The sequence below is a fragment of the Micromys minutus genome, assembly GCF_963924665.1.
Source record: "Micromys minutus genome assembly, chromosome: 32".
Lineage (NCBI taxonomy): Eukaryota > Metazoa > Chordata > Mammalia > Rodentia > Muridae > Micromys > Micromys minutus.
The window spans coordinates 19,332,326-19,571,529 of record NC_137967.1 but is presented as its reverse complement, the minus strand read 5'-3'; the positions used below and the strand labels follow the sequence as shown (position 1 = coordinate 19,571,529).

General features: G+C 51.6%; 14 protein-coding genes across 19 annotated transcripts; 1 reads left to right on the top strand and 13 right to left on the bottom strand.

The window, feature by feature from the left end:
• Nucleotides 1–5,528: 5,528 nt before the first annotated feature.
• On the bottom strand, nt 5,529–27,400 carry PPP1R37 (protein phosphatase 1 regulatory subunit 37). Its single transcript, XM_080908544.1, has 13 exons — nt 26,962–27,400; nt 12,515–12,612; nt 10,982–11,027; nt 10,767–10,867; nt 10,250–10,369; nt 9,866–10,016; nt 9,629–9,784; nt 9,287–9,399; nt 8,424–8,565; nt 8,154–8,320; nt 7,324–8,053; nt 7,002–7,088; nt 5,529–6,032 (listed from the first exon to the last, which is right to left on the bottom strand). The coding sequence occupies exons 1-12, from the start codon at nt 27,173–27,175 to the stop codon at nt 7,006–7,008; spliced, it is 2,121 nt and encodes a 706-aa protein (XP_080764670.1). The 5' UTR covers nt 27,176–27,400; the 3' UTR covers nt 5,529–6,032; nt 7,002–7,005.
• Nucleotides 27,401–30,138: 2,738 nt separating this feature from the next.
• On the bottom strand, nt 30,139–38,619 carry GEMIN7 (gem nuclear organelle associated protein 7). The gene is made up of 2 exons (XM_080908571.1): nt 38,529–38,619; nt 30,139–30,847 (listed from the first exon to the last, which is right to left on the bottom strand). Exon 2 carries the CDS (start codon nt 30,835–30,837, stop codon nt 30,448–30,450), a length of 390 nt encoding a protein of 129 aa, XP_080764697.1. The 5' UTR covers nt 30,838–30,847; nt 38,529–38,619; the 3' UTR covers nt 30,139–30,447.
• A 4,112-nt stretch (nt 38,620–42,731) lies between these two features.
• On the top strand, nt 42,732–45,844 carry ZNF296 (zinc finger protein 296; the record flags this gene model as incomplete). The annotated part of the gene is made up of 3 exons (XM_080909277.1): nt 42,732–42,987; nt 43,168–43,311; nt 44,850–45,844. The coding sequence occupies 3 exons, from the start codon at nt 42,732–42,734 to the stop codon at nt 45,842–45,844; spliced, it is 1,395 nt and encodes a 464-aa protein (XP_080765403.1).
• Nucleotides 45,845–46,314: 470 nt separating this feature from the next.
• On the bottom strand, nt 46,315–67,682 carry CLASRP (CLK4 associating serine/arginine rich protein). Of its 3 annotated transcripts, XM_080908755.1 has the most exons (21): nt 67,643–67,682; nt 66,518–66,633; nt 59,291–59,388; nt 58,793–58,894; nt 58,606–58,685; nt 56,269–56,353; nt 55,338–55,486; nt 54,497–54,593; nt 52,913–52,991; nt 52,757–52,830; nt 52,002–52,043; nt 51,154–51,369; nt 50,791–51,060; nt 49,617–49,874; nt 49,309–49,348; nt 48,995–49,055; nt 48,814–48,872; nt 48,688–48,734; nt 47,149–47,231; nt 46,584–46,608; nt 46,315–46,416 (listed from the first exon to the last, which is right to left on the bottom strand). In XM_080908755.1, the coding sequence occupies exons 2-21, from the start codon at nt 66,614–66,616 to the stop codon at nt 46,374–46,376; spliced, it is 2,007 nt and encodes a 668-aa protein (XP_080764881.1). In that variant the 5' UTR covers nt 66,617–66,633; nt 67,643–67,682; the 3' UTR covers nt 46,315–46,373. The 3 variants fall into 3 exon arrangements, 1 of the variants encoding a protein (XP_080764881.1); XR_013974849.1 differs by lacking the exons at nt 46,315–46,416; nt 46,584–46,608 and having other exon boundaries at nt 47,159–47,231; nt 49,305–49,348; XR_013974850.1 differs by lacking the exons at nt 46,315–46,416; nt 46,584–46,608 and having other exon boundaries at nt 47,159–47,231; nt 49,332–49,348.
• Nucleotides 67,683–69,134: 1,452 nt separating this feature from the next.
• Nucleotides 69,135–92,650, bottom strand: RELB (RELB proto-oncogene, NF-kB subunit). The gene is made up of 11 exons (XM_080908187.1): nt 92,505–92,650; nt 91,396–91,443; nt 82,788–83,146; nt 80,771–80,928; nt 79,287–79,378; nt 78,285–78,416; nt 76,557–76,661; nt 75,775–75,990; nt 75,141–75,209; nt 74,947–75,024; nt 69,135–69,744 (listed from the first exon to the last, which is right to left on the bottom strand). Exons 1-11 carry the CDS (start codon nt 92,554–92,556, stop codon nt 69,356–69,358), a joined length of 1,698 nt encoding a protein of 565 aa, XP_080764313.1. The 5' UTR covers nt 92,557–92,650; the 3' UTR covers nt 69,135–69,355.
• Nucleotides 92,651–96,382: 3,732 nt separating this feature from the next.
• Nucleotides 96,383–125,900, bottom strand: CLPTM1 (CLPTM1 regulator of GABA type A receptor forward trafficking). The gene is made up of 14 exons (XM_080908371.1): nt 125,789–125,900; nt 118,181–118,293; nt 108,228–108,351; nt 107,416–107,574; nt 105,294–105,411; nt 101,806–101,891; nt 101,141–101,261; nt 100,535–100,779; nt 100,113–100,206; nt 98,717–98,907; nt 98,365–98,460; nt 97,929–98,064; nt 97,196–97,363; nt 96,383–97,103 (listed from the first exon to the last, which is right to left on the bottom strand). Exons 1-14 carry the CDS (start codon nt 125,858–125,860, stop codon nt 96,832–96,834), a joined length of 1,995 nt encoding a protein of 664 aa, XP_080764497.1. The 5' UTR covers nt 125,861–125,900; the 3' UTR covers nt 96,383–96,831.
• A 6,508-nt stretch (nt 125,901–132,408) lies between these two features.
• On the bottom strand, nt 132,409–133,365 carry APOC2 (apolipoprotein C2; the record flags this gene model as incomplete). The annotated part of the gene is made up of 3 exons (XM_080908576.1): nt 132,409–132,496; nt 133,020–133,170; nt 133,311–133,365. 3 exons carry the CDS (start codon nt 133,363–133,365, stop codon nt 132,409–132,411), a joined length of 294 nt encoding a protein of 97 aa, XP_080764702.1.
• A 3,612-nt stretch (nt 133,366–136,977) lies between these two features.
• APOC4 (apolipoprotein C4) lies at nt 136,978–141,734 on the bottom strand (the record flags this gene model as incomplete). The annotated part of the gene is made up of 3 exons (XM_080909031.1): nt 136,978–137,143; nt 137,559–137,691; nt 141,659–141,734. The coding sequence occupies 3 exons, from the start codon at nt 141,732–141,734 to the stop codon at nt 136,978–136,980; spliced, it is 375 nt and encodes a 124-aa protein (XP_080765157.1).
• A 7,780-nt stretch (nt 141,735–149,514) lies between these two features.
• On the bottom strand, nt 149,515–152,860 carry APOC1 (apolipoprotein C1; the record flags this gene model as incomplete). Its single annotated transcript, XM_080908813.1, has 3 exons — nt 149,515–149,651; nt 152,309–152,456; nt 152,803–152,860. The coding sequence occupies 3 exons, from the start codon at nt 152,858–152,860 to the stop codon at nt 149,591–149,593; spliced, it is 267 nt and encodes an 88-aa protein (XP_080764939.1). The 3' UTR covers nt 149,515–149,590.
• A 3,373-nt stretch (nt 152,861–156,233) lies between these two features.
• APOE (apolipoprotein E) lies at nt 156,234–159,068 on the bottom strand. 2 transcript variants are annotated; one of them, XM_080908280.1, is made up of 4 exons: nt 158,978–159,068; nt 158,187–158,252; nt 157,475–157,643; nt 156,234–157,079 (listed from the first exon to the last, which is right to left on the bottom strand). In XM_080908280.1, the coding sequence occupies exons 2-4, from the start codon at nt 158,227–158,229 to the stop codon at nt 156,356–156,358; spliced, it is 936 nt and encodes a 311-aa protein (XP_080764406.1). In that variant the 5' UTR covers nt 158,230–158,252; nt 158,978–159,068; the 3' UTR covers nt 156,234–156,355. The 2 variants fall into 2 exon arrangements, with proteins under 2 accessions (XP_080764406.1, XP_080764407.1); XM_080908281.1 differs by lacking the exon at nt 158,978–159,068 and adding an exon at nt 158,827–158,911.
• Nucleotides 159,069–160,864: 1,796 nt separating this feature from the next.
• On the bottom strand, nt 160,865–173,419 carry TOMM40 (translocase of outer mitochondrial membrane 40). 2 transcript variants are annotated; one of them, XM_080908728.1, is made up of 11 exons: nt 173,329–173,419; nt 172,951–173,229; nt 172,217–172,284; nt 171,633–171,725; nt 169,467–169,568; nt 169,284–169,389; nt 163,015–163,137; nt 162,813–162,889; nt 162,598–162,700; nt 162,300–162,373; nt 161,334–161,469 (listed from the first exon to the last, which is right to left on the bottom strand). In XM_080908728.1, the coding sequence occupies exons 2-10, from the start codon at nt 173,222–173,224 to the stop codon at nt 162,315–162,317; spliced, it is 1,005 nt and encodes a 334-aa protein (XP_080764854.1). In that variant the 5' UTR covers nt 173,225–173,229; nt 173,329–173,419; the 3' UTR covers nt 161,334–161,469; nt 162,300–162,314. The 2 variants fall into 2 exon arrangements, with proteins under 2 accessions (XP_080764853.1, XP_080764854.1); XM_080908727.1 differs by lacking the exon at nt 162,300–162,373 and having other exon boundaries at nt 160,865–161,469.
• A 1,279-nt stretch (nt 173,420–174,698) lies between these two features.
• NECTIN2 (nectin cell adhesion molecule 2) lies at nt 174,699–206,831 on the bottom strand. Of its 2 annotated transcripts, XM_080909155.1 has the most exons (9): nt 206,538–206,831; nt 195,961–196,323; nt 191,170–191,466; nt 188,915–189,032; nt 188,616–188,764; nt 179,732–179,885; nt 177,605–177,668; nt 177,388–177,474; nt 174,699–175,718 (listed from the first exon to the last, which is right to left on the bottom strand). In XM_080909155.1, the coding sequence occupies exons 1-9, from the start codon at nt 206,623–206,625 to the stop codon at nt 175,446–175,448; spliced, it is 1,593 nt and encodes a 530-aa protein (XP_080765281.1). In that variant the 5' UTR covers nt 206,626–206,831; the 3' UTR covers nt 174,699–175,445. The 2 variants fall into 2 exon arrangements, with proteins under 2 accessions (XP_080765281.1, XP_080765282.1); XM_080909156.1 differs by lacking the exons at nt 174,699–175,718; nt 177,388–177,474; nt 177,605–177,668; nt 179,732–179,885 and adding an exon at nt 182,334–182,993.
• Nucleotides 206,832–214,435: 7,604 nt separating this feature from the next.
• On the bottom strand, nt 214,436–228,390 carry BCAM (basal cell adhesion molecule (Lutheran blood group)). The gene is made up of 15 exons (XM_080908175.1): nt 228,264–228,390; nt 226,318–226,439; nt 224,656–224,884; nt 224,509–224,579; nt 223,404–223,500; nt 223,116–223,298; nt 222,237–222,373; nt 221,291–221,447; nt 217,995–218,113; nt 217,754–217,895; nt 216,753–216,889; nt 216,452–216,596; nt 216,219–216,363; nt 214,998–215,115; nt 214,436–214,904 (listed from the first exon to the last, which is right to left on the bottom strand). The coding sequence occupies exons 1-15, from the start codon at nt 228,325–228,327 to the stop codon at nt 214,899–214,901; spliced, it is 1,872 nt and encodes a 623-aa protein (XP_080764301.1). The 5' UTR covers nt 228,328–228,390; the 3' UTR covers nt 214,436–214,898.
• Nucleotides 228,391–235,224: 6,834 nt separating this feature from the next.
• Nucleotides 235,225–235,689, bottom strand: LOC308413820 (jupiter microtubule associated homolog 1-like; the record flags this gene model as incomplete). Its single annotated transcript, XM_080908920.1, has 1 exon — nt 235,225–235,689. One exon carries the CDS (start codon nt 235,687–235,689, stop codon nt 235,225–235,227), a length of 465 nt encoding a protein of 154 aa, XP_080765046.1.
• Between the last annotated feature and the right edge of the window lie 3,515 nt (nt 235,690–239,204).

Here is a 239,204-nt window from a genome sequence, read left to right as displayed (position 1 = left end):
GAAAAGCCAGGGCTGTCTTTCATGTCCTGGATTTCTGGCTAGGTGAGGATGCCATCTGCCCCATTACTTCCTCCTCGGGGAGCCAGACCTCTGGACTGCATCCTGGCAACTGAAGTTGGCATCCCAGGTGGTAGGAGGCTTGCGGGGGTGGTGGGTGAGGCTGCGGGGGCAGGGATGATGAAGGGCAGACGCTGCCAAGTTGACTCAGACAAAGGGGAGCACCCAGGCCTCAGGGGATCCCGGGCCTTTGTCCCCACACCCTAGCCTGCCCTCTGTGGGCAGGGCAGGAAATGGCACTTCCCAGGGCGGTGCCTGTGACCTCACCAGGTGGCTCCAGCCCTCAGCAAGTGCGTTAGGCCTCAGCCAAGTGGGTCGGAGCAGCCCTGCTTTCCCCAGATAGGCAGGTCCAAGAGGCACTGGTGAGGCACTTGTTTTACAAGTCACTCCTGGGGCACCGGCTGGGCCTGGTTACCGACCATGAAGCCACATCGCCAGCAGAAGTTGAGGAACAGGGCTTGGGAAACGGGGGGAATGTAGTGTCAGAGCAAAGCCAGGCAGGAGAGCATCAAGTGTATGTGGCTTCCCTGCTAATGTGGTCAGAGATCAGCACGAGTGTCCCTTCTGTGGGTGCTCCTGAGTCCGCGGTGGTGAAATATGCAGCTGCACACTCAGGCTGGGGTTTCTCGTCCAGTGTGGTGGGGAAGGAGCATCAGAACTAACTAAGCACTGAATTAGAGATCTGAGGTCCACACGTGGCCAAGTCTTGCGCCTTCTGTCCTAGTACTCTAGAGAGAGGCAGAGGCAGGCAGATCTCTGTGTTTCAACAAGTCAGCCTGGTCTACTGGGTTCTAAAGTAGCCAGCGCTGGATAGTGAGACGCTATCTCAGTCAGCCAATAAAGGCTTTTACTGCCAAGCCTGACAACCAGAATTAGACCACTAGGACCCACAGGGTGGAAAGGGAATCAGTTCCCACAAGTTGTCCTCTGATTTCCACAGATGGACACACACACACACAAAAAGAAAATGTGCCCCGTGGGGTGGTCGATGGTGGTGGTTAAGAACACAAAGACCCGGGCTGGTGAGATGGCTCAGTGGTTAAGAGACCTGTCTTCTTTTCCAGAGGTCCTGAGTTCAATTCCCAGCAACCACATGGTGGCTCACAACCATCTGTAATGAGATCACATGCCCTCTTCTGGTGTGTCTGAGGACAGCTACAGTGTACTCATATACATAGAATAAATACATTAAAAAAAAAAAAAAGAACACAAAGACCCGTCCTCGGATCCCAAAGTCCATGTCAGGAGGTCCTGACTGCCTCCACCTTTAATTTCAGCTCCGGAGAATTCTATGTCCTCTTTCGGTTCCTCTGGTCAATGTTCTCACATGCACCACCCCCCACATATATACACACCTATAAAATAAACATTTAATAAGACGACGTGCACACAAACAAAAGAATAGTGGGTTCTCCATACCCCATTAAACTTCCATATTTGGTGTGGGAGTGGCTAGACTCAACTGTCTGAAATCTGTCTCAGCACTCACCCTCCAGGAACCAAGTCCTCCACCCATAACTGAAAGACGGCATCAGGGCTAGGGTCAAACCCTCTGAGGTGTGTTGGAGACACAGTCTGGCAGTTAAGAGCATTTGCTGCTTTTGCAGAGAACCTGACCCAACACAGTTCCAGGGGATCTGACAACCTCTCCTGGCATCTGTGGGCTCCTGCACATGCATGGTGGAGACACACACACACACACACACACACACACACACAGGCAAACACTCATACACAGAAAGCAACAAATCTTTAAGAGGCAGAAGCAGGATCCCTGTGAGTTCAAGGTCAGTCTGTTCTACACAATGGGGTTCAGAATAACCAGGACTTCAAAGAGAGGCCCTGTGACAGACAAATCCCCAAACCCCAGCCTCACCCCCCGGCAGCAGTATTGTGCAGTTGTCACTGTGTTTCTGAGAAGCATGTTGTATGGGGGAAGTCTTCCGAGTCGCCAGGCAGCAGAAACAGGTAGCTGTGCCCCCGACCTCAGGCTGACAGCCTTGCCTGCACCTTAGAGATCTTGAAAAGCTCCAGTCTACCCAGGATGACAAGCTCTGCCCACAGCTCGAGGTCCTGAGCACACACTCAGCCAACGGGTGCATTTCACCATGGCTAGGAGAGCCATGATGAGCTCCCTGCAGGTCAAACGACCTTCATGGGGGGGACATTTTGTAGTGCTAGTCAAAAACCCAGCCTGGGCTTCAACCAGTCCTCTATACTGTTTCCCTCCCAGAGTCCCACAGTCCAGCAAGATGGCTCAGTGTGTCCGTGGCCAAGCCTGGCAAGCAGGTGTGGTCCTAAACCAGGGGAAACCGACTCCAGCAAGCTGCCACCCAATTGTCACATTTGTGATGCCACACAAAAATCATAAATATAATTTAAAAATCTAAGTAGGTAATTTTACCCTCCCACAAAGAGAGAGAGAGAGAGAGAGAGAGAGAGAGAGAGAGAGAGAGAGAGAGAGAGAGAGAGAGTCAGGTAGACTGACTGCTCAGTGGTCAGACAGGTGCTGCAAAGCCTGACACCCAAGAGCACCACACGAATAGAGAACCGATGTCCATAAGCTGTCCTTTTAATCTACATCACCCCCTCTCGGTAAGTATGCCAGCAGCTGAGTCCCAGGTCAGCCAGGGCCATGCAGAGAGAAAGACGGGGGGGGGGGTGGGGGGGGGAGGAAGGGAGGGAGGAAAGGGGAGGGGGAGAACCCCATCTCAAAAACAAACAACAAAAACAAAACCAAGGGCTGGAGAGATGGCTCCGTGGTTAGAGCACCGACTGCTCTTCCAGAGGTTCTGAGTTCAAATCCCAGCAACCACATAGTGGCTCACAGCCATCTGTAATGGGATCTGGTGCCCTCTTCTGGTGTGTCTGAGGACAGTGACAGTACATTCACCTACATAAAATAAGAGTCTAAGGCAATAATATTTTTAAGAAATGAAAGCAAGAATAATAAAAGTATCCGCAGTTGGGCTGTGGAGGGCCCACTCAGCACCCAGGAGGGAGAGGCAGGTGGATCTCTGAGTTGGAGGCCAGCCTAGTCTACAAAGTGAGTTCCATGACAGCCAGGGCTACACAGAGAAACCCTGTGTCAAAAAACCAAGACAATAACAAAATGTTTACAGCAAGGCAGGTCACACTGCTGAAGGGTGGGGAGGCTCTAGTCAGATCCAGTCCGTGTGGCATCGCGGGGTCTGATGTCTCTCTGCCCCTCTGCCAGGTTCAGCATACTTAAGTTGAGGCTGGAATAGGTGTATCCGAGCAGGATGTTAAAGACTTTGTCCCCATATACCACATGGCTTTTGTGGGAACTCACACTGGCCAAGGAGCTGTCACCAACCAGAAGGAAGTCCAGTGCTGTATCTTTCCTGCTGCTGCAATGGGTTGAGTAGACAAGACCCGTCTGCCCCAGGACGAGGGGTGACAGCTAGCACATGCTTGCAATGGTGGTGTCCATGAGTCACACGGTGAAGAGTGGCTGCCTCTATGCTGAGCCCCAGAAGCATGGGTAGGGACATTTCTTGGGTCAGAGTGTCCAGGTAACTAGGACCCACTACAGCTTCAAACCCAAGTCGTGGCAGCACAAAACCTTTACTCCCAACCCTGGGGAGGCAGAGGCAGGTGGATCTGAGTTTGAGACCAGCCTGATCTACAGAGTTCCAGGACGGCCAGGGCTGCGCAGAGAAAGTGTCTCCAAACAAAAAGCTAGATGAACAGCTGAGTTTCCAGAGGGAAGATGTGGCCAAATGACAGCCTCTACCTCCAGCCTGCATCCCAGGGCCCTGGAAACCAGAGCGCTCTGCCGGGTGGACACATCTGCTCTGAAAGTGACAGGCCATGAACGGCTGAGGCTGTTGCCTGACGTTGTCTCCAGCGTATGAAGGTGACTTTGCCTGGAACTTCTGGGCTCCAGTGAACCTTGTTCCATCCTCCTGAGTAACTGGGTCTACAGGTGACGCGTGTGTCTGTTACATGTATTTTTTGGATGTGCTAAAGGTAGAACTGGGGCATGTTTGTTAATACTAAACCACTGAACCTCGCCCTCTGGCCCTCAATTGCCCCTTTATATACTGTCACACTGTTCTGGAGTCATCCTGAGGGATTCATGGTCATTATGGTGAGGAATACTTCCTGACAGAGTCACAAGTTGAGCTCCCAGAACTTAGGAACTCAGCATTCCTTTGAGGTAAACACCTGACCCTGTAGTAGTTGGGAAAGACTGATTTTACATGTCATTCTAAGAGCTGCTGCAAACAGAGCCAGCCAGGTCCAAGAAGAGTCCAGTCCAGGCTCACAGGTGGTGTATCTCCTGGGCCAGAGCTGCTGAGACTTAATACAGGGACCACATCCCTGGTTGGGGACTGTAGGATCATGACTTCCATCAGGGAGGTTTTCCCCAGAATGCAGGATACCTCAGCCCTCCCCAGCCTTGCCCAGAAGGAGTTGATAGCAGTATGGCCTGGTGGGGCTCCTCCCAATCCCCTCCCACATGCCCCCCATGACCCCAAAAAGGATGCACCTTGGAGCTCACACAGGATGGCTGATGGCATACTGGTTGTTTCCTGGGTACTTAAGAGATGGTGTGTGACAGATAGTGACTTGGCTGGCAGTGTTACTATGTGGCTCCCCCAAACCCCACTCCCAAACAAGGACCCAGCATGGCCTGAGGGGGACAGCTCAGTGAATTAAAAAAGCTTGCTGTACAAGCCTGAAGACCCAAGTTCAAACCCCAGCTTCCATGTAAAAGCCAGCCAGCACAGCATGGGTGCCTGTGACCCCAGTGTTCCTATGCAGACACAGGAGACTCTCCACGTTCACAGGCAATAGAAATACCGAGTCTCCCACGAGTGTGCCACGGCAGGCATACTGATTGTATACCTGTACCTACGTGCCTAAAATTAGGGGAAAAAACCCAAACAAGCAGATGCTACTGACAGATACAGTAGTGAGGTGCAGAGGACTCCCAGGTTATGACACCATAGGACATGGGCACCATGAGGTGGCAGCCTGCATCCAGAGGAAGGCGGTAAGCACCCCACTAGCACCAGGCACATGCTAGTGACAGAGTAGGCAGTCACAGGCCTTGTGCACACTCTTCCTTCAACAAATGGGGTAACGAGAGGACAGGCTGGACCGGCTGTCTCAGCCCCGACAGCCTTCACCCTGCGCCGCGGGAACCTCCAGGCTGGCTGCCCTGGGGCAGGACAGCAGCAGCTGTGGTGTGCTTCCTGAGGTGGGGGTTGAGAGGGGGAAACAAGGTGTGTCCAGCCTCCTGGGTTTCTTTTGGGGATCCCTGGCAACAAACCAACAGGGGTACTGTGACCACCCCTGGAGTACCTGGGTCCGGTAGGAAACAGAGGCAGATGGTGAACCCAGCTCCATTTATTAGAAAAGGCGTGAGAGCTGCTCCAACGAGAGCTGCTCCAACAGGAGTGGCCCAGCCCAGCCCACCCTCACCATCCACCCACCCACTGCCCACGGTCGTAGTGCCTGCCAGGGCGCAGAACCACACTGCTGCGTGCCCAGCTCCCTGATAGATTTTATTGCACTTTAGAAAAAAAAGCTCTGTTCCTTCTCAATGGCCCCACCCCACAGGGGCTGGCAAACTACCACCATGCTCACCAGCCAGGTCCTGAGGGGTCAGGAGCCATCGAAACCCACCCCGACTCCTACTCCTCCCAGGACAGGCTGGTCACCGGGCCCTCCAGGACCAGGGCAGCCTGTGGCTGGCATCCCCGAGCCTGGAGAGCTCCTTGGATCCTCTTCCTCCTGTCTGCCCCAGCCCCAGCCTGGGGAGCGGCAGACATAAATCCGTGCTCAAGTCCAGGCAGCTGCTCCCAGCCCTGTGCCCCTTGTGGCTGTAGTGTTGCTGCAGTGAGGCCTGGAGGCTCCACCTGGTTTCCTGGGGGACTAGGCGGGGAGTCAGCAGATCCTTGGGGATGGCTTCAGCTCATCACAGACTGTCCGGAACAAAGGAACTAGGAGAAAAGAGGGGGAGGACAGTGAGAAGGGGGGACAGTGAGAATAGAGGGGGAGGACAGTGAGAACAGGGGGGACAGTGAGAATAGAGGGGGAGGACAGTGAGAACAGGGGGGACAGTGAGAATAGAGGGGGAGGACAGTGAGAATGAGAACAGGGAGAGGACAGTGAGAACGGGGGGGAGACAGTGGGAAAAGGGGGAGGACAGTGAGAACAGGGGAAGGACAGTGAGAATGGGGTGGGGGGAGGACAGTGAGAAGTGGGGGAAGGACAGTGAGAACCGGGGGGAGGACAGTGAGAACAGAGGGGGAGGACATTGAGAAGTGGGGGGAGGACAGTGAGAATAGAGGGGGAGGACAGTGAGAATGGGGGAGGACAGTGAGAATAGAGGGGGAGGACAGTGAGAATGGGGTGGGGGAGGACAGTGAGAATGGGGGGGACAGTGAGAATGGGGGGGACAGTGAGAACAGAGGGGGAGGACAGTGAGAACAGAGGGGGAGGACAGTGAGAACAGGGGGAGGACAGTGAGAACAGGGGGAGGACAGTGAGAACAGAGGGGGAGGACAGTGAGAATGGGGTGGGGGGAGGACAGTGAGAATGGGGGGGACAGTGAGAACAGGGGGAGGACAGTGAGAACAGGGGGAGGACAGTGAGAACAGAGGGGGAGGACAGTGAGAATGGGGTGGGGGAGGACAGTGAGAATGGGGGGGACAGTGAGAATGGGGGGGACAGTGAGAACAGAGGGGGAGGACAGTGAGAACAGAGGGGGAGGACAGTGAGAACAGGGGGAGGACAGTGAGAACAGGGGGAGGACAGTGAGAACAGAGGGGGAGGACAGTGAGAACAGGGTGGGGGAGAGGATGGTGAGAATAGAGGGGAGAAGAACAGTGAGAACGGAGGGGCGGGGAGGCAGCGAGAACAGGGCTCACAGCTCGTTTCTCCAGTCCTCACAGCCAGGATCTACTCACAGTGTCACAGTGTGTCCCGCGGGGCCTCCTGACTGGCCTCTAGAAGCAGTTCCTCCAGCTTGCTGACACCCTGGGAGCTGTGCAGTGCTGCAGGCAGGAGGTGGCAGCTTTTTAGAGGCAGATGGGGACTTGGCTTTGTCCCTCCAGACCACACAGTCCCCACCCAGTGGGAAATCTGGGGCCCAGGGTGGGAACCCAAAACCAAACCCTTTTCCTTATGCCTTTATGGGCCATTATGCAGAGCAGGAGGCTGAAGCCCTCTGAAGCCCACCTACAGGCAGATGCTTCCTTGATAGCCTTCCCCCTGCCTCTCACTCCTTACCGTGCTCCAGGCTGCAGCTGCCTCCCTTAGCCTCCAGTCCTGGGGGTGGTTCTGGGGGAAGCGCAAGGGCAAATTCAGGCTTCAGGCCATTGGGCAGTAGCTGCCCTGCCTGAGAAGGCTCCGGCTGGGGCTGAGCCTCAGATGACTCTGGGTCCTGGATGTCCATGGTCTGAGATGGTGGAGAGGCAGGCGGGGAGGGAGGAGAGGGTGGAGGAGAAGAGACAAAGGTGGGAGGAACAGGGGGCTCTGGCCTCTCAGGTGGACTCTCCACCCGGGTCACCACAAATACCTTGTGGCCTCGGCCTGGGCTAGAGACAGAAATACGCTGCTCAGTGGGGGAGGAGGGGCTCCCTGGAGGGCTCTTGTCACCAGGGCCTAGGGAGTCCGTGGAGGGTATGAGGGCAGGGCAGGGGGCTGAGGAACTCTGGTCAGCACCCCCCTCATCCCTCTGCTGGTCTGGTTGGTCCTCTTCCTCTTCCTCCCTGTCAGAGTCTGAGTCTGAGTCTGAGTCAGGGCCAGGCCCAGGGGTAGGGGTCCCATTCTGAGCCCCCATGGCTGGCAGGTCCCCAGACTCTTCCAGGGGCTGGGGTGCGGTGATGGTGATCTCAGGCATAGAGGCTGACAGCTGCAGCTGCTTCTCCTCGCGCTCTCGGACCAGCACAAAGTTGCGCTTGCAGCCATTCTGGATCTCAGCCAGTAGTGCCTTCTGCGTCTCAATGAAGCTCTTCACCTGTGGGACCAGCCTCGCTAGGGCTCTGTGTGACCCTGGCCCACACCCCTCCCATCTGCCCCTGCCCACGACAGCACTGGTACACAGCCAGCACCCTCACCGGCTCCTTCTTGGGCTCTCGGTCCAGGTCCAGGCGAAGCAGAGAGTGGTTCACCTTGAGGGCCAAGGACAGCGCCATGAGCCCGCCTGTCTTGATCTCGTTCTCCCGGAGGTCCAGTCTCAGGAGGCGGGGGCTCTCGGCGATGAACTCTGCCACGGCCACCGCGCCTGGGAGGGGGACCGCAGGGGCTGGCCAAGGGCCCCATGCCTGGCCACTGGCCGGCCGCCCTGTGAGCCCCGCTGGCCCCAGCGCGCCTGGCCCCCATCCTACCCTCGCATGTGAGCTTGGTTGAGGCCAGGCCGAGGCGCAGCACACTGCGGTTGCTGATGAGCCCGTTCTTCAGGTTTCGTACACCCTCATTCCCAACGGGATTGTGGCCCAGGTTCAGTGTCTCCAGACTCTGTGTGTGTGGCTGGACGGCACGGGGACGGTGAGGAAGACAGCCATGGGTGGAGGAAAGGCCAAAAAGGTATGTCAGGAAGGGAGCTGGGAAAAGGAGCCAAGGCACACACACTCTTTCTCTTGACGGGCTTCTCAGCACAATCCTACTACTACAGACCCGGGAAACAAATCCCTCCTATGCTGACCCCCAGCCTGTTTGTTAATGGTTATCAGGACCCTGAAGACGGCCTTTTTGTGGGAGGGGACCTGGGCAGTAGCACACAAGTGCCCCGTCCCCTGAAAGTGTTTGTCTCTGCTGGAATTGCTTTATGTTATATGATGTTAAAAAGACTAAACACTTACTGCTTTCAGAAATATTAACTTTTTAAGCCAACATATTCAGTTTGTACAGAAGCACTGTCCTACATAGTCCGTTACAAAAACACTCAATTACAGAAACGGCCTAGACAGGCAGTGGTGGCTCAGGCCTTTAATCCTGGCACTTGGGAGATGTTTGGGTCAAGACAAGCCTGGTCTACATAGCAAGTCCAGGACAGTCAGGGCTACACAGAGAAACCCTGTCTTGAAGCCCTGCCCTCCAAAAAAGGCAAACATGTGCGCGCGCGTGTGCGCGCGCACACACACACACACACACACACACACACACACACACACTGTAATAAAAGATTTAAGATTAATCATGCGTAGGGGCCAGGCCAAATGAGGCCAATGAACAAGGCCTCTGGACTCACCAGCGCCATGCCCAAGAAGGCCATGCCTGTGTGTGTGAGCTGGTTGTTCCACAGCACCAGGGTCACCAGCCCCTTCCTCTGTTCCTTGAGGCCCTCGCAGATGTAGGCCAGACCTAGGGGAGGCAGGTGGTCAGTGCCTGGTCGTCCCTGAGAGTACCTCTGCTCGAGCTGCATCAGAGAGATCTAGGGCTCGGCCTGGCTGTGGGAGCTCTCACGGCCAGCACACCCTGCCCTCTGTAAACTGAGGACAGCACTGAGAGAGCTCATGCTTGGACTCGCCATCTCCCACCTTAGCACAGAAGGTGCTGGCTAACAGCGGGGACACGGTAGGAGGCAGCGCACCTGAGTCAAGCACGTGGTTGTTCCGAAGGTCCAGAATTTGCAGGGAGCAGTTGAACTTGAGCAAGTTGCCCAGCTGGGCTGAGTCCTGCAGGCCATTGAGCTTGTTGTCCGCCAAGTACAGTTCTCGCAGGTTCATGTTCATCTTCAGAGCTGTGGCTGAAGAGTGGGTGGCAGTGACTGGCCAGCTCAAGTCCTGGCTCACCTGCCCAGCAGCAGGCCTCCCGGGCACAGACTTACCCAGCAGCATGAGGGGCCGCCCGGAGAGGCTGGCATTTTCTAGATGCAGCACTGCCAGACTGCTGCGGATGCGTAGGGCACGGGCCACGAAGGGTGCTGAGTGGTCCAGCAGGGGTGTGTTGCGGGCATCTAGGTACTGTAGGCAACTTGTCTAGTAGGGACAAGGCAGGGGATAGGTCATTCAGGAGGCCCAGCTGGCATCTGGGTTCCTCCCTGCCCCAGCCTCGCACTGTTGAGTAAGCCAGGGCTGCGACAGGGCCACTTCCCAAGGTCATACTAAGGAGGGGAAAGGAAGGATGGTGTATTACCCTGTAGGAGGACTGAAGAGATGGGCCTGGGGTAGGTGCGTCCTTACATTTTTCCTACCACCTATGAGGTACCCACCTTGCGCATCATGTGGGCAGCAGCCTGCCAGCCCCGAGTGCCAATGTGCTTGTTGAAAGAGATGTTGAGGTGGGTGGCCGACTCGTAGTACTCAATCATGTCAAAGAGGGCTGAGGCACCCTGGAGGCAGGTACATGTGGGCTTGGCCTCAGGTCAGGTAGCCAAGGGAAACACATGGGCTGTACCACAGGAGGGGTGCCGGGCAGAAAGCAGCCTCAGGATGACAGGTATGCTCTGTGTGACCCGGGAGGGTAGAGCTCTTCTCCAAGCTACACTCAAGAACACAGCCCTCAGGGGTTGTGATTCCCAGATACCCATCAGCCCCTTAGTGTGAAAGCCAGGATAGCTCTTGGTGGCCACCCTCCCCCTCCCCCTGCTTCCCAAGCCTCACCTTCAGGGCCTCAGGCCCACCCCTGTCATATCAAATACCTGCTTCTGGTCTTCACAGGCCCTGCCTTTGCCCTCTCCCCATCCAAGTCTCAAGAGGCCCAGGAGCCTGGTGGCAGTGGGTACTCACATCTTCATCCAAGTTGGTTTGCTCCAGATCCACGACCTTGAACTGCAGCCTCTTAAAGACCTCCTCCAGAGCCTCACAGGTCTTGTAGTCAAGCTTCTCCCCTGGGAAGGGGCAGGCATCTTTACGTGGACAGTCCATACAACTACCACCAGTCTCTGACTCCTGCAGAAACCACTGCACCCTGGGCCACCCCTGCTATCCTTGGGAACACATACCTTTTAGGTCCAAGCAGTTGATGCGTTGCTCGAGGTCCGTGAACTCCTAAGAAAGCGGGATGAAGCTGGTCAAGGCAGGTAAGACACCCCAAAAGTGGGATGTACTGACAGTGGGGGAGCCAAGGCTCAATGGGCCCTGCAGTACGATGGCAGCTGGATGAGGGCCCGGAGGACAATCAGAACTAGCTGTGAGCACCTAGGGCATGAGAGGAATCTGCCTCCAAACAGGCAGCCACAGACGCGTCACTCCAGCTGATGGAGTGAGGTTGAGACCATCCACCATGTCCAGACTGAGAGCCACCCTGTGGTACTTAGCAGACAAAGCAAAGACACTGGCTTGGGTTTTTCCCAGACTCTCCCTGTAGGTCAGGTCCCTCTCTGGGCTTCACTGTCACCCACTGAGCACCATGATAAAGCCCCAGAACAGAGAGGCTTGGGCTGGCTTGGCAACCTACTTGTCTGGTTAGGTTCAGGTCTATTCGGCCCTCATCCTTGCCTCTGATGCCACGCTGAGTGGCTGTCTTTCCCTGGAAGTGGCAAGGAAGACCTCACTTTCCCAACTCTGCAGGATACACATGGCCCTGGAACCCAGCGAGGACAATGTCCCAGGCACTGCAAGGGCCCCATGTGGAGATAGGGCAAGGGCTGACCATAGGAAAGCAGGGAGGCAGTGGGCAGAGTGTGCCTGCGTTCACACTAGCTCCACTAGCTTGGCCAGCTCTCGGTGCCTGCACTCCCGAGCAGCAGCCCCGCTTGTACAAATCTCCCCACAGGCTGAGCCCAGGGGCCCTCCTGGGGTATGCAGGAGAAATGAGAAATCAATTTTACTTTCCATGGCTATATTTAAACCATTTTTCCACACGCACACACGTGTGTGCCCCACACATATCACTGTGCTCATGTAAAAGTGTAGCCCTCTGTTTCTAGCTGGCATGTGAGTCCTGGCTAAGCAGTCTCAGGTGGTCAGGCTGGACACAGACTTCTACCTCTCAGCCATCTGGCCAGCTTGGTTTGAGACAGGATCTCACGTAACTCAGTCTGACCTCCAAACTCATTGTGTAGCCGATAATGACCTTGAGCTCCATCCTCCTGCTTCTGCCCTGGGATGTGTGCTGCTGGATGACAGGCAGTGCCAGTTTGTTTTACCTTCCTAAACGTCAGGGTGCATATAACCACCTTTGAAGCACACACTTAGGTTTTTGCTACTTTGTTCTTGTTTGTTGAATCCGGCCTTGGAGCCCAGGCTGATCCTGGGTTTATAACTTAGGAATGAATTTTGAAGTTTAGACTAAATTGACAAGATTAAGGCGTTTCTTTGAGGACAGGACTTCTTTAGGGCTGAAAGACTTGGTAATTATCATTTTATGTAATTCTGGACTGTTGCTAATGTCACAGCTGAACTAGGTATTTCTGCAGCTGTCCTTCCACAGGCCCTGGGTGGGGGGCAAGCTGGGCAGGTTCCAGGGCTGTGCTATGTACATGTGCACACACCCACTCACTACCCCCGCCCCCCAGTGTCCACAGCCCCCATACCTGCAGCTGTCTGAGGAGCTTGGGGATCTGTCGGCAGTTCAGCTTCTGGCACGCCTGCCTGTAGGCACTGATCACCTCATCCACCGTCACATTCTGGGCTGCGGGCAAAGGAGTGGGTTCAGAGCCACAGTCCTCACTGTGCTGCCTGACCCGGCCTCCTCCTCTTCCTCCCAACAGCAGCATGACAGAGCTCCAGGCCATAGGCATCACACAAGGAGCTGGCACAGCCCTCAGGCAACCACAGAAACACACACAACTGAAAGGCTTTTGATTACAAGTTCGTTCCCTGACTACACAGGAGCCCTAGCTGGTCCGCAGCAATGCCGGCCAGCACAGACCAGACTTAGGGCAAGCACTCAGCACAGCAGGTGCTCTAATTTCCCTTCCGTAATGAAAGCACCATAGAGGAGGGTGTGGCTTTAGCTACAGGCTATGTTCAGTCCCTCACTGCAGCAAGGCCACACAGGCAGGAGCGTGAGACAAACCAGTCACACCCCATCGGCACCTCCTACACTGGCAGCCAGGGGCAGAGAGAGGTGATGTACCTGTGCTGCCAACTAGCTCGCTCCCCACAGATCGAGGCGCAGCCCATAAGCCGTGTTCTATCTCAGGTGACAACCAAGGAAGTACCCGCATGTATCCACAGCCCCACTTGATCCAGGTAACCCCTCATTAAAACTCCTCATTCATTTAAATTAACCCCATGCTGGTTAGTTTGACATCAAGCCTGAGTTAGATCCCTGGACCCACAGTGGAACAAGAGCCTACTCGACCAAACTATCTTCTAACTCCACTTAAGCCCTGGGAGAAGTGCTGCCCCCTCAAAAACAATATAAATAATGTAATTTTAAATTAAAGTTTCATTTGAAACAGGGTCTCATTTTGTAGCCCTGGCTGTCCTTGAACCCCGAGATTTGCCTGCCTCTGCCTCCCCAGTGTTGGGATTGAAGGCATGCACCTACCATGGCTGACCATCCTGCCTCAGCCTCTGGAATGGAATGCTGGACTTACAGATCTATGTGCCACTGCATTCTGCTCACTTTAATCTGACAGAAGAATGAAAGCTGACAATCAAGGTGACAACTTAGATTAAAAGCCACATTCTGATCTTTGTTCTGCCAAGAACCTCTCTGAAAGGGCACCCAGTCTCAGGGGCTAGTGACATGAGGTGACAGAAAGCAGCTGGAGACTGAGTGGGACTCTCTCACTTGTGGTTTTGTTTGTCCTGAGTTGAGGGCCCACCTGGGCTTTCTAAGGAGGAAAAGCCCCTGGCCTCTCAAGCTCTGAGATTCTTTGCGTGGCTAAGGACTTTCCACAGGTGACTTCATTTAGCCAGGTCTTGGACAGATCCCTGAAATAGGCACACTTCCATCTGCTACAAGGAAGCCTTGCCACGGGGCCAGACATCTGCCCAGTCACAGAGACAGAAGCAGGGCTCAGAAACAAGAAGCCAGCTCTGTCTTCTTACTGCTTCAGCAATGGAGTTAGGTGGGTGGGAATATAGAACCTGTCATTCAAGGAAGGGCCACCAGGGACATCTGAGTTTCTTAAGAGGACCCTGTGGCATGGCTGGCAAGCAGAGCCTCAGCAGTGGGGCCCATGTCTCTCCAGGGACAGGCTGCTGTGGCTCTCACAGAAACAGTGAGGAATGTGATACTAAGCATCAGGTGACTGGTGGCCTGGAGACATGGCCTCACATGTGCACACAGGTGCAAGGGTGGAGATGGAAAACAGGGTCATCCAGGCACGGGGGGTGGGGGGAGAAGGTGCAGTGTCAAGTCATCCCCAGCAGCTGGGAACTGGTAGGAAATGGGCTTCTTGTAGGGGTTCTCACAGGGAACAACAATGGGACGATGGGGGTAGAGTGTACATAGAGGCAGAGCTGCTCACTAACCCACACCCTAACTCCATGCTGTCCTTATTGGGAATGATCTCCCTGATCCCTGGTGCCCACTATGGGACAGGGGGACCTGGAGGGCCAGGCTCAGAGAGCACTGTTTCACCTGGGAGGTCCCAGCTAGGGCCTGACTGGATGTTAATGAGGCCCTAGGTGATCTGTGGGCACCATCCTGAGAGCCCCCACACTTGGCAACACTTAGTTGCTATTATGGAACAAAGAAGCGGGCAGCTGGCAATGGCGAGGGGGTGGCTCCCCAGGCTCCCGCCACAGGGCTCCTTCATTCAGCAGGCACACTGTGTTGGCAGCAAGCACCACCCCCAGCCCTGTGGGAGCCTCAGGGTGGGGACACAGAGGACAGCACAGCAGCTGTCATCTGTCCTTAGAATAGTGTGGCAGGAGTGGGTGGTGGGGCAGACCACTACAGAGGGAAGTAACACTGAAGGCCCTGGTGCAGAGAGGCCACTGAGAAGGGGAACTGCTCAAGACTGTCATCTGTGGGACAGGAGAGGTGACCCAACTTCGTCCCCCATGACAAGCTATTGGGCCTGGCAACAGAAGCATCCAGTGAAGCATGCTCTGAGGTGGATGGATACCATCTCACGTGATCCAAGGTTTTGGACGGGCCTGAGGCATGGCTGGGAAGCAGGCATGGCTGACCGCATCAGAGAGCCTGGTGGCTCCAAGAGGCCATTTTGCAGAGCAGAGGCTCTGAGCAGAATGCAGGGCACAGATGGAATGTCAGGCCGTGCCGATGGCAGAGGCCAGGCTGCTGACATGACAACTGTGGCTGTAACAGGTGAACAACACACACTGATGAACCCATGCCAGGCTGTCTCCAGAGCTTCCTCTGCCAACTTGGGTCAACTCCTCAAGTGAGAATCTCACTTGCACTTCAGAGGAAAACAAGAGGCAAAAGGGTCTTATGCTCAGATGCTGAGCTCCTTCTTTCTAGGAGGAAGAGCTGGACACGCTCGCTGAAGGGTATCACAGAAAAGACTGTTTACTTTCCAGGACACTTTACAGTGTCTCATTATAGTGTCAGGTCCCAAACTTGGAGTGCATATCACTCCATACCTGAACCCCTATCCTAAAACTTTCCAGCTCAAGAACTGGACTTCCCTTCCTCCAGGTTCAGATTCCTATATAATTCAGCCATTTTGGCCACACACTATCTGGGCTCGTGGTCCTCTCTCTGCCTGCTTTTCCTCCCCTGTGGTGGGACTAACAACTTCACATTAAAAGTGGTAAAAACAGAAAAACTAAACTTCTATGCCCAGCTGAGAGCTGCTGCCCTAAAGAGATCAGGTTCTTGGCAGTGCTTGAGAGCGCCTGTGATACAGAAAGGGGAGGAGCATGGTCGGGTTCAGGGGTGGGTGGGGGTGCAGTGGGGCACCATGCTCAGTGAGGTCCAGGTTCCTTAGCAAGCCTTCAGGCTAGGACTGCACTCTGCCAAGTCCTCACACTGCCTCTCTCAGGGACACCTGTATACTGTCCCACAGTGGGTCTGCAGTGGGTGTCACAGATCCCAGGCCTCACACCTCAAGCCTAAAGAACAGAACAGAATGGGAGCTGTCTGGTTTCTAAGCTGGAATCCTAAATGTCCAGCATCACACCCAGCACTTAATCTGGCTGGTGAATGTCTGAACAACTATGAGAGTACATGTAGCCTGGTGCTGAGGAGAGACTGAGTTCACCACAGGATTGTCCCTGACTAGAGCTTTCTACTGAAAGCTTTCTGCTGTGTTGCATATGGGCTTCAGGACATGTGCATCTGAAGACACTGGTGACATTCTGCCTCGGGACATGAATGCACCTTCACAAAAGAGGATACAGTAACCTAGTGAGAACATTCAGTTGGGAGTCAGGCATTGGCTCCTTAGAAGCTCCCTGTGCCAGGGACCTGAACTACTGTGATGGCCAGGCTTGTGTCACCTAAGACACAGCAGCAGACAGAAGGTTCTAGAGACAGAAAGAGTGAAATGTGGTCCAATAGCAAGGTACTGACCGCTCTCTCATTTGCCTCCTCTCCTTGATGGCCCTGTATCTTCTCTAATGTTTGGGTCTCCACATCCAGAAAGCCACCAAGGACACACATACACACAGACTTCTAGAAGCAGTAAGTGAGCCAACGCAGTAAGAGTGGGAGCAAAGGGCCAGTGCTTTGTAAACAGCAGCCGTCGTCATAAGTCCAAGGCCAGACACCTTGGTGACCAGGTGGTGGAGAGCAGAGCAAACAGCTGTCCCTGCAGAGAGGGGGAGGTGCGCACCTGTCCCAGCCCAGCTGCATCTCGCAAACAGTAGTTGCACACCCACTGTTTACCCTCAAATATTTACCCAGGGCTGGGGAGCTAAGAGTACACAAGGGAAGACCTGGGGATAGGCAAGGCAGTGAGCACCAGAGGAAGACAAAAGAATACCCCAAGGAAGCCAGTGTGGGTCGTGAAAGGAAAGGCTGCAGCCTAAGCAGGCGGCTTGTCCACTTAGACCTGGCACTGGGCGGGGCTGAGGAACTATCTCTCAGTTTGTCCACGAGCAAAACAGTTGCACTGCCCTGAGGAGGAAAAGCTCTGGACTCAGGCTCTGAAGGGCTCAGCTGCTCAGAGGCAGAGCAAACTGGACTGGGTCTTCCGGATCCAATGCCATTTTCTGGTCTTTTGCCACATAGTATATGTGCACACTTACATGCATACATAGAAAACACACACATGTGCTACATAAAATATGAAAACCCAAAGTGCTGGGTATGGTAGCATGCCTTTGTAATCCCAGTGCTGAGGAGGCAGAGACAAGCAGACCTGTGTAGGGCTCAGCGGCCACCTAACTTAGCCTACCTGTCGAGTTCTAGGCTAATCCAAGACCCTGTCTCAAAAAAAGAAGGTGGCCAGGCCCTGGGACTGAAGTCTGACCCGAGCTCCAATCCCCGCCACTATTCATCTACACGCCTATGGCAGGCCCCTGGTAACCCTAAATGCTCAGACAAAATTCCATGCGTTGTTGCTGGCCCTGTCCACCCTCTGTAAGGGGGTGCAAAGCAATGTGTCATCCCTCTTCAAAATAGCTGGGCCAGTCCTTGAGTGTCTGTGGCCTGGGGCCTCTCACTTCTCTAGGTAGCAGCCCTTGACCATCTTCTGGACTGACATCAGGGCCTTATCTGCTGCCTCTGTCAGATGCACAGGCATTACACGGGTTCAGATCTTTAGGGAATGACTGAGCTTGAGGCTAATGTGTTTTCTGAACCAGATTCAACTCCAATGAGAACAGGGCACTGAAACCCACTTCTTCCTCTTAATCCCATACCTTACCAGGAAACCTGCGGTGCCCTATAGGGTGATGCTGCCACCAGTATCCATATGACAACCTGTCAATCAGTGGTGGGCCTCACTGCAGCCTGGGAAAGTACCTAACACGGTTTAGGGTTAAGGAAGGACAGGTCACCTGAGAGCAGATCTTAAGTCTTTCTGAAGAAAAGTCAGGTGGGCTTGAGGACACAGCACAGAAAGTGACAAGTGCTGGAAGAGACAGGAGCCCCTCATGCTGGAGCCTGAGTGGTGTCACTTGCCAGCTGAGAGTTAAGAATTCCAGCACAGGGCTGGAGAGATCGCTCAGTGGTTAAAAGCACTGACTGCTCTTCCAGAGGTCCTGAGTTCAAATCCCAGCAACCACATGGTGGCTCACAGCCATCTGTAATGAAGTCTGATGTCTTCTTCTGGTGTGTCTGAAAACAGCTACAGTGTACTCATATGAAATAAATACATAAATAAATCTTTAAAAAAATAATTAAAAAAAAAAAAAAAAAGAATTCCAGCACAACACATGGTGGCACATGCCAAGAAGTTGGCTCAAAGGGTAAAGGTGCTTCCTGACAAGCCTGACAATTGGTGTTCGATCCCCAGAACCTGCATAAAGATGGAATGAAAAAGTATGGACTCCATAAAGCTGTCCTCTGATCTTTACATGTGTACCATGGCATGTTTCGCCCACATCAAAATTATACCAGTGCCACTGTAAACATCAGAAAGAAAACAATTCACACCTGCCTATGCAGAGCTAACATTTCTTTACATGGTGATATTTGAAATATAAATATCAATTTGCTAAAGCAGCAATGAACCGAGGCCTGGGTGTATGACCTTCGTTTGCCCTAACTCCTTTCTCAGCTAAAGCCCGCGTTTCAGGACTTCCTTACAGTAGCAGCAGGCCTCACTCCACTGTGCAGCTTCCATGATCTTGGCTTTACCTTAGCAGCCCATGAGCCCACCCCTTGCACTACCTCAGGAGCAATGTACTATCTCACCACCAAAAAGGAAGAGAAAGGGAGTGCCCTTTAGACATCCTTTCCCTGTGTAGCCCTGGCTGTCCTCAAACTCAGAGATCCACCTGCCTCTGCCTCCCATTTTTCCCATGACAAAGACATGAACAAATCCCAGCTTCAGATGAACATGTCGAGTCCCAGAACTCAGGAGGCTAAGCTCTTGAGTCCCAGTCCAGCTTGGGCTACACAGATTCTTAAAAACAATAATACAAGGGCCAAGTATGGTGATAAAAGCCTGCAATTCCATCGCTTGAGAGGTAGAGGCAAAAGGATTGGGAGTTCAGGATCATCTTCAAATTAAAGTTTGAGGCCACCCAGGACTGTATGAGACTTTACCTTAAAAACAAATATACACATGGAAGGGCCAAGAGTGATCATACATCTACAATCCCAGCACAGATGAGGCAGGAAGATGCTGAAAATGAGGCCAGCCTGGGATACAGTGAGACCCAGTCTGAAAAACACATACATAAATGGGAGATAGGGAGAGAGAGGGAGACAAGGAGAAAGGGAGGGCTGATCATCTCCTCCCAACCCTGTTCACATCTTAAGTGCTCCAAGGTCCCCACAGACACACACTGTCACAAGCCCTTCAGTTTTCCCAAGGGCTGAGGCCTGTGCCTGCTCCCAGAAGGCAACTGAGCAGGACGGTTCGCCCCTGCAGCTCAGGCCTAGTGGAGACATAGCCAAAATGACAATGTGAGGACGGCAGCACTGTGTGTGGGGACTCGGGAATTCGTGTCATTTGAGCCAAATGGGAGAATGAACAGGACCAAGAAGGCAGGAATCAGCAGGGGCACCTCAGTCTAAGGGTACATTGGGCAAGGGGCGGGGCACCGGTGTGGGCTTTACCCTGGAACTCTGAAGACACCCCAGGGGAAAGCAAAGTGTTAAAATCTTCCTGAAGAGACCCTAGGTGGCTCTGGCACTCCAGTGGGCCCATACCCTGCTTCCTGCTACTGTGAAGATGACCTAAATCAGTAACACAGTCAAGACCTGGTAAGGGTTGAGTGCAAGAGAGTATCCTCCTGCTCCCAATACCGCCGGCACTGCCTTCTACCATCACCACGCTACCACAGCAAAGCCAAAGCCGGAAAAGCCAACCTCTGCTGTGAAGGCTTTCCTTCATCTTCTGGCAGCACCTCCTTTCCCAGCTCCTCCCTTCTCTCTGGGGAATCAGTCCCAGTGGCCCTCTGCACAGACAGGGCCCTGAGACTGAAAGGAAGAAGGGAGGGATGTGTGTAAAATGATCATAAGTCTGAGCCCCTGTGTCTCAAGCTGCAGCTTTCAAGTGGGGTCACCCATCCAAACCAAGGGAGGTGATGCCCACTTGGAATCGCCAGCCTGTAGGCTCCTGCTGGGAAGGAAGAGGGTGTGTGCCAGTCACATGAGCTCAGGAGCAGTGGCAGCAGACACTTCCCAACTGCCACCCCCAAGCTTCAGGCAGCTTATTCTTACAGCTGCCTGGAGGAAGGGAAGAGAAGACAACATGTGAGGCTGACTGTGCACCATCATCACTGCCCAGCCTGCCCACGATGGAGGCTGGGTACTATGAAGGGCTAGCATCTCCAAGGAACCTGGCCTTCAAGGAGCTTTCCCAATGTGGGGACACAGCCAAGCCCTGTGGATCTATCTAAGGACTCTGGCACCCAGCCTTGGAGCTCCTTCCTAAAATTGGGGTCTCTTCACATCATTGCCCACACCAACCAGAGACAGAAGCCACCTATGCAGATGCAGCCCTCAGAGAGGACAGGCCTGGACCTATAGTGGCATCCAAAGGCACCATGGGCCATTCTACAGAAGGGCTGCCACAGCACTGGTGTGCCGTGCACTGCTGCATGCTTCTCTTTACCAGCTTCCGGCTTCTCCCTCCTCCAAATCTAAACAATTTGATTGGAAACTTCAAGGTATTAACAACAAGGGAAACAGAGGCACAGGACTACCCATCCACCCAAGGTCATGCATTCTGGGTAGAGGAGCTGATGTCACCCTCAGGCAAACTGCTCCTGGCCACAAGTCACCTGCTTTCTTCACAGCAAAAGGAGGGAGGGAGGTCACATCACTGAGAAAAGGAGCCACACTTAGTCTGCACCGCATGCCTGTTTGTTCTAGTCTAGATCAAAGTCACCCTCACCTACAGACAGACTGCCTGCTGAGGTAAAGAAGCCAACAAGCCACAGCCTCGGTGCAGAGATGGTCACTGGGTCCCACACTACCTCTGGTGCAAGTGATGCAGAAGGAAGCCCACCTCACTCGACCTCCACACTTTCCTACCAGAACTGCTCTAGAATAAGAAACTTTCTGGATTTAACAAATGACAAGGTATCAATGTTACACAGAATTCTAAGAACTTGAGGGGTCTGTGGAGTTACAAGAAGTCACATGGTAGTCTCCAAAAGTTAAAAAAAAAAAAAAAAAAACAAAAAACAAACAAACCCTCACAAGCTTGGGTGGGCTATACTGCAGATCAAGACTGACCTAACAGGAGATGGGGAGATGGGAAGGCCACAAAGAGCCTAGGGGAGGATGGAGGTGGTACACACTAGGCACCTCACAGGTATGACAAGTAACTAGTAATGGCTCAGACCAAAGCCAATTACTGTTGGCCAAGGAGGCAGCTTGTAAGAGGAGCACGACTCTAGCATGAAGGAGACACTGGGTTCAATTAAAAACTATCAACTACCAAGCATAGTGGCTCCTGCACACAATCCTGGAGGGTGAGGCAGAATTTTCCAGTATTTCATACTTTTAGTCTCAGCACTGGACAGAGAGAAACAGAAGGAGCTCTGAGGCCTGACTCGTCTATACAGAGCTGCCAGCCAAAGCTACAGAGAAATCTCTTTAAAATAATGGCTTATGCTGAGCAGTGGAGGTGCACACCTTTAATCCTAGCACCTAAGAGGCAGAAGCAGAGGCAGAAGCAGGTGGATCTCCGAGTTCAAGGCCATCCTGGTCTACATAGTGAGTTCCAGGACAGCCAGGGGTACACTGGTCACTCTAGGATCTCCTGCCATCTTCTCCCCTCAACTAGTCCCTAAATGGACTGCCACCGAGTTACCTATGAAGCAAGAATGCACAGCAGCACTACAAAAGTGTATCTTAAGGGCAGAGGGTGTGGGTAAGCAGCTCACCAAGAGGAGAGGAACGGAGCCGCCCAGCCCTCTTAGGACTTTGAAGCCATCTAGGAGCCAGTTTCCTCCTGAGTGTCCAAAGTCAAAGCCCTTTACTGTCTTCTTCTTCCCGTTACTGCCCTACAAGACCACACATCACCTGAGTGAAACAGCTTGCCTTTAGTCCTGCACAAGTACAGGCTCCAGGAGCAGGCCACCTGGGTCTCAGTCCCAGCCAAACCCCTCCCAGGCAGTGTGACAAAGGCAGGAGAGTCACTTCACTTCTGCCCCTAATCCTCACTGCCAAAGTGATAGCTGTCCATGGGGGGTGGCCATGAGACTCAAGTAAGGTTAGCACCTGCAGGAACTTGGTCATGGTGAGCACTAAGGTCAGCCTGGCCCTGTGCTCTACTGCAGAAGACAACTGCCATCGACTGAGTTCTTGCGGTCACCTGTGTCAGCATGTCAGCACTCCCCTCACTGAGCACTTGGAGGCCAGCCAAGGTCACCCTGTAGCCTGCAGTCTGCTCAGAAGGGCCCGAGCACAGGAGAGACAGTTAGGAAGGGCTGTGCCAAACCAAGCCTCTGAGGCCTGCAGTGGGTCCAGCCCAGGCCTGTGGCTCCCAGATCTTAATCCGTTTGGAGCAATGCCCCGGAGGCACTATCAGCTCAGGGACTGTGCTCAGTGCCAGCTCTGAGTGCCTCAGCGGGGCTCAGGAGTATTGCCAACACCTGCCTGGTACCTTGAGGGAAGAGCCCTGCCTGTCCTGGCACAAACCAGACTGACTGCCCCAGAACTTCCTTCAAACGCCATCACAGGTCATCAGACCTAAAAAACCTCATCCCTTCCCACATTTGTACTCAGAACCAGACTGGAGTCAGAGCAATGACTGGTTTCTCCTCTGAAGTGGGGCTAGCCCAGACACACAAACCGAGAACTAAAAGGGTAAAGAGACTGGGGGCCACCCAGGTCCATGGGCAGTCACTCGTGAACAGGCCAGCCATGCCCCACGGGAGCCTGCTGCCTTGACAGCCTGTCATGTTGGTGCCCCATCATGCTCTCAGCAACATGCCCTCAAACAAGGCTGGGCCTGGAGGGTTAGACCTGTCCGCAGAGTATGGCCCTCATCTCGAGGAGCAAGCCTGAGAGAAAGTGGGGGGGTCGATGGCAAGCGCTGGGGGAAGTGAAGAGTGTAAGGCTGGGAGACAAGGAACAGCAGCTGATGCACTGTGGCTCCTAAGCTGCGCTCCACACTGCACCCCACTATCCTACAGCTGCACTGTACCAGGTCACCACCATGCCCTACTCCCCAGCTGTTGTCACAGCGCTCCCAGAACTAAGAGAGTTGTGCTTTTACCTGACAAACCAGTTCCAGGAGTACAGGGAGAACAAACAGTATGGCTGTCCCCCGCATGGCCACAGCCCTCACCACCTCTTTCCTTACTGCAGGTGGCCAGGAATGGTCACATGTTGGAACGTCACAAGAGATCTCCGGGTGGGCAGCCCAGGACCGAGTGAGAGCTGGCCTCATGCCACTAGCAGGCTGCAGGGTGGGGACAACAGGGAGGGCAGGCAGGGTCATCGGTGTCATGTGCTTAGATCACAAGTCTCTCTCACAAGCCTGCCTTGCAAAGCCCAGGATCTAGCAGCGCCTGGCAGGGCACTTTTTGTGGTCTGGTCTGAAAGGGTTCCTGGCTCCTGGAAAGAACTAGGGCCCTGCCTCTCATCCACTCACAACTTCCACCACCTCCCTAGTCCCCAAGTCTCTCTTCCTGCCCACACACCTGCCTCCTGCTCCCCAGCCATAGCATCCTCGTCTCACAGACCCTGGCCACCACAGAGCGGAGCCCATTGACCCTGCTTTATAGACACACAGCCAGCCCCCCACCCCAAACTTTCCTCTCACTTGTCACACAGCTACAAAACCCAGGTGGGGCTGAGAAAGTCAGCTCCCATTCCTGCTGGGGACACCAAAGAGAAAACAGGTAACAGAACACCAATGGCCCTAGTCTTATAAGGAAACGGATGGGTTCCTAGATCAGTTCACTTCAAGGCCTGAGCGGGCTCTGGCCCTCAGATAGACAACTAAAGTGCCAGATACCCCAGCCAGCACTCATACCCAGAATGAGGCTGAGGGGGATCTGGTACTAGCAGACTCCTTCAGAATTGCCCCCTACCCCAGGCTCCCTTTACTTCCCAACACCCCCCAGACCCAGTCAGCCCTTCCATCTGTCTAGGAATGAATCTGAAACAACCAAGTCCTCAATTCAAACTCTCCAAAGCCTGACACTAGGGACACTGTTTGGGGTCATCATGCTTCCATGAGTACCATGGCTTAAACTATATGTCCCTATGCTATAGAAGGGCCCACACACCAACTGTGACACACCACCTGCCATCCCTGATCTAGGCTGGATCATCCGCAGAGACCTGTCTCTCAACTAGGCTCTCACCAACCTTTTGAGCCCAACCAGCTTCCCATCCTCAACAGCTCCTAGGCCATAAACAACCCAGCTATCCCCTGGGTACCTGCCCTTAGATGCTGATGGCTCTGCAAATCTCTGTCCAAGCTGGCCAAATTCTCACTCCCTCCCCTGTGGAGACCAAGTCTTTAAGCTCATTCCCAGCCAGAAGTCATGGCTGCCTCTCTTCTCTTCCAAAGGGTGAATGTGCTAAGCAGTCTCTGCGGTCACTTTGGAAAGCTGGGGAAAGACAGTCAGTCTCCCTGGCCAGGGAGTCACCACCACCTGTACCTGTCACCCTTAACAGCAGCAATCCAGCTAGTTGCTTTACAGGATAGGAATTTACAAGAGCAGACTTGCTTAAAGCTTACAACTAAGAAATTAGCACCTCCATTTGCAGACAAAGAAAACTGGAGGTAGGAAGGGAAAAAAATAGCTTTCTCAGCAGACAAACCTTGCAGGCATGGTGGGTCATGCCTGTCATCCTAGAGCTTGGAGACAGAGGCTAAGGCAGGAGGACTGTCATGCATTTGAGAACAGCCTGGACTACATAATCGTCTCCAGATCAGCCTGGACTACTCAATTCAGGCCTGTCTCAAAAAAAAAAAAAAATCTATGAGGCCACAAGTGTGGCTCCATGGAGCTTGTCTAGCAGTACAGAAGCCCTAACTCCATCCCCTGTCCTGCATAAAATGAGTGTAATCCAATCCTTCAGGACAGCAAGGCAGGGAGGTGAGAAATTCACTCACCCTTAACTACATACAATCTATACTACATGAGACAATCTTAAAAAAAAAAAAAAAAAAAAAACAAGACAAAAACAAAAACTTAAAAATAATTAAAAACTTAATAAAAGGCTTGGCCTTTTCAGAAAAACTGTGGGCGAGAAACTTTGCCCAGAACTATTCTCAACTCTCCAGGCCCCACCACCATCGTGGGTGTAGGAGGCTCACCCTCACCAGGCTCCGTTCATGTGTGATGACACTCAGTCTCTGGCAGACCCTGGACCACCGCTCCTGTCAGTCACTCTGGGGAAGGGGGCTCTGAGGCTCAGGGGAGGCAGGCAACTCCTCAGCAGTTGCAAGACAGCAAGTGAGAAAGTCAGAATTTGATCCAGCTAGCTGCCTTTCTTTTTCCCCCTTTCTTTCTTTTTATAATGAAACAGGGCTTCACCATGCGGTTTGAGCCCTCCCCCACCCCCCAATGCCTACTCTATGGTCCAGCCTTAGCCTCTGTCTTAGTCAGGGTTTCCATTCCTGCACAAAACATAATGACCAAAAAGCAAGTTGGGAAGAAAAGGGTTTATATCACCAAAGGAAGTCAGGACTGGAACTCACGCAGGTCAGGAAGCAGGAGCTGATGCAGAGGCCATGGAGGGATGTCACTTACTGGCTTGCCTCCCCTGGCTTGCTCAACTTGCTTTCTTATAGAACCCAGGTCTACCAGCCCAGGGACGGCATCACCCACAATGGGTCCTCCCACCCTTGATCACTACTTGAGAAAATGCTTTACAACTGGATCTCATGGAGGCATTTCCTCAAGGGAGGCTCCTTTCTCTGTGATAACTCCAGCTTCTGTCAAGTTGACACACAAAACCAGCCAGTAGCCTCTAAGTGCTGGGTTCACAGCTGCATACAGCCACACTAGGTTTCTTTAACCACTTCTGAATGGCCACACCACTCCACCTTTCCTATTCCTGCTGTGATCTCACCACAGTGGACACCAGGCTTCTGTCAGGGCCCATTGGACTCTTCCTGTCCTCAGCACCAGTTCCAAGAAGTTCAGAATCTAAAACAAACCACCCAGCCCTGGCATGCTCCCCAAGACAAGTCTAAATTAACCTTGGTCTCTTTGATAATTACTAGCCAAACTGGCATTTATGGCGGGCTCACAGTGTATCATTTCCTGCAACCAAGTCCCCCACCCCCACATACATCAAAGCTACTAGCTGCCCACTCTGCTGCCCACAGCCTGGCAATAGTGTCTGTCTGTTCTCAAGCAGGTTAGCTTCTATAGAACACGGCCAGTGGGCACAGGCTCCACCCAAGCCAAACACAATTCCGCTCAGAAATAGGATTAGCCTGTGTCCATCTCCCAACATATAAGCCACCTTCTGTTGACCAGAAACACCTGAGTAGGTAGCATTCCCGAGTCCTTTCCCAGGAAGATCCTGGTAAAAGCGGACTCCACGTTCTGCAGCTGAACCTCACTGAGACTGACAAATTTCTCTCACGCAAGCAAACTGACCACCTCGCCCTCTGCTTTTCTGCCTGCTGCCTCTGAGCCGCCTTACCCAGTCGGAGGGTATATTTCCCGTCCTCGTTCCAGCCAGAAGAGCAATGGCCATAGCCTGCTACCTTTTGCCTCCTAGTTTACAGACCAGCTGCTCCGCTCTAACCACCCCGTAGACTCTGACGCTTACCTTTCCCCCAATACTATGGACAGGCTCTCTTCATCTATCCCTGGGTGCACCACGAACTCAAAGGCTGGATGCCAGCCTCCCAAATACTCCCTGTGACAACCCCTCTGCTTCCAGCTCTAACCTAGGCACCGCTGAAATCACCATAAGTGCCATTTACCGCGGGCCACCTCCGTAGGGGTCGGTGCTGTGGCGGACCCACCCACCCCTATGCTCTCCCCCCACAACCCTCGCCATAGCTACCGTGTCTCCAGGGGTCTTTGGGCTCCACCGCTCCGGACACGATGTCCTCGTCCGACGGGAACGTGACACGCTTGGCCGCAGCCTTAAGGCGCCCATCGGCTAGGGGAGAGGCCTCGCTGGGAGACCCAGCTTCGGCGGGGGCCTCCTCGGCCTCCGCGTCCGCGTCGGCGTCCGCGCCGGGGCCGGGCGGAGCCTCCTGCGGCGGGATCTCCATCGCCGCCGCCGCCTCCTCCTCCTCACGGGGGCCCCGGGGACATGCCCCGGGCCCCGGACTCGTCTCTCCGGGTCCTCCCGCCGTTCCGGGGCATGGGCTTCGCCGCTGCCTCAAGCACCGCCTCCGTCAGCTCCGTTCGTCGTCGTCGTCGTCTCTGGGAGCCCCAACGCGCCTCCGCTGAGCTCCGCGAGTACCTGCTCTTCCGCAGCCACACTTTCGCTACAAGCCGAGGCGCCCGCTGCGTACAGAGAAAAGCATAACACCGACTCAAGCTTTATTCTGAAAAAAAATATATCGTTTCGAGTGCGACACGAAGACGGGAACAAAAAGCAGTAAGCTCCACGAGAAAGGGAAACGTGAGCGGCGAATCTGCAGAGCCAGAACTGCAGAACACAGAGGCGGGGCTTAAGAACGCTGTCTCCCGGAGCGTCGCGCATGCGCGAGTTTCAGCCCCCACTTTACCCACCCCCCGCGCGCGCCCTCAGCCCAGCTGTCAACACTTAGACTCCCGCACATTCGTCACAAGCCGAAGTAATTTGGGAAAGAATTCAGTAGAAATCTTTGCACCGCGGCCTGCGAAAGGACTGTCAACGGTTAAAACCGTCTGAGTTCAATACCAGAGACTCACGTGAAAAAATCGCCGCCACAAAATTGTCCTCTGATTTCTACACATACTCCCACAAGAAATAATGAATAACTTAAGATATAAAATAAGGATCAAAGACATTAATTAAAAACCACCTGCTGGACATGGTAGTGACACGCCTGTGACCTTAGCCTTGGAGAGGCTGAAGGTTACAAATTCCAGGTCAGGCTGGATTACATAGGGAGTTTCAGACAAGCAGGTACTACAGAGTGAGACCCTGGTGAGGCTAACCCAAGTGCTGGGGGCCGGGTAAAGTGATGGAGGCGCTGAAAAGCCGTGAGAGACAAGCTGAATATAGGAGGAGTACGTGCAAGTGACAGAAACAACAGAACAGACTTTAGCTTCGCTGTCTCGTCAAAGTTGCGTCAAGTGTAAATGACAATATTAGATGAGTCTGCTGAGTATTCGTGAATCTGATTAAAAAAAATAAACTGCAGAGCAGAATTCCAAAGGCTCCAGATGAAGTCGGACGACCAAACCAGTGAGCCTAGGCCACACCTCCAAGGATCGATTCTATGGCTTAGGATTCATCTGAGCATTTTCGCTGCTTTCCCTTCTCATTAAGGACTAACTCATTGGCACGAGGGACTGAAACCATAGAACGGGACTTGAGGAAGGTTGACGACAGAGCTAGGATGGGACTGGAGGGAGGCGGCAGTGTGAACTGGTAGCAGCTGAGGCTACTCCTAAGGATAACTGCTTCCCTCTTCACAGTTGTGGGTTAGCACACTTTGGAGACTGGGAAGTACCAAAAGCCCCCTATAATTAATGCAAGCTTTCACTTACATTCTCAACTTCAACTAAAAGGCATTAACTAGGTTTTCTTGTCTGTTTGTTTTGGTTTGGTCTTACTGGTTCTCACATAACTCAGGCTGCCCTCTGACTTGCTATGTTGCTCCTCCTGCCTCTACACCCCCTCCCCCACCCCAAGTGCTGGGATTACGGTTTATGCCACTGTGCTCAGCTAGGAACTCCTTTTGGATATCATCTACTGAAAGACAAGGGACTGAAACAGGTGACACAGACTGCCTTTCTAGGAGGCTGGAGCAAACCGAGGAAGGGTAAAACGCCAACACTAACCACCAATCTGCAGAATTTGCTTCCAGGCATTGTCACACAAGTGTGAACACCACCAGTGGACCACATCACCAGAGGGAACCTTGTAACCTGGTGTAAACCAAGGCCATTTCTAGTAAAAGGCCACCCTTGCCCACTTCAAAATAGATTTAAGGGTCAATTTCTTGTCTGGAGAATGATGTCACACATTTGGGGAGGACACGAGGGGCAATACAAGCCCCACACTTGGATCTGCACTCCTCACCACCATGGCTTAGCCCCATGAGTTTTAGCATGAGCTAACTATACTACTAACGTTTAAATACTACTCCAGGGGTGGGAAGACAGCTCAGCAGTCAAGAATACTTGCTACTCCGTTCCAGAGGGCCTGAATTCTCTCAGTCCCCACATCTCACAAGCACCTTAACCCTAGCTCCTGCCAAATGCATATCTTCTGATCTGCATGAGCACCCATTCTCATGTGGCACACAGGTGTAACACCTGCATTTAAAAATTTTAAAACAACAAAAAACAATTAAGCATAGGATACAACTAAAACGATAAGCGGGGGTGGGGGTGGGGGGTGGTGTGTGGGAGGGGTGGCTGGAGATGGCTCAGTGGTTAGAGCACTGACTGTTCTTCCAGAGGTCCTGAGTTCAATTCCCAGCAAACACATGGTGGCTCCCAACCACCTGTAATGGGATCTGATGCCCTCTTCTGGTGTGTCTGAAGACAGCTACAGTGAGTTCATATAAATATAATAAATTAATTAAAAAAAAAAATGAGCAGATATGGTGGCCTGACCTGTGAATTCCAAGCCAGCCTGGACTACACAGCCAGGTCCTGTCTTTTAAAAAAGGGTGGGGTGGAGAGATGGCTCAGCCGTTAAGTGCACTGTCTGCTCTTGCAGTGGACCCACAAATGATTCCCAGTGCCCACATGGTGGCTCACAACTATCTCTCACTAGTTTCAATGGACCTGGTGCCCTCTTCTGGCCTCAGCCATCACTGCATGCATGCGGAACAGACATCCAGTGAGCAAACCACCCACACATAAAACAATAAAACTTTTAAAGGTTAAGGCAGAGCCAGATGATGATTTCTTTGGCAGGAGGTGAGATGGAGAAACAGCTTGAGAGGCTCAACTTTACAAGCTCTTCGGTGCTCTTTGCGCACGCACGCATACAACACACACACACAAAAGCACACACGAGAAGAGTTACACACTCCTCAGCCTGCGAGGACTAGCCTCAGGAGTTTATTTCTGTAAAGTTCAGTTGTGTGAGGCAGAATATCCCCTTGAACAAGAGAGCTCTAGAATGTCTGTGGCTGCAGTCTCTCACTGTGGCACCGCCTGGTCTTGGATATATGATGTTCCCACCTCAGCCTCTTGAGAACCAGGGTTATCAGCATGCAGCATCAGGTGGTGTCTGGTTTGGAGTTCCTGAGTTCAAAGCCAGAGTTTGCTGAAGCTTTGGAAGTCCAGGAAGGTGCGGAGAACTCTATGGCCCAGGACTAGCCAGAGCCCTGGCTACTGTGGCAATGCCCACAAGAGAAACAGCAGACAGTCTTTACAGCTTGAAGGAATAGGAAATTATGTCACTACATCGCAGCAGGGCCTCGGCCTGCACGCCTATGGGAGTCTGCAGTTGGGAAACATAGAAGTTGGCTACATCCAGGTCTGTGGCACCGAACTGGGCGGTCACATGCACACCTTCGTGCAGCATGAAACTCACAGGGTGTCCCACCATGGCTAGGAGGCTGCGGAGATAGCGCTCCCGCAGAGCCGCTCGGGCCCGCTGCTCCTGTGACTCTGGGGGATACTGAACAGAACCTTCTCCGACTTCTGGTCTCAGGATGGTCCTACGTCCATCAGGGGCAAAGCCTCGGCTGAAGCCATCGGGGCCCCGAGGGAGGCGCAGCACTGGCACCGGCATAGGAATGGTCAGTGGACTCTGCATGGCCCAGGCTCTGGGAAGAAGGTGAAAAAGTTAAAGCCACACAGCTCCAGGACAGAATAAGCCTGCCCTTTGCTGTTACCTCCAGACCACAGCTGTACTGTCTAGAACCTTTGTCAATCTCCCCAGCTCCACTCCAGGTAGGGAATTTTGTCTGTTGTTACATGGTTTTGGAGACAGGGCCTTGCTATGTAGCTCAGGCTGACCCCGAACATACAGGCACCCTAAATGCTGTATAGGTATTTAACACCATATGGGGCTCTTTTACCTTTTGTTGTTTTGTAAGAGAGTCCCTAGCCCAGATGAATTTCTTGCGGCTCGCTCCTCGACCAGCGAGGAAAGACGACCACTACCAGAGGATTCTTCTCAGATCACGCTTTATTGTGGGAGCCTCTTGGTTGAAGGGGAGAGCAGGAAGCAAGGGGCCCCGAACTACCCTAGCTGTCCGCTTATATAGGGAGAAGCGCATACGGGCTTGCCATGATTGGTTGTCACCAGTCTGCTGACGCCAGAGGCCTCGGATTGGCCTGAGATAGGTTATATACTACGCATGCGCAGGGTGCAGCGCCTTAGCTGACAGGAACATTACTATATATGGAGTTGGTTACCTCAAACCGTGAGGGAGCCAGCACCATCTTGTAATGGCGTCCGCATTCGGCTCCCCACAATTTCTGACCCTCCTACCAGGTGCCAGGATTACAGGTTTGCTTCTGGTTTTGGGGTGCTGGGGATGGAAGCCAAGGCCTCCTGCATGGTAGGCAAGCTCTACACTAACTGCATCCCTAGCCCCCTTTTTGTCTACTTTGATCATAGCTTTTTTATGGCTCGGGGGTGACTGTCAGAAAAATATTCACAGCCCCTCTCAAACACAGCCTCTTCTCACTCAGTCAGCCAGAGTCCTGACAGCTAGATCCAGAATGATCCAGTGACTGTCAGATAATGCAACTACTGAGTGGAAACAGCCTATGCTTAAGGAGAGCCTGTCAGGAGACTTTAAGAATTTGCAGTATCTTTGCTTTTTGTTCTCAAATGCATTTATTTGTGTGTGTGTGTCACAGTACACATGTAGAGTCAAAGGTCAGAGGACAGCTTGCAGGAACCAGTTCTCTCCTCCCACTACATTACTAGGGATAGGACCACATGAAGGCTGTCAGCTTGGTGGTGATGGCCGTGAGACCTTACTCACTGGGGAGGGGTGGAGAAGGGCACAGGACATCACTGACATGGAAGCTTCCATCTAGTCGGCCTCAGCCTTCCTAAGTCCTGTGATCTCAGGCCATCTGCACTGTTTCAAGGTCCCTCCTAAGTGTGGTGACGCAGTCTCATAATCCTAGCACTAGGGATGCCAAGGCAGGAGGATTGACTTCAAGGCCAACCAGACCTAGATAGGGCATCAGCATCCCAAACCCACCGGAGTTACCATTCTGCTTTGTCCCTTCTTGCGTTCAGCATCACATGCCTGGACTGTCTCAGTGACCTCCCCACTGGGCTCCTAACTCCACCCTCCCTATGGTGTATTCTTTTTAAATTTTTCTTTTCTCTCCACCTCCTCCCTTTCTCTGAAACAGAGTCTCACCGTGTGGCCCTGGAACTCACTGTTTAGATGAGGCTGACCTTAGTGTGCCTGCTGCTGCCTCCCTGGGATTGGGATTAAAGGTGTAGACTGTCAAGCTTGGCTGATTTGTTTGTGTGTAGGGATGTACATGTGTGAGCTGCTGTACCCATTCCTGGGCATAGAAGCCAGAGGACTCGGGTATCCTACTCCAGCCCAGAGTTTTCCTCAGTCTGTAAACTGGGTCCTGCTACAGTAAAGGACTCAGCAGGTCTCGAAACCTGCTGCCAAGCCTGGCTGCCTGATTTCAATCCTTAGAACCCACAGAGTCCAAAACCTGTCCTCCCTCCAGATGCACTGTGACATGCACCCACACATACACATGTATACTGGTTAAAAACAAACAAACATTAACTTTTACAACTAAATCCCAGAGTGACCTCTGTTTAGGGCCATTCCCTGGGATCCTCCCTCAACTGGAGTCCTCACAGTGCAAGTTCTAACCTTGCCACCCCATGACCTCATCTCCTGTCCCCTCTCTACCTTTGCACCAGCTAGTACTCCTGAGGTAGAGCAAATACAAGGTCCCTACCACAGGACCTTTGCACTCATTGCTTTTCCCTGGGGACATGGGGGTGCTAAGCTCACTTTCCCCCTTCACCTCACTGATCCACCATTTCTTTTCGCAGTTTCAAACCACTATTTCTGAGAAGGGGTCTCAGATAGCCCACACTGACTGCAAACTCATTGTGCAGCCGAGGCTAGTCTTGAATTTCTGACCCTCCTGCTACCTCCCGAGTCCTGGAACATCAAGCTGTTTTATATAGTACTAAAATTAAACCCAAGATTCCACACACCCACGCCAGGCCAGCAGCTGACCAAAGCCGGATGTGGTGCTGCAGGACTTTAATCCTAGTACTCTAGAGCTGAGACAGGAAGATCCTTGAGTTTGAGGTCAGCCTGGTCTACAGAGTGAGTTCCTGTCTTGAAAAACAAACAAACAAACAATGCAGAGGGAACGCTATACTGTTCACTCTATACTGTCAAACCACACACCCCCATGAAATGTTGTCACATTGCTTGGGCTGGGGGCTGGTCTTGAACTCCTGGGTTCAGGTGATTCTTGTGCTTCAGGCTTCCATCCTGTAGCAACACTTTATTTACCCCATCTGTCCTTTAGAGTAGTGTGCTCCTGATAGGAGGCTCCCTCCAGGAAACGCAGGTTTTCCTTCACCAGTGTGAAGGAAACCAGTACCTCGACAAGGCTGGCCTGAGACTGTACTTCTGAACCTTACTTAGGCTTAATGCTGGGGCTGTGGGCATGGCTAACTTTGGTTTCTACTGGCCTCTTGGTACAATCAAAGAGTCAGCAGTGAGGGGGCTAGAGATGTGGCTCAGTCATTAAGGGCACTTGGGAAAGCAGGTTCAATTCCCAGCACCTACATGATGGCTTACAGCCATCTGTAATTCTAGCTTCTGGGATCCATTTTGTGCTCTTCTGGACTCCTTGGCACCAGGCACTCCCATGGTACACAGACATACGTGCATGCAAAACATCCATTCCCATTTAAAATGCTGCAAGAGAAAAGTGAAGGCTCAGCAATAGGATTGGAATGTAGCTCACCTACATCTGGTAGATGCTCTCTTAACATGTAGGAGGCCCTGGGTTTGAACACCAGCACTTCCTAAAACTGACTGTTAGGGCACACACCTGTAAGCGCAGGCTGGAGGATCAGAAGTTCAAGGTTATCCTTGGCCACATAAACAGCCTGAGGCCAGCCTGAGCTATGTGAGGGAAAGGAGATGACTCAGAGGGTAAGAGTGCAGTCCGACTGGCAGGCTGAGTTAGGTAGCTAAAACCCTGTGGGGGAGGAGAGACTTCCTCAAAACTTCCTTTTTTTTTATTTGTTTATTTTATGTACATTGGTGTTTTGAGCCACCATGTGGTTGCTGGGATTTGAACTAAGAACCTCTGGAAGAGCAGTCAGTGCCTCTTGACCACTGAGCCATCTCTCCAGCCTGAAACCTGTGTTCCTTAATATCACACAAATAAATAAATGTAATCAAAATCTGAGGCCCAGGCCTGCCTGGTCTACAGAGCGTCCAGGGCTACACAATAAGCCCTGGGGGAGGGGAGATGAGGAGGATCAGCATTTTTGAGATAGATATGATTACAGCGCGTTGCCTTGAAGCCTAGGCTGGTTTCTACTTGGTGATCCTCCTTGGAGAGAAAGAGGCCAGTCTTGGAGGAGGGAGGAGTAACATAGAACAGTTTCCAGAAGGGCTTGGGAACAGTTTCCGGTCAGTCACACCACAGTGCAGTCCTGGATCAAATAAGAAACTGAGCCATGGCAGAGAAAACACCTACAGTACAGCACAGGGAGGGCTAGGCAGAAAGAATAGAGCTTGAGGCTAGCCTGGGCATACTTTGAGGTATGGCAGCGGGTTGGAGCGAGGAGGTTGAGCATAGAGCCTTGTCACCCATACCTGCGTTATGTCCACTCTGAGAGTGGGCACCCACATACTGCTCTGAGCAAGGAGGAACATGAGCTACCCCTTCCCAGGAACCCTGTGCTCACTGTCTAGAGCATAAGCTTGTGGAAATGAGGAAGGACAGGGAATCCAGGACAAAGGCCCTTGTGAGAGGAACTGCTGATCAGTGCTACTTGGGGCATGCAAAGCACTCAGCAAGCTGTGCAGGTCAAATAAGTCTTCCAGGCAGGTTCCAAGGCCCTGCGACGGATGGGGAAGATTAAGCCTAAAGGGATTAAAGGCTGTGTGTGAGTGTGGGACAGGGACAATCCAGAGCCTCTAGCAGGCTCGGTAAGGCTATCACAGAACCACACCCTCAGGCCCTCACAGGTGGATTTTAGGCAAGTACTCTATATCCTGAAGCCTTTTTATTTATCTATGAGACAGTGTCTCATGTGACCCCAAGTGGCCTAAAATGTCTGATCCTTCACTGGCAATGGTGGCCCACACACCTTTAACCTCAGCATTGGGGAGGCAGAGGCAGGCTGATCTCTGTGGCTAGGCAGGTCTACAGAGGGAGTTCCAGGACACAGCCAGAGCTATAGATAAAAACCCTAACTCAAAGAAAGAAAGAAAGAATGAAAGAAAACAAACAAGTCTAATCCTCCTGTCTCCATCTCCCCTATCCTAGGATTACAGGCCTGTGACCCCATGGCCCTGTTTATCGGGTATTGGGATTAAATAAATATTCCCCAACTGAGCTACACTCCTGCCTCCCAGACTGCTTTTAAGTCAGAATCTCACTAAGTGCCCAGGCTGACCTTAAACTCACCCTGTAGCTGAACCAAGCTGTTGTTGTTGTATGTGTACGTGTGTGTGTGTGTGTGTGTGTGTGTGTGTGTGTGTACACACTGCATGCTCCACATGGCACAGTGGGGGGGGGAGGTCACACACACACATAAGGGGGGTCAGAGGACATGTTACAGGAAAGAGTCTGTTTTCTCCTTCCTCTGTTCTCTCCTTCCACTAACTGGGTTGCTAGGATCAAACTGACATCTCCTCAGTCCATGTGGCAGATTTTTGATCCTCCTGTCCCAGACTGAGGACCTGGGACTGTGAGACAGCATCACCCAGCCCAGCTACCTGCATTTAAAAAGTATATCTGCTCACTGTCATTCCAACTCAGTCAGGGGCCAATGCCCCAAATCTGCCTTCCACCGCAGGCTAATACTTGAACATTTTAAGAAAAGGATCTTATGGAGGGATGGCTCAGGAGTTAAGAGCACTGACTGCTCTTCCAGAGGTCCCGAGCTCAACTCCCAGCATCTACATGGTAGCTCAGAATCATCTATAAGGAGATCTGGTGCCCTCTTCTGGCCTGCAGGTGTATGTGCAGGCAGAATACTGTATTATACATAATTAATTATTTTTTTAAGAGAGAAAAATCGTCCTAATAGCAAGGGCTATTACTTATACAAGGGATGGAAACCAAGCCAGAATCAAAGATCTTTCTTAGAATTAGATAGGGGAACAGTGAAGAGCCGTGTTTGCCACAATAGAGGAAAAAAAAACATGAATGGGGTGTGATGGTACAGACCTAGGATCCTGGAAGTCTATAGAGATTGAGGCTCAAGAATTTCAAATTTTAGGGTAGCCTAAGCCATATAATGAGACTCTAACTAATCAAGATTTGATCATATCCAGAACCTCCATTTGCTGGGATGGACCTGAGGCTAGATATCCCTTTGCTGGGTCCAGGCTGGCAGTTATCAGCAAAGGCAGCTAACTGTGGCTGCTGGAGTAGGCGTTCTTCCCCGGCTTTTCGGGCTAACACAACGGCACCCTGACCGTTCTGGAGATAAGGTGGGAAGATTTAAGTAAACAAAAACTGGTTTATGCTGGTTGTGGTGATACAGGCCTTTAATCCCAGTGCTTAGGGGACAGAGGCAGGTTGGGGGTGTGTCTCTTTGAGTTCATGAGTTCGAAGCTAGCCTAGTCTACAAAGTGAGTTTTAGGACAGCCAGGGCTATAGAGAAACCCTGTTGAGGGAAAAAAAAAAAAAAACCAACTAAGATTTGAGAAAAGTCAGGCAGAACATGTACTAGTGTCCTAGCTAAATTGACCCTCTTCCTGGTGATCCTGACCTTGGCGTCTCTGATCCAGAGAAGATGGATTTCCTGCCCAGAGGTTACATTCCAAACCCATACATCCCAATCCCTGGCTAAGTAGTCCGTTAGCCCGAGCAGGTGACAGACTTTTGGTCAGTGAACAGGTAGCTGTTCACAGGCCATCACTGGTGCCTCAGGGAGAGTGGAGAGAGGCAACAACAGAAAAAAAAAAATCAGACCCAGGCCAGTCTTTGAAGGGAGGCCAGCCAGTTTGTTGAGAGCAACTCTGGCAGGCCTGGCCCTTCTCCCCCATTCCCTCTGCCTTGATAAAAAAGTGTTAGATTTCATTCCTAAAGTCAGCCACCAAAGTCTAGTCCCTAATTTGGGTACTTCCTTCTCCTGAGGCTGAATACCAAGGTACACCTATCAAAGTATTGAAGTCCAGCAATCAAAAAAAAAAAAAAAAAAAAAAAAAAAAGAAAGAAAGAAAGAAAGAAAGAAAAAAGAAAAGAAAACAAACCTTTGGCTCACCTAATTAACAGGCCTATTTAAAATCAAACACCTCATCCTAACACAGGATTTCTCCTTGTGTCTTTATAAACTGTCATTTGTCTATGGGCCATGTCTGTCTCCTCTGTGCAGAGGCAGGCCTTTGTTCCTCTGGGACAAATACCTCCTCCCTCTCCCATGATCCCTTCCCCATCTCCCTCATCCTCTATCTCCTGTCTCTGTCTCTTATTCTATGTCCTCTGTTTTTCTGGGGCAAATAAATCTCCTTTGTGTTGAAAACTTGGTCACTAAAGTTCTGAGCAGATACTTTTCTTTCAGTCTTAGCTACACTAAGAGTTTTCCAGCAGCCTCAATTACACAGGGAGAGAGAGGTGTGGGCTTAATAGGGGTGGGAGAGCCGAAGATGTAGCTCAATTGATAGACTATTTGTACAGAAAGCATGAAAAGTGCTTCTTTCACCAGCTTAACCTAAACCGTGTGTGGTAGTTCGTACAGGACTGTAATCTCAGCCCTTGACAGATGAAGGCGGGAGGTAAAATTCAGTTACCCAGAGACACACAGTGAGTTCAGTCTGGGGCTATTCAGTTCTGCCTTGTAGTCTCAGGGGAAAACAAAACAAGAGGAAGGTTAGAGAGGAATGGGTCAGTTTGGAGGTCATTAGGTCTACTTTGAGTTAACAGGACAGGAAACTAACTGAGTTTCCAGGCTAACAGACAAGGCCTACCGTAATTAACCAGCTACCTATTTCTCCCTACACACTGTAAGGTAAATGTCCGCGGTCCTCCCGACCTCCTATGCAAATTCGCCACAGGGGGCCACGAGTGAGAGAGTGAGCAGCCCCAGGGCAGGATCTGCTCCCTTCCCGGCTCTCAAGGGCGGGTCAATTTCCTTTTAATTCCTCCCAGCCGCCCAGCGTCCTCCTTTTCAAATTCTAAGAATGTCCACCCGCTTCAGGGCAGCCACCTCCCACCCCGTCCGCCCCGCCCGGCGTCAGAGCCCAGCCCTTCTTCAGGTCGTCCCTTCCCCGCAGCTCCACGGCCACGCGTACTCACCGAGGCCTGTCGCTTCAGGCGCTGCTCTAGTGCCCGCGCCGCCGCCGCACAGGTCCCGGCAGGCGCGGAGCCCCCACGGCCTAGGTTCCGCCCGCGCAACCGCCGCAGAGGTCCGGGTGGGCACCGAGTCCTAAGCGCCTGGGTTCCGCCCGCGACTCCACTTTCCCCACATGTTCATCGGCCGCTCCTGGGTCACCCGACCGGGGCTGGTCACTGCCAACCAGTGGGTTAGGGACATTTAAGATGCCCACCATGGGGAGCACGAAACAGAGGTTCAAAAAGTTGGGCTTGGTGGCTCCCAGGCTGGGAATCCTGGGTGCCCTCGGGAAGTAGGCAGGGTTGTCAAAGTTTGAACGAGGCCTGACCACCTGGACTACATACAGATAAGGCCTCGTCCGAAAAGGGGAATTGGGGGTGGGGTGGGGAGTAAAGAAGAAACGAGTAGTAGCTCACACTTGTAATCTCTGTACTTGGCAGCCAGAGGCAAGAAGATCAGGATCAGTTACAGATAGAATGAAAGAGGAACAGGTCGCAAAGAAAGGAGGGAAAGACAGGCAGAAAGAGGAGAAGGAAGAAGCATCAGCTGCTGATGCTGCTCAGAGAATAGAAATTTCCTATCAGCTGCTTGGGAGGTACCCCTCCATCCATCCCTCCCCATCTCTGCCTGTAGGTACCAGGGATGTGCCGCTAGGATGGACAGAGGTCATTCATTTTGTCCTTCAATCCTCTCTGCAACCCTCGTTTACAAAGGGAAAAACCGAGGTCCTGCATAGGGGCATGTGAAACCCCAATGATCTCAGCCGAGCAGAATTGATTGCATTCCCACAGAGTTCACGTAGGCAGGAAGAGGACTGCAGCTTCCCCTACTGCCTGGCACACAGGCGCGTTGCAAATATCCGTGGAAGAGTGTCCCCCTCCAATATAGGTGTTGATTGAATCATGAAAGCATGGGTGCTGGGGGGGGCCTGCCTGCTCTAGCCAACGGGGAGGCCAAGGACTTTCTAACCAGATTTAGAAGAAAGTCCCATCTTACTCAAAGAGTAGGGGCTCTTTAGGAACGGGACATCCCATAGATGCTCTCTTAAGAGGTTCATTCTCTTTCGAGTTGGGGGAACAGAACAAAATAAGCTACAACTTAGTAAATAAATAAGCCAGGATCCCTGAGAGGGACTGGGGACATGACTCAGTTTGGCTTGCTTAGCATGATAAAACCCTAGTTCCATCCCCAGCACGAGAAAAAATGGCTAAATGTGTACCTAATACTTGGTGAAGCTGGAGCAAGAGGCTCTCAGGTTGAAGACTAGCCTACGCTAGGAGCTAGCCTGTGCTACAAGGTTTGGCCTGTCACCAAAGATAAAGGGTAAAGGATGGGGCTGGACGGATCACTCAGTAATAGAACACTTGGCTGAGATGTGCAAGGCTCTATGTTACGCTCCTCTGCACCCCCAAAAGAAGGGACAATGAGCACAGTGGGTATAATGACAGCAAGGCTTAAAATTCAGTGATTAAATCAGGTGTGTGCAGAGGGAGGACAACTCCTGTAAATTTGGAGACAGCCTAGGAGATAGGAAATGAGGGAAAGAAGGGAGGGAAAATACCAGGCAAGAGGCAGAGGCAGATGGATCTCTACATAGTCCCAGGACAGCCATGGCTACATAGACAGACCCTGTCTCAAACAAACAAGCAAACAACCCTAACTCCTATGGGCAGGCACACACACACACATGAAGAAAAGGGGAAAAAAATAAAAGAGAGACTGGTGGGTTAAAGAGCTTGCTGCCAAACCTAAGGACATGAGTTCACTCCCTAGACCCCCATGGTAGGAGAGACATACCTCCTGATTATTGTCCCCTGACCTCTGCTTGCACGCTGTGGTAATACGTAAACACACTAAGTAAATAGCAAAACATTTTAAAGTAGATTCATAAGTGGGATTAATTTACTGATTTTAAAAAGAACATTTAAAAAGCCTCCTTTGTGTCAGGCATGGTGGCACACGCCTTTAATTCCGGCAGAGGCAGGCAGATCTCTCAAGTTTGAGACCAGCACAGCCAGGGCTATTCAGAGAAAGCCTGTCTCAAAAACAAAGGTCACCTTTGGGGGTGCTCTGGGTCCAGCCTCTACTGAGGCTTTCAAGGCTTCGAGGGAATTGGGAACAGATGGAGGTCTTAGGGAGTAATTTGCAAGGCCTTCAGCAGGGTGTGGCTAATTTAGATATGCTGGCCAGGGAGGCCCTGGGCCCTCAGGAGGACAATTGAATCCCTGCCTGAATAACAATATGAGGAACTTCGGAGCCTGGCCTTGGAATTCACTCCACTGCCTGAGGACACCTGGGGCTGGACACACCAGGGCCTTAAATTTATGGGAATTTACCGGAGGGAGCTCGTGGTGGGTGGGTAGGTGGGTGGGGGAGGACAGTCAGCAAACAGCTCTACTGTGAAGTGGTGGATGGTAGGAAGAAAAGAGAAATCAGAAAGGACTGAGGGTGTGGTAGGGTGCTGTAGCCACTTCAGACTGAGCACCTGAAAGAATTCTTATCTGAGGAAGTTCGGGTCCCCAGAGGGAGGCAGAGAGGACAGCTGACCCTTTGGTTGGTTTCAACTCTTAGCCTGGTATTAGGAAGAAAAAAACTTGTTTTGTCTCAAACCTCCCCAGACCCCAGTACCAAGAAAACCAATTAACCTCAGAGTAGCCAAAAGACCCTCTGGATGTGACCCTGCCCCAAGTTCCTGCCCCCCATCTTGTTAGTTCAGAATGCATAGGCTTCTTCCTGGCTTTTCTTGGCTCCCTCAAAAAACTCAGGTCTTCATATTTATTTATTTATTGAGACAAGATTTCCCTAGATAATACCATGAATGGTTGGCCTGGAACTCATAATGTAGACCAGGCTGTTCATTAACTCTTGGGCAATCCTCCTGCCTCTGATTCCATAGAATATTGAATCTATGGATACTGGGATTACAACGTGTATCACCGAAACCAAAGAGGGGGGTGTTTTTAAAAAAAACTGTTTCAGGGTCTCATGTACCCAACCAAACTGGTCTCAAAGTTCCTATGTCGCTGACGGAAACTGGCTTCCACAACCTCCATTACAGATAGGCATGGCCACCCGGCCTTCAAAGGTGTCCAATCTGTCCTGCTTGCTAAATCCTGGTACAGGGCAGAAAACTGAAGCCCTCTTATGGGGTACCCCTGCCTGCTTCCTAGCTTGACTGGGCCACATGACACCTGTCTGAACAAAGGGTACACTATGTACTATAAAACAGCCCCATCAGGCCTTGAATTTTGAATTTGTGATTCTCAAGCACATGAGATTACCAGGAAGCACTGGGGTAGTGGTAAAGCTGGGGGGTCCTTTTATTTTATTTATTTATTTATTTTTGGCTTTTTGAGACTGTGTTTTTCTGTGTAGCCCCGGGATGTCTTGAAACTTAATTTGCAGAACAAGCTGGGTTCGAATTCAGAGAATCTGCCAGCCTCTGCCTCCTGAGCACTAGGATTAAAGGCGTGCGGTTTACAGACATTTTATGTGGTGGTCACTACCTCTCACTGCCTCCATCCATCCCCACATCATACGGGTTATGGAATGGTAGGTACTAGAGAAATAGGGTGCGGAACCATGGGATGCAGCCCAGTGGGTGGAGAGTGCTTGCCTAGCGTGCAGGAGGTCCTGAGTTCCACGCCCAGCACCACATAATACAGGTATAGTGATGCACCCCTGTAAAACCACCGTGGGAGATGTGGAAGAAGATCAAAAGGACGAAGCCATCATCCGTTACATAGCTAGTTTGGGCTTAAAAGACAAAAAAGAAAGGTTTGAAGTGAAATTTTCTTAGTATACTTCCCCTCTAGTGAGAGATGTCCACCTCTTCTCGCTTGGGCGAGGCGTGGCATCTCGAGCCTCAGGTATCACCTGAGCCAGGGGATGGGGGCGAGGAGGGAGGCATTGAGAATAGCTTTTGTCATCCTCCTGGGTGAAATAGAGCCCAAGGGAGGAGGGCACAATTTGCGAACTAGCCCCGGGGCAGCGGGCTGGGCGGGGAAGATTGAATGTGAGTGGCCCCGAAAAGACCCCGCCCTAGTGGGGCGGAGACAAGGCAGGACCAGCACGTGTTAAAAAGTTCGGCGCGGGTAGCTAGGAGCCAGTCACTCACCTGGGCGCCTGGTTTCCGAGCGCACTGCCCCGACCTGCGTCCTCGCCCCATGTCCCGCCGCAAGGCCGGCCGCGTGCCTCGCCGCATAGACCCAGAGCCCCACGACGACATGGAAATGCCCGATCTCATCATTGGTGTGAAGCGGACACGCAGCCTGGAGTCCTTGGCGAAGGAGCTCTGGTCCGCGAGGGACATACCCAGGCCGGAGCTCTTGGATGTAAAGCATCCCCTCCAAACCACCTCGCGCCCACTCTGCGCGCCCAGCACGTGTGCCCCGTGGACGCCTCTGGGTTCTAACCCTTCCGGTGAGTCCCAAGCCCTCGCCCATGCTTGCATTGGAACTTGGGGATGGCCCTGGTACCGGCCTGTCCTCCCCAGCCTTGGCCTCTGACCTCCGGGTTTCCCCTCTCCCTCCACCTTGGAGCCCTCACCCGGAGCCGGGCTCCACCCCACCCCACAGCTTACCACCCGCTTCCTCCCTGCAGACCGCCAGCCCTGGACCGACAAACACACAGATCTGTTGACCTGCGGCCGCTGCGGAAAGATCTTCCCATTAGAGGCCATCATTGCTTTCGTGGATCACAAAAAACAAGGCTGTCAGCTCCTCAAAGCCACCGGCCCCGCCTCAGGTAAGTAATTCAGGGTGCAGTGCACTCCTGCTCCAGAGATGGGCTTCCTGCCCTGCCGAAAAGCTAAGGTGGACAGATGGGACACCAATCATTACTTCCCCTTTCTCCTTGCTCCCCTTAGGGTAGAACCTAGGCGTGGCTTCGTCTTGCCTGTCCTAGGGCAGGGACTAGAGGTGGGGCGGGGTCTGGGCAGCGGAGGAAGGCCACCCCACAAGGTGTGGCCAGCCCCAGAAGACTGGCCCGGGGTTTTGCCATACACCCCTAATTTAGTTTCACTTCTCCTTTCCCGTGGACAGAAATAACTGACCAGGTGGCTGGACCAGGGTTGGCAGTAGGGACCTAGCAGAGGATGGGACAGTGGTCTGGGGAGCCGAATGAACCTACTGTGTTTTTATCCTTCTCATTGAGATTCAGTCAGTTCCTAACCAGGGAATCCGATTTGTTCCCCTTGCTGGGATCTCCCCAGCTGAGTGTTGGGAAGCCCCTGGTCTGGGTGCTGCATACTTGAGTTGTATATGGGGGAGGAATTAAAACTGTGTGGTCCTTAGTCGGTCGAGTGAGCTCTTGTTGGTTATGAGAGTTTTAAGACTTGATCCGAACTTGAATTTCCAGCCCCCGGCTCATGTGGTGCCCAGGTGGAGCTTGGGAAATGTAATTATATTTGGGGCTGGGCCAGGAAGGGTCTGTACTCCAATCAGCTTTGGTTAAGGGAGGGGCCAAGATGGCTTCATCTGAATAACTATTCCAGCAATGGCCTGTGGGCACTTGGTGTGGGTCGATGAAGAGTTTAACGTTTTAGACAGGGTCTCATCCTAGCTGGGCAGTTGGTATTACTGTTATAGGCCTGGATAGCTGTGGGCTATTTGTTTTTTTGGGAAGGGCTTTCTCAGGCTGGCCTCAAACTCAACAAAGATCTGTCTCTGCCTCCCCAGTGCTGGGATTAAAGGCGTGTACCACCACCTCTGGCTTACGCTATGTTTTGATATCTGAGGCTCAGCTCATAGTAACCAAAGCTCTCAGCTGCTCCCTATTTGAGGTCACAACCCTGGAAGGGGCCCCTCATATTCCCATACTCTAGCAGGAGACAGGTGGAGAGGATGGGTCTAGCCCCAGAGTACACAGGTAGGAAGGAAAGAAAGCCTTAGGTTTGACAAGTCTCTGCTTAGCTTTGGCATGTGGTATCATAAAGAAAGGCCCCCATCTGGGACTGTCTGGGATTGGGCAATCTAAAGTCAAGTAGATGTGGGGAGTGTTCTGAGACAGCATGGGCCTAGAAAAACATCAAATTTGTAATCCAGATACCAGCTCACGTCCCCCAAGCAAGTGGTGTTTCTGGGCCAGGCCCCAGCTCTAAGATCTGCTTTTTGAGCTTCTGTTCCTGCTTCCCCAGTGCCATGGTGGCCCCCCTCTACTATGAACAGCAAAACCTGTTTACACTTCAGGAGGTTTCCTGAGGGCAGCATCTGTTTCATGCAGAATCCCATTGGGGTGGCACCGTTGGCCCAGCAGTAATTCCTTGTCCCTTCTTCTCCTTCCAGAACCCAACGAGCTGAAGGCTCTGAGCTGCCTCCACTGTGGCAGGCAGTACACCAGTGCTTGGAAGCTGCTCTGGCACGCCCAGTGGGACCACGGGCTATCTATCTACCAGGCACAAAAATTGGAGACCCCAGAGGATCCTCTGCTGGGCCTGGCTGAGGTGGCTGCAACCATGTCAGCCGTGGCAGTGGTGGAGCCGGTTGAGAGAAAGCCCCGTCCAGCGGACAATACTGCCCGGCGGACCTGCACCGTGTGTATGAAGACGCTCAGCTCCTTCAGCAACCTCAAGGTCCATATGAGGTCCCACACTGGTGAGCGACCCTACTCCTGTGACCAGTGTTCCTATTCCTGCAGTCAGAGCAGCAAGCTAAACAGACACAAGAAGACCCATCGGCAGCCCACACCTGGGAGCCCCTCCACTTCTGCCAGTAGCCAGGAACCTGGAACCCCAGCAGCCCCTCCTGAACCGGCTGCCATTGCAGCTGCTCCAGCCAGCACACTCCCTGGCCAGAATGTGGAGAAGGCTGGGGCTGGTGGGGCTGGTGGGGCTGGGGCCGGGGCTGGGGCTGCAGCCACAGCAGGAGTCCAGGAACCTGGGGCCCCTGGCAATGGAGCTCAAGGGGGTCCAGGTTCTGTTGGCAAGGGAGCCGCTGTCAAAGCAGGGAGGACTGTTCCCAGAAAGGCTGAGAAGACAACACCTGGGAAGAATAAAAAGTCAGGTCCCAAGTCCAGGGGCCAGTGCGAGTTCTGCGGGAAGTCCTTCACCAACAGCAGCAACCTGACTGTACACCGGCGATCACATACTGGAGAGCGGCCCTATGTCTGTGACCAGTGCCCCTATGCTTGTACCCAGAGTAGCAAGCTCAACCGCCACCGCCGCACCCATGGTCTGGGCACTGGTAAGACTGTCTACAAGTGCCCGCACTGCCTTGTGCCCTTTGGCCTGCAGGCCACACTGGACAAACACCTGTGGCAGAAGCACCCGGAGATGGCCTAAGAAATGTTCTGTACAGGTGTCCCTTCCTCAAATGGGACTTAAGCACTTAAGATTGGGGGAATAAACCATCCATCTCCCCCTCATTTGTGTGCCTGGCTTTCTTGGGGTGTCTGAGGTGGGATGCTCCCCCTCTGTAGTGTGGACAGCTGGACAGACCGGTTTAGAGTGGGGGGTGAGTGCCCTGGGTAATGGAGGACTGGCACAGAAAGCCGTGCTCCCGGTTCTTGGTGTGGGTGAGGCCAGGGGCAGGGAGAGGCCTGGACCTGTCACCAGAGGCTCCTGGGCGCAGTCCAGTCCTAGCCCGTCATCCACTGGCCCTGTCCACACATGTCCCATGTCTGGGCCCTTCCTCCTGCCCCTGCAGGCCTCACCACACCCTGCAGGCTACAGCACCTGCAGCAGCCTCCAGCTGCATCTAGCCTGGAAGTTTTAAATTAGAGGCCAGCACGTGGAGAAATCCATTAAATAATGTTAGCTTTTATTTCACTACAGCAATCCAGCAGCATAACAGCCCCCATCAGTCTTCTGCCTAATGTCTGTAATGGGGGCTTCGGGATCTGGACCTCGAGCGCCTGCAGAGAAGGGGAAGACTGTGAGGGTGGGATGCACCAACATGCCCGGAGTGTGGAGGGAGGAGTGCCTTCCCTAGGGAGCAAGTACAGCCCCACCAAATAAAGGGAGGGACTTCTAGACACGGGTGGAGGGTCCGTCACAGTGGTGGTTGGGCCAGCAGCCTCACCTGCGGGAAGAACTGTACTCTCGACCTAAAGAGAAAAGAGGGTGATGTGATGTCAGCCAGCCTCTGATGGGCTATCTCAGTGCCTGTGCTGGGCTCACTCTTGCCAGGCCATGCCTGCCAGGATCAAGCCCCTCCCCCCACATTCTTAGCATTAAAGGGATGGATGCAGACTGTGCTTCAGTGTCTTACTGTTTTTTGTTTTGTTTTGAGACCAGGGTCTTGCTATGTAGACCAGACTAGCCTCAAAGTCAGAGATCCTCCTGTCTCTGCCTTCCTAGGGGATTCACTGTAACACCTGGCTGTTTAGGACTTAAGATGGAGTCTCCCTGTGTAATCTAGGCTGCTCCCAAACACCAAATCAAGTCACTCTCCTACCTCAGGCTCTATAGGGCTGGCCTCTTGCTGGGGTGTGGGGGGGGTTGCTTTGTAGTCAAGGCTGACCCCTGAGGTTTGGTGACGATTCTTCTACCCCAGTTGCCTGACTGAACTTTTTATTTGAAGCAGGATTTCTCCATGTTCTACTGTAAGCTCACTACAACACCCTGGCACTGCAGGAAGTACTCACTGTAGCGTGGGGAGGGCGAGCGGCTCTGGCGGCTGTACTGGCGCTCCCACTCTTCTCTCTCCTTCTCTCGTCTCTCTCGCTCCCTGCAAGGGGAGAGGGGAGGCAACCAGAGGGAGGGGTGAGCACCGGCTGGGAGTACAGCACCTCCGCCTGGACAGCCAGACCTAGCATGTCTCCCCACAGCCAGGACTGGGAAACCTGGCAGCCCTGTCTGTGCCCCATTCTTCTGGGGGTTGGGGGGCTTCTGTGAGAAAAACCCTGATCCTAGAGCAAAAAAAGCAAGACTCAGACAAGGACCATGCAGACAGGTGGTGAGGTAAAGCGGCCGAAAGCACCAGAAGCCAACATGGCCAACGAACAGAAGCCAGCTTAAGTCCCCAGTGAAGGTTCTAGGGTTCTGTCTTTGAGAAAGTTGTCTGTGTAGCTAGGATTGATTCTGTGGAATTGTACAGACATGAAACACATTTGTCCTCTTCCTCCACCTGACAGTGATGTCTGACACTCAATAAAAAGCGTGCAACACACAATGACGTACGATAGGACAGCTCAGAGTAAGCACTGCCACAAGCACGAAAACCAGTTCTCTCCTCAAGTTCCCGCTATCCACACGCTATCCCACCACCACGCACATGCATGTTACTGGTCGGCTCACACTCCCTCCACTCTTCCCCCACTCACACCAACACAGACCTGGTCTTCCATGTCTGTAATCCCAGCACTTGGGAAGGGAAGATGAGGCAGGATTGATATGAATTCCAAGGTAATCTGAGCTACAGAGTGAGTCACGGGCTACCTAGGCCTACACTGTCACACACTTATCTCAAAAAAGCAGACAAAAATGCACAGTATGTATATTGTAAGGAAATGAAAAAGCAGCACTGGGCACTGGGTAGCAGGCCCTCCCTCCCACAGCAGTTGGTTGGCATGGCTTACCACAGAGATGGGACCACCCCTACCACTGTTTCACAGAGGAAGACAACTGAGCTCAAGAAAGCAAAATGTTTGTTCCTCCACTATAACACAAAGCAGAAAGAACTGGCTCCGCCAAAGAGCCTGGGCCAACTGAGGTCTTCGGGTAGTAAGTAATCCTAGCTGCCTAGTTTGGTGGGCACTGAGGGGACAACCCACTTGAGGGTCCAAAAGGATAGGTACCCACCCCAGAGCCACTTGATCAGAGACTTAAGACAGCGGAAACTAAACCCCAAGCCTATGATCTGGGCCCGGGCTCTGACAACTGCCCAACACAGAGTGGAAGAAGAGAAAGAGAAGAAAGAAAAGCTCTTGGGCCAAGGGACGCGCCACAGTCAGCTTCACCTCACCACTTATTAGGCATCAAACACAAGGACACAGTTGCCAGGCACCCACCCAAAGGCCGGGGAGTTTTAGGATAATTTTCAGACATGAGGTCAGAAGGTGAAAGGCCTAGGGCATCTGGAGAACAGGCTGCCAGGGGAAGAGGACTGCAATGGCTTCGGGACCAGAGAAAGGAGCCAGAGGGCTCCAATAGGAGGCTGGGGAAACCACAGGTCGGGGCCTTACTTCATTCGGATCTTTCGGGCCATGGCTCGCAGTTCATCCTCCCGCTCCTGCAGCAGAAACAGCAGTGAGGGGTGGTCCAGCCCCCCACTCCACCTCTGTGCCCTGCCCATCTGCGCACAGCCCGACCTGCCGTTCGTGCTCCTGCTGGATCATCTTCTCCTGAGCTGCCTTCTTATCCGCCTTGACTGTGGAGGGGGAGGGGGAAAGCTAGGCTCACAGTCCCTTCCAGCCTGACCTACTCAGGCAGGCTCAAGTGAGGTCAGCCCACTCCTCCCACAGCACCAGCTGGACCAGAGGTAGGACTTACACTGGCGGTTCAGAGCCTTCTGCATCCGCAGCTTCAGCCTCTCCTGTGGGGTCAGCTTGGGCTGCGGGAGAAGGGGCGGGATAGGCGTGGGTGCCCAGAGCTCACCCAGCCCACCTCAGCCAAGAGTCTGGGACTTGGGGGCCAGCTGGAGCCCCATAGGAGGCAGGGATGGGACTTAATTTGCCTGGGTAGCCCTTCCCCAGTCCCTGGGCTGGCTCTCCCCTCCCCCCGGGCCCCCTGCAGGCCCACCGGGCCCAGCTCTGGACACTGCTGCTGACGGGAATTAGACGGGCGAGTTCCAAATTCTTACTGACTTTGGCAGCTCCTGTCTCTTTACCAGCGGCAGGTTCGGTCCTGGGTTTTGAGAAAAAAATGGTAATGCGATTCTTATCATAGGCCTTTGGCATCAGCCATGGGCTCCAGACTCCTCAAGACATGTTCCTGAGCCCCAAGAACCTAGGTAGGACCTCATCCCTCTCTGACAGCCTACTCAAGTCAAGGCCATGATGGCACTGACCCCACACTAAGTGCACACACCTCCCAGAATTGCCAGGGTACTGTCACATCCCCTCAAAATAAACTGAGTGGGGGCCCCTCAGCTCCAGCCAGGCCCTCAACTCACTTTTTCAGCTTCTCGCCCACAGCAGGGGACGCTGCCGGCCTGGTCAGCTTCTCCCTCGGGGGCGATGGCGAGTGGCTCTGGCTCTGGCTGTGGCTATGGCTGCGGCTTCTGCTCCGGCTCTGGCTGCGGCTTCCACTACGGGTCAGACTGCGGCTTCGGGAAGGGCTGAGGGACCAGCTGCTGCGGCTATGACTGCTGCTATGGTGCCTGGGGCCCCGGGCCACCCGCTTATGGCGGTCACCTGAACGGGAGCGGCTCCTAGGTGTAACAGAGGAGGGCTGTGAGGCTTCAGGGACCTACCGGAAGTCACTCCGATGTCCAAATCCACAGGCCTCCTGCAGGGGAGAGACGTCTCCCACATACTTCCCTTAGAAAGCCCCTGGACACGTTCTGGAACAGTGTTCACCCCACACCGTGACTATGTCGGACACTAGATACTTAGGTGCTAACATCCTGGGGAAGCGCAGGGCACTGGGTGCCTCCCTTTTGCTGCACACCTCTGGTGCACCCTACCCCACACCAATCTACAAGTTCTGCACAGGCTGAACGGCCCAGGGTTTCCCGGCTCGGAGTTCCAGTAGTATTCTCAAGAAAGTAGTCACCACAGGCTGGCATCCAATTTGTGATAAACCCCATTCCCCCCACCCCTGCCTTTGCCCTGTAGTCATGCTACAGGGAAGACCCAGAAACCAGTTTCCAAGCCCATAATGAATCTCCCTGGGCTGACTAGTACTCGTCCTCAGTACCGTGTATACTCAGCCTTCTTAGAGCAACAGAAAAATTGAGGGCTCTTCTGGCAGTTAATGAACGACTGATGACTCCTGGAGCTATGGATGTTCTAGCTCTGTCCCAGCTCTGTCACTAAGCCTGGCCCTATCCAAACTCTCCAGCACTGCTTCCCCAACCAAATTTAAAAAGAGCCACAGCCCACGCTCCTGTCCCCTGGGAACCCACCCGGCTGTTTGGTTGGCCCTGGAGGTTTCCAAGTCCTACAGACTGAGAAGTCCAGGTGAAAGCCAAGGAGATACTTCCATGCCCCGCCCCATACTTTAGGTACCAACTTAGTCCGGCTTCCAATCAGGTGCTTCCTAAGAGAAGAGGGGCTGTCCTGGGCTATCCCAGGCCCGCCTCCCCAGTACCTGCTCTAGCCCTAACGCCAGGCCAGATCACAGACCTGCTCCTTCGGCGGGGCGCATACCCGCTGCGCCGGGCTGGCGAGCGTGAGTAGCGGTGTCCGTCGCGGGAACCGCCGTCTGAGTGCCGCCGTCCGCGGCTGCGGGAGCGCGAGTAGCGCCGGGAGCGGGAGCGCGAGCGGGACCAGGAGCGGGAGCGAGAACGCGCATGGCGGCCAGAGCGGTAATAGCCACGGCGGGAGCGCGAGCTGGAGCGCGAACTGGATCGGGAGCTGGAGGTCCTGGAGGCGGAGGACGAAGAGGAGCGGCGGCTGCGGGAGCACGGGGTTTTGTCAGCGACACTGTTCTAGAGGGCCCGTCCCTCCTCCCGGCGGTCAGCTAGGGCGGGCACGAGCGTTACCGACCGGGCGCTGGCATTACGGCCTGGAGCGGGGCCACCCAGTTGGGGAGGCGCGGGGGGCTTCCCTGAGGCAGCCCCGGATGCGGCGGCTGCAGCAGCTGCAGCAGCTGCTTCCTCATCGCTGCCTCCAAAACTGGTGATGAAAGTGATTTTTTCCTCGCGGCCTGGACTCGGGGATCGAGAGCGGGAGCGGGATTCGGAACTCGATTCTGAAGGTGACCTGCAGCCAGAGGGCGAGCAAAAGGGAGGCAGCACTCAGAACCCCAGCTGCACCTGAGCCCTAGTGGCATGTTTCAAGGCCAGCCTGGTATACATCCACTGCGAGGTCAAGAGCTACAAAGAGAGAGAGGGACCCCTTGTCTCAAAAAAATAAATAAGTCTGTGGCTGGTTCGGGATGGCTCAGAAGGCAAAGGCTCTTGCCCGAAAGCCTGACAAGCTAATTCCATCCCATGAAACACTGGGCTTAGTTGGAACTCCCTCTAGGGAAAGGCAAGCTAACACAAAAGGCCCCTGGCCCACCAGACCCCACCCCCTGGCCATAGGAGAGAAGGAGGTATGTGTTAGGACGGACTGCCCTCTACAACTGGAGCCCCGGGACAGCACGCTGGAGCCCCTGGGAACCGTGTGTGAAAGACACCCAATCTCCATTCCTTTATATCATTAGATTCTATCACAAGCCTGTGCATTAACATCGGAAGAAAAAAGGAGATTCTGAATTTTTAAAAGTTTTTGGAAAATCAAAACTAATGTAGACCCAACCCCTACCCACAGACCACAGAATGCCATCTGCCACAGGCATGACCCAGAAGGTCAGCAACAATGACAGCCTCTTCCAGGGCACTGACACTTACCGCTTATAGGGGTCGTAGGTGGGGCTGTCTCGGCGGGCGTAACTATGGACAGAACAGGGAAGGACAGGAGAGCTGAGACCAGGCTGCCTGGTGTAAACCTGGGCCTATCGACCCTGAACCCCAGTGCTGCAGACTGTGCACCCCATCTCAAAGTGGGGGTCCCACATGTCTCCTTATTTCCAGTGCCACACTGGAAGCCATGATGATCAGTCCCAGACAATGCTGCCTAACCTAACTCAGTGAGTTACCTCAAATCAGAGGGTTTGTTCTTCATGGAACAGTCCAAGTGAGGGCAAGTGACTTCCTAGGGCGGCGCTCGTGAGTGCAGAAGCCTGAGGCCTGAGCTAACCTCCCACCACTGCCACTCCAATCCTTCCTTTACCAGACATTTGCTCTGGGTGCCCAGGGCTCCCAGGCCCAGCTTCTTCTCTGCCCAATCCTCTCAAGAGGGCCTAGGCCTCTGTCCACTTGCAATGGAGGAACTGGAGCCCCTTATCTAGACCCTGGAGACCTGACACTGACCAGCACAGGTGGAGTGTCATTGGGCCGAGTTCTGGTCACAATTCCCCCAGGCATCCCCAGGAGCCTCCTGTCCAGCAGGGTGACTGGGAGGTGAGAGCAGGTGGCCAAGTAGAGCATTCACATTAATGTCATCCCAGGGGCATCATTACAACTCTCTGCTGAAGCCAAGGCCAGGCTCCACTCCTGAGTCCCTGGCAGGTGAGGAGGGCTGTCGCCCAGGGGAGAAGTCCTACCTGGGAGGGCTGATCTTTCGGCCCCTTAGCCGCTTCTCCCGGAACTCTCTTCGCTGTCGCCTGGAGCGACGGCCCTAGATGGGGAGTACCAAGATGGTGAGGGGTGTGCCCTCACTGGAGATATACTTTTGCCCCCGAACTCTACCCAGACCTCACCGAGTACATGGCTTTCTCCTCCTCCAGGGCCTTGGCATGTTTGATGGCCTCTGCTTCCTCCTTGTCTTTCCGTAGCATCCTGCAGAGGAAGTTAGAATTGGCATGAAGGGTATAGGTCAGAGTGGGCAGTGCCCAGGAAAAGACAGCAGAGACAGCAGGGACCTGATGTTACTCCGTGATCCCTGGATAACTCTGTCCTTTCTCCAAGTCAGGGCTTTGCTTGTTACAGGCTAGCTGGTCTTGAACTCACCATGTAATCCTAGTAGCCAAGGGATGTGTAGGCAATGCACTGCCCTGTCCTGTCCCTTCCTGCCCGTCCCTTTGATGGGGTCTTGTTCTATCAGGCTAGCTTTGAATTCATGACCTTCTTGCTTCAGCAAGACTGCAGAATCATAGGTGTGTGCTACTACACCTAATTTCTCTGATATGTTCAATAGATTTTACTGAGCACCTAAAAATGCTGGGTTTTGATCTGTTTTCTGTGTACTTTGCCTGTGCGTATGTCTGTTGGCCACATGTGTGCCTGGTGCTCCTGGACGTCAGGAGAGGGTCCTGATGCCCTGGAACTGTTCCCCTCTGTGTTGGTCTAGAAGAGTTTGGCACTTGGGGCTGGAGATGGCTCAGAGGTTAAGAACATCTTCTGTTCTCCAGAGAACTTGAGTTCAGTTCTAAGCACCCACAGCTGATAGCTCACAACTACCTGTAACTCCAGCTCCGGGGGACCCAGCGCCCTCTTCTGGCCTGCACGTGGTGCACAGAACTAACTATATAAAGGCAAAGCACCCATACACAGAAAACTCAGAACCAAACAAAAAGGAGAACCCACAAGAAAACTTAGGTGTGTGTGCTATTCCATGCCTGTAACTGTGAAATGCGGAGACAGGAGGATTGCTGGGACTTGCCAGCATAACTCTGGGTTCAGTGACAGTCGCTATCTGGAGGTATCTCGGGGGAATAAGTTGACAGCCCAGTAGATCTGATGTCCTCCTCTGGTACCTGCATGTGCATGGGCAATGTGTGTGTGAGTGTGTGTGGGGGCCGGGTGGTGGTGGCAGCAGCAAACACCTTTAATCCATCCATTCAGGACAAAAGCACTAGAGCCGTGGTTCTCAACCTGTGTCCTGACACCTTTGGCAAACCTGTATCTCCAAAAATATTTACATCACAATCCATAGTTATGAGGCAGTAATGGAAATAATACTGTGGCTGAGGTCACTACAACACCCTGTACTACAGGACAGCGGACCCCCTGTGCTAGAGGGCTCTAGGTCACACTAGGGCAGGGACCTAGGGCTGACCCCTGTTCCACACAAAAACAAGTTTCTGGTCTGTTGGTGCCACTGATGTAGAGAAAGTGCTTGGTGGGCAAGACCAGGTACAGAGGACAGCTCATCTTTATCATATGAGCCAATGCATACGGCTGACCACTAGGGGGTGCTGTCCTTAAGGAACGAGTAGCTTCCAGGTCACGTATGACAAGATCTGTTTCTGCAGAAAGCGGGGGCCACAAAGTCATAGCTCACTGAGAAGAGCTGTTGGCAGCAGGCATGTGATGCAGAGGCAGGGCAGGGCCAGCACGCTCACCTGACAAAGTCCCCGTCAGCCATGCCGTAGGTTGTGGCTTGCTTATTGAGATCAGCCACCTGCTCCTGGTTCAGCTCATCCACATCCACCTCCACGTCTGCACCAAGAGAAAGGCTGTCAGGGACCCAAGGCTCAGGAGAAGAGGGGGGAGCACCCCAAGTTGGGGCAGGGCTGCCAGATGGAGCACCTTCAGGGAGAACATAGCTGTGCTGGCACAGCTCTGAGGCCCAAGCACAGCACACAGCACAGCAGTGAGCAGTGGGGGAGGGTAGCTGAGTCTGTGGATGGAGTGCAGGAAAGAAGAGGATGGGAGATGGAAAGAAATGGAGGTGGAGCAGGCAGCGGAGCGACACATGGAGGGAGGGTAGGAAGGACAGACATGAACTTCAGCTCTGCCTGGAGGTAAGTCGGAATGTGCACAGAAAGAGTATGACAGAGGGACAGTGACAGTCTTCTCGATGGGCACGCCCACAGAGGGGGGAGGTGACCATTGGGTATGAGGGATAGAGGTTGGAAGATGAGGGGCAGCTCTAGGAATAGGGAAGGTCCCTTTCCCAGAGCAAAGCAAGGCCAGCCCAGGCAGAAGAGGAAGGGCCAGCTCCTAGGTGGGAGAATCTTCTAGATCAGTGCCCAGAAATGGGGGCGGGGGGCGATTTGCACACAGGGGATGAGGGCGGGCAAGAGAAGGGACAGGGAAAGCTGGAAGTAGCCGGAGGCCGAGGCCCTGTAGCTGAGGTGGGGGAAGGCCTTGTAAGCACGGGTACCCCACAGAGGGTGAGGGACGAGACATAAAACCGATGCCCAGGGACTGCAGGTGGGGAGGGCAGAGAGGGGACCCCACCGATGTCGGGGATGACCTCATCTTCATCCGAGTTGCTCTCCTCCTCTGCTGGCGACTCTTCCTCCTCTGGCTTCTCAGCCACCTTCTCTACCTCGGCCACAGTACTGTCTTCATAGGTGTAGCCAATAGAAGCCTTCTTCTCTGCCAGCCTGGGGAAAGAACCATGAACTAGGGGGTCCCCAGCAGGAGCAGGACCACAGGTGAGCCTTACACATCCACCTAAGCTCTTCCATTCTAGCCCACCCCACACCGGCCTGGTCCTTCCCATTCTTGTCCTGGTACAGGGCCTCAAGTCCTCCCTGTTCACCTTTCCTGCCTAAGGCATTGTCCGGGACTACCCAAACTTGTCCACGTTGGACTACTCTATCAGGATACACTCCTGCCTGCCATAGGTCCCAAGAGCGCAGATCCCAGAGTCATCTTGGACAAACTGTACCTCAGCTCTGCTTTCAGGGGCCACACTGAGAGGCCACTGCTGACTTCAACTGTCACTATATCCTGCCTCATTCTAGCACCCTTATCCTGGAACCAAGGCTGAGGGTCAGGAAGCAGATCCTATAAGTGGTTGCTCCCAGATCTGAGCAGCAGCACCCAGCCAGAATGGCTTTTGATGCCTGGCAACACTGATGCTTCCAGGCCCCTGCAGAGTGACGTCAGTGCTTGTGTTGTAAACTCACAGCATCCTGGCATCAGAAGTGCATGACTTCCCATCACCCATGTCCCTTGCAGCTCCTGATTTAAGGCTGACTCCAAGGGGCTGCCTTTCCTCAGGCCTCCCCACAGGACTCATACCTCCCATTCTGCAAGGGAGAAGTGACAAGCTTGGGCAGAGCCTGTCCACTGTTGCTGTCTCTTCCTCTCCACATATATGGAGGCAGCCTGCACCCATCAAGTGCCAGTCCCCACCCCATCAGACCAAACCCCGACTCACTTCTTCTTCTCGTCTTCGCTGGGTCTCTGCAGGCCCCCATACAGCTCATCAATATAGATCTGATACAGGCACTGCTCCTCAGAGACTGGCAAGGAGAGGCACAGGTCAGCCCAGCCAGGCACACATGGGTGGAGTGGGACACACAGACACAGGAGGGAGGGGGACAGCTAAGGCAGGGTCACCCATCTCAAATCATTCTGTCTAGGACCCGAGTGATCACAGTATATAACATTGGCCAGATGATCCACTCACACTGTGACCTGGCTCGTGATGTTAACCCTTGACCCGTGTCTCAGTTCCCTCTTCTGTAAAGTGGGATCCCTGACAGTGAGTACTTTGGGCCTAGGGGCTCCTACCACTGTCATGGAGCCTCTCTGGCCCCCAGAACCACAAGCATGCCTGTGGGTTAGCTTCTATTAGCATGGTGTCTGGCGGCCATGCTCTCCTACACTCCCAGGGCACTGAGGTAGCCACATTCTCCCTTCAGCCCCACTCTGGGGTGCATGAGTCCTTTCCCTTCCCTCTGCAGGCTTCAGCTAAGCTCTCCTTCCTTTGGTAGGGGATCGGGTGAGGAGCACAAGACAACTGAGCCACAAGCCCTCTACCATGGAACTACATCCTGGCCCTCTTTTTGAAACAGGGTCTCAATGTTGTTCAGGCTGTCCCAGGCAAGCCCTGAACTTGCGATCTCCCTGCCTCAGCCTCTGGAGCAGCTCTGGTGCTGGGCACAGTCGCAGCCTGCTGCTTCAGCTCTTCTGTCTGTGACATTGGGGCTCTGTGCCAGGTAACAAAGCATGGTCCCTCAGCTGTGACAGACACCTGACTCCTGCGCAGTCTCCATATCCTAGAAGGCCTGCTGCCCTCTCCCACAGCTCTCTGGCCTGTCTTCAGTGCCCATACTCCAAGACCTCTGTGTACCCTACTTCAGGGGCTGGAATCTATACCTTTCCTGGCCCTGCAGAAAGCACAAATCTACCCCGCTGTCTGTTTTCCCTTCAGGAACACCACCTAGCTTAATGTGATTATGCAGTGGCTCTCCCCGGGGCCCTGTCCCCAGCAGCACAGGACACACTGCTTGTAAGAATGACTACAGGAGTAAGGGAAGGCTGGGCTCCAGCTGCAGGGAACCATGTGGTCTGGACTGACAACACCATGGTAACAAATGACAAACTTGACTAAGGCTGCACTGCCTGCTAGGATGCGGCAACCATTGACTTTAAGCACATAAAAGCATCTTAGAGATACGGCTGTCTGGGACTAGGAAGCCCACATGCAGGGTCACCTGTGTCAGCCCGAAGCAAGGCTTTCAGACCCATGCACACACCTAACAGACCCTGGCCAAGGGCACCCAACAGGAAGCTCTCCATGCTTTGGCAGAGGCAGGGAAGATATAATATCCAGGGACCCACGAATTCTGTCTAAAATGGAGGCATCAAAATGGACGCAGGGGTCCTTGCCTGGGGACCAGTTGCAGCACTGAGGAGAGTGGGGGCAGGAGGTCATGAGCCTCAGGCCAGCTCCGGCTATAGAGTAAGATCATGTCTCAAACATACAAACAGCAAGAAAAATATCCCTAGGCCTATCAGTGCAGCTCGACAGGCGAGCACTTTCCTAGCATCTGTGTGTGTGGCCCTGGACTTCCAACTCCAAAAACACAGGAGGGAAGGGGAGCCAGAGCTCTTCTCCCTGCAGCAAGCCATGCAGGGTCACAGTGGGGTGCTATCTGTTTTGTCTGCAATGCTAGGCACAGAACCAGAGTCTGAACCTGCCCATGCATGTCACGTACACATGTAACAAGGCATGTGTGTAGAGATCAGGGGACAACTCAGGAGTGGGTTCTTTTCTCTTGGCCAAACTCAATCTCAGGCTTTCACGGCAGGTACTCCACAAGAGTATACTAAGTCAGTTCCCTGGCTGGTGCCCAGAGCCTTACACATCCCCACTTCCTCCTGGGGAAGCCCAGCAAAGTCCTTCACTCCTGAATCATTTGCCTCTCATTCACAAAAGGGAACAGGCCAGACTTGACACGTTCAGGGGCTTTGCTCACAACAAGGAAGAGTTTCTTCCTAGGACCCTCACTCATGAAGTGGGTACCCTCCTCCCTTATTTTTTAGGAAAAGGACTCTGTAGAGAATCAGAGGGAAGGGCTGGGTGGAGACCTCCAAGTCTCTAACTCCACAGAGACCTTGTGCCAGTTTCATGGACGAAGACCCAAAAGGGAGAGAGGATATACAGACCAGGACAGAACCAAGGGCAACCAGCAGCAAGTACCTGGGTGACTCGTCTAGGTGGTCCAGCCTCAGGCCCCCACGCCCCACGCCCCGCCCCGCCACTCACTGCCGGCGAAGTCGTTCTGCACCAAGCCTCGGTACCGCTCGTAGTTACATTTCCGCTCGTCTGACTCCTGTTCCGGGGAGCTTTGGGGAATAGTGGGGTTAAAGAGAAGGTGAGAACCAAAGCCCCAAGCATCAGAAAAGGGGGTGGGGGGGTAGTTAGGCTTCTGGCTAGGGTGAAGGGCACTTACACGGTGGTGAGCAGTGGGGGTGTGTAGTCAGGAATGTGGTCTAGGTGTGCACGGACGTCAAAGCGGTCGATCATGTTGTTGGTGTCTCCCTGCCAGGGCATCCTGAGGTGGGAGAACACAGGACTCAGAGTCCAAGCACTCAGTCCTCTGTCATCCACCCAAAGCTACAGCTGGAGTCCAGGACCCAACAAGTCATCCACCTGCCAGTCCACAGCGAGGACCTCACTCGTCAGAGCCGGGCAATAGAAAGAAACGTAAACCAGGCCCCTCCGGCAACCAGCCCTCTGCCCCTCGAGAGCTTCAGTCGGCCCTAACTCCTTCTCTGACAGTTCACACAAGTCTGACCTTATCCGAGCCTCTACTGTAGACTCAAGAGTACCCCCGAGTCCCTTCTGACACTATACGTCCCCCCCACACCCCTCCTGTCTGACACTATGCGTCCCCCCACACCCCTCCTGTCTGACACTATGTGTCCCCTCCATACCCCTCCTGTCTTACATGTTCACAGGACTCTCCGCAGCCAGGGCAACTGCAGAATCCAGGTGAACCTTGCAGGCTCGGCCATGCACCTGCAGGAACTGGGCGGGGTCTTTCTTCTGCAGGGATGGACAGGTCAGAGGTCACCAAGGAACCAAGGCCCACCACGCCTCCCTAAGTAGACCTAATGGTCACTTGGCTTCTGGGTCAAATCCCTGGGCCACACCTCACAGGTGAGCCAACATGCACCCTCAGGGACAGGGAACTAAGTCCTCCCAGGCGTGGCCAGGGTACTGAACTCTGCTCTAGCTGATGCGTCCTGCCAGCCAGGCCGAGCTATCCCGGAACTTAGGCAGGAGGATTATAAATTAAAAGCCTACCTGAGCTACAGACATACACTGTGTCAAGTATTAGCCCTAACTGTTCACCCCCATTCCAAGCCGTCCATTTGGAGCAAAGTGCAAGCCCTGGGCCTGGTGCAGCAACAGCACACGGGCAAAGGCGGCGGAACTGATGACAGCACAGAAAGTCCGTCCCACACAAGCTGGCGCAGGCTGAGGCTGTGCCGCACTCCTGTGCTCACAGGAGGCCCTAGCTCCGCCCTCAGCACTGCAGAAAAGACCTTCCACAGAGGATTATCACCACGACCCAGCAGCCCCGCTTCTAGGTACAGATCTTACACATGCTACTGTTCACGCCAGTATTGCTCACAGAGCCGCAAAGTGCTAACAACCCAGCAGACCACTTGTGTAAAGTGGGTTATCAAACATGCCATCTACTACAACACAGCCGAGCCTTGAACACACAGGGCCAGAGGGAAGAAGCCCAAAACACTGCATCAAGTGGAGAGACACCGAGGAGCTCCCCAGAACGGAGGGTGCGGAAGGACAGGAAGTAAGGGCTCACTAGCATATGCAAGGCGCTGACAACATTGCTCGTGCGGTGTGGGGGACTGAAGCCTGGGCCTTGAGCATGCTAGGCAAGCATCCTATCACTAAGCCACAATGCAGCAATGAGCCGTGACCTTCTGATGAGTAAACTGTGTGGTACGGCACTTATAGCTCAAAAAAGCTGTTAGCACAGAGCACAGCCGTGTAAAAAGCCACGCATGTCAGTATGTGCCTATAACCCCATCACTGGGCAGGCAGAGACACGTGGATCCTGGCTGTTTACTGGCCAGGGTCAGGAAGAAATCCTGTGTCAAAAGCATGATGAAGGACCATCTATGGCAGATACCCAACATCGTCTGAGGCCTCTACGTGTGCCAGCATACTCGAATAAACGCCTGTACATAACTCTCTCTCTCTCTCTCTCTCTCTCACACACACACACACACATACACACACACACACACACACTTTCTTCTTTTATTTCAACATATTTTGTTTTCTTTTGTTCTTAGATTTATTTATTTTTATTTTATATGCATGAGTACACTGTAGCTGACTTCAAACACAAGAGAAAAAGGCATCAGATCCCATTACAGATGGTTGTGAGCCACCATGTGGTTGCTGGGAATTGAACTCAGGACCTCAGGAAGAGCAGTCAGTGCTCTAACCACTGAGCCATCTCTCCAGCCCATATTTGTTTATTTTTGAAGTTCTAGTTGCCCTGGGACTCACTCTGTAGACCAAGCTGGCCTTAAACAAGATGCACCTGCCTCTGCCTTTTGAGTGCCATGATTAAAGGCGAGCGCCACCACCTCCTGCCTTTGACACAAATAATTAAAAAAATAAAACAAGGGCTGGAGAGATGGCTCAGTGGTTAAAAGCACTGACTGCTCTTCCAGAGGTCCTGAGTTTAATTCCCAGCAACCACATGGTGGCTCACAACCATCTGTAATGAGATCTGATGCCCTCTTCTGGTGTGTCTGAAGACAGCAATAGTGTACTCACATACATTAAATAAATATTTTTTAAAAATAAAAATAAAAAATAAAACAAACCAAAACTAGCCCAAAAAATGACGCCTAAGTGAGAACCTACCTTGTCCACCATCCTCAAGCCTGCATCCTGGAACCAGGGGAAAGGTCACAGATCCATAAGACACATCACAAGAGCACAACTGCCCTGGCCCAGCAGCCACTGGGGTCAGGTCACATGACCAGGGAGACACAGGATTGTCTCAGCACATCCTCTGCTTGGGTCCTGCAGTCCACCGGCCACCTTTCCCTGGAGCTAGTGGCTACTCTGCTCTCTGCAATGTTTTCCTTGTCCCTCAAAGCCATGATCTCTTCCCAGCATCCTCCGGGTGTCTCCCTGACTTTCCTCCGCTCCTCTGGTCCAGGCTTATGGGCCTCTGGGCTGTTCCCTTTTAGTAGGGCTACTCTCTCCCTCACCTCACACCTCGGAAAGCGCCCCAAGCAACCCCATGTGAGAGCGGTGGGTCCTCCAGTTTTCTTCAGGGCAGCCACCAGCACCTGCTATTCTGCCTCGCTAGCTTCATCACCACCTGCCTCCCAAAGAACATGAAGCAGGACCTCCCTCCCAGGAGGCAGAGATCTGTTTTGCTCACTGCTGTGTCTGTCCCCTGGGCCTGGTCCCCAAAAGACTCTGAAGGCCTGTAAATCAGGCAAGAGAAAAAAAAGAATCCTCTCTGACATAAGACTCAGCCCTTAGAAGCCACAGCCTTCCAGTGGCCAAGATGCTCACACAATGACACCCCAGCTCCATGTCCAGACCAAGTTCACCGTGGAAAGTCCTGGGGCCTCCATCTGCCTGCCTTCTTCAGTTCCTCAGGACACAGGGCCTCCGGCTAGTCTGAAACCGAGGCTGGAGGGACTGCCAGGTGCAGCATGGAGTTTGGCAAGTGTGTGAGAGCCCCTGGAGGGATCTGCATCTCAGAAGTGACAGGCACAGAGCCCAAGTAACGTGCCCCCAGACCAGAGCATGCTTGGGGGAGGGGTGACACTGTGGAAAAGCCAAGGAGCCCTAACAACCAGCCTCTCACAAACAGCATTGTTTGTGAGAACATTCCCAACTCAATCTCTGCAACCATAAAGACGCCCATTTCCCACATGAGGAAACTGCATTTGAAATCAATCACACAGCACCAGGCAGAAGTAGTCCAACTGCAGACAAGCCTGCCTCCTTTCTACCTTTCATTTGTCCCAATTTTAGGCTCAACTATTTTCATTTTAACTTCTTTGCTGCACTGGGGATTAAACCCAGAGCCTCGCCCATACTAGGCAAGTGCTCCCCCTCTGACTGACAGCACAGCCCAGCCCTTAACTGCCAGAGTGCACAGTGTATCAACTAACACACACCTCTGTGAACTAGGCCTCCCAGCTCCAAAATGGCTTCATCTTGCAAAGTGCAAACTCTAGGACTGAGGAACTCCCCTCTCTCCTCACAGCCAACAGCTACCACCCTGTGTGTGCATCACCTGGTGCAGACACCAGCCATATTGGCTTTCTGGCTTTCATGGGGTTTGTTTGTGTGTTTGTTTGGAACAGGGTCTCACCATGTAGTTTACTGTGACCTGAACTCACAGACCTCCAGCCTCTGCCTCCAGTGTGTCATTGGCTTTGTGCTCCACACTGGATGTGAGGTAAGTAGCCTCAGTGTACGTATATAGTCACTTTTATCTGTGTGCATATTTGTGTGAGTGTGGGCACATGTAGGCACACATGCGAGTGGAGGCCTGAGGCACATGTCAGGGACGGTCCTCCATCACTCCCCCACCTTGTTCACTAAGCCATGGCCTCCCACTCAAACCCGAAGTGAGGTGATCGGGCTGATCTGCCTAGCCAGCTTGATCTGGAGAACCAAAGGACAGACAAGCCACCATGCGAACTGGCCTTCACGCTTTAACCACTGAGCTATCTCCCACACAGTTGATTTCTCCTAACTCTTGGCTGTGAGGCACACGGCAAAGAATCTTCCTGCGATGCAAAGTCCAGGCGGAGTGGGGCATGGACCTCGCATGGATAATTTCCAGGCTCCACCCTCAGCATCGGAGGCAAACAAACCAAGTGAGTCCGCTCTCACCCACCAGGCTGTGCTCCCTCTGGGCTCAGACGGGGCCGGGGTCCATGCGGGCGTGTCCCTGCCACTGGTTGCCTCCTCGAAGGCTTCCGCAGTACCAGCAGATGCCCAGATCCGACAGCTCAAGCCCCGCCCTCGAAGACTCACAGTCCAATGTAGAGGACAGCCCTGCACCCACAGGAGTGACCTTACATATGGGAAGGGCAGGCACAAGGAGCTCAGGGCAATGCCCAGCCCAGCAGAGGGCCAGCTGGGCCTTCCAGATGTACTTCCCACCTGCACATCAAAAAGGGATTGTAGTTCTTTCCCTTTTTTCCTTCCAGACAGTCTCACTACGTAGCAGTGGCCTGAAACCTGCTACAGAGATCAGGCCTGCCTCTGCCTCCCTTTAATGCAAGAATTAAGAGTGTGCCCCATCAGGTCCTGTAGACTGCACTTCTTTATGCAAACTAGAGAAGAGGCACAGAGGCACACACCTGTAATCCCAGCACCCAGGAGGCTGAGGCAGGAGGAACGTGAGTTGGAGGGGTAGCCTGGGCTACATAGTGAATTCTAGGCCAGCCTGTACAACTTAGAGAATTCCAATCTCAAAAGGAAAAATGTTGACAAGAATAGGACTAGTGAGAGGAAAGTCATAAAACTTGAAGAAAAGCAGTCACTAAGAATGATCAGGGATCCAATTCTAGCCACTCACAATCTCCAACAGGCAGCCACAGCCCAGCCTGGTTTCTTCACCCCACTCCCCCTACACCACCCCAGCAACCAAAGTGGCTAGGCTCCACACATCTGGATGCGGACACTGGTTGTTTACATGATCCACATCACAAAGAGCCCCACAGACACTTGCCAGGCTCTTCCCGTCACCCAGCGAACACTGTCTCTCATCAATGCCCTGAACAAAAGCTGGAGGCTCCCTGCCAACAGGGAGGCGAGCCTGAACCCCCTCCCCTGGCTCCCCTCCGTGCCTCCCACCCACTGGTCCAAATCCAAATTCCACTCTACCCAGCAATCACAGGGGCTAAGAATCCGTTATTCCTCTCTTCTTTGTATGCCTACGGGTAGATCTGGCTAAGAAGCACTCACCACAGAGCAACATCCCAGCCCCACAAGTTAACCCTCCCTGAGCCTCAGTTACACAAACTGTGACACACAGGTAGTGTGGCCATCTCCTCCTTGCTCAGACATTCCCTCCTGGTTCGGGAAGCTAATGGCACTGACGTGGCTCTGAAATTTACTACTAACTGGACCACGTCACGAAGCTGCTGCCACAATGGCACAGTGCTAAGAAGGACCACAGACAGGGGACACCGGTAGAGCCACTTGTAGCTGTGGCAGGGAGCTCACCCATGCTGGGGTAGGTTTTCTGGTGATGAGCATGAGCCCTCCCTGCTCTGTTATGTAACTCCAAATACACTCCAAAGTCACTAGGCTTGACCTTCAAGTTCTCTCTGGTAAGATGTTGTGTCCCGCCAATAGTGAAGTCACCCCAAGGAAAACTCACAAAACACCCAACAGGCAAGTACACACTGGTCTACACAGGCAACCCCCCCCAATCAACCTGTGAGAAAGATGCACCCAGTTGCTCTCCACTGACAGACCTCCCATCTCTACTTCCCCAATTCAGTGGTGCCCTCACACATCTGGCCAAGCCCAGCTAGAAGGGAATCTACATCCCTACTTCCTGAGGTTGCATGGGCCTGTAGGGCCTTCAGGTCATCGGGACAAGGAGTGATGGGAAAACACCCAGAAAATCTCTCACCAAGGAACATGAGAGTCCCTGCCCGCTTTCTCTCATTTCCTCTCTGCTGGGTAGAGGGAAGACACGAGAGCCAGAGTCTCCAGAGCTCTCGCAGACCTCAGAACAAAACTTCCTTGAAGGGACAAATGTCTGCCAATGACAAAGTCATCTGCTCATATCGCATTCCTCTGCTACAGCCTCGATTCCATACAGTGTGTCCTTCTGCACACAGAAGAAAATATCAGGCAACAGAGAGAGAGAGCCAGAAGGCCAGGATAACTTGAACAAGGGAGTCAGGCAGAGAGCAGAATGATTCTGGAGAAGAGGTAAGAATCAAACTAAGGGCCAAGTGGCTCAGTGGCAAACTGCTTGCCTAGAACCTACCAGAACAGCAGGGACCTACTGGTATGGCTCAACGGTAGAGCTCTCCACTAGAATCCCCTAGTGAGGGGCTGGAGGCGTGGCTCGGTGGTAGAGCCCCCTGCCAGATAGAAGCCCTTTCCTGGCTTCCATTCTCAGCAGCTCACAGAGAATATCCAAACTATGTACAGCCTCGAAAGCCACAGTGGAGAAACTGGCCTTCTCCCAAGGACACTCAGGAGCCATAGGGGCCAGTTTTACACCCACAAAGACCTCTCTCATCTGCTGAATGGGTTTCTGGAGACAAGACTGAAGACAAAGGAACAGAGGGCTGAGCAGCAACAGTGTAGTTAATAGGATGTCTACAGGATAAAGAACTGAGCCAGGTAGGCAACTGTCACTTCACACTGGGAGACAGTCCAAAAACCAAGCAAGTTAGACAAGATCAGGCATCACAGACCAATGCTGTACCTATGACGGCAGATATGGAAGAGACCAGCAAAGATGTCCAAGAAAGCCATGCAGGGGCCCCAAGGACTTTTTGGCCAAAGTATAAAGTTTGGTTTTGTCTTTTTACGTCTTTTTCTCCAAAAGCAATGAAAGTATCAAACAAGAGGGGACAAGTCAGACACCTCTAGTGAATCTTGATGGCACTACTGCTAAGACGCCAAGCCAAGCCTCAAGAACGGCTGAGCTGTTCTGGACACTGGAAACACAGTGCTGGAGGAGCAGAGAATGTTCTGGAGACGTCATACTCCTGGAATGTTGAGAGAGCTACAGTCTTTCGTCTCTGACGCCGGTGCACCACACACAGTAGGCTGACACAAACAGAAGCCCTCAAGTTCACCCCAACCACTAGGCTGGAGAAATGACCATTGCTGAGCAGGGAGACACAGGCAGGAAGAGACTGAGTCTGAGGCCAGCCTGGGGCCAGCCTGGGTTGCCTAACAAGATCGTCTGGAAGAGATGGGGTAAGGGCAGCTCAGGGGGTTGAAGGCTTGTGCAAGGCCCAGACTTCTATCTCCAATACCACAGAAAGTGGTCACTGTGGAAAGGGGGTGGACTAGGATTCTGAGGAAAAGGGCTCTGGCCTTGCCACACTTCCAAGCCCAGGGCCCTTCCCTCTGGAGCCCACCCACCCCATGCTGAAGTCTGCTCACTTACAATCTTCTCATAGTATTCCCGACGCCGCTCTGCCCTCTTCTTGTAGTCCACCATCATGCCTCGAAGTTTCCGCTCATGCTTCCGAGCCTCATGCCACATCGTGCCGAGGCCTCTACCTGAGCGAGAAGGGCACCAGACATGTCAAAGGGACTGGAAAGACCACCTGGGCCGAGATACAGTCCTCTAACAAGTTGGTGTAAATCCTGATGCTAAATCCCAAGTCTCCCCTGCAGGCCTGGAGGTCAAGTGCACAAAAGGGTTCCTTAACGGTCCTGCGGCAGTAGCTGCAGAACTATGAGAAAGCTCTCTGGGACTTGGTAAGCCCTCCTCCCGGGAAAGAAATCATCCTAGATTCTGTGTGCCCAAGTCCATATGAAAGACTATGGTTAAGTAGGCAGTGTAGCCTAAATATGGAGATCCTGCTTTAATTTAAAAAAAAAAAAATTGGCTGGAAGTGATGGTGCATGCCTTTAATTTCAGCAGTGGGAACGCAGAGACAGGCAGATGTCTGAGTTTGGAGCCAGCCTGGTCTACGTGCTAAGTTCCAGGCTAGCCAAGGCTACATAATAAGATGCTATTTGGAAATAAAAAAATTTTTTAAATGAAATGTCTGGAATAAAGCCCAGCTGCCAGGGCTGGGCTCATAAGAATCCCAAAGATCCCTCTGCAGGAACCACGCATGGTGCGGGGGATTGGGGGGTGCAGCAGGGTTGTAAGACGCGTTAGTGGAGAGAGAAAACAGCACAGCAGGGGAACGCTGCTCGGGAGAGGGGGGTGAGGCCAGGTGAAGGGCGTGGACAGAGGATGAAGACGGGCAGGCTGCAGAAATCTAAAGGAGGGATGTGAAGCGGGCCAGGCATGCAGGCTAAAAAGAGAGACTGCGGTCCTGGGTGAGAGGCAGGGGCTGCGTCTAGGGACCAGGGTCCGGGCCGAACCCCAAAGCCTGGACTCGGGCCTGAGGAGGGGCGAGGGGCGCAGCCTGAGGCCTGTTAGGACGGAAGCAGGCGGGGCACCCTCGCGGTCCGGCACACACCCACGGCAATCCCCGGAGCGCCTCGGACAAGGGTGAGGCCCGACTGCCACCGCTCCGAAGTCGGGAGGTCGGGGTTGGACGCCTGCACTCACCGGCTAGTCGCCGCCTCCCACTGCTGCGCTCGCGCGCGCTCACGACCCGCACCGGAAGCGGAAGTCAGAGGTTGCGCGAAGGAGAGAGGCGGCGCGGCACAAAAGGCACTTCCGCGGTCGGGAGGAAGGGCTCTGGGCATTGGTTCTCCAGACTGGTTCAATTGTGGGCGGGGCCTGTAGGGTGGCAGGATCTGGGAAGCGCCAGAAGAGGAGCCCAGTATTCCAGGCACGTTTTGTTGTTGTTTTAAAAGGTTTATTTCTTTTAGGGGCAGGAGCGATGACTAGTCGACTGAGAACACTGGCTGCTCTAGCCAAGGTCCTGAGTTTAACTGCCAGCACTCACATTGTGGCTCACAACTAGTCTCTTAACTGAAGTCCTAATCTTTTTTAAAATATTTATTCTTTTAAAGATTTATTTACTTTATTTATATGAGTACACTGTAGCTGTCTTCAGACACACCCGAAGAGGGCACCGGATCCCATTACAGATGGTTGTGAGCCACCATGTGGTTGCTGGGAATTGAACTCAGGACCTCTGGAAAAGCAGTCGGTGCTCTTAACCACTGAGCCATCTCTCCAAAAAACACACTTTTAATTCAGATCTAATCTGGGCCATAAACTTGTGCTGGAAGCCTATATAGGGGTGTGGAAGAAGGAAGCTTTAGCAAATCCATTTCTTCACTGGCATTACAACCTTCTCTGGGATTCCAGTGTATGCTGAAGACCAGCTGAGACATCTATCCTTGTAGACTAAGCATCTACTGAATTCTTGGACTTTCTGTTCATAGCCTGTCATTGTTGTATTAACTGGACCACAGCCTATAAATCATTTTAATTAATCTCATATATATGCACATCTTCCTATAAATCATTTTAATTAATCTCATATATATGCACATCTTTGTATACACATATTTACACGTGCATATACATGGCTATGTATACATATATATGTATACTTATACATGTATATGTGGGAGTATATCTGATGCCTTCTTCTGGTGTGTCTGAAGACAGCTATAGTGTACTCATATGAATAAAATAAAAAAAAATAAATCTTTACAAAATGAAAGGTATGTTTTCCCATCTCAAGATCCAGATTAGAATTAGGATCTTCCTACTTCAAATTTAAGCAAAAAAATCTCTCACATGCATGCCATCCATTTTTGGGTTCCAGATATAGTCCGGCTGACCACCAAGAATAGCCATCACACATTGTGAGCTCCCATGTGGATGCTGGTATTGAAACTAGGTTCTCTGGAAGAGCAGCAATAACTCTAAACCGCTGAGCCATCTGGGCAGCCTCTCAGCAACAATTGTTTTGTCCCAAACAAACCTAGCGTGTCCTAGGCAAAGAAGAGACAAGACCCCAAAGGCTCAAAAAACTAATTTTTATTGGGAAAACTGAACAAACAATCTACCCCGTTCTTCAGGATCAGGGAAGAAGGCTGGGGATCTGCTACCTCCTCCCCTCTGTACAATCTCTGAGAATCTGTCCTGAGAAGGGGTCCACCTGCAGGAGCCCCTTTTCCTCTTCGAACTCAGCATTCTGTTTGATGGGCTCAAAGAAAACAGGAGCTCTCCCCATCTTTTCGCCAGCACTGCAGATGTCCGATTCAGGATGAGGAAGCTGGAAGACTGATCAAGGTTGGCTTCGGGGATGGAGTGCTATACCACACGCCTCTCCCAGTGCCTCCTCTGTCACCTCAGAGGCTACGTGGCTTCAGGCCCTGGGGATAGGAGGCCACCCCCGAAGGCTGCCTCTCGGTACTGGTTGGGGAACATGTTGCTGCCCACAAGGCTAGCAGTACCAACATCCCCGGGGCCCGGAGCTGCAAAAGAGTCCAGCGACAGGGGCTCTGGGCCAGGAGACTCCACAATGGTGGCCCCTGCACCTCCGTTACCCACCACAGCACTGGCAAGTGGTGGTGCTGGGGGCAGCAGATCCAATATCGTGAAGAGCGTGGGGGCAGAAGGATCGTAGGCAAAGCCATCGTCCAGGAGGTCGGGGCCGCCAGGAGGCTCCAACCCGGGAAGGGATATGGTACCAGGGAAGAAATCAGTGTCTGCCGGCTGCAGAGCTGATGGCGGGAGGAACAGGCCTGATGAAAAAAAAAAAAAATGGTTGGGTTTAGGGCCTACCTCTGGCCAGGCAGTATCTAACTTGGACTCCATCTTGGGCCTTTAACCCTAACCAGAATGGAAAGGAAGTACTACCACTCTTCATTTTGTGCACATCCGTGTGTGCCTGCCCGAGTGTGCATGTGCATACACATGATGTATGTGAGCGGGCATATCTGCTACCAAAGTGCATGGGAGGAGGTCAGAGTTCAACCTTGTGGAGTCATTTCATTCCTGCTACCTTTATATGGAGGTAGAACTCAGGTCGAAGCTTGCATGGCAGGCGCCTGTATCCACAGAGCCAGCACACTAGACCACATCTTTTACGTGCATGAGCCTTTGTGTATAATGTATATATGTATAACACATGTGAGTTTTCCAAGACCCGGTCTTTAAAGGCGGGCTGGAGAGATGGCTCCGTGGTTACAAACACTTGATGCTCTGGCAACCAACCAGGTTGGGTTCCCAGCCCCGGCCCACTTCCAGCAGCTCAAATCTGCCTGTAAGTCAAGATCCAGAGGGATCTGATGCCCTCTTCTGGCCTCCATGGGCAATTGCATAGCTGTGGCAGACACTCAGACGTGCACACACTCATGCAGAAGGAAGTGAAACTACGCAGGGTCTCAGGCCGTCCACACCTCTCCCTGGTTAAGGCTGCTTCCTGACATCCCTGATGATGACGCCAGTTCAGACTTGGAACCTCTGTGGTGAAAGAAGAAAACTGACTCCTGTAAGTCGTTCTCTGATCTCCACAAGCAACCTGTGTGTAGCAGTGTGGCAGGTATACACCCACACATGCAAAATAAATAAACGAAGGGTTTTAATAAAAACCTAAAAACCAGGCTGGCCTCAAATATGCTAAACAGCCCAGGTAAATGCCAGCGTCTCCCAAGTGCTGCCACCGCTGATGTGATTTGGTTATGTGGTGCTGTGGATAAGGCCTTGCACAATTGGTTGTGTCTCCTAACCACATTTGTGCCCCCCACATTTGTATCACTTTGCCCAGAGCACCCAAGATCAGAAGTGCAGCTTGGTCTTCATGTGGGTACCGAACAACTGGAGCCAGACTATCCCAAAAGCTGGAACACATTTTCCCTTAGCTGGGCTGCCTGGTCTGATCTCAGTGGGAGAGGATGTGCCTAGCTCTGCAGAGAGTTGATGTACCGGGGTGGGGCCTCCACCCTCTCAGAGAAGGAGGGGATTGGACAAGAAGTGGAGACAGAGATCAGGATGTGAAGTAAATAAATAAAAATAAATTTAAGGGCTGGAGGGATGGCTCAGTGGTTAGAGCACTGGATGCTCTTCCACAGGTCCTGAGTTCAAACCCCAGCAACCACATGGTGGCTCACAACCATCTGTCATGAGATCTGATGCCTTCTTCTGGTGTGTCTGAAGACAGGTGCAGTGTATTCACATACATAAAAGAATTAATAATTTTTTTAAAAGCTACCTAAGCATGGGTCTGGCAGTGGGCATGTCAGCCATGGTGTTCTTCCATGGTCCCTACTTCAAGTTCGTGCCTCGACTTCCCCTCAATGATGACTGTGACCTAAAGCTGGAATAAACGCCTTCCTCCTCCCCTACAGAGCTGCAGTCTGATCTTGGTGATTCTCACAGCATCAACATGAAACCAGACGGTCTCTAGTGGGGTCCCATGGCAGCTGTCTTTGACCAGGGGATCTACACAGTGAAAAGGGCAGTGTGTGGCCGCCAGACCTTTCCTGGAGCAGTTACCTCTGCCCTGTTTTTGTAAAAGGGGAAACAATGTTCCAGCCTGTTGTTTGGAATTCAATGTGAATGCAAATAAAAACTAAATGACCTTAGCCAGGACTGGGCTGGTGACCCATGCCTTTAGTCCCAGCAGAAGCTGGTGGATCTCTGAGTTTAAAATCAGCCTGGACTGCATGAGACTCTGCATGAGACACATAAAAACCACATACTCAGGATTCCTACGATATTAAGGTTGTTTTCTAATTATCACAACGCAGGCTTCAAGTGACTTTGGTCTCAGGGAATGACAAGACTTGGGAAACTTGATGGCAGCTAGAAGAGCCAGGCAAGGATTGGTGGTTGCTAGGGGACAAATCATGTAACGCATACCAGCAGCATGAAAACCAGAGAGGACAAAGGTACAGCAAACCCCAGGGGTGGGTCGGCTCTGCTGATGAGACTAGGTGCTCTGGGCAAGCTGAGGTAGTGGGGAGAAATTCTGTTCTTCCACTTTTTTGTATGCCTATGCACATGAGTCTGTATGTGTGTGTGCACATGTGTGTGTAAGAATGTGTGTGTGTATGTGTGTGAGCATGTGTTTGTGTGTGCACATGTGTGTGAGTGTGAGTGTGTGTGAGTGTATGTGTGTGTATGTGAGCGTGTGTGTGTGTGTGTGTGTGTGAGTGTGTGTGTGTATGTGTGTGAGCATGTTTGTGTGTGCACATGTGTGTGAGTGTGTGTGAGTATATGTGTGTGTATGTGAGCGTGTGTGTGTGTGTGTGTGTGTGTGTGTGTGTGTGAGAGCGTGTGTGTGTGTGCGTGCCCGTGCGTGGCCAGCAGGTGGCTGTGCTGGGAAACACTCTGACCTGGAAGTGGATGAGCTGGATTCTATCCTTGTGCTCACTGACATAAGGGTCACACGCATCCCTGCTCCCTCACACAAATGTCCTGCATGCCAGCTTTCTGCCCCACTGCAGATCCCCCACCCTGTGACCACAAACACGACATGTCACCTCTCTGAACCTCTGTTTTTTTAAACCTGCCAAAATCGAGGCACCACCTCATGAAGATGTATGAACTAAGGAATAAACAGGAACACGGCTTAGGCGTCTGTCACTGGGTGTCCAGGGCTGTAACACAGTTGGGAGAGTGCTGCCTAGCATGCATGAAGCCCTGGGTTCAATTCCCAGGACCGTATGAACCCAGAGTGACAGGTAACTATAACGTAAGCGCATGGGAGGTACAGGAAGAAAGAAGGTCAATGCCAACATTCCACTATCAGTCTGGGTGAGAGACCTTGAAAATGAGAGGAAGTCGGTCCTGGTAGCTCAAGCCTGTAATCCCAACACTTGGGAGGCTGAGATAGGATTCCATGAGTTCCAGGCCCGCCAGTGCTGGCTTCAAATTAAAACAAAATTAGGCCCAGGTATGACGGCACCCACCCTTAACCCCAGCACTCGAGAGGCAGAGGCAGGAGGATCTCTGAGTTCCAGGCCAGCCAGGGCTGCAAAGTGAGACCCTGTCTCACACAAACAGACGACTGGGTGGACAAATGTCTCCATGGACAATATTGGCTGGGTCAGCCTGAATGAGCAAAACTGACTCCCAGACCCACAGTGTAAGGGGAGGGGACTGTTTCCTCACAGCTGTCCTCTGACCTCGATGTGGGCACTCACGCTTACGCACAGATGATGATAAACTTAATTTAGCTAAGAAAAATCCAGACTACTTTTGCTGCATGTGGTGGGGCAGCCTGTAATCCCACCTTTGAGAGCCTGAGGTGATGCTCGTCCTGCTTTAAAATCATATTCTTTATGTGCTTAAGTCTGTGCACCAGGTGCAGGCAGTGCCCATGGAGGCCAGAAGAGGGCGATGGGCCACCAAGGACTAGAGTTAGAGACGGCTGTGAGCTGCCAAGTAGGTGCTGGGAATCGAACCCTGACCCTCCACAAGAGCAGTCAGCCCCACTCACTTGAATTTAAGGACAAAGTTTCTTGAAACAAACAAACAAATAAAATAAGAATCTCAAACTCCAGCACCCTGTGTTCTTGGACCAGCTTCTATACAAGTACTGACCAGGCCTGAACCTACTTAGCTTCCCAGACAAGGTCAGACACATTCATAGAGCACATCAGTTCTTGTTTTAAGATGGGATTTCATTTAGCACACATGAGCCCTAAACTCATGTTTAAACTATATACATATAATAGCTAACATGACCCTGAACAGTTCTGATCCTCCTGCCTCTACTTCTGCAAAACTGAGTTCCCAGGTGTGCCACCATGTCCAGACTGTGTGGTGGGGATAAATGCAGGGCTCTGGGCAGCTGCCAAGACAGCCACATTCCAGCCCAGAGTGAACAAGATGTGTGAGGCCAGGTCTGCAAAGACCCTTCTAGGTCTGGAGAGTGGCAGGTGAAATCCCTGCTGTGCATACCTGATGTCCTGAGTTCGTCCCGTGGTATCCTTTCATAACAACGGAATGAAAGAACAGAAAAAGGTGGGTTTTTGTGCTTTGCTCTGCTTTTTTGGGGTTTGTTTTGTTTTGTTTTGTTTTTTAAGACAGGGTCTCACTCTGTAGTCAGTCCTGGCTGGCCTTGAACTCACAAAGATGCACCTGACTCTGCCTCGTGGGTGCGAGGGTTAAAGGTGTGAAATACCACACACAGCACCCCCCAAAAGTTGCTTTTATCACTGTGATGACGTGTGTATGATATGGGTGCAAAATAAAATGATAAAATTAATTTGAAAGGTATTTTTAAAAAGGCTTTCTGGGCTGGAGAGATGGCTCAGCGGTTAGGAGCACTGACTTCTGGTGTGTGTGTGAATACATAAAATAAACAAATCTTTAAAAAGAAGACTTTCTAAGGAGTCCTGAAGTTCAGGAATATGGAGTAAGTCGGTAACTGTGACCCTGCAAAGGGCACAGCATTCCCCTACTCTGACTCCAAAGCCTTCTGCCTACTCCTCTGTGGGAAGATGTGTTTGACGCAGGGTCTCGCAATGTAGCCCCCAGTGTAGACTATGTAGACTATGTCGGCCTCCAGCTCTTGGTAATTCCCCTGCCTCAGCCTTCTGAGTGCTGGAATCATAGATGTGAGCCAATGCCAGACCTCTTCCTCCATGTTGCTGGATGTGTGCTCAGCTGCTGACCTTGGGCAAACATTGAGAAGATGTAAAGAAACCAGAAAAGGGCTCGAGATGGCTCAGTGGCTGAAAGCACTGGCTGCTCTGAGAACCCGGGTTCCACTCCCAGCATCCACACGGCAGCTCACAACCCTCAGTCCGTCCAGTTGAGGGGATCCAACACCCTCTTCTGGCCTCTGTAAGCACCAGGCATGCATATGGTGCATATATATATGTGCAAGCAAAATACCCACACATAAAAACAACATGTTCTTTTTAAATTATGGGGGAGCCAGGGGGCTTCCTGTTAGACACACAGAAGGGAGGGGCTACGGACGCCATACCCACCTGAGCTGTGGCCAGGCAGGAAGTGGTCCAAGAACACTGGTTTCTTTTTCCGTCGTTTGCTTTCGATTCCGTGTGGATCTGAGGAGAGGTGACGATGAGGATTCCAGACCCTGACAACCCTCCCACACCAAGCAGGTCACCTGTCTCCTCCCCGGAAACTAGGGATGGGCGTAGGCAGAGGTGGAGGGACACACCGGAGCCGCTCAGCTCTCCGAGGACATCGGGCAGTCCCCGCTTTCGCTTCTTGTCCACACCGTAGCTGTCTGTTCAGGAGAGCAGAGGTATCCAAGTCATACATCAGTTAGTCACAGAGGTCACTGTGACAGTCAGTCACAGCCCGTCACAGGGGTCATTAGAAGAAGGAAAGGCTCTTCACTAACATGCAAGTACATTTCTATATCCCAATAGGATCAAACCTCAATACAGTTCTCTCTGGGTCCTACCTCAGGACCTTTGCACTGGCTGAGCCAGTTGCTTTCACCCTGTTTCTCTGCTCCCTGTGTATACCTGTATATGCATATGTGAAGACCAAATGTCAATCTTGGTTCTCATTCCTCATGTGTCATCCAACTTTTCCTATGTTCTCTTGCTTTAAGATAGTTTCTTAGTAGCCTTTGGCTTGCCGTCCTGACTCTGTCTTCCCAGTGCTAGGGACAGGCCACCCTGCCTGGCTTTCTACAGGGGTGCTAGGAATTGAACTCAGGTCCTCATGCTTGCAAGGCAAGCCCTAAACTGACTGAGCTACTGCCCCCAGGACTGCCTTCTGCTTCTCACTCTCCCCAAAGACCTGGTCTCCAGGGCTGGGGTAGCTGCGGGTTGAGTGTTTACCATGGTCCCGAGGCAGGTACGTGAAGGGCAGCGGCTCGCTGCACACCCCATCTGTGAGCCGCTGCAGGAAGACATTGACGGTCACGGGCTCTGAGATCTCCAGGTCCTCGTAGGGTGGCGTTTTGAACACAATGGCAATCTGCCGGTGCACATCAGCTTGAGAGAAGTCAGCACGGCCTTCCCAGGAAGCCGTGCTGAACACCACGGATATGTCCTCTGGTAGGGTGGGTCGGGGTGAGAATACAGCTAAGCCAAGGGAAAGGGACAGTCCACAGAGTCCCTACTGTAAACCAGTATGACAAATAATAAGAAGACAAGGAGGCCGGGCATAGTAGTGCGCCCTTTAATGCCAGCACTCGCTGGGTAGAGGCTGGACATTCTTAAAAAAAATTTTTTTTTAATTTATTCAGGCAGACCAGAAGAGGACATCAGATCCCATGACAGATGGCTGTGAGCCACCATGTGGTTGCTCAGAATTGAACTCAGAACCTCTGGAAGGGCAGCCAGTGCTCTAACCGCTGAGCCACCTTTCCAGCACTGCCCCAGTGCAGCCCTTCTTAATGCATCTGTGCAGTTGAATCTCCAGCACAGCGGCATCCTGAAAGAGCACTGCACAGCCCTGGTTGGCTCACAGGTTTCCATATCCGGTGGACCTGGGCCGGCTCACAAATCCATTGCCTGCATCTGCGCTGGGGCTCTGACTCCATCGAGAGTGCTGCCCTGTCTAACCGACACCCCACTTCCACCTCTGACCTATACTACAAGGCTTACGGACCCCTCACCTTTTTGCACCTTGTCACATAGCAAGTACAGCTCCTCACCACCTGTGCATGGCCCGCTCTCCTTGTTGATTCGGCAAATCCGCAGCTCGGATGTGTTGGTGGACTCTAAAAAGTGCAAGAGGAAAATTGACAACTGAGCCACCACACCAGGGTGCTTGTGACAGGTGGGCAAAACACCCCATCCAGGTAGAACACAGGACACTTAGGCAGGAGGGTAGGACAGACAATAGCCAGAATTCTACTCTCAAGTCTGCTCCACCGCTGAGCCACGCCCCCAGCCCCTCACTGGGGGATTCTAGGCAGGGGCTCTACCACTGAGCCACGCCCCCAGCCCCTCACTGGGGGATTCTAGGCAGGGGCTCTACCGCTGAGCCACGCCCCCAGCCCCTCTGAGCCACGCCCCCAGCCCCTCACTGGGGGATTCTAGGCAGGGGCTCTACCGCTGAGCCACGCCCCCAGCCCCTCTGAGCCACGCCCCCAGCCCCTCACTGGGGGATTCTAGGCAGGGGCTGTACCACTGAGCCACGCCCCCAGCCCTCATATTTACTAACTAGATTAATATTGAGCAGCTGCCCAAGCTGGCCTTGGATTTACCACTCTCACGCCTGAGTTTCCCATGTGGTTGGGACTACAAGCATGTGTCACCGTGTGTATCTGAGACCTGACCTGATGTCTTATAGTACACCATTGTCTAGCCTGACCAGCAGTCCTTGGCCTTCCTTTGTTAATAGCTCTCGAAACTAGGGGCCACTCCCCATCAGCCATGAGGAGTGAGGAGTGCTGAGCCCTCCCTTGGGTCAGCCATTGTCCTAAAGGCTACACTAGGTCACAGCATCCCCTCCCCATGGCCACTGCTGATTGGTTAGAAGAGTAAATGACCAAACTCTCCCCACCAATGTGAGGGTATGCAGAGGCTGTGAACAAAATTGCATATTGTCAGCCACAGTGGTGTCTGCTTATAACCCCACCAGTGAAGAGGTGGAGGCAGGAGGATTGCTAATTTGCTCAGGTACATATTGGGATCTTGTCTTAAAATAATAAATAAATAGATACTAAATAATACAGGGCTGGGGATGTAGGTCAAGTGCTTCCCTAATATGCACAAAACCCTGGGTTCGATCCTCAGTCCGTAACAATAAATGGGTTACGGTAATTCATGGTGACCATCTCAGCCCTCAGGATGTAAGGAGGCGGGACAACAGGGAGCCCACCAGGCACAGGGGTCTCAGTTAAAATCAGTGGACTAGAAAAATGAAACACAAAGCTATGAATATAGAAGGGCCCAGAGGGAGGGGGAGAAGACGGAGGTGAGGTCAGTGAGGAACCACAGTGCACTGTGTGTGTGAGTATGTGTGTGTGCAGAATTGTCAAGGAACAGAGTTCGTCTATAAAGAGTACGGGACGAAAAGAGAAATGCACACAGAAACGGACAAAGTACCAACTGTACAAGCCCATGGGATGGCACTGCCCATCCCAAGCTTTGGACGTAAATGTGATGTCTGGGGCTATGGCACCCACCATGTGCCCAAGAGGGGAAAAGAGAGCAGAAGTGGAGACCTAGCTCCCTTGAGAGTGTGGGCACCAAGTCACTGTAAGAGTAGCAGGCAAGAGGGAAAGAAAAAACCATCAAAACCCCACAATGATGCCCTGCTCATCCACGCCGCTGTCCCGGGTTCTTCCCCACACCTGGGACAGCCTCATCCCAACAACATGGCACCCTTGACTCACTCTTGTCATAGACAGGCTCAGAGAGAATGGGGTCCATGCGGTGCAAATGTCCCTGCTGGTCGCGATAGGAGGCCTGGAAGCAGATCCTGACGACATTCATGTCGACCTCCTGATGGTTCTTCAGGGAGCCGGCTTGGAGAGAGCAAAGGGAGGCCGCGGTCAGCTGAGCTGCAGCAGGCAGTGATGAAGGGGAAGGGCGCGAAGGCGGAGTGATGGACGCTAGTCAGTGTTCAAGGTTACCCTCAGCTACACGGTAAGTTCAAAGATAGCCTGGCCTACTTTGAGACCTTGTCTTGAAAACCAAAATTAAAAGTCAAATAAAGGGGCCAGAGAGATGGCTCGTCAGTGAAAGCCGCTTGCTGCAAAGCCCAAGAACCTGACTTCATTTGCTGAAGCCCGCTATGAAAAAACCGACTCCTGCAGGGGGTCCTGGGAACACCCACGGCGTGCAAAACCAACACACACACACACACACAAAATAAATACATGTAATTTTTAAATTTTTCTTTAAAAAAAATAAGAGAAAAGAATGTGCTGGAGAGATGGCTCAGTGGTTAGAGCACTGGCTGCTCTTCCAGAGGTTCTGAGTTCAAATCCCAGCAACCACATGGTGGCTCACAACTATCTGTAATGAGATCTGATGCCCTCTTCTGGTGTGTCTGAAGATAGCTACAGTGAACTCACATACATAAAAGGAAAAAAGAAAGAAAGAAAGAAAGAAAGAAAGAAAGAAAGAAAGAAAGAAAGAAAGAAGAGGCTGAGAAGAGGTGGTGTACACCTTTAAGCCCAACACTCAACAGGCAGAGGCAGAAGGATCTCTGAGTTGAAGGCCATCCTTATCTACAGAATGAGTCCCAGGACAGCCAGGGATAGACAGAGAATCCCTGCCTCGAACAACCAGAAAACAAACAAAAACTAAAAACATAAAAAAATCCAAACCAACCAACCAAAAACCAAAACAAGCTAAAGGGCCGGGGGCTAGAGAGACAAGGGGGCACTTACCGTTATAGGGGTCAATTCCCAGCTGGATCTTACGCTCAATGGCAGCTTCAATTTCCTTCTTCCTAACACACTGGATGCCCAAGTTGTTAAAGCTGAGTGGGAGACAGGACAGGCTGTGAGGGTGGCATCCCAACAGTCCAGACAGGACAGGCTGTGAGGGTGGCATCCCAACAGTCCAGACAGGACAGGCTGTGAGGGTGGCATCCCAACAGTCCAGACAGGACAGGCTGTGAGGGTGGCATCCTCTGACAGTCCCACAGCTGCACAGATGCTGTAGACACAACACAAGGAGGAGCACGGGAAAGGCCCGGGGCTTCAACCTCTCACAGGCCACCAGGAATCGTACTGTTGTGAGACCAAGACCCTGCTTTATTTTTACCATGTAGAAATGCTCGCCAGGCTCCTGCATATGAAGAACGGTGCAAAGAAAGCCTGGATTCTCTGCACTTGAGAAGCTGAAGCAAGGGGGATCCTGAATTTGAGGCTAGCCCATGGAACATAGAACTAAGCAATTAAAAGACTAAACGAGCCAAGCGTGGTGGCTCATGCCTTTAATCCCAGCACTCAGAAGGCAGAGGCAGGAGGATCTCTGTGGGTTCAAGACCAGCCTGTTCTACAAATCGAGTCCAGGACGGCCAGGGCTATTACATAGAAAAAAAAAATCCTGCATTAGAAAATAAACATTAAAACAAAATAAAATACTCAATAAATGCCTATGGTTGCGAGCTTAGCCCTCAGGAGGTAGAGGTTGTAGGATCATAAATTCCAAGTCAGTGGGCATGACGGTATACTCTTTCATCCCAGCATCCGGGAGGCAGAAGCAGGAGGATTTCTGTTCTAGGCAACAAGTCTCAGGCCAGCCAGGGTTACATTGTGAGACTGTCCAAAGGAAGAAAAAGTGAGGGTCATCCTCAGCTACAATAGTGAATTTTGAGGCTAGCCTGGCCTACCTAGGGTTAATTAGATGGCTCAGCAGGTAAAGGCCTTTGTCAGCAGCGCAACTACCCGAGGTCAACCCTGGGAAGCCACACAAGAACAAGAGAACTGAGACCCATTAGCTGTCCTCTGATACAGGCAACTCCATTAAGCTGGGTCTGGAGTCCCCGGGCACTGATATCAACTGCATACACTCTGTTCCCTCTCTGACCCTCTGCCTCCTTCTCTACAGTGCGAGCTGGTCTGGTGGTGCCTGCCAAAAGAGACTGAGGCAGGAGGATCTCAAATTCCAAGTTAGCTTTCACTACATGGCAAGAGCCTGTCTCAAAAGGCAAAACAAACAGCAAATATGGACCGGATGTGAACGTGGGCGGCAGGCTTTCAGACCCGTGTGGTGCACACGAACTCTCCCCATCCATCCAAGATGAGCAATTGGGAGGGTCTGGCTAAGATGCTGTGGACCTGGGCTTTCCCGGGTGCTGATGTTCACCTCTGGAATCTCCAGGAGCGGAAGTGAGAAGCTGGGGTCAAAGGTCAGGGTCTGGTACCTGTGCCGGGGGCTGACGTGTGGCCGCAGCCGCACCCTGCAGACGCCGTCCGTGCAGTCTTTCCCCACGAGGCTGTGTGGGTGTACCCGGTGTGGCCAGTCCTTCCACACCAGGCACGCCGTCACCTCCACCTCCCGCAGCCCGCCACAGTCTCGGAGCTGTAGGAAGACATGGGCTTGTTGGGAATTTGGTGGACCCCTGTCCCCATCCAGGCTCCCTGGGGCTCCCTTGTCGCTAACCCCACCTCTTCGCCCTAGAAAACCCGGAAAAGGCACTGCTTAAGATCTCTAGCCTATGCAAAGCTGGAAACATGTCAGCAGTGGCCAGGCCCCCTTGCATTGTGCCCTCTTTTCCACCTCTCCCCCACAACCTACACCTGCTTGTTGGACCTCCTTTAACATACAGGTTTTGAGACAGGAGTTCACGTACTCAGATGGCCCACGTTTCCTCTTATTTGCTATGTAGCCAGGCTGGCCTTGAACTCCTGAGTTTTTTGGCTCTGCTATATTACAGGTGTGAGTCACCAGGTCCCACTTTTCCTTAGACCTTTGAAATAAGCCTAATGTAGCCCAAGATAGTCTTGAACTCACTCTGGAGCCGTCCATCCCCCTGCCTCTAACTCCAGAGTGCTGAAAGGCCCCCAGTCCATCCAGCACATAAAAACATATACTTTTTTTGTTAAACAGGGTCTCACTATGTAGACCAGGTTGGCCTCAAACTCATAGAAATCTGGCTGCCTCTGCCTCCTGTATGCCTGGATGAAAGACCTGTGTCAGCAAACACGGCAGATGACTCCTAAGACCTGAACAAACAACCCAGGGTGAAAAAGACAGACATACAAACAGAGACAGAGAGATATGCTAGCTGGACAGAATGGCATATACTTGAAATTTCACCTAACTTTGGGTTCTGAGACAGGAGGATATTTTTGTGAACAGCAGTGTTTGGGGTCAGCCTGGGAAACATTTGAAGATTCCAGTTCAAAAAACAAGCAACCACAACAGAAACCAGGCCTGATAGTATAAGCCTGTAATTCCAGCTACTCGTGAGCTGAGGAACAATAAAAAGTTAAGTGTCAACCTGGGCAACAAGTATGTGACTCAAAATAGAAATCAAAATCGGGGGCTGGCTTTTTAAATTTAGTTGAAAGAGAAAAAAAAAGAAAATATTTTGCTAACTATATCACTTGGCTTAGGAAGAATATTGACAAACTCAGCACTAAATAAAGCTGGTGGAAGTGGGAAAAAAAAATCAGGGGCTGGAGAGATGGCTCAGTGGTTAAGAGCACCGACTGCTCTTCCAGAGGTCCTGAGTTCAATTCCCAGCAACCACATGGTGGCTTACAACCATCTGTAATGAGATCTGATGCCCTCTTCTGGTGTGTCTGAAGACAACTACAGTGTACTCATGTATAATAAATGAATCTTTTTTTTAAAAAAAATCAAAATCAGAAGGCTGTGGGCGTGGCTCAGTGATAGAGCCCCCTCCTTGACTAACAAAAACAAAAACCTAGGTTCAATCGCCACTGCTGAAAAACAACGTCCGACAGGAAAACTGATTTCTTATTCAGTTGCCAGAGGAGACGGAGCAGACAATCCCCAGTCCCAGTAGACTGTACTGCCTCTCTCCAGTTTGCTCTGGATCCGTGTCTGGGCTCTGCTGCTCTGGTCCCTGAAAGCAGCCCAGAACTGCAAGGCTTAGTCTGTGTGTCGCCGTCTAGTGGCGAAGTGGGAGGTTGAGGGTAACTCTGGATGGCTCGCGTTTGGGATCCAGATGCTAATTTGTCACCGGAACAGCCTCACACGCTATACCATACAGCCCGTTGTTGTCCTCATTGTTTTAAAGAAAGGCCCACACTCTGCGATCCAGGATGGCCTATCCTCCTGTCCCCCAGTCTCTGGAAGCGCCGGGGTTTGTAATTGTGAGCCACCACCCCAGGCCCTCCTGAGATTTGCGGATGGATGGAAGCAGGGCAATCCCAGGCACCACGGCGAGGCCACAGCAGCACAACACGCACCTCGATGGCGGGCAGAGTCTTGCTGGCTTCCGTGCTGCTCTCCCCGAGGATGCTGCCAGCCGAACGGCCCTCGCACTCGTAGCGGAAGCGCATGCCACGCTGCTTCGGCTGCTCTGTGATGACCAGGTATGGCCGTGGGCATGAGCCTGGTGACACCAGCCTGCCCAGTGTGCAGTTCCAGGGCGGCGTGGCAGGAGGCGGTGGCGCAGCTGGGCCCAGAGTGACACTGCTCAGTGCGGCAGGTCCGCGGGGCACCAGACGCGGCATCTCACTCAGCTGTGCCCCGTCCAGGCCAAAGCCGTTCTCCTTAATGTATTCGTCGATAATTTCTGCGGGACAAACAGAGGCGACCCGTGAGGCTGGGGAGAGGCTAGGCTCCTTTCCTGCCTTCTCATGCTTTCCCTGCTTGGGTTTACTTTTTGTCTTTAGGTTTTGTTGGTTGTTGCTTTGATTTGGTTTTGGTTTTCTGAGACAAGGTCTCCTTGTGTAGCTGCGGCTGGCCGGGACTAGGCAGGTCTTGAACACACAGAGACCCACCCTCTTCCGCACCCTGTAATTCACCCTGGTTTTTTGCTTGATCTGTTTTGGGTTATTTGGTTGTTGGGGGTTTTGTTTCTTTGGTTGGTTTGGTTTTGGAGGCTTGGCTTCTCTGTGAAGCCCTGGCTCCAATTCCCATTCTCTGTAAAGCCCGGAACTCACAGTTATCCACCTGCCTCTGCCTAAGAATGTAGAGATTGAAAGTGTGCATAACTACCCTGGCTCACCCTTATGTTCTTAAAGATTATCTTCTCTGTGTGTATGTTTGTGTGTGTGTGTGTGTGTGTGTGTGTGTGTGTGTGTTTGCCTCCATATATGTCTATGCACCACTTAGAAGGCAGAAGGTCCAGTACCCTCTGAAGCCAGAAGAGGGCGTCAGAACCCTTAGGATTAAGGTTACAAATGGCGGAGCTGCCATGTGAATGCTACAGTCAGTCCTTCAACCACTGAGCTAGCTTTCCAATCCTCTAAAGATCTGTACAAATTACACATATGCACATGTCTGTATGGGGAGGGAGCCCATGAGTGGCCAGGCACAGCAGCCTGAAGAGGGTGTGGATGTCCTGGAGCTGGGGTGACAGGTGGGTGTGAATCTCTCAACATGAGTGCTAGAAACCAAACGTGGCTTCTCTGGGAGAACAGCTAGCTCTCCTAACCGCTGAGCCGGCACTCCAGCCCCTCCCTGGGGTTTCTGAGACAGGGTCTCACCGGGTAGCCAAGGCTGTTCTATACAAGATCCTCTTGCCTCTCCTTCTCTAGTGCTGTGAATACAGACAAGTGCCAGGAGGAACTCCATGTAGCACTTCCGCCCTGTGCCTCTACTTCAAAACCACAGTCACTTTCCCCTAGAGGCTCCTCCTCCCACTCTTGCCCCTCCCACCAGCTACCTCCCAAGTGGTCTAAGGCAGTTGCACATTTGTATTTGTGCATTTCACACAGCCAAAGGGATTTTACTAGTCCCAACCCATCCCTCTTTTGTCTAGAAGACGCCCCTGGCTCCTAATTCCTTGGCAGTAAAGGTCAACAATATTCTCACATAAAACTTCCTTCAAATATGGATATAGTTCATTAGTAGAATCAGCCTTACAATCCCCCAGTGGGGGGCTGGGGGCATGGCTCAGTGGTAGAGCCCCTGCCTAGAATCCCCCAGTGAGGGGCTGGGGGTGTGGCTCAGTGGAGTACAATCTCTTAGTGAGGGGTTAGGGTGTGGTATAACATTCTTAGCACGGAGGCATGAATTTGAGCCTTCATGACAAGATCCTGTCTCAAATAAACAGAAGGCTGTAGCTCAATTGGTAGAGTGCTGGCCCAGCATGTACAGGGATAAAGTTCTGGGTTCTACCTCAGCACCACATCCAATAGTCCTAGCTGTTTGAAACTCGCTTGTAAACCAGGCTGGCCTTAAACTCCCAGCGATCTGCCTGCCTCTGCCTCCCAAGTGTGGAACCAAAGGTGCACCACCACTGCCCAACTTCAACCTGGGGCTACTTGGAACCCTATCTCAAAAACAAACAAACCCCTCCTTAAAGCCCATTCTCTCAGAGAGGAACAGCTACACTCTCTCCTCTTTCTGTTTCTTGTACCCACCTAGCTTTATGACTTTCAGGGCCATGAACTTGTTCCTCCTCTCTTGTGGTTCCCAGCTTTCCCTCCATCCCACCCATAAGGCACCTCATGCTGCTGTCCCCTTTTGTGAAAGTCACACCTCTTTATGTTGCTCCCCCTTTCTCTCCTTTTTCACTTTGTAGCCCACGCTAGCCTAAAACTCACTAAGTAGCTCAGACTGCACCCAAATTCTGTCTCTCCTTTTCTTTCTCATCTTCTTCCTCCTCCTCCACTTGATTTTGTCTGTTTGTTTGTTTGTTTTATTTTGTTTTTTGGAGACAGGATTTCTCTGTGTAGCCCTAGCTGTCCTGGAACTTGCTCTGTAGCCCAGGCTGGCCTTAAATTCAGAGATCTGTCTGTCTCTGCCTCCTGAGTGCTGAGGTCAAAGGTGTGCACCATCACCCCTTGGCTCAAATTCTCTTTGATCTTCCCACCTCCAACTGTGAGTGTGGAAAGTCAGGCATGGGATCTGGTCTTCCTGCCTCTGCCTGTGAGTGCAGAGGTCCAGGTATGAGATCTGGGCATGCCAGGCTGCGGGACTGCAGGGCTGCCGGGCTTCGGGGCTGCACTGCGCCTTCCCAAGCACTTCCCTCTGCCAAGCCTCGTCCTAACCTCACTTTCTCCTGCTCTCTTCTCCCCTGACTCCACAGTCCACACTGTTAGCTCGTCCAGGGTAGTGATTTCGTTTTGCTCAAAGCTGGGTTCCCGGCGCCTGGCACTGGGCCTACTACAAGAAAGACCATTGCCACCCAGGAGTGAGCACCGGCTCCAGAGGACAGACGGACACAGAGTGTACTGGAGTTCGGGAAGTATCCCTTGCTCAGAGTCCGTGAATCACACCAGAACCTGCTCCCGCCAAACAAGGTGTGTCCCAGCTCTACCAATGCCAGAACCCTCATCCTCCCCAACACCTGCCTTCAAACACCAGCCTCCCAAACACCTGCCTTCTGATACTCACCCAATTCATCTGTGGAAGGAAGAGAAAAGAAAGGTGAAGGTCAGACACCATCAGACATGATATCTAACACAGACTCCCCCACCCTGTCCCCAAGGCAGCCTTCCTGGGGCTTCCATCCCCAATCTCCTTTATTCCCTCTTGGCTTTCCCTTCGGTTCTTAATGTTGGGGGCCCAGTATCAAGGTATCCCCAAAGGGACTCAAGAGAGCCCCGTCCCAACACCTGCCATCACTAAAGGTTTCAGACCAGGGATGAAGGTGTTGACAGGAACTTGTGGAAAGGGGCAGAGGGGAGTTGTGTGTGGATTTGGGGTGTGTACGTGTGTAGCAGACAGATGTGAGCGGTTCTAAATAAATTCTGTACAGGTTCCATCCTGAAAGTCCGCCCTGGGCCTGAAGAAACTGATCCAACCCGGGGTGCTGCCCACTCTGCACCCTAACCTGGCTCCCAAAATTTCAGAGTCATCCCCACTTTGCAGAGGGACGGGTCTACATCACTCCCCCAGTAAAAATCAACAATGAAGTAATGGGAACCAACCTCTCATCAGACCCAGACAGGACAAGGGGAAGCCAGAGGAAGCAAGTGGTCCCAGAAGTCACTCAGCAGGGAGGGTCACCGACTAGAGTTGTTGTGAAAGCGACTGGCTAGGACTGGTCACACAGTATCCCAGGATCTGCCAGATCCCTCCTCCTCCTCCCATGCCTCCTGCCCTTCCTCTCTCCACACTCGTGGGAGTGGTTCCTGGCAGCCCGAACTTTGCCTCTCAGAAGGTAGTTTTCACGTACCCTTATCTCATTTGACCTGTGAGATCAGTAGGTGCCAAGTCCCCTTCCAGTGACAAAGGGAATGCTGAGGCTTTGAGACTGGAGGGGACCTGACAGGACCAACCTCAAAATACTTTATTTTGGGAAACCCTTCTTAGATAACTATGCTGGACGGACCTGGATATGCAGAGACGAAACTGAACTTCCAGGTATTGAGGCGTGTGACTGCAATCCTAGCACTAAGAATATGAGGCAGGAGGCTAGCCTGGGCTACACAGTGAACTTCAGGTCAGCCTAGGCTAAAGGGTGAGACTTTGTCAAAACCAGACAAACTAAACTCGGGAAATACTACTTGGGGGCTCTCAGCAGACTCCTGGGAGCTAGGTATGGAAGTACAGCACCACCAGCCTTGTGGACGGAGGGCTGTGGCTCTTCCAAGCTAGCCTAGGGAACTTAGAATGATACTGAACTCCAACAATCCAACGGAAAACATGGCTTCCAGGCTGTGCGTACTGGGGGACTGAAGAGGGACCATGTCTGCTACAGTCTCCCTTCACCCTGACGTCTGCTTGTGTCTGGCACATCAGAAGGAAGGAATTTGTCCTTCCACTTGCCCTGCTCCATCAACCTGTCCCCACCCTACTTTTGAATGTCACTGATCCCTTGATCTCTTCACAGCCATCACTGCCTTTTATAATCCCACCTTTAATTGTTAATAGACCTGCTTCCTTGTCTGGGTAAGAACAGGGCTGGGACTATCTTGGTCACAGCAACGACCAGCACTGAGTCTGAAACAGAACTGGTACTCAATAAATAATAACCCAGTGAATGTTATCAGGATCGACTTGTTATCTGGATCGATGTGTTGGGGACCTCAGTGCTGTGATTCAGACCACACAAGCCTTAGCTCATTCCTGTCCTGAACCAGCATTTGGGTCACTCCTGTCTCCAAGGCCACCCCCTGCCTTCCTACACCTCCGAAAGTCCCATTTCCTATGCCTGTAGCAGGACTTCTGGGGTCCACCCTGAGAGAAGTCTAGGCCTAGACCACTACTGAGGCTACAAAGTTCTCACACTGAGAAGATCCAGCTGGTTCTGTTTTCCAAATCTCAGGAAATAAATTATGTTTCTTAATTTTTGTGTGTGTGTGGGGGGGATTGGTTTGTTTGAGGTAGGATCTCACTATAAACAAAATCACCTCAAAGTCGAGATCTTTCTGCCTCAGCATCCCCAAATAATGGGGACTCCAGACTTGTAGGGGTAGTGCTGATGCTAAAGTTCTGTTCCCCAATTGGTTCTTGATCTATCACTTAAGATGTCATGGGCCAATTACTGGGCGAAAGGAACAGGCTGGACTTCTGGTTCTCTGCAGACCAGCTGGCAGCTGCCTTGTAAGACCTCAGGCTGAGTGACCACAGGCCACTTCTACAGGCGGGAGGTTGGAAATGTTGAGCTGGGACTGAAGGTTGCTGAGCAACTGGAATTGAGGGCAGATTTAGAGTGCTAAGCTAGGAATGCTGGGAAGGGCACACTAGCCGAGGTACACTAGGGGCGCCCAGCAACTGGGCCAATAAAGGCAAGTTGAAGTTGAACAACTGTGCGGGTCTGTGTTTTTCATCCCCAGATCCAATATTCTCTGGGCAGGGGCTGGTAACGCCATCCTTTCCCAGAGTTTTGTCAGGAAAGCAAAAGCTACGCACAACAGATGGCATGGTGCCAAAGTGGAATCCACTATTACTTTAAGAATTCCCAGATGAATTGGTTTCTCATCGAGCAGAGCCAGTCCTGTGGCGACAGCGCACATGGGGGTGGGAGGCCGGGAAACTTGAACAAAGGAACATAGGGAGAGCCTCAGCACAGAGATGCTGGGGTCCCTTGCTGTGCAAAAAGACAGGATGGCTGCTCTGAGGCAAAGAGAGACAGTAAAAGCTGTCTGCTTCCTACAAGCAGGTAATTAAAGGGTAGACTTTTAAAAACTGATTGAATTGAAATTTAATTAACTTTTAAGAATAGAAGGTGTGATGATTTGTTTATGCTCAGCCCAGGGAGTGGCACTACTAGAAATGTGTGGATTTGTTGGAGCAGGTGTGTCCCTGTGGGTAAGGGCTTCAAGACCCTCACCCTAGCTGCCTGGAAGTTAGCAAACAAGGCTAGTCGTAGATTCCAACAGCTGGGCAGGAGAAGAGCAAATCTTCCTTCTTCCAATGTCCTTACGTAGGTCTCCAGCAGGTGTTGACCCAGATTAAAGGTGTCTATTACCACGCCTGGGTCCGGGACTGAAGGGAATACAGACTTTTCCGGAGCCACGTGGGGGATTTCTACCTACGGTCTGGAACTGACACCATGCTTAGGATGAGAGGCAGAGAGCCAGCTAGTAGATGCAGCAAATATTAAGCTCCACAGAAGAGAGAAGTTAGGGAGATTGAATGAAAAAGAAAATGCTTTCGAGAAGGTTTGAAAAAGTCTTGCCAGGACAATTTCTCAGGATCTTTGCACATGGTCTACTCAGTGGGATGTCTGGATTATTTGTGCCTGGTAGGAAAAAAAAAAAAAAAAAAAAAACAGAGCCTGGAAATAGGCTTATACAGTGAGTAGGCATAGATAATATAATATTGAGACATTTGATCTTAAAAAAATTAGACCGAAGGCAAGGGTAGGTCATCTAGGTTATCTCAGACAGTAGAAATTTAGGCCTTCAGAATTATATAAATAGAGAGCTTGGAAAAATGCTCATACAGTAAGTACTCAGAGATTTTAAGTAATTTAGGCCTTGATCTCATGAAGGTCGGGGCAAAAGACAGCAGAAATACTGTCTCATTGGCTAATATTTGTTTAGAGTGCTTTCTTGGCTTTGATTTGCTTTATTTATCAAAATAAGTGTGGTTTTGAGTTTGGTGGTGGCACTTTAGGAGGTGTGGCCTTGCAGGAAGTGTGTCACTGGGGGTGGGCTTTGATGTTTCAGATGGTCAAGCCAGGCCCAGTATCACTCTCTTCCTGCTGCTTGCTGATCTGGATATAGAAGTCTCAGTTACTCCTTCAGCATCATGTCTACCTGCAGGCCACCCTACCTTTTGCAATGACAACAGGCTAAATCTCTGAACTGTAAGCCAGTCCCAAAGAAATATGCAGTAGTGGCAGTGCACGCCTTTGGACAAAGCACTTGGGAGGCAGAAGTAAGTGGACAAATCTCTGAGTTTGAGGCCAGCCTGGTCAATACAGTGAGTTCTAGGACAGCCAAGGTGTGGTAGTTTGTCATGGTGTCTCTTTACTGTGTTAAAAACCCTAAGACAGGGTGGAACTCGGGGCCTTGGACATGTTAAACAAATGTTTTACCACTGGGCTACACCACCAGCCCTTGAGGCTTCTTGTTTGCTTAGTTCACTTTGAGACACTCTCTTAGGTTGCCCAGTATGATATTTTGAATGAGAATGGTCCCCATAGACTCCTATGTTTGAATACTTGCTCTCCAGTTGGTGGCACTATTTGGAAAGAATAAATGTGGCCTAGTTGGAGGAGGTATGTGACCAGGCATACACCTTGAGAATTCAAACGCTCACACCATTCCTAGTCTTCCCTCCCTCTCTGTAGCTCTCTGCCTTATGCTTAGGGATGGGAGGGTGAGCTCTCAGCTAGTGCTCCAGCCTATGCCTGCCTGCCTGGTGCTAGTCTCCCAACTACCAAGATGGCCATGGGCTCACCCTCGGAAACTGTTAAGTCACAATAAATCCTTTGTCTTGGTCGCGGTGCTTTGTCCCAGCAATAGAAAAACAATTAAGACACTCAGATAGACCTTGAACGTGACAAGTAGCTGAGAATGACCTTGAACTCCCTATCTTCTTCGGTGCTGGGATCAAACCCAGGGCCTGCACATGCTATGAACGCTCAACTGACCTACATCCTCTGTTCATCTTGCTTATGTGTTGTTTGTCTTTGTTTTGTGTTTTGATACAGGGTCCCACTATAAGCCAGGCTGGCTTTCAACTCATTCAATGGCCTTAAATTTGTGCCCATCCCCCTGCTTCAGCTTCCCCTGTGCTGTGTTACGGTATGGTACAGGCATGTACTGCCATTGCTGGCAATAGTCCTTGTTGAGACAGGGTTTCTCTCTATAGACCTGGCTGTCCTAGAACTCACTATGTAGACCAGGCTGGCCTTACAGACATCTGCCTGCCTCTGACTCCTGAGGTTAAAGGTATAGACCACCACTGCCTTCTCCCTCTCCCTGCTTTAATGAGGCTTCCAGATCATTTGAATGCACATGGTCTGAGAACTATGACTGTCTAAGTAACAGCTATTACTACTCTTATGAAGACTGTACCCCTGACAGTTACTACTAACTGGAAGGCTGTGAATTTGTAAGCATCAACTCATCTAAGATTCTCCATCCCCACAAAGGAGCAAATGGGTATGAAATCCATCATACAGATGAATAAAACTGAGGGTAGTTTTTAGGGAAATCACTTGTGGATTCACGCAGTGAGGGCGCGGTAACATCACTTCTGAAATTCAGTTCCAAGCCCCAAGATAATGGATGGTGGGGGTCATTTAAATAGATGGTGGGGGATCAGCGTTGAGAACCATACAAGTTTCTGACAGTCTTGGAAATATGGACACGTAAAGAATCACTTAAACCAGCGTGGAGGGACAAAGCTTGCAAAATGGGTACATTCATTCCCTCTCCACAGGGGCTCCTCCAACCCCACTTCCTACAAGCAGGTGGGCAGGGACTGTGGAGGGTTGCTTACCTGTGGTCCTGGAGACCGTTAATGACAGCGAAGGGAGGTCACTGGAACCTGGGAGATGGAGACCTGGATCAACAAACAATGCAGGACCAAAACTCTGACAAGCCTGCTCCTCTCTCTGGCTTGGTCCTTGGAATAAAGTCCCTCCTCCTTACCGAGCTCAAGTGAGGCCAGCCTTCTCTCTGTAACTCTTGACAAAGTTCTGGCTTTTCGTTTCTGCCCTTGACCCCGCTAATCGCCACTCAGTAGCCGTTATTTTCCCCATTAAGGTGGGACTTGGAGGGCTCCTGATACCTCAGGAAAACCCCAGTCTCCTTTCTTCACTCAGGGCGAAATCCGAGCCCCAATACTTTGCCATTGGAGAACGTCCCTCTCCCCAACGTCGCTTCAGGCCCCGCCCCTTTTCAATCCTAGCGTCAAACCCCGCCCTTCGTTTTCTGAACAGGACCTGCCCCTCCCTAGGCCTGTCTCCACACCCCACCTCTTCGCCACCACACCCCAGGGTAAGTCCCTCCCACTCACGAAGCCACACACACCTCTTGCTCTTGGAGCCTGACCCCGCCCTTACTTCCTGTCAAGCACAGTCCTGGATCCGCCTCCTCGAGGTCAGGCTCCGCTCCTCCTTAAATCTTGAAGCTGGGCCCCGCCTCTTTGCCTTTAGGCTTTGCGGGAGGAGGGTCCCCCTTGTTTGGAGAGTAGAAAGCCACTTCCTTGGATTAGGCCCCGCCCCCTACTCCTTAGAGCAGCCTCACCCACTCTGTAAACCAGATGCCTCCTCCAGGAGTTTGCCCCGCCCCTACGCGTGTCCGGATCCACCCCTTCAGGGTTATGCCCCGCCCCTCCCCTCAATCGCCGCCGGGCCCGCCCCCTTCTTTGCCTCAGGCTCAGGCCCCGCCCCCTTCTCACTCTTTAGCGGGACGCCTAGCCTGTATCTATCTCCCGGGCAGGACCCTTCACCATCTCTACCTTCTGCCTCGTCCCTCACGCAGTGTCTCCGCCACTTCTCGTACTCTCCGCACGGAAGCGCGAATCCTGCGGGAACGCGCAGATGACTCCGAGCGCCCCGAACTCCCCCAGCCCGTGCCCCGCCCCAGAGGTTCCACTCTGCTTACCCAAGGCCCCTAGCTCGGGCGCGGAGTCTCTGGTAGCGCGGCGACTCGGCATGGCCCGGCCCGTAGGGACCGACAGCCCGAAGGCCAGCTCAGGGCGAAGCGCGCACGAGGGCAAGCCGGGCAGCGGGACAGCCCGGTCTGCTGAGACGATCACCGGCCGGGAGAGCGGCGCAAGGCTAGGGCCGAAGGCCGGGCTGGACGCACGGCGCCCGGGGCTGCGGGGGGCACCGGGCCGGGCGGGCAGCGGGCGGGGGCGGGGCGGCGGAATTCCCCGGCGCCGCCGGCCTGCGCGCCCATTGGCTCGCACCCCCTCCGTGACGTCACGGCAAAGGGAATGGGAAAACCCCCGCTGCTCACGTGACTGCGGGGGCGGGGCCGGCCGGGAAGAGAAGGCTTGGCACAGTGCAGGGTCCGGGTGCGAGTCGCTGCCCATTGCACTGACCAAGACCACTGAGGTCTCTCCAGGTCCACTCGCGCCCTACCCACAGAACAAGCTGAGAAACGGGCATTCTCTTTCCCCTACTAGGGCTTGAACCTGTTATCTTTCGGGGTGGCAAATGAAGGCAGGATCCGGAAGTTAGCAGCCACTGATAATGTGTTTGACGTGAAATTTAGATAGGGTCTCCTCATGCCCAGACTGGTGACCTTGAACTGCAGGTCCCTTTGCTCCCACGGATTCTTCAGATTGGTCCTTCCAGTGCTGGGACAACATGCATGAACCACTGCCTCGCCTATGCAGTTCTGAGTATTGAATCCAGGGCTTCATACATGTTAGGCAAACACTACCAACTGAGCTACAGTCCTAGCCCCTTGGTGATACACCTATGAAAACCTGTATGTTCCATTTTACTTCTCTTATTGCATGTGTGATCAATGATTCAAACAACCTACGCATAATTAAGCACTTGCTGTATGCTGCAGCCTGTAATGAAAACTAGGCCCACTTGCTCCGGAGGCAGAAAAGTACAGCAGTGAATGGAGTGGCACCGGTAACTACTACTACACAGCAAAGCAAAGAGCACTGTTTTGGTTTTGCAATGTAGCTCCGGCTGGCACTGAATTCATGACAATCCCTCTGTCTCAGCCTTCCAAGTGCTGGAGATCGTAGGCACCTACCATCATGCCCAGCTTAGAGCGAACTTTTTCTTGCAATAGAAGACATTAGTCGCAGGCTTTGAGAACCAAATGGTCTTAATTTTCAAATGTGCCATCTTACATAAACAGCCAAGGACCAGAAACGGGTGTGGCTGTGCTCTATTAGAGCACAATTTGATAAATATGGAAATGGGAATATCAAATAACTTCCACATTGAACCGAATATTCTTTTCCACTTCGAACCAGATGGGTAATGTGCAAGTCCAAAGTGGACATCTCCAGTAGGAAGTCTTCTCATCGCACACACCAAGCACTGTTTTCCTTTAGATTTTCCAATTACAGGGCGGAGGATGTGGTTTGTGATAAATGTCCAGCAAGTAGGAGATTCTAGGTTGTATCCTCAGCATCACGGAAAGATAATTGTAGTCATGATATCCCCGTTCTGGAGTGGCAGAAGCAGGAGATTCACTGACAAGTAGTGAGTTCCACTACACAGCAGGCCCTTGTTTCAATACAAACAAACAAAAAAGAGGGGAAACAGAAATGAGGGCTGGGGGTGTGGCTTAATGGTAGAGCGCCTGCCTAGCAGGTAAGAGGACCTGGGTTGATTGCTTGGATCTGAGACAGGACTCTGAATTCCAAAGCAATCTGAGAGTCAGGCATGATGGTTCACACCAGTACCTCCAACACGTGAAAGGCTGAGGCAGGAGGTCACCATGAGTTCTAGGCCAGTCTCTCTCAAGAGAGTTGTAATTGGAAGGTCCCGAATCAGATTTCCTGTGTTCAAATCCTAGGTTTTCTGGGTTACACAACCCCAGGAAACTGATTTCACCACTCTGGACTTGAGTTTTCCTAACAGGGATCCCTTAGCAGGATGGCTTTGAGGACTAAAGAAGGATGTAGCATATTCAACTCTCGATACAGCTCTTCCATGCACCTTCACCAAGCTAATAAATACTTAGACTACAGAGACCAGGCAGACTCCTGAGGACCATGATTAAATATGTGATCCCATGCCCAGCTGGAAAAAAAAAATCTGACTTTCTATCTGGAGGTACAGAAAGACGTCACAAACTTCAAGAGCTGTTGTGAACATTACACACACACACAAAGTGCAGTGGTGCTGGACACTGTTCTCAAAATTGGGGACAGAACATGATGCGCTCATGGTGTTTTAACTCTTTCAAACAAGGAGTTAAATAGCACAAGCTGGTCTCAGACTCAGTTCATAGCCTGTGAGAGTGACCTTGATGTCCTGACCCTTCCGCCTCCACCTCTGAAGTGCCAGGATGACAAGTGTGTGTCACTGTCCCAAGTCTTGTTTTGTAGCCCAGGCTAGCTGAAAGCTTCCAACTCTCCTTCCTTGACTTCTTAAACTCAAGGATGAGATACGGCCACTGTGCCCAACAGTGGCTAGTCTTCTGTTAAGCTCTGAGCTTTACAGGGCTGCCATGGAATGATGTTGCTCCCTACTGTGTATACAGAACTGTCCTGTCTCTGCTCAGAGGGACTGCGGAAGCTCTACTGACCCATCCACTAGGACCCCAATAAGGGCTCTAGATTATGTCCAGATGTCTGTGAAAGCAAATGGCACCAGAGTAGCTAGGACACAACAGTCACTGAGAGAGGACAATAGCCATGTTTTCACAGGTCTTTGTCCAGTGAACAGTCTCCTTGCCATGATGTAACAGTGGGCAGAGTCTCAGGACTAGGTGGTGAGAGGCTAGGTGTTGCCTAGGAAGCAACACCAATTTTATCCTGCAAGTACTTGGGTTCCAGGAAGGACTTGTGAGACTAGGGCTAGAGGTGAGGCTGTGGCCAAGCATGAGACAAAAGTTCTGGGGACATACAGCAGGCCCCAGGGAATCACCAGTTAGCTGTCTACTCTTCTGAGGACACTGGGGAGCCACAGCAGGTGGAGAGGGAGCCCAGCAAGGACAGTGGGTATGACACCTACCCTGAGAGTGAGACCATTCCTGCTTGACTCGGCAGGGTGAAGAAGTAGGTGGTCCAGTGCCTCCTTGCAGCATGGCTTATCCTACAGTGTGGGAAGGTATACCGAGCAGCCGAATGGCCGTCACTCTCCTAGAATGGATGAGCAGACCCTGCTGACAGTTCAGCTGGGCCCCTGAGGCCAGCATTGTAGAGGGGCACGGCAATGGCACCCAAGGATTCACTCTGTTCTGCTGTGACCCGGGTAAGTGTATACAGGCTCCATTCTGGTTTCTCTATTGAGGAGTGTTTAGTAGGGTTGTCCTTTTGGGGGGTAGCCCCTTGACTCATGGGCAGATATGGTAGTGTTTAGTGTTTCCAGTCCTGCCTGGTGGCATGCAGCTGGACACAGAAACACCGGACGCTTTTAGCCAGCAGCCTTGTAGGAATCTAAGATGGAACTGTTTGGGAGTCCTCTTGCATGGCAGTTACCATGTTTGGGTATGTGTGAAGGTCAGACAACACTATAGTTGCTTCCCTCCTGCTTTTGTGTGCAGTTTGGTGATCAACTCAGGCTGTGTGGCCTTGTAGCACAACAGAAGTGCAAAGCCGGGTTATGAGGATTGCTCGGTAACTACATTTACCCACCGAGCCACCTTGCAAGCCTCCGTCATCTAAGTCAGCTGACTTACAGGCATGTGCTACCCCTAATGGTTCATGCAGCACAGGGCTAACCAGGGTGTTTAATGCTGAACCACCCCAGACTCCACTCCTGTCATCACCTCCAGGTCTCTCGAGGACCAGAGCCAGCTGCACAGTCCAGACAAGGAAGGCGGAGGATGTGCAGTGGTTGAGCTTAAGTTAAACACCCATATGAATTTATTAAATCCAGACTGTGTTAAAGGGTGGCGGTCTGGGAGCAGGGCGGTCAGGGGATGAGGGACAAGATGATGAAAGACCATAGGCGTCCCACAGAGGAGCCCTGGCCCCTTCCCTGCCTGGCCCACCCTCGGCGCCATATTGGCTTCACCATGATTCCCGATGGTGCTGGGCTGGCAGGGCGAGATGTCTGCAAACACAGAGGAACAGACGAGCAGACAAGACGACGGATGGCGCCTCCACACACACAGCCAGCCCTGGCCTGCCCTGCCCCATCTCACACACTGGGCCCTGGCCCTGGGGGCCTCCTGCCGCCCCGGCCTGATCTGTCCAGGAAGAGGGCGACAGGAAGGGTAGGGTGGGGGCCCAGGAGGTGGGTGGTGGTCAGTCACCAGGAGCAGATAAGGAGGACCACAGTGGCTAATCCTTTTTCTTGTCCTCTGCTGGCTTTGGAGGGGCTTCCTGCGGCTGACTTGCAGTGCAGGCCTCAGGAGTGGCCTTTGGGACTGTGGAGGCATCCTCTCCGGTGACAGCTGTGCTGGGTGAAGGTGTGAGAGCCCCTGCTGCAGTGGATGCTTGGGCCCTGGATGCCACTGCTGAGACATCCTCTCCACTCATACCGAACTCGTTCACACGGGTGGGGTCGACGCGGTAGATCCACCGTTGGTAGAGGTAGATGAAGAAAACCACATCTGGGGAAAGGATTGAGTGAGGGAGATGGCCCACTGCAGTGGAGATGAGGCTCCTCCCCACCCACCGTATCCTCGTGTCCTCTGGGCCTTACCGTCCCGCAGGCAGCCAATCCGGTACATGACAGGCATCTTGATGACAAAGGCAAACAAGTCATCAATGAAAGTGTTGAGGGCCTTGTAGGTGAGCATTCGCCATGGCAAGTGGGCCACAGACTTGAGCTTGTAGTTGATGAAGAGTTGGGGTGTCATGGTGATGAAGCCTTCAGGAAGACAAAGGATACTGTGACCAGCTACCCGCCCACTCTGTTCCTCTAGCATAGCCCACCCCAGATCTTCACACTCTTTCCAACAGTTTGGTTCTGGTATTTGGTTTGAAACAGGGTCCTAGGCTATAGCCTGGGATGGCCTTGACCTCAGCCTCCCAGTTTCAAGCATTTCCAGGTCATTATGTTGTCCCTCCTGGTTAGCCGAGGACGGTTAAGCTCCTTTCCTCAGAGTGCTTCCTAAACTCCAGCGAAGTGCACTTTTACTGCTCTGCCTTCTCTCTGCAGACCTGGTCAGAAGCCTCCTTACAGCTCCCTATTCCCATGGATGCCCACACTGGGTGGGCACTGTCTGGAGGCCCGTGAGTCCCAGGACAGGGCCTGGCTGCAGTGCTTACTGAAGCATGAGAACATGGGCCTCAGATGGTCTGCAGGCAGAGGCCCCTGAAGTAGGGGGAAGGCCAGGCCTGGCAGCCGGCCCCAAGGCTCTGGCCTACAAGAATGATGGGCCTGGAACTGTGTGGGCATGCCCTCCAGGCAGGGTAGAGCTGGGCCTGCTCACCGAAGGTCAGCAGGAAGCCGTAGAGCATGCTGAGCACCCAGGAGTACCAGCCCTTGTGCTCCAGGTACAGAAGGCTGTAGACAGCATAGCAGCCCAGCAGGGGAAAGAGGATCCATGACAGGTACCGGAACGCCATCTGTGGGGTGGGTGGGGTTGGGGGTGGTGGTGTCATAGAACAGGCCATCTCTGTAGGCCCTGTTCAGTGGCTCTATTCCTTGTCCTCATCCACCCACACCTGGTCCAGCAGGCTAGGCCAGGGAATTTCCAGGTGGCTCTGGGAACTCTGGACTTGGCCAGGAAGTAGATGTGGCAGGTGGGGAACACTGGGTGTGATATGGGCCTGGCAGTGATACTGGCAAGCAAAACCAACGGTCCAGCCTGCCCCTCATGAGTGTGGGTGCTCGGAGACTACCCCAGGGCCATGGGGATCACTCACGTCATCGTATACTTTGGTTGAAGACTCAATGTAGGTGGACTTGTCTTTGAAGGTAGGGCAAGGGAAGATTCCTGCCACTCTATGCTCCCGGTCCAGCTGTAAAGGGAAAGTCAAGGTCAGCTGGGACCTGGCTCCTGCCACTCCCCAGCCAGAAGCGGCCCCTGCCCTTCCTCACTCTTCCCAGTTCCCCTGCCCTAATCTGACCCCCAAAAAATCCCCTACTGTGAAAATCCCCTAGGTCCTGGGAGCTAGGCAGGCATTGGAAAACCCCCAGAGACCAAGGCAGGTCCTGGCCAGGCAGGCGACCCCCTTCCCACCCTGCAACCCCACAGCAACATAGTGCCTGACTCACCCGGACATCCATGACCTTGGTAATCTTCCAGAGGTCAATGAGGACCCCAATGAAGACGCTGACCTGTACCACGAAGTTGGTCTCATTGTCCAGGATGTAAAGGAGAACCACAAAGGACTGGAAAACGCCAAAGAAGACAGAACGCACCGACAGCCCCTCCAAGGACTGACGACTGTTCCAGAACTGAATGTCTGCAGAGGACGGGGTATAGGCGGTCAGCAGCTTCCTCTGGGCTGCACTCTCTCCCACAAAGCAGAGGGCAGACAGGACCTTTTCCATGGTCATAATGGATAGAAACATGGTTCCCTGGGCTGGTCAGTTGGGTACTAATGAGGGTCATCAGGTGCTAAGGGCAGGAGGTTAGCTGGGACTATGCCTGGGGCTGTACAGCCTTACATGGCAGAACCTGGACAGACACCATCCTACTTCCCCTGGACAGAAAGACCTTCTCTTCTGGCCTCCCACTTAACCATAGTGCCTGACTTCTACAAGTCAAGCTGGCCCACAAGCATTCCCAGGAGCATGGACTCTGGCCTATTCACAAGGTCATCCATCCCCCAAAATGGTGGTGGAAGGGTCTGGAGACAGGACTCTGGAAGCCAAGTGGACAGAATCTCTTCTTGGATCAGGGGGTACGTGACACGGGGCAAAGCCAAGCTCACACTCGCTGCCTGGCTTGTGTAGCAACACCTGCTCCTCACTAGTCTCTGGCTCTGCTGCAGTTTTGATGTTAGGGTTTGTTTGTGGTGCTGGGAACAGATGGGAACGGACCCAGCACCTCACACAAGCTCGGTCAGCTCTCCAGAGCCAGCAGAGAATGAAGCTTTCCATGTAAGGCCTACTGAGAGAAGGCACGTTGAGTACCCCTCAAGTTTGCCCACTATATTCTTCTGGATGGCAGCTTCCACTGTCCTGTTAGCATGACAGAGGTGTCCATCCCTCCTGCCAATTCCAGCTTCAGGGCACTTCCCACCCCCTTCACTATGGGCCAGCAGCCTAGAGGCTGACAGAGCAGTCGGAATGACTGCTGGAGCAGAGCTATGCAACTGCAGGCCGGCAGTTTATTCACCAAGCCTCTGCCTCAGCACCTGAGCTGAACATATCAATGGGCTGTTCCAGAACACAGCTGCATGTTGGGGCCTCCCTGACAGGCAGGGTGCTGGGAGCAGCCCGGGGCTTCCCTTTCTTTTGCTTTGGAGTTCCCCGCCCTGTTTCCTGGCTACCACCCTGGCCTTGGTCCCAGCAGCAGGCCCAGCACCTCCCTTAGCTCTGTGCTTCATGGGGTCACTGTCCCTCCTCAGTCCTCGAAGCCTCTAGAGTAGAGGGAGAGACCCCAGGCACGAGGAGGAAGCAAAGAGCAGATCACCTCCTCTGTGGGCTGCCTCCCCATGCCTACCGTTTTTGAAAGCCAGGAACTCGAAGACACTGTGGACAATGGAGACGATGATGGTGAGTGCCAGGAGATATGGGCTGGTCTCCAGCAGGGCAACCTGGAGAGAGGAGCCTGTGAGCACTGCCCTGTCCCTGCTGTGGAGCCTCATTTCCAAGAGCCATTCGCTACATGGCCCTTGGAATCCCAATAGGACCTGGTCAGACCTCTCTAGGCCTGCTCTAGCGACCATGACAGAGAGTATCATGGAGGAAAACAGGAGATTGTAAAGAGCCAAGTCAGGAGCCAGGTCCCCAGGGTTAGCTAGGGCTGGGGACTCACTTCCTGCCCACTGCTTGGGGGTGAAGGGACTAGGCAGTTGTGAAACAGTCTGGGGGAGCATTAGGCGGGATTCCCCACCCGCCCTGGCCTGTGGCTACCCCACACACCTTCACTGAGTCCTGCTCCTCGTCTGATTGCTCATACAGCTCGTCACCTAAGAAGTTCCAGGGTGACTTGGTACTCTGTGCAGCATAGAGTTGCCAGCGCCATAGCGACAGTGGGCAGAAAGAGACTCGCAGTGGTAGGCTGGCCAGGCTCTCGTTAATGGGGTAGTAATCCTTCTGCAGGTTCCAGTAGTCATTGAAATAGATGATGGGATAGTAGTCACCACTCACGGCATCAAACTTCACATCTGTGGGCACATGGGGCGGGCACTGCTCAGGCTGGCCAAGACACCACATAGCATTCCTTGACTGTGGCATGAGGAGCAGAAGGGTCCCAGGACCTCAATGGAAAGGATGCAGTGACAAAGGGAGTGGCCCTGAATGAAGGCCACTGAAGCTTGTCTCCAGTACGGCTTACACTGGTGGTCATATACCCCCAACTCTACAGCTATCCTCACCCACAGTGGCCAGTCCTTGGCTAAGGAAGAGTGTGGGGAGAGGGGACAGGTGTACAGTGAGTGACTAGGAGAGTGTGGAACTAGAAGGGTCTCTCATAGATGGGGCTGGGAGAGACAAGGTCACAGACCCTGAGCTTTCGGCTGAGCTTACATTGGTCCAGTGGGGGTGGCACGCTGCCCTTCACCCATGGTGTGTGGTCATCCACGATGTTGATGGTGATGTTGGGGTGCCAGTGGGAGATCACTTCTACAGGGCCATAGTCCTCAGCCCTCTGTGGGGAGATGGGAATAAATACTATTGCTTATGCCCTCCCATGACAACTGGGGCAGAAGAGACTGACACGAGACTCAGGGAGACAGGCGTGGAGAGGCAGAGCAGGCTTGTCATAGGCAGGCAGAGTCCAGCCCAGAGAGCACCTTGGCACCCCTCCGTCATTACAGAACCATGCCTCCCACTCAAAGCCACAGCAAAAGGTAAGTCCGTGTGCCTTCAGAGAAGCGCCCTGGCTCCCTCAGCTCACTAGGAGCCACAGAGCTGATTAAGCTCTAAGCTACTGCTCCTGCTCTGTGCCAGCCACATGGTGGTCAACCCAGCCTCTCCACCTATAACCTGCAGCAAGGGGCCCATGTGAAATGGGCTCACGGCCAGATCTCCCCAGGGCTGCGGGGCTGACCCTGTGTGCTCTTCCCTCTGCAGTGCTCTCATCTCTCAACACGTCCCAGAGAAGCACACAGAATGGCAGCCACATGGCCTGACTAAACTTGTGTGCACCTAGGTAAGACCATGACCTAGCCAACAACCCCACTTGTGTCTACCTTGATCATTTCCGGGTCGGCTTCTGTCTCTCCTGTCAGTAGGTTCTTGGTTTTCTGAAATCGTCTCCGCTTGTATTTGTTGATCACTGTGAGCGAGGGAGATGGGTGAGGCCTGTGAACACTGCCGTCCATGCCAGCTGCCTCCCAGCTTCCTGCTAATGACTATGTCACTTGAGAAACCTCAACCACCCCTAAACTCAAGGAGCCACCATCCCACCTTTACAGAGAAATACCACTCATAGATTTACCCAGGCAGAAAGCAGAGCCTCCCATCTCTAAAACCCGTTTGGCCACTCCTTTAAGCCAGCAAAGGACTCATATCTGCCTGGAGTCCACACTACGCCATTGCTCCCTCCCTTCTTGCATGGCTGTGGCCACCGTTTTCCAGAAATTGCATCTCACTATCGAACTGAGGCTGACCGAAAGCTTGGGGACTACAGGCATGAGCCACTTTCCTGGCATTCAGCTCCCAAAGGACAGTTTAATTCCATCAGGACACACGCCCACCTGCCCCCTAGCTCACCCATGTACTTGGTACCCTGTGCTCAGGGACAGCCCACTAAATACATGGCCACACATGGGAGAGGCAGAGAGCAGTTCCAGAGAAGGTCTGGTGCCAGCATTGTGAGAAGCCAACATGAGAACTCCCACACTGTGAATCCACAGCCACAAGTGGAGTTACTTCCCCCCTTGCTAAGGTCAGATTGACCAAGGTTCCCACCACCTTGCCTGAGACAAGACCAAAGGGCCGGCCACGCCCTCCCAACTTGTATGTCACTAGCTCTTATTCATGTTGAGAAAGAAAACTGCCTCCCTTGCTGGACCTACTATGCAAGCCAGTAATCCCAAGTAGTTAATGGCTGAGCCAAGAGATCAGAGGAAGTTCAAGGCTAGCCTAAGCAACCTAACTCTCAAAATAAAGCCAGCAGCCCCTGGAGAGATGGCTTGAAGGTGACAGCACCAGGCTGCAAGTACATATAGATAGGCAAACACATAAAATCAAATACTCTTAAAAAAACACAAGTGGATAGGAAAGATACCACAAGCCTTTCATCCTAGTACTCAAGAGGCAGAGGCAGAAATAACTGTGTGAGTCTGAGGCCAGTCTGCTGGTGAGTTACTTGCCAGCTAGGAAAGTAACCCTTTTTCAAAAAAAAAAAAAAAAAAAAAAAAAAAGATAAAATGGGTTTAGGATTGTTGATTGCTCCTGCCTAGAATTTCTCCAGCTTGGGAGTATGGCCTCCTAGAATCACCTCCCCAAGTGCTAGGGGCGTGGCTCAGTAGTAGAGCCCCTGCCTAGAATCCCCCCAGTGAGAGGCTGGGGGCGTGGCTCAGTGGCAGAGCCCCTGCCTAGAATCCCCCAGTGAGAGGCTGGGGGCGTGGCTTAGTGGTAGAGCCCCTGCCTAGAATCCCCCAGTGAGGGGCTGGGGGCGTGGCTCAGTGGTAGAGCCCCTGCCTAGAATCCCCCAGTGAGGGGCTGGGGGCGTGGCTCAGTGGTAGAGCCCCTGCCTAGAATCCCCCAGTAAGGGGCTGGGGTGTGGCTCAGTGGTAGAGCCCCTGCCTAGAATCCCCCAGTGAGGGGCTGGGGGCATAGATGAAAGCACAGTCTACTGTGTGAAAAGCCCTGGGTTCCACCAAGAGGCAAACAAAAACAAGAAGGCCTGTGCTGCTGAGACTCACTCCACCCCTACAAGGGAAGAAGGAACTGGCCAACACAGCTCTAAGCTAAGATCCTAGCTCTTGTCTCCTACAAACTAAGGATACCAGTGAGTTAATGCCATTTCCTGGAACCTGAGTAACTACCTTCAAGAATGAGAATAAAGCCTACACTTCTTCATGGCCCAAGGCCTGCAGCTCTCACAACATCAACATCATTCCATTATTTCTCATATTATTTGGAAACCAGGCCCCTTGTCCAGCTGAAGTAGCAAGCACCTAGAGTTGGGCATCTCAGAGAATAAACTCTAGAGACATCCTCCAAGCAGGGAGGAGGAGGCTGTCAACCTTCAAGATACAAGCAACAGACAGGGCTGATGAAAACAGGATACAGACATGGACACACACATTCACAACATAAACGCAGCACCCACACAATAACTTACAACCGTCATAATACCAGTTTCAGAGGATCTGATTCCTCTGCCCCCTGCCATCATGCTCTACACCACCAGGAATGTACATAGTTCACATACATACATGTAGGCATAACATATAAATAGCATTAGACAGACGGACAGGCGGACAGACAGAGGAATTCTAATAAGAAATAGCCCAAGCTTCTAAAGCTGCTCTATCCAGCATGGAGTCACAGATGCTGGTACAACGGGGCATAAGCTATGGTGTGATACATAATTTTCTCCCCAAACAATGTAAACCATCATATTTGTTCTTGTCCACCAACTCCAAGTTGAGTTAATGAATTCAGCATTATTGCTTTGCTTTTTTCTTGGTGTGACATACATGCTTGTGCGGGGAACGTGTGTGTGGGCATGTGAAGGCCTGAAAAAAATATCAGTTGTTTTTTGTATATACCGAGGCTGCCCTGGGAAGATAGATACTGGGGACTGGTCCTCACTTTAACCATTGAACTGTTTATCTGGCTACTGTTTTTGTTTTTGAGATGTGGTCTAGCTATATGGCCTGGAATTTACTATGTATCCTAGGATGGCCCTGAGCCCACCACCCTCTCACCTCAGCCTTACAAGTGCTGGGATTAAGATACTACCAGACGCTGCTCAGTACATTTCTGGTCATTACTACAATTAACCAAGTGACATATTTACTTCTCCACTAAGACTTTGTGCAGCAGAAAGCTATAGGCACCTACCCCATGGACAATGCTGCTCCAGTCTTTAATCACTGGCCTTTAGAGAAAAGAGGGCTGCTTTAATTTTCATTATTTCTCTCTCTTCTCTTTTTCCTTTTCTTTTTTGAAGACAGTATCACACAACTCAGCTGGCCCTAAATTCCCTAATCAAGGATGGCCTTGAACTTCAGGTCCTCCTCTGCCCCTCTAATGTTGGAAGCCCAGATGTACATCAGCACAGCTGGTTTGCTGCTTACGGGATCCACCCCAGGGCTTGCTGCATTATAAGCCCTCTGCCAACCGAGCCCATTTCAAACCCACTGCGCCATATCCTTCCCTCCATTCCAGCCAAGCATTGTGACCACCTCCTCCACTCAGTGGGTCTAAGCTCTACCTGCTCTTTCTTACCTGTTTGCTTCTACTAAGAAGCCTAGGCTGGCTTCAAACTCATAACTCTGCCACAGCCTTAGCCCTCGGCTCCCGGCTTGCATCACACCAGACTCTCCTGTTCTCTCACTAGCAGGTTCCTGGGTGTTGCAGAGCTAGAAACATGAGTAGGGCCAGGGCCTGTCCAGTCAATCCCGGATCTAGAGCACAGAGCTTCTGTGTGCTCCACAAGACCCGAGTCGGCATGTTAACACTCCAGTCAGGGTCCGCCAGGACCAGAAGGGAAGTAACTTACTCCGGGACATGTGGACGGTGGCAAGCCGGCGATACAGGGCCTTCTGCCGGGGGTCTGGGTGGAAGCCACTCTTGGTGAAGTAGACATGGATATAGATGGAACCGTTCTGCTGTACACTCTGCAAGAGAAGGTGACTGGTGAGTGAGGCCGCACGTCACCTGTCTACAGTAGCTTCCATACTTCCAACTCTCCAAGCAGCTTACTGAGGACTCAAGACACAGAGGTCAGCTGACTGGTTCTGCCCTAAATGCTGGAGCAGGACAGACTGAAGATTGGGCCCTAGGTGAACCGAGCTTCTTTCATAGGACTCCATAACCCAACTGGGGTGTCGGCCATTTCAGTACTGCAGCAAGAACTGCCCAGAGCACCCAGCCAAGGAGCGGCTCTAACAGGCTATGAAGCACACTTCTACTCTAGTGAGTTCACAGAAGCAGAGCACTTCAGCCCTGCATTGCCACAGGTCACAATATGACCCTGTTGTGCTGATGAGGCTCAGGGCTCATTCACACCCAAGAGTTAGAGACAGGCTGCAGGGAGACAGAATTCAGTTTTCTGAAAGACAACTGTGGCAGTGCATGCCTCTAATTCCAGCTGAGGCAGGAGGATTGAGAGTTTGAGGCAAGCTTAGGCACAGGAAGACCATATTATGATAAAACAAAAGAAAACAAAAAATAACCAGTGTGTGAGCTCACGACCCACTTCTCTGCTTTCCACACTGTGTGCCACCTCCCATGATCCCTTCCAACTTCCCGGGAATGGGGAAGGAAAGGAGGATGTGAGCTGAGCCTAATGTGTGACGTCATGAAGAGCCTGACCCACACAGGGTCCCGCCCTCCAAGCCTACCAGCTGCTGCTTGGGGGTGAAACCTGAGTTTCCAAGACCAGCTCACTGGTCCCCCATCCTTTCCTGAACCTCCAGAAATGATCTGAGCTTAACAGTATGGCCATAGCATGACCAGCGTCACAGACTGTGTCTGCACACACAGATCCAACCAACTCAGAGGTAGGGCATCCCTCCTCCCCAATTCCCAGACTGGGTACAAAGGACAAGAGTTCCAGCACACCACAAATTCATGTGCACACTGGCTGCAGCAGCAGTCCTGGGCACAGGTCTATAGTTTCAGTCACCCAGGAGACTGAGATTCAGAGAACCCCTATCTAAAAAGAGAGGTCTGAGGTCAGGTGTGACAGCACATTCCTATAATCCAACAGCTGAATGCAGGTCCTAAACTAGTTTTTACTACACAGTAAGACTAGCTTGAGCTACATGGGACTGTCTCAGAAAATTAAATCCGCCACAAGGTGAAGGCACATGCTGTCATAGTCCCAGCACTTGGGAGGCAGAGGCAGGGGAAATCTCTGATCTGAGTTCAAGGCCAGGCTGGTCTACAGAGGGAGTTTAAAACAACCAGAGATACACAGAGACCCTATAGAGAAATAGACAGACAGATTAAAAAACTAAGCCCTTGGCAGGGGCTCCAGTGCAGTTATGCCACACACACAATAGATGCTCTCTAGTCAACTGCCAGCAATGGAGGGGAAACAAACTACTGAGTGCTAGTGTGTGCTCTGTCTGCACGGGGATGGGGATAGAGATCACACGGCCCAGCCTGACCCTCCTAAGTTCTAGGGTTTGTGAGAAAGGTGTGCCTATATAGAGGACCCAGCATGCCTAGTCTGGACTACAGCATACTTAAAACAAAAGAGGAAACCTCCCTGGAGACAGAGCTAGGGAGCAAACTAAAATCTCACTAGCTGTTGACCTTGAGAAAGCCACCAAGCTGCTGGTAAACTTTCCTTTAGCACAGACAGCATAAGCAGCAGCCACACAACACAGTAACAGTTATAGTAACCCTGCCTCGGCTGTCTACGTGCTGGGAGACTACAGGGGACGGCTTCCACACTCAGCTGCAACACTTCTCAAGCTTATGGGTACAGAAGCTTCCAAACATCTGGCTTGGGTCCTGAACAGGAAATGCCCCATCACTGTTTATTCCTATAACCTGGAACTCTGCCTCTGGCATCACTGTGTTGAGTGGACCCCTCAGAGACAGCTACTGCTGGCTGACTGATTAAAGTTGGCAACCACACCACACTAACGGTGGCTGTGGGGAGGACCCACCTGTGGGATGTCAAGCTCTGCAAAGTGTTCGTAGCAGCCGTCTGAGTTCTCGCCACTGGTCCAGTCACCATACACCAGGTCGTGCTGCTCCCAGAAGAGAGCCGAGGTGGCATTGAAGTCTGTGAAGTGCTCGTGCTCTGAGATGTACACGTGCAGGTTCTGTGAAATGCAGGAGGGTGTGGGACCGACCACTGGTCAGATGGGCTTTTGTTATATGCCTGCTCTGCCCTGAACTGTGACACCAAGGAGCCCCAGACTGCCAATGATGAACTTAAAGACAAGGGGAAGCAGGACCACCACAGATGACCTCCAAGATGGAACTAGAGAGATCTCAGGCAAGTTTGGAGAGCCTCCTTCTACTCAGCCCAAGGCTCCCACCCACTATCCCCATCCCTAGGATCCACTATTTGATAGTGGCCTGCTGACAGGCAGAGATATGCCACAACAGAGCCCATCAGAGAACGGCCTTGGGAAAGCCTGAGGGGGAGGAGTCTGTGCTGTTAGCTCAGGAACCTGAACTGATCCCAGTCACCCTGTCACTCACAACCACAAGGGCCAAACATGTTTCTCAAAGAAAGCACCCGGGACCCTGTTGCAATAGGTGCACAACAACCAGAAAGACTACTGTATGAGCTCCCGAGAGACCTGTTTTCTCAGTGTCCCTCAGGTAGCACAAGTCACCTGCACTGAAGGGCTAGAGCATCTGGGACCCATAAGCCTAGTGAGCTTACGCAGCCAGGAACGGTCCCATCTTGCCTCCCCTCATCATGTCACTGTCCCAACCCCTCCAGTTGCCTTCCACCCAGCATTACCATTAGAGTGTCTTTGGGGAATAGGTTTCGGCTGGCGACACGTGGGGCCCCTCCAGGGCCCGACTGGTCCTGAGAGGATGGTCCTCGGCGGAACCAGCTGCTGATGGCCCAGATGATGAAGATCCTGGGGAAGGAAGCAGGGGCAAGTGAGGCCTACACTCTGTACTGTAGCCCACTACGTCAGGCTCCGAATCCAACCCCTACACTCTCTGAGGTCTGAGGCGGCGGAGGAAGCGGTGGTGCTAGTGAAGACACGATGCCCTTGCAGGATAGAGGCTCAAGAAGCCCCACACAAGCACAGGCCCACCTTGACCCCTCAGGACCTCATGTCATGCATGGGCCACTCAACCTCAAAGTTAGGAGATCTAAGGCAGTCAAGGTCTGGGGAACCTTGGTGGCCTAGTGAGTATCCAAAGGATCTAGAATCTTCCCACTGTACTGCAAGAAACTTGAGTGCAATTACTTTCCAATTTCAATTAAAGTCCTAAGAAGCTGGAGGTAATGGATTAGCCTTTTCAGCCACAGAAAGCCAAGTTTTGGTGGTGGTGATTTTTTTTTTTTTGTACTAGTAGAGTGAACTGAGTGAACCAGCCAAGTGTTCTACTGTTGAGCAACACCTACAGCCCCTCACTGGGGGATTCTAAGCAAGTGCTCTACTATAAAGCCATGCCCTGAGCCCCTCAATGGGGGAATTCTAGACTCAACAGTATCTCTAGACATTTTTTTTTTGAAACAGGGTTTTCTCTGTGTAGTCCTGGCTGTCCTGGAACTTGCTTTTTAGACCAGGCTGACCTCAAACTCACAGAGATCTGCCTGTCTCTGCCCCTTGAGCACTGAGATTAAAGGAGCGAACCACTAGGCAAGCTAGAATTTTATACTGTCTGAGCTGGTCTTGAATTTAAGATTTCTTCACCTTGGATTATATGGCTTGGAGTTTGAAAAAGACTCACTGTCTCAACTAAAAAGAACCAAAAAGGCTTGAGACAGGTGACTACCATGTGTGGGGCACACCTGTGACTCTAAGGCTTGAGACAGGTGACTACCATGTGTGGGGCACACCTGTGACTCTAAGGCTTGAGCTACATAGTGAGACATCCACAACAAAACAAAGAACCCAACAAAACAAAACAGGTATCAGACAGAGGGACTGCTGTAGACTGGCCTATGGCTGTGTCTGTGGAGGGCTGTCTTCACTATTAAGTAATCCAGGAGGCCCACCATGGGTGCTATCATCCCTAAACGGATGGTCTGGGCTATGAAAAACTTATATCCATAGTTATGTGAGTTAGCTCCAAGAAGTGTTCTCCTATAGATTTGGTTCTATGTTCAAACCATTTTAACCTCCCTCAATATAACCTGGAAATATAAGCTACATAAACCCTTTCTACCTTGGGTTCCTTTTATTGGAGTATATATTCTCAGCAACAGACGACTAATCCCCCTTGTAACTCCAGCTCTAAAGGAAGACACCATCTCCTGGCCCCAGCACACACAGACCCACATGGATCACAGGTATGCCCGCGTGCACTCACTTTCTCTCACAACTTTCATTTCACTTTATTTATGCTTGCTTATGTATTTTCTTTTTGTTTTCCAAGACAGGGCTTTTCTGTGTAACTGCCCTAGAACTCATTTTATAGACCAGGCTGGCCTCAAACTCGATCTGACTGTCTCTGCCTCCCAAGTGCAGGAAATAAAAGAATATACCATCACTGGCCTTTTTTTCTTTTTCCAATTAGGATAAAACTAGCAAAAAACTACACTCAGTCAATAAAACTAATTTTTTTTTGACAAAATTAATTACTATACTAAAAGAGCTATGGGAATAGCATTCAGGTCAGTGATCAAGAGCCTGCCTAGCATATGCAAGGCTTAAAGTTCTACTCTAGGAACACACACCCACACTCTGCATCAATATATTTTGTATTTGCAATAATACTGTCACGGCAAGGCTACAATGAGCGGTTTCTACCTCCATCAGAAGAGTTAACCAACAAAAGATCAAAGGTACTGAGGAAAAAGAAACTCCAGCTGGGCCTGCTGAGACTGCAGCAGGAGCTCGGGCAACTGCATCACACCCTCTTCTGAACGAGAACAGCTTGGACTTTAGGTTGACAGCAAGCCCCAGCAATCCTCCTGACTCTGCCTCCTACCGGGGTGACGTTTCCTACTCCTTCAGGCAGAGTCCGGGGTTGGCTTTTAGGCAGTCAGTCTGTAGCTGGGGTTAGCCTGGAACCTAAACCGGTCTGCTCAACCCGTCTGCCGCTAGGCCTGTGTGTGCTGCCAACACTCGCTCTCAGGCAGGACTCCCTGCATCCTGTGACCTCTCAAGTGAGGTGTGAAGAGCGCAGAGCCAGCTTTCCCCGTGCTGGCCGCTCCTGCTATTTCATCAGGGAAAATAGGTGTGCACAGCTCCCAGGGTGGAGTTCACACACAGCACCGTCCTGGCACACAGGCCCTGGGTTTCAAACCTGGCGTTGAAAAAACAAAAAACCATTTAAGCAGAGAGGTACTGAGAGTGACAGCTCAGTGGGTTGAGCTCCCAGCTGAGCCCTATTAGGGCAGGACTGAACACATGGACTTGCCTCTGCCTGCTGAAACCAAGGAGCCCTGGGGTCTGGGGTCTCAGGGGCTACAGCCCAGCTGAGCCATCTGCTCCCCATGCACATTAGCTGACAAATGTCTAGAACCAGTGCTCTCTGGGGACCCCTGCTGCGTTCATGGGAAGCTCCCACTCTGGTAAATACTCCAAGGAGAGTGTGGGAGCAGCAATGCCCCGCTCAGAGTGGAGACTGTGGCTCCTTAGCCCTCCAGCCTGTCCCCACGTGTGAAGTCAGACCAGTGCTTTCTAGCGTGGACTGTGAGAATGGCTGTACATCACCTCAGGAGCGCTCCCAGAGGGCATGTGGGACAAAGAAAGCCCTTCCTCTATGCACCCAAGCTTACAGGGAATACTGTCCCACGGCTTCCCCAATTACTGGAGCAAAGGCAGCATGGGGTCTCACGCCTGTGATTTCAACACTCAGTAGGTAAGAGGGCTACTTGAGTTTCAGATCAGACTGGACTACGGGTGGAGACACTGTCTCAAAAATACAACAAAACAAAAACTTGCTGAAGAAAAAAATAATGAAAGTATGCATTAAATCCTCTACCCTATTCCAAATAGCCTTTGTTGCAGACATGGGAGATTGAGTTGAGACAGGTTTTCTGTGTACTGCCTGTCCTGGAACTAGCTCTAGTAGACCAGCTCAAACTGAGAGGTCTGCCTGCATCCGCCTCCTGAGTGCTGGAGTTAAAGGGTGTGCCACCACCACCCAGATAGTCCAAACAGATACATTTTAAAAAAGATTTATTTACTTTATGTGCATGAGTACACTATAGCTATGTTCAGACACACCAGAAGAGGGCACCAGATCCCATTATAGATGGTTGTGAGCCACCATGTGGTTGCTGGGAATTGAACTCAGGACCTCTGGAAGAGCAGTCAGTGCTCTTAACTGCTGAGACATCTGTCCAGCCCCCCAAACAGATATTTTACAGTTAGAAGTTCAGAAAGCTTATCAACAAATGTGGGTATGATAGCTCATAATTGTTCATCCCAGCATTTAACTGAAAGCTTAAAATTAGCTTAGATTACAGTGAGTTCAATGCTAGTCTGGGATATATAAATTGGTATCTCAAACACACACACACACACACACACACAATTTGAAAAGAAAGAATCCTCTCTCTCTAGTCCTTCCCATGCCCCACTCCATCTCAACTCCACTAGGAAGCACCAATGCAGGTGAAAGGTAAGCTCCACTCTGTGGCCCTTAACCCACTGCTTATGGGACATAGAGGGTTACTGTCACAATCTGCTTGTGGGGGCTTTATGCATTACTTAATTATCCCACAATCTTAGTGCTCATCTATAAGTCTGGCACTCAGCTGGAGAGATGGCTCAGTGGCTCATCACTTATGTATAATAAATAAATAAATCGTTTTAAGGGGGGGGTTGCTCATTCTTCTTTCCTCGCTGCGCGTCTGAAGGCAAGATGGGGGTCACCAGCAGCTCTACTGGAGTCACCCACAGAACTTCAGCCAGGGCTCTCACTCTCCCCGCGTCTGCTCTAACCGCTACGGTCCGATCCGTAAACACGGGCTGAACATGCGCTGTCAGTGCTTCCGGCAGTACTCGAAGGACACAGGCTTCATCAAGTTGGACTAAGCCACCTACCCAGTGAAACCGGATCATGCTAGTCTTTGTGCACAAAGAATAAAAAAGTGAAGACTTAAAATAGAGATAGATAGATAGATAGATAGATAGATAGATAGATAGATAGATAGATAGATAGATAGATAGATAGAGGGGAGGGCTGGGGAGATGGCTCAGTGGTTAGAGCACTGACTGCTCTCCCAGGGGTCCTGAGTTCAATTCCCAGCAACTACATGGTGGCTCACAGCCATCTGTAATGAGATCTGATGCCCTCTTCTGGTGTGTCTGAAGACAGCAACAGTGTACTTATATATAATAAATAAATATATCTTTTAAAAAGGGGGGGAAAAAAAGAGCTCCTCATCCAGAGGTCCTGAGTTCAATTCCTTGCACCCATTGGGAAATTCATCAAGGGATCCAATAGATGCAGATATAAATTAAATAAAATAATACACAAAATAAAACTGACTGGGTACAGTCACACACACCTTTCATCCCAGCACTAGGGAGGCAGAGGCAGGCAGATCTAAATCTGCGGCCAGCCTGATCTACAGAGCAATTTCCAGGGCAGCAAGGGCCACACAGAGAAACCCTGTTTGGTACTCAAGTGGCGAAGGCGGGTCATCCTCCACTAAACAACACTTTTATTTAAAAGTATCTTGACTGCTCAAGACCTTGTATCAAAACACAAATCAAAACAAAAATTCCTGTCTCATATTTTTGTGTGAGTGCGCATTTCTAGCTGTCCTAGAACTTACAATATAGAGCAGGCTGGCTTCAAACAGAGATTGGCTTGCCCGTGCTCCCAAATGCTGGAACTAAACGCAAGCACCACCATATCTAACCTCGGGGCTGAAGCGATAGATCAGTGGTTAGCCGCACTTGTTCTTCTCCCTAATATTGGGGTTCAATTCCTGACACCCACATGGGGACTCACAGCCATTAGTTATTCAGCTCTAGGGGATCTGATGCCCTTTCTGACTCAGAGGACATCTCCATGAGGTCCTCAGGCACAACATAGGGTACAAAGATACACATATAGGGGCAAAATAAATAAAGTCATCTTAAAATGAAGGAATGAAATGAAGCAAGCTCCAACCAACCAGACATACACTCTGGCAATCACAGCCCTGGAGAGGCTGAGGTGGAAGGATCACAGCAAATTCAAGGTCAACCTGAGCTAAATACTGTGACACTGCCTCAGAAAAACAAGCAAGTACCTTTAATTCCAGCACCCAGGAGGCAGAGGCAAGGGGATCTCTGGGAGTTCCAGGCCAGGCAGTTACATGATGAGGCACTGTGTCTCAATACGTAAATAAATAAAATAAAATAAAAAATCAAAGCCAGGGCTTGTGTGATGAATGGCTCATCAATAAATAGTAAGGTGTCTCACGATGCAGACCTGGTGACCATGTGTCTAAGTTAGGGTTTTACTGCTGTGAACAGACACCATGACCAAGGCAATGCTTATAAGGACAATATTTAATTAATTGCAGCTGGCTTACAGGTTCAGAGGTTCGGTCCTTTCTCATCAAGGTGAGAGCATGGCGGCAGGCATGGTGCAGGAGGAACTGAGAGTTACATCTTCATGGAAAGGCTGCTAGAATACTGGCTTCAGGGCAGCTAGGGTGAGGGTCGTATAGCCCATACCCACTGTGACACACCTACTCCAACAGGGCCACACCTTCTAATAGTGCCACTCTCTGGGCTGAGCACACAGAAACCAACACACCATATAAAAGTAGAAAACAAATGCCATAAAGTTGTCCTCTGGCAGTTGTACAAGGCAGCACATGCCTGACCCCTGACCTCACATACAAACAGTAAATGTAACAACTAAAAAAGGTCTGTGCCTAGTATATTCAGGGCCTTTTATTCACCCACAGCAACATACACACACAGAGGACTTCAGATGGGATAGTCTGTGAGCAGCCACCCACACCCACCTGATGTCTGCTGCCACTGGTTCTAAGGAAAGAAGGAAGCAGCCCTCCACCAACGTGCAGATGTCCAGATATGCCGCTAATGAAAAGCACAGGGAGGGTGCTGCTGGCTGTGAGGAAATGAACTGGAGGACCTGAGAGAGCCGACTGCCCTGCCCTGTCGCTTGGAGCATGAAAACAAGTGAGTCAGACATGATGGTACAAGTCTGTGACCCAGCATCCAGGGAGTGGAGACGGTCCTGAGACATTATCTCAATTAAAAGAGGGCAGGGGTGATGGGCAAGGAAACCTGAGGAAATGGGCGAGAAGCTCGGCTGACAGTGCCTGCCTAGCACACACTCTGGGTGTGTTCCACAGCACTGTAGAAACGGAGGACAAGACAGAACAGTGGGCCTCAATAGGACCAAAACACACTATATACACGGATGCAAATGTTACAGGAAAGCCACTATTGTGTATAAATAATACAGCTAAGAGGAAAAAAGAAACTCCAGCTGGGCCTGCTGAGACTGCAGCAGGAGCTCGGGCAACTCCATCACACCCTCTTCTGAACGAGAACAGCTTGGACTTTAGGTTGGCAGCAAGCCCCAGCAATCCTCCTGACTCTGCCTCCTACCAGGGCTGACGTTTCCTACTCCTTCAGGCACACATGATTAATCAATAAATGGATTTTATGTTTTGGTTTTGCTTTTTTGAGATAGGGTTTCTCTGTGTAGCCCTGGTTGCCCTGAACTCCCTCTGTAAACCAGACTGGTCTCAAACTCAGAGTTCCACCTGCCTCTGCCTCCCAAGTACTGGGATTAAAGATGTGAACCACTTTGTCTAGCAATGTTTTAAAAAACTAAAAAATAGAGCCCAGGAATGGCTCTGCCAACTGGGCACTTACCACCAAGCCTAAGGACCTGAGCTCCATCCTGAAGCTGGATGAAGAGAGAGAACCAGCTTCACACGGTTATTCTGTATCCACACGATACTATTTATACCTGTGCATTGACAACACGCACTGCCATACAGTAAGTAAATGAACACATGCACATGAGTGCACAAAGAAATAAAAAGAAATCTGAAAGCACAAGGCAGGGCAGGGAGATGGGGGAAAACTGGGTAAGGAACAGGGCTCCATGGCTGAGAGTCCTGGGCACAAAGGGCAGAAGGACACTCAGGAGTATCCATCCCTCCTTCATAGCTTCACACCTGGGAGCCACGGGCAGGCAGTTCTGTCCTCACCAGAATGCGCCTGGAGACTAAAATGGAGATCATCAAGTATTTTCTTCCTTCCATTCTTTTCTTTCCCAGTGCTGGGAAGAGACCCCGGAAGTTCGAGCACGCTACATGAGTGCTGTAGTGCCGAGCCATGCCCTCTGCCGACAATACCCTTCTAAACAGCAGTCATTCCCCTTTCTGCCATACACACCTCGCTCTGGTGATCCTTAGGATGTGCTGGGCACAGGATTCCCACTTGAGGTGGGAACTGAAGCGTGAGAACTGGAAAAGGGGCGGGGCTGTAGTGCAGCTGGCAGGGCACCTGCTTTGCCATGCTTGATGCTCTGGGTGGCACTCCCAGTATAACACGTGCATACTCGTATGTATGAAAACTGTAAGAAGTGGAGGCAGGGGGATAGAAATTGGGGGTCATCCTCAGCTATAAATCTGAGGCTAGCTCAAACTTTCTAAGACCATGCTTTAAAGAAATAAAAAAGAAAAAGAAAGAAAGGAAGGAAGAAAGAAAGGAAGGAAGGAAGGAAGAGAGAGGGAGAGAGAAAAAAAAAAAGGCCAGCAAGATGGCTCAGTGAGTAAAGGCACTTGCTGCCAAGCCTGAACCTGAGTCTAATCTCCAGGTCTTAGATGAAGAAAACTGGAGCTGGAGAGATGGCTCAGTGGTTAGAGCACTAACCGCTCTTCCAGAGGTCCTGAGTTCAAATCTCAGCAACCACATGGTGGCTCACAACCATCTGTAATGGGATCTGATGCCCTCTTCTGGCCTGCAGACATACATGCAGGCAGAAAGCTGTATAAATAAATCTTAAAAAAAAAAAAGGAGAAAACTGAGTTTGGAAAGCTGTGCTCTGACCTCTGAATGCACATCCTTACACATGCTAATACCCCACCCCCCACCTGGCCACCACTACTATCTCTCTCTCTCTCTCTCTCTCTCTCTCTCTCTCTCTCTCTCTCTCTCTCTCTCACACACACACACACAAAGTTTTAAAATACAATCAAGTGGTGGTGGCACACACATCTAATCCTAGCACTTGGGAGAAAGAGGCAGAAGGATCTCTTGAATTAGAGGCCAGCCTGGGCTACAGAGTGAGTTCCAGGATAGCCAAGGCTAAAACAAACAAACAAACAAACAAAAAAACAAAACAAAAAAAAAACAAAAACTCTGTCTCAAACCCTCCTACAAAAAAAAGCCAAAAGCAAACACAGCCAGGAGAGCTGGTGTGTGCCTTTAATGATATGTTACTGAATGATGTTCCTTTGCATTACTGCACTCCCTGGCTCCCTCAACACTGTCAGTCAAGCCTTTATTTCAGACAAACTGTTGGTTGTCTGCAAACATTTAAATACATCTGCTAGACCTGTATGGTTCACACTTGTAAACCAGGGCGTCCAAGAGGCTGAAACAGGAGGGCCGTCCTTCATGCTTAAGAACTGGACTAGAGAATGAGACCCTCATCTCCACTGAGTAAGTGTAAACCTGTACTACAATCAGTCCCCTGCAAGCCTAGAGGACCACTGCCAGGGAGTCACAGGCCAGCTGCAGCTACACACTGAGTCTGTGTCTTATCAACAGGACACAAACCTGTATGTTTATGGTCAGTACAAGGCCACTGCCAATAGAGGACACAGATGTGTCCCATACACTTAGGATGTCATTTTATCAGTGACTTGAGTATATGCTCAACAGCTACCTAATGCAGTATGCTGTAAAAGGGTACAGATAATTCCAGAGTTTAAGGGAAAAATCTACTAACGCAAATTATCTAATTGTCTATATAAAATTTTCAACGCTTTCAGTGCCTAGTGAGACTCCATTTCCCAGGATACAAAGGGAGTGTCAGCCAGACCATATATTTTGGGTCTGTCATTTCAGTATTTGGGAAGCTGAAGCAGGAGGATCAAAGTTCGAGGACTTGGGCCAGTGAGCCGACTCAGAGAGTAAAGGTGTGTGCTACAAAGCCTGACCGTGGAGTTCCATCCTCAGGACCACAAGGTAGAAAAAAGAACCAACTCCTCAGGTTATCCTCCTACATCCACATGTGCACCTTGTCACGGACACACCTTCTTACACCCCGTAAAATTAATAACTCGATAGAATAAGGAATCGTAAGGCCTGTGTGGACTACACAGAGTTCAATCCAGCCTGGCAGCTTGGTGAGACCCTGTCTTGAAGTAAGGGACTTGAGGTATGGCTCAAAAAGGATGTCTTGCATCCCAGTACTCAGGAAACAGAGGCAAGCAGATCTCTGTGAGTTCAAGACCAGCCTGAACTACAGAGTGAGCTATAGAACAGCCAAGGCTACATAACAGAAAAAGACTGTCTCAGACAAAAATAAACAAACAAACAAACCAAGTCCATTTTGTCTGAATGTTGTCCAGAAGAGCTCTTGGGGCTCAGCAACCACGGTGGCTACGGGGGTGAGAATATGAGAGGCTATGGCTTATCCACAAGGTCCTTCTCTGGCACATAGGTCCTGAGGCCCGTGTATGCAGCCTTCCCACCAATGTAGAGATGTGCTATCCCTGGTCACTGCTCCCTCTCCCCAGGCCTGGCTTTTTGCAGAGTGGGAACCCCAAGCCCGTATGCTCACCTGAACAGAACGCCTTTGATGACCTGCCAGGCGTTGGGGGCTGGCTGGGGTGGAGGGTTCTGAGGCTGGGTCTCTGCTGGCGTGTCCCTCCCAATGCTGCCATTGCTGGTCACCTGTGAGGGACAAGAGAGAAGGGTAAGGGGACTGATTAGAGTACCCTGAGTTCAGAGGCTGAGACTTTGTCAATCTTCAGAAGGCACAACCAGTAGTCCCTAGACAGAAAGGGCTCCAGAGGAAACTGCTCCCCAAGGATACCAATGCTGGGGACAGTCCTGAGCTGCCTTCCAGTCTCCAGAGGCCTGTCTATCGGCACCGACTCAGAGGAGGTAGCATTGAGACTCTGGTGCTAAGAGTTAAATACGCTGGAGCAGGGAGCAGGCACAGATGCAGCCAGCAGCTGAGGGACAGTCTGACAGTGTGAGCTGAGCACTGTCCATGGAGGGCTGTCCTAGGGCTCTGCAACTGGCTACCATGGAAGAGAGGTGGCTATCATGGAAGGCTGGGGCTGATCCTTCCCTGGGCATGAGGGCTCTGAGCCCTTGCTCTCCAGCCCTCCAGCAGTGGCCGTCCAACAGGGAGACAGGCACAGACCCTCTCTGCTGTGAGCGGCACACAAACATCCGTCCTGTACATCCTGCCGAGCACCACGCTCTGAATACAGCTGCACTCTGCAACTGAGCAAACAAAAGCTCAGAGATTAAGATACTCGTCTGGGTTACTCAGGAGCAAGACACCAAAGAGAAAGAATCAGGTGGGGATAACACGGAAAGGAATCTCTCAACAGGCAGAGTGGCACATGCCTACAATCTCAGCACTTCAGAGGTAAAACCAGGAGGAGCAAGAGTTTAAAGCCTGTCTTAAAACACAACGAGAACTCTCAGAAGCAAAGACACTCTGACAGCCAGGAAGGAGAGAGTTCAGGGCAGGGCATCTGGAAGCCCCCCTTTGGACTGCTGGCTCCAGCCCTGCGCTAGTCTCTCCCACTGGCTACCCCATCCTGTCAGCCTTGTAGAGATGGCTCAGTAGCTCAGAGCACGGGCTACCCTTTCTGCAGACTGAGGTCCAGTTCCCAGCACATACATGATGGCTCACAAACACCTGTGCCTCCAGCTCCAGGAGCTCTAATATCCTTTTCTGACCTCCGTAGGCACTGGGCACACACATAGTACGCAACATACTAGCAGGCAAAGCCCTCACAGACATCGTCGAGAATCAGTAACTGATCCACATTGTAAAGTCAGCACATACAGTGCCTCCCTGCCCCTGGGCCACCCATACCCACTGTCCCCAGGCTCCACTGCCCAGCCCTCTCCCCCAGGACCCGGAGCCCCAATCCTGCCCATCTTTCCTTATCACCTCAGAGCAGGAGACAGAGCAGCCGTGGAGCAGGGCAGATGTTGCTTGCTACCTCTCACCCCCGTTCAGCAAGAGCTCCTCCTCGTTACGTCCCAAAGTACAGGACAGCACCACGGGCTGCCAGGACTGTTCTGCATACCAACTGTGTGCCAAACATGCCTACTATGCACCAGACCCTGAGCTAGGTGGTAGCTCATTAAGCTCATCTATCTACCTGATCTTATTTTTTGTTTTTACAAGGCAGGGTTTCTCTGTGCAGCCTTGGCTCTCCTAGAACTGGCCTCAAACTCAGAGATCCACCTGTCTCTGCTTCCCAAGGGCTTGACTACAGATGTGCACCACCACTCCCGGCTCTATCTGTTTTTTGTTTTGTATTGATTTTTTTGGGGGGTTCTGGTTTTGTTTTTTCAGGACAAGGTTTTTCTGTGTAATAGCCAGTAAAAGTCTAGCTGTCCTGGACTTGCTCTGTAGACCAAGCTGGCCTTGAACTCACAGAGATCCACCTGCCTCTAGCTGGGATATGCCACCATGTTTGTTTGTTTGTTTGTAGATAAACATACAGGCAGTGTTCCAGTGACTGCTCAGCCATCCTTATGGTATACTGTGTTCTTCCTAAAATAAGGTAAACAAATAGGTTTTGGAGAAATAAGCAGAAGGTGACAGCCACCAGGACAAACGGTATGAAACCACAAAGACTGGACTGACATCTCTGTGAGTCATATGGGAACCCAGGAAAAGGTATTTTAGTGGTGGGGAAAGCATGAGGGCCAGCAGACATGTCCAGCTCTAAGGGCTTTCTCTGACAATGCTGAGTTTGGTCAGGTTTCTAACAAGTCTGGATAGATTCAGAGTCAGGAAGAGAGGTGGGGGCCAGGCCAGGATTTGAAGTCACACCTGGCCGCTTCCACGTCTCGTCTCCTACAGTGACAGACAATCCATCTGGGAAGACTCTCACAGACAAGCAGACCAAACCCAGGAGGATGGCCACAGTCAGTGCTGTGAGGAAACAGGTGGGCTCTGAGCTACTGCCCTCCTAGATTTCACCATGGGAGTGGGGTTGGGGCTCCCAGAATTTAGGGTACACCAGAGCCTTGGTCCCATTCCCAGTACTGGAAGGGCAGAGAAGAAACCCTGAGTGAAGAGACAAGAAAACTCACACGGTAGCTGATTAACTATCTGGAACAGTCCCAGGGATCTGATACCCTCTTTTGGCCTCCACTGGTACCAGGTATGCATGTGACACATACACGTACATGTGGGCAAACACTCATATACAAAAAATCCAAACAAACAAAAAAAGAAGTAAATATAAGCATCTCTCTTTTTCTTCTTAATGTTTCTTTTATTCTATGGGAGGTGGGGACATATGCTACGGCATGTGTGTGGAGGTCAGAGGACGGTTTTGAGTTGGTTTGTGCTTGTCACGTGGGTTCCAGGGATCAAATTCAGGCTGACAGGCTTGGCAATGCGCCTTTGCCCACTACCCCACCTCGTCCGTCCCTAAACCATTTATGTGTGTGAATAGACAAAAACAACAAGCGCCCTTTTAAATATATTTATGGGGGAGGGGGTGGCGGGAAAAAAATATTTATGGATATGGGTGTTGTGCCTACACGTGTGTCTGCACATCATATACATACCCAGTGCCTAAAGAGGCCAACTGAGGTCATGGGATCCCATGGAACTTAGGAGCCACTTTATGGGTGTTGTAAATCAAATCTTGGTCCTCTGGAAGCACCATCCAAAGATTTTATCTATCTATATCTATCTATCTGTCTGTCTGTCTATCTATCTCTCTATCTATCCTTGTCTATATCTATCTCTCTCTATATCTCTATATCTATCTGCCTATCTATCCCTATATCTATCGATCAATAGATCACTGAATGATGTTTTTTGAGTCAGCGTCTCTGCAGCCCTGCCAGTCCTGGAACTCTATGCAGATCAGGCTGCTCTCCGACTCAGAAGATCCTCCTGCCTCTGCCCACCAAGTGCTGGGATTAAAGTTGTGCACTACCACTGACCAGAATCTCTTTTGAACTGTGTGTGTGGGCACATGCTATATACATTTGAATGCAGGATTCCAGAAGAAGTTGCTGACTGACCCCTGAGCTGGAGTTAAAGGCAGTGACTTGTGAGCTGTCCAATGTGGGTGGTGGGGACTGAACTATGGTGTCCTGCAAGAGCAGTCCAGCCTCTTAATGTCTGTGTGAGCTCCGCAGGCCCGGGGGTGGGGAGAAGTTTAGCTGACATGATGGTCTAGTCCTGCAATCCAAGCACCCAGGAGGTTTGAAGCCAACCTGGACTGCATGTCACGTTCTGGGTCAGTTAAAGCTCCACACAAAGAATCTGTGTCAAAAAAATAAATGCACAAATAATGACTTGTTATTACTATGTATATGTGTGAGTGTGTGTGAAGTTCAGAGACAAACAGTTCTTCTTCAACCTTTATGGAGGCTCCAGGGATCAAACTCAGGCTGCCAGGCTCATCTGGTCACTTACCTACTCATCAATCTCAACAGCCTTCCCAACCTGTTTTCAACGGTGCACACCTATAAACCCAAGGCATCCTGACTTACTTACTGGTCCTTAATCCCAGTACTTGGGAGGCGGAGGCAGCTGTATCTCTGTGAGTTCAAGGCCAGTCTTGTCTGTATAGTTCCAGAACATTGAGAGCTATATAAAAGACCCTGTCTCAAAACAAATACACACACACACACACACACACACACACACACTGCTCTTGCAGAGGAGCAATTTGGTTTTCAGCAACAAGTAATGGCTTACTACTATCTATAACCCATTCCAAGGGATCTGACCTTTCGAAGGCACCAGACACGTGGTGCACATACATACATACATGTAGGCAAAACACTCTACACATAAATCACTTAAAATTAAAAATAAAAAAACACAAATCAAACTGCTTCTCTTCTGCATTTATAGACTTTTTACTGTCACATCCTTCTAATCAACACAACCTAGCTGCAACTTCCACAGCATTTCTACCCCACTAGGCATGGGAAGGGAGGCATGCAGGTTACATGCAAACAGTACTCTACAAGAGAAACTTGGGCATCTGAAATTTTGAAACTGACAGAAACCCTGGAACCAGCCCCCAGGAACAAATTTACTGATACCAAACTGATATACTCACTGCAGAGTGTATCAAAAGCCACCACATTCTACACTGACATCCAACAAATGTGAAGGTATCTAAGTAAAACCTGGATAGACAGGTGACCCTCTGCGGCTCCCCTTGCCTTCAGTCAAAGCCCAGTCCTCACCAGAGCCTGGTACACCGTGCCTCCCTGCTCCTGTTTGCCTATATGCTTAGCCCATCTGATGCCCTTCTCACACCAGGCATCTTCTACCTCAGGGCCTCTGCACAGTCCAGTCCCACTATATCAATGGTCCCTCCTTCAGATCTTTGAGAGAGTACCACCTTCTCTGGAGCGTCTTCCCCAAGACCCTATTTGGATGGCAGCTCTCCCACACACCCACTGCTCACTCCCTACACACGCCAGCTATGTATCTAGGTCTGTACCATCTGTGGCCAGGTATATTTTTGTTACTGTGTCACCATGTATACTTCCCCACCTCTTACTGGAGACACACAGGTCAAAGAAAGCAGAGCCTGTTCTACCCACCGCCTGGATCAGCTGAGGGAATGAGTGCCGGGCTAGCCTGAAGAGCAGCAGGCTGCTGGGACACAGGGAAGGGAAGGGTCTGCAGGCTCCAAGCTAAGCCAGAAGGATGGGGAGGCTGGCAGAGAATCTGAAGGTAACAGGAAGGAAAGCACAGCTCCTGCATGCTCTTGCCTCTGTATGCTTGAGCTCAGAGACCCTCCTCCAAGAACACCCACCAGTCTGGTAAACAGTTATGACCTCTCACAGGACCATGTCCTCAAGGGCTGCTCAGATCCACCAGGACCACCTCAGACTCTATCTCAGCACAGCCTCTGGTTCAAAAACCACTCACTGCTTCCGAGGTTCGTCAGTGTAGAGCACCTGTCAGTTCGGAGCTTGCTAGGCATGCAGGAATCCTGGGAATTCGCTGCCTATGCCATTAATAAAACAAAAACAAAAACTTACTCCTACTTACCATCTCCTCTGCCCAGCCCTAAGCTCAGGGGGCTAGAGATATAGTACTGCCCAAAAGTCCAGTTAAGGAGACAGTCACAACACAGAGAGGACAGGCTAGGCCATCAGAACCCATGGAGAGCCCAAAGGGCACACCTGACCCAGTCTAAAAGGACTTCTTTCTTAGGGAAAGGAAACCTAAGATCTGAGGGTAAAGGATCATCCAGGTAGTAAGGCATATGTCATGTCAGGAAGCTGAGGCAAAAGGATACTGAACCTGAGACTAGACTGTGTTACACAGTGAGACTCTTGTCTTCAAACAAAACCAAAAACTGTCCCCACCTACTGTGACCCTGCACATGCCTTGCATTTATAGCAGCCTCAAGGGTGAGCTCCTTAGTGGGTGTTCCTGAGGAGAGAAGACCCAAGAGGGAGAAACAGGCGGACTCCAAGGACAGACTGGAAGCCCTCTAGGAGGTGAGGTTCACAGTAGATGACATTCTTCCACTCCGCTGGCTTTACCCCCACCACCCGAGAGTTCCAGGCCAGTGTGGACTACAGAGTGAGTTCCAGATCTTGAACTGCTTAAAAAAAGGGAAAAAGGAGGAGGAAGAGAAGAAGCAGGAGGAGAAGGAAGAGGAGGAGGAGAAAGTGTACTTTGTCCTGAAGGCCAAAGGATGAGTATTAGGAGTTTTCAAGCATGAGCTAGGATTAGCATACGCCTGTCATCCCAGCACTTACACTGAAGCAGAAAGGTCACCACCAGCCCTAGCTTTGTAGGAAGACCCTGATGAAAGTCACAAACAAAAGATTTAGAGCAGAGATGGAAACCAGAGAGGCTCCACATGTGACTGGGGGGGCCGGGGGAAACACATTGTAAGTCTTGGCCTCTCATGCCACTGACACCCAGTAATCAACAGAAACTCACTGGAGCCATTCCCAAGGATCAGAGGCTAGGAAGTCCCTGCAGACCCAGCTAGTGTATTCACCCCAGCAGGGATAAACAATCTCCTGAGCTGCCTGCACCCTAGATCTGGTCAGAAATGCAGAAAGACTCAGTCCAGAAAAGCTGGGTTCTACCTCATCGCTGTAGCCTGCTATCTTCCTTCAAGTAAGTGCATCTACCCCGCCTTTGTCCTACCGCCCGTCATCCTGATTTCTGTCACTTCCCTAGCATGTTTACAATACAGTCTCCTCTCCCGCTCCCCTGACTGCAGGGACATGGCTAGAGACGTCTTTACAGACATAAGGCTGGGCCTCTCATCCAACTGCTCCATTAACCACTGGGGAAATAACGACCCAAAGGAAAAAACTTGTCCAAGGTCACATCAGTCAGCTTCATGCACCCCTTCCAGTCGGTCCTCCTCACTCCTGAGCTGCCTCCTACTTGTCAGTGACATCCCAGTGGGTGGGTCGACTGCACTTTGCTGTCGCTCCATCAATTCCAGCGGAAGCCTGCATGGTGCCTGAGTGAACTGGTATGCTCTGAGGTCTCAGTTTAGTTTGGGTGGTAATGGGTTTGAATGCAAACGTGCCTGGACCAATATCTCTATTTGATACGCTTAGGCTAAAAGCACCCATCTCAGCCTAGACCACCCACAGTCAGCTTTTTAATAGAACGAATAACAAAGCTAACCTGGGTGACCTTCTACAAGTGCATTCGTCTTGTTGTCCCTCGGATCCTTGTCTGTGAAATGGGTCGGTCGGCCTCCGAAGCCCAAGCCCTTTATCCATCACAATTACTGTATTTTCCCTGAGCTTGAAAACTCCCAATTAACCACTGCCCCGTATCTCAGGCACTGCGGAGCGGACCCGGAACACCAGACCTCTCTAGGAACAGTGTTGGAGCCTGGAACCACACAGCCGAGGACCGAGAACGCTTGGGTTTACAAGTCTGCGCCCCTCGGCGCCACCCTCTCCTCAGCTCGAGCAAAGAGTCCGCAGGACTCCCGGCGCGAGCCTGCAGGAGACCTGGCGCGCAACAGGGCCGGGTTCCCGCCACCGTCCGGCCTCCTGGGCGGCCCGGGCGCCGCCAGGGCCCAATATTCAAGGTCCCTCTGGGGCATGGAGCCCCCAGTGCACCGGACTCCTCCAAAAAGGACAAGACACTCCCTGCAGGAGTGCCCCCCGCTAGAGAAGAACCCCCTCAGGCACCTCTCGGCCTCCGTACCTGACCAGAGCTGCCTCCCCCGGCCGCCACCACGGCGCTGCCGGCCCCGTCCGCCTCCTGCGCCGCCGCCATCTTCCTGCTCCGGGTCCCCGCCCCCGCCGCCAGCCCCGCCCCGTCCCCGGCGGCGCCAGCGCAATCGCGCGAGATTTCACACTTAGCCCGCCCCGCCAGGCTTCCGTATCCGAATGGAGCGCTTCAAGCCACGCCCCCTCGAAGAACCGACTCGGCCACCGTACTCCACTTCCGCCCCTTTTCACCGTTGGATGTTTGTTTTGGTTTAACCGGGAGTGACTTCTCCGAGTGCTTGAACTTTCTAGTCTAAAATGCCCTTTTCATGGATTCTACTTTTTACACTCGCCCAGGTTGGACGATTATTTTTCGATTGTATGGTCGTTCCAAAGCAGTTCGGGTCGCCGTTTCTTCGCGAGTTTTACAGTCGATGATCTCGGGGCTTTTCCGGATACTTTGGCGATTCGCAGCAACCCGCTAAAGCCCTGCCCCTTTTGAAGAGAAAAGCCCTCTCTGGCTCTGGTTTTTCGTGCTATGGGGTGGTCATTACCTTGTTCTTCTCACTTCTAATGCGATTTCTTTGTTTTAAGCTTTTGTCATCAACCTCCGGAGATTGTAGTCTCTCCGTTCATCCTTAGGCCATATCTGCTTTCTTTTTCTGTTGTTGTAGTTGTTGATTTGTTTGTTTTTATTTTTCAAAAAGATTTCTTTATTTTAGTTATGAGTACATTGTTGCTATCTTCAGACACACCAGAAGAGGGCATCAGATCTCATTACAGATGGTTGTGAGCCACCATGTGGTTGCTGGAATTTGGACTCAGGACCTCTGGAAGAGCAGTCAGTGCTCTTAACCTCTGAGCAATCTCTCCAACCCCGGTATCTGCTTTCTTAAAGATTCATGTATTTATTTTATAGATATGAGCACTGTATCTTCATGTCACAAGAGGGCTCTATGAATGTACCAGAAGAGGGCACCAGGTTCCTGGAACTGGAATTACGGACTGTTGTAAGTGGCTGTGTAGGTCCTGTAAATGGAACCCAATGTTCTAGAAGAACAGCTATGCCAGCCTTCTTAGCTCCAACTAAAAAATCTTTAACATAGGGCCTGGAAAGATATCACAACATTTAAGAGGTTAAGAGTACTGGCTGGGGCTGGAAAGATGGCTCAGCGGTTAAGAGCACTGGCTGCTCTTCCAGAGGTCCTGAGTTCAAATCCCAGCATCCACATGGTGGCTTACAACCAACCATCTGTAATGAATGAGATCTGATGCCTCTTCTGATGTGTCTGAAGACAACTACAGTGTATTTATATGTAATAAATAAATCTTTAAAAAAAAAAAAAGAGTACTGGCTGCTCTTCCAGAGAACATAGGTCCCTGAAACCCTCACACAGACATAACATACATTCAGGCAAAACACCAGTGCCACAAAATAAGAATAAATTAACAGGGTGGTGGTGCATGCCTTTAATCCCAGCACTTATGAGGCAGGCAGATCTCTGAGTTTGAGGCCAGCCTGGTTGTTTACAAAGTTCCCAATAAAGTCTGTATTAGTTACTTTCCCATTGCTGTGATAGAACACCATGAGCAAAAGCAAGTTTTGGAAGAGTTTATTTTAGTCTATTGCTCCAAAGAGAGAGTAAGTACATCTTGGGGACAGCAAGCTTCAGGTATGCTGGTTGGAGCAAGAAACCACGGTTCATCTTCAAGTGAATGTGTAAAGCAGAGAGAGAGAGTATGTGTGTGATGAGGCTTTTAACTCTCAAAGCCCACTTCAAATGACATATTTCCTCCAGTAAGGCCTCACCTCCTAAGTGTCCCCAAACAGTACCACCAACTGAAGACCAGGAGTCCACACCTCTGAACCTATGGAGGACATTCCCATTCAAACCATTACACTGTAGGACATGAATCCTCTCTGAGCAGTTTTCACTTCCTCATGGAGTTCTCGTGTTTCCTGGCAATGAACAGGAAGAGCAAACCAGACCCCCAGACAGAGGCTCCTTTCTTATTCCCATTTCCTTTCAAGCGCTCCCTTAACTTTCCATCCTGCCTCAGTTTCCCCAAGGTTCATATCAGGTCATGGCTGGGATGAAATTAAGCAGAGCTTTCTACCTATGTAGAAGGGCCTGGGCTTCCAAGCCAGACAGGTGTGATGAGGTACACCCATAAAGATTAGAAGTTCAAAACCACCCTCAAGTTAGGTCAGCCTGAGTTACGTGATACCCAGTCTAGGAAAAAAATAAATGAAGATATATCTAAGCATGGTGGTGGCACACACTTTTAGTCCCAGCACTCGGGAAGCACTTAGTTTGAGGCCAGCCTGGTCTACAGAGTGAGTTCCAGAACAGCCGGGACTAGGGAAACCCTGTTTTAAAAGGAGGAGAAGAAGAGGAAGAGAAAAGTTTCACTTGCAGCTAACAAGGTGGCCCAATGGGTAAAGGCACTTGTGGCCAAGCCTAGGGATCTGAGTTTAGTCCCTGGGACTCCCATAAAGGAAAGGAAGCCCCAGCTTCCATAAATTGACCTCTGACATCCACAAGTATGTCTTGGATACATAATCACACATATGTAATGAACAAAAACTTAAAAGGAGCCTGGCAGTGGTGCCATAAGCCTTTAATCCCTGCACAGCACTGCGGAGGCAGGAACCGGTGAATCTCTGTGAGTTCCAGGCCAGGCTGGTCTACAAAGTGAGTTTCAAGACAGCCAGGACCGTTAGCACAGAGAAACCATGTTTTGAAGAAACAGCCAAGCAAGCAAAAAAGATCTATCTAGATCTGACTCTTGACAGGCTAACAGATATTCCTTCAGAAGTAGCACCTCTTTCATCCTCAGCATCTTGCCTCCTCCTAGCCAAGAATCCTATTACCCATACTCACACCCAGCATGGTTGCTGCAAAGACCCAGTAAACTCAAAAGTGTAAAGCAGCCGGGAGTTCAAGCCCTGGCACCTACGTGACTAGAGGACAGAAACTCCTGAAAGACCCCCTCTGACTTCCAAGCTGTGCCCTGCACATGCCCCCTGCCCATAGATGTCTGCTCTGTGATGGTACCTCTTCCTCCAGGACACCCCCCAGACTCTGCATTCTCCTCACTTGCCCCACCCATAGCCAGTGAGTGCCAAGATTCCCACTCTTGAGAGTGTGTCTACCCACACTGCACGGCCAGCCCTAGGACTGTTGTGTTCCCTGATGTGTTCCCAGCACCGACCTAGGGATCGTCACGGCTGAATCAGAGAGATAAGCTCTCTGAGTGCCGAAGGTGACTTACCTGAGGATCAGCACAATGGCAAGAAGAAACCATTAAAAATATACAGATGGGTTTGGAGAGGTGGCTTAGCAGTTGGAAGCATTGACTGCTGCTCTTCCAGAGGTCCTGAGTTCAATTCCCAGCAACCACATGGTGATTCACAGCCATCTATGGGGGGATTTGATGCCATCTTCTGGCCTATGGATGTATATGCAGCAGAGCACTCATACATTAAACACACACGCACACGCACACACACACACACAGACGATGAAGCTGGAGTGTTGGCTCTGTGGTTTAGAGCACCAGATGCTCTTCCAGAGAACCCAGGTCTCAGGATCAAGTCTCAGCACCTAAATGGCAGTTCTAAGAGACTGGATGCCCTCTTTTGACCTCCTTGCTGCCAGACACTCACCTATATATGCAGGCAAAACACTCATACTCACAAAATTAGACTAAAAATTTGTATTCTACAGATGGGGACTAGAAGTGTAGAGGGTAGGGTGCTTGTTTAGAATGCATGATGACTCTGATATCCAGAATTGAAAAAACAAAACAAAAAAAAAAAAAAACAGGCTTTTTGGACATCTTTCATCCCAGTATTCGAGAGGCAGACGGATGTAGATCTCTGAGTTCGAGGCCAGCCTGGTCTACAGAGTGAGTTCCAAGACAGCCAGTGTTGTTACACAGAGAATCCCTGTCTCAAAGAAGCAAAAACATCAAAACAAGAACAACCCGGCTGTGGTTCAAACAAGTCCTCACTATGTGCTGGAAGCTTGCCAGGCCTCATCACACCCTAAGACTACAGGTTTGTCTGTAAGATCACTCAGTACAGTTCATAATATTAAGTAGGTCACAGAACAGACTCACTCTGTCCACCGTTAGGGGGCACCCAACACCATCAAGAACTGTGGTTTGGGTCACTAAAGGAGCAAGTGGGCTGACACATCCATTTTCTAGGGACTCAGGGTACAGAGTCCTAAGTTTGAGAGAGGAGAAATCCACGGTTCAGATCACTCAGTCTTAGGCGGGACCTGGGCACCGGGACTGTGGGATCCTAAACGGAGGTGGTGGGCATCTAAGAAAAAAAAAGTATCTGGGGGGCGGCACTGGCATTGGCTGGGAGCAGAACTTGCCTGGGCAGTGGTTCCCTTTGGCTTGAGTCTGTGGGAAACACTGGACAGAGGGGGAATTGTTCCCCAGGCGTCTCCTCCTCCCAGGCACCCCTAGAGCTTGGCAACCTCAGTCCTTCCCAGGCCCTGGGGACTTGGGAGCCTTCCCACCGCCCCTCCTTCCCAGTCCCTGTTTTCTACTGGGTTCACAGCTGCCCAGCCTCAGAACCTGGGAAAACTGCGCCAGGAGGATTGAAAGACTGGCTGTGGGTTATTGTCAAACAGATTAAGAGAAATCCAGGCCACGGGTCCTCTGCGGGACCGACAGCGCCACCTAGGGGACACGGGAGTGCTGAGCGCAGTCTTGTCCTCAGTGCTCACGAAGAGACAGGAGAACCCGAGCAAGCTGCACTTAAGACCCCATTTTGGACAAACAAAAAGAATAGCCAAATGAAATACGCGGCAAAGCGCTAATCATAATAGTGCTATCGTCTTTTTTTTTTTTTTTGGCGCGGGGTCTTTCTGTTCTGCCCCACCTTTCCTGAAATTTGTTCTGTAGACCAACCAGAGACTTCCAATTCACAACCAGAGACTTTCTCTCCTAGGTAACGGGATTATAAATGCACGCCATCATGTCCGGCACCGTTGGCTGTCTGTCTGAGTCTACATGAATGCCTGGCTAGCTTTTTCTCGGCTGTGTCCTGTCCCCCAAACTAGCAAGGTTTCTGGTAAGATGCGTATGAGGTTAATAGTCAGAATCGTCCAAGAGCCCAGGTGTCAGTGCGTGTCCTCCTGGGCCCCTGGCAACCTTAACATCAACTTCTTAACTTTAGCAGTGCCTTACGAGTCCCAGCAGGCCTTTCCTCTGTGCCAGGCGTCTGTTTGGACAACTGGTTCCCCTGCTTTTTCTGATTTGAACTGAGGACACTTGCGCCGGCTAAGCAAGAGCGCCAGCCCTGAGTTATGATTGTGTGTTTATGCTGGTGTGTGTGTGCGCTCTCGCCCACACACGTGTGCCACACGTGGCATAAATGTGGAGGCCGGAGGACAGCTCTGGGGAGTGGGTCTCCCCTTCCATCTTTATGTGGGTTCTGGGGACAGATCACCTGTGCTCACTGAGCCACCCCCTCCCTGGTTTGGTCTGCTCGATTTTGTTTGGTTTTGCAACAGGGTCTCACATAGCCCAGGCTAGTTTCAAACGCGCTATACAGTTGAGAATGATCCTGAACTCCTGATGTCCCTGCCTCTATCTGCCCCAGGACTTTGGGAATTCTGTAAACAATAGGTTCTGGCTGCCACAACTGGGTATTTTGGAGAGATTAAAAATGATTATTTATTGAAAAAAATTTCTTATTAAAAAAAATCTTAATTGTGCAAGTAGTGGTGGTGTATACCTTTAATCCCAGCACTCAGGAGGCAGAGGCAGGCAGATCTCTGTGACTTCGAGGCCAGCCTGGTCTACAGATTGAGTTGCAGGACAGTCAGAGTTACACAGGGAAACCCTGACATGAAAAAAAAAAGTATATATATTAAAGTGTGTGTATGTGTTTGTGTGTGTGTTGTTTGTATTTTGTTTAGCAATAAATCTTACTCTGCCAACCAGGCTGACCTTAAAAATCTGCTGTGTTAAAAAGAAGAAAGAAAGAAAGAAATAATAATAAAGAAAAAGCACGGTAGCACACAACTTTAATCCCAGCACTCAGGAGGCAGAGGCAAGCAGATCTCTGAGTTTGAGGCCCAGCCTGGCCTATACTGTGAGAAAAGCTACATAGAAAGAGCCTGTCACAAACAAACAACAAACAAATGTAATTTAAGAAGAAAACGAAAACCCACTATGTATCCCAATCTAGACTTAGAATTGCTATGATCCTCTGCCTCCAGTCTCAAGTGCTAAGATTTCCTGTGTGAGCCCGAATGCCTGGCTAGTATTCAGCCTTCATTCCAGTGGACCAGGTTCTGAGTGAAAGCCACAGACATGGCGGTGGTCCCCAAAGGTCAGGAATGCAGGATGCTAACCACACTGATCAAATGTGAGCGAGATTCCGAAGGCCTCCATCTTGCCTCTGGAAACCTCAGAAAAGAAGCCACACAGATGCCAGTGAAGCCCGGGCTCGTTTATTCTTTCACTGAGAGAATTCTGTTACATTGTTTCATTGAGAGAATTCTGTTACATTGTTTCATTGGGAGAATTTGGATGCAGGAAGAGGCGAGCCTGCTGTGACAGGGCGGTTTGGGGTTTACGTAGCAACTACTCTCCTTTCAGGAGAGTGAGCAGCTGGTCCGTGAAAATGCCCGCGTAGGTGCTCATGGCGGCGGTGCTTTTGCTGTACACATCCCTGGGGAGAAGAAAGCACAAGAAGGGGTTGGGAGGAAGAGCCTGGAGGCTGGAGCCCTGGGTCTGAGGGAGAAAAGGAGGGTCTGGACCTCTGCGTTTGAGAGAAGAGAAACGGACCATATTCTTTAGTCTGAGGGGGAAGGCTGGGGGAACCCCTTGGTGTGAGGGAGGAAGGGAGGAGGGTTAGGGATTAGACCCCTGAGTCTAAAGGGAGATGGTTGGCCTGAAAGAGGAAGCTGGGATCTGGACCTGCGTCTGAGGGAGAAGGTCGGTGTCTAGATTTCTAGGTTTTGGGGGAGGAGGGCTAGGGCTTAGACTCATGAGTCTAAGGAAGAAGGGTCTGAAGGAAGAGGGCTGGGGCCTGAACCCCTGGGTCTGAGGGAGGAGGGCTGGGAACTGGACCCCTGGGTCTGAGGGAGGAGGGCTGGGACCTGGACCCCTGGGTCTGAGGGAGGAGGGCTGGGACCTGGACCCCTGGGTCTGAGGGAGGAAGGCTGGGTCTGAGGGCACTAGGAGGGACACACCTCAGTTTCTCATCCATGCTGGTCAGGTATGTCTTCTGGTATAGGCCTTCAGCAGCTGCCTTGGCTGAGTTCCAGTAGCTGAATAAGTGCTCCTGCACTGTGTCCAGCAGAGCTGGGCTGCCTAGATCATCTTCCTGGGTCCCCTGGACCTCTGTGGGAAGCGTGAGAGTTAGACTGGAGGTGCTGAGGGGACTTGGGGTGAGTGGAAGCAGGTGAGGAAGTGATTGAGGGTCACCCCACCCCTTCCTTACCCACCCTCCCCACCACCACCTCGCAGCTCCACTCACTCACCGGTTCCCAACACCAGGAGAACCAGGAACAGAGCCAGGAAGAACCGAGAGCCCATGCTGTCTGGAACCTGAAGCATTGAGGACAGGTTGTGTCACTCAGTGGGCTCACAGGGCAGTGCTTTCCTAGGGTCCTGTTCACCAGGGGTGGGTGGGACCCTACTCTGTCCCTGTTCCTGCCTAACAGTGATTTGAAACCTGTTCGTTCAGAGGAGGCCTCTCCCGGAATTCTCTAGGTTCCAGGCCAGCCTGGTCTACAATGTGAATTCTAGGATAGCCTGAGCTATATAGAGTGATGATGCCCTGTCTGGAATGATAATAATAAAATAAATGTATATGGCTGATTGGCTTGCATGTATGTAAATGTACTTAGTGCAGGCCTTAGTCCCTGTGGAGGCCAGAAAACGGGTTGGATTCCATGACACTGGAGTTAGAGCTGTTAGTGAGCTCGCTCCGGAGAGCCTGGAACGCTGAGCATCCCGGGCAAGCACTCCACCCTGAGCACCCCGGGCAAGCACTCCACCCTGAGCACCCCGGGCAAGCACTCCACCCTGAGCACCCCGGGCAAGCACTCCACCCTCTGGGCTGCAGCTCCAGGTCTGCGTTTCAGGTGTTCACACTCCTCACCTTCCTTTCTAATGAGAAGGCGCACAACAAAACCAAAAACCGAAAACTAGATTCTTTCTAAGTAGATCAGGCTGGTGTTGAACTCACAGCAGTCCCCTGCCTCTGTCTCTACGGTGCTGAGATGACAGCCATGTGACACAATGGCAGCAGACTAATTTTTTTTTTAAGTGGTAGGGATCTCCTACTTGCTAGTGAAAGACAGACAAGAAAACTGAGACGTGAGACCTAAACAGTCCTGGACTAGTAGGACATATAAACAAAGCTTTTAAAAACAAATTCTTTGGTAAAACCTTGAGGGTGGGTGGTGCTAGGCACACTGTGTGAGATGTTAAGTGTATCTGCCACCAAGTAAGGGGACTTGAGTTCAAATCCTAGGAACCAAGTGGTAGGAGGAGAGACCCTACCCCTGCAAGTTGCCTTCTGACTTCGACGTGTGTGCCATGGCACATGCAAACACACACACACACACACACACACACACACACACATAAATGAATACATAAAATAAAATATATGAAAAAGTAATTTAGCCAGCCAGGCAGTGCTGGTGTTTTCCTGCAATCCCAGTATTTCGGAGGTGGAGGCAGGAGGATCAGAAGTCCAAGGTCACCAGGCAGGGTGGGGCTCTCCTTAAACCCAGCATTTCGGAGATAGAGCAGGCATATTTCTGGGAATTCAAGGCCAGCCCAGTCCAGACAGGGCTCTGTTACACAAAAAAAGCCTGTGGGGGGCATAAGGGGGGAACAGAGAGAGACACACAGAAAGACACACACACAGAGACACGGAGAGATACAGAAAGAGACAGAGAGAGACACAGAGAGAGAGAGACACAGAGAGATATAGAAAGAGACAGGGAGATACACACACAGATACAGAAAGAGACAGAGTCAGAGAGAGATATACAAAGAGATACAGAGAGACACAGAAAGAGACAGAGAGAGAGACACACACAGAGAGAGAGGCACCCTGGGACACCAGTCACACCTGATCTTTCTGACTCTAGCGTCTTCAGAGTCTTCGCCGTGTCTCTGTTTTGCTCACCCGTCCTCTCCCGTTTCCCAAGGGTTGTATAATCAGGACACAGAATCATCATCCATATTTTGGAGATGAGAAACTGAGACAGCCGGAAAGCGATGGGGGGTTTCGGTGGTGGGGAGAGCACTAACTGCCCCTCCAGAGGACCTGGGTTCGATTCCCTGTATCTATAAGGCAATTCACAGCCAGCTATAAATCTCCTCCCAGGGGATCCAGTGTTCTCTCCCAGCTTCTCTGGGGAGTCGGGCACGCATGTGGTGCACAGACACACATGCAGGGAAAACACCCATTCACACAAAAAGTCAATAAATAAAAGATGTCTTTAAAAGAGGTAGAGATGCAACCTGGGAGAAGGGCCAAGTTAATAAACAAATAGAGCAGGATCCTAAACTCCCTGGCTTTAGTCAGGCACACCAGAGCATGCGTGGTCAGGCTGACGCTGGAGGAACGTAAGTTCAAGACTAACCTGGGCTGGGGTGCATAGTGAGACCCTGTCTCAAAAGAGAGAGAGAAAGAGAGAGAAATAAAGAAGGAAAGTCTTTCAACCCCATGATTATAAGACAGACATCTACATCCAAGGCGTTTATTCCTGTAGTTTTCTGATCTAGGAATCATTGTCCCTTCTTCATATTCTGCCTCCCACCCCTCAGCCCATCTCTTACCTGAACGTAATGGGCCGGACAGGACAATCCTCGCTAACTCCAGTGGGCTGGCAGGCTTTATAGCTCCGGAGGGCCCCCTCCTTCCATATCAGCCAGCTCCTCCGTCCTAGGCCAAAGTCCTGGCCAACAGAGCCACAGAGGGGGTGGGGTGACAGGCCTGGAAGGGTAGCAGCCGGTGACATTCCCTGTCAGGTCAAACCACAGGGGAGCCCCACTTTGAGAAGCCACCCATAAACTGGTCAGGACGGTAACTTTAAGCTCTTTCAGAAGGCTGAGGCAGGAGGATCAAGTATTCAAAGTCCAGGAACCACTGGGCAACTTAGCAAGACTTGTATCTGAAAATGAAAAGGCTTTGTTACGGTTTTATTCAAACACGGGGTTTCATGTAGCTCAGGCTACCCCTAGAATGCTCTGTGGAGCTGACTATGTCCTCATCTTCCAGGTGCTGGGATAACAGGCTTGTACCACTAGGGCCAGCCTGGTCTACAGAGCAAATTCCAGGACGCTGGGAAGCTGACCCATCCTGGAACAGAGCTTGCTGCCAAGACTGACCTGCGCTCAGTTCCCCAAGTGAAGGGACAGAGTAGACTCTTGAGGGTTGTCTTCTGACACCTACATGTGCACATGGTGCACATGCGCGTGCACACACACACACACACACACTCGAGCGCGCGCGCGCACACACACACACACACACACGAGCACACACACACGCACACACACGCACACACACACACACATGCAGGCATTCGAATATAGATGTGACCATGAACAGTCTCTCACACTTAGATACTTTGTCATCCTCCCCAATAAATGCAATTTTAAAAAGAAGGCTGGCTCTGGGACTCAGTGCTAGGGTATAACTTGGCATGTGTTAAGGCCCTAGGTTTGATCCCTAAAGCCTCTCCCCACTGTCTGACAAAAGAAAGACAATCCCCCAGTTCCTGAGAGAGATGGGTGTGGATAGGTATTGTGAAGGGCTCTCTGGATTGGCGGAACCCACTTGGAATTCTACATGAGGTCTGCATGTTCTAGGAAGAGAGGGACATTGTGAGGATGTGGGTCATCTGCCTCCAAGACTTTGCCTCCCAAATCTGAGCTGGCGCCTGGAAGTCTCCTGTTCTTGTCACTCCGGAACCCGTGGGCAGGAGGGGGGTTATCACTTTGTCCCCTTCCCCTAAAGCTTTCCTGTGTCCTCCCCGGCCAGGTGACAGCTTTATCATTGATTAACCCCTAGATATGACGGAAGGTTGACCTCTGGCCTCAAGAGGAGCTATGCGTCTGGTGACACAGATCAAGAACAAACACCTTTATTGTGGGTTCCAGGGGAGGGAGGTACATGGCACTTTAACCCAGAGTCCGGTCCCTGCAGAGCAGTCTGGGACACAGGCTGTGGGTCTTGTTTAGGAGGTGGTCTCTGGAGCTCTGCAGCCAGGCCTGAGTTCGGGGACCCAGGTCTTTCAGGTGATCTTCATAATAGGTCTGCACAAAGCCCCGGACAGCTCCGGGGCCCCTGTGTAAAGGGCACATCTCAGGTGACAAAGCAGGTACTACAGCTGTATTACCCATTTGACCTTCCTCAGACTCAAGACTCCAGAGTCTCTGTACTCCTCCCTCAGACCCAGGGGTCCAGGCCTCCACCCTCAGACTCAGGGGTCCAGGCCCCGGACCTCCTCTCTCAGACTCAGGGGTCCAGGCCCCAGCCCTCCTCCCTCAGACCCAGGGGTCCAGCCCTCCACCCTCAGACTCAGGGTTCCAGGCCCTGGACCTCCACCCTCAGACTCAGGGGTCCAGGCCCCAGCCTTCCTCCCTCAGACCCAGGAGTCCAGGCCCCAGCCCTCCTCCCTCAGACCCAGGGTCTAGACACAGGTTTTCTCTCCCCTCTAACTCTGGTGTTTCCTCCCAGCCAATCACAAGAACTTTCTTACCAGAACCACTGCCATCTGTCCCTGGTTCTGGTCACCAGAGGCGCCACCATCTCCATCACCCTGGCCCTTACAAGACTCCAGCGGCTGCTCTCAGGGACAGGAGTGGGGCTCAGGCTTTCTGTAGACGTGGATGCTGGGGAAAACCACAGAGGAACTTGAGATCTCGGAAGCCCATTCCTCTCTGCTTGCATGTTACACCCCTTATTACAGGCCACACCTGACTTCACCTGTCCTAGACTCAGTTTCCCATCCTCGAGAAGGGTGCACAATGATGTTCGTTTTGAACGGACCCATTTTATTGCACAACCTTGCTCATCCTGGCCTACTAGACCCTCTGACACCACAGCCTTCTCCCCACCATCTCCCCACCATTTGATTCCAGTCTCTTCCTCACTGCTGGTCCCTCCTTTGTCTCTGTCTCCCGAGATTTTTCTTGCTCAGTCTTCAACTTTATTTCCCACCTGGTACCTCTCTCCTCTAACCACCTAACTCTCCTGCCCAAGGATGGCTCCCGAGGCAGAACAGCCCTCGTCTCCCAATCCTTCCCACAAAACTAGCTACACACACATTCATGCACCGAGAAGCAAAAGCCTGCTGTACTGTATCCTCTACCATAGTGAATGTCACCCAGCTTTGTTTCCAGTCCCTCTGGGATGGACACACACACACATGCAAGCATGCACACTCACACACACTCACATACACTCACACACACTCACACACACTCACATACGCATGTTGCACCCTAGCTGTCTTCAGACACAAGAAGAGGGCATCAGATCTCATTACAGATGGTTGTGAGCCACCATGTGGTTGCTGGGATTTGAACTCAGGACCTTTGGAAGAGCAGTCAGTGCTCTTAACATCTCTCCAGCCCCACACATGGTCCTCTTGCTCCAGCACCCACACACCTAGATAGAGACTCACTCTCAGCACACAAGTACTATTTATTTATTTAATGTATGTGAGTCCCTATTTTTTTACCATGTGTATACATGTTCCTGTCTGTGAGTGCATAAACAAGTGCACTGCCTGTAGAGGTCAAAGGGGTCAGATTCCCTGGAGCTGGGATTACAGGCAGTTGTGAGGTTGGCCACGGAGCCACCAGTGAGCCACCACGCTAGCCTAGTGTTGTTATTGTCCTTGTTATTATTTTGAGACATGGCCTCTTATACTCCAGCTGGCCTGGAGTAGCCAAGGGTGACTTCTGACCTCAAACTGCTGATCCTCTTGACTCCACCTCCAAAGTGTCAGGCTGATGGGTGTGTAACCCCGAGTCTGTTTTATGACAGGATAGGGCTGGAACCCAGGGCTTGGGCGTGCTACGTAAACTGTGCCAACGAAGCCACATCCTCTGCTTGTCCAGAAACTTCCTACCTAGCAGAGGCTAGTTTTGATCTCCTGATCCCCCTGCCTCCAATTCCTAAGCCCTGGGGTTCCAGGAACCGCGTCCAGACCACACATGAACTGTAGTTCCAAGACGCTTGTGAAGCCTCAGCACTGACGTCACAGTTTTCTGTTTTGTGAAAGGAGAACATGGGAGGGCGCTGGGCACATTAACACTGTCTCGGGACATACATGTGTATTTTAAGGCAGGGTCTCACCGTGCAACCCTGGCTCACCTGGAATTCACTGTGTAGACTAGGCTGGCCTCAAACTCACAGAGAGCCTCCTGCATGTGTGGATGTCTGTGCCCTGTGTGTGTAGCTGGTGGCCTCAGAGGTCAGAAGGGAGTGCCTGGAACTGGAATTACAGATGGTCGTGAGCCACTATTTTGGTTCTGGGAACTGAACCTAGGTCATCCACAAGAGCAGCCAGTGCTCTTAACCGCTAAACAACCTTGCCTGTCCTGGTTTATTTTTCTTTCTTTCTTCCTTCATTTCTTCCCTCTTTCTTTCCTTCCTTCCTTTTCTCCCCCTCTGCCTTCTTTTTTGTTTTTTGAGACAGGACTTCCCTGTGTAGCCCTGGCTGTCCCGGAACCCACTCTGTAGACCAGGCTGGCCTTGAACACACGGAGTTCTCCGTGCCACTATTTCTGAGTGTTGGGATTAAAGGGGTGAGCCACGACTGCAGAGCGTCCCCATTTTTTTCCTTTAGTTAATGAGTCTTCTGATCGGCCCATACTGGCCTCAAAAAGCCCCCTTGCCTCAGTGTCCCCAGTTTGAAAATTTAGGCATGCATGTGCCTTTTAGGCACAGCTCATTAGATGACTGTATTTTAATTAATTAATTTATTTTACTGGATGTTGAACCAAAAGCCTCATGCATGCTTGGTAGGTGCTATGCCACAAAGCTATGACTCCAGGCCATTCTGTCTGAAGATTTAAAAAGGGGGGGGGGGGGACTGGAGAGACAGCTCAGCTGTTAAGAGCACTGGCTGCTCATTAAACGCACCCAGTGCTCCTCCAGAGGACAAGAGGACCTCGGTTAAATTCTCAGCACCCACATGGTAGCTCACAACTGTTTGTAACCCTAGTTCCAGGGTGTCTGACACCCTCACACACACAAATGTGTAGGCAAGACCCCAATGCACATAACTTAAAATAAGAAAAAAAATCTAAAGTATGTATGTATGTATGTGACATGTGTTTCTGTGTGTGAGATCGTGAGATCCTCTGTGTCTCATGAGCCACCTGTTCTTTCCTTCCATCACGTGGGTTCCAGGGACTAACCTCGGGTCACCAGGCTTGTGTGGCGTGCACCTTCACCTGTTGAGTCATCTCATGGGTCCCAGTTCTCTGTACTTTCAAAAACTGAGTGTCAGGGTGGGGCTGGAGAGAGGGCTCGGAGGTTAAGAGCATTAAGAGGTAGTGAGTTCAATTCCCAGAAACCACAGGGTGGCTCACAACCCTCTGTAATGACATCCTTCTGGTGTGTGTGAACACAGCTACAGTGTACTCATGTACATTTAAAACAAAAAACAAAAAAAACACTGGACTGGAGAGATGGCTCAGTGGTTAAGAGCACTGACTGCTCTCCCAGAGGTCCTGAGTTCAATTCCCACCAATCACATGATGGCTCACAACCATCTGTAATGGGATCTGATGCCCTCTTCTGGTGTGTCTGAAGACAGCGACAGTGTACTCATATACATGAAATAAGTAAATCTTAAAAAAACCAAACAACACATATCCACATACAATAAATTCTATCCCCCCCAAAAAAAGCAAAACAAGTCTGAGTGTCACTAAACTGTCAGGAGGACCCTCAGCCTGCATTCCTCCTGCCTCAGCCTTTGAATAACTGGGATTACAGATCCATTCCAATGTAGTCTGCTTTTGAGATACAATTTTGAATGCATGAATAAAATACAAAGCTGTGTATGAGCATACGTGTAGAGAGGCAGCCTCCTCTGTAGCCACACACTTAGAACTCTTCATACATGTTCCCTGTAGAGAGCAAGCACACACACGCCCACCCAGGAAGCATTGCACGCTTGTGATTCTGGTGATTAGGAGGTGGAATCAGGAAGATCAGGAGTTCAAGACCGGCCTGGACCACCTGAGACCCTGTCTCAAAACAAAATAAAACCAAAAAAACTGCAGACAGCAACACACCCACGAATAAACAGTATCAAACAATAGCAACAAAAGCACATTTATGTCCTTGCTGGGACATACACATTTGTCACTACTGCAGCTGGGGCCAAAGGGATGAGGATAAGGCTTTGCTGGGAGGACTTCTTCCCTTGCTTATATAAGGCCCTGAGTTCGACACCAGCATCACGCAAGCCAAGTGTGGTGAGGCGTGTTTGCAATCTGAGCCCATCCGGGAGGGAGAAAGGAACATTCAGAATTCAAGATCATCCTTCGCTGTATCTGGAGTTCAAATCCAACCCTGGGCTCTATGAGACCATGTCTCTGAAGAACAAAATGATCCTGTTGTACAGCGTTTGCCTAGCATCCGAAGAAGAAGGCCCAGTGTGTGCATGTGAGTGTGTGTTTGTGTGTACGTGACTGTGTGTGTGCATTTGCTTGTGCATGTGCGTGTACGAATGTGTGTGCTATGCTCCTCTTACATGACTACTGAGCTACTGATGAAGCTACAATTGTGCCCCACCCAGAGAACCCTTCCTCCAGCAGCCCCCCCCCAACTCCTTACCTACAAAGCAGGCCAGAAATAGCACAGAAAGATAGAGTAAGGGCAGGGCCCGCAGCCTGCATCTCAGCAGGGACATTTCTGGGGACCTGGTCCCTCTGTGCTCCACTCTTCACACCGGGAAAGGGACAAGCAACACTGGGATGAGCCCTCCCCTTGTGACCGCCCCACTCCTGTTGGCAGGACTTCAAAGCTATGGGGTTGGTGACTTGACAGTCAGAGGCTATGCCTGCCCTTGCCTGCCTCCCACTTTCCTATACAGAGTGCTGCTCTGGTCTCAGAGAAGACAGGAAGCCCTAACAATGACCCCACAGGTCACCAGAATTCTCCTGGACTCGGTTTTTTCCTTTGAGGATTGGGCCCATATTTACACTTGAGAGACTGGTGTGTGTGAGGAGTTCCTTCTATCTTATTTTGAGACAGGGTCTCAAGTAGCCCAGGCTGGCCAAGAATATAGCCTTAGAAGCCTTATCTTCCTGCCTCTGGCTTGAAGCGGATGTTGGGATTAAACCACACGTGGCTCTGTTTCACTTTTTATTCTGTAGCAAGGCTTCACTAAGTAGTCCAAGCTCGTAAAATGGTGACCCAGACCCTCCTGTTTCTGCCTCCGGAATAGCTGTGATTACAGGCCTTTGTCTCTGTACATTATGTGTGGCCTGGGTTTTGAGTTCTTTTAGCTAATATGTAAAACATGTATTTTTACTTATGTGTATCTGTCTGTGTCGGGGTAGCTGCACGTGAGTACACATACTCACAGTGACTGGAGTGGATGTGTCAGATCCCTTGGAGCTGGGTGTAACCCTCCTGATATGGGAGCTGGGAGTCGAATTCAGGTCCCCTGGAAAAGTAAGAGGGACTCCTAACTGCTGGGCCATCCCCTCTAGCCCTTTAAAGTTTTTAAAACTATGTTTACTTATTTTGTGTGTGTGTCTGTATGTGTCTCTGTGTGTGTCTGTGTGTGTATATCTGTGTCTCTCTATGTGTATCTGTGTGTGTCTGTCTCTGTGTGTGTCTTGTCTGTGTATCTGTGTGTGTGTGTGTGTGTGTGTATCTATGTGTGTCTGTGTGTCTGTATGTGTGTGTGCTTGTGTATGGGTATGTCCATGTCATGAAACATATGTGGAGGTTAGAGACAGTTTCAACTTCCAGGAGTTGCTTCTCTCCTTCTATTTGATCCCAGGGATCAAACTCTGGTAGTTAGGCTCCACTGCAGGCACATTTACCTGTGGAACAGTCTCCTCCTCCTCCTCCTCCTCCTCCTCCTCCTCCTCCTCCTCCATCATCCCCCTCCCTGATCTCTCTCATGAGTCAAGGTCTCGTTAGAAAACTCATGATAGCTATGAACTCATAACCCTTTCACCTCAGGCTCTTAAGATCTATAGTTTCAAGACTAAACCACATTAATGGGAAAAAAATCAATTTAAATATGTTCCATGTAAGATCTGGAAATTTTTACCAAATACATATTTAAACAGAACCTACTCCTCTGAAAGGTAACTGGGTACCACATGGCTGTCTGTCTGTTTGCTTATTGTTTACTGAGATTTAGACTTGGGGTAACCTTGACTGGAATTTATGATGCTCCTACCTCTGCCTTCCCAGTGCTGGGATGACATCCAGTGCCCACCTTTGTTTCCACGCAGCAAATCCCTGATGGACATGGAGGGGGGTGGTTGGAGAGATGGCTCAGGGGTCAAGAACACCGGTTCCTTCTCCAGAGGACATGGGTTCAATTCCCAGTACCCTTGTGGCAGCTTGAAACTGCCTGTAACTTCAGTTTCAGAGGATCTCACACCTTCACATACATGCAGTGTGTATATATATATATATATATATTTTTTTTTTCCCCCTGATGGTCTTTTAGCTGCAGCTGGAGCAACTGCACAGGGTGACCCTGTCCCCAGACTCCTGAGGAGGGCTGAGCCATCCTACTGGCCTGCTATGGCTCCTCACATGTCAGTTTCTCGCTGACAGAAAAAAAAAAAAAAAACCACACAGAGCTGCTGCTTGCCATGATGCAAACATCTTAGGAATAGATTTCGGGGTCTGTTGCACAACCGTGTAAATGTCTCAACACTGCTGACCCAGACACCCGAAACTGGCTGAAATGGTAAATTTGGTGTTCTGTGGTTTTGTTTTGTTTTTCCACATCAGAGAAAAGGGAAAACAGAAGCACAAACCAACAAACCATGGATCCCCATGTCTGGTTATGAAAAAAGACATGGTCACGGGGGCAGGGGCACATGTCTGGGACCACAGAACTTGAGAAGCTTCAGCACGAGGATTCTTGAGTTTGAGCCTAGGTGACGCTCAGCAGAGAGATGGAGTTTACACTCAAACTCCATCCCTTTTCAGCACTGAGACTTCTGCAGGTTGATTACTTCACACTAAAATGTGACTTGCTGATTTACCTTACCCCGCTTGTAAGCTGGCCAGAGACAGGACAGGGGGCATCAGAAGCCACGCTGTAACACTCAGTTGCAATTTATTTACTCATTTTTTGAGGGAAAAAAAAAGATTTTAAACCAAGCGTAGTGGCACACGCCTTTAATCCCAACACTCCAGAGTTAGAGGCAGATGGATTACTGTGAATTCAAGACCAGCCTGGTCTACAGAGGTCCAGGCCACTGAGGCCATGGGAAAACCATGTCTTGAAGAACAAAAAGAAAAGAAAATGACCAGCCATGATAACACAGACCGTTAGTCCCAGCACACAGGAAACAGAGACAGGGGTCTAGCTGGAAAACTCCACACCAGACTTTGGACTTTAAAATAAGGGTTCTCTGTTCTTTTTTCCTGATGAAGCCCTGCATGCCTAGAACTGTGAACATCTTAGTGTCTGCCTTCCCAATGCTGGGATCACTGACCTTTGCCACTACACCAAATTTAATAAACAGTTGGGGCTCCAATGCAGGGCCAAGTACAAATTACCAAATACTCCATCAACTCAGCCAAGTATGATGGTCTTTATTTGGTGTGTGCTTCCCTATACACACTGTGCTCAAGGTCCAGAGGGAGTTGCTTTGGTGTTTCTCCACAGGTTAGGGATTTCTTTGCCACTGATGGGAACTGAACAGAGAGGGTTTTGTGTCTGGGCAGGAGCCTTACCACTGAGCCACACCCCCAGTCCCTCACTGGGGGATTCTAGGCAGGGGCTCTACCACTGAGCCACACCCCCAGCCCCTCACTGGAGGATTCTAGGCAGGGGCTCTACCACTGAGCCACGCCCCCAGCCCCTCACTGGGGGATTCTAGGCAGGGGCTCTACCACTGAGCCACGCCCCCAGCCCCTCACTGGGGATTCTAGGCAGGGGCTCTACCACTGAGCCACGCCCCAGCCCCTCACTGGGGATTCTAGGCAGGGGCTCTACCACTGAGCCACGCCCCTACCTGGCATTCTTTTTTCACATATGAGGAAACTGAAACAGTAGTTGGTGGTGGGGTTGCAGTCTGAATCTAGTTGTCTTTCACCATTTCACCATCCTGGGTCAGCCTGTGTGTGACCTTCCACGTGAAGCCGACAGCCCAAGAGGAAGGGGGCCTGGAGCTGGAGCTGGGGAAGGTCTCTGTTCTTTGCCCTTAAGTCAAAGTCAGCATAACACGGTGGCTGTGGGCTGTTTGCTATTTGCTGCCTGCAATGTTTGCTCATCCTGGGGACAGGGACAGGCTGAAGGTCGTTCAGGGTGGACATCAGAGGCAATTGAAAAACAAGCGTGCCAGGGAGGGAGCTGGGGGAAGAAAGAGGAGGGATCAAATCAGAGACTGGGACAGGCTGGTGATCCTGCCACCCTAGCATGTGTCCTAGGTTTTGGGAGCATCCCTGAGACGGGACTCTTGCCAAGAGTGCCGGCGAAATTAACGCAAACTCTCCTTTGATCTCTCTTTTTGTTTTTGAGACAGTTACATTGTAGCAAGGCTGGACTGAAGCTGCTGTTCTCAAGGTCCCGGTGATCCTCGGACCTCAAGCTCCCAGTCGGCTCTCTCCTCTCTCCTCTTGGTCCCCAATCTTGTCATGATTGAGAATCCTTAATCCTCCAGTACCTCCCGCACCCCAACTCCCCCCCTCCCGTCACCGCCCATCTTCCACCCGTTTCTAACTGCTCACTTCTCCAGATGGATGCTTAGGGCTCTAGCAAGGAAATCTGGAGTGAAAGAGAGGCTGAGGACGTGGCTCAGTGTGTGGGGCTCTTCACTAGGCACACATGAAGGCCCGAAGTTCTGTCTAGCATTGCATAAAGCTAGGCGTGGATGACAGAAGTCTGTAACTCAGGATTTGGGAGGTTGAAGGCAGGAAGATGTGTGATTTACCATCATCCAAGTTTGAGGCTAGCCTAGGCTACATGAAACTGTATCTCATTAAAAATATATATATGTATTAAAATTTCTTTTAGGGAGGTTTGTAGTCTCCCTGAGACTACAAGCAGGATGCTGCGTGGACACTGGAGCCCCACTTCCCCGTGACTCTTCCGACCAGCCAGACCCCTCAAATGAGGGTTGCTCCCAGAAGAGCACCTGCAGCTCAGCTTCCAGCAGCAGCTGCACCATCTGCAGCTGGCACACCTGCTACTGCACCTGGCAGCCAGGCCTGATGGCCCAGATGGCTTCCACTGCAGCGGGTGTGGCTGTGGGCTGAGGTGGGGCACACCCTGGGTCACGCCATCACTGGGGGCTTCAGCGGAGATGGTAATGCTGAATCTGCAAAACCTGACATCACTTACCCGGAGCCTCAGGGAGCCCAGCTGCAGGACCAGCAGGCGTTGGGACCTTGCTCTCTAGAGATCAGGCAGTTTCTGGGGTGTGCTCAGAACCAGAGTGACGTCAAGCTCTGTGAGGGCTTCAAGGAGGTGCTGTGGCAGTGCAGGGCTGCAAATGGTTTAATCTACCGAGTAACTGAAGCTGGGGCTGGAGAGATGGCTCAGTGGTTAGAGCACTGTCTGCTCTTCCAGAGGTCCTGAGTTCAAATCCCAGCAACCACAAGGTGGCTCACAACCATCTGTAATGGGATCTGATGCCCCTTTCTGGTGTGTCTGAAGACAGCTATAGTGTATTTATATACAATAAATAAATAAGAAATTGAAGCTGAAAAGATGTAAAATTGGTTCTGTATAATCAGTAGTGCAAGTGTGGACCCTTATTTCTAACAGCCCCATTGCTTCAGGATGGCCGGGAAAGAAATCTAACTATAAATGTTTACTGAGGTTCATGGTGTTGGTTACTAGGCAATTATTTGGCCTCCTTGAACTAACTGTATTGTGATTGTGAATTTTTTAAAAAATTGGTTTATTCTGAAAGGGAAAAAGAAGTCTTTTAGAAATTAATTATGTAGTTAAGGTGGTGACACACATTTTTAATCCCAGCAATATGGAGGCAAAGGTAAGCAAATCTCTGAGTTCGAGGCCAGCCTGGTTTACAGAGTGAGTTTCAGGACAGCCGGGGCTACATGGAGGAACCCTATTTCAAGAAACTAAAAACAAATGCCAAAAGTAAAAAAATAAAGTTAATTAATTATGCACACCTTGTGAGAGTATTGTACACGCGTGTCCCTGTGGAAGGTGGAATTAGAGATAGTCGCGAACTGCCCATTATGGATGCTTGGAACTGAAGTCACTACGTGTTCTTAACCACTGAGCCATCTCTGCAGCACATCTGATATAAAGGTGCTTGCCACCAAGACCCATGACCTAACTTCAATCCCCAGGACCTAGAGAAGCAACTCAGGCAAGATCTCAGCACATTCACTGAGAAACACACACACGCTCACACACACATAATAAAGTAAGTCAGTTGGGTCTCCCCACCCTCGAGAATCGTTGGCTGATACAATCTACAAGGGCAAAGGGGTAGTAGAGGTGTCCAGCGGGGTGGGGTAAGGTGGGAAGGGTTCAGAAGCCGTGAGGGCATAAGGTGAAAGACCACACCAGACCTGCTGTCAGTAGGCAGAACAACTTTACTTAGGGTGATTGAAGGCTTAAAGTTTGGGGAGGGGAAGGAGGACTGAGGGTAGGGACATCCGGGTTGGGCAGAGGTCATTGGCTTGGGGCTTTGGATTCCAAAATGCCTCATTAACATGGGGAAGCATTTCAGGAATCTCAGGTGCTGTCTGAACAGGTTTTGTCAGGAAAAAGGAAATTGGTCCTTTAGTGTAATTGAGGCTGTGACCTTCTTCTGGGAGAGGCAAGTGTGGGGGCTTAGAATTCCCCAGACAAGGTCAGAGAAGGAGAAACTTGGCTAACAGAGAGTCTCCCATATTGCGCTGAGCCCACAGGCCATCCTGTCATGGCGGCCTTCAAGTTCAAAGAGTTAGAGGTGATACCTTCAATCCCAGCACTTGGGGTGGAAGTGTCAGGGGGGATCTCCGTGAGTTCCGGGCCAGCTTGGTTTATGTAGGAAATACAGAGCAAGACCCAGCCTCCAAAATGAGAAAAGAAATTAGGGTAGGAAAGAATGCCCAGTGAGGGGCTGGGGGCGTGGCTCAGTGGTAGAGCCCCTACCTAGAATCCCCCAATGATGGGCTGGGGACGTGGCTCAGTGGTAGAGCCCCTGCCTAGAATTCCCCAGTGAGGGGCTGGGGGTGTGGCTCAGTAGTAGAGTATATGCCTAGCATGTGTCAGGCCCTGGGTTTTGTGGGAGTGCAGTGTATAAAGGCAGGTGATGGTGGCACACTCCTTTAATCTAGGGCTCAGGGAGCAGAGGAAGATGGTGGAGCCCAGCCTGGTTTACAGGGAGTTGTAGCACAGCCAGTCCCTGCTTTAATAACGTACTAACTAAACAGTAATGAAAAGAAAAGACAGGCCCAGCATGGTGTGTACACCTACAGTCACAACATTCTGGAGGCTCAGAAGGCTAAGGCAGGATGCTTTGGCCTGGGGTTTGCCTGGCCTATAATAATTGGCCATCCGGAGCCAATTATTGAACAACACCCTCCTCCTCAAAAAAAAAAAAAAAAAAAAAAAAAAAAAAAAAAAGACCTAAGCAAACAACAAAACAGAACACCCCAAAGCCAAAACATCTGATGTGCTTAAATTAAGCAATCACTGCTTTGAACAGATATTATTCAACACTGGCACTGTGGTCAGCCACAGCTGGGCAATGGCGGCAGAACCGCTGGTGACAACAATCTTGGCCCTGTCATCTGGGGCCTCAGAAGGTAAGTAGTGAGACTTGGTGAAGCTGCAATGGAGAAGTGGGTCTGGGAGGACTTCCTGGAGAAGGGGACATGGGCACTAAGATCTGTAGGGGAGTACTGTCTTTCTGGTTCCTCCCTATGCCCCTCCCTCCCACCCTGTTTCCTATGTCTTTCTGGTCCCTCCCACCCTGTTTCCTAGTCTTCTGCATTATCCACTTGCAGCTTAATGAGTACATTGCTCTGTGCATTCATGTGGATCACACACCAAAGCAGGAGAGTGTAAGCCAGCCATCACACCAGGCATTCAACCCGCCTCCCCGCTCCCTGTGTGCCCACGCACCGGTAACTCTCCTTCTCCGAGCCTCACTACCTTTAGGACGTGAACAGGGGCCTCAAGAAGATTCTTTGGAGAACCGTAATGTGAAAAGTACACAGACAGGGGTGGGGGCTGGAGAGGGGAAGCACTTAAGAGCACTGGCTGCTCTTCCAGAGGACCCAGGTTCCATTCCCAGCACCCACACGGCAGCTCACAACCGTCTCTGGTTTCAGGAGAAGGTCCTCTTCCGGCTTCTGTAGGTCCTGCGCGTGTGTGGAGCACAAAATAACGCACAAGCAAAACACCCAAACACACAAAAGCACACAGACAAACAGCAGACAAACGGATTCAGTCTCTGCACCAGCCCTCAGCTCCCACCCGGTCCCAAGCACTCCAGGAAGCGTTTGCTCTCCACAGGCTTTTTATTGGTGATGAAGAGGGACCTGGCGCTTCGAAAGGACGTCCTTGCTGCTGCGAGGTGGCCCACCAGGCTCTCAGGAAAACGTGTCTTTTAATTTCTCCTTCACTTTGCTGAATGTCTCTGACAACCAGGTCCTTTGGAGAGAGATGGGGGGCAGGGTCAGTGCTTGGTCCCTCCAAGGCACCCCAAGCTTCTTTCCCATCCCTTCCTGTTCCTTTCCTCATCTCCTCACATCCTGTGGGATGAAAACCCTGGGTTGTGTGGGTCAATGTCCCTGCCAATTCCCTCACAGAGACCAGAGGATTTGGGACTGGTTCTCATGTAGCCCAGGCTAGCCTCAACCTTGATATGTAGCTAAGGACGGTGGCCTTGAACTTCCAGTTTTCCTGCCTGCACCTCCCAAATGTATGTGGTGCTGGGGACCAAACTGTGGGTGTTGAGCATGCAAGGTAAGCTAGCACTCTGCCCGCTGAGCCACACCCCCAGCCCAGATCAGGGCACTGTGAAGCCAAGACTCAAAAGAACTTCATCTTGACTTGGCTTTCAAAGCCAACCACTCTGTGAGAGGTGGCTAGCAGGTGACATGATGAAGGATAACCTCAGGTCTTTCTTAGGCATGTCCCTGATCCAGACTTCTAGCATAGCCAGCCAGCCGGCCAGCTGATGCCAGGGTTCCCTCTGTCTGTCCCAGCTGATCCCAGGGTTCCCTCTGTCTGTCCCAGCTGATCCCAGGGTTCCCTCTGTCTGTCCCAGCTGATGCCAGGGTTCCCTCTGTCTGTCCCAGTTGACCCCAAAGTTCCATCTGTCCCAGCTAATGCCAGGGTTCCCTCTGTCTGTCCCAGTTGATCCCAGGGTTCCCTCTGTCCCAGCTGATGCCAGGGTTCCCTCTGTCCCAGCTGACCCAGGGTTCCCTCTGTCTGTCCCAGCTGATCCCAGGGTTCCCTCTGTCTGTCCCAGCTGATGCCAGGGTTCCCTCTGTCTGTCCCAGTTGACCCCAAAGTTCCATCTGTCCCAGCTAATGCCAGGGTTCCCTCTGTCTGTCCCAGTTGATCCCAGGGTTCCCTCTGTCCCAGCTGACCCAGGGTTCCCTCTGTCTGTCCTCCCCATCGGTGGAGTAAAGGCACACAGCACCACACCACTCAGTTTTTTCTTTTTTGGGGAGGGGGTTGGGGGGAGACAGGTTTCTCTGCATAGCCCTGGCTACTACCCATTAACTAGCTCTATACCCTTGAACTCAGAGATCTGCCTGCTCTGCCACCCGAGTGCTACGGCTGAAGGCGTGCATCACTGGCCCCTGGCGTTTGTACGTCCTTAGACTTTATCTTCCTGTATCTGTGCTGCGGTGCCCACGGATCCAGAAAGGGGATTGGATCCCTCGGAGCTGGAGTTACAGCCGTGAGCTATGCTGACATCGGTGAACAGAACCCCGGTCCTCTGCAAGAGCAGCAAGGGCTCTTAACTGAACCCTATGACTGACTTTTTAACGATGTGGATTCTGGTTATCAACTTCAGATCCTGAAGGCACTGAATCACAGAAATCTTTTCTCAGTCTCCTTCCATCTTCTTATCTTGTGTGTGTGTGTGTGGTGTTTTTTTTTTTTTTTTTTTTTTGGTGTGTGTATTTTTAAGATCTTGTTTGTTTTTATTTTTCACTGGGATTAAAAACATGTGCAGGTACAGCCCACATCTCTAGTTTTCCACCCACCCCTTCTCTAGCCTGCGCTTGCCTTGCCGGAGCATTCCCCACACATTCTGGCCTCTGTCCCTGGCCCAAGTTCTTCCCCTAGTCTTGAAGACCATTCTCTCTTATCTGCAGATCTTCCTGCCCCAGGGCCTTTGCACTTCCCTCCACAGGAAACTTCCCAGCCTACCTTAGGCGTGGCTGGATACTTGTAATCAAACTCAGACTTCACTTTAATTTGTCTAATTGCCAACTTGGCTAACCAACCCGTTTACAACTTACCAGGTGCCTCTCAGGGTCTCTGTCAAAACCTCTTGCTTTTTTTTTTTTTTTTTTTCTTTCTTCATTTTTGGTCAGAGGCTTAGAGGCTTGCCTTGTAACCCAGGCTGGTCTCAAACACCTGATTTACTTCCTTAGCCTCTCAGTTTGCTGGGGCCTTTCTTTCTTTTCTTTTCTTTTTTTCTTTTTTTGGTTGTTTGAGACGGGGTTTCTCTGCGTAGCTCTGGCTGTCCTAGACCTAGCTCTGTAGACCAGGCTGGCCTCAAACTCAGAAATCTACCTGCCTTTGCTTTATGAGTCCTGGGATTAAAGGTGCATACCACCATCTGGGTAGTTGCTTGGATCTTAACCCAGCATGCCCTAATCTCTCTTTGGTCAGTCTAAACTGCAGAGCCACGCATTGCATAACTCTGGCTCCGACCCTGCCCCAACTCTCCTATTCTCTCTCAGTCCCAGACAAGGTCATATCCTGTCTCAAAGAGGGGCCAGGGTCTATCCTAACCAGTGAGCTGCCAAGCTTGGCTCTTCACTACCACTGTCTCCAACAGATGGCTAGGAGTTACTAGGCCTGTCCCCAGACTCCAAGCACCTTGAGGCCCAGTTCTATGACGTCAGGGAAAGTGTCAATCACTCTGGTACTGTTTCTACACTGTGTCAGTGTTGGACTGTCCGCTAGGGCTTTTATACACACGCACACGCGCGTGCGCACACACACACACACACACACACACACACACACACACACACACACAAAGGAGAGAGAGAGAGAGAGAGAGAGAGAGAGAGAGAGAGAGAGAGAGAACACCCTCCCGTGTCCCGAAAGGTCCTAACCGGGTCTTGGTCAAAATTTCCTTCTGTTTGATATGCTCAATGGCTGCCCGGGCCTTGTCTTCCAAAGTGTGCCCAAACTCCTTCAGTTTATTCGGTAAGCTCTCCAATGCGTCAGACAAGTCAGGGGCCGCCTGGGCGGGGGTTGGGCCTGCAGCGAGAGGGTTGCAAGCAAACCCGTTAGCATGGGGAGGGTATTGGACACTTGTCTTTACCGCACTGTTCAACCTTGTTTTTACGCCCCGCCCCTTCTAAGAGGATTAGCCAATCCCAAAAGGCGGTATCCTGGGTCATTGGTTACTAGGTCTTTTCTGGACAGACTTGTCTCCTGCAGTACCCACCTTGACATAAAAGGCACCACCTGGCAGATGGGGTGGCGGACGATGGGAGGGCGGTAGTGGAATGGTGACACAGAAAGGGACCTCAAAGCTCTCCCTCAAGGGTCCTCTAAGCCGCAGGCCTAAGACCAGCTTCACATTTCCAAGCCTCTTTCTTACCTTCCAAAGCCATGGCTAAGACCACAATCAAGACAGGAAGTGCGATGAAGAGTCTCATTCTGGCTGGAGGTGGCAACCTGGAGGCAGAGCGCGCGGGTAGGGGGCATCTCCACCGCCCACCGCCATGATCCCACCACCCCAACCCTTATCTGTAGGAAGTGGGGAGCACTTTCCCCAGTACTAACCTGAATCTAAGGATCGCTCAGGAGGCCTGCAGGGGTGGGAGGATCCTGCACAGAGGTTTAACCAGTTGGGGAGGGGGCGGAGCAGGCTGATCACCCTCCCCCTGACCCTCCCCCTTGTCTCTGTACCCACCTCCTTTTTTTTTTTTTTTTGACGTAGGATTTTTGGCTGGCCTGAATTTGTGATCCTCCTGCCTCTGCCTTGCTAGTGTGTGGTGGGATTACCGGCATGCACCAACACAACCATCCTCTTCTGCCATACTGGTGGATCCTGGGAGCCAGATCCCACATCCAAACATTTTATTTAGGTTCCTCACTGGTCCGCATGCTCACTCCCACGATGACCTTCACACAGGCTGCTCTCACTACTCACCCTCTCTCTGAGGTTGTTCCACCTTAGGGGTCTTACGAACTTCCCCCCACCCCCTAAATCTCACCCCTAGCTCACACTGCATCCTCAGGCTAGCTCTTCTCCAGGTCCACTAGCCTCTGCCCACACCGTGTCCTGGATGCTGCGGCCTGGCTCCCCTCACCTCTGATGCCTTTGACTCTGGATACCCTCAGACCTCCTTTGATGCTCTCTGGGGTCTTGGCATCCCCTCATCTCCCTTCCTTAGAAGTTGCCTCTTCAGCTAGTCAGAGCCGCAGAGCCTCTCAGTTTGCAAAGCTCCACAGTGCCCCCCCACCAGCCAGCACAACCCCCACTCTCTGCCCCCCACCCCCACTATCTTGTTGGGCCTCCTAGGTCCCTCCAGGACCCAAGCCTGCTTCCCCACCCCCTCCCTCCAGCACATCCTTTCTCTCAGGCTAGAATCCAAGGCCCTTCCCTCCCCCCCAGAGCTGTCATTGACCGCCAGTGACCCCCCTGGCAGCTGATGGCTAAGGGGCCCAGACTCTAGGTTGGCTGGCCTGGTGCCCCTGCAACCCACGTGTCAGCTGGGGGGTGGGGGGGGGAAACAGAGGGATGGTTGTGAAAGGGGTGGAACAGATTTGACCCTGGCTGGGTTGCAACATCTCTGGGGCCAGCTCACAGCTTCCAGTCCCTGTGGGCACCAGGCCTGACCCTCTTCTTGAAAGGAGTCCTGCTCAGTCCTCAAACACCCATCTGAATAATGTAACAGATGTCCCCTTTGCTCTAACGGGTGCTTTCAATTTCATCTTCCCTTAGCAACAGGAGCTTCCTCCGACACAGGTAATGGAGGCACAGCTAAGGTCGTTAAACTACGAGTCATGCAACTCTGATTTTTTTTTTTCTTGTTTTTTCTTGGTGTAGCCCTGGGTGTCCTGGAACTCACCCTGTACGTCAGGCTGGCCTTGAACTCAGGTCTGCCTGCTAATTAAAGGTCTGGGCCACTTCTGCCTGGCTCTTACACTCCCCCACGACTCTCTGAGTTTTAGTAAGATCAGTGCGGTACTCCAGGGCTCCTGTCAGGACCCTGGTTCTCTAATGCCTTTCTGTGGCTCCTGTCCCACCTTCTGGGTCTGCCCATAGGGAGGCGGGGCTCCTCCTTTGTTAGAAGTAAGGCTCTGCCCCTGGTCATCCCTGAATGAACCCCATTGTCACTTGTTAGGCAGAGGCAGGAAGACCAGAGCTAGCCTTGGTTATATAGTGCGTTTGAGGGCTCCATGAGATCTGGATTAAAAACCAACAACAAAGGGTTGAGGAGGGCTGTGGCTCAGTTAGTTGGTTACTTGTCTAGCATACAGAAACCATAGATGCTACCCCACATAAAACTGGGGGTTGGGATCACACACTGTCTACCCAGCACTGAGGACTTGGGTTCAAGGTCATCCTTGGCTCTACGGTGAGTTGGCTCAGGGTACCTGAGGCCTTGTTTCAAACCCACGGAAACAAAATCTCTTCTGTAGAATTCAAAACTGAGCTCCCAGCTAGGTCTGGTGGCATGAACCTGTAATTCCAGTCTTTGGGGATAAGGCAGGAGGGTTCAGAGTTCAAGGCCAGCGTGGCTTAAATAACATCACAATGATTCAGGTCTTCAGAGGAAGACATGCCCTCTATGCTCTTCCCACGTCTCGATATTTGAAGGTAATGAAGCTCTGGGAGTGTGATCCTGGCCCTTGGGCATGAAGTGTGGCTGTCCAGGACCCTGCCACTCAGCCCACTGACCCATCTTCTCACTGGGCCTGATGAAGCTGTGGGAGTGGTGTCTGCCTCCAGATAATGCTGAGTTTGGTGCCAGGAAAAGCTGCAGGCTCAGGGTGTGCCAGAGGCAGTTGAGTTCTGAAGCCTTGGCCTGACCCAAGACACAGCTCAAGCCCTAGCCTGACCCTGTTGGTGGGAGCCCTGCTGGGTCCCTGAGAACTGAGGGGGTGGGAGGGGAAGCCAGCCAGAGGTTCTCCAGCTTCTACTACAACCCCTTTGAGTGCCAAGACATGGGAGAATAGTTTTGTGTTCCCAGCCTGAACTCACTCCCATCCATCGACTTGCTGGGAAAACCGAAAGGCAGGCAGGGGAGAAAGGGGAGGAGGAGTGGGGCTGACTCCCTCTGACCCAGCTAAGTTGGGAGGAACACATAGAAAGGGCCGACCAAAGGTCCAGCACAAAAGAAACAGCGGGAGGGTGAGGTAACAGGATCAGGAAAACAGGAAACCAGAAAAGGAAGCCTAGAAGGGAACTGAGAAGAGACTATCAAGGAGAGGGTATCAGATAAGACTAGGATGGAGGTGGGATAAGGCAAGGAGAAAAGTAAACACCGCCTGGCGACTCTGGTCTCTTACGTGTTGATTCTCTAGCTGTGGAACAGTTGTTAAGTTGGGAAAAGTAGCCCAACAGACAGACATAAAGTTGTACACACCTTTCTCAATTCCTGTGGAGACTGAAGACAAAGATTCAAATAATTTAAGGTCAAAATAGGCTAGAGTGAGTGCAAGAAAATCAGTTGAGATCCTATTTCTGACTAAAAAGAGGCGTGGATATAGCTAAATAGAGCCCCCCCCAATCCCCCAGAGGCTGTGGGCGTGGCTCAGTGGTAGAGCCCCTGTTTAGAATCCCTCAGGGAGGGGCTGTGGGCGTGGCTCAGTGGTACAGCACTTGTCCTTTACGGTTGCTAGCGCCTAGACTTTATCTCTATTGCTGCAAAACCGAAGCGGAACCGACCAAATCAGAGCTGCAATAAAGCACCTGGCCTCCCTCTACAGTGACATAGCCATGAAATGCGTGCTATGTAGGAGAAGCAGGAGCGATAAACTGAGGCTGAAGCTGTGTGGAAATCACTCACAGAGACTCAGTGCATGCTTGGAGAATCTTTATTAAGCAAGGGCCACCAGCGGGCCCGAGTGGTGCTTGGGCCAGGGCCGGGCCACCTGGCTGGTCATGGATGTTGCCGCAGGGGGTAGGAGAGGGATGGTCATTAATTCTCCTGGGGCATTGGGGTGGACATAATGGGGCTGGTAGCCACAGAGGCTTGTATCTTCTCCATCAGGTTTGCCCACTGGCGTTGCATATCTTCCACTAGTGGCTCGAACCAGCCCTTGAGGCGGGCCTGAAACATCTCGGCCTGCAGGCGTATCTGCTGGGTCTGCTCTTCCATCTTGGAGCGCACCTCCTCCAGTTGCTCACGAACCTCCTCTAGGCGGTCACGGGCCTGGTTTCCCACTTCCTCCAACCGCCCTCGGAGGCGGTCACCCAAAGCCTGGGCGCGATCGCGCAGGGGCTGGGCGGCCCCAGCTCCCAGGTTGGCTGTGCGCTGGCGACCCTGCTCTACCAGTGGCCCCAGGCGCTCACGGATGGCACTTACACCGCGCTCAGCGCCCTCGCGTGCCCCGTTCTTGTACACCGCCAGGCGCTTCTGCAGGTCCTCGGCATCCCGCATCAAGCGCTTGCGCATCTTGCGCAGGTGTGTGGAGAGGCGTGACCGCAGTTCCTCGGTGCTCTGGCCCAGCATGGTCTGCACCTCGTTGCGGTACTGCGCGAGTCGGTTGCGCAGATCCTCCATGTCGGCTCCAAGACGGGACTGTGCTGCCTGCACCTCTTTGGCCAGCCTAGCCCGTGTCTCCTCCGCCACCGGGCCCAACTGTTCCTCCAGCTCCTTTTTGTAAGCCTTCACTTCCGTCATAGTTTCCTCCATCAGTACTCTGCAGACCCAGAGGAAACACGGGAAGATGGAGGCAGAGCCAGAAGAGCCAGAAACTAGGGTGGGAGGGGAACCACAGAGCAAAGTGTGCTGGTACTCGTCCGCACTCCCAGAAGTTGAGAAGTTGACGAAGGAGAGATTGCAGAGCCTTCAAAGCTAGAGGTTACAGATTGGGATCCTGTCTCAAAAAGCCAAAAGCCAATGGACCAAGTAAATAAATGCCTGTTCCTCCCAGGATCCAGAAGGCTAAAGGCAGGAGGGCTGAGAGTTCAAGGCCAACCTGGTGTACGCACAAATGAAGAAAGGAAACAAGAAGGGGATAGGTGCCCAGATAGGAGGAGACCCTGGATCTGGATATTCAGCGAGTGCTGAGGGTGAAAAGGGCTGAGCACTCACGTCAGTTCCTGTGTGATCTGGGAGCTCTGCAGCTCTTCCTGGACCTTGTCAGACAGCGTCTGCACCCAGCGCAGGTAATCCCAGAAGCGGTTCAGGGCCTGCTCCCAGGGCTGGTCGCTTTGCCATGGGAGCTGATCTATCACCTCCGGCTCTCCCTCGGCCAGGCATCCTGTTGTAAAGTAGGTTCAAGGCTGGGTCAGAACTTACAGTGCTCTTGGGTCTCTTTGAAGCAACAGTGGGTCTGGAGGCCGGGGAGTCTGTTTAGATCCTACAAGCATGGGTTTCTTGTATCCTATATAGTACGGAGCTGAGACTGGGCTGGGCGGAGTTAGGAAATGTATACCTCTCTTTTGAAAAGCAACTAAGAAATTACACATTTCAACTTTTTATGGTGTGTCTGTGTGTGTGTGCCCTTGGAGGTCAGAGGACACCAGAGGGAATTGGCTCTCTCCTTCCACTATGTTGGTCTTAGTGATAAGACTTCAAGCTTTACTGCAAACACTTTCCCCCACTGAGCTACGAATCCTCTCATGGCTAGCTAGGGGAAACCAAGGCCTAAAGAGTACATGAAATAGCTGCGCCCGGCTATTGAATCTCAGTGAGGTCTCAGAACTGACCCAGCCCCAACCTGCTAGCAGAAGAGATCTAGGGCTAGAACAGAGTCCAGAGGGGAGTTCAGAGAGAGCCACCACAGCAAGCCCTTGCCCCATACCTGTCAGCGATGTGACCAACAGCAAGGCCCACAGAGCCTTCATCTTCACAATCGTGATTGGCCAGTCTGCGGAGGGAAAAACTGTCTTTGAACACCAAGGGGTGGGGGAACTGCGGCCACCCAGAGAGCCCCACGCTTCCTCCCCTCCCGGATCACAAACATATCCAAAATAGAGCATCTGCTGTTCCCTCCCCCTCCTGGGTTCACTATCTCAGCACCCCGGGGTGGATCCCCAGCCAAAAATTCCAGCTCCCTCTCCTAGAGTTCAAATTCCACTCCAGAGGTGGTCCAATTTCCGTTCCCCTTTCTACCTTCCAGGCTAAGCCCTGCTTTCTGTGCTAATTTAACACGGGGTTTTTAATCATTCTGTATCCCTGCAAGGTGGTACCCTCCCACAATCCCAGAACTTCGGACACTTAGGCATAAGGCACGTCAATTTGAAACTACCTGGGCTACGTGGGGATTTGTGATGGAAATCAGTAGTTATTTATATAAACGCAGCGAAAGGCTCCGTGGCTCTTCCACTGTAGGACGGCCCCACCACCGAGCTGAGCCCGAGCCCTTACGCCGTGCACCCGTACTCCCGGAGGCGACCCTTGCATCTCCTTCATCTGTTTTGACTCTGGCAAAGGTTAGTTACCTCACGTCCTTAGTTTGTCCCCCAAGTCTTCTATCGTGCTTCCTGCTTTTCCAATTCTTGTGCCTGTTTCCTGGACTCCAGGGGATCCCAAGGTCCCCAGCCCAAATCTTACCAAGGCCCCTGGGTGAACTCCCAGCCCAGCTTGTCTTACCAGCTCCTTCCGAAACAAGTCCTTAGCCTCCGGGGTCTGAGCAAGGGACCGGATCCCAGACCTGTCCAATTATAGGACTCCCCCTGCCCCGCCCCCTCTTCAGGGCTAGGGCGGGATGGGCCAGCCCCCTGTCACGAGGCGGGTTGCTCTCTCCCCCCCTTCACAGCGGGGCAGAGGAAAGAGGTGGAGTTTGGATGCCTTGTGACCCCCACACCCCTGAAAGGTTGCGGGCTCCTCATTGACTAATCCTGGCCTCAGCACCAAATGTTGTTTCTCCCCTTTCCCGTGGGGTCCGGTGCATTGTAAGGAAAAGGGCTGGAGGCTCAAATGGAAATGAGTGGGGAGCTGTGTCTGTTAAGACGCTCAGCTTCTGGGGTGGAGCCTGAGTTTTAATCCTGGCCCTAGCTATAGCTGTGGATTGCCACAGGTGAGCTTTCCTTATCCCCGGGCTGGGACGTGCTCCATTACTTCAGGAGCTGTTCGGTGGTGGCTCCCAATGGATTTGAAACCATTTATTAAGCCAAGCCCCGGCAATCCAATCGTTGATGCTATTGTCCTGTTTCTAGCGGCTGCCAGATTTGTAACCTTGGGAAGGGGATGGACCCCTACCGAGCACATTGTTCAAATTGTTTTGAGGTTGCAAAGGTCCTTCTGCCTCTTCTGTGGCATGCTGGGATTGCAGGTGTGCACCTCTGCGTGTGCCTTAGCCTTTTTTCACGTATTTTCCTTTTCTTCCTCATAAAAGCAGAAGAGCACTGACTGCATTTCCACAGGACCCAGGTTCAAATCACAGCATCCACACGGCAGCTCACAACTCCTACCACCAAGATCTGACACCCTCACATGGGCATACAGGCAAGCAAAACTGCAATGCACACATTTGAAAAAAAGGCACATGTGCTAGCCACCCGCAAAGCTGAGGCAGGGGGAATCCCCCAAGCTCAGGTAACGTGGGAAAGCAGTTGTATGTGGGCCGCTGGGGAAGGCAAAGGGCCCACACAGCACCAGCAAGCTTGCTAGAAGCACCGCCTGCACAAGGCTTCCTGTTCTCAGCTGTTGACGTGGAATGTTATGAGGAGCCTCATAACAAGGTTTGGCACCAGACATGGCAACACACGATTCTGCAGGATGGGAAGAGGTGGAACACCTGGTCCCGAGGGTACAGGGTGCCTGGCCAGGCCCAGGCCTGTTAGCTTTGGCTTCAGAAAACACAGGCAAGGGATGGGTGTGGTGAGAGGACTTTCAGGGGTTACTAAGGGCTAGCTCCTATCTCCAGACCAGGAGAAAGGGTTCCGTTTCAGTGCTGCTGTCCAGAGGGACATTGGCCAGTTCATCTTGAGTCTTTCCTTGCCGTGGGGTGCTGTGAAGGGCAGTGGCCCACTTGAGAATGTGACCACACACATCAGAGCAGTGGACTGGAATGTCCCCCATGGAAAAGCACTTTAGTGATCCAGTACCTGCCTGACACGTGAGGCCCAGAGTTACATCTTCAACAAAAACAAAACAAAGCTTCACATTTCCTGTTTCAGTCTGGGAAGGTCCGAAGGCGCCTTCCTCCCCACTCACTTTCCTTATTGTGCTCAACTTCCAGGAACTTGGATTCTTCCTGAAGTTTCTGAGACCTCTGACCTTCCCACATGCTACCACCTCAGCCTTTTGGGACTGGGAGGCTCGTGAGCCCCATCCCCCTGCCCCCACCCTGTTTGCAGAGACAAAGTCCTCTGCCAGCTAGCGCCCAGGGCCAGGCTACACAGGGGCGAGTGACCTGGAGCCACCCTCCCAGTGAGGCCAGGCCTATGAGGTTCGGGCAGTGTATGTCCCCAAGAGCAGAGGGTGTGACCATGCTCGGCCAAATTTCTCTAAATCTGGTGCTGCTGTGCTTTCCGACCTCTAGGCGCCACCTGCTGGCAACCACGCCAACAACCGGAGAAAACCGAGGCCTCCCAGACCCTGGGTTTTTTTTTTTTTTCATGTGTATTTTTTGTTTTTTAAGTTTTTTTTTCTGTAAAATGTCCCGGTTTTCCATAACTTATAAACATGATTTCTATGGAGGGGTGGAGGGGAAAGTGACAGGCGGCCCGGCGCTCCTCTGCTTCCCTCAGGAGGACAGGGACATCAAGTCTTTCCTCCCTGAGCCTGTACAGTCGCCTCTGCGCCTCTGCCTGGGCGCTCACAATCAATGCCCTTCAGATCCCAGGACTCCCTCCGGGACCCCAGGCCCCCGGACACTGTCCCCTGGTGCTGGGGATCCTCAGGCATGGGGCAGTCCCCTCCTTCCCACAACCCCGAGAGAGGGAGAGGAGGGGAGGGCAGCCGGCCCAGTGGTGGTCTGCAGAGGAAGGATAGGAGGGCTCAGCCGATGGTGAGGCCAAAGCCACACAGGAACTTATTCTTGCGGTGGTTCAGGAAGGCGCAGAGGGACAGTGTCAGGGGCAAGGGCGGAAGCTTCTTCTCCAGCGTGGCACCCACGATCCAGTTACTGTTCACAGAGCCTGTGGGCCAAGAGTGGGGCAAAGACTGGGTGGCTTGGTGTGCCTGGTCACCACCTCTATGGTAGCCAAAGACCCACAAGTACACATCCTGTCACTTGTGAAGCTGGTACCCTCCAGCTCTGAGGACCCGGGAATGGTGGCTTCCATGACCACAAAGGGATAGTCCCTTGAGTTGGGCTCAAGCTTAGCTCTGTCTCTAGGTAAGGGAGAATAAATAGGACAGAGGAAGGAGGGCCGGACTCCGTTGGCCTGGCACAATCGCAAGGCTGCTCCACACCATCACAACATCCTCTAAGCTTCAGTACTACCCCGGTGTGACAAACCCAGGTCACTGCCCAGACTGAGGCTCTGAGCCTGGCTGTCACTACCAGCATGCTGTCTGGGTTTATACAAGCCAGTCATTTTTTTCCCGTTTTCTTTTTCTCTTTTTCCAAACAGGGTTTCTCTGTGTAGCCCTGGCTGTTCTGGAATTTGTTCTGTAGACCTGGCTGGCCTCAAACTCAAGAGATTCGATCATGGGAACCTCAACAGATATGTCTTCATTAGACAGGGCAGCAGGCAAGTCTGTAGGGCATTTCCTTAATTAGTGATTGATGTGACAGTGCCCAGATTGTTTTCAGTGGGGCACCCTAGGCTAATGGTCTTGGGGATATAAAAGCAGGCCGAGGAAGCCATAAGGAGCAAGCCAGTAAGCAGCACACCTCCATGACCTTCCACATCAGCTTGCCTTCAGTTTCCTGCTTTGAGTTCTGCCCCATCTCCTCCTCAGTGGTAGGCATGTGATCTGACAGTTGTAACCCAAAATAAACTCTTCTCCCCAAGCTGTTTACCCTCATGGTGTTTCATCACAGCAATAGAAGAACCCCAAGTGAGGCAAGAGTGACTGGAAGGGCTAGACAGCTTTCTAGATGGAACAGAAGAGAGGGCTTAAAGCATGGCCGCCAACATCTACTAGATGTGCCAGGGTGTGCCCCACTGTTTGACAAACTCCCCAGAATAATTTGGAGGTGTACAGAACCCCCACACCCCCAGCCCCAGCACATGTTCAACACATTTCCCATGGCCTCTACCAGACACAGCTAAGTCACATCTGGGCTCTTCCAGGAGGGAAACTGAGGCCTTCCTTACCTTTGAAGAGGAAGTTAGCCTTGGGCAGGTCCAGCTGATACCCGAAGGAGGCACTGGTGTCCTGCATCCTGGTGCTGGCCTCAAACTCCACACCCACCTGCAGCTGGGGGAGGGAGGGTCCCACACATGTGAGCTGCCCATCAGGACGCTTAAGCGTACCAACAGCACCAGCAAACCCAGCCCAGACTCACAGCTGGCCACTCCCTCCAGCTTACCTGCTCACTGGCTTTGTGGTAATATGTTGCATGCATGCCTGCCTGGCCCAGCGTTACTGTAGCCAACCAGTTGTTCACTAGGAGAGCAGAGTTGGGTGAGGACTGGGTGTCAAGGGATGTGGGCATCTGGAAACCCCGCTCTCTTCCCTCTCACCCTGAGATACAGGCCACAGCCTCCTCCCTAAGTGCACCCCAGGCTCACGTGTGTATTTCCCAGCTAGAGACATGACAGTGCCCTCCTCTCCGGGCCGCCGGTGGTATACAAGCTCTCCACCTAGGGCCAGACACGGTGTGATGCTCTGGAGGTAGTGGGCCACAAGAATTCCTGTAGGAGAAGAGGGTGGTCAGACTTGTCAGCCCTTACCTCCCCATCAGTTACTGTCTGCTAAACCGTAAACAGTTCACGCAGCCCTCCTTGCCCCTCGTCTTTGGGTTAGACCCTCAAAGAGGTAGCACATAATTGCCACCACTTAGGGAGAACAGAGGCAAGCCACCCTTCAACAGAACATGTCGAAGCAGGCTCCTCTATACAACAAAAGCTCTGAGCCACTCAGGTTTAGAGCTGGGAGGGATTGGAGGCATAGTTCAGTAGCAGTTGCCTGCCATGCATAGGCCTCTGAATTCTATCCCTAGAATGGGGAAAGAAAGGGGAAAAAAGAGAAAAGTAAAAACTAAAAGATTGGAGTAGATGGGAAGCAAAGAGCAAAGGGTTCCTGGGAGGAGCTCAAGGCCAGGTGGGCAGACAGGCGTGCTAAGGCAGGCCCACCTACAGAACGGGAATCAGTAAGCGCACCTGTCCCATGTCTTGGGAGAGTATGCCAGCCAGGGATACAATGATACCATGTCTGGAAAAACTTTCCCAAGGCACATCTGGCAGAATAGTGGGCAGGACATGTGGACCAGTCCTCCCTGCCCCCTGCAACATGAGGCAGAGCCCAGAGTTCCCAGCCGGGGCCTGGGTGGGTGTGTTCCCGGTAGTCTCATATGGGTAGGACAGACAGGTTCATAGGCTCAGGGGCCAGTGTGAATGTTCCCTCAGTGAGCAGGGGACCATTAGCTTCAGAACAGGATCAAATCAATCCCTGCCTTCCTCAGATCACCTAATTAAGAGGAAACAGAACCACAGTCCCAAGAGTGGCCACCTACAGATAGCAAGTTCAAGGCAGAAGTCTCCTCCCCACAGATGTAGGGGCTAAGCCAACCCCAAGTGCATCTCTAACAACTTTAAACCTGGTCACCACTGTACCAAGAAAGCCATTTCTCTACCCATAGCCTCCATAGGTAAAACCTTCCCCACACACCTCACAATACTACAGAGTATCTCAGAGACACTGAGGACCCCCATAGCCTGCCAGTGCTTAATAACCGGGCTTCTCACAACAGACTATGGTGCCCTAAGGGTTGGCTGCAGCATGAAAACAAAGCCAGCCACTATGGGACACCTGGTAACCTGCCCTATCAAGCCCTCTCCTAAGTGGGCTGAACTTGAAGGCTCTGAATTACAATGGTTCCTCTTAGGAGTGTGCGGGGCCTTTGACTGAGCCAGCATCCCACCATGTGGCCCAGGCCTGCCTTGAGTACAAGGCTCTGTCCCAGCCCAACATAAAGCAGGTTAGAAGTACCACCATAGCCCAACACTGATCTTAACTAGGGCTTAAAAATGTTATTTTCTTCCTAGGAAAACGGAAGCATCTAGAGAATATCATCCTGAGTGAGGTAACCCACTCACAAAAGAGCAGACACAATATCCAGTCACTGGTAATTGGATACTAGCCCCAGAAAGCTCTGAATAACCCAGAAACAACTCACAGGCCGTATGAAGCTCAAAAATAACAAAGGCCAAATAGTGAAAGTCTCAGTCCTTCTTAGGAAAAAAAAGTAAGTGTATAGAGCACCCTCTGAGTGTGGTACTCCTAGACCTTAAATCATTAATAATCCAATAGCTAGGAATATAGCCTTGTGGCAATTTTTGGTATTCAAAGATCATTATGTTTAATCTATATACACCAAGAAAACTCTGTCTCCATGTTACATTTTGTTCTACATGTACTTTATGCTTATGGTAACTAGTGGGATTTCAATGCATGCTAACCTCTAAAAGAATTGCCAAAATGCTTTTAAAAATCTGTATATGTATTTCTCTTCTTTAAAGTTGTAAGAAAAAAAATAATAAATTTTTTTTTATTTTCTGCATTTATGTGTAGTGGGTGTTCTGCCTGTACCTATGTCTCTATGACACCTAGTGCCCAGAGGCCAGAAGAGGATATGGAATATTCTGGAACTAGAGTTCCAGGCAGCTATGAGTGAATATACAGGTACTTGAAATTAAACATGGGTGTTTATCTCAACATGAAATAGAGGCGGAAGGAGGTGGATCTTTGAGTCTGGGGTCAGCCTGCTCTACATACTCTGTTCCAGGAAAGCCAGGTCCGCAGAGACTCCATTTCCATAAACAAAGGATCTTACTCTGGAGCTCTGGCTAGCCTCAAAGTTGGGGTGATCCTTCTGCCTTGGCCTCCCAAGTGGTTTGGATTACTAAGTGTGACACTGTCTTCTATTCAATGTGGCACACCCACTCCATTTAATTGTGCAAGCGTACAGGTGTGCATGGGTCAGAGGACAACTTGTGGAGTTGATTCCCTTCCATGTGTTCCAGAGAATCAGATTCAGGAAGTCAGGCTTGGCAGCAAGTGCCTGTCCTGCTCAGCCCTGCTGCGCGCCCACCTTGTTCTGCTGTTATTGCTGGTTTCACTCTGCAATCCTGGACAGCTCAGAACTTGCGGGCATTCTTCTGCTTGTGTGAGCCAAACTCAGCTAGGCTGAGCCAGAAATCTCTAATCAATGCTGCTGTGAAATTTGCTTATTAATTAGCCCAGGATGACCCTGGAGGTGAAATCCTTCTGGTTCCTAACAACCCCCCTTCAAAAAATGTATATGAGTACACTGTCACCGCCTTCAGACACACAGAAGAGGGCACTGGATCCCATTACAGATGGCTGTGAGCCACTATGTGCCGGGAACTGAACTCAGGACCTCTGGAAGATGCTCTCTTGAGTGTACTGGGGTGTATTCCACTTTGGCTAGTTAGTTGTTAGGGACTTAGTGGAGGGCTCTGTACATGCTAGGCAAGTACTCAGGTGAGCAGGGAGGGCTTTATCACTGAGCCTCACCCCTGTCGTCTATGAACACCACCACCACAGTTCTTAAAGCTTGATTCTAACTGATGTTACAGGCTGCTCTGTATGCCCAGCCTTCTCTACCCTGCTCATCTTCACAGGTCTCCATTTTCAAAAAATCGGAGTTTTGACCAGAGCAGCAGTTCCCAAATGAGGTCTTCCTGCAAGGTATGAAAATGTTTCTGATGGGTAAACTTGGAAGGCCTGTCTACATATGCCTACACATCCAAGAACAGTCTGGCCAAAGTCATGTCCTAAGGCTGAAAGCCTAGAAATGTTTGATTTTAGTGCAGCCCATCAGTAGAAGAGCCCCTGCCTAGAACCCCCCAGTGAGGGGCTGGGGAATCAGTGGAGAGATTGCCTGGTATGCTTACTGAGGCCCTGGCTGCCATCTTTAGCACTGCAAAAAGATTAAGAACAGGAAGCCTGGGCTGGAGAGGTGGCTCAGTGGTTAAGAGCACTGACTGCTCTTCCAGAGGTCCTGAGTTCAATTCCCAGCAACCACATGGTGGCTCACAACCATCTGTAATGAGATCTGATGCCCTCTTCTGGTGTGTCTGACAGCTACAGTGTGCTCATATACATAAAATAAATAAATCTTAAAAAAAAAAAAAAAAAAAAAGAACAGGAAGCCTGGCAGTTCAGAAGTGATCAACAGAATCATGCTCTTCAAGCAAATGGACGAACCTAGGTGACTCAGAGGGACTAGACTCATCCAAATGGAGAATGCAAGGTTAGTAAGAGCCAAGATAAGAGCTGGCCTCAGGCAGGCTGGGTCTCTGTGGAGGAAGGCAGAATATAAGTCCCACCAGGTCCCAGCCTGCTCAAAGCTGATTTGTCTTTGAGACAGGGTTTCTCTGTGCAGCTCTGGTTGTCCTAAAGGTGTGTGTGCTTATCTCTGGCTAAATGCATCTAGAATGACTTCCAGCCACTATGCAATGTGCAGGTGAGGCCTTAGCGTTTGGCAGCTGTCTGGCTTACTGCAGTAGGAGAGGTGGCCCTGTCAGAAGCCATCAGAGATCAAACAGAGCTGATACCATTCCTGGTACCTGCAGTGAAAGGAGATTCAGCTCCTGAAAGTTGTCCTCTGACTTCCATGCAGTGACACACAACGATAAACAAAGTCAAAACACAAAGCAGCAACCAGTGCTGGGCAGTGGTGGTGCACACCTTCAAATGTGGCACTTGGGAGGCAGAGGAGAGAAATCTCTGAATTTGAGGCCAGTCTGGTCTGCAGAGTGAGTTCCAGGACAGCCAGGGCTACAGAGAAATGGAATGAAAAAAAAAAAAAAAAAAATCCACCCCCACAAAAGTATTCAATCATTGGAACTTGCTTAACGTGTGACTTATCCTATTAGTAAGACTTGCACTGTACGAATAGAATACTTGCTTTGGGTAAAGTTGTTTACTCTGATCATATCACTCAGGAGAAAGGCAGGTAAGAACTCAGTTAAGTTCTGGGCCAGTCCTAAAAACAAAACAAGAGCCAGGCATGGTGGCGCACACCTTTAATCCCAGCACTCTGGAGGTAGAGGCAGGTGGTTGTTTTTGAGTTGGAGGCCAGTCTGGTCTACAGAGCAAGATCCAGGACTACACATCGAAACCCTGTCTTGCAAAACAGAACAAAGCAATATTTTATGGTACTGGGACCATAACCCAGAGCTTTGCAAGCACTCTATCCCTCACCACTCCACGAGCACCTCACTGGTGGGTCTAGGCAACCCTCACCCCAGTCTACATCTCACAACCCTGTGTGCTTTGTATCTCGAGGTCCATGCTGGGACGGTCACTCCCCAGAGGTGGACTCAAGTTTTCTGTCCTCTATCTCACCGTCAACGCTCAAGTACACCCTATGTGGCAGGCTCGGTACAGTTGCAGACAATGGTGGACAGGCAATCAGCAACTCCTGTACAGCACCAAGGAGGAGCAGAGAGAAGCGCAGCGGGGCCAGACGTCAAGAATCATCTGTGCCCATCTCGGCCTGGCTTATCTTTCTGTCTGCACATGGCCATACCGTGCCCTGTTCCATCATCAAGACCTAAGTCCAGGTACCACAGGTAGGTATACTATGAACACTTCCGTCACCGGTACTTAGGACATGCCCGACCCTATAAGGCAAGAGTCCACCACGCTTCCCCAGCGTCACTAAGGTGCACATAGCTGAGCTGACAGCAGCAGTCCAAGGATGGTCACCGCCTGACGGCACACCACGAGGATGGAATCCAGGAAGCTTAGCACGGTACCACCTGCCATCTTTATTCCCATCACATGCCATCATTTACTGTTGTCTTGGTGACCCAGGCTCTCCCTACCTACTAACCCAGGTGTCTGGTCTGAGTGAGAGCCACCCTGTCTCAGGCATTGTAACACCGGCATCCCAGTTGGGGTAGTTTGGAGAGTCCTGGGCACAGCCTGCTTGAAGTAATACGTTACTGGGGGCAGACCTAGAAGTTTCAAAGCTAAGGTTATTTCTAGTAGTTTCTCCTGCTTCTGCTGCTAGGCCTGCCACTTGCTGTCGTGTCCCACTGCCAGGACAAATCAGAGACCCTCTGGGTCTCTAAGGCCAAACAAATTCAATTCTTCCCACTGTTGCACTGGGCATGGTGTTGCACAAGTCCTCCTGAGCTTGGAGTGACAGGCCTGCATCACCATGGTCATTCCAGAAATAGTCTATGCAGACCAGGCTGGTCTTCAACTGAGGCGCTCTAGTGCCTCTGCCTCCCCGGTGCTGGGCCTAAAGGCATGTCCGCCAGGCCAGAACAATGGCCAGCAGTTAGGAGCACTGGTGGTGCTTTCAGAAGATCTAGGTATCACCAGCATCCAAGGCAGCAGTATGCGATTCCAGCCTCAAGGGACTGAATATGCTCTGCTGGCCCCTGAGGGCAACACACATATGAATGTGCACACCCGCACACATATTGTAGGCAAACACACACACACACACACACACACACACGCACACACTCGCCAAAAGTTAAAAAAAGTGGGCACCCCTCCCCCACAGGGATCCAGCATCTATCTTTGACCCTCCCCAGTCCTGAGATTACAGGTGTGGCCATCCCTGGCGTTGTTGTTTATTTATTTATCTTATTTTTTGAGAGGGATTCACAGCTCAGGCTGCCGGACTCATGACTGCCCCAGCCCAGCCTTGTGAGTGCTGGGACCACAAACTAGTCTCTGCACAAGGATCTGAAGCCACTTCTACCGGCCACCTCAGAGGCAAAACCAGGTGCCTCGTGGGAAAAGAGGATCGGGATCAAGGCTTCATGAGCCAGTGAGCCCCCCCACCTCTTACCTGAACCCACCAAGACATCTGGGTTGCCCAGGGTGACAGCAGCTGTGAAGTCGGAGCCACGGTACTCGCCATCTACCTGCCAGTTCACGAACTTGGACTGCTGGGTCTGTGGGGGAGGGGTGGTGTGAGCATGGGTGAGGGAGCACCTGTGGGGGTGACAGGCCACATCCAAGAATGACTCACCTGGATGGCCATCTTGGACCTGAGGCCTGGGCTCAGCTGGTGGATGATCTGCGCATTGAGGCTGCCACTGTTGTCCATGTCACCCACCAGCACGGGGAACGCCTGCGGGACAGAGGGAAGGGCAGAGGTTGAGCACCAACCACACTGGCATCATCCCACCAGGGAGCCTTCTCAGTGCTTACGTCACACCCACACGGGTCATTGTTTAAGCGACACACTGCCCCTGGAGCTACTGGGTTGTGAACCCCACAGCTAGGCAGACAGTCCAGGTACACTGAGCTGCCTTTTTTTGGGGGGAGGTGGTGGGGGACAGGGTTTTGGTTGCCCAGGGTGGCCTGAAACTATCTAACTAACTAGCTAATTAGCTAACTAACTAGAGGCTCTATTGCTGGGACAAGCACCAGGACCAGAAGCTGACCGTGGAAGCAAAGCCTTCCTTCAGGTTATAGTTCCACACCACGGTCCATTACTGAGGGAAGTCAGGGCAGGAACTCAATGCAGGAACGTGGAGGCTGAGGCCATGGAGAGCTGCAACTCACTGACCAGCCTAGGGGCCAGCACTGCCCACGATGAGTCTGGCCTTCCCCATCCATCGTCCCTCTAAGAAAGTGGCCCCAATCTGCTGGCAGCGTTTTCTCAGCGGAAGCTCCTCTCCCCAGGTGACTATCTGCACCGCCCTGACCTCCTGAGTGGTGGATTACAGGTCTGTACTTTGGGTCTTGCTATGTGGCCTGGACCTTCTCCTGCCACAGCTTTCCCCAGCGCTAGGATGAGAGGCATGTGTCAGGGCACCCAGCTGGCTCTAGGCGGGCTCTGATTTCTGGCTGACAACATACGAGCCCCATGGTGGGCTTCTGTTCCTCCCGCCTGGCCTCCCTGACAGAACTGCCTACGGTTCCACACATCACCACCTCCAAGCCATGTCACAGCCTTGACTCTCAGATACCGACCTGCTCCACTCTTCAAACACACTCAAGGGGCCAACAAGGTGGCGCAGTAGGAAGGGTACTTGTCACCAAGACTGAGGACAGCAGTTCAAGCCTCAGAGCACACAAGGAGGAAGGAGAGAAGTTATCCTCTGTCCTCCACAGGCCTCCCCGCTACAGAAACAAATGCAATTCCACGTGCAGCTCAGGCCTTTCCTGAAAAGCCAGGGCCCTGTGACAGACAGGGAGTGCCACACAGGCACCCCTGCTACTCTAACGCAGCTCCCGAGGAGGCTTTCACTCCTGGCTGATCTGCTTGCTAGTGGAGGTGAAAGACTGTAGTGAGATTTAAAAACAAAAGAGTAGTAGGCATGGTGGCACATATTTAATCCCAGCCAGCACTTGAGAGACAGGCAGGAAGGATGGTTTACATAGCGTCTGAGTCCAGGAAGGGCTCGGGTAGGTATGAACTAAGAGCACTCCTGCCTGCAAGCATGAGAACCCATATTCAAATCCCTGGTACATGCATCGACATGGTATAAATATCATGTATGGCTGCACACGCTGTCACTCTAAGCCTGTGGAGATGGTGGGTCCTGTGAGCTTGCCTCCACACACATGCACAGTCCACACACAAAAGTGCTAAGGATGTATCAGTCAGTGGGAATGCTTGTCTAGTCTGTCCAGGTTCGAGTCCCGGCACCAGATGAAACTAGACCTGAGGACTTAGGCCCGCAATGTCAGCACTCTGGGGAGGTGGACAGCCTCAGCCACAGCTCAGTGTGTCCGCAAACGCCAATTAAAAAGAAAGAAAAAGGAAACAAAAGAAGAGATCTAACTCATATGTCTTCCCACTCCCACCCAGCTCCACACCCCACTGTCCATCATCCCCTGGGGAACATACCCGAAGCACCCCTATGACCCTGTTTCTTCCTCGCCAAATTTCTATAGCTCTCTAGTGCCCCCTAGAGAGCACTCAGGCAAAGAGCTTGCCATTCCAGGTGCTGAGTGTGGTTCCAAGCATCCTGGTCATCACTAAGTTGTCCTCCCACCCAGCCCCATACCCCCAGCATCACCCAACCCAGGCCCAGACAAAGAACAGTATGCTAGGGATATTTCTGCAAGAAGGAATCACCATGTACCAGTGCCTCCACGGCCCTCAGCTGCTCACACCTTCCCCTCAGAACCTCCTCCAAAGCCCTCGAGTCTGTCACCCTTAGAATGACTAAAGGAACCTTACCTCTGTGGGACTCAGCTGCTTCGTCCCCACATATGTGACCCCGAAGTGGTAGTTGGACTCCCCAATTGTGCCGAGGGCTACTGTGTGGGTTACCTGGGAGAAAAGAGTGAGCGGTGGGGTCTTGGCGATGGCTGGGCGTGCAAACTAGAGGTGTGGGGCTGGGTAGTTGACACCAGGTGGCAGGCCACGGTTAGCAGCATCAATGCCCAGGGTTCCAACAAAACACCAGGCCTGACCCGACAAGATTAAGGTTTCCTAGTGAGAAAAGTTGGGCCAGGGTGGGCTCCACACTGCTTGACTTTGCACAGTAAGAATTCTGGGCCCCTAAACCCTATCTCTCCCACTCCTGAGTAGTCAACCTGGATTGTATGAGTCTTGCTGCTAGTTTGCCTTTTATGTTTTGATACAGGGTCTGGGATGTAAGATCTTCCTGCCTCTGCCCTGGCCAGCGGTGCCACTGGGGTGCTATCTGAATCTTGCTACCCACCAAAAAGCCCAGGCCTAAAGAGACTGAGGGGATCTGCATGCATGGAGGAGTATGGCTGTTGTGACCTCCAGAGGGTCAAGGCACCAGAAAGGCTCACCTGGAAGCGGTTGCTCAACCCTTTGTTGACTGTAAGTTTGACACCTTCCATCTGAACCGGAAATAGCTCTGCAGAAGAAAGATGCTGTCACGCCCCAAATTCTTTCCCTCTCATCCCAAGCTCTCTCCAGAGACTCAGATCTCACTAACTAACCAACTAATCAATCAATTAAGAAATCCCACTAGAGGAGCCTCAGCCTACTGGATGGGGCCAGGCCCTTTCATGTTTTAAACCCAGTGAAGTCACCTGAACTTAGGAAACTCACTTTCTTGCCAAACTTCTCATGCTTACAGTTCCCACCACACAGAACTGTTCTCAGTAAGTTAACACATACTTGAGTATCAAGAATAAGAAGTGTACCCCTATTATGATCAAAATGTCAAGATGATCTTAGGCTAGGATCCAGATCCCTTGGATTGAACCTCTCACAAGAACATTGGGGGACACTTCTTGACACCGTGACCTTGGGCTATAATTCCTTTTCTGATTACACTAAGTCTTGGTGGGGTTGGTCCTGGCTCTCAGTGCCTTAAGACTTCTCTCTCTATCCTGCTGTGGCATTCTTCCCCAAGGAGTTCAACATCTGATCGCAGTTGGGAGTCCCCCCAAGTTCAAGGTCCCCCCTCATCCCATCCTCAGCTCCCAACGTTCTGTTCAGTGATTACAACGATGCGCGCCAATCCTCCCGGGGTCTTTCCTTGTCCCTCAGGCGGTGCGGGACAGGCGCCCCTCACCCTTGCACTTCCGGTGACACTCTTCGAACGTCCCCGGGTTGGGTAGGCAGCCGCAGTTCCCATCGTTCGAGGCCGCCGCAGTGCCGCTGGCCGCAGCCCCGGGAGTCCGTTCCGAACCGCGGCCAGCGCTTGACCCAGTGCCCAGGCCGCCTCCAAGAGGCGGCAGCGTGAAGCCAGGAGGCGAAGGAGGCGGCGGCGGCAACCCCACGAGGGACGGCGTAGGAGGCGGTGGTGGCCCTGCGGGCGGAGAGCTAGCAGCCAACACGTTCCCCATGGTATCTGCGAGGGGAAAGGTCAGAGGGCAGGGGTCAGGGGCCACACGCACACCCCCGGATGAGACCTCAGGCACTTCCCACCCAGCGCGGACTCGGTTCTCACTGGCGGCGGCTGCGGCGCCTGTTCCCGGCCTGGGATCCGCTTCTACCCCGTGCGCTATGCGCAACCAAACCCACTGCCGCCGCCGCCGCTGTTTCCCCGCCCCATGGAACCTATTGGTTCGGAGTTTTCTTAGATCCGCCCACCGCCCTAAAAATAAAACAGTCTATTGGAGATTTGAAAGGAAGTTCCACCCTTCTCTTTGAACCACCCATTTCTATTGGTTCTTAGTCAAAAATCAGTCGGCGCAGTTTCCTCTACTTTCCTATTGGCTTGTGTATCCTGTGCCCATTGGTTCTCAACGCCGCGGGGCTGGAGCTAGTTCGCTATTTGTCGATATCACAGGTATTGAAACGCCTACTTGTTCATTGCCCCGCCCTCCTCTTGGGGGCGCGGAGCCCCGCCCCAGAAGATGTTGTGACCATTGGTAGGCTTTGGCTCATCTTGCATTCTAATTGGCTACAGTATGTCTGTGGGCCGACCGTGGTGACGTTATGATAGGTCTCTCATTGGCTAAAGTGCCGGGGTCAAAGGACATTGTTAGAGGTGCGTTGCGCTGCAGACGCTGCTAGGCAGCAAGGTCAGTTCTCGCCTCCCAAAAGGCACCGCGGTGGAGAGGCAGGGTCTCCGACTGAAAAGCCGGAAGTGTTGCCCCTTCCCACAGTGCCTCGGGAAAGTTTCAAACCACTTCTGTGAAAACTGGCTCGCATCTACTTACCCACAATGCCAGCTTTCTCCATTAAGGCAACAGCTGCCTTGAACCCGCCCCCCTTTTTTACCCATCATGCTGTTTGCTCCTTGCGTCACTGTGGCTTCTATCTTTGGCCCATTCATTCCTTTCCCATTACCCAGCATTCTTTCCCCCATTCATTGCGCTTCAATCCCGAGACTCGGCTCAGCCCATTTCTGCCTGTTCACTTTGACCATCCTTCTGGCCTTTGTCTAATTAACCACCTTGGGATCTTTAGCCTTCTGGCCATTACCCATTATGCCCAAGGCTCCTGTTTTTTACAGCTTTGCCTCTGGCTCATTCGTTTAGCTTCATTACCCATCACGCCTTGGGGGCTTCTTTTAAAATATTATTTACCCCATGACCTTAGGCATCTCTTGCATACCTATCATTTTTCTTTTAGTTGATGTGGTTTTTCTTATTACTCATTAATTTCTGGAGCATCTTTTGACTTTTTTTTGGGAGGGGAATCTATTCTGTATTGACTTACAGGTCACGGACAGCCCTCATTCATTTCCTTCACGTGCTACCCCACTCTTTCACATCTCACAGAAAACACAAGACTTTATCAAAGTATAAACTCATATTATATAGGAAATGCTTACAAAATAATATTCCCAACCCAGATGCCCAGATTCTCCATCACACACACACCATCCCCTAAAGAGGAATGTGTAGTTCTCATCTCACTGGGTAAGGGTTAAAAGAATTCAGTAGTCGTCGAGATAAAAACAGATTTTCCCAAACTTGGGGTGGCAAGGCACACTTGCGTTAGGCTCTCCCCTCCAGCACTGGACCTGGAATTCATGCTCTGGAGACAGGAACTGGGGTGCTGGGAGATGAGGAGAGGGTGCGAACCCTGAGATTCCTGCCTGCAGGAGTGGGGAGGTCTTACACTGGGGAATCCTCTCCTTTTTCACCTTTGGGGAGCAGGGCGGGGAAGGACCAGGTGAGCTTCTGCTGCCTGGAGGGCTCAGGTCTGAGCAGCAGGGAGCCCCTGATCCCTTTCTTGCATATCTGTTGGGATCCTAATGTCTGAGGACCAGTGGAAGATCGGGATTCTTTGGGACTTTAAGGGTGGTTGAGATGTAAGTGTTTGGAGAGTGCCATGGTTAACAGTTAGCAGTCTTAGGAGTTCTTGAAAGGGACACAGGCAGTGCAGAAGAATATTTTGAGCTCCCTTCTTTGGGAGGTGAAAATTTTAGGTTTCTAGTTCTGCAGGTTTGCCTGCCTCAGAAATCATAGGTTGGACATCATGGTGGAGCTACTAAAAAGTCACAGGTGGGTTTCATGCGTGATTGCTGTCTCTGGAAGTCAGTGTCCTAGGTCACTGGTGGAAAGCTGAAGGGTCAAGGGTGAAAGTTGAGAGGTAAGAGCCCCTGTGCCTCCCTCACACATACATGGCCCGTGACACAAAAAAGTCTTTGCTCTGGTAGGAGTCAGAGGGGCTAGGGTAGGACAGGGCATCATAAATAGGGTTGATTTTATCCAGGAAGTCTTCCTCCTCCTCATCTTCCTCCTCATCTTCGAGACCCAGAGAAACCCCCTCCACAACACTGGGTCCTGGAGGCACCAGAAGAGAAGGTCCCAGGCCTGTAGCCCCCAGCAGCAGGGGCCCTGACCGCTCTTCCAGGGTGGGCAGCTCGTGATACCGAGGCATCTCCTAGAAGTGGGGAGCAAGCAAGATGTCAGGTTCACCTCAGCCTCAGGGTGGCATCCCAGATCTGCCCCTGCCCATCAGATCCAAGTGCACCTCAGTCTCAGGGTGGCATCCCAGATCTGCCCCTGCCCATCAGATCCAAGTACACCACTGCTATCTTTTCTCCCTGGACTGAACTCTGTACAGCCACTCCTAACCCAAGGCCAGCACCCACAGCTTACCCTGTCAGCCTTCCTCTTTGCCCTCTGAAGCCCAAACCTTACCCAAGAACATTTGACCTCAGGTTGTATCTTATGATGATGATGATGATGATGTAGCTCTAGCTGTTCTGGTGAACCAAATCTCCCCACCTCAACCTCCTGAGTGTTAGAATCACAGATCTGGGCTGCCATAATTACAAAATGCAGGGGATTGAACCCAGGGCTTTGTGGATGCTGGGCAAAAAAAAAAAAAAAAAAAAAAAACAAGCCAATTTATAACCCCAGTGTGACGTCAATCTTTTTTTGGGTTTGGAGATGAGGTCTTAAGTAACTCCATGTATTCTCTGTAGTCAAGGTTGACCTTGAACTCCTGACCCTCCAGCCTCCACCCCCTTCATTCTGGGAAGAGGAATGTGCAATGTTGTGATCCAACTGACTTTTCTGTTTTATTTTACACAAGGTCTCAGTTGGTGGTACAGGTTGAATCCGAAATGGCAGTACTGAGATTATAGGTGTATCCCCTACCAGGCATGGGCTTTGGTCTTCTTTTTCTAGATTTAGAAATGTGTGTGTGTGTGTGTGTGTGTGTGTGTGTACTAGTACCAGTATTCAGAAGTCAGAGGAGGGTATCTGATCCCTTAAAGCTGGAGTCTCAGGCACTGGGGGATGCCCAGTATGAGCCTCTGACAACTCTGGTCCTCCTGACAAAGCAAGTTCTACACTGGAGATAATGATCCTGCCGCTTTCCTGGCTTATTTTGAAAAACAAACAAACAAACAAACAAACAAAAACCTCACTCAGAGCTCTCCCTAGCCAGTAATCCCAGATTAGTTGAATCTACTGTGATTCAAATTTATGGTGATTCTCTTCTCCAGGCTTCTTCTGGGTTGGGATGGCAGGGAGGAGCTACAGTGTTGGGATCGCAGGGCGGAGCTACGGTGCTGGGATCGCAGGGCGGAGCTACGGTGCTGGGATCGCAGGGCGGAGCTACGGTGCTGGGATCGCAGGGCGGGGCTACAGTGCTGGGATCGCAGGGCGGGGCTACAGTGCTGGGATCGCAGGGCGGGGCTACAGTGCTGGGATCGCAGGGCGGAGCTACGGTGCTGGGATCGCAGGGCGGGGCTACAGTGCTGGGATCGCAGGGCGGGGCTACGGTGCTGGTGCTGGGGTCACAGGGCGGAGCTATGGTAAACTGCTCTGACCTTAATATTTACTTTATTTAACCTTGAGTGCCAATCAGACCTCTCAAACTGCTTTGGCCTCCTTATGACTCTTGACCACCAAGGATGTCTCTCCACTACGATGTCTCTGCGCCATTGAGGGGGCCCAGAGGAATGGCTCCTTGGTCGTATCTTCGCTGCAGGCACAGCCCTGGGTAACTCCTGCTCTATGTCACTCCACTGTACCCAACCTTGACCCTCAACCCTTAAGCCACCAGCTAAGCCCACCCTGGTTTATCCGGAAGCTCCCACCTGATCAGCACAAGCGACACCAGCATCAAAGTATGGCGTCTTCACTGGGCTGTGTTCCGAGGGTCCCAAAGTGAAGAGTTGGGAGGGCTGTGGAAGGACACAAGGGTAAGCCAGGACCCCTCATGGCTGCTGCTCCTAGCCAGCCCCATCCCAGGCCCACAGCCCCTCCCAGCTTGACCCCAGGGAGGAAGGCAGGGTAGCGGGAGTTCTATCTCACCATCTCTGGTTCCTCCAGCTTGGCCTTCGGGGTGGGTGGCTTATAGGAGGGAGGTCCTTCCAGTCTGTAGGGGTCAAGAATAGGAAGCAGTTCAGTGGGAGGTCAGCCCCCCTTTCCTAGCTTCTCCTCTTACAGGAGGTGCCTCTGGTTCCCAGAGGAACATAGAACTGGTCACATTGGCCTTTGCTGCCAGTCTGGGCACTTGATGGGTAGGTAGGAAATGCTGTTTTTTACTGGGGTTTTCAGCACCATCCCTGCCCCCACCCCAGTGCCACGAGGGACTCAGACTGAGCAAGTCCTAGTCCCAGAACCCTCCAGAAAGAATCTCCAGGTCTTCCAGTGTTACATAGCAGGATCCTGTTTCAAAAACAAATCAAGGCAGATGGAGCCTGAGTAGTGTCACCCGAGGATGTCCTCTGCCTTCCTCTGTATGAGCACTTGTTTAGTAACACACACTTGATTAAGCTGTTATCAACACACACAGATTAAAAACAAAATGGGGCTGGCAAGATGGCTTAATGAGTGAAGGGGCCTGCCACCAAGCCTTACGACCCGAGACCCAAATGGTGGAAATAAAGAAGCTTTGACTCCCAGCAAGATAGTATTCACACACACACACACACACACACACACACACACACACACACACTAGGGTCTTGAGCTCAAGGTCAGCTTGGGCTAAATGTTTAAAAGGGGACTGGAGCGATGGCTCAGTGGTTAAGGGCACTGCCTGACCTTCCAAAGGACCCAGAGTTCCCAGCACTCACATGAGGGGGTTTACAGCAGCTTGTAACTCAAACTCCTGGATTCTTCTAGTTTCAGAAGGCACACATACAGAGACAGTCACACACATCGATGTATGTGGGACACACACACATAGAGCACAGAGACACAGACAGTCATATCGAAACACACACACACACACACACACACACACACACACACACACTCCTTTTTGAGACAGGGTTTCTCTGTGTAGTCCTGGCTGCCAGGCAAGAAAAAAGAAAAACAGCAACAAAAACAAAGAAAGCAGACAAGTACAAGGTGGCCCGGCAGTAAAAGCTTTGTAAACTTGAGCATGTTTCATCCCTGGGACACATGCAAAGGAAAAGAAGGCACTTTGTGACTTCACAAGTCCTCTGGCCTCCACATCCACGCACAAACACATGATCATTCTAATGTTACAAAGCGGGAGGCAGGTGGATGTTAAAGGACAGCCTGGTCTAGAGTGGAACCCTATCAAAGGGTAAATAAAGGCAGGAGAGATGGCTCCTAAAGCACACGAGTTGCTCTTTCAAAGCACCCTGGCTCGATTCGTAGGACTGACATGGCAACTCACGACCTCCTCGGGAACCAAGCATGCATGTAGTATACAGACATGCATGCAAACAAACACACCAGAAAATAAAAATAAATCTGTTCTTTTTTTTTTTTTTAATTTTAATTTTTTTCCCCCAGACAGAATTTCTCTGTGTAGCTTTGGCTGTCCTGGAACTCACTCTGCAGACCATAAACTCACAGAGATGATTTTTTTTTTCCCCACAAGGACTCTATAGAGAGGCAACTCAGGTTCTCCATAGCTACTGTACAACTTTTTATTTCTTTTTCAAGATTTATTTATTTATTACTTATAAGCTCACTGTAGCTGTCTTCAGACACACTAGAAGAGAGTATCATATCCCATTACAGATGGTTGTGAGCCACCATGTGGTTGCTGGGAGTTGAACTCAGGACCTCTGGAAGAGCAGTCAGTGCTCTTAACCAGTGAGCCATCTCTCCAGCCCTATTTATTTTTCATTGCTTTTTTTTTTTTTTGAGTCTCAAGTAACAGAGGAAGCATGACCTTGAACTTCTAACCCTCCTAATTCTACCTCTCACATTTCAGTGCTAAGTTCTGAAGCTCTAGGGAACAAGCGCTAGGGAGCAAGAAGATGGTGGGAGGCTGGGCTCTGATGGCATCTCAGAGACAGACTCTAACACTCACATTTCATTTAATATCTCAGTTATTTACAGTGGGGTCTTTGTCTTATACTGCCTTAACAATTTCCTGTGGTTCCCACTCAGTGCTCCCCAACTCTGCTATACCTCCCTCGGCCCCTCGGCCCCTCCTCCCGGCTCATCACTCACTCTTCTTCCTCGTCCGCAGCCTGAAGCCTCTGCTCCTTCCGCTGTTGTCGGCAGATGAGGATGCCTGTGCCAGCCACTGCGGTGGCGATGATGGCAGCAATGATACCTCCAATGATGCCACCCGTGGCCCCTGCTCCTGCTGTGCTGGGTGACTCTGTTAGGACGAAGACAGCATGGGGTCATTATGAGAGACTCATGGCTGCTCCTTCCAGCCCTGTCCTTCAGATACCACATATGCCAGACTTCTCAAAATGATGTCTCACATTGTAGGCCAGGCTAGCTGCAACTCTACGTAAGCCAGAATAAATCCTGCCTCTGCCTTCCAAGTGTAGGCATGTGCCACCATACTGGCAGTCCTGTGTGTTTGCTTTTGGCTGCATTGGGAACTAAACCCAGGGCTCAAGCATGTTAGGCAAAATTCTCTGTGTATGCCTGAGGACATCCCCTGTCTGTGTGCCCAGTCATAGCCAGAGGCTTTGCTTTATCCAATCACCTTGTGTGTGCCTGATTTCAGGAATACTGATCTGTGTAGAGGTATACTCAAAGCAGGACATTTCCACCCTCACGGAGCTGAAGTTTCCTGTAGCTCAGGCTAGCCTTGGCCAACAGTAAACTAGCAGATTTGATGCTCTCTAACATCAAGATGGAACTGGACACATATACAGAGTAGGGAGGGGGACAAGGAAGTCAGAGAATGCTGGACCCCCTAAGCCAGCCAGGGCTAACCCGTGAAGGAGCGTTTGAGTCCTCTGGTTATTGCAGACAGGGAAACAGAGTAGTCTGAAGGAAGAAGAGCCAGTTGTGACAGTTTCGAGGCACCAACAATCCCAGCACTCAAGAGGCTGACATGGGATTGCAGAATATGAATCCAGCCTGGGCTACTTGGTGAGTTCCAGGCCAGTTATAGCCACACAGCCAGGACTGTCTCAAAGACCAAAACAAAATGACCCCCCCATAAAAGGCTGTCATTCAAGTTCAACCTTGGTTGCAGCCTTTGAGAACGGAAGGAAGTGGGGAGCATCCTTTATTAGGACCAGAACTCCACGTTTTCCGACCCACCAGGAGACAGGGCTGAAAGCTCCAGGTTTCCCAATCCCATCTGATCTGTGTGACTTTTCTAATAGCGGAGTTCCCGCAGCAAGGACCCGATTCCTCAGCAGACCCATGGCCCAGGGTCAGGCACGCAGCAGGCACGTAAGAGGGGATCTCTGTGCAAACCAAATTGCCTGCCCTGCCCTCCATGACTGAGAAATGGCGGGACCACCAAGAACTTTCAGAACAGACAAAGATTCAAAACCTTACAGGCATCTCCCGTGACGTGACTGCGCTTCCCTCACATAGAGCGGAAGCTGCCCAAGGGGTACAGTCAGCATCCGTTCTACAGCTGCTTATTTTCCAGGAGGTTCCAGTGTGCATGCGTGCGTGGGTGTGTGTGTAACTGGTGTTCACTACACCTGGCCATCCCAAACACTCAGCATTTCCTGCCATTGTTGCTGACTGGCTACATTCCGACAGGATGTGGCTCTGTGATCTGGGACACTTTTGTGTCCTCTGCAATGACAGGCATAGGCTTGGTAATCTGAGATCTATGACTACAGGTTGAGGAAGTGCGTGTGATTAGGCTTCCTGGCTGCCCCTCCCACCCAGGAGGTGGCATCTGTGTCCCAGGAGGCCACAGGTTGTGAGTTCACCTTCTTCTCCCAGGAGCAAGTGTTCTAGGCCGATGAGAGTCAAAAAGAACGCAAGCTAGAGGAGGAACGTGTGTGTGTGTGTGTGTGTGTTGTATATGCCTGTGTGATGTATGTTATGTGTATGTCTGTCACTGTGTACATGTGAGAGTATATGTATGTTGTCTGTGTGCATGTTGTATGTGTGGTGCATCTGTGTGTGTGTTGTATATGTGGTGTTATATCTGTATGTGTTGTGTGAGTATATGTGTCAGTGTGTACATGTGTGTATATATGTGTGTGTGGTTATGCCTGTGAGTATGCATTGTATACATGTGGTGCATCTGTGTTATATATGTGGTGTGGGGGCACAGAGGCACATCAGAATTGCTGATAACTTCCACAGAACCAGACCCTGCTAGGACACCCAGACAAGCTGCTTTGAGGACATCAAGGGGTCATCTGGGTATTGCCAACACCTGAGGCCTGCTTCTATAGCCTTGACGTCCTCAAGTACAGAGAGAAGCCCCCCTCCAACCCCTAGGACCCACTACAACAGAGAAAGGAGACTGTGCCCCCGCCACACCATTTGAACCCGGGACCGAGCTCTCTTCCTAAGGAAGCGCAGCTCCGAAGCCGGTCTGGTCACCCACATGGCCTGTTGTCTAAGAGTTCAAGTCCCTTTGCCCACACTGTCCCAGAGCCTCAAGGTCAGAGCCCACTCTAAGTTCCTGCAGCTTTAGGGAGGATTGAGTACAAGTGGCCTACATGTCCCAATCTGGGCCCGGCTGGGTTTTTTCCTTTATACTCTGTGGTCCCTGTCCCATCCAGTCATTCCCCAGGACACAGAGAGGGGTGTGATGTATTACAAAACACCCCTGAGTTTTTCCGACAAGGCATTTATTAGCTCCTGAGTGTTTCGGGGCCAGGGCTAGGCTGGGGCCGAAAGCAAGCTCTGAGGAGTCCTGAGTGTGCACCACGGCGCTCCTGGGGTCCCCTTGTCCATGAGGCCCTAGAGACAGGAGTCTGGTGTGTGGTTCCATTTGTCCTCTATCCTGAAAGCAGGGGCGGTGCCCTTCCACCTCCAGTGTGCCCCAGAAGAACCAGTCCAACCGGTCCCTAGCCATCATTGCTGGCTGGCATTGGTGTGGTTGGCAGTGGGGGGGTGGGGCTTGGCATTTCTATGTGTCCAGTGTCTACGTCGTGGGGTCACACGTAAACCGCCCGCCGAGAGATGAGGGAGCCATCCAGATGGGACTCCATGTCGTCCTTAGGTGACTCGTGTGGAGGCAGCATGAGACCTTCCTCGGCCTTCATTTCTTCCTCCTCCTCGTCTTCTTCCTCCCTGCCATCTGGCCTCATGGGCTCAGGGGATGCTGATCTCCAGAAGACAGGACCCCCGTTCCCAAACACCTGAGTCTTTGGATCGTAGGATCCTCTGTCGCCATCACTTCCTCCTCCAGGGCTCTTCCGCCTCCTCCTCCCCCTCAGCAGGATCAAGGCCAGGAACCCCCCAGCCACGAGTAGCACCAGCAATGTTCCCCCCACGGCCCCCCACACCAGCGGACCCACATCTCGGGAGGCCTGGGGGGTGTCTGAGGAGAAAGGAAGGAGAGAGAAAAAGAGGAGAGGGAGTCAAGAGAACACATCTGGGCGAGAGGGTATGGGGGAAACCCAGGACACGGGTTAGTGACCAGACCAGGACTTAAAAAAAGTGACTAGTTGGGAGAAGGGAGGAGGAAGGTGAGGAGGAAGAGGAAGGGGTATCCATGCCCCTTCACTTCAGGATGGGCACTGTACAAGGAGAGGCTGCTAGCTCATGCTGCCTAGATAGCTATCTATACCCATAATGTCACCCAGATGAAGACTGTAGCAAGTGTGGTGGCACAAGACTGCCACCCTAGCACTGGGAGAAGGAAGAAAAGGGATCATGCTACCAACATTAACCTGGGCCATGCAGTGAGACGCCAAACTCTCAAAAACTCTACAAAGGGGAAAATGTGTTGGTGGGCTGAGGATGATCATTAGTAGAGCCCCTGCCTAGAATCCCCCAGTGAGGGGCTGGGGGCGGGGCTCAGTGGGGCTGGGGGCGTGGCTCAGTGGTAGAGCCCCTGCCTAGAATCCCCCAGTGAGGGGCTGGGGGCGTGGCTCAGTGGTAGAGCCCGTGCCTAGAATCCCCCAGTGAGGGGCTGGGGGCGTGGCTCAGTGGTAGAGCCCCTGCCTAGAATCCCCAGTGAGGGGCTGGGGGCGTGGCTCAGTGGTAGAGCCCCTGCCTAGAATCCTCCAGTGAGGGGCTGGGGGCGTGGCTCAGTGGTAGAGCCCCTGCCTAGAATCCTCCAGTGAGGGGCTGGGGGCGTGGCTCAGTGGTAGAGCCCCTGCCTAGAATCCCCCAGTGAGGGGCTGGGGGCGTGGCTCAGTGGTAGAGCCCCTGCCTAGAATCCCCCAGTGAGGGGCTGGGGGCGTGGCTCAGTGGTAGAGCCCCTCTGTTCTTTCCCAGTAGGGTCTAGAATATGGGTGCGGGAGGAGGTAGTGGAGGCACTTGGTTTGGGAGGACTTGAATCCTGTCCCCCACTTCATGCTGCTGTTCCTGGTCCCTGCTTCCTGTCTCATGCTCACCCCCCACAGGTCCTTTCACACCTGCTCCACCATGGAAGGGGAATGTAACGGAAATCAACGGTACAGCGATTGTGCAACACAACAGTCCCATTGGGCTGTCATGATGGGCCTCAGCCAATAAGGGAGACAGAACGGATGATTCCTGAAAGTTCCCGACCGGCCAGCCTGTGGTGGCCAGGGTGCTCAGCGCACACAACTGTTAGTACTCTATTACTAACACTCACTATTACTAACACTCACTAGTGGACACAAGGTCTGTGTTGGCCAAACTTGATCTTCTGCCAACATTTTCAGTTTTCTTTCACTGCACTGGAGATGAAATGCAGACTCTTGACTATGATGAGGCACTGTATCATGAGCCACGTCCCCAGTCCCTCACTGGGGGATTCTAGGCAGAGGCTCTACCTCTAAGCAACTCTCCCAGCCACAGTGTTATATTTTTTGGATATGGTTTTTGTTTTTGAGAGGATTCCATTCATCTCAAGCTGGCCTCAACTACCAAATCTCTTTTTCTCTATTTCTGAAATTCTAGGGCCGGGTTACCACACCCAGGTTCTGAGAAGTGATTTTAAGTAGTGTATTGGGCTGGAAAGATTGCTCAGTGGTTAAGAGCACTGTCTGCTCTTCCAGAGGTCCTGAGTTCAAATCCCAGCAACCATACGGTAGCTCACAACCATCGGTAATGAGATCTGATGCCTTCTTCTGGTGTGTCTGAAGACAACTACAGTGTACTTATGTATAGTAAATAAATAAATCTTAAAACAACAACAACAAAAATCAAGTAGAGTATTGTGCTGGGTTCAGCTATTGCTCATTTTTAATCCCAACATGTAGGAGGAGGCAGAGGCAGACAGATCTCTGACTTCAAGGCCAGCATGATCTACAGAGTGAGCTCCCCACCAACTGAAGCTACGCAGTGGGACCCTGCCTCAAAACACACAAAAACCAACTCAATGGACAAAACAATAAAAAACAAAAGAATAAAGTCACAGTGTTAGGGGTTTTGTGCAAGTTCTGTGCAAACAGCACATTCTACATATGGACCTATATACATCTATCTATATCTAACTAGATGTATACTATATGCATCTAGTGTGTGGGGTTGGGGGTGGTCCTTGAAAGGACACTTTGACAGTATGTCTGTCTCTAAGTACTGTGCAGAGGCAGGAATGAGGTCCCTCTGAGTGCTGATTAGTGAGTCCCTGCTGTCTACTTCATTGGAAATGTGGGTGCATTTATGAAGCGTGGAAGGGGCTCTGGAGTCTATTCCTGCGTCAGTGAGTTGAGTCAAGGACTGTGAGCTGCCTGCAGAGAGGTCTGCCGTGTGACACAGCATGTCCACTTGAATGTGTGGGAATGAAGGATGTGTGTCTGGGAGTCGGCATTCAGTCAGTACCTCGGAGAGCGGCAGGACCGGAAACAGTTCCCTGGTTTGAGTCGGACACCCCAACTCCTCCCAATTGGATTTATATCCTTCCTTCCTCCCTCCCTCCCTCCCTCCCTATGCTGGTTTGGAACCTGCTATATAGACCAGGTTGTCGTCCAACTCAAAGAAATGCCCCTGCCTTTGTCTCGCAGCACCACTAGGCCCAGCTTCTTTGGTTTTCTGAGACAGTTCCCCAGGCTGCACAGACGGGTTTTGGACTCACCAAGTAGCCAATGCTGGCCTTGGACATCTGTCTGATCCTCCTGCCTCTGATGACCTTCCTGAATGTTAGTCTTAGGTGTGTGCCACATGCCTGGCCCAGCCACTGATTTCTGGGGTGCTCAGTGTGCCCTTTTCTGCTGAGCTTGTCTTTGTGATGTCCTCAAATACGCTGGTATCATGTAGCAATTTCCCCTGAAACTAAAGCCTCCATCTTTGGGGGCTGGAGAGGTGGCCCAGTGGTTAGGAGCACTGACTGCTTTTCCCCAAGATCCTGAGTTCAATTCCCAGCAACCATATGGTGGCTCACAACCATCTGTAATGGGATCTGATGCCCTCTTCTGGTGTGTCTGAAGATAGAGACAGTGTACTCACATACATTAAATAAACTAAAAACAAAACAAAACAAAAACCCTCCATCTTTGAGGAACCCTTAAGTCAGAGGGTGTCAAAGGGGAGGTCAAACGTTCCATCCCCAGGGAATTGCTTGATGCTTAGAAAATAAAGGCCTTAAAGGTTACAGAAAGTCCCAGAAATGCAAGATCACTCCGCCCCGTCTCTAAGCATTTATAAGAGGTAAGGAAGTTGAGATTCTCATAGCAGCTGAACCTCCCGGATGAGACAAAGAGGGAGGTAACGGAGCAACTTGGGAAGAACTATTTCTGCTCTGGGAGCTGCCTGCGGGCTGTGCAGAGCTCCAGGCTCTGAGCTTTGTGAGTTGTCAGCCATGCTGGGGCGGGCTTTGGTGATGCAGCTGTCCTTGTATCATTTCTGCTCTCGTAAGTAACCTCAGCACAACTCACTGGTCCAGCACAGTTGGACTATGGTGCTACAGTGTTATCTACACGTTGATCTGTCCTCGATTCCCTATTTGGGACAAATAGCTGTTTGTTTATGTCTCCCCGGGAATAGGGTCCTATGACAGATGGGTGTGTGGCTACCTTTCTGGGAGTCTGATGACTTTTTTCCTTACACTGTAGATTTTCTTTGGGTTGGCCATCTCGAGATCTCCCTCTCCCCCTTGCCCCTCTCTCTGCATGTGCCCGAGTCCTCAGATGAAGTGCTTCTGTACTTGGAGTTAACAGGTAGTTGCTAACTGTCCTACATGGGTGCTGTGAACAAAACAAGGGTGGCGGGGAGTCTCTGCAAGAGCACGCCACACACTTAACCACTGAGCCATCTCTCCAGCACATCAAGGTTTCTCTTTGCATGTAGCACACAGGAGCATCTGACTGTAGAGTGGACTGTTCACCAAGTAAGTCTGAGACTAGTAAGCTGGGTATAGCAGTGCATATTGTCACTGTCACATCAGCCCTTTGGAGGTGGAGGCTGAAGGATTCAGAGGCAGAGATAGCCTGGGCTATATACTCAGACCCTGTCTGAAAAGATGAGAGAAAGGACATATGTATACACTTGTTCCCTGTCTCTGCCTTTCGATGCCCTGGGCTGTCTCTGTACGCATCGGCAAGAAGGCTGTGACTAGGCGAGGCCCATAGGGTGGGTCTGCACCCGCCAGGTCCCTGAGCTGAATGCAAATCTCAATACGTATCGCTTAGCAGCCGACCTATCGACCCAAGAATCTCCCAAGTGGAGTTTCTGGATGCAGAAGTATCTCCTGGAATGTTCTTCAGGTGTTGAGGAAGCATGTTTCTGTATGTGAATTGTGGCCCTGTTTGACATTGCTTTGCTCTGAGTACATGTCCCAAGGGTTCAGAGCTGACCAGCAATGTGAATTCCTGTTCCTATAGGCAAGTCAGCTTGCCTTTGGGTGTCTGAACAAAAGCTGTTGCGTCTCAGCAAGGGTGTGTCCTCAAGAAAGGCATGACCAGTACATCATAGGACTAGGCTCTATCTTACACTTCCCCTCCAAGCCATTTGTTGCATTTCTAAGGGGATCAGGTCTGCCTGGTATTTCAGATCCATGTGTTTGCATCGGCAAACTGTGTGGTACCCACACCAGTACTGCTAAGTCTTCTCTTTTTGTTTAGGAACTCAGGATTGAACTCAGGTTTCTAACATGCTAGGCAGATGCTCTACCACTGAGCCACGCCCCCAGCAGCTCCTCACTGGGGATTCTAGGCAGGGGCTCTACCACTGCCCTTTCTCTAGGATTCTTCTTATGTCTAGTTTTGTGAGATTATAGTTTTGTTCTGTAGCCCAAGCTAGATCAGAACTAATTCTATAGTCCCCGTGTGCTGTTATTTTTCTGCCATACCATCTACCAAGTCTGGTTCAGGGTGTTTCTAAGAATCATTCTTTTCTGGTTCCTGTAGCATAGGCCCCAGCCAGTGTCACTCTTGCTTGGGGTGTGTCTGGGTGACAAGTGTTCCAACTATATAGTTACGTCTGGGTGACTGGATATCCAGGTTTCAAGAGAATTCCCAGCCCTGGGTCCCCAGCTGCAGATCCTGGCTTTAGTTCTCAGGACTGAGCAAGCTCCTTCCTGCTGTGTGGGTTTGGTCATCAGTAGTTACAAGAATGAAGGACAGTGAGACAGTCCTGTCTCCTCCCAGTGACAAAGTTCCACCGCTGCCATTAGACCTTGCTTCCACCACAGATAGACCCAAGCCAACTTTTTGATTCTCTTCTCTCAATGAACCTGGGGGCATTTCTTTAAAACAGGGAAGGGCCTCCCTATGTAGCACAGGCTAGCCTCACATTAATCCTCCTACCTCAGTTTCTTGAGTAAGTGCTGGGACTATAGACATACACCATGGCCAGCTTAAGCCATAGCTTAAATACAGGTCCCCAGTTCAAAAGTCCCCCCGCAAACACGCCTCTGTTAACACCCCAGTTATAGCCTATGGTCACAGCCTTTATCTGCAGGCCAAAATTGACAAGCTGAACTAATGTTCATCTGTGCAGACAGGGGCCGGTTGGACTCTCTCTCTCTCTCACCCTAGGGCAGCATCAGTGACACCCCAAAGTAGACCCAAGCCCCACAAGGTGTCCTTACCTCGCACCAGGATGACCTGCTCAGCACGGCCCGTCCCCACAGCATTGGTGGCTGTACAGATGAAGGTAGTGTTGACCATCCGATCCACAGAGTGGACAAGCAGCTGGGAGCCCTGGGCCACTGCGGAGGCTGGGAAGACGCCCGAGGTCCTGAGGGTAGGGGGTGAGTGAGCAGCAGAGCCGGCATCCAGGGAGAGCAGGCTGTCCCAGAAACTCCCACAGTCAGCCCTCCTCCCTCAGACCCAGGGGTGCACACCCAGCCTCCTCCCTCAGACCCACTTCTAGGTCCACATCACTCACGTGCTCCAGTCATAGCCTGTGGGCTCTGGGTTGCTTCGTACATCACAGGTCAGTGTGGCCTCACTGCGGCCGAGGTACCAGTTGTCGTCATAGCCAGAGATGGATACCTCGGGAGGGTCTGGGAGAAAAGGATGCCTGACTCAGAGACGGGTGGGATCCTGAACTGGGACCGAGGTAGCAGTTCCGGTGGCGAGAGATCATCAGTCATAAGGAACTTGGGTTAGTAGGCTCTAACCAGCGTAGACCCAACCCCGGAGGGCCAAGAAGCAATTACAGGTGGCCTGTGTATAGTGTGTGTGTGTGTGTGTGTGTATGGTGTGTGTGTGTGTGTATGGTGTGTGTGTGTGTGTATGGTGTGTGTGTGTGTGTGTGTGTATGGTGTGTGTGTGTGTGTGTGTGTGTGTGTGTGTGTATGGTGTGTGTGTGTGTGCGTGCGCCCAATACAACATGTATAAAGTATATCCAGTTTGGATTAGCCAGAAAGACAGGAAGCCAGGGTAGCCAGGCTCACAATGATGGTCTCAGAATGAACATGGCAGGAAAGACCCACTGCAGATGAGGTGGGGACTCTATCACACAGCCGAGGGCACAACCGTCCCACTGGGATCCCGAGTCTGCCGACAGCGAGTTAACAGGATGGTACTGCAAACATCACTCGTGCAACCCCAGCACTGAGGAGGCAGAAGCTGGAAGGTGAGCTCAAGGATAGTTCAGTCACCAGAGAAACTAAAAAACAAGGGCTGGCTGGATGGCTCAGTGGTTAAGAGCGGGCACCGCTTGTGCTGAGAATTCAGCTCCCAGCACCCGCATTAGGCGACTCAAAACTGCCTGTGTCTCTAGCTCTCAACGCATCCAATGCCTCTTCCCCACACTCCTGTGCAGAGAAAGTTCAAGGCCAGCCAGGGCTACAGAGTGAGACCCCTGACTCCAAACAAAATCAAATACAAAGGAAGCTGGGGCCAGCGGATCCCAGTGTGTGTGTGTGTGTGTGTGTGTAGCTGGGAGGTGTCCCTAGACAAAACTGTCACCGTAGGCAGTTTCTACAGAAGCCTTGGAGGCTTTGGGAAGGCTTGGAGAACTCCAAGGCCTCTAGAAGCCAAAGGCAACATGGGAGAGCAGGGGTCAGAAGAAGCAGTTTAAACAGTGCCGGGAGGGCGGCTGGGCTAGCCTGGCATGCGTGAGGTGCCGAGTTCCATTATCAGCTCCGAATAGAACCTGGTGGCCCACACTGTAATACATGTACTCTTTTTAAAAAATAATTATTGATTATAGAGTCCACTGTATCTGTCTTCAGACACACCAGAAAAGGGCATCAGATCCCATTACAGATGGTTGTGAGCCACCCTGTGGTTGCTGGGATTTGAACTCAGGACCTCTGGGAGAGAAGTCAGGGTTCCTAACCACTGGGCCATCCCTCCAGCCCCATCCCTGCACTCTTGAAGCGGCACCTGGCAGATCGGAAGTTTCAGAGCAGCGGCCATGCTCAACTACATGAGGGTAGCCTGGACTACAGGAGACCTTGTCCCCAAACAGGAGAACAGGAAACCCTCGGGAGGCTGCTCCGGGATGAATTCCAGGCGACCCAGGAAGGAGAGAGCCCCGTGTGGAGACTACAGGTTACAGGTACAGGTTGTGGGTCTGCGCATGAGCAGATCTTCCTCAGCTGTCTGGGGTGTTTGAGGCTAGACCAGGCGACATGAAACGACCTCAAAAGTGAATCAATGAATAAACAGCAAGGCGTGAGTGGGTGATCAGTATGGACCGGGGCCTAGAACAGCCGAAGGTTTTCAGGGGATCACGCGTTACCTAGAAGCCAGAGAAACAAAGCTGGGGACAGCTGCTTGCAGGCAAACCCAGACTTTTCTTTTCAAGACAGGGTTTCTCTGTGTAACAACACAGGCTGTCCTGGACTTGATTTGTTGACCAGGCTAGCCTCAAATTTACAGAGATCTCCCCCCTCTACCTCCTGAGTGCTGGGATTAAAGGCCTGAGACTCCACCACCACTCTATTTTTCTATTTTCTCGCAATCGGGAAGTAAGTGAACCTTTGGGCTCTCAGCCCCCTCTCAGTTTATCTCATTCCGGAAGGCAGGAACCCGCAGCAGCAAGTGTGCCTCTCAGTACCTGGGAGACTCAGACTAGGGTGATCTCTAGGACAGACTATAGGCAAGATTTAGCTGTGGAGACTGAAGCAGACGGAACTCGGAGTCGGCGCGGACAGCCTGTGCGGGAAAGCCACCTCCTGGCACACTCACAGCGCACGGAGAGGGTCACGGGCAGCAGGACCGGCTCTTCGAAGCTCTCATGTTCCACTCTACACGTGACCTTGACGCCATCCGCTCGGCCCACGGGCACCAAGGAGTAGCGACTGACGATGGTGACGGTGCCAGCCTGTGTCCCCGGCTCCGGAATATCTTTGGCCTCTCCCCCCAGGGATGAGATCCAGGTGATTCGGGCAGGGGGGCGGCCCCCCGTGGAGACACAGCGGGCGACGGCTACCGGCTGGGGGCCAATTGTGACTTCCTGGGCTTCAGCGTGGTTCTCAGGCTGGGCTAGGGAGAGGACCAAAGAAGGCTTGTGACTCATGACTGTAGTTGTTCTGTCTCTTTACAAAGTCTCAACAGGGACGGGGGCGGGGTGGGGGAGAAACGGACACGGGAGTAGACGGGACCAGACAGGAAGGACTTATGGACAGACAACACAAAACCACACAGTCAGGCTCTGCTTCCTGGGTTCAGAGCCCAGCTTACTAGCCTAGCACATGTATAGCTTTGGGCAGCCATTTAACCCATTTTCTCTGATGTCCCATGGGACTGATGCATGGATCAAAGAAATTGACCTACCCAGTGCTCAGGATCTGTCTGGCATATATTATCCTAGTCTGAGTAATTACTATATACATACATACCTACATACATATATATAATGTTATGTATAATTTATCATTATATATTTATAATATAGTAAGTATTATATTGTTCTATTATGCTATTTGTATGAAATTTATTTTATGGAACATATAAATTATATACATCTGTATATATGGCTGACCTTGAACTCAGATTTTTTTTTAAAGATTTATTTATTTATTTTATGTATGTGGGTACACTGTAGCTGTTTTCAGACATACCAGAAGAGGGCATCTGATCCCATTACAGGAGGTTGTGAGCCACCATGTGGTTGCTGGGATTTTAACTCAGGACCTCTGGAAGAGCAGCCAGAGTTCTTAACCACTGAGCCATCTCTCCAGCCGGAACTCAGAGATTTATCTGTCTCTGCCTGAGTGCTGATATTAAAGGTGCACAATACCAAGCCAGACCTGTGTAGGACATTTTACAATGTCCACTGTGCCCCATCAGAAAGATGCACAGGCCAGGGCTGGTAGCACAAACCTGTGATCTAACCACTGGAGAGGCTGAGGAAGGCTGAGGATGTTGAGTTTGAGGTTGGCTTGATCGATATACTCAGACTTTAAATAATAATCAAAAGAATAAATGGGTTATGGTGTGTGGTGCACTGGGGAGGTGGAGGGAGAAGGATCAGAAGTTCAAGGTCAGCCTCAGCCACATAAATTCCAGGCCAGCCTGAAATACAAGAGATTTTTGTCTCAAAAACAAAAATAAACAAAAAAACCCAAACCCAAACCAAAAGCAGAACAACAAAGTTACTAAAATGAATACATAAAACCAAAAACAGAGGAGACAAAGTGTCACATCTTGGTGAAAATGACACTATGGTTTAAAAGTCTAGCCTGAGTCAGACGGAGGTGCACAGCTTTAATCCCAACACTCCAGAAGAAGACAGGCAGAGCTCTGACCTCAAGACTAGCCTGGTCTACAGAGCGAGTTCCAGGATAGCCTGGTCTACACAGAAACCCTGTCTCGTCTCAAAACAAACAAAGCAACAACAACAAAAACCCCTGAAACCCTTTTTGAAAAAGAACAAAACAAACAACAACAAAACCCCAAAACCTAAACCAACAAAACAACTAAGGGTCTGTGAGTGAGCTCAGGAGAAGAGCTGCAGTCTACCCCCTACCCTCCCCCGCACCCCCCACCCAGCACTATAAAGAAAAGAACAAAGTGTCCTATTGGTTTTCCTGTGATAGACATTGTACTGTGCTTCCGAAAGGGAATAAAAACAACAGGGATTTCCCAGCTGGTCATCTTTACCCTTTCACCTTATCCTTCTGGAAAACATGGAAAAACCTCCAAGAGAGATAGCGAGGCCCACTCCCTCATGGGTCTCTTATCCAGTATTGTCTCTGGAGCCAGAACTCCTGGGTCTCCCGTGTCCTGCCAGACCCGCCCACCGGGACTGGTATCAGCCGGGCTGCCAGTCTGCTGCCCCCTTCTGCTCTCCGCACTGGTCCCTCCTGCCCATCAGCGCCCACAGTGATGTTCCAGAGCCTTCCCTTGGGAGCTCCTCTTGCCCGTGGAGCCTGGCTGAGGCGCACTGTCCTAAGTTGGGGGTTCTATACCCTTCAGGTCCCATCCCCAGCTCAAGGCTAACTTCCTCAAGGGGACTTTTCTGGCCTCTGTGGCTCCAGCATCACCCAGCTCTCCACAGAGGCAGATGTTGCTGTATCCGCCATCCCTATGACCTATTGAAGTTCTTAGGCATGCACATCCTAGACCTTGTGCATGCTGGGAAGACACTCTATTGAGCAGCAACTCCAGCTTTTCTTTCTATTTTTCTTTATCAAAGTAGGATCTGGCTATGTAGCCCTGGCTGGCCTCAAACTAATGATCCTGCTTCAGCCCCTCATGATTGAAAAAGAGGCACATGCATATATGCCTGGACTGACCACCTCTTCCTTCCTCCTCCTCCTCCCCCTCCTATATTCTTGTTCAAGCTATTGCATAAGAGTAGACAGTTTTACAGGGCTTGGGAGAAGGGCTTTACAGTGTGTGTGTGTGTTTTGATTTTGAGACAGGATCTCTTATAGTGCAGGCTGGTCTCAACTCACTTCGTACACCTGGAGATGACCTTCAACCTCTAATTATCCTAATTCTACCTTTCAAGTGTTGGGACTGCAGGCATGTGCCCTCATCCCTAGCTCCATGTGGTGCAGGGGACGAAGCGCAGGGCTTTGTGCATCATAGGAAAGCATCCTGACAACAGCCATGCTTCTATTTTGCATAGGAGATTGAATGCAGAACATTGTTCCTGCTGGGCATGGGTTCTGTTGCTGAGCTATATCTCCTGTCACTGGGGGATTCTAGGCAGGGGCTGTACCACTGAGCCACGCCCCCAGCCCCTCACTGGGGGTTTCTCCAAAAACACTTGGAAGAGCTTCATCTCTAACCAGTCCTTTTTTAAAAAAAAAAGTCGACTTTGAAGTAAGGCAGTGGCGGTGCACGCCTTTGATCCCAAGACTTGGGAGGCAGAGGCAGGTGGATCTTTGGGAGTCTGAGGCCATTCTGATCTACAGAGTGAGTTACAGGACACAAAGAAACCCTGTCTTGAAGAACCAGAACAAAAAAACAAAAAAAAAAAAAAAAATTAAGAGATGGAAAATTTTGACTTTGAATTTGACAGCATCCCAGGCTGGCCTTGAACTCACTCTGAAGCTCTCTCCTCGGCTTCCTGGCGTGACGGACCTGTTTCCCAGAAACCGGCAAGAGCTGTGTTCTGAGCTCTGCATGCAACCCTCTAGGCATCCCTCAGAAAGTCTCTGAAGCCAGAAACAGGGAAGGACTCTGGGCGTTGTGGTGTCTGGAGGGCTGTGCCCCACAGGGGATTTTCTAGTATTAGTGAGAAATCCCTGCCCTCCGGGCCACTCCTGTTGAAGCCAGCAGGTTGGGAGTCCTTTACTGCTGTCTGTTTATGGGTGTTGTGCCTGCGTGGGTCTGTGCACACGTGTGTGCAGTTTCCCCAGAGAAGACAGTGATGGACCCTTGAGAACTGGAGTTAGAGATGGTTGCAAGCTGCCACGTTCATGCCAGGCTTCTTCCACCCAGTCATCTGTCAGCCCCGTGGGTGGGTGTGTTCTTTCTGGTTCTCATTTTCCTTCAAACCAGGCACAGCGGGTGTAAAATGGCCTAAAACTTCTATTTTGTGCTGCCTCACCCTGTGTCTGGACAAGGCCACCCTATGCCTACAGCTCATTCCCTGCTTCCTGGAGCCTTTCCTGCCTCTCCAATCTTCCACCCTGTTACTTTGTTTTTTTTTTTTTTTTTTTTTTTTTTTTTTCATTCCAGCGAGTTGTCCTTGGCTTCTCTGTGACACCAAGTCACAGCTCCTGCTTACTGAGAACCCCCATGGCTCTTGTCCTCAAGATGACACCAGAGTAGAATGTAATGGCCCATGCCTACGGTCCCTGCTCTGAGGCAGCTAGCTGGTTGTTCTGAATTTGAGGCCAGTGTCTGAGCTACAAATCAAGCCCAGACTCAAGAGGGGGAGAAAAAAAAAAGAGAGAAAAAGAAAACCTTGTCTGCCACACTCTTGGTGGACAGAGTAAGCAACTAGCGCTCAGTAGGTGCTTAGTAAGCGTTTGTCAAAGCGTTGGCACATTTCTGGAATCCTAGCACTGGGGAGACGGAGGCAGGAGGATGCAGTATTCAAGGTGAGCCTTCTATACAGAGTGAGTTCAAGCCATCCTGGGCTCCATGAGAGCCTATTTAAAGGAAGGATGGATGGAAGGAAGGAAGGAAGGGAGGGAGGGAGGGAGGGAGGAAAGTTCGGGAAACTGGGGCTGAGGACATAGTTCAGCTGGAAGCACGCTTGCACTACTCCAGACTCTAGTGCAGTTTCTGTCACCAGGACCCGAGAAATTGGGTGTGAAGGCACTGGAGACGACAAAGTGCCTTGGCAATTGTTGAGTTTGAACCCCAGGACTCCTGTGGTGTAAGGAGAGAACGGTCTTCTGATCTCTAAACACTGCAGGGGATGGACAAAGACGGGCAGGCGCACAAGCACCTCCCACCCCGTGTTACTAAAACAAACACACAACAAAAACAAAAGACACATTAAGGCCAACACATTAAGGACTGTCAACCGGAAAACTGGGACACGGAGAAATAGCCAGGGTCCTCTCCACTCACCTATGACTCTGAGCCAGGTCACCCCCCTGCGGGTACCGTTGGGAAAGGTGGCGAACTCGCAGGTGTAGTTACCCTCGTCCTCCACCCTCAGTCCCCGGAAGGCCAGCGTAGCATCCCGCAGGTCCGCGTTTGTTTCCTGTCCCGCTCTGACAAAGGACAGACGCTCCTTGTTGAACTGAGAGTGGGGGAAATCCACACCGAAGGATGGGTGTAAGGCAGCCACAACTGTGCCATCCAGGCGCTGCCAGGTCACCTGAGAGACGCGCTCCGTCGTGGGTGGGAGCAGGTGGCACGGTAATTCCACGGTGCCTCCCAGGCGGCCCCGAACCTCCGGGAGCACTCTTACCCGCACATCTTGAGCTCCTGGGGAGAGAGGAAAGAGGTCTTGTCGCGGAGGGAACAAGCCGGAGATCTCCAGGACAGGGAGTGCCAAGGCAGAGAGATGAGATAAATCCCTACACATTCGACTGACTTCTGTTATACAGGGTCTCACTCTGAAGTCCGGGGCTGGCCTGGAACTCACTATGTGGTCGACGCTGCCTTGAACTCAGAGATCTGCCTCCCAGTGCTGGGATTAAACCCGTGTGTCGCCACACCTGACCCACCGTGCCTTTATAGTTTTTTAAGATTTATTTACTTTTAGTTTATGAGATGGGTGTTGTGCTGGTGTGTGTGTCTGTGCACTGTGTACATGCAGTGCCAGTGGAGACCAAGAGGGGGCGTTAGAGTCTCAGACACAGGAGTTGCTGGTTGTTCCAACCTTAAAGTGGAAGCTGGATTCTCTGGAGGAATAGACAGTGTGCTCTTGTTGAGGGGAGTGAGGGGGCGGGGTTTCTCTGTATAACAGAGCCCTGGCTATCCTAGACTCACTTTGTAGACTAGGCTGTCCCCAAACTCACAAAGATCCGCTTCCCTCTGCCTCCCTAGTGCTGGCATTAAAGGAGTGTGCCACCACACCAGCAGGCAGAGTGCTCTTAACTATTGAGCCATCTCTCAGCCTCCTCAGTGTTGGGGATCGAACATACTAACATAGAAAGTACTTGAAGTACTTGGTTGGGCTGGAGGGATGGCTCAGTGGTTAAGGGCACCAACTGCTCTTCCAGGGGTCCTGAGTTCAAATCCCAGCACCCACATGGTGGCTCACAACCATCTGTAATGAGATCTGATGCCCTCTTCTGGTGTGTCTGAAGACAGCTACAGGGTACTTATATATAATAAATAAATAAATCTTTAAAAAGAAAGAAAGGCCATCGACCAGTCTCCCCCCAGCTCTGTTCTCCACCTACTCTTACACTGACGGTGCTTAGACTCACAGCATCACACACAATAGATGAGTTACATTCATTTTTCCCTGAGAGTTTCATACATGTAAACAATAGTCTGGTCACTGTCACCCCCTACACACCCATTGCCTTCTCACCCCCCAATGGCTCCTGTTGAACCCCTGTCTTACAATCACAAGCCCAAGGCTATCCCACTCTAGAACGTCTATGTGTGTCTGTGCACCACAGGTGTGCCTGGTACCTACAGAGGCCAGAGAGGTTATTGGATTCTCTGGAGCTGAAGTTACAGACTATTGTGTGTTGCCATGTGGATGCTGGGATTTGAACTCAGGACCTCTGGAAGAGCAGTCAGTGCTCTAACCACTGAGCCATCTCTCCAGCCCAGCCAAGTACTTTTTAATTTGTGTGTGTGTGTGTGTGTGTGTGTGTGTGTGTGTGTACATCTATGTATGGTGTGTTCAGGTATCTGTGCAGGCCAGAAGGGGGCACCAAAGCCCCTGGAATCGGAGCTACAAGCAGCCGACTGTGCAGGTCCTGGGCAGGAGCTAGCTCTTCAGCCCATCTCCCCACTGTGAACAGGTAGAGAAAGCAGGAAGCCTGTGTCTTGGCTTTGGAGGAAGCACTCCACGGTGACCCAGGCCATGATAATGTGTGGGTTTAAATCCAGGGCTTAACATCTCTGTGCCTCAGTTTCCCAGCTGCATAATGACAGTGTCGCACACCCCAGGGGTGTTATGAGGGCCTCGGAATGCTTGAAGAGCACCTGGCCTAGGTCCACAGGAAACTTGAACTTTGTAAACAAACAAGGGGGCCAGATAATTACAACTGGCCATTGACAGTGAGCCCAGAGGTAAGGGAGTTGTCTCTATAGCAACTGCTTATAACCATGGGGGAGGGTGGGAGGAGGGGAAAAGAGAGAGAGGGCACAGAGCCCTAGGCAGAGCTGCGCTCTCGGCGTACAGTGGTAAGTGTGTGCCATCCTGGTCTCCTCACACAGGAGAACTCAGGAAAGTTGGGGTGTGGTAGCAAAAGGTGGAGGCACATGGATCTCTGTGTGTCTGAAGAAAGCCTGAGCTACATAGTGAGTTCCAGGCCAGCCGGGGAGACATAGCTAGACCCTGTCTCAAGAATGAATAAATAAATAAGTAATTCCCAAACACAGCTCCTTCTTGGACACTGCACACATATGGTGCACAGACATGCATGTAGGCAAAACAGCAATTCACTTAAAATTCGTCTTTAAAAAAGAAGAACCTGGGTGGTCCTGGTGAGGAAAGTTGACAGAACACAATACTTCGGTCAGACAGTGCCAGGGAAGATGGCTAAATGGCCACCAGTTAAGAGAGACACACCATCTCCAAATCCGCCTCACCACTCGAACCTAGCAGACCACAAGACAAAAAGAGCTTCAACATCTGCCACGGAGCAGATCCATATAGACTGGGAAGAGGACAGCTTAGCAGTAGAGCCCCTGCCTAGAATCCCCCAGTGAGGGGCTGGGGGCGTGGCTCAGTGGTAGAGCATTTGTATATCAAATGGGAAGCTTTGGGTTCCAGCCCTGCCACAGAGGAGCAGCAGGAGCAGGAATACTGTTTCAAAGAATTACAACCCAGATAGATGTGAGCCTCCTGCTGCTTCTGGGCTGGATGACCTTTTCAAGCCCAAGTTCTTCCATGTGTAAAATGGAGACATTTAAGTCACCCTGCAGGGTCCCCTGGAACAATTCCAGTAAAAGATCTGACACTCTTAGCAGACCGGGTCACAGGGTCAGTGCCTGTCCCCACAGGCCACATCTGGCAGGGCTTGCATTTGCTTTTGTCTGGGTTTTATTTTGTTTATTTAGACAGGGTCTCAGTGTTTGGTCTCAGTTGGCCTTGAAGAGCTGGAATTACACATCTTTGCAAATGTGAGTTAGAGCAGGTCTGGGAGCTAGGCAGGAGTAAGGACAGAAAAATGGGCTTGAAAGGTGTCAGGGAGGGGTTGGTGGGATGGCTCAATGGTGACTGCAGCCAAGACTGAGAACCTGACTTAAATCCCTGAGATTAAATCCATAGTGGAGAGAGGAAATGGACCCCTGAGAGTTGTCCTTTGACTTCCACACATGTATTCTCTTACACTCACACACACACACACACAGTCACACACACACACACACACTCACACACACACTCACATATACACACACACTCACACACACACTCACACATGCACACACAGTCACACACACACTCACACAAACACATACACACACATACACACACACTCACACATGCACACACACTCACATATACACACACAGTCACACACACACACACACTCACATATACACACACACTCACACACACACAAACACACACACACACACACACACGCACACATGCACTCACGCGCACACACACACTACTATAACAAGAGGTGTCAATGAACCAGGTTCAGCGGCTGTCGGTCATAATTCCAACACTAAGGAGGCAGAGGGATAAGGGTCATAAATTTGGGGCCAGAGAGTTCCACGTTAACCTGCGTTATCCAGGGATGCCCTGTCTCAAATTAATGTGAAAACCTACAAATGACAGGAACACCGTGGCCCCAAGACCCCCAGACTAAGTTTCTAATGCTGAATAAAAGAATGGATGCTCAGTGTGAGTCGTACAGCGGTTTTGTTTGTTTATTACACTGACTATGTGTGGGGCAGGGGTAGGTGCCAATGCACAGGTGAGGGGCTGGCTCTCTCTACTGTGTGAGTCTTGGAGGCAGAACTCAGGCGGTGGAGTGGGAGCAGACACCTTCACCCGCTGGGCCATCTGCCTGGCTCCTGTTTCATTTGTTTCTGAGATGGGGTCTGACTACATGGTTTTGGCCAGCCTGGAACTCAACATACTGGGGTCACACAGCTGTACCAGCACCCCACACCACCACCAAGAGCAGTCCTTTTTGATTTGTTTGGTTTGGTTTTTCAAGACAGAGCCTTTCTGTCTAAGCCTGGCTGTCCTAGAACTCACTCTGCAGACCAAGCTGGCCTCAGACTCAGAGATCCCCTGCCTCTGCCCACCCCCTCCCCCAGTACTAGCCCATTTTTAAGGTCCTTCTGATCCCTAGTGACAGGTCAGCGCGGAAGCCTGATGCATTCCCTCCTGTCTCCTGGAGTAAGTCATCAGGAAGCCCATCCTCTCAGGCTCTGTCTTTAAAATTTATCTTCAGCCAGACTACCTGTGATCCCTCAGGGGGTCCAGACTCTGGCTTAGCTCACCAGAGCTTTCCTTTGGGTCACTTCCTGCTTAGGTCACTTCCTGGGTACCCATCTCTCAGGCTTTGTCTCCACACACAGCCAGAGAGAAACTTCGGTAGCTGGTATCCCTCTTCTCTGCTTGGGGCCTTCAGTAGCTTCCTTCTCACTCAGAACCTTGCATGTTCCTGTCCCCTTGGTCCCCTCTCCCAATTTCTCTCTGATCTTCTGGCCCAGAGGCCCTGACTTGCAAGGTTGTAGCGGGTCAGCATGGCCTCCCCCTTATCTAGCTTATCGATAGCAGGATCTGGTCACCAGGATAACAAGGATTCTTAACCTGCTCCCTCCAACACAGAACCAGCCACCCATCTCCCCAGCAGAGCCGCAGGGGAAGAAAGCTCTGTTTCACTCATTGCTATATTCCGGAGCCTAGAACAGTGTCTGGTATTCTGAAGGTGCTCTGTAAATGTACTGAATGAATGAATGAATGAATGGCAACCAAAGAGTTCTGTACTTCCAAACATGGGGCGTATACACTTTTAACCCCAGCTTGGCGAGGCTGATGCGGAAGGAGGCTGGCCTATGAGAGCCTATGGACACGTGGATTCCAAACAGCTGGACTGGTGTGTAGGCTTTTCTGTGAGAGCACTGTGGAGCCATGGGGGGTCGTAAACCCAGGGAAGTAACAAGATAAAGTTTGGAAAGGTTACTGAGAGTCAAGAAGTCCTCCGGTACGAAGCAGCAAAGGGACAGGTCTTTAATCTCAGCACGTGGGAAGGCAGAGGCAGTCGAAACTGAGTTCAAGGCCAGCCTGGTCTACAGAGTGAGTTCTAAGACAGCCAGGGCTACACAGAGAAAGAAACCTTGTCTTGAAGAAAACAAAACAAAAGACAACAGCAACAAGAGTAAGTAAATAAGGTCTCTGGATCAGGGTAAGGGCTGTATTGATGGGCAGATATCTAGATCAGACATTCCCAACCCTATGGGTCATGAAAACGAAAAACACAAATTTCTGATGGCCTTAGGAACTAGGACACCACCGCTTAGTAATGAAATTACAGTCATGAAGTAGCAAAAGAAAATAGACTTATGGTGGGGGCTAAGACCATGGAAATGAGTTGAGAACTGCTGGTCTAGATGGGAGATTTTCTCCCAAGCAGGAATGGGAACAGGCCACTGGGTTTGAGAAGGAAGACAGACAGACCTGGGGACTTGTGGAGTTTGAAGTCTGTGTGGTGAGGGGGTTATGGGGATTCTGGGTGTCAGATGGGGAGGCGGGGTGATGAAGTCACGGAGCCGGGAAGATACATGCCCTGGTGCTAGAAACACACTTCCTGCAGGCTTGGAGACCAGTAACAGTAGTGACCTTGCAGGGACAGCCCACGCCACGCCCAGAGACAGTGACCAGTGGGAACACTTGCTTCTCTCTGCCTCTGACTGGTGGCAGGTCTACAGAGATGTCAGCCGGGTCCTTACACACACTTCCTCTCTCCCCCAGGGAATGGACTAGCAGGCTTCCTGCAAGCCAGAGTAGAGACTGCCTCTGGCGTTAACTAAAGGCTAGTTCGAGGAAAAACAAAGGGGAGGGTTGGACCTGGGGGGGGGGATAACAGTCTGAGGGAGGAGGGCTAGGTTTTAAACTCCTGGTCGGAAGGAGGAGGTCAGAGGAGGGTCTGGAAGCCTAGTTTCTTAGATTTCCGGCCTGGCTGGCTTCTCCAGTCTCAGCTGGCCCCTGAGCACCTATAAAACATGCTGTGTCCTAACCCCCACCATGTCAGGGTGGGGCAGGGCTGGAGCAAACCCTTCAAGGCCAGAGGGCTTTGAGGACCAGCATCGGCTGCTGCCTCAGCCACCTGGGTAATTAATTAATTACATTAATCATAGCTGCCACCCCCACAGTGGACATCCGGAGCCTGTCTGAGGGGTGAGAACTCAACCAGAGCTGCCAGGATACACGGCTTGGGCTGTGTCTGGATTTCTATGTGGGTCTCACGGGTCCCCTCTGGACCCTTGGATGCACGCGCAGCTCTTCTCTGCTGCTGGGGCTCAGCTCCCAGAGGACCTCCCCTATGGAAGTACAGACTCTCAGGGTGAAGCTCTCAAAGGCTCCTCCCGACTGGGCCCTGGGACAGATCACCCCCACACCCTACCAAGAGAGTGGACACCATGGACTGGAGAGACGGCTCAGTGGTTAGAGCACTGACTGCTCTTCCAGAGGTCCTGAGTTCAAATCCCAGCAACCACATGGTGGCTCACAACCATCTGTAACGAGATCTGATGCCTTCTTCTGATGTGCCTGAAGACAGCTACAGTGTACTTACATATAATAAATAAATCTTAAAAAGAGAGAGAGAGAGAGAGAGAGAGAGAGAGAGTGGTCACCTCTCCGTGCATCCCAATTCCAGGAGATGCTGGCTTCTGCTTGTGTACAGATCCTGCTTCTAGGGTCTGGTTCTTCTCCCTGACCCTGGACTTATTCTCTACAGTACCTGCCTATTCTCTAAATATAACACACACATTTATATAGATATATAATATGTATGAGTGTGGGGGGAGAGAGTCTTCATATGTATCTATGTATCTCCGGCTGACCTGAACTCTCTAATTAGATCAGGCTGGCTTCGAACTCAGAGATCTGCCTCTGCCTTCTGAGTGCCGGGATTAAAGGCTTATCCCTTAATAACATACGTTTAGTGTGAGCCAGGGTCTAACGTAGTCCAGGCTGTCCTAAACTTAGTTATGGAGCCAGATATGATTTTGAACTTCTGAAGCTCTGGTCTCTACCTTCCGTTTGCGGGTTTGCAGGCGCGCACTACCACTGGGGATTTTAGGGTGCTAGGGATTGAACCCTAGGCTTCATGCACGCCAGGCAGGCACTCTGCTGACTGGTTTGCTCCCCTCATTGTCTGCCGAGAGGAGGACTCAGATAACCCCTCCTGACCTTGGTCTGGCCCTGTAGCTGTGCAGTCTTGAATTCAAGCTTAGATGCCAGACTTGTGCCACCCTGCCTGTATTTGGAGGTGCTGAGTTTGGAACCCAGGTTTCCATGCATGCTAGGTGAGCGCTCTATCCACTGAGCCATGGCCCAGCTCATCTCTCTCTCTTTTTCCCCTATTCCTTCTGCTCTACAGCTGAGGTGGCCCTGGGGGTGGACAGTCTGCTGCCTCAGCCTCCCCCACGCTGGCACTGAGATTACAGGATTCTACCACTTTGTTTTTCCTGAGACAAGGTCTTCCTATGTAGCTCAACCTGGCCTTGAACTCCCTGCAGTCCCCCTGCCTCAGCCTTTGAGTGCTGGAGTTACAGGTGTTGGCTCACCACCCCTGTCTTAGGTTTCTGTGACCCTGGGGTCTCCGTGCATCTAGTACCCACACCTCTGCAGGGCTCCTGACATACTTTCTTACAGCCGGGGCCATCTCTCCTGGTCCCTCTCCTCCTCCCCCCCTTCCTGCTCTGGTTCTCAGCATTGCTGGGGCATTAAAAATGTAACAGCATCCCAGGCGGGGGCAGGGGAGCTGGGCCCTCATGCGAGACTCCCTGTGCCTCCTGTGTCTTTAACTCCCTGTGGCCCCTACACGATGGCTGGCCTTGAGCCTGGCCTGTGCTCTGACCTCTCTGAGTCACAGGATCTCCACAGCCCTTTGGCTGGGGTCTTTTGGTTTTTCCTGTCACCAAACCTCTGTGCCCTTCCAGTGTCCCTGCCTACACCCCTCCCAGCACCCCAGCCCCTGTCCAGTACCTTTCTGCCCTCTCTTGCAATCTTCCTTCATTCCTTGCGCATGACTCCATCCTTAGGTCTGATTCCCCGTCCCCTCCCTCTCTTGGCTCCAGTCCCTATCCCTGCTCTCTATCCTGTCCCTGTTCCCCCCCAACCCCCCTATTTCTCCTCTGCTCAGTTCCTCTTCCCTAACTAGAGGAGACAGCCAGGCCTGCCATCCCCTCCTCTCCCCTCCCCCGCCACTGTGTGGGGCCGCCTGGATGACACACGGGCGAGCAGAGGGAGATAGGGAAGAGTGGGGAGGGAGGATGGGGGGGCGGGGGCGGGCGGGAGGTCCAGGTGGTGCAAGCCCCATTCCCAGAGAAGGCCAGGAAGCTGGGAGGCTGAGCAGCTAGAGCTAGGAGGATAGGGATGTAGGGAAAGCAAGGGAGAGATGAAGAGAGCAAAGGAAGGACAAACAGAAGAGAGGAGAGAGAGCCAGGGGAAGGGAGATAATGGGGAGAGAAGGGAGAGATGGAAAGGCATGTAGATGAAGAGAAAAAGGAGAGGGAGAGAGAAAGAATGAGGAAGTGGAGATAGGAGCAGGGTGGGTTAAGAGAGGCCAATGTCCCCTCCCCAGTGTTCACAGGGAAGGTCCAGCCCCTGGGAATCCCCCCAGGGATTCGGCAGAGAAGGGACAGTCACCACAGGTCTAGGAAACAGGAAGCACTTGGGGGGAGTCTGTCCAGCAAGGCTGCTGAGTTGCTGGCTTTCAAAGGCCTCCAAGGGACAGAGTGGAACCTTGGAGAGAGTGTGTCCTTCTCTGTTTCCTCGTTTGCAGGCTGGGACGAGGAACAAGGTTTGCTCTGGGGTTCTGTGGAGTCTGCCCTGAGGTCCCACACGGGTGGATTCTAAGAATTCACCCAGAGGGACAGGTACTGATCTCATCTATCTGGGAGGTCAAGGCCGATGACCTCAAATGAGAGATCGAGAGAAAAACGAGGACGAAAGGCATTCTCCCCACGGTCCCTCTGATCCCGTTCTGAACAAACTCTCTAGAAACTCCCGGCTCCTCATCTCCTAGTTTGTAGTTAGGGAGAAAGAGCCAGGTCACCTGCTAGGGGCGGGGTGAGGTCAGCACACCTGTTTACACACCCCCACCCCACCCCCGGCCTCGCGGAACCCCACACTCCGCTCGGAGACCCCAGGGCTGGGGGGGGGACGGGGAGCGTGTCTTAGAGGAGGCTCCTCCCATTTACCTCTCCAAGTGCTTCGAGGACAAAGGCGTGACTAAAGGAGAGATAAGGTCCCGAAACCGGGAGTCAGGACTCCCGAGCGCTCAGCCCCGCCCCGCCCCTCCCAAACTAGGTGAAAGCGATACCGGAAAACTTCCCCAGGGACTTCGCCACTCACGAGGAAAGGGGGAAGGGGAGAAAAACCTCCCGGGCTCCGACTCTACCTGGGACACAGCCGACTAAGTTCCCAATTTTAGGCTGAGTCTTTAGCCTTTGATTTGGGGGAGGAGGGCAAAGGTCAGAATCCTCTGTTTATTGAATTCTATTACCTACAGTTAAATCCCAACCTGCCAAATCTGGACCCCAGCTGTACCTGGACCCCAGCGAACCGAGCTCTTTGCCCACAGTTAAACCCAAGAACTACAAGTTTGAACCCCCTTTCCCCAATTCCACCTAGACCCTGATTAGGCTCGCCTTTTGAGATCTTGGAAGCAGAACCTCTTAATTTCCCCAGTACCCAGGGATCGGTGTCTGTTAACTCCCTGAGGCCTGAGGCTTGAACTCCAGACTTACACCCTCCCCGCCCCAGGGTGCCCCCAACTCAATTGGTTTGCCAGGGGCTCCTAAAGACCGAGCCCCGCCCCCCCCCCCCCCCGCCTAGGGAACCTCGACTGTAGGTCCCCTCGCGCCTAATTCTCCCCGGGCCTCATATGCCCAACCCAGCAAGAAGAAAAATAAAAAAAAGGGGGGGTCGTCCCTCCTCACCATCACGACCCTCCAGCTAGTGTGAGTGGGGGGAACATTCTCCACATTCCTGAGGGGGGAGAGCAGAGACGGAAATCCAGATTCCGGATAAGTGATCGGCACAGGATGGGGGGGGATTTAACCTCTTCCACGCCGAGGGAGGCGGAGGGGGACAGAAACCCGGGTTAGAATGGGCACTTGTGATTAAGCGGGGTGCAGAGAGGGAGGTTAGGAGATTCGGAGGGAGAGCCCGGTGTGTTGAAGGATGTCGATCAGTCGGGCTAGCCTTAAAGGGGGCACGAGGGAAGGGGCCTCGGAGAGCTGGGAGTGAGGTGGGGGACGAAGCCCCGTTCCCTCCCTTCTGAGGACTGACGAAGGCATCCGCGCGTTTTCACCTGTTTCCTGAAGCAGGAGCAGTAGCAGCGGCAACAACGGCAGCGTCGGTGACAATCTGGACGGCGGGAGGACTGCGGCCCGGGCCATGGGGGGCCCGGGGAGGGACTGGGCCCGGGCAGGGGGTGCCTAGGAACCACTCTTCGTGTACCGATCGGCTGGGAGGGCAGTCAGGGGTCTGAAGTGTCCGGCTCCAGGCCGGCTTCCGCCGCTCACAGCTCCTCAGATCAGTTCTTTCGGCCCAGCTTTCCCTCGCCTGGCTCTCAGGATCCGCGCCCCCCGGCCCCTCGCTTAGCTCCAGCGGGCCGGACTCATGACGTCACAGGCCCCGCCCCTCTCCGCCAAGCCGATCCTAGGGCTAAGGCTCCGCCCCTCCCTGAGCTATGACCCCGCCCCTCCCGCGTCCCACACCTGTCTGGCCCCACGATTCTATCTCCTCCTTCTCCTGGAATCAAACTATTTGACCACGCCCATTTGCCATGGAGCCACGCCCATACGCTCCCCGGGAAGACCCACTGCGCCCCCTGCCGGTCGCTGTAATGAGACGCGGTCACACCCCCTTCTAAACTTCCGGTCACCTCCCACCAGCAGAAGCCCTGCCTCCTCGCCCAGACCACGCCCCATTGCCCTCTGGTTAGCCTGAGTATGTGGGCTCTCATAGGGCCTCCCTTCCTGAGGCCCCGCCCCTTGACGAGGCCACACCCCTGCCCCAGCCCTTCTAGTTCTGCTGCTGAGGTAGGTCGGGGTTACTTCTCAGTGCACCCCATTTTCTTTCTGCCCTAGGTTCTCGTGTCGCCGCATCATTTTCTTTCCAGATTTCTATCTCTGAGTTTCCCTCCGCATCCCCATGTTTCTCTGGCTCTGCTCCGGTGTTTCTTTGTCCGTATGCCTGTGTCACTTAGTCCCCGTGTCTTGTTCCTTTGACTGTGTGCGTCTCTCTTTGCGTCCCCGTCACTTTCTGTTTCCTGTATCTTAGTTTCTTAATGTTTCTGTCTCTGCATCTGGCCTCTGCGTCCCTCCCACCCAGTATCCTTTTTTATATTGCAGTTTTCCGCTAGAGGGCAGCATAAACCAACCCAGCAAGCCGAACCCCGCTGGGTGGGGCTGGACCAGTCAGTCTGTCCTCTGGCCCTACCAGATCCTTCCGGTTGTCCTTGTCCCACTTTCTCTATCTCATCAGAATCCTGGTCTTTGTGGCTGGTTTTGACGCGGCCCTTTTGTCTCTTCCTAGACGCTCCACTCCTCCCCACCCCCACCTTCCTTTTCACATTTCCAGGGCCGCCCAGGGGAGCTATTGAGAAAGAAGGTCCACTTGTTGGGGATGGGGGAGGGGAAGAGGTACTCAGCTGCCTGAGTATCTGACAGCCAAATCCTCCCCAAAGGCCTGGCATTTGGAGGTTTCTTGCAAGAGGGCCACCTGGGCTGGGATAGGGCCTCTTCTTAATCCTGCCACATACAAAAAGTCCCTCTTCCAAGTGGCAGGGCCCAAGGCTCTGACCGATTTGCTTTCCACTCTTGTTAATGATCGTATTTGTTTGCCTGCTAATTATTTTGTGTGTGTACAAGCTATGCCTGCTTCTGAAAGGACAGATGACAACTTGCTTTGAGTTGCTGGTTCTTCCATCAAATGGTCCAGTTGGGTGGCAAGTGCTTTACCTTTGAAGCCATCCCACCCACCTTGGTTTTGTTTTATGAGGTGGCGTCTCATGTTGTCCTGGCTAAGCAGCTGCGGGCTACAGTCCTGGGTTGTAGGCATGCACTGACACTCCAGGCCACGAGGAGGGTTCAGGCTTGAACTGCAAGTGGAGCTAGCTCTCTCTGTTCTGAGCTGCTGCCCGATCCCTTTAACGGCATTGTTAATAAAGACTCTTAGTTCTGGCTGTCCACAGGGCACTCATGTAAGCCTGCTCCAAATAATCACCCCATCAAACACTGAAGGAGGTAAGGAAATGGAGTCATGGGGAGGAAAAATGACTTGGTTCCAAAGGTCAGGGTTACAAACAGAGGCAGGTCCACAAAAGACACTATTTAAAATTCCTTTGTCAGGCTGGAGAGATGGCTAAGCAGAACTCAGAGGTCCTGAGTTCTGGCTTGGAATGAATGTGACATGAAGCTGTATGATTAATAGGCACTAAGTAAATGCATTGTAGTCCCAGCAACTACGTGGAAATTCACAAATATCTATGCCCTCTTTTTTTTTTTTTTTTTTTTTTGATTTATTTTTGTTTACATGAGTACACTGCAGGTATCTTAAGACACACCAGAAGAGGGCATCGGATCCCATTACAGATGGTTGTGAGCCACCATGAGGTTGCTGGGAATTGAACTCAGGAACCTCTGGAAGAGCAGTCAGTGCTCTTAACCACTGAGCCATCTCTCCAGCCCCTGATGCCCTCTTCTAGTGTGTCTGAAGACAGTGACAGTGTACTCACATACAATAAATCTTTTGGAAATTTTCCTTTGTCTTTGTTCCTTGTTCACAAGAATCTGGGAAGAGAGTTGGGTTGGTGGCCACACAGCTTTAGTCCCAGCACTCAGATACCAGAAGCAGAAAGATCAGAGTTTCAAGCCAGTATGGTCTACAGGGCCAGGTCTAATCAGCCAAGGCTACATGGAGCAATTCTGTCTCAAAACATCAAAATTTGAATCTCAAGAACCCCAACAAGGGACACTATCTATAGTGATCACCATGTGACGATCACCATGTGTGAAAAGTCCTTTCCAAAGCACTGTCAGAGAAGGAGTGGCAGGAGGTTTGTTGGTGTTTTCAGTAGCCATGCAACATGACATCCACGTAATATCTCTGGCTTGGAATGAATGTGACATGAAGCTGTATGATTAATAGGCACTAAGTAAATGCATTGTGGGTCTTGGCCTCCGCCCCCCCAAGACAGGGTGTGTATTAGTCAGGGTTTCCATTACTGCAATGAAACACTGTGACAAAAAAGCATCTTGGGGACTGGAGAGATGGCTCAGTGGCTAAGATCACTGACTCCTCTTCCAGAGGTCCTGAGTTCAAATCCCAGCACCCACATGGTGGCTCACAACCACCTGTAATGGGATCTGATGCCCTCTTCTGGTGTGTCTGAAGACCATGTACTCCTATATAATAAAGAGATAGATTTTTTTTTTAAAAAGCAACTTGGGGAGGAAAGAGTTAATGTAGTGACAAGTTTGGAATTTGGGTTCTTTTAAAAAGCACAGAAGTATTATGACTGTGTTTTCATTTTAATCCCAGGTGTGGGGATGCGAGGCTGCTTCAGGCTGCAGCAGCAGCTGGCTATGATTTGCTTCATGCCCTAGCAGACAGACGCATGGTTTTGTCAGCTGCAGATAGTTCCTGCAACAGTGTGATGTTAGGAATTCTGGGAGCCATTCAGAGGGACCATGAATGCTAGAGCCCCCAGTAGGCAGTTGGTCGTGGTTTGTTAGTAGCTGTACTCAAAGAAGACACAAGAGGAAAGAAATTAGAGTCAGGGGTCTCTATCGCTTTCGCCCTCCCTCTATCCTTGTTTGTCTCTTGTCTCGTGATAGCAGGTGAAACAGGCTGGGGCATGGAATAAAGGGTGGGTAAAAGAAAAACCCACAAAGTAGGAAAGGCCAGCTACAAGTTTATTTACCTCATACTCTACATCCCACCCAAAAAGGAAGCCAAGCGGGGCAAGAACCTGGAGGCAGGAGCTGATGCAGAGGTCACGGAGTGATGCTGCTTACTGGCTTCCTCCCTGTAGCTTGCTCAGCCTGCTTTCTTATAGAACCCAGGACCACCAGCCCAGGGATGGCACCACCCACAGTGGGCTGGACCCTCTCCCATTGATCACTAAATTTATCACTAATTGAGAAATGTTTTATAGCCAGATCTTTTTGTTGTTGTTATTATTATTTATTTATATTATTTTTATGAGTATTGCTGTCTTCAGACACACCAGAGGAGGGCATCAGATCTCATTACAGATGGTTGTGAGCCACCATGTGGATTCTGGGAATTGAACTCAGGACCTCTGGAAGAGCAGTCAGTGCTCTAACCACTGAGCCGTCTCTCCAGCCCTAGCCAGACCTTATGGAAGCATTTTCTCAGGCTCCTTCCTTTCTGATAACTCCAACTTGTGTCGAGGTGATACACAAAACCAGCCAGTATACAGGGTCTTACTGTGTAATCCTGGCTGGCCTGCAATTTCCTCTGTAGACCAGGCTGGCCTTAAACTCTCAGAGATCTGCCTGCCTCTGCCTCTGTTTAAAGGGGCACCATCATGCCCAGAGCCCAGAGACTTGGAAGTCTCTTTCGTTTTTGAGATTTAATATTATGTATATGAGCATTTTGCCTGGATGGATGGATGTGCACCCTGAGTTCCTGGTGCCTGTGGAGACCAGAAGACGGCAGCAGATCCCCTGGAACTGGAGTTACAGATTTTTGTGAACTGCCCCAAAGCTGCTGAGAAACAAGTCTGGGTCCCCTACAGGAAAGAAAAACAAATGCTTACAACCTCTTGACTGTATATGTATATACTTAATTTTTTAAAAAGACTCATTTATTTATTTTATGTATGTGAGTACACTTCAGACACACCAGAAGAGGACATCAGATCCCACCACAGGTGGTTGTGAGCCACCATGTGGTTTCTGGGAATTGAATTCAGGACCCCAGGAAGAGCAGTCAGTGCTCTTAACCACTTAGCCACCTCTCTAGCCCCCTTACATTTTTTTGTTTGTGGTTGGGAGGGGCCTATGTGCCACAGCATGTGGACAAGTTGTGGGAGCCAGTTCTCTCCTTCCGTTTTTGTGGGTCTCCCCTGATTGAACTCAGGTTTCAGGTTTGGTAGCAAGTACCTTTACCTGCAGAACTCAGGACCTCTGAAAAAGCAGTCAGTGCTCTTAACTACTGAGCCATCTCTCCAGCCCCTATAGACTGCTGTTATAGAGGTTCTGAGTACAATTCCCGGCAACCACATGGTGGCTCACGACGATCTGTAAGGGGGTCTGAGTGAGTGTCTGAACACAGCGACAGTGCACTCATGAAATATACATGAAATAAATCTTTAAAACAACAACAAAACAAACCTGAAAGGTCGGCATGTCCGGCCATCTTTTCCCCCTGTGCACCTGCTCTTCTGGACTGCGGTCAAGTGGGCTAGACTCGCTCCAGGCGGGTCTTTATGGGTAGGGCAGGCTCAGGAAGGAAGCCGGGGGAGTGTGGTGCTACCAGATTTCATGCCTATGAGGCATGCTTCAGCCCAAGAGCAGCCTGGTTTGTTGACAGAGAACTGGGTGGGTCTCATACTTGTGAGGTCACCTCCAGGGTCAAGGAGCCCTAGAGGTAGCACTTCACTCAGCAGCCAGAGCCTGCTAGGCACGGAGCCAAAAGGCTTCCTGTTCTGAGTAATTTACCTGCTCTGCAACCCTGCTCTTACTGGCTGAGGCCCCCTCCCCCAATCAGTGGTACTGTCTCAGGGATGGAAGTGGCTTCCATCTTCTAAATCCAAACGGGCCTGAAGGTAGTTTCTCTTTGAATGTTCCAGTTAAACATCTGACTTTTAAATTTTACTTAGTATGTGTGTGGGGGTGTGTGTGCAAATCCTACACACACACACACACACACACACACACACACACACACACGCACACTCCACCTGACAGTATAACTCTATGTAGTCTGGGCTTGTCCTGAAACTCTTTCTGTAGATTAGGCTGGCCTCGAACTCATGGAGACCCCTCTGCCTCTGCCTCCTGACTGCTGGGAGATGGGGGTCTATTACTTCTGCCTCTCAAATGCTTGGATTCTCAGTATGTACCCCTGTACTTCGTCTTCCCCCCTCCAAACCTCCAAGTCTCCTTACTTCATAACCTTGGCTGTACAGCAGTCCCCCTGCCTTGCCTCAGTTGTTCTACTAAGAAATTTCACTCCTCCCCCCACACATCTGTTTTTGTATAATATTGTGTGTTCCTGCTCGTGGAGAAGGCAGCTTGTGTGAGTTGGCTCTCCTCCCATTGGGTGGATTTGGGGGATGACTCAGATCATCTGGCTTGGGGATTCGAACCCTCACCTGTTGAGCCATCTCACCCTCTTTTATTTGTCCCAGCATTCTAGAATGTGAGGCAGGAGGATGGAGAATTTGATGCCAACTTTGGCTACGCAAAACCCTGTCACAAACAAGCAAACTAATACACAAACTCACCATCTTCAGCTCCGCCACACATACAAGGACAAGGCAAGAGAGCTCTCCTGACGGAGACAGGGAGGTGGGAAGATCTGAATGAAGCCTGGGGTCTGGTGACTGGAAGTGGTCTCCCTAATCCAGTTTTCCTTCCCTCTTCCCATGGTTTCAGTTACCCATGGTCAGCCTCAGTCCAAAAATGTTCAATGGAACATTCCAGATATAAATAATTCGTGAGTTTAAAATAACTTTTGTTTTAAACAACAATTTTTAATAATGGCATACTTTGTGTCCTTATAATTAGTCAATTGAATTTGTGTGAACATGCATGTGTGTGTGTGTGTGTGTGCGTGCGCACGCGCGCACACTCGCGCACACATAGGTGTGCATGTAGAGGCCAGAAGACAACCTCGGGTGTTCCTTAGGCACTATGAACCTTAAAGAATTTATTTTGATTTTTAATTCTGTGTATGTATCTGTGTGCGGGTGTATACAGGTGACTGCAGGTGGCCGCAGAGGCCAGAAGAGGGCGCCAGATCCCTTGGGGCAGAAGTTGCAGGTGGTTGTGAACTGCCTGCATGGATCCAGAGTAGGAATCCAGTTCTCTGCAAGAGCAGTAAGCACCCTTAACCACGGAGCCATCTCTCCAGCTCCACCCACCTGTAACTGGGTTTTTGGAAACAGGGTCTCTCACTGGTCTGGAAACTTGCCAAACAGGCTGGACTAGCAAGCCCCAGGGACCTGCCTGTCCTGCCTCCCAAGCACTGGGATTATGTTGCAGCTTTACCTGTGGGGCTCCAGGGAGTGAATTCACATTCCCATGCTTGCAAAGTGAAGTCTGTTCACCGAAGCATCCCCAGCCCTCTACTGTACCCACAACTGTTCGCTTCTTCCCGTTCCTTCTTGGTTTTCTTTTTATACTGAACTCAGGACCTCTGGAAGAGCAATCTCTCCACACCCTCTCTTTCTATGTTTCTGGAATTTACTGGGACTTGTCCCTAGGGGACAGGTGTCTACTATATTAAAAAATGTGACCTGAAAGCCAGCTGTGGTGGCATACTCCTGTCATCTTGGGACTTGGGAAGTTAGGGCCATCTTCAGCTATACAGTGAGTTCAAAGCCAGCCTGGGCTACATGTCCCAATCCATGCAGTCCCAGCCTGCCCCAGAACTCACCCTGTAGCCCAGGCTGGCCTCAAACTCACTCTCCAATTGCTTTTGCATCTCAGTTGCTCAGATAACAGGCACGTGTCGCCATGCCAGGCCTCCATCTTTCTCTCCAGTCCTTGTTTGGACCTCAGAGAGTTTGAACGCTCCTTCGTTCTGCTCCAGGACCATTTTGGACTGCCTTTCTCACCCCCGCTTCCCCAGGGAGTTCCTGGCTCCTTCAACAAGGGAAGAAAAATTTTCTAGACTTAGCTTCCCTTGGGACTCTGGGAATTTTTCCTTAAGGGGACAGGACCTTGCTCCAAAGCAGACACTGAGCCCTGGTTCACAGGGACCAGGCTGCTGCTCGGACCCGGGCATCTCTCTCCCAACATCAGCCAGCTGAGTCTTGTTTCGCACTAGCTCTCTCTAACCCTGTCCAGCCTGTCTCCTACCGTTCTGCTTGACATCAGACCTTTCCAGAGGGTGTGTGAGGCAGCCAGCCAGCAATAGTAGAAGGGAAAATGGCCTGTACCCACCCTTCCCCTTTATCCTCCTCCCCTGGAAGAGAACCCGACCATAGGAAAGTGTCCATGTGACAGGCAGCATTTATTTTCGACTCCAGTGTTCACAGAGGGACTGAGGATGAGGGCAGGGATGGGGTGGGTTGGGGTCTCCAGTGTCAGACTACACAGCAGGGTATCAGGTGGGGGGCAGTGCCCAGCAAGGGAGACGGGAGGTAAAAATAGCCCCAGCCTGCCGACCCTCAGTAGTGCTGTGTCCCAGGCCGGGCCCTGGGCTTGGGTCCAGGAGCTATTCTGGGGCCTGGGAGAGTTACATTCCCTGGAGGAAGGCCCCCTCCCAGCCCCCCACCTCCCTCTTTCCCTCCCCAAGGCCGCTGGCCACTGTGGGTCCCTGCCCAGCAGGCAGAGGAAGGAAGGGAGGGCCGAGGCTGGAGAAGGAAGGAGGCGGTTGCGTGCGCTGAGGTGGAGGCGTGCTCAGAGCCGGTCCTCCGAGGATGTCCAACGTTCCAGATCCAGAGACTGCCTCTGGGAGATCCTCGGCCTCAACACTGGAGACAGAACGGGCAGCTAAGCCTGAGCCCACAAGGCTGGGCCTGCATTTAGCTGGTTTCCCCCCACTGGACACGAAGGCTATCACTCACCTCATCTCCAAAGCCCCCACTGCCACCTCTGCCTCCTCCGGAGGGCCCACCCATGAGAAGACCCGTGTGTTCTGGCCGCTCTGACCCAGAGTGGCTCAAATCCGCTTCCCTGGCTGGCCTGCGGGGAGGACAGGGGCATGGTGAAATGGTCACTGCTGGAGAAGCTGGGAGAGAGGAGGGTTGGTGATGGCATTGGGTTTAGTGGTAGAAGGTGAGGTGCTGGTTGCTGAGGCTGAGGGTGGGTCTGAAGCAAGCCTGAGGCCAGGCCAGGATGCTTAAGGACAAAAGCTGGCGATGCTGCAGGAGGTTGGAGGCGAGGTGAGACGTGGATAGATTGGGCTGGTGACAGGTGACAGTTGTAGGACAGGGTATAGGCAGTTTGTTGTTCTGTGGCTACGATGACAGTTCCTGCAAGTATGCCTTTAAGGAATGGGTCAGGGCATGGCTAACACTGGGAGGCAAACAGTCCCGTGTGGGACTGTGGACAAGACAAAATCGAGTCTGAAGGTGAAGTTGGGCCTCGCGTGACCCCAGTCGCAGCACTTGGGAGGGTAAAGAGGACCAAAAGTTCAAGGCCAACCTAGACAGCACAATGAGACTTTGTCTCAAAATACTCAAAAAGGGGCTTATGATATATGGGATATATGGAAAGTACCTGCCTAGAATCCACCCCTCCCTGTGAGGGGGCTGGGGGTGTAACTCAATAGTAAAGCCCCTGCCTAGAATCCCCCAGTGAGGGGCTGGGGGCGTGGCTCAGTGGTAGAGCCCCTGCCTAGAATCCCCCAGTGAGGGGCTGGGGGCGTGGCTCAGTGGTAGAACCCCTGCCTAGAATCCCCCAGTGAGAAATTGGGGGCGTGGCTCAGTGGTAGTGCCCCTGCCTAGAATCCTCCAGTGAGACGCTGGGGGCGTGGCTCAGTGGTAGAGCCCCTGCCTAGAATCCCCAGTGAGGGGCTGGGGGCGTGGCTCAGTGGTAGAGCCCCTGCCTAGAATCCCCAGTGAGGGGCTGGGGGCGTGGCTCAGTGGTAGAGCCCCTGCCTAGAATCCCCCAGTGAGGGGCTGGGGGCGTGGCTCCTTGGTTGGAGACGGGTGAAGATAGATGGGCAGGAGAGGCTGGGTAGTTGGTGGCTTTGAGGCTCCTGTAACCACAGAGCTGTTGTGTTTGACTGAGGGCAAGACGTGGCTGAGGTTGCAAGACCTGGACTCAAGCTTGCAAGCACTTACGGAGCCCCTTTCTCTGCTCGCTGGCAGCAGCCGGGGCGCCCCTTGCGTCTCATGCAGTAGAAAGCAGCAACCACGAGTAGCAAGAGACCAACGCTGACCGCCACGGCCATGACAGCCACTCCAGCCTGGGCCGTCTGAGGAGCCACTGTACGGAGAAGACGACGAAGATGTGCTCAGAACTACATCAGGGCCGCCTGCGGGTCCACCCCGACGCTCCCCTCTTGGTTACCTACCAGAGCCAAAGTGAAAGACGTGGCCACTCTTGCCATACAAGTTGGACGCTTCGCAGGACACGCCCTCTCGGCTCAGGGCGCTGGTCACTTTCACCGTCAGCGAGCTGCTCACCCAGCCTTTATCCTCAAAGGGTGGCTCTGCTGGCTGTGGAGGCTTGGATCAGGCCCCGCCCCTCAGGATCAAGGGCTGGGAGGGTGAAGGCTGAGGTACAGTGTTGGGGGTATGAAGCTTGGATCGATGAGGGTCAGGGTCCCCTTTGGAACTTGGGATGGGCTCGGGGTGGCAAGGAAAGCCCCTTACAGTATTGCCTCGCTGACTCCAGGTGAGTTTGGGCACTGGGAAGCCTCGGGCGGAGCAGGTCAGCGTGACTTCATCGCCTTCTGTCCAGCTGATGCCCGATTTAGGCTTTATCTCATTCGGTTTTAACTCCGGTGCTCCTGTAGACGGCAGGGTAGCCCAGCACAGTGAGTGCGAGACACAGAAGAGCAAAGAGGAGAAAAGAGAGAGGAGGGACCGGAGAGAGCGCGGGGTGGATAAAGTGCATGCTATACAAGGGTGAGGACCTGAGTTCAAATCCCCTGCACCCCCATAGAAGATGGCTGCAGCAGTGAGCATTTCTGACCCCAGCTCTGGGGCGGGGTGGGGGAGGGGAGAGACGGGAGGATTCCTGGACTCCTCTGAACAGCCTTAAACCTAACCGCGGAGCTCCTGGTCTCAAAGAAGATAAAGGGGGCTGGCAAGATGGCTCAGCAGGTACAAGTGCATGCCCTGAGTTCCGTCCTTGGAACCGATGTATAATGGAGGGAGAGAACCGACTCCCGCAGGTTGTTCGATGACCGCCAAACTGCCTCCCAAAATAAATAAACAGCAAGAACAAAAATACAGCTGTGCACAGCGGCACACACCTTGAATCCCAGCACTCCGGAAGCAGAGGCAACTGCATCTCCGTGGGTTTGAAGCTACTCTGATCTACATAGTGCGTTCCAGGCCAGACAGGGCGACATAGTGAGACCCCTGTCTCAGAACACCCCACTCCTCCCCAGCAAGAAAAAAAAAAAAGGAAGAAGGAATAGAAAAAGACACCCAGAGTCCACCTCTGGTCTCAGGCATGTTCACACATGCACATACATGTTCACACATGCACATACATGTTCACACATGCACATACATGTTCACACACGCACATACATGTTCACACACGCACATACATGTTCACACATGCACATGGAGAGCTACACAAACCACACACTCGAACACGAACATAAGAAGGATAACCACATGAACCACCCAACCATCCAAACCTTGGACCATGAGCTGGAAACTCCGTGTGCGGCTCAGGAGCGGGACCGTGGGTGTGGACGCCTCACACGTGTAAATGCCCGCTGAGTCAAAGCTCACAGAGTCGAGAGAGAGAATAGGACCATCTGCAAGGGTCACAGAATCCTAGGGAAGAGAGAGGAAGAAAGCCAGGCAGGGCCATGAGAGGATGAGCGTCAAAGGTGGGGCGGTGCCTGAGGTCCTATAGTTCTTTCCTCCGGTCACCTTGGTCCAGCGCACAGTAGGAGCAGGCAGGCCTCTAGCGGAGCAGTTCACCACTGTGCTACTGCTGTTCAGGAACACGGAGAGCTCCCCAGGCACGCTCAGCTCCAACGGATCCAGGTCTGCAGTGGGGAAAACATGGTCACATTCCCAAGGCCACTGCTCATGCAACCAGGTCCTCTAGAGGGTTACGAGGGGCAAACAACGCCATGTTGGTCTATTCTGGTACAATGGCATCTTTACTTTCCACCCAGGCCCATCAGCAGATACCAGAAGAGCAGCTCTAAAGAATGCACTATCTGACCTTTGCAGTGCTGAGGATGGAACCCAGGGCCTCCCACATGCCAGGCAAGTAAATGTGCTAGCACTGAGCCACGCCCCCAGCCCCTCACTGGGGGATTCTAGGCAGGGGCTCAACCACTGAGCCACGCCCCCAGCCCCTCACTGGGGGATCCTAGGCAGGGGCTCTACCACTGAGCCACGCCCCCAGCCCCTCACTGGGGGATTCTGGGCAGTTATTGTGCTGTGCCTGCAGGTCTCCACCCCAAGTGTTGCTTGAGCTCAAAGTTTTGCTCTCTTCTGTGTCATAATGGGCTTGGACCAGCAAGATGGCTCAGTGAATAGACACTTACCGCTAAGCCAGACAACCTGACTTCTAGACCCACAGGGCAGAAGAAGCTGACACTCCTGCAAGTTACATGCACGTATGCACGTGCACACAGTGAATTAGAATGTAACGACAGTTTTAACTCAGCAGACCCGTTGAGGGGATCATGGCTAGGCATAAACACAGGGGACAGCGTCTTTATTTAGTGTGGATAAGACCCTGTGTTCAATTGATAGCATCTCAAAAGACAACTAAATTCTGGCTGTGTCTGGTAGATTGTACCTGTGATCCCAGCACTTGGGAAGATGAGGCTAGAGGATCTGAGTTCCAGGCCAGCCCGGGTTACGTAGTAAGACACTGTTAACAATATAAATCTTTTCTTTATGTGACCCCACCCTACCCGTCCTCACCTTTTCTCCACTATTCCTCACCATTCATTCATTCATTCATTCATTTATTGAGACAGGTTTTTCTGTGCAGCCCTGGCTGTCCTAGAACTTGTTCTGTAGACCAGGGTGGCCGTGAACTTATATAAAGACCCACCTGCCTCTGCCTCTCGAGTGCTGGGACCAAAGGCGTGCGGCACCACCGCCTACTTATTCCTTTAAACGCTGTGTTTTTATTATTTATTGTGTATAACATGCATGAGTGTTAGGGATCATATCTGACGGTCAGAGGACACTTGCTGGAGATGCTGCTCTCCCTCCTTGATCTGTGGCCCAAGAATCAAACTCAGGTCGCTGGGCTTGGCAGCAAGCTCCTTGGCTTGCTGAACCATCTCGCCTGCCCATATTTCCTCACCTGTTGTCTTAATCTGTCATCTTCCACTGAGCAGCCCAAGGGGTGTCTTTAAAGAACACACCTGGATGGAGGGGTGACTCAGTGGTTAGAGCACTGACTACTCTTCCAGAGGTCCTGAGTTCAAATCCCAGCAACCACATGATGGCTCACAACCACCTGTAATGAGATCTGATGCCTTTTTCTGTTGTGTCTGAAGACAGTGACAGTGCACTCATATACATTAAATAAACAATTCTTAACAAAACAAAACAAAGGACCACCTTCGCCTTTCCTTAAAAACCCGCCATGGCTCCCCAGGACCCTTGGTATCCTGGTGAAACTGCCTCAGCTTACAATAGCCTGCCTAGTCTACGAACACTGCCTTCCTTCCTCCCTACCTGCTGAGCTCCAGGGAGCCTGTTTTTAGATTTAGTTTTTCTCGAGTTCCCTGGCTCTCTCTGCCTGCCGCAGAATGTATCATTCTTCAGTATCATTTCTTGTCTGTGTGTCCCCTTTTCTCAGAGGCTCCCCCTGACCCGTTGCTGAGGACACCCTGATGTCAGGCTTTCTTTTCCAACACTGACAACTGATTCCTCCAGCTGCTGTGAGGGCCAGCAGCTGTCAGCTCTCAGCTGTCAGCCCTCTGTGGGAATGCCCTCAACTAGTAAGGAGCCCCTCACCCAAGGTCATGCCCCTGCCCTGCACAACACACAATCAGGCCCTGCTCCTTCACCCTAATGGGGATCACTGTGGATTCCGCCCCACCCCCGCCCCTGCCCCAAGGCCGTTTGAGAACTACAAACTCCTGATCATCCTTGCAGCTTCTGAATTCATAGAGACTTTCCATAAACACTCTACTTGACGACCCAGGGGAGAACACTTCTGTGAACTCAGACTGTGACAATCCTGTGTCACCTGACACCTCTGTCTTATCAACACTACTGCTATAAGACACACTAATGTGATTAAAGGGGTCTCGACTAGCACTTGCCTTCTGTCTCTGCTACTGTAGTGGGGCTACACAGTGAGTCCAAGGCTGGCTTAGCTTCATGAGATTCTGTCTCAACTAAAACAAAACAACCAAACATAGGCTGGAAGCACTGGGGACGTGGCTCAGTGGTAGAGCCCCTGCCTAGAATCCCCCAGTGAGGGGCTGGGGGCGTGGCTCAGTGGTAGAGCCCCTGCCTAGAATCACCAGTGAGGGGCTGGGGGCGTGGCTCAGTGGTAGAGCCCCTGCCTAGAATCCCCCAGTGAGGGGCTGGATGGGACTTAACAGTAATCCACCTGCCTAGAAGCCTCGGATTCTACATTAAAAAAAAAAAGGCTAGATGCAAGTTAAATCTTTGTGCTAAGGAGGCAGAGAAGTAAGAACTCTGGGGCATGTTGGCTGGCTGGCTAGTCTAGTTTAGTCAGAGAGCTCCAGGTCAATGAAAAGATCCTTTGCAAAAAACAGTGTCAATCCCGAGAAAAGACAGCTAAGGTTGAACTCTATCCTTGGTGTGTGTGTGTGTGTGTGTGCACCAGAACTTTCTTCCTAGCAAAGTGAATTGCAAAAGCTTTTTTAAAATCTAGGATCTAGTCAAGTCAGAAATCAATGGACTTAAAATTGAGGCATTAGCAAGGAAGAGAGGAGCTTGCTGGAGTTGCTGCCTCGAAGGGAGCGGGGTAGGAATGGTAGTTGATGGTGAAGCTGGTGAATACAGATGGATCAGGAGGGACCTGATCTTTGTCTATACATCACTGGGGAGCCACACCACGCTCTAAGTAGGGGAGAGAGTCAAGGGTGTGCTCTGGATAGAGCATTCTGGGAAATCTGTGAGGCAGTTTGGAGGAGCCGGGGTTGGGACCCAGAGGGACAGGAGTGGATGAAATCCTGACCCCACCCTCTCCTCCCTCCTCCCCAAGCTCTCACAGGCCACGTGCAGCTTTAGCTTCTTCACAAGTTGCACTTCCTCATCGGCATCGTAATCCTCCACTCTGCAGCCATAGATCCCGCTCTGGTTCCGATGCACCCTCTCCAGGGTCAAGTTACCCTTGAGGTTGACATTCAGCTGTTCCTCCTGGGTACCCTGCGTAAGAGGATGGGACACCAGATTCAGTAGCTTTCTGGGGGGTGGTGGATGAGTCAGGGGTCATATTTGGTTAGAGTCTGTTCAAATCAAGGGCCGGGGTGGGGGTCACACAAGTTGGGTGTATCCTCCAAATCATCTCAAATCAGGGTCAGAGGTTCTTCAGTGCAAAGATTCTCGCCAAGCTAAACACCACCTCTCCCATCAAAATTAGCAGCTGGGGATGAGGGCGTGGCTCAGTGGTAGAGCCCCTGCCTGGAATCCCCCAGTGAAGGTCTGGGGGCGTGGTTCAGTGTTTGAGCCTCTGCCTAGAACCCCCAGTGAGGGGCTGGGATCGTGGCTCAGTAGTAGAGCCCCTGCCTAGAATCCCCCAGTGAGGGGCTGGGGGCGTGGCTCAGTGGTAGAGCCCCTGCCTAGAATCCCCCAGTGAGGCGCTGGGGGCGTGGCTCAGTGGTAAAGCCCCTGCCTAGAATCCTCCAGTGAGGGGCTGGGGGCGTGGCTCAGTGGTAGAGCCCCTGCCTAGAATCCTCCAGTGAGGGGCTGGGGGCGTGGCTCAGTGGTAGAGCCCCTGCCTAGAATCCCCAGTGAGGGGCTGGGGGCGTGGCTCAGTGGTACAGCCTGTTCCTAGAATTCCCCCAGTGAGGCGTTGGGGGCGTGGCTCAGAAAGCACTTGGGTAGCCTGCAACAGGCCCTGGCCTCGCTTCCTCACTACTGAATATGAACAGGAGGCTGATAAGCTTAGTATGGACAAATTTATGTGGGATTCAAAGGGACCACAGAGTGAGTTACCTGCTGGCGGAAAAATGAATACTCTGGGCTGGGGCTGCCGTCACCCTGGCAGAGCAGCTGGACAGCATCTCCCTCGCGGACCCAGCCCTCTGTGGTGGATGGGCTCCCCACCCAGAATTCTACATGCTCCGTAGGATCTGTGGGAGGATAGGAAGTAAGGTCATGGCAGGTGTCCAGGCTGTGCCGAGGAGGAAAGTTCAGTTCTATTTTCAAAAGGAGAGCTATCCAAAGCGTTGAGGTCTGTTCTCTGTTTAGTTTTTCAAGGCTTATAAGCCAGGCGGTGGTGGCCCTGGCCTTTAATCCTAGCACTCAGGAGGCAGAGGCAGGTGGATCTGAGTCTGAGGCCAGCCTGGTCTACAGAGTGAGTTCCAGGACAGTCAGGGCTGCACAGAGAAACCCTCTCTCAGGAGGTGTATGTGTGTGATAATCCTTTTATTTGATTTTGAGATGTGCACCCTTTCTGGGTCAGAGCTAAATTTTGAACTCTTCATCTTCCTTCTCTGTCTCCTCCGTGCAATGATGTCACCTCATCTGATAGGTCCAGACTTACTCTCGGAACACCAAAGGTCAAGGGACGTTTGAAATGGTTCAAAGGACAGAGGTCAAGGTACAGTTTGAGCTTAAGACCAGATGATATGTTGCGACCCAATTCAGTGGAAGAGAGTGGAGCATCCTGTGGGGTACAGGGCCTGCTGGAGTCAGGGTCAGTGTAACTGTTTGGAGGTGCTGTTGGAAGCCAAAGGTCAGCCACCCAACCCAGCATCATTTCAGTATGAGGTGTATAGGTAGAGTAAGAACCCCTGTTGGAACTGGGGCTTGACAGTTGGGCTTTGACGGGATAAGATCTTAGGTTCGGGGCTGAGGGTCATGGGGACTCACAGTGCAGGGTGAGGCGGAAGGTATGGCTGTCCAGGCGGCCATGTTGGCCTGAGGGTAAGTCGTAGTGGGCCGCACAGTGGAAGTTGGCATCCCGATCATCCTTGTGGAGCCTCAGGTAGAGGGTGCTGGTCAGGGAATACAGGCCTGAGGCTTCCCGTACGGTACGGCTGGTCATGTAGCCCTCTGTAAGAGAGGCATGTAGCAGGTGAGTTAACCCCGCCCCCTAGAAACCTTTACTCCACCCTGTCCCGCCCCCCCCCCCCCCCCCCCCGGCTCCCGCTGGCTCACTTAGGTTCACTTCCAAGGGTACATCCAGATGCTGCCCGTTCCGGTACCACGTGATCCGAGACACCGGGTTTCCATTGCTGCTGCTGCAGGTGGCAATCTGGGGAAGACATGGGCGTGGCCCGGGCTGGGTGCCAGGACTCTGAAGTCTGGCTCCCTGTTCCCAGATCCACCCTGGCACTGAGCTCTTTCTCCCCAGCAGAGGAAACAGAAGCCCCCCCGACTCCCATTCTTCCATTAAAAAGTCCAGAGCTCCGGCCTGTGAGACCGTTCAGCCACTAAGTGTGATCCCGAGACCCGCGTAGGAGTAGGAAGGGAAGTGACTCTCAGCAGTGGTCCTCTCTGCTTTACACATTCACACTGTGGCATGTGTGTGCCACCCCGCCCCCAATAATTGATTAAAAACCTGGACCAAGCGTGGCAGCACCCAACTGTAATTCCAGGTCTCAGGAGGCTGAGATAGAAACATCAGTTTGACACTAGCTTGGACTACACAGTGAGTTCCACCCCAGGCTGAGCCTCACGAGACCCCCATTTCACAAAACCCCAAACCAAAAGGAGTTCCGGCATGTAATCCTAGCACTTGAATCAATCACAGAGGCAGGAGAACCAGGAATTTAAAGCCATCCCTAGCTACATGTCTGAGGTCATGCTCGGCTGCCTAGGAGACGCTGTTGCAAACCAAACCAAACCAAGAAGGGAACAGATGCGTAGATGGTACACATCCGGGACCTCAGTACTTGGAGGATATAAGTGGTTACACGGAAAGTTTCAGGATAGCCTGTGATACATGGGGTCACCCCCACCCCCCCAAAAAAAAACAACCAAACAAAACCAAAGCAAGTAAAAAAACAAAAAAAAACAAAAACAAAAACAAAAACAAAACAAAACAAACAAACAAACAAAACAAAAAACAAAAAACCAAAAAAAACCCTTAAACAGGGAGGCTGAGTCTTACAGTTCATTAACAGGACCACCTGCCTGGCATGCTGAAAGCCCTGAGTTCAATCTCCAATAACACACACACACACACACACACACACACACACTCGGGCCCCATTCTTGGATTCTTCTTCACCTACTGCTTGCAACTCCAGGCCCGTATTACCTCCTGGGCAAACTGGTCCATCACAGACAACGTCCCTTTGTTGGGAGACACCTCCGTAGCCTCTGGTGTTGCTGTTAGAAAAATGTTCATGTCAGGAAGCCCTCCTCTGGTCCCCTGGCTCCTCGGGATGGTTTGGGGGACACTTACCAAACACACGGACACTTGAGGTGGCCTCTGAGGTACCCGCTGCCCCAGCCTTCACTACACACACGTAGTCCCGTTCATCGCCCACCTGGGCCTCTGCTATCACCAGACGCCCATGGGAGTCTATGCTGTATGGGGGTCTGCGGCCCCGAGAGCTGTGAACTGTGCCCAAGAACTTTGAGCCCTGTGGTTCCACAGAAGCCAGACGGTGTCGAGCCCCGGAAGCATCAACCTGTGGGTGTGTACAGGGGACAGTTAGCTTGGGCAGTGAGCCCTCTATTTTTTTTTTTCTCCAAAATATTTTTCTCTGGGTCTAGGGAAGGAACCTAGTGGTTACATAATAATTAATCCGTCTACCACTGAGCCACGCCCCCAGCCCCTCACTGGGAGAGTCCAGGCAGGGGCTCTACCACTGAGCTACGCCCCCAGCCCCTCACTGGGGGAGTCCAGGCTAACATTCTATTAGCTACCAGTGAGTTGCAACCTCATTCCTCTTTATTTCTACTTAACTATTTTTGAGATAGGGTTTGTGTATTCCCGGTTTTTCTAGAACCTGTAGACTAGGTTTGACTCAACTCAGGAATCAATCTACTTGCCTCTGCCTCCTGAGAGCTGGAATTAAAGTTGCATGGTCACCTCCCCCCTTTTTTTTTAAGATTTATTTATTTCATATAGGACGAGTGCACTGTAGCTGTCTTCAGACACACCAGAAGAGGGCATCAGATCTCATTACAGATGGTTGTGAGCCACCATGTGGTTGCCGGGAATTGAACTCAGGACCTCTGGAAGAGCAGTTAGTGCTCTAACCACTGAGCCATCTCTCCAGCCCCCAATGGCCATCCTTCTTTTAAAAAAATATTGATTTTTATGATTTATATATGTATATATGTGTTTGTGTGTGCACATGCACATAAATACAGATATTTATGGAGGCTAGAAGAGGGTATCAAACCCCTTAGAGCTACAGTTACAGGCATTCGTGAACCTAGGAGTGTTGACAATTGAGCTCCGGTCCTCAGGAAACTAATCAAGTGTTCTTAAGTGCTGACCCATCATTCCAAGCTCTAGATTTCTCTTTGATTTTTTATTTTTATTTTTTTTTTTAAAGATTTATTTCTAGACACGCCAGAAGAGGGCATTGGATCTCATTACAGATGGTTGTGAGTCACCATGCGGTTGCTGGAATTTGAACTCAGGACCTCTGGAAGAGCAGTCAGTGCTCTAACCACTGAGCCATCTCCTCAGCCCCCTCTTTGATTTTTACACCTCAGTGGGGTCTGACTCCATAGACCCTTAACTCTCCTCATGGTTGTCTGGGATTCCAGGCCTGAGAGGTCTGTCATTTCTGTCACCTATCTGGGCTGATCCATGTCCTCTCCTGAGTCCCAGTGTATTCATCTGTGTCCCTCGCCTTTCATCCTCTGTTCCCACATCTTCTCGATCTTACTCTTCTTCCCTGATCGCTGGCCCTCACTCCAGAGCTCTGTTCTTCCTCTGTCTCCCTGCTCAGACACCTGGCACTACACAGGCCAAAGCTTTCCTAGGTCTCAACCTCCTACTCTGTGAAGTAGAAAGGCAGCTTCTGCGGGCTCCAAGGAGGGTCCTCCGTTATCCCCGCCCCCCCCCCCCCCCCCCCCCCCCCGGCTTCCAGCATAGAGCACTCACAAGCAACCATTCCAGCAGGTAATGCTCAGGGTGCTCCCTCGGAGTGCAGTCCAGGGTGATTTCCTCTCCTCGCATCACCTCCACAAGTGGGGGTACGGACACATGCAGCTCAGCCTGGGCACCTGCAGATTAGTGCAGCATCGAATGTCCATCAACAGGGAGAGCCCTCCAGGCCCCAGCCTCCTCCCTCAGATAGAAGTCTAGGCTCCAACCTCCTCCCTCAGACACAGATCCTCCTGCCCTCCTTGGTCCCCTCTGAGCCTGGGTCTTGTTATGGTCTCTCCATCTCTTGTAGCCTTGGCTGCCTGGAATCCTGTGAGCTGTGTGAACCAGGCTGGCTTCGAACTCACAGAGATCTACAGCTGCCTCAGCCTCCCTCCTGAGTGCTGGGATTAAAGTTCTATGTCACTAGCCCAGCCTCTCTGACTTATGAGGCTTAAAGTAAAGCTTTCTCCAGCACTCCAAGCTAAAGCCTGGCTTCTTCCACCAGTTATAGCAAATGTCCTCTCAAGGAAGGGCCAGGGCAGGCTCACCATTGGCCTCCAGCGTACAAGGCAAGACTTGGCCTGGGGCTGAATAACAGGTCTTTCTCCATCCTATCTCCTGGTCTCATCCTATCTTCTCCAGTAGTTGGAGGGGGACCTCTGCTCTCTCGTGGGGGGGGGCTGGAGTGTGGGTTGCAGCTGGGCCAGAAGCTGGATGGGTGTGTGGGAGTGGCAAGGGGGGACAGGGCTGGGCAGGTTTCAGGAATGTGGGAGGGCCAGGCTGGCTGAGACCTGCCCGGCTTGGCGCCAGAGCCCCCTACCCGGCCCTTGACAACAGCCCCCCACATCTCTTTACCAGAGAAGCTTGAAAAGGGTGGGGTGAGTCACCTGGACAGAGGGTGAGGCTGTGTCCTGAGGGAGAACGGGCTGGAAGTTTAAGCTCCTAGCTGCCTGAGGCATAGCAGGCTGGATGTGGGAAACATGGACCTCTGAGTCCTAGGGACCTGGAAACTTGGGTCTTGGATTCCTGTCAGGGTCTGGCGGGTAGCACGGTTCTTGCTGAGAATCTACCCTCTGGGCTGGCATCATTCCTTTCCTGCCAAGCCTGGCACAGGCTACTCCTGGGTTCCCACTATATACCACGATTGTTCCAGGAGCCTCGATTCTCAGGCACCTACCCCTGGCCCCAGCCTGTCCCTGGGGAGCTAATGTGAGGTCAGGCTGGTGCCCGGGACTGGATGTGAGCAAAGCAGATATCCTGTCTTCCCTGAGCTCCCTTCGCCCTGTCCCTAGTGTCCCACAGCCCGTTTCTCCTCCCCTTTCACCACATGCAGGTGTGTGGGTTTATCAGGGGCCCCAGGAAAGGGGCTCTGTCAGTCGGAAACACTGATCAACGTTCTCTGCCAGGCTCTGTTTTCTCAGCCCCTTCAGAGAGAGACAGTTTAGGTCTTTTAGAGACAGCCTAAACTCTGAATTTTGGGGAAACCCCAACATTCTAGAAAGTGCTTTAGCCGCAGGGTCCCCAGTTTCTCTGATAAAACTCTGAACCTAATCACTTACAGAACCCCTCTGGGATGTTAATCTTCAGTATTTTAGCAGAACCGACTTTGACTGTGGGGGAGGGCAGAGGCTGGGCTCCAGTCTAAGGGACTAGGGGCCACAGATCCCAGATTCCAGGTACCCAAGGTTATTAGGGGTCGCAGGACTTAGATTCCAGGATTCTCAGCGCGCTGGGAAGGGACAGCTGTCTCAGATTGTGCTTGCTACAGAGCTGGGGTATCCTTGGCATTCGGATCCGGTCCACCCCAAGGCCTCCCCGCCTTCCTCCCTACTGGGGAATCCCTGGATTGTGCTCCCTGGGGAAATGGAAGCTTGTTCCCCTTGTCTTCTCGGGGTCTCCGGGGGCCTGCCCCACAAGCCCCAACCTCAAGTTTCAGCTCAACCCCCAGCCCCAAGCCATACCTGAGTAGCCCGACAGCAGGAAGGTGAGCCACAGCAGCCCTGCGCGGGCGTCAGGGGGTTCCATGTTCCCTGCAGTGGCGGCAGTGACTGAGCCCGGGCGAGGCTCTCCGCCGCCCTGAAGCTGGCAGCGGAGGCCAGGCCCTTGGCCACGCCCTTGGCCACGCCCACCCATCGCCAAGCTGGGCGCAGGGCCAAGACCTCCCACTGCCCTGGGAGGACCTCCCACCCTCGCGCGCGGGGACCAGCCAGCACCGCCGCGCGCGCTGCTCCATCCAACCCTCGCCCCCGGCTGTCCTCCGCAGCCATGGGGACCGACCGACCAATCTAGTCAGTGCCCGGAGCTGGGATCTAAGGGACACCGCGTAGACCCCTCCTTCCCTTCCTTCCTGGCCACCTGCGGGGCCTTGAGGCGCATTCCCAAAGTGGCTTGTGGCCCTCGGCCGCAGGTGGATCTTTTTCCTAGTTTGTTTTGTTTTTGGGGGCGAGTATCACACTGTAGCTCAGGCTGGCCTGGAGCTCATGGCAAACCTTCTGTCTCAGTTTCCCAAGTACTGGGATTAAAACAAGGGCGAACCATCATCCTGGTTTGTGACCTGTCGGTTTTGATCAGCGGCCCCTGATATGATTAGTTGCCTGTGCTAGCCTCTCTTTGTAGTTTCTCCTGCATGACCGGCTCTTCCCCGAGTGCCCCAGGATGCCCTCCCCTTAGAGCCAGCCACCTTGCTGGGAAGCGCCCCCGCTCTGACTGAGCGGTGGCCTGGAACTGCTCGGTCAATCTTTTCTCTAATGGGTTTTCAATTCCCAGTCCTGGTAGTCCGCTTTGGTGATGAGGTGGGGATGCCTCGTCCCTCCCTCCGCTCCGCTCTCCTTGACTCCCTCACTTCCCCCCATCCAGGGAATCCAAGGAATGTCACCCCCCCTTCTGCCTTCCGTCTCTCCCCGCCATTCCTTCCCCACCTTGGGGGGAGGGGAGGAGAAGTGGGCTGGCGCGGCGGCAGGTGAGTGGTGGAGGGAAAGAGGAGGGCTGGCCACTGGGCTCACTAGACGGAAGGGGGGGTCACAGGTCAAAGTAAGGGGTCACAGATCAATCTACTCCAGGATCCTCACACAGCCGAGGCAGTGTGGAACAAAATCCCAAGAATGCCGGGTGGGGGCTGGCGATGGAGGGTTTGGCCTCTGTTCAGCCAGTGGAAACTGGCCTGGGATACTGGTATGGATGGGGGGTGGTATCACTGGGGGTCAGGCTGAGGGAGGTCCTTCCCCTCCAGTCTCTGGCCAGTCTGAGGGTGACCAGAGGTGAGCTTCCCCAGGAGCCAAGGTTTTACCCATCAGCCCTAGAGGAAAGACTGGTAGGTATTGGCTGGGTTCTCAAAGCTGTTTTAGCGTTCGTTCCCTGTCACAGGAAGTGATTGTGAAACCAGGAGAAGTGACCTTTGCTATAGGGCTCCTTCATGTCCTCTTCAGGAAGTCTTTCTTCAACCCTCTCCTGTCACATAGGTCTCTGCAATCTCAGGACCCCTGTGTCAGATCTGCCCTCCCTGGGATACATCTATTTCCCCTATGTGACTCCCAGTCACCGTGAAGGTCCAGGGCTGTCCCACATCCCAATCCCACCCCACAGCAGGCAAGAAAGGGTTACCAGGTGAATAGTCAAAGGCCAGAGGCTCACAAGAAAACGCCACTCCTAGCTAACTGGGTATAGTGGTCCTCCCCAGAGGAAACAAATGTATCGCGTCGTGTGCAAAGCTGAAATAGGGGTCCAAAGGTTTGCAGGGAGGTATTTGACAGACAGAAGAGGGTTGAAGGAAGATTTCAGGATAGGAGATGGAGGATCACCTGACACTCACCGATTGAGTTCGGGGGATCAGAACCCAGCTCCTCACAAGCCAGCCTTCACAGCAAGCACATACTGGCTACTCCAGCACTGGAGAGGTGGAGGCAGGAGGATCAGAAGTTCAATCATATTTGGCTATTGTTGATTCTAGGACACCTGAGTGTGGCAGTGAGCTCTTTTAATCCTAGTGCTCAGGAAGACCAGCCTGGTCTAAAGATGGAGATGCAGGACAGCCAGGGCTACGCAGTGAGACACTGTCTCTAAAAAAATCAAAACAAACAAACAAAGCAACGAAACAGTAAGAGTTAGAGACCAGCCTGTACTACAGGAGGTCCTGTCTCAAAAACAGAAAGAGCTGGAGAGGTGGCTCGGCTGCTCAGTGCTCTGAGCACTTGCAGAAGACCCAAGTTCACATCCCAGAGTCTATGTCCAATCAGGTGGTTCAAACAGCCTGTAACTCCATTTCCAGGGGATCTGACGCCTTCTTCTCCGCTTCTATGAGCACCAGGCAAACGTGGTGAATACACACACGTACGTATAAGCAAAGTCTCGTATGTGTAAACTAAAATAGACCTTTAAAAATAATAAATATTAAAAACTAATGAAAAGTAAAACTTTTGAAACAACTTGAACCAGAGTAGACATCACAGGGTGCTGTGTACACTTCCCAGATGGCTTTCTTACCCAGTGCCTAAAAGCAGCCTCTGGGACTGGCCTGTTCTTTTGTCTCTGGCCTGTTCTTTTGTCTCTGGCCTGTGCAAAGTCAGCAGGTATCTGGAGCATAGTAGGACATTTAATCCCAGCACTTGGGAGGCAGAGACAGGCAGATCTCTGAGTTCAGGGGCAGCCTGGTCTACCGAGTGAGTTCAAGGATATCCTGGGCTACATAGAGAAACCCTGTCTTGAACAAACAAACAAGGAAGCAGATGAAAAGTCAGCAGGCCGTGGTGCCGGGTGAAGGAGGAGGGACATGTGGCAAGTGTACGGACCAAAGACATCGGCCCTGGACTTGTAGAAACTAGTGTCATGTCATCACCCTTTGTCCCCTACAATTAGATTCTACAAAACAGCCACAGTCCTGTGAAAATGTGAGTCAGCTCACACTGTTCTGGTCAGGATACGCCTACGGCTCCATCTTACTGAAAGTAAAAGCCAATGTTCTCTCTGTGGTTTGAGAGGCCCTAGATCTAAGTCCTCTCCTGACCCCACCTTCCCTTCCATCTCCCTCTCAAGCACCATTTTTATCACTATGGTCTCTCTGATGACGTGCTATTCCATCAACCCCAGGACCTTTGCACTTCCTATCCCCTCTGCCAGGACATCCTTCCACTAACTGGCTTCCTCCTCCTTCGCTTCTAATCTCTCCTGAGGCCTGCTTCATTAGACAGCTTCAGATCCCGCTCTCCCAGCTGCCCCGAGTTTTCCTGCCCTGTCGTCTTTATCACAAGGGACAAATTTTGTTTGCCATGTATTGTCTGGCATGGAATCTATGCCCCAAGGGGACAGGAACTCCACAAGGGTCACATGAGACCACTAGTGCTAGGACAGTGCCTGACTTGGGAGATGAATAAATATTTGTGTACTGAATTAAGTCATCCTCTGACTGTGTCCTCCTGTCTCACTTATAGATTAGCAGTCACGTGTCACTTAACAATGGGCATCCGGTCAGATAAGGGCGTTGCTAGGCACTGTGTCCTCATGAGCATCACACAAGTAGATCCACAAGCAAAGCAGCTAACACATTATCGGGCCATATGACTTTATGAGCCACGGTCACATGTGGGGTCACACATGGGGTCTTGTGTTGTGTCTCACTGTCCCTTAAATAAAAAGCAGAGAAACTGCTACTTAGCTATGTGCATCTCTCCATAGACTTTTCTTTTCTTCTTCTTCTTTTTTTTTTAATGTAGGTACAATATCGCTGTCCTCAGACACACCAGAAGAGGGCATCAGATCTCATTACAGATGGTTGTGAGCCACCGTGTGGTTGCTGGGATTTGAACTCAGGACCTCTGGAAGAGCAACCAGTGCTCTAACCACTGAGCCATCTCTCCAGTCCATCCATGCAGGTGCTGGGAATTGAACTCTGGTCCTCTGGAAGAGCATCAAGTGTCTTAACTGCTGAGCCATTGTCATAGTCACGGTTGTATTTCTGTGAAGAGACACCATGACCGCGGCAAACTTTAAGTGGAAGTTTCTGGGTATGTCAGGAGATACAGACTCACTTGGTAAGGCCATTTCACATGGTGTTTTGCTGAGGCAAGACCTGCCGGAGAGCATGTGACCCTGGGACAGAGCATGAATGGATTCAACAGGCGGTGATGGGGCGCTTGCATAGCTAGCCTTAGAACGCCTCGTTGGTCTACAGGCTTCATCACTGTCTTTACTTCACTGAGAGAGACATGGTAGAAAACTTCTCCTGGCGTCCCTAATGGTCCTAGCCTCTCGTGCTGATTTGTGCCAATTTGGTGGAGGCCTGGTGGTTTCTGCTGGATCATGGCTGCTGGTTCATGTTTGCTATCCTGACACTACTCAACTGAACTGCTGGAGTCCTGAAGACAGAGACTGGAATCACTCAAGAGAACTACTTCTAAACGGGTCCGCATCCCCCTGTCCTATTTACCATCTTTTCTCCCCTACCTTTGACCAGTGGGCTAGAAGGCGGGGCGAAGTGTTTGAGAAGCCTTATAAAAGTAGGTTTTAAAATAATCTAGGACTGGAGAGATGGCTCAGAGGTGAGGAGCACTGACTGCTCATCCAGAGGTCTTAAGTTCAATTCTCAGAAACCATACTGTGGTTCACAACCATCTGTAATGGGATCTGATGCCCTCTTCTGGTGTGTCTGAAGACAGTTACAGTGTACTCATTTAAAGTAAATAAATCTTTTTTTAAAAAAGCAACATGTTCTTTGCAGTTGCTTATGGAGAATGCTTTGAAGCCATTAAAAAGAAAAAAAAAACTAAATCTTTACAAACTGTTTAAAAAAAGGAAGAAAGAAAGAAAGAAACAGAGAAAGCATTTAATGGGGAACTCACTACAGTGTCAGAGTTTTAGTCCTCTGACATAATGGCAGGGAGCATGATGACATAAAGGATCATGTACCTGAGCTACATCCTATTTCTCAGGCAGGGAGAGAGAGAGAGAGAGAGAGAGAGAGAGAGAGAGAGAGAGACTAGGTCTTGTGTAGGCTTTTTTTTTAAAAAAAGATTTATTTATTTTATTATATATAAGTACACTGTTGCTGTCTTCAGACATAACAGACAGAAGAGGGCATCAGATCTCATTACAGATGGTTGTGAGCCACCATGCGGTTGCTGGGAATTGAACTCAGGACCTCTGGAAGAGCAGCCAGTGCTCTTAACCACTGAGCCATCTCTCCAGCCCTTGTGTAGGCTTTTGACACCTTAAAATCCACACCCAGTGACTCACGTCCTCCAACGAGGCCACACCTCCTAATTCTTCTCAAACAGTTCCACTCTTTGGTGACTAGGCATTCGAATACATAAGCCTATAAGGCCTCTACCATTCAAACAGCCATACCTCCAGGTTCATGCTTTGTTCATTGACGTCTCCTGAGAGCTGAGTCACAAGTAGGCACAATTGCTCCTTATCAGAATGTTTTGCTATTTTAAGGCAGGATCTTATGTGGCTTAGAATGCTGTGTATCTGAGGATCACCACGAACTTCTAATTTTCCTTCCACCGTTTTGCAAGTGCTGGGATTATAGATGCATGCCACTGTTTCTGGGTCTGGCTGTGTTTTAATTAATGCTTTTGGGAGAGGGCTGGCTTTCGAGAAAGGGTTTCTCTGTGTAGTCCTGGCTGTCCTAGAATCTGTTCTGTTGACCAGGCTGGCCTTGAATTCAGATTCTGCCTCCCAAGTGCTACGATTAAGGAGTGTGCCACTACTGCTCAACTTAATTAATATCTTCTCCTTCTCCTCCTCCTCCTCCTTCATCATCATCATCATCATTCTGAGATGGTCTTACGACTATGTACCCTTGGCTGACCCGAACTAACTCCATAGACCAGGCTGGGTTGAATTCACAGAGATCTGCTTGTTTCTCTGAATGCCGGGATTAAAGGTGTGGGCTACCACAAAGGTAATATTATTATTGCTGTTGTTATGGCTGTTAGTGTGTGTGCGTGTGCACACACACGCGTGCATGCTGTGCACATGGCATCAAAGGTCAAATGGTCTGAGACAAAGACAACCTTGAGTGCTGATTCTTTCCTTCTGCCTTGAGACATACGCATGGGACCACGGATAAGACCTGCCTGTCTGGCTCCTTTGAGGGTCCTGGGGATACGAACTCATACTTCAGGCTTGCGTGCCAAGGGCTTTATCCACAAAATCATCCACCCACCATATTTATTTATTTATTTATATTTTATTTTATTTATTTATATTTTCAAAATGTGGGTATTGTTTACTTTAAGCAACAGTCCAGGACTAAGAAGTACAGGGATGAGAGTTTCTTCGTGGTCAAGCACCAGCGTCATGCCCATGTCAGTGTTCTTCTTAGGGTGTCCCTGTGGGATCTGCATCTACAGCCCCACTCTGGGACGGCCTTCCCTGTGTGCTTCACCCTGCAGTTCCAGGCAGCTTGCTTGTATACCTGAAGCCATCCTCTGCAGTGGGTGGCTCTGCCCAGCAGCAGGCCAGTCACAGTGGCCACTCAGTGGCCACTGCATCCTTTGCTTTGCAGGCAGCAAGAGATGAGGTACAGCTGCTTTGATCATTCCACGTGGCACAGGAAGGAAACTGACGGTGCAACAGCAGGGGGAACAGAGTGGACAGCTGCTGTCCACACAGTCAGCCAAGTACAGCATCAAAAACCCTGGTACATAAGAGTCTACACATGAGGAACCAGATCATTTGCTCTCAAAAACAGGCTACTACTCCAGTCTACTACTAGAAAACACTCATGCCATGGCCCACAGACCTAGGAGTCAGACAGATAGAAGCAAAAGAGAGAAAGCGGGGGGGAGGGGGGAAGACAGCAGTACATAAAGTGCTTCTCTTTTAATGAAACAAATCCGAAAGATGTACAGTCAGGCTCACGTTGTGCAGTTCACAAGCATGAAAAAACAAACAAACAGAAGGACAGAGTTCCAACAGAAGAAGCTAACCCAAGACCAGGCTGGACTTGCCGCCAGGGGGGTTTCTCCTGGATGGCGCTGGGGCTGCAGCCACTGGGCTGGGCACAGGAGCAGCGGGCACCGGCTTCTCTTCCGTCTGTGCCAGGCTGGCTTGGAAGTCTGTGTCAATATTTTCATGCATATCACCTTCTCCCTGGAGGTCTAAGACATCTCCAGAGCTTCCTTCAGTAGAGTTACTTCTCTGTGTTCCAGGCGACTCCGAATCTTCCCTGCCACCACTAGACTTGGCACGTGCTGACTTGGCCCAAGATGGGGGGTTTTCTTCAGGTGTCCCAAAGATGTTAGAAGCCATCTTGTTCTTTCTCACAGGCTGTTCTGTTGGCTCATCAAAGCCTAATGGAAAATTGGACCCACCACCTGGAGGCCGCAAAACCCAGGAGCTGTTCCTGCTGTTAGGGTCCACACCCTTGAAGGTGGTGGTAGTGGTCATGGCGCAAAGGGGCGAGGTAGGCTGGCCCTGAAAATGCCAAGGGGAAACTGGGACCGGCGCAGTCGACTCCACTAGCCCAAACAGCCAGGCTCTACCAGCTTCTGCCCTATTTTTCATTTTTTAAGGTAGAGTCTTATTCTGTAATCCAGTTTGGCTCTGATCTCTCTTTCTCTCTCTCTCTTTCTCTCTCAGATTTAATTATTTTTATTTGTGCAAGTATCTGCATGCACACAGATATATGTATCGAGTTTGTGCATGTGTGTGAGTGCATGTGTGTTGAGTGTGTATGCATGTGTTGAGTGCATGTGCTGAGTGTGTGTGTGTGTGTGTGTGTATGTGTGTGTGTGTGCATCAGCACTATACCTGTGGATGCAGAGGCTGCAGAATCACCAAAAGTTCAAAGCCAGCTTTGTCTAACTAGTTTCAGGCCAGCAAAGGGGGCTACATAGCAAGATTCTGTCTCAAACAATAACAAAGTCATAAAAACCACAACAAGTTCCAGGCTGGTCTGAGTTACAGGTAAACAAGTTGGACTAAAGGGTGATTGTTCAGTTAGTTAAGTTCTTACTGAATAAAATGAAGGATCTGAGTTTGGATGCCCAGTGCCCATCCACGTGAAAGCTTGGGCTCGGCAGCACGCGTCTGAAACCCTAGCACTGAGGAACGTGTTTGACACTATCCTGGGGAGGCATGTAAAAATGTCCACCCAACCCAGACAGAGAACCCACGACAGAACAAAGCGAACACATGAGTTTATTAGGGGTCACTTACAGGGGCTGGGATGGCTCAAAAACTGTTCCATCAACAAAGCCCACCTCAGCCTGAGTGAGACTCTGGTGGTCACTGCACAGTCTGTAGGCAGCTTGAAGGGTCGGAGAGCCATCCTTACTTACTTACATCCCTTACTCAGTGACTACGTAGGATGGGGGGTGGCGGGCTGGAGAAATGGCTCCGTGGTTAAGATCACTGACTGCTCTTCCAGAGGTCCCGAGTTCAAATCCCAGCAACCACATGATGGCTCACAACCATCTGTAATGAGATCAATGCCCTCTTCTGGTGTGTCTGAAGACAGCTACAGTGTACTCATATATAATCAATAAATCTTAAAAAAAAATAAGGATAAAGGGGGGAGGGTGCAGTTTGTCAGTTTCAGGGACTTCCTGAAATTTGTGAATTTCTCTAAGATGGAATGCTTTAACTTGGGGGAAATTGCTACACAACGGGTAGTGGCAGGTGGGTGGTCAGGGTATGCTGGGCAGCAAGACTAGAGCATAATTAAGGAAGATACTCAAGCTAAGCTCTCAGCCTTCACACATGTGTGCACACACCCTAATATATCACACACACCCCAATATATCACACACACACCCATACATCACACATACACACCAATACATTGTACCCCAATACATCACACACACAGCAATAGATCATGTACATATGTCACACACACATACCAATACATTACACACACCAACACATACCAATATACCCAAAACATCTCATACACCAACACATCACACAATACATCATACAAACATACACTAATACACCATACAGAGAGACAATACATCTCACACCCAAATTACCACACACTCTAAAACGCCACACACACACATACATATACACCCCAATCTCTCTCTCACACATATAGGATACATCTTACACATACACACCAATACATCACACATACACCTATACCCCATAACATATCACACGGCAATACATTATAGACACACACCAATATATCACATACCCTAATACATCACACTCACTTACACTCCAAAACATCTCTCTCTCTCTCTTTCTCTCTCTCTCTCACACACACACACACACACACACATACACACACACACACACACTTTTGGTTACATGGTAGATTCAAGGCCAGGGTGAGCTACACAGAACTTATTTTTAAAATAAAAGGTTCACATGGTGGCTCACAGCCATCTGTAATGAGACCTGATGTCCTCTTCTGGTGTGTCTGAAGACAGCTACAGTGTACTTATATGTAATAAATAAATAAATTAAAAATAAGTAAAATAAAATAAAAGGTTCAAAGGGATAGTCAATACTGTTTTTTTTTTTTTTTTTTTTTTTTTTTTTTTGATGTTTTGGGACAAGATTTCTCTGTGTGACCTGGCTGTCCTAGAGTTATCTCTGTAGACCAGGCTGGCCTCTAACTCCGAGATCTGCCTGCCCCTGCCTCCCGAGTGCTGACATTTAAGGCATGTGCCACCATGTCTGGCCTTTAATAATGACTTTTAATGATAAATTATTAACATTAATATGGCGGCATCAGGCACTCAGTCGGAGACAACCAACCTTTGGAATCTATGCTGTCCTTCCCTGTGCTTTCCAGGGAGCCAGTCCAAGTGTTAGACTTGGTGCCAAGTACTTTTACTGCCCGAGCCATCTCACCAGCGCTGTGCTGGATGCTGTTAGGCATCGTGGCTTGCCATCTGCCCCATTCCTGTCTTCGGGCAGTCCCTCGTGGCTGGACGCTCCACACCCGCTATGGAAACAGACAGCGGCAGGTGTTTGTGGTTCTGCCACTGGGAGCCAAGGTGATCTAGGCTGGGAAGGCCGTGCCAGACATGTGAATTAGGGGTGAGAGCTGCAGAGGAAACCAGCCTTGGCTAGGATCTCCAGTCATGGCAACTGGAGCAGATCCTGTTTTCTAAAGATGGCAGAAACAATTTCTCACCCCACAGGACCGTCTATAATCAGATCTTGACATTCCCTGCATGAGGAAGTGGGTAGTGGAGCCTTGGCTCAGTAGAGTGTTTGCCTAGAATCCCCCAGTGAGGGGCTGGGGGCGTGGCTCAGTGGTAGAGCCCCTGCCTAGAATCCCCCAGTGAGGGGCTGGGGGCGTGGCTCAGTGGTGGAGCCCCTGCCTAGAATCCCCCAGTGAGGGGCTGGGGGCGTGGCTCAGTGGTAGAGCCCCTGCCTAGAATCCTCCAGTGAGGGGCTGGGGGCGTGGCTCAGTGGTAGAGCCCCTGCCTAGAATCCCCCAGTGAGGGGCTGGGGGCGTGGCTCAATGACAGAATGCTTGATTGGCAGGTCAGAAACCTTAGGTTCTATCCTAGCACACAAGAAAACAAGGAAGGAACAATGGAAAGATGAAAAAACAAGGGCCTTTGTTTCTTCCCCTCTGGTCTGTGAGGTTTGAGGTACAAACCCACAGAAGGTACTAGAAGCAGAACCACACACCGCCATGAGGGAAAACAGGCCATGCAATTTCGGCAAAAATCATTGGAGTAGTCATTTTTCCCATATCTGAGATTTTGTTTTTGTTGTTGATAGTCTTGCTATGTAGCCTAGGCTGGCTTTGAACTTGGGATTGTGCTGTCTGCAGTTCCTGAGGGCTGGAATTGTAGTTGTGACCCACATATCTCTCTCTTCAGAAACTTGTTTCTTAGTTTTGTTGTTGTTTCGGATGAGGCTGGGATAGACCTTAGCCCCTCCCCCCCCCATGCTGAGGGATTGCTCTAAAACTTAGCCACGCCCCCAGC

Bases quoted from the DNA above. Each gene is read 5' to 3' on its own strand.
- PPP1R37 (XM_080908544.1), bottom strand. From the start codon at position 27,175: ATGGAGATCCCGCCGCAGGAGGCTCCGCCCGGCCCCGGCGCGGACGCC. The intron at 8,321-8,423 runs GTAGGATGGGGG...TCCCCCTCCCAG, and splicing joins AACCAAGCTCACATGCGAGG to GCGCGGTGGCCGTGGCAGAG. The intron at 8,054-8,153 runs GTGAGGGTGCTG...CTGGTCCCACAG, and splicing joins GAGAGCCCAAGAAGGAGCCG to GTGAAGAGCTTCATTGAGAC.
- GEMIN7 (XM_080908571.1), bottom strand. From the start codon at position 30,837: ATGCAGAGTCCACTGACCATTCCTATGCCGGTGCCAGTGCTGCGCCTC.
- CLASRP (XM_080908755.1), bottom strand. From the start codon at position 66,616: ATGTGGCATGAGGCTCGGAAGCATGAGCGGAAACTTCGAGGCATGATG. The intron at 58,686-58,792 runs GTAAGTGCCCTT...TATTCCCCAAAG, and splicing joins CCCCCACTGCTCACCACCGT to CTCCCCGGAACAGGAGTCAG. The intron at 52,044-52,756 runs GTAGGACTTCTC...TTCTGTCCATAG, and splicing joins CGAAAGATCAGCCCTCCCAG to TTACGCCCGCCGAGACAGCC.
- RELB (XM_080908187.1), bottom strand. From the start codon at position 92,556: ATGCCGAGTCGCCGCGCTACCAGAGACTCCGCGCCCGAGCTAGGGGCC. The intron at 78,417-79,286 runs GTAAGTGCCCCC...GCTCTCTCCAAG, and splicing joins GGGAATTGACCCCTATAACG to CCGGCTCCCTGAAGAACCAT. The intron at 76,662-78,284 runs GTGAGTCAAGGG...TGCACTTTTTAG, and splicing joins TGAGCCTGTCTATGACAAGA to AGTCCACCAACACATCCGAG.
- CLPTM1 (XM_080908371.1), bottom strand. From the start codon at position 125,860: ATGGCGGCGGCGCAGGAGGCGGACGGGGCCGGCAGCGCCGTGGTGGCG. The intron at 107,575-108,227 runs GTAATGCTGGGT...TGCATTTCACAG, and splicing joins TCCCCAAAGACACTCTAATG to AACCTGCACGTGTACATCTC. The intron at 97,364-97,928 runs GTGAGCAGGCCC...GTCTTCCTGAAG, and splicing joins CGGCTTCCTGCTGACCTTCG to GCTTCATCACCATGACACCC.
- APOE (XM_080908280.1), bottom strand. From the start codon at position 158,229: ATGAAGGCTCTGTGGGCCTTGCTGTTGGTCACATCGCTGACAG. The intron at 157,644-158,186 runs GTATGGGGCAAG...ACTTTACAACAG, and splicing joins GTTGGTCACATCGCTGACAG to GATGCCTGGCCGAGGGAGAG. The intron at 157,080-157,474 runs GTGAGTGCTCAG...CTGGGTCTGCAG, and splicing joins CAGATCACACAGGAACTGAC to AGTACTGATGGAGGAAACTA.
- TOMM40 (XM_080908727.1), bottom strand. From the start codon at position 173,224: ATGGGGAACGTGTTGGCTGCTAGCTCTCCGCCCGCAGGGCCACCACCG. The intron at 172,285-172,950 runs GTGAGGGGCGCC...TTTCTTCTGCAG, and splicing joins GTGTCACCGGAAGTGCAAGG to AGCTATTTCCGGTTCAGATG. The intron at 171,726-172,216 runs GTGAGCCTTTCT...CTTTTCTCCCAG, and splicing joins GGTTGAGCAACCGCTTCCAG to GTAACCCACACAGTAGCCCT.
- NECTIN2 (XM_080909155.1), bottom strand. From the start codon at position 206,625: ATGGCCCGGGCCGCAGTCCTCCCGCCGTCCAGATTGTCACCGACGCTG. The intron at 189,033-191,169 runs GTGAGTGTGCCA...CTTTTCTCCCAG, and splicing joins CGTGACCCTCTCCGTGCGCT to ACCCTCCCGAGGTATCCATC. The intron at 175,719-177,387 runs GTGGGAGCTTCC...CCCCACTTCTAG, and splicing joins GTGTCGCTTGTGCTGATCAG to GAGATGCCTCGGTATCACGA.
- BCAM (XM_080908175.1), bottom strand. From the start codon at position 228,327: ATGGAACCCCCTGACGCCCGCGCAGGGCTGCTGTGGCTCACCTTCCTG. The intron at 226,440-228,263 runs GTATGGCTTGGG...ACTAATCTGCAG, and splicing joins CCTGCTGTCGGGCTACTCAG to GTGCCCAGGCTGAGCTGCAT. The intron at 223,299-223,403 runs GTGAGCCAGCGG...CCTCTCTTACAG, and splicing joins ACCCTTGGAAGTGAACCTAA to AGGGCTACATGACCAGCCGT.